At 38.8% G+C, this 223,812-nt stretch overlaps 4 protein-coding genes across 5 annotated transcripts; all 4 read right to left on the bottom strand.

Annotated features, from left to right (window-relative positions):
- Positions 1-24,853: 24,853 nt before the first annotated feature.
- LOC103032752 (protein-tyrosine kinase 6) lies at positions 24,854-36,304 on the bottom strand. Of its 2 annotated transcripts, none has more exons than XM_022677356.2 (7): positions 36,214-36,304; positions 33,124-33,284; positions 32,208-32,376; positions 30,141-30,299; positions 27,942-28,123; positions 26,814-26,967; positions 24,854-25,663 (listed from the first exon to the last, which is right to left on the bottom strand). In XM_022677356.2, exons 2-7 carry the CDS (start codon positions 33,241-33,243, stop codon positions 25,473-25,475), a joined length of 975 nt encoding a protein of 324 aa, XP_022533077.2. In that variant the 5' UTR covers positions 33,244-33,284; positions 36,214-36,304; the 3' UTR covers positions 24,854-25,472. The 2 variants fall into 2 exon arrangements, with proteins under 2 accessions (XP_022533077.2, XP_049319058.1); XM_049463101.1 differs by lacking the exon at positions 36,214-36,304 and adding an exon at positions 34,628-34,706.
- LOC111194120 (protein-tyrosine kinase 6-like) lies at positions 34,713-36,682 on the bottom strand. The gene has a single exon (XM_022677357.2). It carries the CDS (start codon positions 36,591-36,593, stop codon positions 36,210-36,212), a length of 384 nt encoding a protein of 127 aa, XP_022533078.2. The 5' UTR covers positions 36,594-36,682; the 3' UTR covers positions 34,713-36,209.
- A 2,158-nt stretch (positions 36,683-38,840) lies between these two features.
- srms (src-related kinase lacking C-terminal regulatory tyrosine and N-terminal myristylation sites) lies at positions 38,841-63,692 on the bottom strand. The gene is made up of 8 exons (XM_007250000.4): positions 62,508-63,692; positions 56,565-56,686; positions 53,236-53,402; positions 52,365-52,512; positions 45,395-45,553; positions 41,930-42,111; positions 41,620-41,776; positions 38,841-40,755 (listed from the first exon to the last, which is right to left on the bottom strand). Exons 1-8 carry the CDS (start codon positions 62,849-62,851, stop codon positions 40,556-40,558), a joined length of 1,479 nt encoding a protein of 492 aa, XP_007250062.2. The 5' UTR covers positions 62,852-63,692; the 3' UTR covers positions 38,841-40,555.
- Positions 63,693-65,502: 1,810 nt separating this feature from the next.
- On the bottom strand, positions 65,503-223,453 carry nol4lb (nucleolar protein 4-like b). The gene is made up of 11 exons (XM_007249999.4): positions 222,190-223,453; positions 200,455-200,610; positions 193,999-194,110; positions 187,934-188,040; positions 144,613-144,760; positions 77,191-77,552; positions 76,733-76,912; positions 75,473-75,661; positions 74,726-74,845; positions 74,201-74,405; positions 65,503-72,970 (listed from the first exon to the last, which is right to left on the bottom strand). Exons 1-11 carry the CDS (start codon positions 222,517-222,519, stop codon positions 72,759-72,761), a joined length of 2,121 nt encoding a protein of 706 aa, XP_007250061.3. The 5' UTR covers positions 222,520-223,453; the 3' UTR covers positions 65,503-72,758.
- Between the last annotated feature and the right edge of the window lie 359 nt (positions 223,454-223,812).

Raw genomic sequence — 223,812 nt, 5'->3', positions numbered from 1 at the left:
ATATTATTGTTTATTTGTCTTTTTAGACATAGTGAAACATTTGATCTAAAGTTTTTTAGTCAAAAAGAAAAAAAAAGTCTTAAATAATAATCAAGTGCAGCTCATTACCTGCAAATGATTAGAACATGGTTAGAAAGGGTTTTGGAAAAGCTAATCTTATTTAAACCTCAGACATTTGTGTGATTTGCTGTTGATTGTTGAAGTGAGTGGATCAGAATGACCAACCAGATCCAAAGAGTTCTCTAAAGCCTTCAGAAAGAAGGTTGTAGATGTATTGGAGGTTGTGAAGGAAAAAAAAAACACAACAAAACACCAGCGGAGAACATTTAAAACAACTGCCAGTAAAGCCAGGTCAGGCAGTCGTCCTAGCAAAGTTAGCATTTGAGCATAACTGTGAAGCAAGCATGTGGAAATGTTATGATTTGGGGCTGCTTTCTCAGTGATGAAATCTTAATTTTTTTTAAAAATGCTCTGGGGTGATTTAAATTAGGCAGTGCATTAAATAAACATCTGAAAGACTTCTGCTTTGGTCGAGGTCAAAAACTGGTATATGGTTACCGGAAAAAAACTAAATGGGGGAATTAACAGCTAGTTTAATGTGTTTAGTTGTATTACCTCAATCTCTCAGTATTTCAAAATCATGATCAAATGCCCACGTCTTTACATGACTGTATTTATTTATTTATTTAATGATTATTCCGTTTTTTATCCGTCAGCGTAATGACTCGTATGACAGAAGTCATAAAAGGTCTTAAATTCATTTAGCTTTAAAAAAAGTGTTAATTTGTCTTAAAATCTCTTAAATCCACCTCCCATTGGCCATAAAATTCCCAATATATTAACCCTTTTAGTCCTGATTTATCTCCAGCGATGGAAAAAAAAATGAAAGAATGCTGTTTTTGTCTGTAATGAAAAAAAAAACTAAAAAAAAAGAATCTAATATTCTACTAGAAAATCTATATTGCAAATAAATTCTCAAATATGTAATAGTTTTTTTATATTCCCATTGCATTTGACGCCTGTGTGTTATATTTTATTTTATAAATCATCCCTAAACAGTAAAAAACATGATTAAAAAGTGTTCTAAATCTGTTTTTGCAGTGGGCAGTGACACGTTTCTGTTTCATTGGTTTATAAACTTGTTCATTGGCTGGTTAATGGTCTATTCTGATGGGCAACAGTTCTCAAATAGTGTTAAAAGTGTTAAAAATGTGCAACAAAACCTTTAAAAATAAAGAAAATACATGATGTCCACTGTAATGGATGCAGGGTTTGAAAGGGTTAACCACAATTCTGGTTTTAATTATTTTAGAAATTTCATATCCAAGTTGGCTTAGTTAGCTACTGAATTAACTTCAGACTAAATAAAGATGGTACTGTTGGCATGGGTGAGTGCAAATGTTGCACTAAACCTAAACTATTTTCTGTGTAAAAACTCTTCCATTTTTGTTTGCACAAAACTGTGACTTTATGTCTGTTTTGGTTTTATGTGCCTTCTTACCATTTTGTTTTTGTTAAAGAGGTGATTTTTTTTTTATTTCCTCATACCTGCAGATACTCTGTGACTAATCACGGCTATTCTGAAAACAACATATCAAAATAGTGTGACTGAAATTATGCAGCGTAAGATAAGGCTCTACTGTGAACACGGTGTGCTGTTTTCATGTGGACGAATTCAGCCGTGTCAAAGTGCAGCTGTAGGAAAACACCGGGCAGGTAACTAACTTACTCCTGTAGAAGTGATTCCGTGCCAGCAGACAGGCGGGGGAGTTCACACTGCTCATGCTGCTGGCTGGTGGTCTCTGTGGAACCTAAGCGTGATACAGGAAAGAGAAGGGTCAACGAACAGTCCTCTCCTGGAAATGCTGTGAAACCCTGACAGGGTTATATACACACAGAAGAAGCCTTTTCAGTATCAGTATACTGTAGTACTGGAAATGCTGCTTTAACTCTAATAACCTCTATGTTTACTGGTCATTCTTTTAGATTTTAACATTTAAAACAGATTTATATAGACAAATTGTCAAGAATTATATATTTTCGATTGTGAAGACATCACAAAATGAAAAAGCTTTTTAAGCTATTTTCCAGTATCCCCAGATGTTGATTTTCCCAGGACAGTCCTTGCAGAAAATGGAACATGCTCCAAATTCAAGTGCTATGTAGGCCTGTACATCAATCTGCCATTACAATAAAATCACTGACGCATAAAGTAAATAACATTGATAATACACTGCCTGGCCCAGAAAAAATGTCACACACAATAATATTCTCTAGATCATTTGCTTAAGTATAAGTACAATAGTAGCTGCCAATTAGTGGGATTGACATATTAGGCATCAAGCTAAATGTTAATACAAAATTTGTATAAGTATAAATGCCAAAATGTCTTTTTTACATTAAGTTAATGTAAAACTTAAAGTGAGCATGTCTAAATTCAATCTTTTTCATCACATGATACAGATGTGTTATCTGTGTGTCGGTATGAACATTAAAAATAGATTTCTGTTGTTAGTGTGTGGCAGTGTTGTTATGCCTGCTTCACCAGAGTTACATATTGCAGTTAGCTGCATTTCAGTCCTGGAGTGGAAATGACTAAAGCCCTGTCCGGATGGGATATGTTTCTCAGGGGGATGTCTGTGAAAAATATTTTGCACTTCTACTCAGTGATAAAACTCTTGCATCTGGGCTGTAATTGAAAAAACAGGAGGACCTGTGAGTTTTTTTTGGCTTTCTCGGTCACATGACATCGCGTTCAGTAGCTCCTCCATTTCCACTTGCTGTTGTGTTTACATTGATCTTTGTGGAAACGCGCACCCAAAGTGTAATTATGGTGCGTAGCAGTGGACAAATAGCTATTTTATTAAATGTGAGGTGACGAAACACAGAGATGCGCGACCATACGGGAATTATCGGAGGACCATGGAGTTCAGGGGGAAAAAGTAGATAATTTAGCCTGTAATTTTTTTTATGGATCTGAGAAAAAAATATATAATAATAATAATTCTGTCTGGATAGGGCTTAAGATGCTGTTTTCACTGCTTTTAATTGTAGTAGTAGAAGTCATGTATTAAAGATTTCCAGTAATACCATGCAGATCTATACACAACCATTTGTCTAGTCAGTAGATCTCAATATGGCTCAGTGTGTGCATTTTAAGGCGTCACTCTATGGCACAGTGTACACCATTACACTAATCATGCACTTAATCATCGTTATCAAACTCGCGTAAACAAGTTACGAATAAGTCCTTGTCAGTGCAGCCTGGGCAAACCAGGCACACGTTGTACAAACACTCATATCCGAGTAGAAAAACAGGATGTGTTTATCGTTGATTTGCTGAGAATTCAGTGAGCACATAGGACAAGTTCCACTGCTTAGAAGCCCCCAATCCCACACAACACTAAAAATAGACACAGATGTGTTGACATAAAATAAAACAGTTGATTTTAGATAAGTGTAAGCCCTCTTATCTAAAGTGGGCCAAAGGGCTGGCAAAGAGTGCCCTGCCTGTCTGTCTGCGGCAGTACAGCATCAAACAGACAGACAGGAAGGTAATGACATATAGAACAATAATAGAAATGGAATGGAAATTTAAACAAATATTTTTGAACATCTTGGAGCAAGTTTTTATAACTTGATGATTTCTACATGAGAACTAATCCCAATTCACGCACAGCACACATATATACTGAATCATTACCTGTGCTTCTGAGTTATCTGTTCTATTTCTAGATGCTTGCAACACATCTGTTTGTCTGACAAAACAGACCTCTGGTCAGCGTTAAAAAGCATGCGTGGTGCGTTTTGTCACTTATCTATAGGACCAATCTATTTTCTTTTCCCTCCAAATTATGTCTCTCAAACTTTATTAAGTATTATTTTTGTAGTTTTGTGAAACTGTTGATTCATTTACTTGAATCTTTCAGAATGGAATTGACTTAACTGCTTTGAGTTAAACTTTGTACAGGTCGTCAAACAACAAAAAAACTGGCACTCATCTAACAAAACTGAACCAAAACATGACAGTTTATTTTTACTCAGTATTGAGCTTCTATGTTCGCCAAGCAGAATTTGTGAGTTTAGCCAAATAATTTAAGCCAAGATAAGGGGAATTGTTATTGGACAATCCTCAACTTTGAGATAAACAAAGTAGATTGGGATGCAGGCCCAAAGTAGGGCCAAATCAACTCTTTTCGTGTTGGACAAACATAAGCAAGCAATCATTCCTCAAGCCCTATAAAGTAAATTTTCTTATTCATCTTTTTCTCACATATAGTTTGATATTTCACCTTTTACAAGCCATATTTAGGGTTGAACAAAAAGTCTTAATGAGATGGCCGAACAGAAGAAGCCAAATTTAGCCTCACAATTATGCAAGGAACAAGTGTTTAGGCTATTAGCAGTACTAGGAAACTTTTCTATTCGAAGAATTGCTTTTATTAAATCTTTAACATTGTAACAGTTATCTGCAACAGCATCTAAAGAATTGAATTTATTGCTAGTCCATATTAGAGAAATGAATACTCATCGTGCTTTTACTGATGAGCTGAAACTGTGGCTTGTTAACAATCAAATATGTGAACATTTTCCCAGCAAAACATACAAATAAATGAGAACTACATTTCCTACAAGATCTTAACAGAGAGCAGAATAATTTGACTATTTTGGTGTTTCAGTAAGCTATGTGTTAACACTGTTTATTTATCCATATAAAGTATATGAAGAATATTAACATGTTTGTATCCTACAAAAAAAATATTTCATGAACATAGCACCATTCTCATAGTCAAGGTCACTGTGTTTTTTCTTTTCTTCGTTATCCTGAATTTCTCTAACCTGAAATTCATGTTCTCCATTTCCATATAGGTCTTGCTCAAAGCAACATGACATGGCGGATTTCCTTCAACACAGCTCCCAGAAACCTCTAAGCACACTTATCAAACCACCATTATAAAACACTGGGCATGGTACTTTCATTTTTTTCCAAAAACAATAACAGGGAAGCTCAGCAGGGAGTTTTGTTTGTGTGCATATTAGTTTAGGAATCCTGTCATGCCCTACCTGGTGTTTTCTGGGTGGTGTTGTGGCTTTACAAACTGCTAAGTCATTGGGAGGATTCTAGAAAATAGTGCCAAAATAAAGGTGCTTCCTTGAAGATTTGTGTTATAGCATTGGAACCTTATTACTAATAAATACAAAAACAGTTCCTTTACACAACAGGCCCCAGTTTCCCAAAAGCATCTTAGCATTAAGAACATTTTATATCATGGAGAGATAGAGAGAGAGAGAAAGAGTGAAAAAAACTCAATATTATGCTCACTCAACCATCTAAGAATTGCCTTTGTGCTAAGAAGCTTTTGGGAAACCCAACCCTGATCTGTATTTTCACCAGTAACAGTGTAGCTCATGCTTGAAGCATTTCGTTTACTGCATGTCTCTGACTAACGACCATCAATCATCAGCTGGTGCACTCTGTATGAACTAAATTGATACAAAGGAGGCTTCGGGACGAACAGTGCGGCCTTTCTCTCTGTGCGTGCAAAGTCCTTCACCTACCAAAGCGGGAGGACCCGCGCGCATAGGGAGGGCGGCACTGTCTAATTACTGAAACAATATCACACTGTCTGACTGGACCCAGTCAATTCTTAAAACAATACCACACTGTCCGGCTGGACACAATCAAGGCCAAACACTAGTGGTCCGGTCAGACCTGTGAAACTTGAACACTAACACGTGAGAATATGCATACTAACATGAGATGATTTTAGCAACGCCTCATCAGCAGGCTTCACGTCATTTGGGGTATAAACATGGAGTCAGATCAGAGGGGGGTCAGAACTTCTACTGGGACGGCTGTTAACTGTCTTGTATGTATTGGTTCTCCTGAATTCAGTAATAAATACTTGGTTTGCTTTCAACTTCACTCCACCTGCCTACGACTCTCTATCAAACGAACACGTAGGGGAGTTGTACCCCGGACGAGAGGTGGGGGTTAACCCACCTTTCATTTTCTTTTCTACAACAGTCTCCAGTTACCTCTCCTGTGCTCTGGTTGCTGCGTAAACAAGTCTAAATACCCAAACAGCCATGTTCCCATGAAGCGTGGTTTGAAAATTACATTTAATGTACATAGGGGTGGGAATGTACATAAACTTTTACAGGTGTGTGTCTAATGCACCTTTGCTCCACTCCCTTACTTCAGAGTTACATACATCCCCTTGTAAAAAGGAAGTATACTTAAAAGCATTAAACGTATGTTTCAAATTAGGTAAAGAATATTTAAAGTATATCTTCAATTTAATTTACTTTATAAGGAAAATCTTGGCATTACATACTGCTTAAAGTGAACTTTTGTGTACTTTTTTTCTAGTAGCATTAAGGTGTACACAATATATGCATCAATATGCAAAGTAGTACATTTACAATATACATCGAGTGTATTAAAAATGATGTTAAAAACACATACTTAAATCTACTAAGGTTTGCAGAAGTTTTATGAAAAAAAAAAACCACTCAAAAGCACAAACGAATGCTATCATATTGTATTTAAATATAGCTTAATCACAATTGAAATATACTTAACTTGCCATAAATTGTTCCAAAATAGTACATTTAGTATGTATTTAAGTACGTTTTAATTTTAATGTTAAAAGTATGTACTTTTCTTTTACAATTGTCATTATGCTTCTTTTTGGAGAGCTGACTCAGACTTACAACTGACACCTTATTTTAGCATTTAGCCCACTCTCAGTCTGACCTACTTCTGCAGGGTGTGTGTGGAATCACTTTAGCATAAACATAGCACCACCTTCTCTAAATATAAACTGAGAGGGAACGTGGGACCCTTAGTGTTGCTCTTAAAACTTAAAGTGTTAGTTCCACTATAGATCTGTCAGGTGACAGGAAAAAGCTTCTTGATCAACTTAAATTCTTGCACTATTATTATTTTGATTATTATTATTTATTATATATATATTTCTTTAAATAAAATGTACTAACTGCAGTAAAAGTAGTATGTAATTATATGAATGAGGAATATTTTTTGTTAAATGCCTTCTGACACTTTAAGCCATTTTAAGCCATTGCTCATATACAGTCATTGGTTATGATTATGAACAGCATTATGAAATAGGCTTAAAAAATTCACTGCTAAGAAGTACAACTAGATCCACAAAACAGGACGTGTTTCATGTTCTTGTAGCAATTGTTACACATTTGTATTTAACATTTTTTTAATGTAAAAAAATTAGAACGTGTTTTTTTCTGTCTTTACATGCCAATAATACCATAGAAAACTTCACATCTCTTCACACCTCACATCTAAATTTGAAATTACTCTGCAAAGATTGAAAAGTTTGCCATGTTTCTACTACAAGAATGCAACTACACTACAAATGATTCCCCCCTTATGTATCTGGTGGAAATTTATGAGAAGCTGTTAAACAGTAGAACACAAACATAAGCAGCCTTTGGCCACAGCTATTTGTGTGTATAGTTGTAACCTCACAGGTTACTCACAATGTTCATGTAATTGTCCTAGCATGAGCAAATACTAAAAACTGGAAGTGGATGTAGTTGATATCCCAACACTAACGTCTTCTTATTAGCTGTTTCATAATTGATCAGTTAAATCAAATGAAATGCTAATTCCTGTTGTGTAAAGAGTGTATGTGGGAAAGAGCATGTCTGATAAAAACAAGTGTGTGTGTGGGTTCATTCTGAGGGTCTGCCCCAAAGAGTATTTGCACTGTAAGAATTTGACCTCAGGTAACTTTATTTGATGTCCCCTGATGTAGATAATACCTTTCCACTTTAACCTAGATCAGTAATTCTTAACTGCCCTGAGAACTTACTGACCCAAACAGTCATTAAGACCTTTATTAGCAGAATCAGGTGTGTTAGGTCAGGAAATGCATGAAAGGAATTACTGTGCACTGTGCAACTTTTTTCAGTTAATGTGTTTCATACTGTTATAGATTAAATTGGTAATTACAAGGCAAATTAAGGATCTCTTCTGTTGCTGGATGGTTAAGTGGCTGGTGGGGATGTTTGTTTAGATCAGGGGTGTCCAAACTTTTTTTGTTGGGGGCCAGAAGGAGAAATATATTTGAAGTCACGGGCCACAGACTCTGTAATAAAACAAATAATGAAAAATACCACTTTAAATAAAACATTTTCCTGATTACTTTTATTTACACACCATTTTACTTTATCTATCTTTGACAGTGTTGTGTAAAAAATGTTTAATTTGATGTTTCATTTCATGAATATTAAACTCCTTAATTACGTCAACTTTTAGACTTTTTGGCCTGTTTTCTGCGTTACAATTGAACACTCTCGCCACTTTTAGACTCTTTGGCCCGTTTTTCTGCGCTACAACTGAGCACTCTCTCCGCTTTTAGACTCTTTGCCCCGTTTCTGACACCTAGCGTTCAAACTTTGAATCTCACATTATAAAAACCTGCTTAACAGCGGGCCTACTTTAATTCTGTTTCTAAAATACCTCGCGGTCCGCTCTAAAAAAGGAAACGGGCCGCAAATGGCCTGTGGGCCGTAGTTTGGACACCCCTGGTTTAGATAGCTGGCTTGCTGGCTAGGCATTGTTGTTTCAGCCTTTCTGTCACTTGCTATTTGCTAAACTTGCTTCATAAAAGCAGTTTAGTCCAACATCACCACAAGAGTAAACATTTTCTCTTGGCCTCATAAGGAAAACAACCAATCCAGCTGACATTCCAACGTTATGGTTAAATCAATGGTAGATTTTGTGTTAATTTTGAAAAGTGAACCAACGTTTATATGGTAATGTTGTTTCAACGTACATTCAAACATTAACAAACCATAGCTCACATTCAGGATGCTCAAAATTGTATGAAAGAGAAAAAAAAACTTGCATGCCATATTGAAAAATTACCAATTTTATTTTTATTCTCTCTCTCTGAAAACACAGTAGGAACTGCACAACTACAAACAAAAAAAATAACTACAAGAAGCTAAAACTAGAAAATCCTATAGTTAACAGAGTGTTAACAATAAACTTACATCACGGTAGTAAAGCTGGTTATAAAGAATGTTACTCCCCACTACCAATCTGATTGAATATTTGATCTCAAAAACACAATAGTAAAACAAATAGAACAAAACAATTGAACATAGCCCAAGGTATGGCAAAGAATTTGTGCCAAATTAATAAGCAATTACTGCCAATGGAAGTAAAACCACTTTTTCATCCCCCCATCCAACAGTTTTTGAAATTGTATGGAGATGAAATGTAAAGAAGATTGAGGACATTATGTTGATTCAATGTTAAAAATTTAACATTTGCACTACCATTTAATATTAAGTGTTGTTTCAAGGCTGTTTCAACATTGAAACAACAACAGACATTACTTTACCTATAGTTCAACCATATTTCAACGTTGAAGGTGGGTTGTGTGCCAGCTGTGAGGGGTTTTGGTCCACCTTGTTCCTTGTAGCCATTTGTGTTTTCTTTAAATGTACTGTTTAAATGTAGGTTTATTTTAACCTCTTACCACCAGGGGGCGCTCTAACATGTAACGGTCACTGTAGAGGTCAGCAGGTACAGGAGGTTGACGACGAGGTCAACAGTATTTTGACCGTATCCGGCCTGTTTGCTTGTTTGAGCGGTGACTTTAAATATATTAATAGCGGGTGTTTTTTTTTTGTTTTTTTTACTACTGCCTGCTGTGGTATGAACTATCTGCTGATAGAATAAATAGACTGGTAACGTTATATCCTAAGTTTCAGAAGTAAGGACTTTATGGTATCTAATTGCCGCTAATTAGTACGAGTCAAAAGCCGCTACCGCCACCCTAGTGGCTCAGGGTTAGGTTCGTTTAGTTTAGTATTAAAAAGTCACTGCAAGTTTAAGTCAGAAAAGTGACTGAGAATTTAAAACGGACTGTTTGCTGAAGTTGAGCTGCTGCTTCGTTTGGACGCTGGCGTTTTGCTCTTAAGTGGAAATTGGGAGAGCTTCGTTTGGACGAAGGCTGTTGGAGACTGCACGGTTTGCCGTTAAGGGCTAGGAAGGATTCTTTACGTTGGTGCGACGGACTGACTGGTCGATGGATACAGAGGTATGGTAGCGCTACCTTAAAAATACGCAATGGCCGTTTAAATAACTTTTACCAGAGGGTTGTCGGGTCCTACAAAAATATCCAGCCCATAGTCAGTCTAAACCCGCCCTTCAGAAGCTTAAATTAGTCACATGTTTGAAGCAAATGGCAAAACAACTATGAGTCTCTCTCTCTCTCTCTCTCTCTCTCTCTCTCTCTCTCTCTCTCTCCCCCTTCCCTCTCTCTCTTTCTTTCTTTTCATTCTGACCTACCATATGTTCTCCTGCTTCTTATTATTGTAATCAATCTTCCAACGAATCTTCCACTTTTTTTGTTTTTTGGCGGCCGCGTTTTTTTTTTAAAGTGGCTCAAAAACAAAAACGCACCCCGCCACACATGTATTTTCACCCGCGAATGGATTCGCAAACAACCCCAGTTTGGCTGGAAAACCGCAAACCTGGCAACTATGTTTTAACACCCGTTAAAACGAGTATTCAGTAAATCTTGTGCCCGCTGTTGTTCAATCCCAGGGTGAGGACATTTGTAACATGAAAGGGTTGTATTACCTTGAATTCCTCCAATTAGAAACAAGCTAGAGTGATTACGCTCACTGTGCACATGCTCAGTTAAGACTGTGTTCCTGCTGACAAAAAAGGAGCCAGATTTTAAACTCTCAAAGTTATCACTGACGGTGTTTTTTTTTCTTCAGGCTAAAATATAACTGGAAAATATAGTCATATACATTTTTAATACAATCCTGTGATAAAATGTCTATGGACTCAAACAAGTATTCTTAGAATCAGTGTATTGTAAGCTGAAAACAGAAACGTGTGACTAACGTGTAAAACTCATTTCTTTGTTGTAACAGTCCTTCTTGGCAGTAAGGCTTATAGTGTTGGAAGGCCTGTTAATTTTCCTTTTAAATGGTGCCCCATTTGTAAGGAACGTGCATTTGGATGAGCAGCAGAGCTGAGTATGAAATTTTTTGGCAATTTTTTCATGGGTGCAACCCACATACTTAACTCTACTGCTTCATAACAAAGGCCAATAACAAAGTTTAGTTTTTTTTTTTTTTACAAGAGGGGTACTTACTTTTTGTATGTTGTATTTGTATATTAAAGTATGATATTACTTTAATGAATTAGCTCCATACTTTGGTTTTGTATTTAATGAATTGTTTATGCCTTTTTTCATTAACACTTAAGGGCTGGTGTGTTGTGCTCTATCGTTCTAGCAGGGAGAGTGGGGTTGGTGAGGAAAGCAACAGTATTTTAACCGTATCCTGTCTGAACGCTTTGTGTTAGCGGGAACTTTTAAATATCTTCTTCGCTGGTGTTTGTTCACTACTGCTGCTGGGGTGTGGACTATCTGCTGACTTAACAACGATAAATGGATTTGTATATCTTAAGTTTCAAAGGTATGGAATTTATGATACTGAATTCCCAAGAGTTAGAACAAAGTCAAACTCACATTCTCATTATGTAGTAGCTTAGGTTTCTTTCGTTAGTTTTGTTTAAACAGTTACTACACCATCTGTTGCTGCACAATTTGTGTTGGTCATCATCTAGTTATTCATCAATGTTCCCAGGATGTTATTGGCTGTATATTTCTCATGGTGAGCTATTCTAAGTTCAGCAGTAACACTGAGGTGTTTAAAAACACCATCAGCACTGCTGTGTCTGATGCACTTGTATCAGCACAACAAACACTAACACCTCATATACCACCACCCTAAACAATAGCTGTTCTGTGGTGGTCCTGTGGGGCCCTGACTATTGAAGAACAGGGTGAATAAAGGATAATACAGTATGCAAAGAAACAGATGTAGGTCATAATATTTTCTATAGTGCTCATGTATGGTCAGTTGATTTAATAAGATGCACAGTGAGTGTAGAAATAAGGAACTGGTCATAATATTCTGACTGGGCTGTGTATATTAAAACAGCATCAGTTCTACTTAACATGGATTTCACAAGAAACAGTATTTAAAGTAATTTCTTTTGAGATTGTGACCCATGTTTACATGATTACATCATACAATTCATGCAGAAAGTTCAGGTGCAGGGAGGGTTATTATGGTTTACACTACCAGCCTAGAATAATACAATTTGACACAGTTTTACACAAAGGCTTCACTGGCCCAAGATTTTATGCAACACACTTTTTAGCCTCAAATACTAAACCCATAACCTGGCAACACAGAATTGGCCTTAAGCACTAATGCCTTTGTGCAAAGCCACAGCAGAAGGATGCATAATCCCCGATGACGCAGACCTCTCAGAGCTACAGTTTATCAGCAAACAGTCTGCTGATGACACTCAAAATACAGACAGCAGTAGTCTTAAAGAGAAATACAGTGTGAAAGTATTTAAAGGCGATTAAGCACTGCCTATCAGTAAAAAGTGGATAAACTCAAAGAACTGATAGAAAACAAAGTGCTATTACAGCTGGTAATGCATGTTTAGGCAAGTATCAAAGCAGTGTGACTTTTCTATGTATTGTATGTGTATGACTAATGTGTCCATGAAACAGTAGTTCTAAAACTAGACGTCATGGACCCTCAAAAAGTCCACAATCCTTTGGTTGGAGCAATCTACACCATCTAGATATTTCTGAATACCAGTTTGAGAGACACAGCCTTAAATATTATTTCAAAAGCCACCAATATTGTAAGGCTTAAGGGTGAATGATTGTTTTTTCATGTATATATTAATTTCATGCCTTTTATGTATTTTGTTGTGTGAGAAATCTGTAAATATGAGCATAACATACAGATCTGATCAGATTTGACAGATCATTTTAAGGTTAAGGTAATATGAAATTTCCCAGTTTAGCAGATTTGTTTTAGATTCTGTAACATTTTAGTAGAATTTTCGTATTCCTGTCTGAATTTAGTTATTTTTTAATTAATTAATTTATTGATTTATTGCTTTCTTTTGTGTTATTTAGCTGATGTGAGGCTAAACTGTGGTCTGGGAGGATCCTAGTTTGACACACTGTCCCCTAGAACCATTCAAGGCAATAAGAATTGTAGGCACATTTATTTCTGCACATTGTTAGTGTTATAATAATAACAACAATTCTTGTACTTATACAGTATAAACAATATATTTTATTAGGGTTGGTTTACCAATTAAAAGACAATTGGCAAAAGGGAAATTGGAGTGAATAGCATTAGTTTTTGGGAGAGGTTTACTGATTTACTGTGTTCATTAAAAATGGTTCAATATCTGTTTGTTTAAAAGGAATGTAAATATTCAGGTATTGAATTATCATCAATGTGCAAGTAGGGCACACATAAGCTACATTCACTCAAGTACTATGACTGGCATGTGCACAGTTCATATAATCATATTGTTTTTCCCCATGTTTTGTTGTTGTTATTTTTCTCAATACTGAATATTTGGATTTTTTTAACCACAAATCAAGCATGAAAAGGAGTCTTTGACATTGGGAGCGCAGTGTTTGAAATGTAAATTTTGTCAGCTGATGGTGTATAATCAACAATGTGATCCGGTCTGCATGTAATGTTTTGTAGCTGTGTAAACAAAACCAAAGTTTGCTGCTGTTGTTAAAAAGTGCATGCTACGTGCACAGGAAGGAACAACCCCTCTTAAACAAATAGTTTTTTTTTTTTTAAATAGCCTGCTTGTAAAATGACTCCATTCAATTTTTTTTTCGGCAGGGTAAGGTCACCTGATTTATAAGATAATAAGTAATAAAATAAAAAACAAGATCTCAGGCGTTTTTGCTAGATGCATTACCTGCTCTGGGCTTTAGATGGAACCAATATGCCTTTAAATATAAAAATTTTCTTAAACACAGTCCCATAGACAAAGCACTAGCTAGCAGAGTGCTTTGAAACGTGTTTTAAATCAGTGCAGATGAAGGATTGTGCTGATAAATTTGAGATATTCTTTCTTATTTAAAGGAGAAAGCTGGTGTGAAATTGAGGTGTAGTGATTCCACCTCCAGGAACAGATTGCAAAATAAATTTGGTGGAACTGCATGAATTCCCGCTGTTGCTGAAAATATTTCTATAATATTAATGCATTTCCTTTATTCTACTGATTCGTTTGTGCTCATCAATTGACTTATTTTCAAGATGGCTGAGACTGGAGGACAACCTCAAAGAACGGTGTGTTCTCAGTGTTTTAAATGTCAGGGCTCTCTGAATTCTACCAATGAAGCGTGAAACTATTTGGAGCTTATTAATGGTGTAAAAATAGCAAATTATTTGCATGGGAAGTATCTGCAAAAAGCTTTGTGTTTTGAAATGCTGGTTTCTGGTCAACATAGAATAATGTGGATGCATGTGAGGGTGATTGTGTCCACTCCGGACTCTAGATGACATAAATGCTTATCCATGAAGTTGTCCAGAAAGCCGTAGCTGCTCTTAAATCAAAACCAATACCTCTGATATGACTGTGCCATCCTTCTTTCGAAACAGTACGTTCCACTTTATAACATATTTTAGATGGTGTTCTTTTGTAGACTTCGTAGTGTGAATGTGTGCTGTTGCTGCTCTGGTTGAAGGGTTCCTGCCCATGTTTTGGCCAGAGAATGGAGTTTTTGTTTTGGAGCACTGCTCACTGGCACGCAGCCACTAAATACACTCCTAAAAGGCAGCATCATGTGACTGTCAGCTCTGCATAATTTGGAACAGCAAGTATTTTATATAAACTGCCCAAAGTGAGGAAAACAAAGTAAATTTGGGTTCCACTAGGGGTGTGCCCTGTTATTGGTTTTAAAATGATACAGAAAATCTATATTGTGTTATGTCTAATTTTATATTTATTGTATTAATTTATTTATTATTTCTAAATTTCATTTAGGATCAATAATCTGTATCTGTCTATTCTGAAGCCTCAGTGCTATTTTCTGTTTAAATGTGTATGTTTGCAGTTTAAATGCATGCACTCAATATTCTGCACTTTAATGTTGAGGTAGATTTTTTGGTTACATTATTATTTTATACAAAAAAAAAAAAACAGAGTCTTAGTAAGTTACTGCTGTTTACAAATAATTCAAAATGTTCTCTGGATTTGTATGTTTAAACTGTCTTTTTTATATAAATATAATTTTGTCTATTTTTTCTCATTTTCTCCCCAGTTTACACAGCTAATTACCCAACCTACTCTTTAAGACTCCACCCCATCACTAGTGATACCTCAACACCAGTAGGGAGAAGACTAGCACATGCCTCCTCCGATACATGTGAACGACACTATTGCTGATGCAGCATTCCTGAGTAGCCAGCGAGCTCGGAGGAAAGTGCAGCAACTCGTTTCTGATACATCAGCTCACAGACGCCTTGTGCTGATCAACATCACCCTTTGGTGTGATGTGGGGAGAGAGCAAGACCAATTGTGCTCTCTCAGGACTCCGGTAGCAATGCCGATGGCAAGCTACATGAACAGGATTCGAGCCAGCAATCTCCTGATCACAGTGGCAGCATTTTAGTCTGCTTGACCACTCTGAGCCCCGCAGTAGAATATTCTTAAAATAAATATGAAAATGATTAATTGTAATATCATTAAAGCAATCTTGCCCAAACCCAATGTCCACCACATTGTAAATAACAAATAAGGTGGGAGACCCAGCCACTGCCACCAAGTTTACAGAGTTCCTGACACTCTGCTTGCCCTCATTATGAAACAATGAGACTATTGTTTTGCTTCAGTGTTAGCATTATGCTAGGCTAGGTTAGTGAGTGCTGATTACTATGAGATACACAACAAGCCACATTGCAATATATTCAGAATGACAGTGCATTAAGACTAATGCATCATAACATTGTTGACACACACCACAGTGAGCTGTATCTAGTTAGAAAAAGATCATTTAGCTACTTTCAACGTACAGATCTATAGTCATACCTTTAGCGTCTTCAATCCATGGTGCACAGAAGTCCTCAGTGAACAGCAGCAGCTGTGTTTTGTTAGATGAGTAGGTCAGCTGCTTCCTGCATGCTATGAGCCAGAGAGGCTTGTGGAAGGGAATATACCCACACAAGCCAGAGGCTGGGATTCTTATATCAAGCCCCTTCCACACACAGGGATCCTCAAGGAGGGATTGGTTTAGGTGCAGAAGCCGCCTCCATCCGCTTTCTTGACCTTTTGGGAGGGCCCCTCAGACCTTGAGGCAGGGGAATGGGTATAAAATAGAGGGTCCAACTAAGAGAGAGCTTAGTTGGGCTGTCTGAGATATCCAAGCAGTTGAAGCTGCTCCTGAATGGAAGATATGTTGCTTCTGGTTCTTTGTTGGAGTGTCTGTTCTGAAGGCTGCGTCTGCTCTCTGCTGATAACTGATAACTGCAGGGTGTGTCACTGTATTATTGCACTGTGCGGAAGGTGCTACTGTTGTTATATATGTAGATATTGAGAATGCGGTAGTAAAAAGGCTGTGTTTACTCTGCTGTTGAGAAGAAAAAACACAAGATGTTATGGGGGGACAAAGATCTGTTGCTGAATCAGCAAAGCCGGTAGCCAGTGTTTTTTGCTCTAATAATTTCTTCGTTGTTTTTCTTTAAATTGATGAAAGTGACCCATTTCCCTGGCAAGACAACTCTACAGGCCTCCCAAGACAAAGGCCTCTTAGTTGGCTAGCCCTGGCACACTTCACACCATAAACACACACACACACACACACACACACACACACACACACACACACACACACACACACACACACACACAAATGTCTGTGACCTAAATCTGCCAGTTAGTGAAAAGCTAAAGCCCTGCAGAGAAACAGTAAAAGCAAGAAAGCGAAGATAACAAAGATAGCAAAGTCTTGTGGCAGGTCAGTGTTGGGATCTGCAAGTACAGAGTTAGTCCTGTCTTTGTTGATGGCTAGGGGGTGGGGTTTAAAGTTAATGCTGTACAAAGGTTACAGCAGCCCTGAAGGGGGGGGGGGGGGGGGGTGCTGAGAAACAGCTGAGATTACCAAGAGCTTACAGAGCAGATTCCTGATGGAGCTTACAAAACAGACTCCAAAACAGTCCCCACATGTGTTGCATCAAGCATGTGTGGAACACTCCTATTAAACATTAAGTAACATTAAGTATGGGCTAAGTATAGATTGTAAAATCTCGGAGTGTAATGTTATTGCACTGAAATGTGTTTAATTATTAAGACTAAAACAAATAAAACTGTTGTTTCTTACCTTTATTAACTCTTATCAATTCAAGTTTAATTATATAGCACTTTTTACAACAAAAGTTGTCACAAAGCAGCTTTACAGAGAAAAACAGGTCTCTTATCAGCAGCACCACAGATATGCCAATTATTGTGGTGAAACAGTGGCAAGGAAAACACCCTTATATTAAGGGGATTAAACCTTAGTAGGAACCCACTCGCCTCAGGTCGACCCACTCAGTACAAACAAATAACAGAATAAAACAACAGAACAGCATTGGCAGTGCGGGATTGGGAGAAATGTGGAGCTCATGCGGCTCATTTCCAGTTATTATATTATACTCTGCAACTGAGGTATTGGCACATGCAACTTGGCCAGATTGTTGTATTTTATATAGCACTCCAGATGTATGTCAAGCATCTTGGTCAGAAATTAGCCTAGATTTACAAGTGTCTGGCCATCAAGGCTCGGTGTGTGGTCTTCGGCCTGGAAATCACTGCAGATAATTTATAATGTTGCCATTCCTTCTGGCTCAGGTTATAAAAAGCCATGAACATTTTTAGAAGTTATTTTGCCTCAACACAGCAGTATAGTTGCATTGTGCAATTTATTTAAAAAATATCGCACTTTTTTTTTTATAGGGGACAGGTGAGGACTGCAGTCAAGCCAGTTTAGAACCTGTACCCTCTACTTCTGCAGCTATTCCTTTGTAATTTGTGCAGCATGTGATTTTGCGTTGCATTACATTGCCAATACATAGGCCTGAAAAATGTTGGTGTTGAAAGCAACATACAGTATATTGCTTTTTGTATTTTTCAATGTACTACTGCAATAATGCTGCATCACAGAAGTGTACTGACACAACTTCCACACCATGACAGACCCTGTTTTTTGTATTTGCTGGTGGGGTCCTAGGTTGCGTCCCATCATGATGCCCTTACCACACTCATGTGGGTATGTGTATTTACTGTCACTGATGGGTTAAAGTTAGAGTTATGCAATTTTGAGCAGAATTGTATTTTGGAAAAGTAGTAGTAGTAGTAGTAGTAATCAGACTTTGGCTAGAAAGGAAAACCGTTAAATATATTGGCTGAAGATGCTAACAGGTGTGTCTCCAGTGGCATCTAAACTGGATCGTTAAGGAGTGGAAAAATGTGTGCTCCAAAGAATCCAGGTTCCTTTTGCATCATGCTGATGGAAGGCATGGAACATAAGTCTAAGGAGCCATTTTGTTTGGGATGCTGGCAATGTCTTGGTGTCAGGAATGGTTTCATTGCACACATTAGGGCTTCTTATATCCATTAAAGAATTTCCACACAGCATAAATTATCTGAACATCAATGCTAACCATGGTTACACGGTATCCACACTCGGGTCAAGACTTTTAGCATGATAAAGGATCCTGTCACAAGGCACGTATCTTCAGTGAAAGAGTTATAGGAATACGCTAGCTGTTGATGTGCTTAAGGATGCAGTAGGCTGCTTCTTTTGCCTGAAGAGAACATTAGCAATAGTGGAAACATGCACATGTGTAAATCAAATGCTGTTAATGTTTTAATCAGTACAAATGCTATGTTAAGTATAAAAGGTTTAAGGTCACTAAAGTAAATATATATTTTGCTCGATTTGTCTGTGTAAGTGAAATGTTTACACAGTGTAAAGGGGAGCTGTTGTTTTTTTTTATGATACAATTAATTAAATTAATATAAAATATTTGTTTTATTTTTGTTTTCCCACTTTGCCTAATATTCATGTTTAGCATCTGCTCAGCAATTAGCTAAAGCTCAGCAATCGCTCAGCTTAATGCTGCATTCTGTTTACCTCGAAGGTTAAACTTTGGAATAACAGGCATAATGTTGATGTGCAGATTAGCCGTCCTGGATTCTGAAATCTAGTTTGGAAACGTGACTTTTGGGATGTTCCAGTTGAAATTTCCTACTTTGGACTCAAACATTTCAATATGTGAGTTAATACAGAAGGTACTGATTGGTCTTTGTAATGTGATTTGTAATTGGCTGTAGCTGTAAACTGTAGTTGCTAGACCTGAACTGTGTTGCCTTGTTTGTTTTTAGCATTAGCTTTAGCCTTTTTTCTCTCTCTACTCTCCTTTAGCCATGTTGATTCATTGTTTTTGTACTTAATGTTTCACCTCTCAGCTGTCTTTACAGCTAAATATTTTTTTTTGTAATATTTACTAGTATAGGTATGTTTTTGCTTCACACTCTTCAGGTGCATGTCAGATAGTACATTTCTCTGAAGTGAAACTCTTATCTGACTTGGTTGTGTGAAATATTTATTTATTTATTTATTTATTTATTTTTTTTAATTAATGAATGATTTGTTTTTTATGTAGTTTGAGCTAAGTAACATGTAGGATTAATAGTAGAAGATTAGAAAGGCATTGATATTAGATTTAATTAGATTTTTAGATTGTTAATGTCATGTTCATATGCTGCTTCCAGGTGGGAAACTCGTTTTTGCAGCATCATTTTAAATGAGATGTTTAAATGAGAGTGTTTTCCATAGCTAGGGTGTCTGCGTACTCCTTTAAAAAAAAAAAAAAAACATCCCTCTTTTTTGGACCTATAAATGTGTGAATTAAACATAACAAAATATGATTTTTTTTAAATGGCTCTTATTTAAGGCTGATATTTATTTATTTTTATTTTTAAAGAATAGAACATCAAGTGAACAACACAATAGTGTTTTATTTTCGTGTATGATCTTTCACCTTGTTTATAGACCGTAACCACATCCACACTGAGTAGATAGTGTGTGTTGGTCCTCCCAGAATGAGCCTGAACAGATGGGTGCAGCTCAGGCTCAGTTTGTGCCAGGAGATGTTTGCCAGGACATCTTTGACTTTAATTAAACGCACCATGCAGAGAGTTGATACACCCCAGAGGCTTATACAGGAGTGTTTAAGAAGAGATCAGTCTCATATGTACTGTACAACTTCATTCATACACATGGCCATTTAGCATAAAAAGACTGATATCAAATCTGCAACTACTCCTTCATCCATTTGTACGTTATACACTGATAGTACACTGTGGTTCTGCACAAACACACAGGCTTAAACTAGCTGAGCCACGTGCTGCTCACCACAGTGTAAAAACTGGAGTGTCAGCAAGGTCGTTGAGGTTACTGGGTTCTGGTCTATTTGTGTGGCCTGGCCTGTTTTCACTGCATGAGTTTGCTTAAAGCAATATGTTGTCAATAACTATAATTTACTCCTCACAGCTCTCGCTTACACTGGCTGTGAGATACTAATAAAGCTATGAACAGTTCCCAGTAAAATTCTACATCATAATCATCTGAGCCTTCAGGCTCGGCCCATGTGACACATTTTCCCACAGCTGAAAAATTCCCGAGCAAGGACCGTTCTTGAGCTGTTATGATAACACAAACTCTAATTTGAGATTATTAAACAGTTTAGTATGGTTTGAGGTAGTTAGGGAATTATGCAGTAATGGGGAAAATAAGTAATCATGATACTATACTTTTATGCCATCATGCAAATCCTAGTATTATAATAGTAGTTGATAGAAATAATAATTATCTAGTGTTTTTATTTTTGTTCATAATATTAAAAGTTTTTATGTCTTTTGAGGATCTACAGTACAGGCCAAAAATTTGGACACACCTTCTCTTTATATATATATATATATATATATATATATATATATATATATATATATATATATATATATATATATATATATATATATATTTGTGTATGTATGTATATATATATATATATATATATATATATATATATATATATATATATATATATATATATATATATATATACGGGGTGTCGCGATTCGATTCTCGATTTGTTTTTGTTTTTTTTACAGCAGAGAGGCCTATGCCAGTTTTAGATTAGTCTATGGTCATTCATTGGTTTGATTCATCAAATTTACAGTATCTTATTTCAAAAGGTGGGCTTGATATAAGTGATGCAAAGTGATACAAGTGTTCTGTAACACAACACTAGAGGCACTAATGGTCAAATTTAAATAATTTAATTAAGATATATTTGTAATGCCCTCTAGTGGCTTTTTTGGTAGCAGCAGTGTGCACATAACAAAATAAATAATACAAAAAATACAGGAACAGTCATGTAAAAAATAATAGAACAGTTGGAGCCTTAACAAACTGAACTCTAAATAAGACTTTAAGACTTTTTCGGTAATAAAGATATATTATTAACTTTATCTGAGAGAAAGATGCTCCTTAAGGTACCAAAACTATTAACATATTTGAGACTAGACAAAACAACTGTTATTTTTTATATTTTCAAGTTTTTCTTTAAGAAGATGAGAATGTCCACATTCTCTGGAGGAAGGGCTGCTTGTTGGCTCCTTTGCCTTCACTCTGTGGTCCAGCTCACCCCAAACCATCTGGATTGGGTTCAGGTCAGGTGACTGTGGAGGCCAGGTAATTTTTTGTTAAGTACATAAAACTCCACATGTGTTCATTCATAGTTTTGATGCCTTCAGTGAGAATCGTAAATAGTCATTAAAATAAAGAAAACACATTGAATGAGAAGGTCCAAACTTTTGGCCTGTACTGTAGACATAGCTATATTAACTTTGCATCATTTCAAACGTGATCCCTTTTCCCACAGCATGAGTCTTCTAATGTTTATTATAAAACATTAACTTCGTTTTAAAGTTAATCACATGGGCTGACCGCTTTGGAGGACTTACCAGTTTTTTCCACAATATTTTGTAATGTACATTTCTTCATGTATACATTACATATACAGTAGTGTTTGGGATTCATAGAAGAAAACAACATGAAGGAAATTACAAACTAGAGTCTAAATTTGACACGTGACCAACATAGTTCAAATTCTGTAAATACAATTCATTCCAGTTAAACATTCCAATAATTAAACACAATTTGAAAACATGTTAAAACAAGAGTTTTACATTAGTGTTCTTATTTTTATAAGTGAGGTTATCATTGTACTCATTATACATGTTTTGCCAATCCAAACACAATGAAAACAGCACTGTTATTGTTTGTGTATAGAGCTACTGCTTTTCCCCACTGTTGATGTGCAAGAGAGCCATCTTGGATTCTGATCTCTGGGTTGAGGAGGCCATCCCAACTTTCCGAGTAGGAAATCTGACCAGTTGGAGCATTCCAGCTAAAATTTCCTACTTGGTACTTGGAAATTCTGACATCAGATTCCAAAAGAACGCAGCATTACACTCCATACATGCATATATACATGTATACATACTGTATTTTACAGACGGATAAGGGTTTCCGTATTTTAAGGTGCAACATCTATTTTCTGGTCTATTTTCATACATTCGCTCATTTTAAATGAAATAAAACTGTAATTCTTAAAAAATAATAATAATAATAATTTTAAACTTTTAAACATAAGTTAAGTGAGTGCTGAATGTTAATCTAAACAGATTTTATTTGGTGAGTAAAGTGCTTCCATTTATTTACAGTAGGCTTAGATTTCTATTATTTTTAGTAGTGCGGTTAGCAGCAGCGCTAGCCACAGTTAGCAGAGCTGAGTGCTAGTAAATACTGCCTGACAGCACTACACTGAGGAACCCTGAGTGTTCTGGTAAGCTAGCAAGCTACAATCCGATATACTTACCTCTTGCGCTGCAGTATGCGGCTAATGCTAAAAATGCTCCATCCTCTGTGCAGGAGAAACTTCACTGAAAGTCCTTTATTAGTACTTATTATGCTGTACTTCAGTGGAGTCGCTTTACTGCTCACTGACTGGTAAAATTCATACATATTGTGGCGTGGAAGAGGAAGGAAGACCCGTGAGACTCATGCTGAATGCTCAACAGCTCCTTTATTGAACCGGCTTGCCACTCACTTACAGTGAGTGAGTCTTTAACAAGACTAGGAGAGCTAAAACCATCACCCCACAGAGCTAAAATAGCCCAAAGGCCACCAACCCAGCTGTGTGTCTCCCAGATGGCAGATACAGAGTGGTGCCCACCCTCTCTGCATAACCCCTCCCAAGGGAGATGCCACACCACTGTCATCCTCGCACACAGGAGAACAGAAACATGCCTGCAGGCAGCCACACACACAACCCAGAGCCGCCACAATATAGTGCACTGGATTATAAGGCACACTGTTGATTTTTGGGAAAATTATAGTATTTTAAGTGCGCCTTATAGTGTGAAAAATATTTACTTACATTACACTACATTTTTTTTTTCAAAAGGGAAAGCTCAAACATGACATGCAATGTAGCAGAAGCTAAAATGTGAGTAGATACATGTGCTAGGCTAAAAGCTAACTACAACCAACTGACTATCATTTCTTAAGCTAGATGCTCAGGTACAGTTGTCAGCACTATCCGATAAGACTTAAAAATGACAAATGACAATGTTCTTGTTGCAGTGCGAAAAAAGAAACCTTTACAATGATGAGCTATGTTTCTGTAGGAGCTGTCAGAGCACTGCTTATCAAATTTTCATCATAAATGGAAAAAGAAACTGTTTACAGGCATCTAAACCCAATGCCGTACTATTTATACATCAAAAGAACAACTTAAAATACTCAATAAATGCATTCTATGTCATCTTTAATATTCAAGCCCTTTTAGAGACCCTGCCAGAGTCAGGTGTCCATGCGGTTTACATAAGACTGAATCAATGCTGGCAGATGTGGCGGTTTCCCCCAGGATGTCTGAGCCTGCTCTGACTGGTATGATGACAGCAGCTACATGTCAAAACTCCTCTTACACTCAGTCACACGCTCACACTGCATGCACAGTGTGCTGCCTGGCAGCCTATGACTGTGTGCATCACCTAGTGGACAGCTTGCTTGCACACATCAGCCAGCGTGATGGAAGTACTGCACAAAAATAACTCCTCACCACTAAAGTTCATTGCAGTGATATGAGTAGTGCATGTCTGGAGAAATGGTCTTAATTATTATCTCAAAAAAGGTAACAATACTAGTACTTATATTAGTACTACTAATACTACTAATTAATTGTCCTGGATAATTTTATCTGCACAATCAATAAGCATAAACATTAAAAAAAGGACTAGATATCACTGGTTTCTGTGAGTGCAGGTTATTTGATATGGCTACATCTTTATAGGATGAAGAAGGACAAAATAACTGTTGCAAAATTTGCAAATTTGCAAAAAAGCCTAGTACTGCACAAACAACTGGGCTTAAAGTTGCGTTGGAGCTAGAAACTTACTTGGGTAAAAAAAAATGATATTCTACATATAATTAACAAAACTGCATTAAAAGTTAGGACACCCTCAAATGTATTACAACTTAAAATGTTTTAAATGTTTTTTTGTATGATTTCCGAAAAATAGAATTATTAAATAAAAATTAATTAAAAATCTGACTTATTTAAACCTCAGACATTTAGTTTGGGTTAGTCTTGATTAATTAAGTGAGTGGTATTGTCCTGGTGAGATCCAAGAAGGTTGTAGATATGTTTAAATATGTTCAAGACAAAGGTTTTTGTGGATTTGCCTATTTGACAGCTGAAGGTTGATATCTTATTCATTGTTCCAAAAAGTATCCAAAAAGTTAATACTGTCTGAAAGATCAAAAATAAGTAAATAAATAAATACGTAAAGGCAAGAAAGTTGCACCTAGACAACAAGTTATAGAAAGTTCCAGTGTTTTAATAAACAGTTCAACAATTAAAACCTCACTTACTGCCTGCCTCCATTACAAGCTTAAGTTAGTATATCAGTACACATAATACAGTATGTAACAAAAAAAATCAGAATCATTCATTTCACCTTTGTTGACTCTTGCATTTCGGTGTGCTTTTCAAAGTCAACTGAGAACAACGAATACATTTCTCATATCAGTATAAATCAGCCCTTAGTAATGTGTATAACTGTACTAAATACAAGTATACAAAAAGTTATATTTAAAAAAAGTGCAGCTTTTTGTTTCTTCTCACATTTTTTATGTAGTTTTACATTCAAATGGAAGGCAATCGAGTGATTGTTGTGTGATTTTAGTTCGTTGAGTGTCATAGTTGTAAAGTTTTAAATTGCCGTCGATGACGGACAAAGACAAATACAGGACAAACTTGTGAACCCGTGACGATTTCCCTGACACAATAAAAACTTCATCATACACCTTTCATTTGATCCAGGCCTATTATTCCACTCTGACAGTCAGTCTGTGCTGCCCTCTGCTGGTGATCTCAGCACTTAGCCAGTATTCCTAATGGAAAGACTTAATGGATCCAGACTCCAGTAGGAAAAATCACTCCAGTTCAGTGTAGCGGTTTACATTTTCCAGATCAGATTTTAACCTTTTAAAATCAGGACGATCCTCTGGATTTGTGCTCCAACAGGACATCATGATTTCATAAACAAAGCGGGGGCATTTGGGAGGGGCCGGCATCCTGTAGTTATACTGGGTGATCTGACGCACTGCTTCACTTGAGGTGAAACCTACAGCAGACAAAAGAAAAAGAGAGAAATATAATTATATATAATTAAGGCCTTCTGCATTGAATATGGATGTGGAAAGTTCCTAACGGCACTCCGTCCTTCACTCCGTCCCCCTAAAATCCTATCCGGATGGGATCAGTTTCTCCGGGGGACGTCTGTGAAAAACATTTTACACTTCTACTCAGTGATAAAACAGTGGATCTCCCTGGAATCGCGCCCAAAGTGTGCTAATTAGCTATTTTATTAAACGCTAGGAGGAAACTCAGAGATGTGCGTCCAGTCGGTTCTAAAATTACTGGAGGACCACGGAGTTCAGAGATAAACAGTAATTAATTCAGCCTGTAATTTTCTCAGAGGACGTCTGAGAAAACACATACATGGTCATTCCGGACAAGAGTAAAATGACCCCAGGACCCACTGAGAAACTTATCCTGTCCAGATAGGGCTTAAGTGACAGACGCTAAAAAACAGCATGTGATTCATTTAACAGTTCAAATGCTTTTAATATGTTAAAATGCCAGTTATGAAATTGTTGCATCAGGATTTTAACAGTTTGAATATTTAGTCATGTGCTCTCTATAACAATAAAAAAAACAAGAATAAACAGTTTAATTCATTTAATAATGATACATTTAGTGTCAATATTCAGAACCGGGTCTCAGCTCTTATGGATTAAACTCTAACAAAACCTTTTTTGTTTTTGCTTAAATTGTTTCTCAATACTAGTATAAAATACTTAGCCATCAAAGGGAATTTATTTATAACTGTTTTGTGTAGTGCCCTTATGTCATGTTTGGTTCTATTTCCCATCACTGTAAACTATTCTGACTCAATTAATTTCTCAAACGTTTCGTATTTCACAACTAACTACTCTAAATGACTTTACATTTTAATGTCTGAAAGATTAGTGCAGGTATTGAGAAACTTATAAAAACTTCAGCAGAACCTCTTATCACATCCAGCATTACAACAGTGGCTGATTTAGACATCATTCTTCTCTTTCTGACACACTTTCAGACTTAAATAATAAGGCCTGAGCTGAACAAGGCATGATTCTAGTTACATTTTAGTCTATTCCTCACAAATACACGTTATTTGAGAAGTATTATGAGTAGTATAATATAATATTTGAAAGTGGACCACAGTTTACCTGGATATGGATTTCCACCATAGGTAACGATCTCATACAGCAGAATGCCAAATGACCAAACATCTGATTTGTTAGAGAAACGGTTGTGAGTGATAGCTTCAGGTGCTGTCCACTTGTATGGAATCTTCTTTTCCTCTGAAATATAAATAGGTTCCTGCAGGAGGAAGATATGTATTGTGAATATGACTTAGGATATAATACCTACATACTCACACACTTAAAGTTATTAAAAAGTAGATTAAGACCAGGGACATCAAGATAAACGTGTAAAATCAGCACTTTTGCATTTAATAGCATTGCACAAATAAACATCAGAAATAATTGTATGAAATATGAACTTTGTAATACACTGATGTGCCAAATGTCATGGGACATTGGACTTGTACTATGTCCTATAAAAGCTAAAGAATGATGCATTGAACTGTGGGATATGCATGCTTTAATGTGAAGGTGATCCTACCAGAGTTGCTTGTCTGTTCACAGGGGCAATTCTAGACAGATATCACTATCATTACCACACACTGATCATTATCATGATCATTACAACACATTGTGCTATCCGGTGTCGGTGATAATGCTGTCTGACATATTTCTGGTAAATGTGATGCTGTGAATCGAGGAATGATAAATGCCTGCACAAATTCAAACTTCACAACTACTATCAGGCCTCGCTCAAACTTGGATAATTCTCATCACCTTGTCATGAGCATGCTGGCTTGTGTTCAACCTCTCAATCTCAATCTGGCATAAAATTCTCCAATAAGAATATTACAAAAAGTTCAGAAATCAATATTTGGTGGAATATCACTGTTTTTTATCACAGTTTTCATGCATCTTGGCATGTTCTCCTTCACCAGTCTTGCACACTGCTTTTAGATAATTTTATGCCACTCCTGGTGCAAAAATTCATGCAGTTCTGTGTGGTTTGATGACTTGTGATCATCCATCTTCCTCTTGGATTATATTCCAGAGGTTTTCAATTTGGTAAAATCAAAGAAACTCATCATTTTTAAGTGGTCTCTTATTTTTTTCCAGAGCTGTATGTGATTCTACAGTATAGTTTGTATAGTCTATGGGATGTAGCTACAATTTTAATATTATTTGTATAAAAATCCTGTGTGAACTCACCTTGATGAATCGTGCTAAGCCGAAGTCAGCAACCTTGCATATGTATCCCTCGCCAACAAGAACATTTCGGGCTGCTAGATCCCTGTGAATACTGTTTTGCTCCTCCAGATACGACATCCCATCAGCCACCTGGGCTGCCATGTCTATCACACTGACCAGGTCTAAAGCTCCACCTTCTGTACCTGATAAAGCAAGAACGGAGAGAATAGTCAGGGAAATTGAACTCATAGCATGGTGTGCTGCCCTGGCCAGGGAATAGAATCCTAGATCCCTATACTAAAACACTATGCTAAGCAGCCCCAAATTATATTAGTCTGTAAAATATGTTTTAAATAACATTAAGAGCCAACTTGGAACCTCCAAGTTAGTGATATGGGCCCACAGTGAGTTGACCATTACTCCAGGCACATTTAAAGACCACATACTATAAAAAAAAAGAAACACAGGCCCAATTTAATTGTAATTTAAATTGAGTTTTGTCATATTTACAAACACAATATGAACAAATAAATAAGAAAATAATTGCTAATTCATTGTTTCTCCTGAATTAAAGAATATTATGAAAAAGTTTATACTGCTTTTGTCTGAGTAACTGCACTGCTGTCCAGAGATGACTTTTTACTAGAGTTTGAGAATTGCTGGGAGGATTAGATTACATTCAGCAACAAGAGCATTAGTGGGGCAAAGACGTTGTATGGAGCACATCTGAATACTTGGGGTTTATACCCCTCCAGCCCAGACCTGGCATTAGACATGTTGACCCAAAAGGGTCTTGTTTTTTACTGCTCTAGAAAATCTATTCTGTTGGTAATTAGGTGCTGATTATTTGCCTTAGAAGGGGTGTCCACAAACATTTGGACAAACAGTGTAAGTTCACTAACGCAGCCTACAGCAGTTAAGCCCAACCAATTCTATTTTAAGTTATAAAATAGAATTGTTCAATTGTTCAATTGTTTTGTTTTTTTTGAACAAGACACAATTTAGGACAGTACAATCCTGAGTCTTTTAAAATATACAGCAAAATATTTTCTACACCCATTGACAAAAAAATAATGCACCAAGAAATAATGAAATGAATAAAATGTTTGCATGAATGCAATGATGATAAATAAGTGATTATCATATTAAAGTAAAATAATATGTTAACTGGAAAAACTGTTACTAAAACTAAAAAAGTTTCTCTATTACCCTGCTGGGCTGCCACAATCCTGGATACAGAACCCGCTTGTTATTGGATCAAAACATTTTCCAAAACGAAACAGAATTTGTTGTAAAAGTTGTTTTGCGTGTGGGAACTTGGTCAGCTGACCATCTTGCTTCTTTAATGCAATATTGTGCCTAGGCCTGTCATGATAATTGTTTTTTGCAAATTATATTTTGTCCCAGAAATTATTGTGATAAACGATATTGTTGCCATTTTTAGACCACTAATTTGGCATTATTAAAATAAAATAACATAAAAACAAAGGAGTTAACCCTTTTAAATACAATAAACTTTCCATTCCTGTTCACGCACCTAATTTTGCGATGTGCGGAGGCAGCGGATCCGCAGATTTGCCCCACACCGTGACATGCAGCCCCAGTCTGTCCCTGCTGGCCCGTGTTGAACTGGCATAAAGACCCTGTCTTAGTCTTCACTCCAGATACGCTAAAGTTAAGCAACTAAAGCCGCACTGGGCCGTTATTATGTTTCTTTAAGTTAGTTTTGGGTGTTAATAGAGGCAATTTTTCCAAATAAAGGTACATTTTGAGTTAATTCACTCCCTGTGTCTGTGTGTCTCTGTGCTTCCACACTGCCGGGTCACTGCAGTCAAGCCCACAATCACAAAATATGCAGGTTCATTTTGTGAGTGCTAACACAATGGACGATATCAGTTATGTGTGCAGTGTGTATATATATGCATATATATGTATATATATGCATATATACGTATATATATATATATATATATGTGTGTGTTTATATATATATATATATATATATATATATATATATATATGTGTGTTTATATATATATATATATATATATATATATATATATAAATATATATATAAATATATATATATATATATATATATATATATATATATATATATATATGTATGTATATGTATATATACATATATATATATAATGGATCATTGTAGTGTCAACCCTTATGGATTTTTTTCAGAGCAGGGTGTAATTAATCACTTACTGCGCAAAAAATCAAGCAAGTTGCCCTTCTCCATCAGTTCAGTGATGATGTAATAGGGTGTAGAGGATGTGCAAATAGCGAAGAGCGAGATGAGGTGTCTATGACGCAATCGTTTCAAAACCTGGACCTCCAAATGAAACTCGCGCTGGTTTAGAGATGCTGAGAAGGTGAAGAGAAAATAACAAGAATGAGTAGATCATAAACCACAAATAAACTGTATTACACACACACACACACACACACAAATACAGTGTTATTCTTAATGCAAGAGGAACAACAACAGAATAAAAAAAAGCCTAGAGTATGCAAGTGCATAAGATATTTACAGCACTATGCAAAGGTTTTGGTCATATGAGATAAGTGTAAGTAAAAATCTATTTATTGTGACCTGGTGGTATCTGGCTAGAATTGTCCATGTGAACAGACAAGCAGCTTCCACTGAAATAGCATTTACATTCAATGCTATCCCACGTCAGCAGCTGGAGCCTGAGAGAGCACAACTGGCTGTAGTTTAAGGATTTTAAGGTCGAGGTGGCAAAATCTATTTTTATTTAAATATTTTATTTTATTTTATTTTTTGGATTTGTCTAGAAGTTATCTTCCAGTACCTGGTTTGGTTAATTATTGATTGCGTGAGTTAACAACTCAGTTATTGCAAATGTTTGCAATGGCTGGAGGCACTGAGGAGAGATCAGGAACCAAACCTGCATTCTATTAACAGACTCACAACTTCTCAACTACTTTTTTGAAAACAATGGATTTGAACTATTTGTTTAGGTGCCTGTGACTTTTATTTTGGGGGTCACATGAGAATTTTTTTTTTTTTTAATTCATAGACTGCACCAGACTCACATACAAAGTAATAATCAGCCTAGTTCAAACACACAAAAGCTTAATGTAAGAACTGAGAAGACTGCAAAAAGAAATACATAAATAAAAATCTGGAAGAACTGGAGAGACGACATTGTTGTCTCTGTCACTAAGAGGGTTCCAGCTTACCTTCAGCGTAAATGTCACTCTGGAATGCTTTTGCGACAGCATTCTTTTGTTGTAAAAAAAAAAGGGAAACATTTAATGTGCTCTCACCCCATTTTCCCCAAACTGTGTTGAACGTCATCCACTAGCTAAGTCTCTCTTGATCACATGATGCAGCCAGAACTGCTTGCAAGTGTCATAATGGCATTCCTGGAATATTTCGCCTCTCAATTTTTAGTTAAGTCAATTCAAACATCCTCTTCTAGGTAGTAGATTTAAGTACATTAGTTTAAAATGAGCACACTGGGGCATATTATTTTAATAAATCTACCAATAGAAGGGACACTGTACCCATATCTCACCCACTAGTTAAGTATATTACCCATGTTAGGGACATGCCAAATCAGATCATAGCCAATAATATCATTAGCATTTTTTAAACAACAAAAGAAAACATATGATTATAGTAATATTCTGTTTAAATCTAGATTGTATTTGTTTTGTTATTTACTGTAATGCTTTAAGTGTATTTCTTCCACTATTCATGTTTGTAATTTATATGAATGCACTTCATATAAACCACAATGTTTTTTTTGGTAATTTCTTTTTGTTATGTTACAATATTTTTTATGTTACATTTACGTAGATACTCAACTAACGTTCAAATAAATGTTCCTTAAATGTAACTGAATTCTTAGTTGAATGTAAATGGTTCTCTGTTGAATGTAACCCTAACCTCTAGGGGTGGGCAATATTATATTGTATACAATATATCGTGACACAGAAATATCGCAATGTTAACGCAATGAAATGTAAAATAAAATGAAAAGATGTTACTTTCAGATACTAACTTGTCTATAGTGTTGACAGTGTTCTCACAGTCACCCACAAAGATAAAGTACACTTCTTGCGGTCTTAATGCGTGCTAGCACTCATTAGATACATGTGAAAATACACCAGGATAGCGTGCAGTTCAGCAAAACCACAAACCACAAGTGTGGACCTCGAGACTCAGAGTCACAGCTCTGTGTTATCTCTAGTTGTGGATCTTAAGTCAATATTTCACTACAGGATGAATAAATGTAGGCTCACCATTGTTTTTGAGGATTTTAATGGCGACATTGATGCGGTTCTTCCACTTGCCACGATAAACATCAGCAAAGAAGCCGCTTCCCAGCTGCTCCTCCAGCGTAAAGTCATCTTTGGGCAACTCCCACTCGTCCACCGTGGTGTGAGATAGGTCCTGTGGCTGCGGCTCTTTCTGAGAATAGAAGAAATCAAGAAAATTTACACTTATTTCAGTTTTTTTAAAGTGTGTGATTAGAGAATGCCTTATAATAAACATAATATAATGACCAGAGAGGGTTTAAAGGAGAACTCCGGTGTAAAATGGACTTTTGTTGTAGTAAAACATGATAAAAAGTTCTTACCTTTGATGAATAGGACACCTCCATTCTCCCACAGCGTTCAGAGATCCAAAAATGTTAACAATTTGACCAAACACCTTTCAGACTGGGTGACAAGGGGCCTAATTTGCCCTGATATATAGCTTTTCCCACTATTATCCAGGCTCAAAGTAGCTCCACATCTCCTTGCTAGAATATATATCAGTACAAAGATGGCGGCGCACAGAGCTAAAGTTAGCGTTATAGGATGTAAAGTGTTTTTAAAAAGCTTTTTGTGCAATTTTTTAAATTAATAATGCCTCAATATATATTTTAGGGTCTTTCCAGATTCTAGCAAGGAAAGTGTGGAGCTACTTTGAGCCTGGATAACAATGGAAAAAGCCATTTATTGGGGCAAAGTATGCCCCATGTCACCCAGTCTGGAGGGTGTTTGGACAAACTGTTAAAATTTCTTGAACGCTGTGGGAGAACGGAGGTGTGCTATTCATCAAAGGTAAGAACTTTTTGTTGGTTTCATATATGGGCCACATCCGGGTTGTACACTGCACTAAATAGGGCCCAGATGAGAGGAAGAAGGATAGAGAGATAGAGATGAGTCTCACCCTGATGCATGGTTTTCCCAGTCTGTCCACAGAAGCCAGTCGGTGAGTCTGGTAGTATTCTATAAGCTTCTGTAACGTGGGGAAACACCTCGACTGATCAATGAAGAATCCACTGTCCATCTTATAAATCTTAAAGTGCTTCGCTCTGTTGTTCACCTTAACTGATGCAGAAGAAATAACATAGAAAAACTTTGTGTTACAATTAGATGGATCAATTGAAAAAAACATATAAGATGAACTAATGAACCCCCTTTCTAATTAGTAGTAGCTTAATCTACTATAAAATTAGAGCTGAGAGTCATTTTAATATTTTCTCAATAAAAAAGCACTGGCAGTAAAAGAGTAACCCCAGAAAAAGATGGGAATATTTTACCAAGGGAGGTGGAGATTTTTTTTTATCACTGTATTATACTGGAATTCACTGAGGTCCTGAGAGCGCCCCATTCTTTTAGTAATGTTTGTAGAAGCAGTCTGCATGTCTAGGTTACATGGAAGCGATTGTGACCTAAATACAATTTGGTGCGCGTTAAATATTGTCCATAAAATTGACTGACGTGGCGCACTCACTGTGACCCAATAGGGCTTTTGCTCAACATGTTTTACACATCAGCACCAAGCATTGGTGTACAATTTTGTGCAAATCACTCTCTGTGGAAGAGTGAAAGCAGTATGTTCTAAATCTCACTAATTTGCTTGTAACTGAATGGACTGAAATTGTGGGAATTGGCTTTACCATGTTTAATGAAGAGTTTTCTTTAAAGAGGAGAGGCTGTTACTGCAGTACATCGTGTGACCAGAATCTGAATTGTATCATGTACGATTCTATATTATTCTAAAGTACACATTTTTTTATCTCCCGTTTCGCCATGTAGTGCTAAATCTGTTGTGAGTGTTATTTACTTCAACTATGAGCGATTTATGACGTTTTGACTTAACAGGTGTTTATAGTAGTCATCAATGCTTATTTAAATTTTTAAACCTGTTACTATAGATTTTAATGTACAGCTTTAGAAAGAGGAACTCTGTGATGGAGGCACCTTCCCAATTTTTTATAGCTGTACATAAACAAAACCTTATTTGTTTCTGACCAAACTGAAAAGTCTGAAAGTCCAGACCAAACATTTATGCCTCAGCTATATTTAGAAATGACAGAATTAAAAAGAAAACAGTAGTCAGGGTTCGTACAGTCATTAAAAACCTGGAAAAAAGTTTTGGAATGTACAAAAAGCAATTTCCAGGCCTGGATAAGTTTTGGAACAATTAAACAACACCACTACACCAGCGGCTACAACTAAATCAACCAAAAACTTCAAATACTTTCCAGAAACCTGAAATATTTAAAATCAGACCAGAAGCAAACGCTCTATCATGTTTCTTGTTTTATCTGTCTTCATCTCTAAAAAACACTAATTTTTACACACACACACGCACGCACGCACGCATGTAAACACACATGCACACCTGAGAGCACATGGCCCACGTTGTCAGATTCGCTGAGTCGCACCAGGAAAGCCCCGTCACCGTTCTCAGCTGACATGAGATGACTGATAGATTCAAACCGGTTCAACTTGCCAAAGAACCATCTGGAAAGAATAAACAGTGCCAGCATGAAGATTACTAGATTATTAGATTTTATAATGAAGTGCACAGTTTCAGTACCCAAATCAGTTTCATATCCTGGATTTGTGTCATTATGAAATTGATATTTATTTAACTGTGTGCTTTTTAAATGGAATAGATTACACAAAGGAATTCTAAAACTGCAAACTAAGCTGATATTGTAATTTAAGCTGACCGATTAACATCCATTAATAACTTTCATAATTTGAAAGTGGAAGAACTAATGATGAAGATAAATAAACTATGAATGAAAAAATGTATGTAAAAGGGTTAATACACTATTACACACAGTATCAAAGAGTGTTAAGTTACCACTGTACTTTATCACTATATGACATCTTATTATATTTCCCTATAATATGCCCTGATGTATAACTTCGATAAATCAACACTGAATGCAATTTATATAAAAGATGGACATACACTGATATGTTACACATGGTTAGGCCTGTCACAATAGCTATTTTGATTTGACAGTATATTGTCCCAGAAATATATATGAAATATATGAAGAAAATTGAGTTTCTTTGATTTTACCAAATTGAAAACCTCTGGAATATAATTAAGAGGAAGGTGGATGATCACAAGCCATCAAACCAAGCTGAACTGCTTGAATTTTGCACCATAAGTGGGAGGTTATCCAAAAGCAGTGTGTAAGACTGGTGGAGGAGAACATGCCAAGATGCATGAAAACTGTAATTAAAAACCAGGGTTATTCCACCAAATATTTAATTCTGAACTCTTAAAACTTTATGTATATGAACTTGTTTTCTTTGCATTATTTGAGGTCTGAAAGCTCTGCTTCATTTCATTTCATTCAGACATTTCTGATTTTTCTGTTTTTTTTTCTATTTTTATTTTTATTTGGAATTTGGGAGAAATGTTGTCTGTAGTCTATAGAATGAAACAATATATATCACACCATATATAACTACTACATAACCTCATCTCTTTCTCTCTCTACTGATAATTCTCTTTTTATTTCTTTCCCTCTCTCACTCTCTATTTCTCTCTCTCTCTCTCTACTTCTTTCTCTCAAATTTTCTTTCTTTCTCTCTCCATATTTCTCTTTCTCTCCACTTGTCCCATTTCTCTCTACTTCTCCCTTTTTTCTCTATTTTTCTTTCTCTCCATTTCTGCCTCTACTTATGTCTTTCTTTATTTTTTTCCCCTCTTACTCTACTTCTCTCTCTCTCTCTCTCTCTCTCTCTCTCTCTCTCTCTCTCTCTCTCTCTCTCTCTCTTATTCCATTATTAACCTAAATATTTTGGACACTGTTCTCTTAGCTGATAAATTTGCATTTTACTATTTTCTTTAGCTGTTATTAAGTTATTAGCGAGCTTTTTCAAGCTAACCTAAAGCTTTTAATCGAACTTTTTCTAGTTTTTTAAATTTATTATTTCACATTATTTTCACTCTCTAGTTTGAGTAATACGAACTTCCTATTTAATAAAACAGCGCGTTACTCACGGCTGCGAGTCCACCGCGTCTCCCTCGATCTCCAGGTAGTTGTAGGGGACGATCCCGGTGTTCAGCACCGTCCCGGAGCTGTCGATCTTCTCCGCGGTCCACCAGTCCCCGCTGCTCTTTACGATCCTGAAGCGATCTCCAACCTGGAAGCTCAGCTCGTGCTCCTCCCGAGACTCGAAGCTCCACAGCGCCGTGTACACAGCTCCAGCAGCTCCAGCTGCAGGGTCCGGCTGAGTGTGATTGAGGACGGGGTCCATGTCTTCTGTCTCGGGCTTGGAGGGCTCGCTCTTCCCGCCGGGCTCCACGTCCCTCCGCTTATCGAAGCACCTGTCCCACAGCGCCGTCAGCCACGGGCAGGAGCACCGGCAGCACTGCCCCATGTGGTTGCAGTGAAGCCCGGGGTCGGACAGGTTCCTCAGTAGCAGGAATTCGAGGAACGTCCCTGATAAGGTGCTGCGAACCGAGACTCTGAGCTGAACTGAGAGAACTTCCTCGTTTCTACCACGCCTACAGCTATCTGAGTGAACAAGGTAGGAACCAGCCTTTCAGCTCCTCAGTAAAAAAAAAAACTACTTTCAGATTATTCTTTTAAAATACTAACAGGCTACTCTGATTTATTATCCACTGTTTTTTTTTTCTTACAGTGGTTATTGGAAACCTATTACCACTGCTTTTATTGATTTGTGCTTTTTTGTTACTGATTATTATTGCTGGTCAGTGCATCATGCTCAATGAGGGACATATCAGAAGTGCAAGGGAATGTAGCCTGTAAACAACAGTGTCTACATGGCATCTCCTTGAACCCCAAGTTAATTATTACACAAGCTTTTATTTCTAATGCAGAAACCAGTGAGAGCCGTGGAGTTCCACAAGGTCCTATTGTAGGGCCTTTAAAATAGATGATAATGATACTGTACTGTACTGATCAGGAAGAAGAACAGTTTAAAAAAATAAATACACATGTAATAAGTAATAAGTAAAGCGGTTTTAGATGAAAACTATAAGAAACAATCATTCTATATTCAAAAATATTATACCCTTGAAAGTTGCCAAAAACTGAAAAACTTAATACAGTTACAAATTACATTCACTGTGCTACTGTCCAACACTGGCTAATTTTTATATTGTTGCTGTCCTATGAAAAACACTTATCTCCATTTTGTCAGGTTTTTTTTTACTACATAATTTTTTTTACTACATAAAGTTTACTACATAATTTGAACAGGCAAACTGTCCCTTATACTGTGCCTAAATTTCTTGATGAACGGACCAATAGAAACTCTTCAAAATTGCCTGAAATAAATTATTTTTACATTTACTTCCATTGAAAGTTTACAAGGTTTTTTCTCTTTCCTGTAAAGTTGCTGTTTTGGAGATAAGTGTTTTTCATTGGACAGCGACAATATGCAAAGAAGTTCACTAGATATGCTCTTCATATTAAGTGAACGTTTTCTAAAGGATTTACCAACAGAAACGAGCCAACATGTTTTGCATTCTCCTGTAAAGTTACAGTTTACATGTTCCCCTCACAGCAACAATATATAGTTAAATACAAACGTTTGGGCACCTCTGGCAACAACTTATGTTACTGTGAATAGCAAAATAGCCAAGATAATAAAATATTAACTTATTTCCAAAAGGAATAATAGGCTGAAGTTGAAAAATGTGTAGACAATTTTTTATTTCCATTTTGTTACAGTTTCAAAATAACAAAAAGGAGAAACGAGTACAAAGCAAAAGTCTGGGAACCTTGGTCATGTTTAGTACTTAACCACTTTTTCTTAACCTCTTTTGCCAGTATCACAGCTTGTATACGCAACTTGTCGTCAGCTAAGTGTTTTCAGTTCTTGTTTGGGGGACCTTTTGCCTTTTCCCCTTGCAAAAGGCTTCTAGCTCTGTAAAATTATTGAGATGTCGTCTTACATGCACTGATCTTTTTATGGTCTGCCCACAGATTTTTGATTAGGTGTAGGATAGAAAAAGTGAAATATTTGTTTAATAATGTGTAGAAGAATTATTATATGGTCTTTTATAGTCAAACAGAGGTTTGGATTTGTCGTTGTATCAGTTTCAACTGCAGTTCTCTTCTTTATTTTTTTGGACTTCCTGTCCTCAGCTTGACCCTCACTCTTTCTGTTGACATTTGTTTTTATAGCAACCTGAAAGCTTTTTACTCTCTTATTGTAGTCCTCTTCTGCTTTGTGGCATCAAATATTTCATTTTTTAAAAATGCTAGACAGCTGCAAGTAAAATCTCTAACAAGCTATTTAACCCATTATGGTACTTAACTTTTATTACACATATTACACATTATAAAGAATTAGTAGTTGGTGAACACATGCAAACCAATACAAACAGACCGAGCTGTTCCAAAGTTAAAACTGTGTTAAAAAAAGTTAAAAATTGTGTCTTTTGGAGATTAATTCATCTTCTACTCATTTAACTCTTCACAGAAAGAGAAATGGATTTTTTAGAGATGCCCAAACTGTGTTGTCATTGAAATGTATAGGGATGGACAGAGCCAGTACAGGTACCAGGCCTGTTGTGGCTTACTTTTATAGGTCATACCTATGATGTATAAAACCTGTAATACCTGCAGTACAATAATTCCATAAATAATACAAACATGTATTCAAAAATATTTTATTTTAAAATCTCTTCAAAGTTCACGGTAATACCCCCTGCCCCCAACCTCACCACCCCATGAATAGGAAGACGTCGATCACAGAAATGATTTCCATGAATCGGAGTATGAGGCATCCAGATGAAGTGCAAGAGAGTTTGTTTGTAACTCTTATGGCTCCTTCTTTTCAATTTTGTAACACAGTATCAAGTGCTTGGAGTGCATATCTAAAACTGATGCAAGCAAGTTTTTTTTTTAGGTTTCTTTTTTTTTTTTTTTTTAGTTTTTAGTAGCAGAGCATCAACAAAAAATTCTAATAAATGTCCACAGATGCTCCATTCAGTGTAACAGTCTTTGCATTTGCTTGACTTTTGTTCAAGGTGAGAACATCCACAGTTGGCAGGTGAATCACTGGTAAACAAAACACTCACCTGAAAGTGGATTAGACCTACCTATTCTAGAAACTGACCCTGAACGTCTGAGTGTCTGCAGGTCCACATGAACGGCAGACGGCAACACCGGCTAAATACTGTTAGGGAATGCAACACACATATTGAAAGTTTGGACACACCTGATTCGAAGAATATCTCCAACATAAGCAAATGCTGATTGGATATCCGATACTGCTGCAGGGCAAAACTAGACCGAAACAACTGTTAGCTGGAATCAGACCGAGGGCGTAATCAAAGAAGAGCAGACGAAAGCTTGACTGGCAAAACCGGTTTGACACTTACACCCATCTTCAAATATTACTACAGCAGATAAGCAAGTATTCAGTTCTCGACTTCTGCATATCTTGTGTGAATCGGGCAAATACTCTGGCAGATGCTTCTGTGTCTGTACATGACTCCTTCACATCTGTCTTTGCCTAGTTCAGTATACCCGAGTTAACAGACACCCATGATTAGTTAGCATTGCATGAAATTAAGGAAAAATAGAAATAGAAGAGTATATTCTCTTATATTTCTGGCCATGGATGCTGTAGAAGCACTGGGATTTGTACTGTTTATTCTGTTTTCTAAAGAGCTATTGTATGAAGCATATGTATGCATTTATTTCCAAAATATAAAAGGAAAAACTGTGATAAGACATTTTTCAAGTGCACATCTTTTAAAAAATCCATTTTCTGTATCATTTTTATTTAGGAATGAAATATATTGTTAAAGACTGATTATAATAAAGCTGATTCTGTTATTTAGTCATATAAAGCACTTTCATTTCACTGTATGAAATGTGATATATAAATTACTAGCCTTTTATCATTTTAAAATCTTATTTGAAACGTGGAAAATGGTACAAAAAAAAAAAAACAGTTGAAGCAGGTGTGTCCAAACTTTTGATGGATTCTGTACATAACCCATACAGAGCCCTCACTGACTTAGCATGATGCTGTTGTTGCTCAGGGTATAGATAACAGTATATCTGGCACTGTAAATTCAATCCGCTCTCTGCCCTTCTTTTTCTTTTCTCACTTTTCTCCTCCACAGGAAGAGTCATTATTGCACGTGATGTAATACAATACAATCAATAAAAACATCATTAGCAAATACGAGAGGAAAAAATAAAACCGTTTTGGCAAGAAGCGTCCATCAATTTGACATCAGACATAGATTCAGGAAGAGTGCAATCTTGAGTGAAGTCTTTTGCACCTGTTCATCCTCTTCTGAGTTACTTTAGAGCTATAGCTTGTTGATGTGCATGACTCTAATGGCTCTGGTTCTACACCTCAATAGTCTTGTAGTAGATCCTGGAGTAGATGTTGTCTAGCTGGCTGTGCAGGGCGTGGAAAGAGGGCCGTTTGGAGCCATCCGCAGCCCAGCACTCCATCATCATGCGGTAGATGTTGGGAGGGCAGCGACTCGGACTTGGCAACCTGTAGCCCGATGCTAAAATCTCCAAAACCTCCTTATTGTTCTTACCTGTGGAAGAAGAAAAACATATCTTCAATTATACCACGGTTAGTTCCGACCCTGCAATGTGATGCAGGCTGAGAGGCGAATTATAAGTGATGCACTGTAACCGAAGCTCTCCATGTATTACTCCACCATGTACAGTGTGATGGCCATTATTTAGGTATGTGTACACTGTTCCCTAACGCTGATAACGCAGAGATGCCTTATATGTGCTTTTGGTGTCTACTAAGTTCCTGTTTGGGCGCCAGTTGTAATGCTCCAGTCCGGGTAGGGAGCCTTTGGGCAGGTGAAACACCAAGCACACTGGAGCAGATGAGACACTCTGACTTACTCTGGCGGTTTTCCACTGGTTTATTAGTTCATACATGAACTAAGAAGACACGAAAAGCACATATAAGGCGTTACTATGAAAATAAAATAAGCAAAATTAAGGAGCATGGGTCCAGTGGGTCTAGTGGTACAGCAAAACAACGCTTTGCCTTCCTACGTTATTAGTGTAGCTACGCTTGGTGTAAGGGTCTCTTAAAGCAACTTGTGTATTATTACCTAATTGTAAAAAAAAAAAAAAAAGTTAGTTTAGATGCTACAGCTATGCCACAGACACTGCACTAGATTATTTCAGCAAGTACATCATAGTGGAAAAACATTAAGCAAAAAAGGTAATAATAAAAAATAAATTAATCTGATGAGATTGACCAGTACCAACCCTTTTTTCATACTTTGGATATCAAAAACAATGTAGGACACAGTAGGAGTCCCAATACTTTATAGCCCAAGAGTAAAGTCTAGATCTGGATATGATTGCTGTTTGCTAAACAGATCACATGGCATGTATATATGACGAAAGTTTGCTCTGGACCTGTCTCGTACCTTCATAGGGCATCTTCCCTCGTGACATCATCTCGTAGAGCAGCACTCCGAATGACCAGACATCAGATTTAACTGAGAATCGCTGGTGCAGAGCTGCCTCTGGAGCTGTCCAACGCACAGGGATCTTGGTATTCCTACTGGCTGTGTACACACTGTCCTACAAGTGCACAACACACACACACACACACACACACACACACACACACACAGACACATTGAGAGAGAAATGTTTACATATTTACAGAATTATAGTCTATAATATGGTTCACTCTGTGATGAAATTGTGGTCTAGGAAAGTCATAACCTTTACCTTTATAATACGAGCCAGGCCAAAATCAGCCACTTTACACTCCAGCTCACTTCCCACCAGGATGTTTCTGGCAGCCAGGTCTCGATGCACGATGTGCCGGTCCTCCAGGTAGGCCATGCCCTCTGCCACTTGACAGGCCATGTAGATGAGATGAGCAGAGGTCAAAACCTGTCCTTCAGGAGCTATAGCACGGTAAGGGGTAGAGAAAAAGAAAGAAAATTCAGGGTCATAAGGATGGAATTTATAGTTACAGGATTGTGACTACTGACTCCAAGGTCATTGTCCTTAAACATATTTCAAGTGCAGCATAGATGAGTATAGCACTGTCATAAAAGACAAGACTTTGTATATTTTCAGTATATAACAGAACCAAACTAGATAGATTCTTACCAGAGGTAATCATTAGGGATTGGGGATAAACCAAAATAAAATTTCCAGGCCAAAATTGAAACTTGTATGAAACATTTTGCTTACAGTTAAATAAGTGACATAGCCTGAAAGCTAGACAAATTACAAAACTACAATTTAAAAATATCAAGTCAAGTCAAGAGGCTTTTATGGTCATTCCATCTGAGTAAAATGTAAACATGCAACAAACTGTGCACAATACAGTGTAAATGTACTAAATGTGCACGATGAGGATAAGGTGCAGATATATGTAACAAACTATAACATATAGGTCATTCATGATCACAGCAGTTACTGAGGTAGAGAATATACACTACTTTGTGGAATATAGAATTTGCAGCAAATATTGATGATCGCGGCAGAGACAGTTTCAATCTGTTTGTGTGTGTTTTTGTTTAATATCCCAGCAGGCATACCAACAAAACACAATAAATTTACCTCAGTAGTGTTATTCTAACCATAAATGTATTTTAGCAGTGCCTTTCCAGACATTAATTGATCTTAGCAGTAATAAGTAACACATTGAGCTAGCTAGCTCAACAGTGCCATTCAATTAAAATGTACCTAACACAGTAGCACTGAGGCATTGGGGAGGGGACAGGGGGAGGAATGGCCTGCTGTCACTGTTTAAAAAAATACATTTTCTGAATAAAAAAATTGGTTGCAAATATTTGCAATATATCAGTTGCTACATTTTTGGTGCATATATAGTAATAGTAGTCATTTCTCCCATTATGTCAGAACTAGCAAGTAGCACCAATTTGTAAGATATTACAGCTGCTTCCATGATAAATACTAATGAGACAGCACACAGACACCCGAATCAGCTGTAACAATAACAAATGGAAACATCAGATTTAACACTAGCTAGTGTAGCAAGAAATACACTATTTATAGTGCATCAATTTTATAACAGAAACAGTATCTATCATTTTCCAGAAGCAGACTGTTCTAAAAGAGGAATCTTCTTTAAAGATTTATAGAACCTGGTAAATGAAGAATAGGATGAACCAGATTGAACATACACTTGAACCACAGAGCTCAAGGGCACTGGTTGATGACAAATGGCCCCAACTCTAAACCCAGAGGAAGCAGCCAATAAAACTAAATTGCTCACCTCACCACTGGGCAATGCAAACACAGCCGAAGCAGCTCATTACTCTGCTCCTGTAGTACAGATTAGAGGCTAGGTAAACCTACGCATGTTTTACAATATGTGCTCATGTCACTGCAGTATAGCTACCGGCTCCAATTAAACAGATTACATAGAGCTGAAGCTGCTCTTTACATGCATAAGGAAAGGATTTCAGTAAAATCAAATTGTGAATGTGATACATGCACAGAATATCTCAGATATTTAAGGTATGAGATTTTATTGTATAGAATAATTGTTTGTGGTCTTTGCTCTCAAAGGCACATCCAGCTACTTTGCTATGTTAAATTGCTTTTTTGCAAGTAGACACTCATGTCTTCTTTTCTAGTGTTCTTCAGTTCATGTCTCGTGCAGTATACAGTTTTAAACTGTAACCCACATAATTTAAAGCCTAGGTGCTTTCCTGGTGATTGTACAAGTGGGACATCATCTTTCTGTTTTCTGTTTTAAAGTGACTATTTCCTTATAGTGAATCATAAGAGGGTGGCATTTCCGGGAGGAATATTTGTGTCAACAGTAACAGAGCACCGAAGGAGCACTAAACGTTACATTAATCACAGAGGCAGGCATTTTACTTGTCCTTTCATTTGCATACATTAAACTACACACAGTTATCTAATACCCTCCTACAATTACTCTTCCAGGAAGGAACCTCACTTGTAGACTGATAAGCAGCTGTTTGACATGTGTTCATTCAGGTACAAATCTTATTTGTTCCAAATGTGTACACCAAGCCTACACCACACCTTTTAAAGGGTGGGACTTACCAAGCTGACAGTCTGAATCTGGTCTGTAAGCCTGAAAAAGTGGGTCAAGTATTTCAATAGCCACGTATAACTATGGCTATTCACCACAGAGCTTTTTCAGTCTAATTATTTTAACATGCACAAGAACTCTACATTCATTTAACAGCATGATACTGTAAAAATACTGATTTACTATGTCCTCTGTTTTTAACTATATATTTAACTATATATTTTTACAGTATTAAAATGCTGTCATTAATTATAGCTTACAGCTAATTAAAAAACCCAAAAAGTCTGTATCTTAGAAAATTAGAATGTTATGTAAGACCACTTGGTATTTTTTGGGAGTATGGGTGGATGCCAGGTCCTGCTGGAAAATAAAATCTGCATCTCTATAAAGCTGGTCAGCAGAAGGAAGCATGAAGTGCTCACAGATTTCCTGGTAGACACTGAGCTGACATTGGATTTGATATAACACAGTGGACCAACACCAGCTGATGACATGGCTATCCCAAACCCTTTACTAACCAGTGCAATTTGGATTTCATTTGGAAATTAAGGTCCCAGAGAGATGCACAATCCAAGCTGTTTAAGGTCTATTGGATTTAACTAGAATTTCATGTCTGAAAACGAGTGGATTTCTTACTGAGGGATGTCTACAAGCGTAGATATATAGGGCTGATTTCCCAGACAGTGATTAAGCCTTGTCATAGACTATAGTTTTCTTTTAATGGTAATTCTCCATTTAAATTGCTGTGTAGTGGAAGAATAGACTGTCTGGGGAAACTGCCCCATAGTGTCTGTTATTATAACAGCACATCTTTAAATCCTATACCTTTGGCTTATGTGACTTATGTTAACACTGCCGCCTTATTCATTGCTGGTTTGCATGACCCTCCCTTTCAAGCAAATGCTGCATTTATTTAATGTACACAGTTCATACATTGCATGTATTGTACAAGCCTTAGTGTGCAGAAAGAACACGCCTGACTTGTGTCTAAATCTGGAACAAAAGACTTCAGGCTCGCTTTGTCACTGAATGTGCAGAATTTAATTAGCTCTGTTCCAGAAATAGCAAGATATTTGCATTTAAAAGAAGAAGAGATCTAATTTTAGAACATGCTCATTTGAAAGGAAGAGTAATCTGAGGGCACTCACTGGCAAGGTAGGACTTGAGGCTGCCTTTGGTCATGAGTTCTGTGATGATGAAGACAGGTTCTCCTCTTGTGCACAGTGCTAGCAGCTGAATGAGCTTCGGATGGTGAAGATTCTTCAGAGCATGGACCTCCTTCACAAACTCATCCAGTTTAGTATCCTCTACATCAGACATAAAGAGAGAGAATGGTGAGCTTTTGCACAGGAGCAAAAAAACTACAGTTTCTTTAAGGTGGTGTATTGTATCAGCTCATATAATAGCTTTTTGTAGTTCTATAGAGGTGGATTATAGTCTGTAATTATAGATCAACCATGTGCTCCAATATGGTAAGTTAAACTGATGATAAAATGGACAATGAATGCAAATGAAACAAGGTTATGGTGTTAATGAGATGGCTGATTAGTGTATTTAAATGTTGGTGGTTGAAAGAAGAATAGGCTGTAAAACACAAGCAAAGTAAGAATTTCTACCATGAAATGAAAAAATAAAATAAACTAAATGAATAAAAAATAAAAACACCCACATACACATCATTAACTGGAGTGTCTCAGGTTTCCTTAAGCTGCTTAATCAAGATAGACCACTTTGGCCGTTGTTATCAAAACATGCTGGATTATGTACAGCATAAATGGTGCTGTAGAATACATATTATGTTTTATTAATATAATGCATGTTAAACACCAATGACTTGTACAAAATTGAGTTGGAAAAATCGATTGGCTGTGTATCGCATCAGGCAAAATATGTGAACTCAAGCATTACTGCAGGAACTCATTAAGGCCAGCGTTGTATTCAGCTCTCTGTGCTGACTCCACTCGGTCACTTGTGAGAAACCTGGAAATTACTTATGGAATATGTAAAACTAATGAACCTTGTGGAGTAAGAGAATAAAAACTTTTAACGCCACTAACTGGATAAACCTCTCAGCCAAGTACTATGAGAATATGCACATAGCAGAGCTAAAACACCACTAACCACACAAGACAGCAAGTGGTGCAGACCACATTGATTGTGCTCTCTCACTCTCTCACACAGTTGCTGCTGTACTGCTATGGTTCAATCATCTAACTGCTAAAAAAATCATTATGGAGCTTCACAGTAAGGTTCTGCATGACAGTTCACAGGTCCTCACAGCTTACGGTTCAGAGTTTTGGTAATTCCAAAAGGTAAAGTACATCTCATCTTGAGAGACAAGGCAGGAACAATACACAGGCCCTGCATGATGATACATTGCCAACTCAAGATCCGATTTAGACCATTTTGATCCTGTATCTGGTATATGATCCGACTGACAGCTTGTGCTAAACTATAAACCCGTCTGATGCAAATCCCAGTGCACGTCTTGCCATGTACCCAGAGAAGCTTCAGACACTGTGTGAGCAAACATGATATGTTTGTGTAAAATGTCCTTTTTTTAAAGAGATATTTTAGTCTGGAATGTGCTAAACTTTAGCAATCAAAGACTTTACAGAAAATGTCCTTATTTTCATAATACTCGATCAACAGACACTGTTTAGTGGAAAATACCAAGATTACTCTGTCTGTTGGATCACATCCAGATACATCAACCTATAAATACATTGCTTTGGATTGCATCTAAACATAGTGTATTTGTGTATATATTTTTTGCTCTTCGAAAAAGACGTGCTGTATGGTCTATTTTAGAATCATGATGCAACTTTAAGCACAATATCAATAATATAGAGATAATATACAGTACTGTGCAAAAGTTTTAGGCACCAAAGCAAATTACACTAATCCATTTATCTCAGCAATACGAGTGTTTTTACCTGAAAAGCACCATATATGATTTGAACAGATGCAAATAAACATACAGTAAAAAGTAACAAGGAATTTTCATTTTTAACTAAGTATGTTATATCCTGTGAGCCAAGCTAAAGAATAAAGTATAGTTCCAGATTTCTCCTGGATGCTCCTCAGCCAGCATGTGTATATGTTCAGTTCTGTCAGCGCCTCACCTGATTTACCACATTTACCAATTTACCAAACCAGGTGTTGATATGATGAGAACTAGAAATAACTCTATTAAACTCAGACAGAGAGATTAGGTGATGTTTTAAGGAAAACAGGGCTGTAAAAACACTGCTGTTTGTATTTATTGTAATGCTGTTTTAATAATGTTTTACTGAACTAATAAACACTTACTGCCCAGATAAGAAGCTTTTTCTTTACTGGAATTCCCACAGGTGCCTAAAACATTTGCACAATACTGTATATAAAATGTAAAAGAAGTAAACAAAATATGCAATAGTAATGTGTGTCAGTATTGGCAGTTGTGTATGAGCATCGAATATGTACTGAAACAATGTGGATCGGCTAATCACTAGTACCAAGTTTGCCTGGAAAGGTTTATTTGAAATTGGTGATCAACCAATTGCACTGAACATACAAACAGACAGTTCTAGTGTACAGTGTACAGGTTTCTGTGTGGTTAAAGAAGACAAACTGACAAACCCTGAAAATAAACTGTACTGTCTTCAGCTAGTGCTTTGATAAAATATACTTTTCCAGCAAGTTCTGGTAAACAGGCTTGACTGGCACATTCACAGCAATAAGGCTCCATAGCCGGTGCACGTCTGTGAATCTAATTTTGCGCTCATGCTGTTAAGGTGATGAGTAACAGTATGTGCGATAGCAGGTCTGCAGAATGCTTGCTGTTAACTGGTGTGAGGACCACAGGCTGAAATTATTTCAGAGTAGTGGTAGGTTGCTATTTTTTGCGACTGGGCACATAACAGATGTTTTGAAAGAGCTGAACTGACATTTACAGTACAAAGTGTGTGTGGTTACTTACTGACAGCATTGATTTAAGTATTATGTGTTTTTATGTGTCAAGACTAACATTAGCATCACATGTTTTAGGTCCTCTAAGATTTGGCATTCACTGATTGCATCAAAAAGCTTTGGGGGAACATTAGTTGCTAGTTCACATGCAGCCTAATATATCCATATCTCGTGTGGAAGAGTGCTAGCAGTAGTGGCTACACACATTGCCTGTTAAGCAAAAATATATTCATAAATGGCCAAACTGATCACTTGACCTGACAATTCATATAATTTGCATTAGCTCCTGAAACAAGCCATAAAAAATAAGAAAAGACACTGCTGACCAACAGCTTAGATTGACAATACTCAGTTCTTTGTGATGTCTTGAGACGATCACTAAATGCAAAGAATCTACAATCACTCACTAAAATGAGATTAAAAAAAAAATGCTTGGAGGTTTTAAAATTTAATGGCAGGCTGATTTGTTTGGACAATGCTCAATCAGATAGTCATATAATGGTGTGTTTTCTGTGGAGCAGCTGAGTGTATAAGTAGTTTAAGAATGATAGTCTACATTTAGATGCTTGTCCTAAGTGAAGTGCTTCAATTATTCATTCATTCATCTTCTTATCCACTTCTTCCTGGTCAGAGTTGCAGTGGGTCCAGACAATAATCTTTTCAGAATTACTGGATGCAAGGCATGAATGTGCTTGGTTGTTGAAAAATAACCGATTAATCATAGAAATATTTATTTAATATATGCCAATATTTGTATTAGTAAAAAGAAAGAGGTATTATTAGTCCTAGTCCATTCGTCCAATCGCTTCTACGTCCATGATGCAGTAGTGCTGTATACAACATTAACCAAATTATTTGGTCTGCTCATTTCATACCTCTTCAAAAACTGGCTGTTTTTTTTTAAAGCTGTACAGGGCTAGGACGTTAATGTTAGCTAGTTAGCTTAGCCTTAGCATCTGTTTGTTTACCAGAAGACTAGCAGCCTGTCTTTGTGTAAAGTCAAAGTTAGCTAGGTTAGGTACAAGTAACACGTGACTTGAGGTACATATGATTATTTTTGTCAGTAACCTTGCGTTCCATTGTAGTCACTGCTGATGTAGCTAGCTTGTTAAATGTGTTACTTGAATAACATGGCATATGCATATTTGGATTGAATGGCACTGAGCTAAATGTATGAATTTATAAAATGTTAATTACACTGCTAAACTACATTCATGATTAGAATGGCACTGCTGAGGTATTTAGATAGCTAGGCTAAATGTGTGACTAGAAAAGCACTGCTGAAGTAAAGCCATGATTTAGAATAGCACTGCTGAGGTAGGTATCTTGCATAAAAATGTCATGTGTTTTTAACAAACCATGTTATGATAATTTGGTGAATCCCACACACTGCATTCACAACTGCTGGACAAAAGGACAAAAACAAAACCAGAGTCTGATTTAACTTAACTAAAATAGTTTCTAAATTATGTGAAAATGCCCTTTAACATCAGAAATCGAAGACCACTGTCCCATTACATACAGACTGCACTCCTAAGCTGCACCCGTTTTAGGTATCAGAAGTGCTGGTCTTTCTCGTCTGACTTGACGACATTGAGCATTGAGCACAGGTTGGAGGCAAAAGGTAGCTAGAGTCTGCACTTCACCCTTAGGAGACAAGCAAACTTTTAAAGAGATAAAAACATATATATATATATAAACAAATAGAGGAAGAGAGACAGTTTCCATAAGCATAGTGGCTGAAGTCCACTCATAATATTACTCCAATTACAGGACAAAAACTAATGACCACAGCAGAACTGCTTTTTCCAAGCAGAGTCAGACAATGTGCCTGTCATGTACATTCTGTCAACACACTCTTCATTCAAACACGCTGCTGTTCTACTGCAGTTGATTTATGTGTACAAGCTTGTGTCCTCAGAGCGAAAATGGACAGTGAAGAATGAGGAAGGATGATGGCATTCTGTGGTTGGCTGCCAGTTTTCTACACAACGCTTCCTCTCTGTGGTAACAGAGTCTCTGTGCTTTCCGCTGTGGCTACACAGGTGTGACTGAGTGTGTACATTTATTTGTGTGTGAGAGAAAGAGAGTTAGTGTGAGAAGCTGGAAAGTGTTGTCAGTTATGTTGAATCCTTCTCTCAGTTCCTTCTCTAGCATTCTTTCCCTTTAGGCCATACTGAGCTAAAGCACAGTTATCTCTTCTGTTAAACAGAAAATTAGCAAAAATGTGATTAAGCCAGTCAATCAAGACATTTGTGATGTTGGACGTTTGCTTATATTGTTAGCCAATGACAGCACACTGTGTCAGAAACTGCAGCAACAACTAATGACTATTTTGTTTGTATAATCTGGCGATTAATTTTTTGATTAGTTGATTACAAAAAAAAATGTTTTGTCTGTCATCTCTTCTTGTAGACATGGCTCCTGTTCTTGTATTTCTCTATCGCTTTAAATGTGGAACATGCTGATTTAGTGAGTAAATATATAATCTGTTGTGTTTGGGAAAAAAAATAATACGTTGAGTAATTGTGGACTACTGCTTATGTCCAAGATATTAACATGGAGCAATAGCAGAAATCACATTCATTCATGCTGTGGTAATTATCTGGGTTATATACCAGGTTAAACTACACCTGCAGAGCTTTATAGCTCAAACTTGTGAAGTATAGCTGATGGTTGAAGCCAGATATAGGCCAGATTATCACACATTCTAACCACACATTAATTGCTCTAGAGTTTGTTTGCGACTGGACTGAGACCACATCCTCTCTTGGGTCTTAATACAAATGTTTTGCTCTGTAGCCAAGTGTGAAGACTGTATTCACACCTGCCCAAACAAATTGCAGCAAAGATAAAAAAACAAAAGTCTGATTTAACCAGACTCAAGATGGAAATTCGACTTGAGACAAATATCAAGCATCCCCCATATCTGATGTAAATGTCTATTCTATTTGTAGAATACACGTGCTGTGGAGAAGACTTTTAACACCACTAACAGGATAACCCTCTTGAGAGTATGTAATTTAGCACATATATAATGTGTATTAGCACAACACAGCAGACATAACAAACAAAAGGTGATGAGCCTACTTAAATACTTGTTCTTTGTGAAATACTATAGGTCTCTGAGTTTTATATGCATGCTGCGTATGAAACTTTTCCTCAGCCTCCCTTGTCTGCAGTAGCTAGTAACAGAACATCCTCAGAAAAATTAGTCGATTCTAAAATTTTCAGAAGTCTACGTCAACCAGTGAGTTCATGGCCTTTTTTCCACCTCGGCTCGGGACTGCCCACAGGCGGCGCTAAACTCAGGATGCAGCACAAGGAACTTAAAGCTCTGTTTACAGGTTCTGAGACCTGTGTGGCCGTGGGGAGGCATGGGGATTCGTGCATTTCGTCCTTTGAGTTTTAGCGCTGTTAAATTGACTGGGGGGGTTATGTTTGCCTTTATGAATATTCACGAGCAAGAGCCGAAATCCTGTCTTTCTTCAGAGACCAGTAATTCCATGATCTAAAGCAGGCCTAAATAGAAACAACTGAGCACTTTTTGTCACAAACAGCAAACATGGCATTCATTTATACTAGAGACCACAACTAGACATTTTAAAATGAACTAATGAAAAAAAATGGATAGAATGAGACCAAAAGCATGACCATAAGTACAGCAGCAGCAGACACAGCTAAAGAAATTACGTTCAAAATAATTACAGAAAAAAAGGTACATTTCATGCAGGGAGTCAATGTATAGAAGCCCTGTGGTTTGTCTGGAAAAGTTAATGTAGAACCCAGCTCTGTCCATGATCCTATTGGTGATCGACAGATATTTGGCAATCTTGCATCAGCTCCAAAAACACTGATTATCTCTACACCAGATTATAAAGTGTATTCATGAAAAGTATTTTAGTCTTCAACAAACATGGAGTGATTAATAGGCTGACTGCATTTACTTAAGATGGCTCATGTTTTGTTAGTTCTATTTAAACTGGGTTTTCACGCGTTTCTATGAACTTCTACAAACTACGCTGTCCATCATGCAGCAAACCCCCGGAAGCTTCTCTCCACTCTGTGCTGTCAGTTGTACAGTAATTTTGTGGGAACGTTACAAGAGAAGGAAATTGTATTGTATTGTATTGTATTCTGTATTATGTTTTGTGCTCTGCAACTTACCTTGTTTGAGCATTTTAATGGCCACTCTCTGGTTTTTGGTAGTCCATAAAGCTTCCCAGACTTCACCAAAGTGCCCCTCCCCAAGCTTTCTGCTCAGCTGGAATTCTTCTCTCGGCCTCTCCCATGGTTCCATGTCAAACAGCTCCCTCTGCACAAGCCCGTCCATAATGTCATTATGAATCATTATATTTGGCGCTCCCCACTTTCACATAGTCCTTTGTAATGCACCTCTCCTATACCACCAATTGGAGGAGAGTGCCATGTATGTTTTATACACTTACTGTGCATTTTACTAGCTATGTTTACCATATGGAAGCACTTTGTATTTTTATAATTACAGCCTGTAGTCTGAATATTTTCTTATCCTCTTTTCACCCTGTTCATCATTGGTCTAGACCCCACAGGTATTTTTTGGGTGGTGGCTCCACCTTATAGACGTAAAGCCAGAGACAGTGGCTTATGCTACTCCACAGTTTGTGTTGGTCATCCTTCATCAGTGATCAGAGGATATTTACAGCTATTTTCAGTTCAGCAGTGACACTGAAGTGCTGAGAATGACCCACCACCCAAATAATACCTGCTATGTGGTGGTCCTGTGGGGTCTTGACCATTGAAGAACAATGTGAAAGGATAAATTATGTAGAAAAATACAAGGGACTACAATCTATAATTATAGAACTACAAACTGCTCCTACATGCCTAGTATAGCTAAAATGAATATCGGTTTCCTGGCTTGTCAATAAAGACCATTTATAATTTCTTGTAAAATCCCTGAAGCATGTGTTTAAGTTAATCTAAACAAATCAAATATATATTAAATATCATGCATGATTAGTTTTCTTACATTATTACACACTAATAAGTATCATACCTGCTGCACACAAGGCTGATCCAGCGGGCACCCCAGGCTCCTGGGGTTGTTCTGGTAGTATCTGATAAGCTCATCCAGAGTGGCAAAAGATACCTTATCGGATACAAAGTAGGCACCAATTGTAGAGCGGTGAATACGGAAATGGAAGACATTTTTGTCGCTTCTGGCTGTGAAAAAAAACAACAAAAAAAAACAAAATCCATTCAGATAATACATTCCTAAAATAATAAGATTGAGATATATACACTACCCAACCAATCAAAATGTTAATTAATACTGAATATTGTATTTTAATGTTATTTCATGATGAAAGTGAGTTACACAGGTATCACAACTTTTATTTATTATAAAGGTTCGTCCTTCGGTTCGTTGTTAGCGGCTGTATGTGTCTGTCTGTGGTGTAAAAAAAAGTCTGGTGGCAAAAATGATAAACACACAGTTTGTCTTTCTACAAGACAAGACTGCAAGGACAATACATGCTTGTAATACAAAATAAATAGTTATTACTTAAAAAAATTATATAGAACTTAAAAACAGTATTACATTCTTAAATAATACGTTTTGTAAAGGTTCAATAAGGGTAGACATTGCTTTCTTAATTAAAATAAGCATATCCTTTGAATTATTCATGACTAAATTAGTAATTTATGTATCAGAAGTTCAATACATAAATATTTACTGGCAGATTCAGATATTGTTTCCCATTAAAATGGGAGAAAAAGTAATCTCATTGATTTTCAGTGTAGCTTGATTGTTTGTCCAGGTGGGCTGATTTGAGTTTTTCTAGAGCTGCTGATCTTCTGATATATATACATACACCTGTGGTTGCATCTCAGAATAAACACAAAGGTTAAACCTTGAGGCTAAAACACCATGTTGGCTTCCTCCTCTGTGGAACAAAACCTAAAAGCTAAGGCCGCAGTGGACACGGGCTCACCGGACTGTTTCTTCTAAGGCACACAGATGGTAGGGTCAGGATTTGGCATCCACAGCATTAATTCATGGACCCAACCTGCCTAAAGTCAACAGTCCAGGCTGGTGAAGTTGGCACAATGATTTGAGGAATGTTTTGATCTGTTAATATCAATCAGTTTGAGTTTTACTGCTGACTGTGCATCCCTTCACGGCCATAATTCACAAGACCACACTTTATCGTCTCCACTGTGTCACAAAACAAAAGTCATCTTAAACCGGTTTCATAAACACAACAGTAAGTTCAGTGTTCAGTAGTTGGCCTTTGACTCCAGTAGGGACATTTGAGCAATGTGATGAAACAGGAGTGTAAAATCTGCAGGAATTGTGTAATGCAATCATGTTATCACTGACCCAATTTTTACAGATGTTTCTAACAACTTCTAAATCCATGCCACAAACAATTTCATACTTTATTAAGAGCAGCATTATAAATGTGTTTCTATAAAAGTATGAGTATATATGTGACATATTAATTAGGTAATAATAAAGTAATGTGACAGTGTGAGTTATAGCCAGGACATTTTTTGTAAGTAATGTGCTATCTTACTTGGTCAATAAATCAGTTCTGATTTGTGATAGTATCTGTAATGTGAGTCTAGCGATTTTACTGTGGGTGGTGAAGACAATTATAGAGCATACTCTACTGCCCTCCAAAGGGGAAGGAGAACTGCTGACTCAGTGAGTAACAGGCAAAAGTCGACCAATAAGGAGTGAGGAATTGCACACACACACAGATGGTGGATGGGGGGAGTGTGTAATATGGGAAATCCTGAGACAATTGCAGAGGCATGGAGTGAGCTATTGTTCAGCAGAGCAGAAAAAGAGGAGGGAGAGGGGGAGGAGTGTGGGTAACATCTGAAGGAGCTGATTCAGCTGCACTGCTCTTATAACATAATGATGTATTATTTAAATAATGAAATGCATAAATAATTCTATATAAAATTACAATTTGATATATTATTTTTGTATTTTAACACACACACTGAAAGTACTGTTGGCACTGCACTGTTCTGTCTGTTAACTGCCTATTAGCTATATTTATCGTATTTATTCTAGTGTTGTACAATCTTTGTTTCCGCACAGAGCATTTCAAGCATATTGATGTCATTACTGCTTAAAGAACTATAATTAGTGTAATTAGTTCTGTTTAATTGGATGAAGGACAGTACTATTTGAGAAGTCACTATGTCGTTGTCTATATCATACTGTTGTATGTTGTACCATTTTGCTCCACTGTTTACTGAGATGATGACCATAAAAAGCCAATAAAAGCCTGTTGGCTAGAAAAACCTTCTTCAATTCTGTGGAAGCAACTGCATAATTTCTATAAGCCCATTCATCATGAAATCAAAACATAAAGAACAACTGCCTTTCTTTACAATTAAATAGAAAATGCTCCAACATTCCACATCAGTGACATGTCTATGTAACTCCCAAATTATATTAAACTGTGCCAAAATCATTTAATTAAATTTAGGGATGCATCAATACCATTTTTTCCAACAGAGTATGAGCACATGTATTTTTGTACTTGCTGATTCCAATACCTATTAAGAAGAAGGAAATTGGCAGCATTATGTGTAATTGTGTAGTTACTAGTTTCAAGCAGAACAATGCAACAGTAGTTTTCCAAACAAGCATGCTTGAAAGAAAGTAAGAAATTATGCTTATATATAAAAAATATTTTTTATATAAACATTTTAAATAATGTTTTACTCTATGGATGTATGTTGATTTTTCCCATCATCATCAAAAGACATCAGGACCATATCAGCCAACTGGGTAAGACTTTCAGGGAAATACAGGAAGTTAATATAGGGACTGGGAGAGGGCAGCAGAAGTTTTGCTTAGGATACTTTTTTTTTCACTCGGGATTTTGTTTACTGCATGTCGATATGTAGTGTTAGATTTACGAATTATTTGACTGCAAGTATTTAGTGGGCCCTGGGGAGATGAGCTTGGGATCCACAGGCATCATTAAACCGGTGCTGGTCTAGGTGGCATTGTGGATTAAGCAACGAGCCACAAGTCTCTCTGGAGTTCTGCAGCTTCTTACTGACACTAAGTATGGTTTGCTGTGCTGTTGATGTTTAGACAGTTTCTTTCTCTCTTCTCTCTCTCTTTTACTAGCTTGTGCTGTCTCCTGTGCTGTGGATCTGGCACTGAATATATTATTTGGTCTTAAGTGAAGAATGTGTCTGTTTGTTAGCGCAGCAATCTGCGCTAGGCATCAGATGTTGGTAGTACTCTTAGTCTGAACATAAGCAGTAAAGCAAATGAACATAACCTAGATACATGTTGTTAGAAGGTTCACAGACAGGGAGAAGATAAAGGAAGAAAATACATTTGCTGACCTGAAATGGTGTATTCATCACTGTGGCTCTCACTGATTCGGACCAGAAAGGAACCTGGTTTATTCTGAGTAGCCAACAGCAGCTTCTCAGCTTTCTGCCTGTTTATGTTCCCATAGTACCACCTGTCAAACACAAACACACAACCATTTATCAGCACATTCATTATTGTACTTGCAGTACCATACGCACTATATAAACACATAATACGCTGTAGGCTAAATTATTGGGCATTGTAAACATGCAATAAACTGTCTTACACAAAGTTTGGGCACTCTGTCATTTGTTTTCATTTAGAAACGGTAAAACTAAACACAGGACTAGGGTTGCAGCGGTAACCGGTTTCACGGTATACCGTGGTATTAAAATGCACGGTTATCATACCGTGTGTGTTTGCTTATTACCGGTAAAACTCAAGCCAGCGGAGAAAGTCACCCGCGCATGCGCAACTCTGCTCCGCTTCAGCTACTCAGCACACAGCGTTGAGAATGGCAGAAAGTGCATCAGACTAGAGCTTAGATTCTCTGCCCGAACCAGACCTGACCCGAGGACCGACCCGAAATCGGGTCCGTTCGGGCCGAGATTTCCCACCACATTCCTCGGGCCGGGTCGGGTTGGGCTCCAGAAAATAGTCTGAGATGTAGGCATCTGTTTTTTAATTATATATTTTATTTTTAAATAAAGCTCTGGTGTGATAATCACAATGTTAATGCTAAGTAACCAATTATTATTGTTAATGAAAACGAACCAAATAACGAAAACTGAAAGTGAAACTTAACTAACTTATTTATAAGCGCTGTTTTCACTACCGCAGTTCTACAGCGGGAGGTGTTGTGCCGATTCTGTCCGCGAAGCGGGAGTCGGATTGAGCAGGGAGTCGGATTCGGCATAACAGCGGCAGCGCGGCTGCACCTCGCGGTCCGCGGTGTTAGTTGTAAGCGCTCGCGCTAGCCGCAAAATACGACAGAAAACACTGAGAAACTGCAGAATTATGAATTGGACTAAAATGAGCACGAGGAGATAAAAGAGAACCTTTACCTGTGAGTAGCTCAGAACACGCAAATCTCTCTCTCTCTGTGTCTCTCTCTCTCGCACGTGAACTTCTCCGCACTGTGTTTAGCTGTTCTTAAAAATCATTTTTATTAAATAATAGTTCTATGCTTCTATGTTGGTGTTAATTAACATAATTCTGATCATATTTCGCTCATTCAAACAGCCTGAAAACAGACTTGTAATCTTGTAATCAACAAGCTTGTAATCAATGTGGCCGTAGTCACAGCTAAAGGAGGAAATACATCAAACCTGTTCTCCCATCTCCGAGAACACCACCCCGCTGTGCAGCGCAAAGTATGTGTTCAGTTTATAATTTTACCTAAATAACCTAAATAAAACTTCTTTGTAGTCGTGCACAACCCATGCGGTAAGCGCCCGCAAAAGCGCTGAGTTATCCGAAATTTGGGCACGCAGGTACAGGCGTGAAGTGCGTGCTACGATGGATTCACGTGTCCGTGTAAAGGTCCTGGCCGTGAAAGACGCCATTCATTTACATGCGTTAATTTTCAAATTCTGACGTGCCTGTTTTTCATATGTTGAAGGTTTTAAGGTGTGAAAGCCTTAAAATAGAAATCTCTATTGTGAGGATCATGTCAGAAATAAATCCCCTCTTTCTGCAGTATCTGGTTATATACCAACTTTTTTTTATATATACAACCCCTGGCAAAAAGTATGGAATCACCAGTCTTGGATGAGCACTCCTTCAGACATTTCATTCTGTAAAACAAACTCTGATCAAAAACATGATACAATAATAAGGTCATTCCAAAGTGCAACTTGTTGGCTTTCAGGAACACTCAAAGAAATGAAGAAAAAACATTGTGGAAGTCAGTGAATGTTACTTTTATTGACCAACCACAGGGAAAAAAATATGGAATCACTCAATTCTGAGGAAAAAAGTATGGAATCATGAAAAACAGATAAACAAAAGATGATTCAAAATACATCACTAGTATTTAGTTGCACCACCTTTGGCTTTTATAACGGCTTTCAGTCTCTGAGGCATGGACTTGATGAGTGACAAACAGTATTCTGCATCAATTTGGTGCCAACTCTCTTTGATAGCAGTTGCCAGATCAGCTTTGCAGGTCGGAGCCTTCTTGTGGACCATTTTTTTCAATTTCCACCACAGGTTTTCAATTGGGTTGAGATCTGGACTATTTGCAGGCCATGACATCGACTGAATGTGTCTTTCTCCAAGGAATGCCTTCACTGTTTTTGCCCTATGGCACGATGCATTGTCATCTTGGAAAATTATTTCATTATCTCCAAACATCTGTTCAATTGAAGGGATGAGAAAACTGTCCAAAATGTCAATGTAAACTTGTGCATTGATAGAAGAATTAACCACAGTCATCTCCCCAGTGCCTTTGCCTGACATGCAGCCCCATATCATCAAGGACTGTGGAAATTTTGTTGTTTTCTTCAGGCAGGCCTCTTCATAAATCTCACTGGAACGGCACCAAACAAAAGTTCCAGCATCATCACCTTGTCCAATGCAGATTCTTGACTCATCACTGAAGATAACTTTCATCCAGTCATCCACAGTCCATGATTGCCTCTCCTTAGCCCACTGCAGTCTTGTTCTTTTATGTTTAGGTGTCAATGATGGTTTTCTTTTAGCTTTCCTGTATTGAAATCCCATTTCCTTTAGGCGATTTCTTACGGTTCGGTCACATACATTGGCTCCAGCTTCTTCCCATTTATGCTTCATCTGTTTAGTTGTACTTTTTCGGTTTTCAAGACAAATGGCCTTAAGTTGCTTGTCTTGACGCTTTGATGTCTTTCTCGGTCTACCAGTACGCTTGGCTTTAACAACCATTCCATGCTGTTTGTATTTGGTCCATATCTTGGATACAGCTGACTGTGAACAGCCCACATCTTTAGCAACCATGCGTGAAGAGTTACCTTCTTCAAGAAGTTTCACAATCCTCTCTTTTGTTTCAAGAGACATTTCTCTTGTTGGAGCCATGGTTCTTGCCACTCTAATTCGTCCAGCAGCCCTCCAAGGTGTCATGACTGCAGGTGTTTTTAACTGCAGACTAACGAGCAGATCTAATCTGAGGCAGGTGTCCATTTAGGGAAAGGAAATTGACTGGGTGTGTCCTTATTTTCTACCTTCAATTTGAGTGATTCCATACTTTTTTCCTCAGAATTGAGTGATTCCATATTTTTTTCCCTGTGGTTGGTCAATAAAAGTAACATTCACTGACTTCCACAATGTTTTTTCTTCATTTCTTTGAGTGTTCCTGAAAGCCAACAAGTTGCACTTTGGAATGACCTTATTATTGTATCATGTTTTTGATCAGAGTTTGTTTTACAGAATGAAATGTCTGAAGGAGTGCTCATCCAAGACTGGTGATTCCATACTTTTTGCCAGGGGTTGTATATACACTCTTAATGCCCTTAAGAGTAGTGGAAAAACATGGTTTCCTTCACCTGATGGTGTAGTTTCTACAATAAATAGTTAATTGAACAAAAAAACTTTGTTGTAATTTCTTTAAGGGTCAGTTTAATAATATATGTAACAAACTGTGATACCGTGATAACCGTGATACCGCGGTATTTTCCGAGACGGTTATCATACCGTGAAAATCTCATACCGTTGCAACCCTACACAGGACTATGTAATTTATTAAATCTAAAACACTATATTATCAGCAATTCCTATTACACATTTATTCTGATTTTCATGTTTTAAAAATAAGATTCACCGGTTTGGCCAATGCAAAATTTTGAAAACCCTAAGCATTACAATAGCTCAGATTTTTTGACAAGGGTTCAGACCATGAGTGGCAAATAAGAGAGGCAAATCACAAATGTATTTGGAACTCTAATTCTAATAGAACCCATTGCACCAGCAGTCTTCAAACCACTGTAAGCAGCTGTTTATTAAGATCAGTAAATAAAAGTAATCTATGCCCACAAGCTGGGAATGCTGTTAGGAAAAAGGGAAGGTATCTTCACGTTGCAGTTTCTACAGTGTGAAATATGTGGTATGGCAATTCAGGGGAACTGTGGAGGTTAATTTTTGACGTGGAAGACCAAGAAAACTCTCAGAGAGAAGTGATCCGCGTATATAAGCACTATTAACACACTGCAACCAATGTCAGAATGACACACCACACAAATAATACCTGCTCTGTGGTGGTCCTGTGGGAAAAGATGGATAACAGATTATGCAGTGAAACAGGTGGTGGACTACAGACAATGCTTGTAGAAACAAGGGAGTGTTCATAATTCTCTGATAATACTCTTAACACTCTTTTTTGCCTATGGTGAAAAGATTAGATACAAATCATACTGAACTACTTTACATGGATTTCATTGACAGCTGACTGGTGGCCTTGTGGCAGTGTGTAAACTCTGTAGACAGTGTGTTGTGCCTGCACTGTACAGGTTTCATAACAAACAAGCTAACCTGAGAAGCCATGATCCTATAATATATATGGGTGAGGCACATACTTGCTCTGAGTAATGAGGCATTGTTGTTTCAGTGAAACTGTGACAGGTGCACACAAGGCCTCGTGGCCTGGCATTTACCTGACCACTTCTGCAGGTGGCGGCCTCCTTGAAAATGCATTGTTCCGCTTTAAGATAACAAAGCAAACAGTGAAAGCTGACTGCTACAGAACCAGTATTATGAAACACAGCTAATATCATGGTGATGAAGGTCAGAAGATTAGAAAATACACCTTCTTGAAGACTGATATCTTACTTACACTGTCCACTTTAGTATTATTTCTTTCTTGTATTGAAACTTGTTAAAGGAGAACTCCGGGGTCAATGGACTTGGGGTGTAGTGCAGCATAACGAGTATAAACTTTTGTTGAACAGCCCACCTCAGTCATGATTAGTCGACATGAACTTGGAAATGCATGAATACTATACAAATATTTTGAGCGACAGCTATTATTCATACATTACTACATCTTATTGACTTATCATGACTTACTATCAAGAAGGTGTTTGTAATGGTGGTTTTACATGTATTGTACTACTGTGCATGCACGCTGGAGTTGTAGTGCTCAGTGCGGGGCAGTGAGCTAGCTGTAACATGGCCTCCGGTCTGATGTGCCTATCCTAGTTATTCCAGACAGTAATGGTGAGCTGCGTGGGTGACTTTGCCTCATTAAACACATCTTCTACCTAGCACAGAGTGTGTCCTGTGTGTGAGCCTCTAGAGAAGCCAGGAACCTGTGTTATTTCCCTGCTTGCTCCTCCACTACTGGAGTGCCTAGTTTTAAATGTCAGGGCTCATTTTCTACCAAATCTAGCAATTCTACCAATGAAGTGTGGAGCTACTTTGAATTTGTTAATGGTGTAAAAATAGTAATTCCTTTGCATGGGCAACTCTATGCCCCTATCACTGGCATTGTAAGCCAGTTGGGAACATGGGCTAAAAGCGCTGTATTTCAGAATGCTGGGGGTGAACTGAGGTGGGTTATTTGACAAACGGTCTTTATCGTTATCATGTTTCACTACACCATAAGTCCATTTCACACTGGATTTCTCCTTTAATAATTTTAGGCATCAGTAACCTATGATTGGTTCATATCAGTTCATATATCACCTGTCACATGGCTGAATGCTATTGTTAGCCTCTTTCAATGATCTGTACAGCTTAAGAACTGTCTTGAAACCATACTAGCATCACTGTTGTTATTATATAAAGGCAAAAAAACACTGCCAGTGGTACCTATGAGTTACATACCTACCGACCGACCACTCATTTTGAGCAGCAGGGGTCGCAGAGCAGCCTCACACCCCCACAAACATCCATACACACACTTATACCCATCACACACGTGTTCTCTCTCTCTCTCTCACACACACACACACATCTGCCTAGCTAGCTAACCTATCGATCCATCTCTCCAGTCCATCACTCACTTGTACTTGGCGAACTCGTCCTGTACCAGCGCCACGTAGTTGGCGGGCACCAGGCCGGACTCCAGGGTGCCCGTCAGCTTCTTGGCCAGCACGTATTCTCCTCTCTTCTCGATGACGGACAGCTTGTCGCCCTCTCTTACCGACAGCTCCTCCTCGCTGCGGGCTTCGAAGTCGAAGAGGGCGGCGTACAGCTGAACAGGCTTCTTTCTGGGCGCGGGGATCCGCAGGTCACCTGAAACGGTGCGGATTTCGGGGATGGTGGGCGACGGGTAGTGGAGCTCTGGCCATATCCAGTCCCAAAGGCGCTTCAGACATGGCATACAACCGCGGCAGCAGCCCTCCATGCCCAGCCTGTGTGCCGGAGCCCCGCCGAATTAGCCAGGTTAGCCGTAGAGCCACAGTGACGGTTGGGGATATTTCTTTAAAAAATTAGCCTAGCCTATATAGTTATAGTTATAGCTGGCGCGAGACGTTAGGGTTAGCTAGCGACCAACGGCTGCTTAGTTAGGTTATCTTACGTTTGAATTTTACATTGAGATTTAGGTTAACGTTCACATACGGGTTATTATTTGCTATGTTGGTTAGTTTAACTAGCTATGTTAGCTACTTTAAGCATATTTTTCCCTCTTCTGAGGGAAGTTTCTCACTCACGCTTATTTTCCACAGCTTCTGCTTGAGCTTTATGAATGGCTTAACGTTATCCCAGTCCATTCGAGGGTTTCCTTCTTTTCTTTCTCTCTCTTTTCCTCCTTTTTGTCAGTCAGTCAGTCAGTTATAGCGCGGCTGTGAGAGGAAGCCAAGCCAGCTAAGAAGTCACAGCGGAGGATCAGGTGAAACCGGTTTGGTGTGTGTATAGGTAAGTAGGTAGGGTAGGGAAGGGATGGATAGAGCCACACTCACGTTAGCTAGAGCGCACTGGGAATGCGGAAACATGCCGCCAAAGAAGAACTGAAAGGGATGGATAGATAGAGATGGAAGATGCAAGTTCGCGCCCCTCGAAGAGCATCCTCCTCGGCAGATGAGTGCAGGCTGCTGAAAGCGCGTTTTCTCGCTCCTCCACTGCGGCGTGCACCGCCGCTCATTACGCGAGCGAGAGGCATCAGGACCGCGTTCCCCTCTTCCTTCTTTCTTAGCAGAAAAGCAGTGTGTAAGCGTATTAGCCCGACCAGTAACAGCGCAGCTAGCTAGTTATTATACTGACGCTCTGTCTTGTTGTGGATAAGGAGGAGGAGGGAGGGTGGGTTTCGTGCACCACGTGTTTTATTCACTGCGCTTCGTTTTTCGCTCAGTGGTCCTGAGTGCGGAATTCTTTGTTTTAAAGCTAGCAGAGATACGCTCATATAAACACTGTTTGGCGCTGTCAATAATGACATTTTCTGTACGATATGCATCTGTCGTATGTATGTGTGTTAGTCTATTTGTAGATTTGTGTTTTTGGTGCCAATCCCTTAATTATTAATCACCACAATATTCTGTGACTAAATCATGGATAAAATCATGATTACATTTTTTAAATGCTGGTACTAATCTGTATTTGTGGAAGGGGACAGCAGTAGTATCGGTTTAGTGTGATTTACACCCTGCAGACTAGATACTTTTTTTTGAGTGACAGAGTAAATAAGAGCTTTTATGGAGAAAATTAACACTAGTGTAGCTCCATATTCCACATTTAACAGCTTAAAAATAGGAGGCATAAATAAAAGGTACTCTGCCTTCTAAACTCAAGTGTAAGCATTGTTGTTGTATTGTGTTATAGCTTTATAGGCTCGGTCAATTTTGTCACAGATAGCAGAAGGATGTTGAATCTACGTTCATTTGTCCATCGCTAAAGAATTGAAACAAGGCTGATCGCTCACATTTATTTGTGCACATTAATTTAACTTGATGGTTTTGTTTGTTATTAAACTTAAACCTATGTTACAAATGTATATCTTCTTTATATTCTACTCTTATAGCCTGTACTGTAGTCTTCCAGTGTAGAACAGAACATTTAAATAATAATAATAATAATAATAATAAATTATTATGTATTATTATTATTATTATTATTATTTATGGGCAGCACTTTTCCCCTAAAATCATTCAGTGTAGATTCAGAACACCGGCCATTCAAAACCTTTTAAATGAATCTTGATTCAATGACATTATTTTAACACTAACTAAGTCATTCATGGTCCAGCTAATGTGCAATATTCAGGATTAGATGATCACTACTGATTAAACAATACTTTGCATTAAGTTGCTTAATGCCACTTCCATAAAACCTATCAAAAATTGATTATATTATTATTTAGCAAAATTAACAAAATATATCTTTTATTCCTGCTTATAAAACTGTTTGACTCAGGTGTTGGCAAGCCGTCTTGCATGGACTGCTCTTTTAGAACATTTCTATTGGTCTGCACTCTGAACATGGACATACCCATTTTGAAAATGTTTTAGCCAGTTCTTTATTTATCTATTTGTGTGTGCACACTATATTGCTGTATTAACCATTTGCAGTTACTTGTTTTACTAACAGATATACTTACATTCTTCTGGTGAGGTTGCTGGTATAATCCAGAATGTATTTGGCCATCAATAATGGCTATCATATATATATATATATATATATATATATATATATATATATATATATATATATATATATATATATATATATATATATATATATATATATATATATTGTTTTCAGCAATCACCACCTGCAATATATATATATTCTGTAGAATCTATAAATTGTCACTGTCTGACATGTATTTAAACTGTACTCAAACAAATGTGAAACCCACCTTCGTTTATTGAAAAAATACGTCATAAGTCAAGTCGAAGTGATTTAGGTCCATTAAACAGGAGCTCTTTGACCCTTTGACTTTACCTTACTGTATATCATCAAACCCTTTGACCGCCTTTGAGAAATATTTTATAGGAACCTGACTGCAGAAGCCCCTTTTGTAACCCGCCCGTGCTGAACAAATGAAACATGCTCACTGGCTCTGTTTGATATATAGCACACGATTTTATTAGCATATTTAGCTTTGTGACGTACAGCTTGGTAGGGGAAAAAAAAAATCACAATGTCATGTTTCGAAGATATTTTACCTCAGCAGTGCCATCGCACTGGAGAAAGCTTCATCTCAAATCATTGGTTTTCATTAATCAAAGTGATATGTTAGGAGCCACCCATGCTGTTCCGCATTAAACAAACAGAAATTCATTTTTTGTTCTTTTTTTTTTTCTTTTTCGTATCTTTCAGTTTCTTCACATATATATTTGTCAACACTTTTCTAAAGAATTAAAATATTTAGCCACATGTACTGGGAAAAAAAGTATCCACTGTTATATAGAACACAATAAATATAAAAAGAAAAAGAATCATTTTTTCATATAATAATTTATGTGGTAGTAAAGAGGGAAATGGGCTGCCAATAAGACTGACAATTACATAAATAGTCATCATTTACCTGAGGTTTTTTAGTTTGTTTTTTGTAATTTAATACTTGACGTCAGCCCAGTGAAGGGCGTGTAAATGGCTTTTAATCACAAAAGGAATGGAGTGCCGTGTCCCGGCTAGTAGTCAGAACAGAAGATCGTTTTACAGTAAGCCTTCGTTTTTTTGTTTTGTCTTTCTGCTGTCAGCAGTTTGAGAAAGGGACTGGAGGTTTCATCTCAATTCAAGGACAGGACTTGCCTAAGCTCCGCTGAAATCGACTTGACACAGGCCCATTTCCCTTCAACAAAGAAGGTATTTGATTAAATTAAGCAATGCACAGAAATGAGAGGAAGAAGAAGAAGAAGGAACATAAAGAAAATAAAGAACTGCTTTCAGTCAAACCAAACAATGAGAAAACAAGATTTCAAAAATCTGTACATGTAAACATCACACTTCCACTGAGTCCAAAATGAAGAGGAAATAAAGAGTGTTTCCCATTGGTGGTACATTACCCAAAGCGGAGCTGACTTCAGTAGCTCCTGACACAGTAAAGCAGGAGAACAGAGGAGGAAACAGAATCTGAGGGAACTAAAGTCGACTATGAAAGGAACCCAGGATGATTGGACTGTAGCTGTACACCAGCGCAGTAGAAAAATAAAAAGTCATTTATTTTTTCTCCTTACATTTTTGCTGAGCTATACATCTGGCCCAATGAGGACCATTTTTAAGTGTGTCGTTTAGCAGCTACCGTAACCAGAGTCACACCTGAATGCACAGTCTGAAACAAAGGACAATCTCTGTATGTCTATATATGCTGTATATGCAAGTAAGGTGTTGTGTGTGTGTGTACACACTGTACATGACATGTAGTCACTGTGCCTTTAAGAGGTCACATGACTGGTAGACAGCTCACACTTGCACTTGCTTGTACAGTTAATTTCCACCCACCAAATAAACAAAGCCCTGAAGGCCATCTACTCTGACGGATCTTCCATATTGTCACTTCCATAAAAATAAAGAGATTAGGCCTGCAATGGACATATCTACAGACATATGGTAAGGAGTGCTAACAACAGAAAGCTGAGCTCCTCAAAGGCAAAGTGTCATCGCAGCAGAAAAATGAAACCAAGCAGGGCCCCTGCTCATATTAGATTAGGCTTTAATATGAGTTATAAAGGTGAAGCTGCAGTACTATTAAATATTTAGTGCTGGATTACCAGACCCAGATTGAACCTTTTCTTGTGGTAAAACAGTTCAGAAAGTATTCATGTCTCTGAAACATGATCTTAGTTATTTAAAAAAAAAAGTGGAGTTATAATTGATTGTAAAGCCTTGGTAAATGCCATTTGCCTTTGTATGGTTAAAGGGAATTGACTCCTTCCCTCTCCCACTAAATAAGAAACTGCCTAAACAGCCTGCCTCTTTTCCACTGTAGGGTTGAGCGGTTCTGAACACTGTTCAGTGGGTATGATTTCTGAGGGTACGGTGCTGAACTCTTACAAATGCAAACTGGGCTTAGCCTTGTTTTCTCAGCCAGCCATATTTGGGTCCACAAAACTGTTTGGTATAGCGATATTGAATGAGTCCGGGAAATGGGGCAAGGCTCATTGTTAGTGTGCTAACACTGTGGTAGTGATGAGGGATGAGGCTGATAGCTGGCATAAAACTCAGAGTTCTCTATTTCTCGTTGAATAAGTATGCTCAGTTTAGCAAATTAAAATGCTAACATGCTAACTCTGTAAAATCTAAACACAACTGTCTCTCATAGTTGTTACGATGCTATGAACTTTCTGGTTCTGATTTAGCAACCCAGCCAAAAAAAAAAGCTACATTAATAATGACACAGCCTTAGTACATGTTTGGCCTTGCAGTGGAAAAGAGACCAATGTTCTGGCTGCCCCAACACTAGTTTAGAGTTCAACAGGGAGCATGGGAAGGGTAGGGTTGACAAACTTTACAGCAGGGCATTAGTAGTAGTAGTAATAGTCTAGTAGTCATGTTATTTTAAGGGTCTAAACACGGTTCCCAAACCTCTATATTCAACAATCACTGATTAGGATTTCTATCAGAGTGCCAGGTTCCCCAGACCCAGATTAGGCCTAGACTAAATCCGATGTTCACACTGGCATGGCAGCGTAGTCAATGGTTTAGTAGTCTGTGTCCAAAAAAATGGCCAAAAAAAAAAGAGAGGAAGAATGCACTTAAGTAGTAGACTGTCCTTAGCGTATCTTTAGTGCCTGGTGACTCTTTAGGTCTGGTTAACTGCTTCACATATATTGACATCCTTCGTTGGAATGTATAGGCATACAGGATAACGTCACTTGGGATGTTGGAGTTATACAAAACAGTTCTGAAAAGACCACTTACTCGCAATACAAAAAGGAATTTTAAAAAGAAGAACCGTAATTGTGAGAATTATACTAAAAAATCAGATTAAAAAGACAGTGTCGACAGTGGGCCGCTAGGAGTCCACCACAGGTAGTGAGAAGGGTCAGACGTCCAGGACTCCAGAGAGATGCTCTGATTATAGCTAAAACACCCCACACTCTTCCATATGCACTGTAAACAATAGCTGCACACGGAGAACACAGAGAAGGGAAAACCAAACAGTGAACTAATTACATCTTCCAAGATTGTCATTTGCCTTGTTTTTTTTAGTTTTTTTTTTTTAAGTTTCTTTTTGTACAGTTTGTATCCGTTTAAGAAGTAGTCCATGAGCAGGAGAGAGCAATCTCCAGAGAAGCGCATGAGTGGTTCGGGAGCCTTTACCAAGAGCCTTTGTTTTCTTCTGTGATCTCACCACCTCTCCCAAAAATGACGTTAGCAGTCCCTCGTCTATATTACAAATGCATAACTGTTACAATCTTAAAATATTCAAGAAACCGTTAGCAGAGCTCAGTGGCATGTGAGGTTGGTAGAAGTATGTGAGGTTAGTAGGAATTCAGCAGCGTTTAACAAGTCATTTTAATAAGCATTAGGACCCATCCCTCCTTCACTCAAACCCATTAAAGTGGGGGAAAAAAATAGAATAGTCCTTAAATATCAGTCCTTAGACCTGGCCTTAGTTTACATTGTACTGTGAAATAATAATACAGATGTCAGAAAGGGTTCTCTGTGACTTCACAAAGTATAGTTCATAAAAGAACTCATTTTGTTTCACAACTAGGGATACTTGTTTCTGCATATTTCATGCTGCCTTCCCCAAAAATGGAACATGTTGAAACAAATGTGCTGAGCACGCATTCTCAAAAACCTGCACCTTGGGGAGCATTTTCAAAAATCTTAATCCTGGAGAGAACGTTCTTAAAAACCTTTATCTTGGAGAATCACTTCATATGGTGTTGGTGGAACATAGCTTTTCCATCTACACAAAGTATCTAGACAGGTGTGGATTAGGCTTAAGATGCTTTAGAGAGAACTGGCTCCAAAAGGTTTAGAGCATTCTGGGTTACTACATATATTTATGGACACAGAAATAAATATTAATTAGGTTGTATTTCTCTGATCGTGCCAGATATGTAAGTAAAAATGATCTGACATCAGCATTTACCCACAACTCCCATATCGTTGCATTTTTAATATGCAATAGTGTAATGCTGACAGAATAAGGCCTGAGGAGGGAGAGAAACAGAGAAAACGGAGACAAAACCTAAAAGATCACAACAAATAGAGAGGTATAAGACCATGAGCCAGAGGGATGGATCCACTAAAACTGATATCATTATTAAAAATAAACCCAGCACACACACAGTGAGGAGAGGACTGGTCAGTTTGCATATTTCTTCTTCTTTCATTTTGCCACTATTCAGACTATCAAACCTCTATTTGACAATCGGCTGATAATTTCACCAATTGTGCTCCGATTGAAAAGAGCATACTACTTTTCCTGTTCTCTGATTTAGAGAGGAGGGTTTATAATTGCACACAAATAAGAGTGATTCTATTTATATGTTAGTTCGGAAACATCAAACTAACAGAGAGAGGATGATCTCAGTATAGAGATACACGGGGTATTTAACTTAGCTACTGATGAACTACTGAATATTATCAGTAGATTGGATGCTGCAAGGTTCATTCGATTTCTTTTGCATTTTGTTGTATGTACTACGAGGGGGTATTTTTTTCTATTTGCATATAGGCATACACCCACCATATACATATGTAACCCCTTAAACCATTATGATTGGTTTCTTGGATGGAAAACTGCCCCATGTTTTTTTTCTTACAAATTTAGCGCCACAACAGATGCCTGTGCTGGCCAGCATCACAATAGGAGTGATGCGAGGAGAGAGTGCCATCTACCCTAGTTCTCAGTACAACAGCTCTAAATAACAAGTCTTAACATTGATGAATAAATAATAAGCTTGGAGGTCAAGGGGTTACATTATAGAGCATTCGCCTACATGCACAGATAAATGATTTCCCCCCTCAGTAGTAGGGTGATCCTGCAGCAAACTGCAATGAATGATTATTCTACAACCCTCGAGTTTTAGATCTTCTTAGTATCTTTCTCTCTCTTTTTCCTTGTCTCTCCTTCAGGTCTAGGAACGCTTCTTGATTATCTTTTGCATTGCGATTCTTTTCCTCTTGTTCCTAACTTGCAGTGCAACCTCCAGCCTTTTAAAACGTAGGAGCTCCACAGTAGCAGACCAGCACCGCCTCAGTGTGCAAAGAGGAGCAAAATTACAGTGACACTCCAGTCAGCCCGCCCCTACACAAGCCTGCCTCACCATCTCAAAACAGCTTGCATTATTTTGTTCTCCCCTTCTACAGATTCGGTTCCCCAGATACTGCACAAAGGAGACAGAAGAGCCCCTTCAGGGTGTGTGCGCATCTATGTGTGTGTGTGTTTGTGTGTGTGTGCGCAAAAGAGCTCATCCCTATTGATCTCTGGAGCTAAGCAAACACTGAAGCACTTCAACTCTAAAATAAACAATAGAAATAAAAAAAAAGAAATTGCAACCGCAAAGCAAACACAGCCCTCAGAGATAAACAAATGTTACCAACAAATATGCAAAAACGGTATGAAACTAAGACGGCAGTATTTTCATTTTTTCTATTAAGGACTCAAATCGATACAGTTTTTCCGTATCCAGTTTCCATTCTTTTTTTTGCAATTTCGTTGTTTTTTTTTTTCCTTCTTTGAGGTGCTCAGGTTGTGTAGGAGGCTTGAGGTTTCAGGTCTGTGGCGTAAAGTCCAAGTCCTTTAGCAGCAGAGTGGATTAATGGCCATCAAGAAGAGTCAACAGATAAAAAGACGCAAAACAGATCCTCCTTCTATCGCTCTTTTTCTCTCTCTATCTATCTCCATCCCTCCACTGCTTACAATGCAGAGCAAGCATCAAAGAGGGATGAGAAGTTGAGGAGATGCAGAGGCAGAAGGACGTTTAAAACAAAGGACAAAAACGAAAGGGGTGACCCGTAGGAGGGGAAGTGGAATGGAGAGTTGGCATCCGGAGATGAAACGCCTCGAAAGGGGCTACAGCAAGTGTACAGGCCCAAAAAGGCCTGAAATCGTTAATGTGGGAGATTATGAGTTACCTCATCAAAACTTCATTACTAAACTTCATTCAGTTCTCAGTCCTTCGATTCCAGTGTGATTTCAGTGTACTTCTTTAATCAATACTTTCAGATTTGAATATGTACATCAGGTATTATAGAAGCAAACAAACTTAAAAAAAAAAACCCAATCAATTAAATAACTACAGGAACAAAGAAATCTCACTCCCTGTAAATAATGTACTGCCTCTTTCTTGCAGATCTCGGTTAGGCACTGGACACACAAGGTAGTGGAGGAGAGGGAGCTTTTTTTTTCTTTCTTTCTTTTTTCCTTTTTCAAATTCTCCCTCTCCCCTTCCCCGGACAGAAAGAATGAGGGGATTGGGACACACAGTTTTTTTTTTTTTCTTAGGGAGGGGGGAATTGGACAGGCTGAGGTATTTCCAGGTGAGCTCCACCTGTGTATTTGAATGCATAAGTTACACAATTTTCTCCCCGCAGCAAAAAGAGTCGTTAGGGGAGGAGAGGTCAGAGCGAGTGGGAAAAAAAGTGCTTCAGAACACAGAGCGCATTTATTTACAGCGAATGCAAAGGTCTCTCTCTTTTTTCAATTTTTTCTTTAATCGTTCAGTCTTTTTTTTATTTTTTATTCCAGGCATCTTCCTTAGCGTCGACTCAAAAAAGTGTCTCATTTAGTTAGTGCTAAACCGGAGTATTGGCACAGCGTAATGCCTCCTTTTAAGTAGGTTAAGAACAAAAGAAAACAGAAATCAATGGCTCTCAAAAGCAGGGGTGGGTTTAAAGAAAAAAATAACATGGTTAAAGAGTGTTTTAGTAAGTAAGCCGAGGGGCATTGGTGGGTGGAGGGGGTGTATGATTCACAGGATCAGCGCACATAGCTGTACAAGTGTTCTGTTTTTTTTTTTTTCTTCTCCAGTGCAGTGCTGCAGCATCCCTCCAGTAACCCCCCACTCACCCTACTACTATATTCATCAGCTCCTCCTCTTTCTTCTCTTCTCCTGTCTTGTTTTCTCTTCTCTTTCTTTCCAGTTGAAAGCTCCATCCAGTCAATGGGAATGGGGTAGCTTGATGATGCAATCTCTCTCTCTCCCCTGATCTCTTCAGGTCTGCCAGCGTTTGAGGACGATGAGAAAGATGGTTGGCAACAAGCTGGGTTAAAGCAGAATGGCGGGCAAATACAAATGAGGTGACTCAGAGAGAGAGGGAGAAACAGAGATAAAGGAAAGGAGCTCGAGAAATAGAGAGAGAGCTTGAAAGTGTTTGAATGAGAGAAGAAAGAGAGAGACAGAATGTGCGGTTCAGTTCTGCTGCAGTATGAGGTTCTCCAGCTCGTCCGCTGAGCGCAGTAAGAAGGCTGCTGATTCGCGGTAGCCAGCGATCAGCTGACGCACAGCTGACACTTCAGTATGGCTGAGCTGAGCAGAGGTCCCGCCTCCAGTCCGTCCGAGACTACTGCTGCTCGACGTAGACGAGTTAGAAGCCAGAGACTTCATACTGAGATCAGTAGGCCCTAAGAAAAGAGAAGAAAACAAATGGTTAAAGCCAAAATATGAGTGATGGAAAACGTTTTTTTTTTTAGTTAAAGAGAAACACTGACACTACCCCGGAAGGGATGTGGGGAGAGAACGTGGCCAATTGTACTCTCTCTGCCTGTGGCTGCTGATGGCAATCTGGGATGTAGTGTTCTGGGATTCGAAGCATCATAGTCACTTTTATAGTAATTTTGTAGTTTTAAGTCAGTGGTAACTTTTCACAATGCTTAACTTACCTTTATTACACATTTAATAAGTTGTCTATGAAATTAACTAATTATACTAATTAGCCTTAATCTCATTGTCTATCTGTACTGTGAAGCACTGTCTAACTTGCTGTATTTGGTTAAATCTGAGCATTAAGTAAATCTCTGTAAACTTCAGAAGTCATCCTTCTGCTTCTGTCTACTACTGCTGTCAAGTATTGACCCAGTTGCACTGGAATCCATACACGCCCATACCACCACCATGTTTTAAAGAGGATGTGGTGAGCTTTGTGTCAAGCCATTCCAAGCTATCTCCATACTTTTTTCTTCCCATCTTTTCTTTGTATTTGCTTTTATCTTCTCTTCATTGTAGACTTAGATACTAATACACCTACTTCCTGTAGAGTGTTCCTCACTTGGATAGATGTTGTAAAGGGTTTTTTCTCACCATGGAAAGGATTCTGGGATCATCTTTCACTGTGTTTTGAGTTCCTTAGCTCAGACTCCTAAAATTTCTAGACATCTGTGATGATTTCTTTTGATGGCATGTGATGATGGTAACCTGCTGATGGTTTCACTTCCATTGAGATGTTCTTTGACCACATGTTGGGCTTCCACAACTCCTGACCTTTTACCTACTTAATTGATGATGGTTTAACTAGGGAGTAGCACCTGTAGTCTTTAAAAGCTTTTAAGATAATTTGTCCAATTAATTTTAAATCCCTAAAATAAAGAGGCTTTGTAGAAAAAAATGGTTGTAATTCCTTAACGCTTCATAGAATATTTTTTTCAACCCCTCAAATTAAACCTAAACAACACGCAAAGCCCAAATCCTATTCTGATTTTGTTACTGAAAAATATTGTAAATTAATCTGCCCTTAAGATTAATGTGCAAAATGTATATTTTGTGTATTTAACACTGATCTGATGTAACTTTCCCCACTGTGACAACAATAACAATGGCTAGACTTACAACACACAGACTGTTACATGTTTTCTTACCATTGCTCTGAGCTGTAGGGGTTGTCAGAGAAATCGGGTGCTGCAGGTTGCTTCCCAGGCCGCTGTACGCACGGTAAGTGTAGCCAAGGCCTCCGTTGATGTACAGCTGGTCCTGGGAGTAGGCTGAAGCTGCCAGAGAATATGCAGAGTGGGTCAAGGGCACCGGCTCACGAGAGATAGCCTTATCCAGAGCTATCTGATCCTCCTAATAGACATACGGAGAGAGTGAGAAAGCAAAAAAACACAGGCTTATTTTGTTGATCAGGCTCATTCAGAGTGCAGTTTGGATAGGTTAGTGCTTTCGTTGCACTTCTGGTGCAGCTCATCAGCTAATTATCTAGGTTTTTACGAGCTGCATTAGTGCAAGGTTATCCACAAAAACCAAGCAGATCGGGTGGTGGTGGGGAGGGGTTTGTGATGACTGCAACAGGACTGGAAAAACTACCTCCATCCCCAACCACACACATTAAAACCACATACATTAAAACCAAATGATAAAATAAAAAGAGACATAAAATTACTGACGTGTGTTTGGTAGACGTCCATCCGCATCCTCTTGGCAGCATTTCGTGTTTCGCTCTCGCATGCAGCAGCCAGAATGTTCTCTGCCATTGCTGAGGTCAAGTGTGGTGGCGTGGGCCGAGTCTAGTACCAGATACAGAGTTTTACCGTCAACATATAAATAACAAGTTCAGAAAAGTTTTAAAAACACTGCTTAGGCATTTCAGAAAGGCCATCAACTCTACTTTTCATTTCAGAGCACTGCCAGCAAACTCTTAAAGAAGACAAGCTAAAGTTAATGGGGGAAAAAATAATCAAAACATGTAATGGCATGATGCCATACTGGCCACAAGGGGTCAGTATGTGGTAGAGAGTCAGCTGTGCTTCAATTATGTTTACATTTCACCAGTCACTGAATGTACACGTAATCATCTTCTTCTTTTTTTTTTTGTATAGAAGGGGGAGATGCACTTCTCCAGTTTATTACAGCAGTACTTAATATGCAAGTGCACAAATGCCAGTAGATCTCTAATGCCCTCACACTCCTCTGAGCTGGCCAGCATCTCAGCAGGAGTCTGCTGTGCTCTCTCGGGCTCTGGCTGCTGATGGCCAAGCAGCATGACCTGATATTCAAGCTTGCAATTTTTAAGCCCTAAACTTAACTTTCCAGCTGTTAGTTTCTTATGTTTATAGCATGCATTTACACTCACAGGATACATATAAGAGCGTGCACACAGTTGTAAGCAGTTCTATAATAATTATACACTGTACCTCCATGCCGTTTTTCTTCATGCGACGGCAGGATTTGAGGTAGGTGCGAATGCGTTTGCGTGCGCGTTCCTGAAACTCCGGGAACTGGCGGCTGCAGGACTCAATTATAGCCTGGATCTTCTCTTTGGGCTGCTTGGAGATGGGCACCATGCGGTCCAGGTTCTCATCAACAAACAGGCGCACAAACATCTAACAAAAAAACAAACAAACAATAAAGTTCTGCTTATTACTTATTACAATAAATACTAAACAATATACTGAGGCACTACAGGCATTTAACACTAATGAATGACTGCATAAATCAAGACCTGTAATGTAATTTAAGGCTATTAGTGCATAGAATTTTGTGCTCATTTTCTTGAATTTGCAATTCTCTCTGCATTTGTATTTATACAAAGCAAGCAAAGGTAAGGAGGAAAATGTAATAAAGCATGCAAAGATGAGAAGAAAAAAAAAACAGAGATTAAAGCTGGAATTTATGCGCTCATTTTGTAGGCATAGTAAATATCTCTAATCAATTCAAATGTACCAGTTAAAAAAAAAAAAAAAAAAAAAAAAAAATATATATATATATATATATATATATATATATATATATATATATATATATATATATATATATATATATATTTGTAACAAGCTGTAGGCATGACCTTGTACAAAGACATGCCATAAGTTGTGGGATAGCAGGAGGGGTTGCTTGGAAATACCTATACCTCCAGTTGTGAGTGAGGCTATACAAAGCCAGCAAGGATGACACGAATTATCATAACTTAAGCGAGGCATCAGTGGCTACAGTGACCAGTGCCATTAGGCTAAAATTGTCCATGTAAACACACAAGGGACATAGCAAGACATTTATGTCCTATGACTTTTGTTATGTTCAGTGGCATATACATCCACCTGTGTGGGTTTCAACAGCTCTTCTGTGCAATCAAACATGATAGTTTAACAGGTTGTCTTTCCTTGAAGCACTTTGGCTCAGTATTAATCATTGTATATTGGAACACCTCCATCACAATTTAGCTCTGGTCAAAGTTGCTCAGATCTAACACTGGCCCAGAGTTTACCTTCAAGAACTTCAATTTTCTTTCTGCCAAATATGTGTATCCCAAATCACTGACAGATGCCACTACAATCACTCAATGTTATGGCTGACTAGTGTACAACCCAATCAATTGAAATGTACACTTGACCAGTGGCTTTTGGCCTACAAAGCTATAAAGATCAAAAAGAAAAATGTGAGTATGTTTTACTCACATTAAAAGCCTTCAGTCTCTCTGGGTCAACTCCCTCCGTGTCGTTAATCTTGTCACTGTCATCGTGGTCGTCGTGGTCATCGTCGTCATCATCTGCAGCCTGAGAACGACTGACTGTCAGGTCCTCAGCACACATCTCCATCTTTATGGAGTCAAAGCTCCCTGAGCCATACTGTGGAGACTGTAAACACACACAAAAACAACACTAAAGTGAGCCTTTATACATGTATGTTTGACATGAAAACAAGATGACGGTGGTTTAAATGAAAGAATACTGTTCTTTATAGATCTGGCTGATGGAAAAAAAAAAAACACGCTTAATATGTCTTAACATCAGATTCCTGCTTGCCATTAGTGTCACTTCTTTCTTTATCTCCTTTGAATGCATGAACGCCCAAGGCCTCTAAGAAAGGGCCAATTCTACAGCTAGTACTACATCTGTTGAGTGTGTTTGTGTACCTTGTTGGCGTAGTCCCTGATGTCTCGGTCAAGGCGTATGTCTGAGGCCTGCGGGGGTTTTGAAAATTTTCTGCGAAGCTCCTCTGAGTGTTCAGGGTTAAATGTGGCCAGCATGGCGGCAGCGGTGGGCAGAGTCTGGCTCATTCTTTCTCTGAGGTTCACTGACTGCTGGTCCTCTGAGGATGAGGAGGATGAAGTCACACTGAAGTCCAGTGGCGTGCCCGTCCCGTTACCATTCACCTGACTGTACGACGCCATCACCGGTCCAGCCCCTGCACCATCACTCACAGCGACCGCGGCCATTGAAGGAGGGGTCATGCTGTGGATTCCGTTGCCACTCCCACTTTCTGAGGATGAATCATCTGCAAAAAATAAAATAAATATATATTGGTTACAACACAAACCACAAATATATTCAGTTTAATTTGTGAGTACGTCCTGTCACAAGATAAACATGACAAAATTGGGGCTAAAAGTGAATCTTGGTCAACATTTCAAACTTAGCATGTAAATGTGGCCCATACGGGTCTGGCCTTAGTTGTCGTATGTGACACAGATGTGTTATCTGTGTGGAATCTTTTTTTATTCCAACGTGGGCCACATTTCTAAGTCGTACAAAAAGGCAATACATAAACAATATGCGGCAATCCAACTCAATAGACAACAGCATTGAGGAAGGTTTTCAGTGGTGGGACAATAAGGTTCCCAGACTTCAAATAGTTAAGACCAACAGATTAAGAAGACATATATCGCAACCGCTCTATGTTTGACACTGTGACTGTGTTGAACAGTTTGTTTTAGAAAGTTCTTCAAAGTTAAATAAAAAGCTTAAAAATTATTTAATTTATGTTTATTGCAAATCAAAAAACTAACCAAAGACGCAAACATGGTTGAAGAGCTTGGCTTTTGACATCAGCTTGACCATGTTCTCTGTAATACGCCCAGCCACTGGAACTTTTAATTAACTGAAACTTAATTAACAGCTCTAGTGCTGGATGACTTTTTACGATCAATTTGGTCAATCGCGATTTTTACATCCGACATTTTATCTTTTTAATCTAAAATATCCTAAAACGCTACTCGTCGCTTTGTGAATAATTGTGGAAAAAAATAGTAATCGCTCCTTCAAAGTTTCTTCTGTGATTTAATCTTGCGACTCAACCCAAAGTGTCTGAACACCAAACACTAATTAAAAAATATATATAATTTTTTTTACAGGTATACCTAGTTCTGAATCATTTCTTTGTCAATCTATAGTGTAATTTTTAGTAGGGGAGAAAATAATCAATTCTAATCGAAAATCGGATTTTTGTGTAAAAAAAATAGATCATTTTTTTAGGCCATAATTGCCCAGCACTAAACAGCATTTGTGTGTCATTTTTTATTTAATCATCTGTCCATAATTACCACATTGGTTCTTTTCTGCTTTCATTACAACAATCGGATTTCATTTTGGTCTGAAACTTCAAAACACTTTGCAGCAGTTGAGAGTAGAAAAAAAAAAAACATACCAGCGGCAACAAACAGCTCAGGAACACACACTTACAATTCAAGGCTTTGAAAGTGTGCCACCTTTGTGCATAACTGCGTATTAGCTAAACGTGGCTTCTTGCCTTCTATTCTATACTGAAAGTACAGTAAGCAACCAAGCAGCCGATACACACTGCTGCATGCAGAGGGCACTGTGGAGCAGTGACTCACTGCAACAGTGTGTGTGTGTGTGTGTGTATACAGTACAGTATCCTATGTGTAATGTGGATGTGGAGGTGTGCAGGTACACGTGTGAGAGCAAGAGCGAGTGTGTGCACATGCATATATGCAGCTCAGCCTAGCGCAGTGTGTAAGGCATGTATGACTGAATCACGTTAATTAATTTAAGAGAGCAAGTTTAAATCACAGCCAGCAGTCGCTTGGAAGAGGATGCTTCTAACCCCGCCCCCCCATACTATAAATACAGCCGTCACAATGAAATCTATCACAATACCCACAACACCCAATCTCACCGGCCCCTCCGTCACACTGACTGAAGCTGAATATATGTGTGAGGAAAAGTGAGACAGTGAGCCAAGGGCAGCGCTAGGGTCGGCTTCCAGAGCCAACCCAGAGAAAAGAGGAGGAAGAAGGAGAGCGGGAGGAGGGAGGAGGTCAATGTCACAGAAAGAGAGTGCTGGGGGGTTGGGGAGTGCGGCTAGCGCTGTTTCGGAGAGGAGGAGCTGCCAGGCACGGAGAGAGAGAGAGAGAGAGAGAGAGAGAGAGAGAGAGAGAGAGAGAGAGTGGGCTGGAGGCTGGGTGCATTTAGGGAGTGGGGGGTGGTGGTGTGGAGGAGTGTGGTGCAGGAACAAGACAGTGGAGAGGGGTAGAGCAGGAAAGAAGAGAAAGAAAAAAGAAGAAAGGGGATAAAATAAAAGGGAACCAGGTCAAAGGAGACAGGGTAAAGAGAAAAGGGAAAAAAAAAAGAAAAAAAGGAGTGAACGAACGAAAGGCCGGCAGATAAAGCAGGAAGGATGAGGATGAGTGGGGGGGTGAGTAGGATTGGAGATTGAGGAAGAAATCAATAAGGAAAATGAGTATAGACATGCAGAGAAGAAAAAAAAGAAAGATGTTTTTGCTCATTTTTTTTTCGCAAAAATGTGATGTTGGCTTGATCCAGAAACAGTAAAACAGTTTTTCAGACAGCATCTGCTAGTGTTTAATATGTCGGTCTAGCTAAGATCAATGCGTTAGTTATCATCTAGCTAACATTGATTAAACTGTTAAACATGTAGGTCTACAAAACATTAGATATTATAGTCTACATCTAGTATCTAACACATGCTAGGCTATTTAACCTGTAGAAAACATCTAGCAAACTTCATCTAGACTAGGTAACATCTATTTAATATCATCTGAAGACCAGTATTCAGCCAATATCAGCAAAAAAGGTTAAGATGTATGTCTAGAAGACAACAGCTATAGTGTAGTCAACATCTAGCAAACATAATCTAGACTAGTTAACACCTAGCTAATCTTATCTGCCCTAGTTAAGATGTAGGTCTAGAAAACAGCAGCTAGAGAATTTAATACCCATGTAATATCAGGAAGAAGAGTCAACATCTAGAAAATATCAGGTACACAAAGTCAACATCTAGCAAACATCATCTAGACTAGTTAACATCTATTTAATATCATCTGAAGACCAGTATTCAGCCAATATCAGCAAGAAAGGTTAAGAAGTATGTCTAGAAGACAACAATGTAGTCAACATCTAACAAACATCATCTAGACTAGTTAACCTCTAGCTAATATCATCTAAACTAGTTAAGATGTAGGTCTAGCAAACATCAGCTGGTTTAGTCAACATACAGCAAACATCAGCTAGACGAGTTAACACCTAGCTAATCGTATCTGCCCTAGTTAAGATGTAGGTCTAGAAAACAGCAGCTAGAGAATTTAATACCCATGTAATATCAGGAAGAAGAGTCAACATCTAGAAAATATCAGGTACAAAAGCTAGCTAGTTAATATGTAGCTAACATCAGCTACAATAATTAGAGTAGATTTAGCAAACAGCTAGACTAGTCAACAACAAGCAAATATCAGCTAGAGTCATTAATATCTATCCAATTTTAGCTAGCCTAGTTAACATATAGCAAATGTTAGGCAGAGTAGTAGACATCTAGAAAATATTTTTTAGACTAGTTAACATCTAGCTAACACCAGCTACAGTAGCGGACATGTAGGTCTAGCTAACATCAGCTCAAGTAATTACAGCCACATACTCTGCATTTTCCATCATGTCCCTAACAATAAGTCCATAGCAGTGTGTTTAGTTGTTTTGGAAAAGCAACTTGTAACACATGAACATGCACTTAAGCACTTTACATTGATCGATGATGCATACATTTTACATATTAAAGCATTAAAACACAGTAACTATATATTTTTAAATGTTCTAAGAAAGAACGTAACATATGCCTCTACAGTAATAATGGAACTCCCATTGACCTTAACAGTAGGCTATAGACAGTGACATACGCTTCATTAGGCTGTATTATGTATGTCATCTGTGTTTCATGTCAAGCAATATATGCCGCCATATAAGACCAGGATACAGGAAACCCTGTCTAATAGACTGTTGAATTCTTTTGTCACACAGGCACACTGTACACAGATAAAACATATATCCCCACACGTCACTGCGTAAATCTCATGAGAGATCACATGAGAAACAAACCATCAGAGCGTCTGTCGGATCATCACAGAACTCTGCTGTCTGGCTCTCTCTCTCTCTCTCTGACTGACTGCCTCTGGCTGTTTCTGTGTGTGTTTTACTGTGAGAGAGATGGTCAAAGTAAACTCTGATTCTGTATAAAATCATAAATGACAGAAAAAAAAAATTGCTGGTGATCTGAGCATTATGAATTTACACGAACAGAACATTTCTGTAGCTTGAGAACTGGAGAAAAGTGTATATATATATATATATATATATATATATATATATATATATATATATATATATATATATATATATATATATATATATAGATAGATAGACAGATAGATAGCTGATATTTTGGTCTCTAGAGGTGCACCTTCTCATACCGATTCTTGCAAGAGTTATTTAATTAAAATAGAATCTTTGACACAACTACGGCTAGAAATGACAAAAAAGTGATAATCATTTCAAATTATTAAATTTATATGTTTAAAATGTTCAGACAGTGTTTTCCACTCTTAAAATAGGCTATAAAGGGTTTTTTGAAAGAAAATGTAGAAATGCCATTTTTGGTTCCATTAATAAACCTAGCAACCAATTAGAAACAGCATAACAACCACCTAGCAACATCATCGCCAACATACTTCACATCAATATTGGGGATATCCAACAGCGTTACCACATACACTCATCAGATATCATACAAATCTATATTAACCACAACAGCAACCAAGTAGTAACAATTCAACACAAACATTTAGCAGCACCATACCAACCACCTAAACTCTGTAGTGACAGGCTAGTTAACTGCATTATTAGAATCCACAGGATTCTAATTTGGATTTGGTTTTTTTTTTATTTCTAGTTGTGCAAAGCTCTCTAGTGCAACTCTTTTGTTTTATATGTGTTCTAGAAATAACACTTACTTCAAACCAGCTGAATATTTATGTATACCCAAAAATGTTTCAATTAACAACAGGGTTTAACATAAGTTAAAATTCTGCATGTGTGAATGCAAATGTATGAATGTGAATTTAAATGTTTAGTTTCTAGTCACCATCAGAAAGCCTTTGATTGTTTTAAAGTAGTTTTTTTATTCCTTTTTTTTTATTATTTTTAACTTCTGATTTGTTTTATTTATTTTTATTTATTTATTTATCTAGTTTGTTTTTTTATTCTTATGTTTGTATGTTCGATTCTTATGTTCTTAATTCATTATTATTTATTTTATCATTTTCATTTTACTTTACTCTTACTACTATCTTTTTCTTCATTTTATATATAAAAAAAATTAACTATTTAGATACCCATTTTAATGGTCTTTTTTAGAATTTCCTATATATTTTTACATATATATTTTATTTATCTATTCATTTAAAATTTGCATTCCTTTTATTTGTTCTTTTTTTTACTATTTTGTTTATTATGTCTAATTTCTTATCAATGTATTCCTGAGAGAAAATAAAGGTTGGTTTATTTACTAATTGAATTGTGAACCAAAATTTAGCATCATTTTACCCATAGAGATCAGAGCTGAACAGATTAAAAAACAACCAAAAATGCTTTTAAGCATAGTAGAAACCAGATCCAGAGGGTCATAGGGGAAGAACAGCCAGAATGGGAATGGGGTAATGGGATAGTGTGGTGACGGGGGAGAGAAACACAGGAAAGAGCAGAATAGAAGACAGTAAAAGAGAGAGAGAGAGATAGAGATGTATAGAGGGAGGGTAGGGGTAAACATGGCGGAGGCAGGCGCCTATTTATTAGAGTATAAAGAGTATTCATGCGTGGAGATGGAGGGCCAGCCAAATGCCTGCCAGCGCTGCCCCAAACCCCTCCAGTTTTACCACACACACACACACACACTCAGATGTGTCCTCCAATACATTGTGTGTATGTAACCATCTATGTGCTTAATCGCAGCCTACATTTTGTCCCCTGAAAATATATGAAAAGCACATAGACATTCTCTCGCTCTCTTTCTCTCTCTCTCTCTCACACACACACTACAGTCAGTCGTGCAACTATTATCTGTTTTTCTCTCCCTGACTCACTGATGTGTCTTCAGAAAGTGTCTTTTAATGACTGCTGTGACAGTTCAAGTTGTAATGCATGTTAAAAAGTGTGTGTCTGTCTGTCACTGGCGCTGTGAGGTGCTGAACGCACTATTTACCTCGTTCTTTTTCTCTCTCTCTCTGCAGAAAAGGAATGTCTGTGGATCTTTGAAGTGCAGATGTGCCTGTTAAAGCACTGCCGTTTTCCTCTCAGCGACGGATTCAGACTGATTTAGAGAGTTCTGACAGATCAGTCACTACTTCAGGAGGAGCATTCCTGCATGTATACTTAAATTCTGTCTGTAAACTTAAATTCCTTCACAGACGAATGACAAACAAGAAGATATCTGGCACTGACTATTTGGTATCTGTTGATACAAAACTATATCTACAGTATCTACCCACACACAGTTTTATTCATAAAGTTCAAAAACAAAGCCCCTGTAAACAGCTCCAGGATTGTCGTTCCTAGAAATAATTCCTAGAGGTTTTAAAACAAAAATCTTTTGAAATTGATTCAGTAAAACATTATTACTGTGGAAATCAGCAACCATGCAAATTCATGTCTAGACATCTGCATTCAAGACTCCACCATCTATTATAAATAAGGCTAGTCTGAAAACACTGCCCAGTATTTCTGCTCTACTGGCTTCACAATGGTGTACAGTGCTTGGAACCCGATGAATATAAATCGTGACGTAATTTGAAGACACATGTTCCATAGTGTTTTAATAAACCTTTTTTAGGACTGCACAAAAAAAAGATACAAATCCAATTAGTTTAGCACTTCAACCAGTACAACTGAAAACTAAAATATGCTTACTCATACTTTTTTTTTTGTGAATTCAACATACTGTAAATCTAAATCTAAACTAAAAACAAAAATGAAACAAAAAAATCTAAACTAATTAATGGGCCATTACTTTTGCACACGTTCATATGTTAACCCTCCTGTTATGTTTCGGGACAAATTGACCCGTTTAAAGCTTTGAAGATCTATGAAAAATAGTAAAAAGTATTTTTTTTTAAGTTTAAAAATTCCTCTTTTTAAACTTAAAAAAATCCTAAATTATCCTAATTTGAACCATTACCTGTTAGAGATAAAAAAAAAAAACTAATAAAATATTCACACCGCTTGTTTGGATTTTTTTGAATAATTAATATTATGGATTATTATTATTTTGGATATTAATTGGATAATTAAGCATGCACCGGATCAAATTGACCGACAGACAAAGACAGACAAAGACACAGTCTGAAATATTTTGAGAGTAGGGGGTTCTGGCACATGCTGTATTGAGGCAGGCGGAAACAATGCTCACACTGTATTACATCGTCAGGCGCAAACACACACACACACACACACACACACACAACCCCCCTACAAGCCAAGTGTCTCCCAGTAAACAACAAACCTGAAAGTTGTTCAGCTTTCCATTAAAACAGCTTCTAAAGTAGCACACCGCACTAATCCAGCAGAGCAGGCAGCTCCTTTCTCTAGCCTCATTTCTTATTTCAGGAGAACAATGAGCTCCCAATGAAAGCTTCTTACAGGGTGCCAGCGGTAATATGACCAGCCCCGGCTCGTGCCACTCAGCTGGCAGCTGGCCAGCTCAGTGCTTTAGCCAGCCCCCCATTCTAATCACTCTCTGAGAGCCTGAATGGGCCGTGTGTCACAGAAGAACCTGTTTCTGCTCTGCTTCTGTTTCTACACAGGCCTAGACAGAATGGTCCATTGGTGGACCAAAGCACTGGTAGATTCAATAGATTCAATAGATTTAAATCATTGGCACCACCATGCTACCTACATCAATAAGAGTCCTTAGGCAAGACTACATGTAATGTTTCCATATGTATAATTTATATAACATCATATATACATCATACATCATCACATGATCCAGTGTGGTCTTCTGCTATTGTAGTCCATCATCAACTTACAAAATTATGAAGACACCTGCTCTTCCCAGGTTTCTTCTGAAATCATGAGTATTAAAAAATGTTTGTCCTGCTATTGTTGGAGTAGAAGTCACTACTGCCCTAAATAATACTTTCTATTGCTACATTTTGGAAAAATTACTTTGAGGATCTGATCACATTCAATGGAAAGAAAGTTAGTGAGGTGAGGATATTGGATGACGATCACAACTCCAGCTCATCCCCAACTTGTCCTTAGTAAGTAATGTGTGGAGCACCATCATTCTAAAGAACAACGAAGCTGGGGGATTTTGCACCCCTATAAGCCAATGGTGCCAAAACTTTTATTCAGCTACTAAAATTGTTTGGCTGTAAAAAGAGAAACAAAAGCAATGTAAAAAATGTAAAAAAAACAAACAAGATTTTACCATTGTTTTGTTGGTATTGGGTTTTGTCTGAGGGATATGAAATCTCTCTCTCTCTCTCTCTCTCTCTCTCTCTCTCTCTCACAATCTCTCTCTCACACACACACACACACACACACACACACACACACACACACACACACACACACACACACACACACACACAATACTAATGATTATAAAGTCCAGTCTAGTCCCCACTGTCAAAAATCCATTTACAGCTTCAGCATGGCTGGAAAATCTACAGATCATGTGAGTGAGAGCCTCTCAGAGGCTGTTTATGTTTGGTGTGTTGCATGTGTGTGTGCGCGAGTGTGTGTAAGTGTGTGACTGTGGCTGTGTGTGAATGTTTGTGCACATGTACCAAATTCCTCCTACACGGCACAGTAATTGGCAGATTTGTAACTCATGCGGATGACCTCCAATTAGCCGGCCGTTCTGATGGGACTGGGCCAATCCTGTCACTCATTTAGAGCTGCTGCCGCATCACTGCATCTGAAACAAGCGCCGCCAGCCACACACACACACACACACACACACACACACACACACACACACACACACACACACACACACACACACACACACACACACACACACACACACACACACACACACACACACACACACACGTGCTGTAGCACCCAGCCCATCTCTCTCTCATTCTGCCCAAGTCTTTCTTCCCCTCCTGGAACGTAGTGCCCCTCCCCCTCCCCCACCTCTCCCCATCTCTCCACCTCCGTTTGACTGCACAATAGAGACCCACCCAATCTTTTCTCCTCCAGCACTCCTTCCTCACTCCCCTTCTTAAAAAGAAACACAACACTCCCTCTCTCTTTTATGAGTGCAATGTGAGAGCAAGAGTGAAAGAGAGTAAGAGCATGTGAGAGAGAAAGCGAGAGAGAGAGAGAGAGAGAGAGAGAGAAAGAGAGGGGAAGAGAGCTGACGGTGCGGTCCGGCGGCTCTGAATGTCACTGTGATTCATGGAGCCGTTTAGCACGCTGGGGGACAGAATAACACGGGAGGGTGTGTGTTTAAGGGACAGAGAGGGTCTAAGAGGCACAAGGACACATCACACACACTTACACACACACACACACACAGAGCCATACTGACACACTCATGCTCACAAATGTAGTTCGATTGAGTCTGCGAGGATGTTGTCAGGTTGTGAGGTTGGTCCACAAACGGTCAATCAATGCATTACCCATGATGCTGTGTAGGGGGCTGTCATAGGGCAGACAGAAGAGTGCTGCATCAGCCACTAGCTGCCAACACACTCAACACAGCATACAACACACTCCCCAACACACACTCACACACACATCCATTCACATCTGTGGGCAGCTGTAGTAAACCTCACCAAAATTCCTCACCAAAACCTGTAAGTCTATAAGTCTATATATACGGTTTTGAAAAAAAATTAAGAGACTACTTCAGTTTCTGAATCAGATTCTCTGATTTTGCAATTTATAGTTGTATGTTTGAGCAAAATGAACATTAATGTTTTTTCCCCCAAAAATATTGTCATTTAGAGCATTTATTTGCAGAAGATGAGAAATGGCTGAAATAACAAAAAGATAATGCAAAGAAAACAAGTTCATATTCATAAAGTTTAAGTTTTAAGAGTTCAAAAATAATATTTGGTGGAATAACTCTGGTTTTTAATCACCCTTTTCATGCATCTTGGCATGTTCTCCTCCACCAGTCTTACACACTGCTTTTGAATCACTTTATGCCACTCCTGGTGCAAAATTTCAAGGAGTTAGTTTGGTTTGAAGGCTTCTAATAATACATCTTCCTCTTGATGATATTCCAGAGGTTTTCAATTTGGTAAAATCAAAGAAACTCATCATTTAAAAGTGGTCTCTTTTTTCCCAGAGCTGTATTGCCGACATCATGCAAAACCTTGTTTTCTTCAGCCTACAGTAGGTTGAACACCTGTGATGTGTGTGCTTTGACCTTTTTTACACTTCTGTGATAGCAACAATAATGCAGAAAAGTACACAGATAACCTTGAACAATATAAGTAGCCTATAAGGCAACATTTTTTTGCAGGAACATCAATGCATTTTTTAAATAAGATAATGCAAAACCACATGCTGCACAAAGTCATGACTGAACATTCCGCGCGAGAAGTGGTGTGTTTATTTATTTTTTCCTTTCTTCTTGGGTTTACCTGCTTTGAGATCAACTGTTCTGCAATTGGGTTCAACAACCCTCTGGACTGGAGAGCTACTAGTCTGTAGCACTACATCCCATTACACTTCATTTTCCAAAACATTGTCATTTTTTGTGACCCACCACGTAATGGCTTGGAAAATATCTGACTCGTGGCCAAATTTAATTGCCGTCCCATGCTCTACTGTGTAAACTCTTTTTGGAATGATTGTTCCTGAAATTCAGTAAATATCAAAGCAAATGCAAAAAAGTCAAAGCAAATGCAAAAAAGACGGCATCCCAAATTTCGGATTTGGGACTGTATATCATGTCAGAATTGTCTATTAAATAGACTGAAAGAGATTTGTATTTTTTTATCATGCTACTGCTGGAGAGAAACCAGGATTTTATGTGAAAGTGACAGAAATTCTTTATCCATCCTACAAGCAGCACTTTTACTAGTGTAAATCACAACATGGCTATTACATCACAGATCTCTGCCTCATGTTAATTAGATAAAAAAAAAGAAACAGCAGTCTTTCCCAATAGAATTCAAAGTAACAACACTTTAATTTAAGAATGAACCATATATCAAACGTCACTCGGCCTAAACTCTTCTAATCAGTGTGATTTAATCTGGTACAGTGATTGTGTATTATACAGTAGACAGTATAAATCAATGGTTTCATTGTAGTCTGGTCCGAGTACATTGATTTAAACTAACAGTGCAGATTAAAGCAGGGCATTAATTAAGAGAATTGTTTCTTTAATGTAGCAACGGGACAATAAATTCAAGTCCACTTTGCCATGTACACAAAACGGCCCATAGCTTCGTGTGTGTGTGTGTGTGTGTGTGTGTGTTTATGAGTGCATGCACACATAGAACAGAGACAAGATGGCGAAATCTAGATCACCATTCAACCAGTTCAATCCAACATAAAGCAAAAGCTAAAGCATGAAACCAGTGAGCTGAAAATACAGATCAAAATCATGTGGCAAACACACAAGTGCACACACACACACACACACACGCAAACGTGTTGTATTAGACCACTACAGAGCATATGGAACGTGTATGCTGTTGCACATCATGCTTTTATGCTCTAATTTTTATTACATACACTGTTACAGGTTTGAACATCACTGATTAAAAGGTACATTTATCTACACCAATCAGCTCTAACATTAACACCTACTCCATGTTTCTACACTAAAATGCACATTGTGCATATAATCAGCTGCACAGATCACTCCATATAGGAGCACTTTGTAGTTCCATAAATACAGACAGTAGTCCTTCTGTTTCTCTGCATTCTTCTACAAGTTGGCCTACTTTCTCCCTGCTCCTCATTGGTCATGACCTCACAGGACCACCATGAGTAAATACAATTGGTGGAACAGTTACGGCAATGCTGCTGGAGTTTTTAAACACTGTGTCTACTTACTGTCCACTCTGTTAGATACTCCTGTTAGATGTGTTCCTTCATTTAAACCATTAATATGAATCTACAATGATTTATTTGTAGTAAATAATACAAATAAAGAACAATTATTAATGAGAATGTGTGTCCAGAGTCCACTTTTGACTGGTACTGTATATTGATGGTGAATGGAGAGGCTATACAGGGTTTTTGGAATACAACTCATACATATATATACACACACACACACTTACATACATACTGAAACACACCCACTGAATCCCCCCACATTCACACAGTGGCTCTCTATAGGGGCCTTGTGACTTAACATGGAGTGACTGGGTCATATGATTCAGCCTGTGACACAAACAAGTAACACATCAAATCACTCTCTCTCCCTCACTCTCATAATATATGTGCACACACAAGATTCAGGCACTCACCCGGCCTAACTCCGGCGCACACTTACACATGTATATATGCATGCATATGTGCCTGCTTGTGTAAATGATACATGTGTGTGTTTGTGTGTGCATGCACGTCAGTGCGGTATGCATTACGCAAGATTTGTATGCAGGTATTTGAGTGCGATTATGGCTGTATGTATTATGTATGTTATGTTAAAGTCGCTGCAGTGTGAGGACTGACAATGAGAGATCAGGGCCGACTGGGACCGAACCCCAGCGCCGGCTGGAAAGCTAGCGCCGCAGCACCGCTGCACTTAAAGCTTAGCTCAACCAAACGAAAGAGAGCATGCTAGAGCAGCAAAGCAGCAGCTTTCTACTGTTCACCAGCACTGCCTGATCTCTTACACATGAATTCACTGTGGCAGCGTGCTCAGCGGCAGATCTGATAGATAAAAAAAAAGAAATCGCCCAGAAATCTGACACGATTTTTCATCGCCCAGATCTTTATTTCTGAAAGAGTTCTTTATGATTTTTTTCTCTTCTTGTGTGATCTGCAAGTCTGTTTTAAACATTTGATTCACAGCCTTTATCTTCCCAACAAGCAAAATCATTTCTTTCTTACTGAATTACCACATACATTCTGTCAAAAGTACAGACTTTTTAAGCATTAAAACCACTATATAAGTAAAAGGAGTAACAGGTGATGGTTATATCAGTTAAGCTCCTCCTTTCAGTATGACTGGCCAATGCCAGTTGATGCCACAATAAACTTTCCAGGAAAATCTGGTAATGCATCATCGTGCAGGGCTTTTGTAACTGTGTGAATCTTCTTTTACAATAAAATGTACTTTCGTTGAGAGAGTTAGTGCAGTCAACAACAGAGCTGCACTGTGTATCTTAAAGTGTGGCTAATGTACTGGGCTGAATGATGTACTCTTAAGAGGGCTAACCAGTTAGTAGTAGTGTTAAAAGTCTTTACTTTGCTCCCCCTTACAAGACATGTTAGTATTAGAAGCTAGACTGCCATGGACTCACCTACCCATGCTTTATGCGCTTTTATGGATACAGTTGAAAAGGATTTACAGTAAAATGTAAAAAAAATAAAATAATAAAATCTAAAAGCTTTTACTGTCTTTTTAGCCATTGCATTTTTTCTGTGCAATGCTATCAAAGCTAAAGCAATGTGCTGGTAACATGTCAGCCTCTAAAACACACTAATGTTTTATACACTAACACAGTTCCTCTCTCTTTTTCTTTCTCTCTTTCTCAAACACAAACACACACACAGTTCCCCACTGGAGCAGATAAACATGAACTATTTGGCACCATGCCTAATGCCACGCTTGGGCTAGAGGGTAATAAATGTGTGTTCTCCGGAGCAATGACGTTCCTCACAGCAATGCTTTAGTAGTAAAAATTAGCAGAGAGCCCACAGAGATTTAGTACTAATGAATGAGCAGGTGTCCCAATACTTGTGTCAATATAGTGCATTGTCCCAACAGGGCAACCTTTCACATGTTAACTAAACACAATCCATTTTACATTGCAAGTTTCTCTCATTAGGAGGAACAGAGTTTTTGCCAGCATTTGGTAAAGCTGTTCCAAACCGGCAACAGTTGCTAAGAAAGAAGTAATTAGCGGGCAGAGCATGGAGAGGTCAATTAGCATATCATCTCTGGATTTCCGTAAGGATGATTGTTGACAAACATCTTTTGTAACAGAAACGTTACAAAATTCAATTACTAAACAAACGTAATTGAATCGTTTGCTTGAGTGAGCTCCCTCAGGAAGAGGGCATGGCAGCAATGGCCGCCACGCAGTCAGTGTCTAGATCTGACCCCAGTGGCCTTAAGCTACACGTCTGCTCTGCTTTATGCCGTGGCTCATAGCTATACAACTGGCTTACCATGCAATCACTGGTAATATTACACTTATACAGCTCATTGATTGGTTGTGAGCACTCAAAGTGGTTAAATGTGTGTGTGTAAGAAGAGGCTCTGTTGAGATGGCTACTCACAGACTGGGATAACTGTTCAGAGGCCAACCCTGCCGACTTGTTGTGATACTCCCTTTGCTAAGCCTATCCAGTTAGTGGTATTAAATTTCTTTATTCTGCTTCCTTCACAAAATATTAAACAAATAGAGTGACTCAGATATTGCAAAAACAATCAGCACTCAAAGCAGATTTCTACACAAGCTTTAATGGGGTTCTGCAGCCAAGTGATGTCTATTGCCATCAGGTTTACCACCTAGTTGTTGGACAAGGAACAACACTGCAGCAACTAAAGAAATTATAAGCTGTTTGTGTATTTAGAAACATGCGTTAAGGAAGCTGCCTCAGGAAGAGGAGATGGCAGCATTGTGAGTCAATGTCTATGACTGACTTCAATGGCCTTAAGCTACGGCAGCAGCTCTGCTCCATGCCATGGCCATAGCTGTACATTGGGCTCACTGTGCCATCGCTGGCCCTATTACACTTACATTATTAGCCACCTCGAGTGCTCACAACCAATCGATGAGCTGTGTGCATGTGAGGAGAGGTGCTGATGAGATGTGCTACTGGTGGACTGGGATAAGTGTCCAGAGAAGAGTGTGTGCGTGCGCACATTGTGTGTGTGTGTGTGTGTGTGTGTAAAGGGGTTAGTGTTGGCCCTGTCGTTTTTCATTTGCGGCTCCGGTAGGTTCTGACAGCTTGAGGGTTTTTTCCCGGCCTCTGCGGAGCTGACCTGAGCACGAGCAGTAACAGATGCTAATTCCTTCACTCCCACTTCCCCAGCCACCCCGCGGGGAGTGTGCAATTGTGTGTGTGTGTGCGCACCCAGGCTCCCCTCCGCGGGATTACAATGGATTATCCTGCTAAGACGCAGCACGAGCTGCTCCCCATGCCTGGACAGGGCCTGGCATCACCATCGCAACGAGCCTAACCCTGCTGCTATCCCCCTACTGCTGTGGTAGAAGCAGCTGTCCCCTTCCAGAGAGAGAGAGAGAGAGAGAGAGAGAGAGAGAGGGAGGGATGAGATGGGAAGGAGGGATGGGACAGGGTGATAGAGAAAGAGAAAGAGAGAGGGGGAAAAGGGATGGAATATAGCAGGAAAGAGAGAGAGGATTTTAAAAGCGGGAGACTGAAGTAAAGATATAGAAGGTGGGGAGGGGGAGATGAGGGAGAAAGAGACAGATGGAGGTGGATGAAGAGTTAATGTGACAGAAGGTGAAAAGGGGAAAGAGAGAGGTACCATAGGGGGAAGGGAGGGGGAGAAAGGATTAAGTAAAGAAGGGGGAAGAGAGAGGAGAGAAAGAGGGAGAAAGAGAGAGAGAGAGAGCAAGCTCCTGTTGAGGTTGTCCTCTACTGTCTTAGAACTCCTGACACAGCACATAATTCTCACCCCTGACTCCTCAATGAGACACACATACACACACACCATAAAAACCTATGAGCCTCCCTGATGACTTTCACTATACAGCTGGGAGTGCAAACCCACAAGACAGTTCTGAGAGAGTTGTGTCTATCATGGCTTTAGATTTAGCCTTCAGATTCAGAATTAATGAATCTAAAGCAGACTTTAAAAAAAAGCTGTGGTTCAAGATTGGACCAATCACTGCAGAGTATAGGGCAGTATAGGAAATTGTCCACAAACTGGTGCAGGACCAGCTTCTCCTTTCTTTGTTTAAGTGGTTTCTCCTTTCTTTTCTCCCCCCACCTTCTACATTCTCTCCATCTTCCTCCATGTCTCAGGAACCTCTTTTTGCAAAACAGGATTTTACTTTCCAGAATTTCATACCCTTCTTGATTGAGGACAGGCCTGCTGATAAATAAGCCTTTTTCCTGCTTCTTACAGAAGTCCAACCTGTTATACGGTCTGCAGGCCAGGGCTGAAGTAAAAAAGGTGTGTGGAAATTCAGTTTTCATACACAGTGTTCCAGATATATGCCCTCAGTCTGAGACCCTAATATGAGTTTTTTTTTCCAGATTCAGGAACACTTACTCTATGAGTTTGGTACATTTTATATTTTATTAAGTGTGAAAGCTGTTTTCAAGCTCAGGATCGGTCCATAAAAGTGAACTCTGGTCCTTTCTGAAATTGGTTTGGGGTTCGCTTTCAGCAAACTCTAGTGAAAAAGACTGCTCATTTCAAAGCCAAACGCTCCTGATCGTAAGTGTGCACTTGTGTGATTGGTTATTTAGTAATGTGACTGATTTGACTTAGTGTAAACAATAAGAAAGCAAATATTAAAAAGCTAGTCCATGTAGACAAGCATTGCCTTTAGATTAGGACTCTGTGGAGCAGACAAACATGAACTTGTTGGCATCATGTCTAATGCCAGGCATGGACTAGAGAGGTTTAAAGACCCCAGCATTGAGCTGTGGCACAGTCTAATTGTTTTCTCTGGAATGATGATGCTTTATTTAATACTTTTAGGTTAAGTCAGGGATGAGGTTGGGTAGTGACCATCCCACACACTGACCCCTTTATCTTAATATGACTGGTTATGGTTATACATAGTTAAATTACAAGAGACTCAGGAGAAAAAACACAAACCATAGGCTTAATATGACTGATTGTTGTTTGCACTTATTGTTTGCTTATTGTTTAATCTACTTTTGTTTTAATCACTGTTATTTAGAATTTTCTTTTAATTTAAAATAATTAAATGTATTTATTAACTGTAATGTCAATTCCTGTTTTTGTAAATGCTCAGCTACTCTGGAAATCAGGGTTGCCCTCAATATACTAAAAAAAATAAAGGTTGATTAATTGACTGATTGACTTTCGGCCTAGAAATGTAATATCAGTGTATCTTCATTCAGCACAAAACTTGATCTTAATGTGTTTTACGAAGACAAATATATATGGTTAAAAAAATGAAATGACTTAATTTAGAAAAACAAAAAAATAACTTTTCTGCAAAGATTTATGGTGTAGCAGCCATTCTGTTATTCTATTTGAATGTATAAATTAAGTAGATCAATTTTCTGAATCACATTTGGGCATGTTTTTTTTTTTTTTTTTCCCCAAAGTAAGATAATGTTTTTACCGAAGTCCAGGTTTACAATGTATTACCAACATTAGCTTAGCATCTCAAATCTAAATCAAAACCCCAAAACCCAAGCAAATATCGGAAACACTTAATCAACTGCATTGGGGTGATGAAGCATTTTAATTTCATTTATTAGTTTTAAACTAAACCAAACGATTCCTTCAAATATCATAATCTTATTTTTAGCCTATTATTCATACTAAAAACAGAGCGATCGACAAATCCACACACATTCCACACAAAGTACTCACTTCAAATGCACGTGAAACACGCCCATCCCTGATCTGGCGAAGCTGCGAGACAGAGGCAGGCAAGGCGGCGAGTGTGCAGGAGTTTGCATGTGTGTAGGAGTAATAAAGAGACGGCGCAGACGGAGATGTTTGTGTGTATGTAGGAATAAGATAATGAGGACCAGAGCAGAAGAGAGAAGTGTGTGTGTGTGTGTGTACAGTGTGTGTGTGTGTGTAGGCACAGAGGAGCAGGCAGAAGGCAAAGTCTCACTTCTGAATATATACAAGATATAATTGTATTTAGGGGAGACAAAAGACAAAAAGAGCATTTAACTGTGCAGATAGGGGACGGCTCAGCCTAGCCCAGAGCACAGCACAGCGGGGCAGAGGCGAAAAGAGGGGGAGAGGTTTCATCTCTGTCAGCGAATGACAAAATGACACATTCTTCCGTATTTAGGTGCTATTAAACAACTGCCACTTAAAGCGCACACTGATGCAGACAGTCAGCAGCAGCTAAATAGGCCTGAAATGGGAAAGGAAGCTTTCAGTCAGTGTTAAAATGCAGCATTTGGAACACCACCCAGTCACTCTCTGCTGTACATTCAAAATGCAAATTTTAAAGCCCCTCTCTCCCTCTCTCTTTCTGTCTGACTTGAACACACAGGGGAAAAAGCATACGAGAGAACCTGACCTTAACATTGTGTATGATCTTATGTCCTTTTCTACTTTATTAACATATGTTTTTTTTTCTATTCTCTTTTGCAAAAAAAAAACAATAAACAGATTGATAAAAAAAAAGAAAAAGCATATGAGAGCATAAGTTACCTAAAATCGCTACCACCAGACCAGAAGTTCAATAAGCGTACTGAGAAAAAAATCTAAAAATACAGTACATTTTCAAACATCCCCTGAATTACAATATAGTTAAGGTGAATGATATGGCAAAGATCCAGTCTCCCACATCATATACACAGTATTGTTGAATGCACTCAGATATGGGCAAAAAGTAATAGTCTATGAAGAAAAAAAAAAGGCTTACATGGTTATGTCTATATATGGCTGAAGTATTTCTGTTTTTTTTACTAACATGTCGGTATAGCTTTCTCTTGTTTTTTCTTTTTTTTGTTATTGTTTTTTTCAGTTTGTGTTGTGCATGTAATTTTCTTTTTTTGTATAATTGAAAATTAAATAAAACTATTATTGCAAAAAAAAAGAAGAAGAAGAAGAAAAAAAAAGAAAATATGTATGCCAGCTGCAACCAGTGTCTACACATTAGAGACTAAAGGCTGAGCCAGACTCGCCTACTCAACATTGTAGACCACGTTCACACAGCCAGGAAAAAATCAGATCTGACCCACATTGTGCAAAAAAAAAAAAAAAAAAAAAAAATTGCATCACTTCAGCCTGGTAATGTGAACGTAGCATAAGACATCCCAAAGCAACTATGAGCCATTTAAATCCCAAGCAGCTGTGAGAAACAAAAAATGAGTATTTGGATTTGTTAATTAGAAACTGGAGATGAATTGCCAGATTAGAGTAGAAAAATGGGTAGTTTTACCATTATGTAACATATGGGGATGGGCAGAGCTACATTATACATCGTACTCCAACCAGCCAGCAGAGCAGATAGACCTGTAGCGACTTCAGTTTTGAGAGACGCTGAACTCTGCATGCTTTTCTACAGTCATTAGTTTTCACAATACACTAGGGATGTAACCAAGTAGGAATACATTGTTCAAAATGATCAGATTATACATTCTAAACAGATACAGATTCCAACAATATGCAAACCATCTATTTATTTATGTATTTTACATGCACTGGTCTCAGTTTTTGTTTGTCGGTAGAAAACAAGTAGGCATGAATTCCAAGCTCCATTCCAAGGCAGACGTGACTTTCAGATTCCCTGTAAATTTTATGTAAGCTTAAATGTAAGTATATGCCCCACAAAATATGCAAAATATTAACATATTTTTCTATCAATACAGATTATTTATAGGGTACACTAAATTTGGGCATTATGACTTGTATCATATAGTAACATTGTTATTATGATACACAACATGCTTTTTCCGAACCTGTCTGAATTCAGTCTGTATTTCTTATGCTATTTATTTGAATGGAGAGCAGCAGCTCATTCATTTTAGCAGCACACAAGGCAAACAGAGCTAAGCTCCAGTACTGTAATTTGATGGAAATGTAAATGGTTTTATTTTAAAATGCATGAACTGCACTTTTGCTGTTGACACAGTACATACACATTGGTCAAAGTGGGTATCCAGGGCTTTGCTTCTGGTCATTTAGGCTGAGCTTTAAATAAACTCAATGAAGGCATTCTGAGACACTTGGTCTGAAAGAAGGGGGTAGATTCTGGTGGATCATTTGACAACATGGCAGAATGTGTGGTTCATTTCTATAGAATGGAAAGAACTGGAATAAAAACATGGCGAAATGTTATATATATATAATATATATATATATGATTTTGTATGGGAGCCACAAAAACAATGTGCTACTTGTGTAGCTCAATCCTGACCTTGGTAATTCCACAGTAACATTTAGAAAACGTCCACAATTTGATTTACAGTTTTTTCAGGGTTCCTACATTTTAAAATATATATATTTTCCAGGCCCTAATTTCCAGACTTCTTTGTATTTTTATTTTATTTATTTTATTTTTTTTAGAATTTGGCATTTTTGTGAATTAATGCATATCACGCAAATAATTTATGCATTTAATAATTGATTTTAATTATTCTGAATATTCAGCTCTGGAAAAAAAATTAAGAGACCACTTCAGTTTCTGAATCAGTTTCTCTGATTTTGCTATTTATAGGTATATGTTTGAGTAAAATGAATATTGTTATTTTATTCTATAAACTACCGACAACATTTCTACTAAATTCCAAATAAAAATATTGTTATTTAGAGCATTTATTTGCAGAAAATGAGAAATGGCTGAAATAACAAATAATGCAAAGAAAACAAATTCGTATTCATAAAGTTTTAAGAGTCCAGAAATCATTATTTGGTGCAATAACCCTTGTTTTTATCACAGTTTTCATGCATCTTGGCATGTTCTCCTGCACCAGTCTTATACACTGCTTTTCAGTTAACTTTATGCTACTCCTGGTGCAAAAATTAAAGCAGTTCAGCTTGGTATGGTGGCTCCTGTTGATTATATTCCAGAGATTTTAAATTTAGTAAATTCAAAGGAACACAATGTTTAAGTGGTCTCTTTTTTTTTCCAGAGCTATATATGTCACCAATAAATGTATAGAACATCGTAGCTAGGTAATGTAGCACATCTGACAGAAACAGCTGCACTACCAAGCACTTTAAAATAGCAGATCCATCCCTTTATTTTATATTTTTAGACATTCTTAATTTTGTGTTTTAGAAAATAGAACAAACCTGTTACCACTAGTCTTGGAAACATACATACAATAGTTTCCATATCCATACTTTTCCAGACCTGGACATTTATAAAATAAAAGTCCATACTTTTTTCTACTTTTCATACTTGTGTTGGAACCATGTTTTTTTTATATGAATATATATGAATAAAGAACAAAGAAAATTGTACTCAGTGGGTGCAGAATTATTAAACATAGACAGGATTGGAAGAAAGAAGAAGTGTGGCACACGACAGGAACGTGCTGGAGTGTGGTGTTAATTAGTGCTGGGTGTTCCAACAATGCAGCTCATAATTTAACTGAATGTCGTCACTTTTCTTTACAATACACAAGAATAAAGAATGACCATAACCTACTCCTGTCCAGCCCTCGCGTCCAATTAGCTCACTGGATTCATAGACTACTCTAAAACCTCAGACAATTTTACCACAGAATCCCAGAGCCTGGCCAGCTGCCTGGGATGCTGTGATGTGTGTGTGAGAGTGAGTGAGAGAGAAAGAGAGAAACAGTAAGGAGGGGGATGGGCTCTGTCAGGTGGGTCAGCCGCAGTTCAGCTCTATCCTGATGCGACAGGAGTTCCTCGAGAGGAGACTCTGCATCGCTGGTCAGTGATTGTGGAAGGATCAAAGGCATCTGGGCTGCGGTACAGAAAGAGGACGTAGGCAGCAAAGTGAAATATAGAGGTGTTATATCTAAAGTGCATTTTTGCCATTAAGCGAGCTAATTTTACTGCCTGTGCTCGCCTGCAATCAGAGCGGAGTCAGCAAAACACTAATTGCCCTGTCATAACTTTAACATTCATTTCTCGAATAACGAGAAACAAATCATGTACCTTTCACACGAGGCATGCATCCAAGATTGTTAGATCAGAGAGAGTGGCCAGTCTGTACAGATCACAAAACTGGCCTACTAATAAAGAATAGCACACTGTATTTATGCTGCCACATTTAAATAAAAAGTACAAAAGTTCAGCACATGGAAATAGAGCTGTACGACAAATTGTATTTTCATCATTACTGTGATACAATATGCACATCAAAAGAGCTGCAAACTGCATTAGCTCATGTGCTAATGTGCTCTTGTCACATAACAGGGCTGGAGGTAGAGCGAGGTAGAGCTCCACAGTGAACATGCATACACACATACACCCCCACCCACACCCCAAACTACTACTTCTCCTGGAAAAAATTTAATGCAGACTAGCCAAGAGCAGAAAAACCCTACAGAAGCTTGCGTTTCACATTGATATCAGGATATCCAGCATAGCACAGCATTATCACATTTTTTTGTCTATATATTGTGCACTCCTACATGGCTGTGACAAACCCTGAACCTCTAACACTGCTGTCTCCTCATTCTTAAGCAAACTGAACAAAAAGAAACATTCTGGGGCGGAATTACGGAGCAAATATTGTGTGTTATTCCTGTAATATGCTTCGTAATTTTACAAGCTCTGAAAAAAATAAAAGAGATCATTTAAAAAATATGAGTTGAAAATCTCTGAAATATAATCCAGAGGAAGATGGATGATCACAAGCCATCAAACCAAACTAAACTGCTTGAATTGTTGCACCAGGAGTTGCTTAAAGTTATTCAAAAGCAGTGTGTAAGACTGGTGGAGGAGAACATGCCAAGATCCGTGAAAACTGTGATTTAAAACCAGGGATATTGCACCAAATAATGATTTCTGAACTCTTAAAACTTTATGAATATGAGCTTGTTTTCTTTGCATTATTTGAGGTCTGAAAGCACTTTCTGCAAATAAATGCTCTAAATGACAATATTTTCATTTGGAACTTGGGAGAAATGTTGTGAGTAGTTTAAAGAATAACAGAATAATGTTCATTTTACTCAAACATATACCTATAAATATCAGAATCGGAGAAAATAATTCAAAGACTGAAGTGGTCTCTTAATTTTTTCCAGAGCTGTATATTGGTATGTTAGCTATAAAAAGAAAATGTCCTGCAAAATTTGTCTAGGTCTATAAAAGTTAAGCTGTCAAGATGCAATTTTTTTATTAGTTTATATTTTTTCCTTATATTATTTTTATGTATTTTTTTTATTATTTATTTTATTCTTTTTTTGTGTTTATTTATTATTACTTTTATTTTTTATTTCATTTTAATGTTTTGTATTTTCATTCTTGTTCTTAGTTCTATTACTAATTTAATCACTTATCATTTTTAATATTTTACTTTACTTTTACTATTATCTATTTACTTATTTTATATTTTATACATTTGTTTATTTTTATGTCAAATTAGTTTTTTTTGTTTTTTCATGGTATTTTAGAATTTTTTGTTTTACATATATATTTTTATTAAATATTGATTTAAAATGCGTACTTTTATTTTTTTATTTTTTTTTTTTTTTGTTACTATTATTTTATTTCTTATTATTTCTAAATTATCATTAAATGTGATCAATCCCTTTGATGTTATAAAGGCTCAGCATTGTAAATGAGGGTCACCCTCAATGTTTCTTCCCGAGTGAAAATAAAGGTTGATTGTTATTGCAATAATACTGCTTTTATTAGTGATGTGTTGTGCAGTAGTGTTATACAGTGTATAAGCTATTTTTATTACCTATTTATGTCTCTTATTAGATCAGTGGTACACACAGTACTGTACAACATCTATCTGTAGACATGTTTCCATGGTGTTAGTATGTGCAGAATACTGCATAATGCGGTATCAACAATGCGGTTTTTAACTGTATCATTTTAAAAGCATGAACAAAAGACGTGTTTATTGTAGGTAAATGTGTTCTAAAAAAACATTTAATTAAGAACTGGTTGTTTTGCAGCTTGAAGTGTATGCCCTGTAAAGAGCAGGGTAAATTTTTACATTCCAGTGTAAGTTTCACACTTTTTCTCCAGAAAAGAGAAGAAAGTTCAGCTGTGCATGATCTAAGCCTTTTAAAGATGTTAATGATGGAGATGTTGTGTTTAATAGCCGTGTTGTTACTGTAATATGATGGCGTTAATGCTTGTTCGTGTTTGTGTGGGATGTGAGGTGACAGTGGGTGTCTGGCCTAGGGCAGTAACAGCGGTCAGAAACAGACAGAAAGAGAATCTCCTGTTAAATAAAAAAAAAAAAAGACAGCAGCTATGTATGACCATCTTCTGCTCCCGGTACTCCAGGTGTTCAAACAGCTCTATACTGAGACTCAGGACTTATAGTATAGTATAGCTCTGTTTACTTAACTACTGATCTCACACATTTGGATACTTAACTGGTGCTTTGCAATAGTGAAAACCCTTTGTAGATAATAGTAGACAAAACAACAGTAGACAAAACAACAGTACACAAAACGATAGTAGACAAAACGACAGTAGACAAAACAAAATGACTCAACGTCATTGACTTAAATTAAATCTCTTGTTTACTGGTATACATACAGATATACACAGCTAGAGAGTGTGAGGGAGATGGGTAGAAGCCAAAATACACTGTAAAGATTCCTTGTATTAGGGTCAATGACATATAAGAACAGGACAAATCTGAAATAATAAAAAATAAGAGTACGTATTTACCATTGTTTAAACACTAAGAATCTTGTGTACCTGTACATTTTTACATTTTCATATTATACACCAATTAGCAGTAGCCTTACAAAATGTCATGTGGCGCATCCATGACTTATCTTAAATTTTTTTTTTCCATAACATGCTTAACAGTTCTTAGTAGCGTAAGGTGTTAATAAAATAACATCAAATAAAGTAAATATTTCATTTTTTAAAGGACTTATTACAGTTACTACTATTATAAGTCACACTATATGATATTTTGACAATTATAAAAAAACACAAAAATTACAATTAACTAATAAAAACAACCTAGTGAAAAGGCAAGGAGTTCACACCTAGTTTCTTATGTGGACAAGTGAAATCTGAACCTGATCTGTTCAGAAAAAAAAACATTAATGCAGGTGTAAACAGGCCCTTCACCACCACAATGGGGCATTGGGTTCTACTATTGTTACAAGTGGAAAAAAAAAAACTTTCAGTACTATAGAGTACCCAACACACACAGATGTGATATACATGCCCAACAAACACTAAGGTGACATATATGCCCAACACACATGGTATATGTGCCCAAAACACATAGGTGATACTTTTACAAAACCCCCCCATCTCCCAAAAGCCAAAAAATCCTTCTCCAAGTCATATTGGAAGATAATTCTAAAACATTCCCACAGCATGAAGAGCCTTCACTGTATTCATTTTGTCCTGAACACACACACACACACGTACTCACTCGTTCCTGATGAGCTGCAGACTGATGTAGTGCGTGGTACAGCACGAGTGAAAGACAGGAGAAGTGCTCTCCCTCTGTGCGAGTAAAAGGCAGGCCTGTTGCCTGGCACTGGGCCAGAAACACCACCCCCCAGCCCCTACCCCACCCCCCGGGAGGGTGGGAGGTGTATGGGGTTTGGGGGGGGGGGAGAACAGGGACACTGGGCAGCATACAGAACAGGAGAGTGAGAGAAAGACATAGAGAAAGTAGAGGATGGGGAGGATTGGGGGGTGGACCGCAATAGAGCACTCCAGAACGGAGAGAGGGAGCGAGAGAGTGATGGAGGGCGGTGATGGAGGGTGGTGCTGGAGGATTGGGGGAAGGGAAGGGGGGGGAGGAAGGCATGTATGTGTGCAGAGTTAAAGGACCAATTTTCCACCCGCAGTGGTGAGGAGAGAGGAAGGTGCACGGAGCAAGGGACAGAGAGAGAGAGCAAGAGAGAGAGAGCGAGAGAGGGAGAGCGAGAGAGAGAGGGAGAATGGACAAAGATCAGCAAAGACAGAGAGAGAGAGGAAATTAAGGAAGCGAAACCAAAAAAATAAAGAGCATAAAGGAAGGAAAAAAGTAATTGAGAAAGTAAAAGAGTAAATAAAGAAAATAATGAGATGCAGAGATAAAGGAAAAGAGAATATAAAATAAGAAAAGAGAATGAGAAATAGAACATAAATGAAAGTGAGAGAAGGGGAAAGGGGTATAAATGATATTAAAAAAAGAAATAGTTAATAGAAAATAAAAAGGGTGAGAGAAAAAGGATGAGAAGAAATAAATAATTAATTGATAAAGTGGGAAAGAGAGAATGAAAGAAACTGTGAGGGAGGAAATGGAAAGAAAGGAAAAAACTAAGGAAAGGAAACTAAAAAAAGGAAGGAAGGAAGGAGAGAAACTGAGAAGAACGAAGAACAGATTTAAAAATGTGAAAGAAAGAAAGAAAGAAAGTAAGAAAGAAAAGATCCAGAATGAGTGAAAATAGAAGTAACGAGTAGGAGAGGAGATGGAGAGAGAATAAAGAAAGAAAGAGAGATAGAGATAGAAGGCAAAGAATAAGGAGAATGAGGTAGATGAGAACGAATGTGAATAAAAATAATGAAAGGAGGGAAAAGAGAAAAAGGTAGGAAACAGAATGAGAAAGAAGAGAGAGGAAGAGAGAGAGAATGAGAGAGAGAGGCAGTAAAAGCAGAGCAAATGTCTCTATTGGCAGTGAATCCATCAGCACTATAGAATTCCCCGGAGTGGAGAGACTGGAGAGCTTCATGTCACCTCTCTCCTCTCCACCCAGCACATTCACACAGCCCTGATAAAGAACCAATACATAACCACTGTACATCCAGACTGACACTCTCTCTCTCTCTCTCTCACACACACACTCTTTCAAAGTCTCATACAGTCACATTGGAGAGAACACATTTATCTCCAGTTCTATACAATTCAATAGACCTATATCTGCTCCACCCACTAACGCATACTTTTACAGCAAGGCTGCAACAGCTTTAGAGGAAAAGCTCTGTAAAGAAAACCCCGTTCAGCTTAATGAAATGCCTAAATATCGGAACTTTCATTTTCTTTGATTCACTTTAAACATTATTATGTTGTGCGTCAGTGAGTGAAAGGAAACTGTCAGCACATATCAGTGCGTTTTCTGGTCAGGAAGTCAGTGCTAGCAGCATACTAACGTTCATACTCGTCTAGTTCTGATTACCTTCAATCCCACAGTTGATCTTGCTAGATTTACTTTTTATGGGTGGAGCATGGACAGACATCCCAACATGCAAAAAAAAAAAAAAATCAGGAAGGTAGCTCATAGTGGTACCACAAAGAGCCCCCAACCGGCAATCATAAATTTATATATTGTATTTTTCGGACTACATCTTAAGGCGCACTACCAATGAACGTCTATTTTCTGGTCTATTTTCATACATAGGATGCACTGGATTATAAAGCGCATTAAGCGACACCAGTAAGGATGCCCATACTGAAGTGAGTAAGGGTGTCGCCATGTTTCCCTTCTAGTGGGGAAGTGGGGGAAGCGTCTAAGTAAACAAAACAAAACAAAAAAACATTTTCTTACCGCAGGTAGCAGCATAGCCAGCTGCGGTTAGCAGGGCTACTTAGCCACAGTTAGCAGCGCTACCCAGCCCCAGTTAACAGCACAGAAAGCCACGGTTTGCAGCGTTAACTCCCTTATACTCTGTAATTCATTATAGTAGCTTTACTGCTCCATACAACCTGACAGGTAGAATTAATACACTGGATTATAAAACGCACTGACAATTTTGGGGGAAATTAAAGGATTTTAGGTGTGCCTTATAGTCTGAAAAATATGGTATATTTATTTAGCAACCTTCTATATACTGACTTAGAAAGGTCAATCAGAATGTGAACCCCATCCAAAGAGCACACTAACAGGTTTAAGCACTAGTTGAGACCTATTAGGCTACTCCATATCTCACAAACTCACTCTATCTTGCTTGATTGTTTACAAAAAAATCGCCAGTGATTTGCAGGCAATCGTACATGATTCTGCCAACAATATGCTTGAGAATCACGGTGGTCTTAGAAGAGATGAGATGTCCGCATCCACTTCTGATTTTATTGGGTTCCAGTGGGTCGAAAACCTACCAGCAATCACTGGTCGCAAGCCAGGACAAGCTCTGGGCACGGAACCAGTTCATCACAAAACACACACCTATTAACTCACATGCAATGCCAAAGTACAGGTGAGTACCATACTGAAATACACCAAGAACACCAAGGTTTCCATGTAGTCAGCTGCTTCCTTCTTAGGATTGCAAGGTGGGTCCAAAACATAATGGGAATCTCTGGATACCAGTTCATTGCAGAGCACTACACCACACATACCTACATACGTACACATAACACCAACTTAACATGCCAATATACCTAATGACATGTCTTTGGAATGTAAGTTAAAGCAAGAGTACCCAGTCTCCAAGACCCAGAGTACCAAGTATCCAAAGATTCATTGCGTGCCAGTGAGGACACAAGAATATGGCATCAGTAAAGGGTGAACAGCAGCCTATGCAGTCTTCAGAGGCTACATACTTTGATGAATGCAGCTCCTTTATTGGGAGAGCTACAGTTTTTCAATTTATGGGCATTACTTTAGCAATATTTGGACAAAGTACAAATAAACCAAGGTAAAGCTCAATATAAAAGACCACTAGAAAGTCTGTGCTTTCACGATCAGCATTGAAATGCAAAAATGTAGGCTCTCTGAAGTTTGGCAGACTATAAGGAGCCATTTACTGTTGTGAAGATGATATTTTGCAGAGATATTTCTGGGCAGTAATCAGAAAGATGACGTAAAAAAAAAAAATACAAAAACACGTTCTCTCTCTAATGGGAATCTCTGGGCGCAAGCAAGATCAAGCCCTGGGCACTGTACCAGTTCATTGCAGAGCACTACACCACACATCCCCTTTCACTTACACGTAGCACCAATTTAACATGCCAATCCAGCTAATGACATGTCTTTGGAATGTAAGAGTCTTTGGAAAGAGAGAGTACCCAGTGCCCAGTGGAAACGCACCAAGCACACAAGACACACGATCAGCGCTACTCCTGCAAATCGAGGATTTGATCTGCTCCTCTGGGTAGGCTGTATTGAGGAAATCTGTTCAATTACACCGAGCTACAGGGGCTGCATTACTGACAAACGCATGTCTGAAGTTCTCCCCCACGCGCAGACACAGACAGACTCAGCGGTAGGCTGACGAAGGTTGATTATGAGGGGGAGAGAGGCTAAGGCTACCTGCAGTCCAGGCTTTTTAAGAGAGTGACTCATCAAGAATCTATTCCGAGATGCCACCCCCTCTCTTTTCTCTCACAGTCTCTCACTCCTTTACTCTCTCTCTTTCTCTCTCTCTCCCTCTCTCACTCTCACTCTCTCTTTCCATCTCTATCCCTATGCTGAGAGCCACTAAAAGAAAAATCTCCACAAGACTGAGGCACAATCACTCAAGGGATGGCCATTTGACATATTCCTCTCCACTCCCAGAGTCTACCCAACACCTACTCTTCTCACTGCCTACCCTATGTAACACCCTGTAGAGCAGAGGTCATCAGTTAGAAGGACTGCAGTCTGGATGACCATCCAGAGATCACCGAAAGGTCTCAGTATTCTAGCCGCGAAAGTTTGCAAGCTTTGCACAAAGTCGAGACAGTCTTCTCGACTGCGCAAGAAGTATGCAAAAAAAAAAGACTGGAAGATTGGAAGCGTTGCAGGCAGGTTTCGTTTTTGGCCGACGCATATACTCCACAACTGTAGGTGGTGCTGTTGTATTTTATGATGTTAAGCTCCACAATCACTGAAAAACGATTGTCACTGTTCGAGATATGCATTCAAGGGCATAAGCAGATGCTAGAAGTAGAATAAGAGGAGGACAAAGTGTTTTTCGAAAGCTCCAGAGCTCCGTCATCCATGTTTATTTCATTGCACGCTTCTTTTTTTACCAACCAATCACAGGTTTGTTAAATAGTATCATAGGCTCTGGAGTTTGCTCAGATGCCTTGCATGCAACAAAACCGACAAAGCATCTGTACTACATCTTTGGTTGACTGTTTCTCGGCAATTGGGCAACATTGTTGGCTGAAGCTAGGTGAAAGTCTTTATTAAAAGGTCTTAAAGTGGGACATCATCATACTGTACATTGAAATGAGCAGGAATCAAATGTTTTAGTTTTTTCTATAAGGTCTAAACTGAATAATTGGAATAACTGAGAAGAATTTCCGAAATTTTTGGAATTATTTTTTAAGTTTTAACAGTTAGGTCTGCTGTTCTCTCCGTAAAAGCAGTCAACTAGAATTAGCTTAACCTGGCACGGATACCAGCTGCTCTCCTTGGCACAGTGCCCCTTCCCTGAACAGTGGCAGTACAGAAAATCTGAGTCCAGGTTTTGTGCAGGTAAAATGATGTACTTTTCAAAATCTAGCAAACTAAAGGTGGTGTGCATTCTCATTAACAGTGTTACTGATAAAAATATCAGGTATAAAATATCGATTCCATCACAGTGTTGTGACTAGGTCATCCTATCTCAAAGTTGCTGTCCCTTTAATATGCAGCTATAAAAAAATGTCCCTCTTTTTTGCGGCAAGGAGTGGATCCTTCACCAGCCAAAGTATCCAAAGATTCTTTGCGTGCCAGTGAGGACACAAGAATATGGCAGCATCAGTAAAGGGTGAACAACAGCCTACGCAGCCTTTAGAGGCTATGTACTTTGATGAATGAAGCCCATTCATTGGGACAGCTACAGTTTTTCAATTTATGGGCATTACTTTAGCAATATTTGGACAGAGTACAAATAAACCAAGGTAAAGCTCAATATAAAAGACCACTAGAGAGTCTGTCCATTTACCATCAGCTCTGGAATGCAAAAATGCATGCTCTCTGAAGTTGGGCAGAATGTAAGAAGCCATTTACTGATGTGAAGATGTTTTTTGCAGAGATATTTTTGGGCACTAACTAGAAAGATGAGGTCAAAGGAAATAAAAAAAAAATATTTGTCTCTCTAGACAGTAAACAAGCCCGGCATCAGTTATCCATTAAACAGTATTGTTCATGCCATTCTGTCAGGCTTGTTTGCTTGCTTTTTTGCTCAGATGTCTTTTACACCTCGTTTACACCTGGTCACTTTGTGGGTCGTAAGTATTAGGATTATTATATCTGGTTATGTCCAAGCCACATAAAAATGGAAGTTTAAACACAACCAGATCCATACAAAATACATATCCAGTCACTTAAACCAGTTGAGGTTTGAGCAATTGTTTAACTGTGTCAGTAAACATTAAACATACAACAATTAATCCCCTCCCAGAGTACTGATTTTGGGTCCTCGTGAAATAAGTGGTCTTACGTACGCATCAAGCCGACTCTGGTCCAGTTTGCTGCAGGTGTGGAAGCTATCTGCTCCTGGTGCTGTGTGTGGGGTCGTGTGATTGATTCAATTTGTAACGTGACTGGTCGACTTTTTGCGTTACCTTCCCCTTTCATCATTATATCCTAATAAAACCAGACTTTAATAGGGTACTCAAACAATCTCAGCTTTGTGGAGTGAGTACAGGTACTGACGGCATAAACTAAGATCTCGCGCTGGCCTGCGTGGATAAAAATCTTCTCATACGAGAGCAAATAATTGTTTGGAGGAGCTTCTGCATGATTAAATACTATGCATTCCAAAACTGAAGCTTTTGCTGACCTAAATGCTGGAAAGTGACTTACGGAAGCAAGCAAACGATCAGCTGTTTGTAAAAAGTTCTTCTGTGTGAAAACAAACCAGAGATAATAAGCCACCCCCCAAACAAGCATAGAATGTGTCCTGGATGCGAATTCATTTATTTGGTGTAAAAAAAAAAAAAAAAAAAGGTGACCAAGTGTAAAAAGCCACTACTTGCTGTAATACCAATTTGGAGGCACAGATCTGAAGATGTTTGGGATGTCACCCACCATCAAATCTGTTCTTCCACAGTTACAGCATTAAAAATCTAGACAGGATGCTTTATGGAAATCCTGATTTCCTGACCAACCCACTATCCACATACATTGTATGTGTGCCTAGAGAGCATGCTGGCACTCAGCACCAGCATGTGATGTGAGTGGCAATCAATCCCTACGTCTGAAAGCTGCTTAACCCCGACTTAACCCATCTGTCTACCACATGCATCCTCTTCTCTTCAGCTCTTTTTTTCCCCCGTTCAAGAGGAGATGATGGAGAGTCTTGGATGAAAGCAACACAATGAATGGCTCTACGGAAATTCAGTAAAAGCATTAAACACTCGAACATTAAACACTCGAACAAAATCTGAAGAAAAAACTTCATATCTATCTCAGACGGTTCTTATAATTAATTAGCATAAGCAACAAACCCAACAAACATTTGTTTGCTAGACAGATGTTCAGGTGATTAGGTACTGTTTGTCAGCAGACAGCAGAGAGTTAGACAGTTTAACAGGATGCAGGTGCAGACAACTCTAAAACAGTTGTTTCAGACTTTTTCAAAGTCAATGCAAATCACAGTAAAAGCAATATGTACTATACATCTATACAAACGTCTGGCTACGGGTGTAGGTTTCATAATTAGAGCTAAGCTGTGTGGCTCCCTGAGCTGCTCTCAGCAGGACTCGACACCCAGCTGACCTACATTTTGAGCGACTTGAGAGAAGGGAGTTTCCAGCGAGCAGCAGGCCTGAGGGAGCCCGACTCTGAGGTCTCAAGTTAGATGTTATGTAAGCGACGAGAACAAGAGATGAGGAATTTTTACTTTATACATACAGACAGATGATCTTTGCATGATCTTTCAAACTTGCTTTAGCAGTAAAATTACATGTTTTAAGTGAATAATTTAAATCAATTAAGGGAAGGGGTGTGACAAAAATACTATACTATACGTTTGCTGTTGGTAACAAAAAAAAGGACAATTCACACTGTTTTCATTTCTATTAAATACTACTACTTCTAGAGGCAGATTATATTAGTCCAGTATCATCCATTTAACTTGAATCCTGGATATATAAAGATACATGGAGTGCATTATAAGTATCATGACATGTTTGGTCATTGACTGGTCATCATCAGTTAGCTCAATTAGGGGTGTGCTATATCTTATATGATGCTACAGTATCGCCAAATAAAAGTTAACATTCATTTTGTTGCAGTAGTGCATTCTTAAATAATTTGTATAGAAATTCAATGTTTTGTCACATTGTCAAGAAAATATACTGAAATATTTTGATATTATTTTAGGGCCATATCGTCCACCTCTAATCAAGGGTGCTTTTACGTCTACCTTTTGTCTTTTTTTTTGTTTAGTCCAAATCAAAATAGTAGGTGTAAAAGGTGCCTTGGACCATGATCAAGACCAAAGAAAAAAAAGTGAGATTAGTCCAGGTTAACTGAAGAATGGTTAACTTTGTTTGTAAATATATTACCATTTAATCAAATATCTTAGAAAATGTTCATCAAAGCTGTCCATTTGTCCTTGTTTGATCTAGAATTTTCCCATGAGTTATTAGAATTAGAATGTCAAGGTCAGGAAAATGTGGTGAAAAGTGCAGGATTTCAGCTGCTTCATAACAGTAAGAGATAAAGAATAAAGAACAAACAGAAAACTGAAAGAATGTGAGCGAGAACGGCTAAACACTATTCTGATGATGGGGTTCCTATGCTACTTTATTGACTTTCTTGGCATTCTATGAACAATGCTGACAGAAACTGAAAAGATTACAGTATGTTGGAGTTTTACCAAACTTACTTACTTTTACCAAAATTTCTGCAGCACTCCCGCAGCAATTTTTGTACGCAGTAACACTGTTTCCTTAATATGCATGAATAAATTAAATTCATCATGATCCCACACTCACACTCTGGGCGCTGAGTGGTCCAGCAGTCTAATACGCTGCCACTTTGAACAGGAAGTCGCAGGTTCGAATCCCGCTCATGTAGCTCTGCCATCAGCTGCCGGCGCCCAGAGAGAGCAAAATTGGCCTTGCTCCCTCCGGGTGGGTAGATGGCGCTCTCTCCCCATAATGTTCAAAGGTGGCGTCGGGCGGCACGAGGCGTCTGTGTGCTGACTGTATCGGAACCTAGTCGCTGCGCTTTCCTCCGAGCGCGGTAGCCACTCAGGCAAGGATGCATCAGCAGCAGCTCGAAAAAGGGGGTGACTGAATTCACACGTGTCGGAGGAGGCATGTGCTCGTCCGCATCCTCCTAGGGTCGCAGGAGTCACTGGTAATAGGGTGGGACAATTAGATAGCCAAATTGGGAGAAAAATGGAAAAATCTGGGAAAATAAATAAATAATAATAAATAAATTAAAAGCAACACTCTGCCAGTCTTCAATAGCTTGTTGGTTTAATAGTTTGTTTTATAGTGACCGCTAACATAGTGCGATTTCACGTTCAGTAGAGTCATGGTACAGCAGAGTAGAGCCTAGGTTAGATCATGTATTATCATGTATTCGAGCTGTATATCACACGGTAAGTGCGGTATCATGGTGGAGTACTTTACCATTTAATCCCCAGATTACCAGTGGGCTCAATCCTGGAACATAAAGTTCATGTGTCTCAATCCACACGCTTAGCCATACGGCCATCCCCAACTCATTTCCCTTCTTTTGCACACGCCTGCACACACACATACAGCCACATCCAAGCAAACAAAAAAAAAAAGAAAAAAAAAAAAAAGAATCTCACTAAAAAGACCCTTCTCTCCAGTCTTTGTGCTCGGCGGCGCTTCATTCGGCACCGCTCCGCTCTCAGCGGAAAATTAAATTTGCTCCAATTTTTGTTCCCCATAAAAGATTCAGCAGAAAGGTGATCTCAATCTGGGTCACTGACATTCTGCCTATGCTCCCCTCCCAGGAACGTCATTAGGATTTTCATTACGCTTAATATCCAACCTCTTTTTCTCCTTCATTATACCCCGCGCAATCCCACGCTCACACCCGGCCAGACATGCATGGACACACTACACACACCAGTAACACTGTGAATTAGGATTAATTCTCTCTTTATTAAACATGTCTTCAGTCTCCTTTCCCCCCCAGTGCGCTCCCTCCCTCCCCTACTCCTCCTTTTTCGCAATAGTGCTCCCACTCCGCTAACGTTTAAAACCTCTTCCAGCAGCACCTCTTACCAATTTAATACGATCAATCCTGCACTGTTTTCCCGACTCACTCCTCATACTGCATTCTGTTTCACACTGCCCACCCTCCTCCTCCCCCTCCTTCCATCCAAATGGCCTTGAGAAGGGGCTTTCTGGTGCCCCTCCTTCCTGCACTGTCTCCTACATGGCTGCAGTCAACACTTAAAGAACCACGGAGACACACCTCTCCCCTCCATTTTACTCCAGTCCTTTCCTCTCCTCTCTAAAGACAAAAACAGGAAAAACAAACGAGAAAAATTCCAGAAGATTCCAAACAAATTCCAGAAAAATTCCACAACTATTCTAAATTATTCCTGTATTCAGCAAAACTAGAATTACAGTAGTCATAATTCACTTAAATGTAAATGAAAGCAAATGAACACTACTAATTGTTTTGAGTTCCTTCAGATTGAAGGGGTTTGTGTTATTTAAACAATAAATAAATGGTTTTGGAATATGTATACAAGTTAACCATTGCATAATCTCTCTTTATGCTTTAGAGTTAAATGAGCTGTGATTGCTAATTGCTTTAATCTGATAGTGCAGGGCTATACTATCGCAAAAACCCTGAGAAACCAGCTTGTTTTAGCAGAAAAACAGCATTAATTATTAACACATAAATGAATGAATAAATAAATAAATAAATAGGTATGAAATAGGTCCTTTGATATATACCAAGGGCTGTGTTATCATATTATTCACCACTCAGACATGCCTATAAAAAAGTCATACAACACAAACTGGAGCTAGAATTGTGTCACGTGTATATGCCATGTCCCATAGAAGCTAAAGAGAGCTGCAGAACCCTACCTATGATACTGTTTTTGCGGGTCTGTTCACATGGACATTTGTAGCCAGATGCCGTATTCCCAAGACATACAACACAGGTGATTTATTAATGGTAATTACTTCGCACAACTTTAGAAATGTAACATCTCATTCATCTCCAATAATTCAATCAGATTGCCATGAGCACAATAGCTATTGTTCAGCCTTATTCTTAGGAAAACACCTCGCAACTCAAAATACAGGTCTGAGTGTTTCCAAGATGTCTCCTGAGATTAACACCTGACATACTGCCATCCCATTAATCTAAATTTGTTTTATATTAATAGCTGAAATATGTTGCTCTTTATTATAACACACCAGCACTGCTTAAAACGCTTAAAAATAAGATGCAAATATTATAGAATTGAAATATTTGACCACATTTTGTTAAAAAATGATTTAGTAAAGTTAGTACGTAAATATTAAATGCAATGAAATAAAAAGTGGATCTTTATTGTTCTTGATATACATTTGTAAGTTTAGGAGCTTGCTTGTCCACACTAATGAATTAGCACCACTGGCTAACAACTAACTGGCGATGTTAATAGTCTTCGGAGCTGTTAGCTCAATAATAGCTAGGCTAACAGACTGCTGATATTCATGGAGATGGCTAATGGCTAACGGCTAAGGGCTAACTATATATATATATATATATATATATATATATATATATATATGAGCTAGGGCTGGTTATCGTTTAAAAAAAAAATTACAAATACAATACCTTAAATTGGATACAGATACAAAAAAAAACTATACCTTTTTTTCGATACCTTTTTCTAAAATGCAACCAAAAAAAATACAAAAAGTGATAATTATTCTCACACGACAGATTTATTTAACAGCACACATGAGTAATCTCTTTCTCATACGTCTCCATAAGAAGCCACCATACTTTTGGATCTTGTTGGAACAAACAAACAACAGCTAAATACTGTTGCATGAGTATCTATAATTCACTACTTTGGCCTTTTGCTTATAAAAATGGTACTATTGAGCATCAAGCACCACCAATCAACCAGCAGCTACAGCGTAATTTAATGCTGCTTCTATTGTACAAAGCTGAGGTCCACTCTTTGAGCGCTCCTGGCCAAAAAATAGAAAATAAATTACAAATCCAGCGCAGCTATAACTGGTCGGACAAGATGTTTTTCTGCTTTAACCAAGCAATAGAGCTCAAGTACATGGGTTACAGGGGTCACCTGGACCGGAGCACAGAGTTTGACATTTCACAGTGCTGGGAGAAGAATGCTAACAATGCTGTGTGGGCAGCGGGTCAAAAAAATAAAACAAAATAAAAGCAATAAAAAAAGGATGCTGTCTTTACACTCTTTGGAGGAAGGTGTATGCTTGCATTTTAACTTCCCAACCCCCTTCATCCCCTCAACCCTCCCCCACCGGTTACAGATCAATACCAGCAGAAAAAGGGATGAAAGATGGAGGGATATTCTAAAGGTTATGAATTTTAAAGCCATACTCTCAATGCAGTTCATGCAACCCACTCCAAGCACACTACACATATGCCTGGAAGATCTGCATCAACCTGGAATAGTGTGTTTTTGTGCACTTGATTTATAATCAGATTTAACAATTCACACCTTTAAAATGAAAATATTCCTGTCTTGTTCCACATTTTTGCTTTCACTATATGTGTTCAGAGTAGCATTTTCAGGTCAAACCACTGATCAGGACCACTGATCAAGGTACAATTCCATGGAGAGGACTTAGATAAGAGACTCTGGATAGAGTGAATTTTAGTTTGAATTGTAGTTTGATGACAAAATGCCAGCCAGGTAAGAGTTACATTATACAAATGCAACAAGACACACCCTAACAAAACCTTATAACCACTTAAAAATGATTTCCACTAATTGAAAACCTCTGGAATATAATCAAGAGGAAGATGGATGATCATAAGCCATCAAACCAAGCTGAACTTCTTGAATTTTTGCACCAGTTATCCAAAAGCAGTGTGTAAGACTGATGGAGGAGAACATGCCAAGATGCATGAAAACAGTGATTAAAAACCAGGGTTATTCCACTAAATATTGATTTCAGAACTCTTAAAACTTTATGAATATGAACTTGTTTTCTTTGCATTATTTGAGGTCTGAAAGCTCTACATCTTTTTTGTTATTTCAGCCATTTCTCATTTTCTGCAAATAAATGCTGTAAATGACAATATTTTTATTTGGAATTTGGGAGAAATGTCCATAGTTTATAGAATAAAACAACAATGTTCATTTTACTCAAACATATACCTATAAATAGCAAAATCAGAAAAAACTGATTCAGAAACTGAAGACGTATGTAGCCTAGCATGAAGATGAACCGTTTAGCGACTCAAGACAACTCGACCTCTCGTAACTTCCTAACTGAGCTTCTTTAATATTTTTACTATATTTTTTACTATATTTACTATATTTACTATATAATATTTATCACTTATACAGCTTACCTATTTTTTTTAAAGTAGTTTTGAAACCACTACTTTTACACTTTTACTAGTGTAAAAAGCTTGAGTTGATACTTCAACTTCTACAGAAGTAATTTTAAACCCTAGTATCTATACTTCTACCTGAGTAATGATTGTAAATACTTTTGACACCTTTGTTATAAGGCTTAATTCTGTAAAATCTGGAAATTATAGGGACCTAATAATCATACAATCTGACAAAATAGAAACGCTGTGCACAACTAACACATCTAACACATTCATTACAAGCTATTACACAGGTCAAGATACAACAATCGATTATGACACAATATAGTAAATAATAGAGACATAGAATGCCCTACGCTTAAAGGCTTGTTATTTAAATTGATGAAAGCTGAAGCAGATGCAAACTGTGCTATATGAAATTCACTGAAAATACTGTATTTATGCCTGCAACATTTTGCTGACAAAAAGCTAATGTCAACCTCAGACTTGATGATTTTAACTGGAGTTTTCTGCTGTTTGTTGAAGTTCCACAGCTTCCCTCTATGACCTTTCTGTACTTTACTTTAATGCAATTCACCTATTCAGCAGCACACCATTCTCTTTATGCCTCTTTTTCTTACACACTCACACACACACACACACACTCACAAATCAGCCTGGCCCTCCAGCGAATCTGGCAGAGTTGTCCCTCATAGCAGCCGCTGTGTGTGTGTGTGTGTGTGTGTGTGTGTGAGTGCTGAGACTGAGCAGCGTACAGTACGAGCGGCCCACGTAGCGCCGGGTTCAGGAGCGAGGGCAGACGCAGCCGGCGGCTCTCGGCTCTCTCTGTGTGGCTGAGGGAGTGAAGAGGGAAAGCTGGAGGAGGGAGAGTGAGTGCCCTGCGCCGCCTCAGCCATCAGACCCGTCTCGCCCACCCACCTCATCGGCCTCACCAACAACCACATTCAGGCTACAGGCTCCAAAACACACTCACAACACACTGGGCGACATCAGTGGGCCAGGCTTTCTGGAGGAGGCTTTGCTTTGTTTACTAGTTCATTAGTTTACTGTAAAAAACTTAAACCCACAGACTGATGGATTATTTAGCTACAAATTCAGCATTATTCAGGTGGGTAGATTAACTTAGATTAACAAAAAAAGACAGCCAGATGAAAGTTACATTGTACAAATGCTACAGACACACCCTAACAAAACTTTCTATCGCAAAACTGAACATTTTTTAACCTATAATATCAGAAAAGCTTTGAAAAATGGAGTGTTTCTTACATTTATACAGATACTTCATGTTTTGTCTGCTTAACATCATCAAACATTTCCTGCAAACATTTCTCTGAGTGGTCCAGCGGACTAAGCGCTGCCACTATGATCAGAAGATCGTTGGTTCGAATCCTGTTCATGCAGCTTGCCATCTTGTAACTTGCCAGAGCCTTGAAAGAGCACAATTGGCCTTGCCTGGCCTGGGTGGGTAGATGGCGCTCTTTCCCCACATCACTCCAAAGGGTGATGTCGATCAGCACTAGGCATCTGTGAGCTGATGTATTAAAACCGAGTCACTGCGCTTTTCTCCAAGCGTGCTGTGATGCTACTCGGCAATGCTGCATGAAGCGGGGGCTGACTCTACATGTATCGAAGGAGGCATGTGCTTATCTTCAGCCTCCTGGTGTTGGGGCATCACTAGTGATAGGGGAAGTCCTATTGAGTGGTTTGAGTAATTGGCTCTGTAAATTGGGGGTGAAAATGGGATTTAAAAAAATAGAAATAAAATAATAAAAAAAAAAACATATACTGCAATACCAAGTGTTTCTTTTTTTGTCTCATTGGTCCTTAATGCATTGTTCTGTTCTTTGCCGTTACCTGATTGAAATCACATGATTCTTTTTTTTTTTTTGACCTCAGCCCCAACTTATTTTGGAATTTATTTCAAGTCTGAAATGCAGGACTGGATTTATAAAATTGAAATAAATAAAACTAGTGGAAAGTTAACCAGATGAAATATACAATAACCATAGGTTCACTTTTATTTGCACTTCAAATACTGTCCAAACGTTTTTTAATATGTGGTTGTACTTCTTAATTATGTATAAAGCCTCAGTGTAAAGACCAGCTGTCACTTTACAATGGAGTAAAACCATAGATCCTGAAAACCAACTAAGAAAAAAAAAAAAAAAAAAAAAACACACACACACAAACAATACCCTCCTTCAAACAAACAGAGACCCACTTAAACACATACACACCATATATCTACCAGCTTGAAGGGTTAGTTGGAAGGGTCAGAACTGTGCTGCCCAGCATCTGTTTGTTGCATTGTGTTGCAATGCAGTGTGCCGGGCATCCCACCTTAACCTGGGGGTCTGTAATAATAAGTCCGCTCTACTGTATCACAGAACAGGGATGGAGGGATGGGGGAGGATGACAGGAGGGAAGGGTGGAGGTGGAGGAGGAGGGGTGCTGTTGGTTATGGACACAGTCCTGTGGAGGAGGAGCACAAATGGAGAGATGGAGAGGAGACAAAAAGAGAGAGAGAGAGAGAGAGAGAGAGAGCAAGAGAGAGAGGAAGAGAACGAGCTAGAATAGATCTTTGTATTTGATCCAGACTACACAAAGCCTTCTCTCTCCTTTTTTCTCTCATTCCTGGTGGCTAACTGGCTCTTTTTAATGGACTGTTACAGTGGAGGAGGGTGTGTGTGAGCATATGCGTGAGTATGTGTGTGTAGGAGTGTATACATATTCAGTGGTAGGCTGCAGTAGCAGTTGTGTTATTTGAGGTAAAAAGATTAGACAATATATTAGAAAATACACTCCCACAGGGAATATAGGTACATTAGTTGCGTAAATACACTAAAAAAGGAATTAGCTGACAGGAACGAAACCTGGCGGGTAGTTGTGTGTACCTTTTCTAAACTCACACTCCAGTGCACTATTTTAACAGGACAATGCTCATCCACATACTGCTGCTCATGTTTAAGAGCATGCTCTAAAGACACAGATACTAAGTAAGCTATGGTGAGAGGCCATTAGGAACCTCTACATGCTGCATAAAAAAATGCATTACACATGCATTACTCACTGGTTCTGTATGTGTTGTTTAATAATATGACATTAATATGACATTTTTTTATAATTTATTGTTCCTGGTAACTTTTACATTACTTCCAAATATCATTGCAATCTGATACTTTCCTTATGGGTGCAAACATTTGTGAGACTACAATTAAAATAAAATACAGCTCTGAAAAAAAATAAGAGATCACTTAAAAATTGAGTTTCTTTGACTTTACCAAATTGAAAACCTCTGGAATATAAGATGGATAATCACAATCCATCAAACCAAGCTGAACTGCTTGAATTTTTGCACCAGGAGTAGCGTAAATGTATCCTAAAGCAGTCTGCAAGACCGGTGGAGGAGAGCATGCCAAGATGCATGAAAACTGTGATTAAAAACCAGGGTTTTTCCACCAAATATTGATTTCTGAACTCTTAAAACTTTATAAATATAAACTTTCTTTTGTTATGAATGCTTTCTTTGCATTATTTGAGGTCTGAAAGCTCCGTTTCTTTTTTGTTATTTCAGCCATTTCTCATTTTCTGCAAATAAATGCTCTAAATGACAATATTTTTATTTGTAATTTGGGAGAAATGTGGTCCGTATTTAATAGAATAAACCAAGAATGTTCATTTTACTCAAACATATACCTCTAAATAGCAAAATCAAAGAAACTGATTCAGAAACCGAAGTGGTCTCTTAATTTTTTCCATAGCTGTATATACCTGTAGGGTAATCCCATACATGCTTAATATTTCTGCTGATAGTTTTTCATATTTTCATAACTGGCTCAAATATGTCTATTCATAGAGAGGAAGAAGAAGGGGAGAATGTGAGAGAAAGTGAGAGCGTGAGAGCCAGAAGAGAGAGGACCAGACACAAAGGCCTCATATTGCAGCGTGACTATCCAATTGCGAATGGGTATTAAAGCTATCCGAGCACTTCCCGTGCCTGTGGTGTGCATGTGTGGTGTGTTGGAAGTGTGTGGAGAATGTGTGCGAGAGAGCGAGCGAAAGAGAGAGAGAGAGAGCATGCGAGCCATGGCAAAGGTGTTTGTGGGTGAAGTGTACAGTCTTTATTTTGGGTCTGTATGCTTCATTACCCTCAGCACACTCGTAGCAGCTTTACAGCAGCTATCCCCCATCTATCACTCATTATAAAGCCTTTATGACCTGCAGTAAAACTGCACAGCCAGTCAAGGTCTTAGATTTCTATTAAGCCGAGAACAGATGGGTTTCCATTCATACAGCTTGCATCGCACAGGTACACTGGGTCAAAACCAGGCAGAGATAAATACAGTATGAGACTTCATGCAGACAGTAGTCAGTGTGAAATACTGCTACACTGCTGCTGACTGCGGGAGAGGGCTGTGTGTGATATAGAAAACTGAATACTGTGTAAAAGAATCCCTTTTCTTTCACTCTTTCTTTAGTTCTTTCTTTTCAGTGTTTTCTTGGTCAAAGGCAGCTGCATTATCGGTCCAATGACTCGATCACTATATTATTCTTAACATACAGCACCATGTCACGACAGTCTAAGACTTACCTATAGGGTTCTAAATACTGTAGAACTGAAAAGGACTTCTTTCACTTGTAAAAATGAAAAATGTGATTTTTTTGCTCTAAAAAGTAAAACTAAAGTGTACCAGTATATCAGTGTAACTCATGGATCCTAAACCCTGATCTAACTTATTTAGTCTGATGTTGTCTGATGTTTTTGTCTATGATTTCGCAAAGAGATTTTATGAAAAGTAATAACAGACAGTAATAATCGATTTGAAAAAATATTAATTTAAAATAAGAGAGTTAAAAAAAAAAAGTACAACCAAGATATGGCAAACAAAATTGAACAAAAATATTAACAGAATGTAAAAAATAAATGCATTAATAGAATGTTTTATCATTTAAAAATAATTTAAATATTAAACAGAATGTTAAAAAATAAATGAATTAATATTTTTTTTAATCATTTAAAAATAATTGAAAGAATTTAACGTAATATAAACATTTTAAAACCGTACTAACAGATTTTTTTTTAAATGTACAAATGATATTGATTTGAGTTTATAAATGTTGAGTTTATTAAATATCAATTGTGTGGATTTGATGTTTTAAAAGTTCTTTATCCTCTACAGAGACACAATCTAACCAATTTTAATAAACAATTCCTTTTTATTAGTTTAATATAAGGGAAAAAAAGAGCAACAAATGACATTTTGTGCTCTTCAATGGCCACACACACAGAGCAGTTTTATTTAATGTTACATAAATTTGGTTGGATGTTTCAGTAATACAAATAATAATAATTAATTTAATTTAATGAATAAGTGCAATGACTATTGCGAAATAAAGAAAGATCACTAGTTTATTTTAGGAGTAAAAAAAGGGCATTTAAGAAGTAATTAAATCAGAGTGAAAAAATTACATTGTATACACGTCTGGCATTCGGCGTGGTGTCAACAGGTCCATGTTGCTATATCTGCTCCAGAGTACTCTTTATTCGGTTGGCAATACTTCGCTCTGTGTGTGTGTACACCTATTTGCACATCTGCGTCAGCAATGCAATGGATGCCGCTTAGAGTAGCTGAATGCGTTCATTAGAAGGGGTGTCCGCAAACATTTGGACACGCAGTGTAGGCTCTGAGTGAGGCAGTATCAGACTGCACTGTGTTAGACTGATTAGTGTATTATACTGATATGTCCTTCCTCTGCATACCATATCAATACCCACACGACTTGAGCAGAGACACACACATTCACACACTCGCACGGCCAGAGACCCAAGGTTACAGTCTGCCAGCACCACCTCTCCACTGAGATGAAGGACTCAGTTTCATAACCCACTCCACACACACACCCTCACAAACCCTGGTCATGGCTCTCCCCCACCCCCTCGTCTTGCTCGTCTTTGTTTCATTGTTTCAACCACCGCGTTCTGGTCCGCAGTGTCTCTGGGCTTTGTTTAGGGAACAAACACACCCCTGTACGGTCATACCGCACACACTGTCCCACTCTGGCAACGGCTTAAACACTAAACACAGGGCTGAACAAGTGTGATTTAAAAGCAACCTTTTTTTTAGTAAGTAGAGTGCTGAGCTTTTTAAAAACATTTTCAGTCTGTTTGAATGAGCAAAATCTGTTTAGACTGATGGTAATTAACATTGCAACACTGAAGAAGCATAGACCTATTATTTAAGAAAGCTACACACAGCGCTGCAAGTCAAGTGCATAAGTGGAGGCGCTCAATGTGTGTGCCCCAGAGCTGCGTGGTTATAACGTTCTAACTTGTGCTAACTTTTATAAAAAAAAAACTGTTTAACTTGTTACTTTGCTATATTGTGATTATAGCTTTATATAAAATAAAAATAGCATTAAAAACAGATGCGTCACAGACCATTTTCTTGAGCCCAACTGGTCCCGGACCAATACCAACACCAGATTTCCAAGTTTCCAAGTATAAGCACACAGTGAAGCCATTGTACAGCAGTCTCTATGAAATAGCTCTGATTAGGTAAGCTGTACCTTTGTTCTAGATGTTCAATTAGTCGGCAATAACCCACATTATGGAGTAGTCGAGTAGGAGTAGTCCAGCGGACTAAGCACTGCTACTATGATCGGGAGATCACCGGTTCAAATCCCGTTCATGTAGCTTGCCATCGGCTGCCGGAGCCCTGAGAGAGCAGAATTGGCCTTGCTCTCTCTGGGTCGGTAAATGTGCTCTCTCTCCCCACTTCACTCTAAACACAAGGCATCTGTGAGCTGATGTATCTGAACCGAGTCGCTGCGCTTTCCTCCGAGCACGCTGTGATGCTACTCGGCAATGCTGCATCAGCAGCAGTTCGAAAAGAGGCAGTGGCTGACTACACGTGTCGGAGTGAGTTAGGGGAGAAAATGGGATAAAAATTTGAAAAAGAAATCTCATTATCAAGAGTTGATAAAGGCTGGTTATACTGTGTGATAGGAATTTCTATTCCTATCATAGCTACGCAGATTGTTTGTTCATGCTTAGCATTTTACTGCAGTCCACACTGTGTGCATAGCATTATTGAAGCATTGGTTTGGTAATGTATGACCGGCTAAAATACTGTTAACTGTTATATATGTGAACAAACATACAAATAAACACAACAGACAGTCCTCGGCAGAATGTTTAGAAAATATGAGCGTGTTAGCATGTGTAAGGTGCCGTTAAGCAAGGTAAGACGGATAAACACTTCAGAAATTAGTAGCGTTTTGGGGTATTTTAGATTAAAAAGATAATATGTCTGTATGTGAAGACAAATTTTGAAAATTGCATTAAGACTTTAACTGAAATTAACTGAATTAATCGCGATAATGGCCCAGCACTAATCGGTATTGGTATCAAACATTAAAAAAGTTGTATTGTGCCACCCCTACAAAAACAGAGATGAGACCATCTACATAGAGAGTACCTGCTCCCTGCACACAAGATAGAGATAAAAAGGAAAGAAAGAGAGAGACATGATGGGAGTTTTGAGAGCCTCTTTCCATAATTTAACCTTACAAATCCTTATCTGCATTACAAACACACATTCACACAATTACAGTTAACAAATAGCGCATTGAGCAGCTCAAAGAGGCAGCCTTGCACATGCACACATCCTCCTCCACCCCATCAGGTTAAAACAGCCAATATCCTCAAGGCTACCAGAAGCATTAACTGGGAGGCAGAACGAGGGAGACGGAGAGAGAGAGAGGGAGACAAGCTGTTAAAAAAAGCAAATAACTGTCTCAGGGCCAGCGAACAGTACCAGGTGATAAAGTGTTGGGAGAGACCTTGGATTCTCACTGTCAATTTCTGTGTCTTCATCAAAAGAAAAAGAAAGGAAAAGAAAAAGAAGGGGCATACCTCAGTTACAAACTTAAAAGCAGCTGCATTCAGCTTTACTCCAGCATTCAACACAAAAAATCACAGTGGGAACGCTATGCCTGAATGCAGAGACGGTGATCTGAAAAGCTCCAGCCGCTGCCCACGTTTGTAATGCTGCACAATGTTTACCCAATGGAGCTGCTGTCAGGGGTCAGTTCAGCCTTGAGCTCCAGTGACCTTGCTATGGAGGCTAAATGATGTTGTGGTGCATCAAGGAAATATCGTACTATCATAGCATGCTCATGGCTCACTGCAGAACACTAAAGCTTAAGCTATCCATTAGTACATGTGTGTGTCTTTCTATGTATGCGTATGTATGTTTGTGTGTGTGTGTGTGTGTGTGTGTGTATGTGTGTAGAGCTGTGGGTAAAGCTTTATCTGATCTCATTTCCCTGCAGTACAAAACTCCCAAATCTTCTCAGAGGATAAAGGTTGGGAGGGGTAGAGGCCACCATCGTAAAACAATCTGTACATTTGTGTGTGTGTGTGTGTGTGTGTCTGTGTGTGTGTGTGTGTAGGCACTATGAACAAGTGGGCCTTAATATCAGTGCTTCTCCAAAACCAGAAAAGCACAAGCCTTCTACAACAAAAGGAAGAAAGTCAGGTGACCAATTTGTGAGCAGTTTCTCTACATACAAAACAACACAAAGCATTTAGACTCCAAATTTATCCAACAAAACGCATTAGTGTGCTTGCTGTTTATTGCTTGCACAAAATTACTCTCACAAAGAGATTTTACTAGCTCTATTCCTGTAAGTTTTAGTCCCTTCCAGAATGAGTCATTTAAGGGCTATGTCACTCTTCTTCTATATTTTTACATCATTCAGTTCAAACAACCTTACAGGATATAGCACTTAATTATTTAACATAATTAAATACCCCTGATAAAGAAGATGCTTCTGCTACTTTTTAGTTGTATGTCTGGCTGCATATTGGCTCCAGTGAAAACAATAAACGGTAACAGAGTGACCAACAAGACACAAACCATATATAAATACTGTAAGTAAATCCTACACATGACTGTTTCATACGCAGTTGTACTAATCCCTTAGGTCTGTACTGTATTAAAAAAATATTCTGTCTCTGTTTGCACTTCAAGCATAGTCTTAATATGACTGGTTATGGTTATGCATAGTTAAATTACAAGAGATTTAGGAGGAAAAAAAACACAAACCATAGTCTTAATATGACTGGTTATGGTTATGCATAGTTAAATTACAAGAGATTTAGTAGGAAAACACAAACCATAGTCTTAATATGACTGGTTGTGGTTTGCACTTATTGTTTGCACTATATAAGACCTAGAAAAGTTGTATTTTTATTTTTTATTCTTATTTCTATTCCTTATAGAATAAATGTGTGAGAGAAACCAGTCTGTTAAGTTTGAGGTATATGATTTTGTCCAAAAAAAAAACACTTTTCTTTAAAATTTTATTTTTAAATCTCGTCTCGTCTCGTTATCGTGAACCCAATATCGTGTCTCGTCTCGTGGTATTAGTGTCTCGTCACACCCCTACAAAATAGTAATAATCGTAACTGTATTATCCATAAATAAGTATTTAAATAGCAGTTTAGGAATCTGCCACTACTGATGTTTATAGATTTTTGTCTGTGTCAAAACATCACGATAAATATAGTGTATTATAAAAATGTCTTTAAATATTATGATACAATATTTTGGTATTATATTACCCAGATCTCTTTTATTATCTATGTAACTTTTTTCTATATATTTTCAGATTGTGCACAGATCACATATGTGCTTAATATTCCAGTTCCAGTTTTTGTGCCCGTCTGATTTGTCAGTAAACTAATAAATTTGACTGATTTACACTTAAAACAGGAAGTTGTATCAGCTGATTCTACACGGATTACTGTATATTCAGTCATAATTATAATAAAATACAATAGTATACAAAATTATTCACCATTTAGTTCATTATTTCATTACAAACTGCACTTGCCTTACTGGAACATCTTCTTAACTATTAACAGTGTACTCACACTGTGTAACAATGAGATGTAACATATTGCCAAGTTCTTACCAGTACAGTAAACTGGGTTTTACTTACTATGAGTGACCATCTTCAATTATCTACCTTCATTGTCTCCACACACACACACACACACACACACACACACACACACACACACACACACACACGTGTATCCCTCTATCCCCTTTCAACAGTCGTTGAACTGTCCTAACGGAGACTCGTCACTTTCAGGAATAGATTTAGAAGGTTGAGTCTCAGTTCAGTAGCTGAATATATATGCTAGAGGTCAGCAGTTGCAGTGATTTACTTCATAAGCTGATCCAGCTCCTAATTCAGGCTACTACACCTTCCCAAAGCCGTTGCTGGCAGCGGCTCATGCTCTCTTATTAAAAAGGCTTCTAAACGACTTCCCTTTTAGCTCTCTCTCCACTGTGGATTGATGTCAAGGACTGTGAGACAATGGCATGGGGTCACTGGGTGTGAGGGAGCTGCCTTTTTAAATTTTGCACAGCAAACAGCCTCTTTTACTGTAGTTTATCTTATCTCGGCTCTCGGACCGGACCGCCTGATTCTCCCCCCTGTAAATCCTGAGGAGCCGATAGCGGAGAGTCCAAATTTCAGGGACATTTTGGAGATTTATGGGCCAACCTTTACACCGCTTCTCTGAAAACACACCCTAGCAACTCCCCATAAAACAATCAGAGAACAGAGGAGGCCTCTGCTGTGTGTGCTAAAAACACACTTCACGAACACGCCCACGCATGCTTACACAGGGTAGGGTTCGGAGAAAATCTCCGCTCGACTGATAGGGTGCGTGTTTTTGAGTTTGAGAAGTGAAAACCTTAACCTTAACCTCTATATAGCCATGCCTGCATATTCACTGTGCAGCACATACACACACACACACACACACACACACACACATACATACATGCACAAACACACACACATACATATAGATAGATACCCCTCATTAGCAGGAGTAAGCAGGAGCCTGTGGCCTGATCAGGAGTCAGTCTACAGTCTAATTGCAGTCACTCATGTAGGTCCACACACACATAAACACACACGCAGAGACGCACACCAAGATGAACACACATATAGCAGCATGCAGTAAATCTCAGCAGGCCATCATTCCTGTAAACAAAACAAATTGTTAGCTATCAGTCAAGCGAGTGAGTGAGTGAGTGAGTGAGTGTGCGTATAATAATTAATTCAGGCTCTTCTTATTTGAGTGTGGCGTGGAGGGGTGGCAGTTAATAATTAAGCAGCCTTTGGCCCTGACTCAGTGGAAACCCTCCTCACCCACAGCAAACAAGGCCTCACGCCTAGCACCCCGCACCTCTGAATGTACACCAGCACACACACAGTATGTGTACGCTAGCCAACTTTGCCATCAGAGCCACCATTACATACATTATTCTACTTTCTAAAATTAAAAAAATCTTGTTAGAACAAACAGTTCATAATTATTTTTAGTTTAATGTTTTTAGCTTTTAGCTCCATTCACCCCATTTATAGAGGCTCCCTCCAGAGTTTAAAAGTCATTTTATGATATTACAGGGTAGGGTGGTCATTATAGTGCAGAAAATACGGTAAGCTACAATAGATAACATCTAGCAAACAAGGGCCTAATTACTGTCGAACAAACTCCAAACAAAGTCGTTAACGCCTGTCTAAAATCAGCTAGCAAATATCCATATACAAGTGTTAGCTAAAAATTTTTAGCTGTTAACAATCTGCTAGAATAGTTAAGGTCTAGCTAACATCAGTTAGAGAACATCTAACTGACATCAACAGGAATTAATATTATCACACATGCATAACATTTTGCTGTTAAAATATATTTTTTAATTTAATATTATATTTTCTAAACCTCCCTAGCCAGAACACAGCACGAAAGCATGAAAAAAAAAACATTGACATTCACTGTATTCACTGTTCTAGCCCTATATTTATCTTCATCAGTCTAATAGACAATAAACTGGCAGTAATATAATTAAGAATATTTATTGTCTAATGACACTCATTAGCAGCTACATTACACCATTATCTATAGGATACAGGAGAGTGAAAATAGCAAAAGCAAGAGGGAGAGAGAGTGAGAGTGAGAGAGAAAGTGAGAGAACGCGAGAAGGAAGGCGCAAAAGTGCAAGAGAGAGGGAGAGAGAGAGAGAGAGAGCAAGAGCGCAAGTGACATACCATGTGTGTCAGAGAACAATGTTTGAACAAGAATGCATTTGTCTCCTTCTCTCTCTCTCATTCTCTCAGCTTCTCTGTCGATGTTATCTTTTCACAGGCTTTCTCTGTCTCGGTCTCTCTCTCTCTTTCTCTCTCTCTCTCTGTCTCCCCATCTCCCTCCCCACTCTCACTCCGGGTCCCTTACAATAACTTCGCAAACATACTCGCAATCAAACAGAGCACACACTGGGAAATGTCATATGTTAATGGCCCTGCATTTTTAATAGTATTTCCATTAGGTTATCACATGATTATCACCCTCCGCCTCCCCTCGTTCTCTCCCCCGCACACGCCGCAACGTCTACGGGAACACATTCAGGCTACAATGTTTAAGATGCAAGATGCAAAACATTTGCAACTGCGGCGCAGACTACAGACCAGCCATCTGTTCCGCATGAATTCTCGCACTGCACTACAGTCAAGTGCCTGCGATCTGTGCGGATCTGCTCTGAAGCCCGTAAGCCGAGCTCTCTGTGGCTAGCAGCTAGCACATGCTCGCATTATCAGAGCCCGGTGTACTTAAAGAACACAATCAGCACGTCTCTGCCCAGGAAATTAAAGGCCATGCGCCTGGATGACTGAGCTATATCCAGCGGTCTTCACCTCAGTGGCTGTGAAGTGTCTGGAAAAGTGAAGGATCTCGTACGTAAATACCAACGCTTTGGTTTATTTTTATGGTCACTAGACCATAACATGGTCCTCGTGGCCCTCCATATACAATGAACCGGTGAACACAGGTTAGTGAAAAAACACAGAATGCAAAGAGTGTCCCATGACTTTTGCCATATCCCTTGGAAACTTAAGGAACTCCCGCACTGAATTTGGTTGTGCTTTCTGCCACAGGTGCTTGTCCAATCGCATGGACAATTTTAGCCAGGAGCTGTAGCGCACAAACGTATTATACAGGGAATATATCATAGAAGACATTACCACACACAGTTGACAGTGCAGTGGGTGGTAATACTTCGATGATGTATTCACACACTGTACACGTGACAATTATAAGGACTTCTGGAGAATTATTACATTTAAAAGTAGAATTTTATGATTTTTGCAACAAAATGTATTAAATTAATTTATTGAGAAAGACATAAATACAATTATACAGATATTTATTTATTTTCTTTTTAATTTATAAATTTACAATCACACCATTTTTACATCTAAAAATCGCAAAACTATTTTTTTTAAATATACATAATCAGGGTTCTTGCGCCATTTTAAAAGACAAGTTTAAGGCTTTTTAAGAATTTTTAAAAACTTCAATAAATATAATTTATATAGTCATAATTTCTTTAGTAGAAAATAATTTATTGTACTGAAAATTAAAAACTTTTTTTTTCAATTTTGTTCAACTGTGATGCAATACAGAGCCAACATAATAAAATAAATATATAATAATATATATAAAATAATGCAAGTTTCATGAGGTCTTTTGCAGATTCCTGCACATATGAAAATATTAGCTAGCTCTCTGCCAACTGTAATGTTAGTATGTTAGCCAGCTCGCCGCTAGTGTTAGCTAGCTCCCCAATAATGTTAGTTAACTCACCACTAATGTTAGCTAGCTCTCCGCTAACCTTAGTTCTCTCCCTGGTAACCTTAGCTAACTTACCACTAATGTTAGTATGTTAGCTAGCTCACTGCTAATGTTAGCTGCCTGTCTGGTAATGAGAGAGCACACTGGCCACTGATCATAAGATAACACCTCATAACTTACACAGATGTACCTGATATTGAAGTGTCTGTGTGAATAGACACGTGACACAGGTAGAAATCACACCCACATTCAATACAGGCCCCATTTGCATATCCAGTGCTGCATTCTATAGCTTCTATGGTTCCAGCTCAAGCTTCTAAATTACAAAGAACATTTATTTTATGATTCATTCCGTGACAATACACAACTTTGTTCCATCTTTGTTCTACATAAAAAAAGCAAAGTGCTCAAAAATCTTGTAACACATCTTAAATGACCAGCCGACCCAGTCACAAACTATTAACCCATTTTGAATGGTCACAAAGGAGTCTGATATCTAACTACCAGTTTCCATTCTGGTCTTTATGTACTATAATTAAGAAACTGGAATCATGAGCTCTTGTTACTGACACGTCTACTTATTAAATCATTGAGCCCACCAAGCTTGCAATTATTATTACCTCTCCAACCATCTACAGTTACAGTACTGCAGCCTTTGCATATATACACTATTGTTCAATACACACAGAGTTAGAAAGGCACAGTCAAGGCTATAGGTTTACGTTGCCAAGTAAACTGCACACTGCTCTTCAGAACATACTGCCTTTATATGCTTTCTACATGCCTTTATTGCTCGTAATCGAAATATAGAAATGTTATTTTTTTCTTTTCAAATAAAGGAGATTACGTCTATACATGGAATCTATATTGGAAAAGCAATCAGTTTTAAAACCATTGCGCATCTCATGCATCTATATTGGTCTATTCATCCTTTCAGAATTTCAGCTCCTGAGTGTGCTTTTTGAATAAGGTTCAAAACAGGACAGCCAATCAGAACAGAGCTCATTAATCTAGTGTCGGTCTTAAAGGGACATTAACAATCACAGCCTGGTGCTGGGCAATATGAGCCCAAATCAATATCACGATTAATGGAACATTGTACCACCACTGCAATTAATAAACGATCATTTTCATGATGGACATGACATCATCTGTTCAGCATGGCATGTTTTAAGGAGACAATACATGAAGATATACAGTGAGGAACATATTAATAGAATTTAAATAAACTAATTAAATATATCCACAAGATTATGTGTGTGAGAGCTTCTAAATGACATTATACAATAGTTAGCATAAAATTGAATTAAGTTAAAGTAACAGTCTAAGTTTTTGGTAAGAATGTGTAATTTGAAAAATTATGCTAAAAAGGTACTTTTAAAACATGCATAAGAGCAGCTGAAGGCTGAGTTTACATTTCTGATATCTACATGTTCATATTAGATCCTGTGTCAGCCCCATTAACAGCCCCATGGATGTTCAGGAAACCATCAAATGCTGTCGTAGTCAGAAAAAAGGTCCTGGGACTTACAAGACACAGTTCCAATATCGCTGTTAAAGAGTTAAATACGATCTGTTTGGTTATTAACACTCTGCGAGTTAAAACAGTTCCATTGCTGCTCTGTTTGTAGCTGCTCTGTTTGGCTTGTAAGTGCTGCATCTTTGCTAGGTTACCTGTATGTGGCGGAGTAATACATGGAGAGCTTCAGTTACAGTGCATTACCAGCTGATAATGGCACTTATAGAATGCCTCTCGGCCAATCACATTGCAGAGCCGGAACTAACTGTGGCATTATATTTACTCTAAGTTTTTGTCATCTTCCTACTCAGTAATACTATGCTTTCAAATTAAATGAAAAATTAAAAAATCTTAAGGACTGCTGCTTTAAATCACAATGCTTATTATTATAAAAAAAAAGTTAAGTGAACCTTATATTTAGCATGTAGCTGATTATATTTCTTTTTGGTAATAACCTCAATCCAATACCATCTTTATCTGCAGAACACACAACTCCAGCTTTTCCACCTGTAAGTCAATTTCTTAGAAGTTCTTCTTCTTTATTATTCAACAACTGCCTTCTAATTGTGTGTAGTGCTCTCTCTAAGCATGATAATAGATAATATTTAAATAAAAAAGGAAAGATAATAATTTGAATACATCAAATATGTTGTTGAAATGGAATGAAACTATGCGGCTAGGAGGGATGGTGGCACAAGACGCATGAATGCAGAAGGTTTACATCAGTTATGAACCAGCCTTAAGTATTTCAGTGTATTGAGAGCAGGAATATGGCACAGTCACTCTAAAATACAAAATTGCATCTGTTTGATGCTCTTCTAGCCATAAACACTATGTTCTGGATCACATTACATAACCCAAAAGCTGAGCGTTTTCGATTACAGCCAGCCAGCCTGACATTTTGCTGTAGAATTTCCCATCCTGAAATTCACATTCACTGCTTCCTCTGCATCACTTTTACTGAGAATTGTACAGAGTGTCCTTCTGTAGGCGTGCACAGTGTGTCCTTCGGTCTTAGAGAGAAGAGCACTACAGTGTCCGTGGACTGATGCACTTTCAAATTTTAAGGAAAAGCCCAAAATCTTCAGAAATTATTTTGAAGCTTTCTACACTACAAGCAAAAAAGGGTTCTATTACTGCTGAAAAGGGTTACTGACTCATTATGATAGTGAAAGCTTTCCTGGGTGTTTTTTTAATTGAGATGTAAAGTGTAAAGTGAAGTGAAGTAAAGTGATTAGAAGGTTGATAATTGACTATGTTTACTTGTCAAAGTACAAAAAACTGAAAAAAGTGAAAACTCCATCATTGTTGTGCCAGTTGCCATTTAATGTGAACTGGTTCAAAGTTCAGTTTAGGGGTGGGCAATAGATATCGAATACAATATATCGTGACACAGAAATATCATGATATTAAAAATCCATATCGTGATAATAGGGCTGTTCTGTCTTAAAAGTAGTCTATTATTTTCTGTGAAGCTTTAGGTTTATTTATTGTATAATTGTTTTAGTTTGCAGTTTATATGCATGCACTAAATATTCTGCAATATTATTTGCTGCATTATATTATTTTATGCTATATTATTTATTTTGCCACATTATGATTATACTGTTATACTATTATACTATATTCTTATTATATTATATATTATTATATATTCCTCATATTTTAGTTTTCCTATATCGCCAAGTATATCGTTATCGCAAAAATACCCTGAAATATCCTGATATTCTAGTTCAGTTCATATCCTAGTTCAGTTCATACTAATTTAAAGGAACTAGTTCTCGTTCTTCTATTCTTCAAATAGAACCCCTTTCTACCCATCCATCACCAGCATAACATCATTAATACTCCCAAAATAAATAAATTATTCATATAACATGTTGTTTTTACTGAAACCTATACTCACATTTCCTCAACACAAAACAATATCAAAAGTTTCAGAAACACATACAGCTCTGGCAAAAATTAAGAGTCCACTTCAGATTCTGAATCAGTTTCTCTAATTTTGCTATTAATATGTATATGTTTGAATAAAAGTAATATTGTTGTTTTATTCTATAAACTTCTGACAACATTTCTCCCAAATTCCAAATAAAAACATTTAGAGCATTTATTTGCAGAAAATAAGAAATGGCTGAAATAACAAAAAAGATGTAGAGCTTTCAGACCTCAAATAATGCAAAGAAAACAAGTTCATATTCATAAAGTTTTAAGAGTTCAGAAATCAGTATTTGGTGGAATAACCCTGGTTTTAAATCACATTTTTCATGCATCTTGGCATGTTCTCCTCCACCAGTCTTACACACTGTTTTTGGATAACGTTATGCCACTCCTGGTGCAAAATTTCAAGCAGTCTATCTTCCTCTCGATTATATTAGTTCTCAATTTGGTAAAATTAAAGAAACTCAATTTTTAAGTGGTCTTTTATATTTTCCAGAGCTGTACATAATTTTCAAGCTTTAAAACTTTAGTCATTTCAGACCTTTTTCTCTCCAGACTGAAGTTACTCCTATGCGTACCTGTGTCATATAGAGTAGTTGGAGCTCTGAGGGGAAGATAAGAATCAGGGACTCTCTCGCTGAAACCAGAGAGAATGACCTGACAGCATTAATGAGCCTACGTCTCAGCCGCCCGTCAATCAAGTGCAGTCGCAGTCCCCTATTGGCTGGAAGTCAGTCGGTAGTCATTAGGCTGCTTTTGTGAACATGGCTTGGGGTTGGTTTTGTTTTCTGCAGCCATCGATGGAGGTCACCTGGAAGCTGTTGGGGAGTGTGTGTGTGAGCCCTTGTGTGTGTGTGTATGTGTGTCTGTGTGTGGATTTATGTGACGCAGCGGGCCAAGAATATCCAAGTCCTATTGTCCTATTGTTATTCAATAGGAACAGTGGGCAGTAATAGGCCTGCATGCTGTTAGTACCCCCTGAGTGTTCTATTCCATTTTGTCAGTGAAGAAAAAAAAGAGAAAAAACACTGAACACCGAGTGTCCCATTGCCAGCAATCACGCTACAGTCACTGTCTGGAAACACGGGCAAAAAATTTCAAATGAAATTTGAGGTGATTAGCATACATATGTGTGTGAAAGACTCCAGTGTCCATCTGCAGTTTGTCAGTTATTTATCTGAAGCAGCACTCCATAGTGAACCCACAGAATGAGTAACAGGCAATCTCGGTGGGAGGCAGGGTGGTTTTGTCTCTCTCTTCAAACACCAGCTCGGTGTTTCCAGCCAGAACAAGCCGCCCAACGTCTGCTCCTTTCACCCCTCAGACATTCAGCCTACTGCTTCTGTTTACTGGACTCTATTGTTCATCATCATTCTGCACCAAACAGATTATCTGTAGCATAATGCATCACTGCGCCACTGAATAAATGTTCATATCACTTTATAACACACTGAAAAAATAACACTGAAATATATGGATTCTCAGCTTCTGCACACGTGTTTTCACACAGCGATGTGGGAAGGTGTTCCGAGACGGAAGCGCTAATAATTAAGTCGTATATACGTGTGACGTACACAGTGACAATATTATTGCCAATTATTATTTTTTTTTACATTTTTCTGCATAGTTTATCAGCTCATGTGTAAATAACGCAAGTCATTCTGAATAATCTGATGAAAGAAAAAAAAAGTTGACTGTTTATTCACAGTGATGATAAGAGGAATCAGGATTGCGATGTCTGCACTGGCTACTACTACTTTGCCATGATGGGCATGATGAGAAGAAGTCTAGTCATACGATTAGACACAATATTTGGTGGACACTAAACAGTGTACACACCACCACAAACATACCTTACCCCACTATGAAGCACGGTGGTGGCAGCATCAATTCAACTCCTTCAGAGTAGTCATGTGTCTTGTTGGTCTCCCTCACTAGTCTAGATCTAAGTGACTATGTGATATGTGAAGTCATGACCTCATGTGTTTATAGTACATAGGACCAATCTCATTTTACCCCTTCTCCCTTTTCCTCTGTTTTGCACATGCATGTCGAGGGGTGGGGTGTCCCCAGGGGAGGGGAAATGTTAGGGCTATAACATATGACCCTTTAAACTGAGATTTTTCAGAGTTACCCGCTAAACAGAGGGCTCACTGGAAAGACGGCAGCGGCCCAAGTGACCAAAGAAGCCCACAAATTTGAGTATTTTCCTTGTTAAAAATCATAATAACTGCTTTATTACCATAGTTTATTGTGTAGTTTTAATGTTTTATGGCCATTTTCTTTATAACAAACAACTAGTAACTCAGTAGCTACATAGCTAACTTCCCCATTCTACCTTAAATGGTGCAACAGAGGCTACAGCATTTGAGGTGGAATGGGCAAAAAAGAAAAGCTAATTTTAGCTCCCCATCCTTGCTACACCACCTGCTCCCTTTCTGATGACATACAGTTAACCAGTAACCCTAAAGTTAACTAGTTTACCAGCAGCAGCTAGGTTGCTGAACTTTAGCGCTCCACTGCTATAGCTACAGTATATCTGTATCAGGTGCATAAAAAAGTTTGTTCCAGTTCTTAGAGAGAGAAGATTTCATCCCTTCCTCTTGTAACTCTGTTCCAAGGTGAACAGTTACACTCGAAAAAAAGGGGTAGGAGTACAAAAGAGTCTCTATAAGTGTCTATAATGTATTGGTTTTTGACATAGATGTACAAGTCTATAAACAACACTGTTAATAAATAGAATAATGGGCTACTGTCCATTCAAAATCTGGAAGACCAATGTTTTTTTTGTTATTTACTGTACATCTTAAGTCCATGTGAATTAGTAACCAAATACCATAGTTCTGTATGTTCCAAATAACCATAGAAATTCTAGCCTACGACTCATGGGATGCTAGTTACTGTACCTAGGTGGTCTAATCAGTTTAGTATCTTGTGTGTTGTACACATGCACACTCACTAATACACCAATACAAGTCTGTAATGTGAAACTGTTTCCATTTTTTTTTTTTGGTGCCACTTTTGCAGCTGCAGTCGGAGCCATTTTCCCATAAAGCCCATAACCCAGAGATTTCAGTGCAGATCAATTATAGCAGAAGAGGAGGCGAGAGAAGAAAAGAGGAGCGGAGAGGAGCGGAGCGGGGGAGAATGCCTTCAGTCTGAAGGACGGGACAATTTTGAAGAACAGAGGAAGAGAAGGATAAAAAGTCTTCAGCTCTGGCACGTTGGTAAAAGCCTGCTCTTAAAAGCACATGTCTCTGTAATGTCCTACATTTCCTCCAGCAAGGAAACAATCACACACCTGTCATTATGCAGCCAGAAGAGCCATCTCAGAACATCAAACACCGCTCTCATGCATACACCTGCCTTTATGCACACACTCATTGCGGAAACCATATGCTTATAAATGACAATGGTAGCAGCTTCTTCTTCATTACAGTATAGAGAGCAGTGTACCTGGTGACATTGAGGCTGCAGGAATCACAATTCTGAGGACAAACCAGTGAACAATTCTCAATATAAATCTTTTATCATCACTGAAGTGAGGCTAATGGGTGTGCACAACATCAGGCCATTGATGTGCTTCTTTGAGACGTTTTTTTTTATTGTTGAATGCGACAGTGATGGCGCCGTTATGCGTCCGTTGGCCCAAAGAAACCACTTAATGCTCAGTATTAACTAACTCACCTTCCTCTTATCTAATTATTTACTTTTACACTTAACCTCCATTACTCTGGTCCAATGGGAACAACCATCAAAGTCACGCTGTCATTCTTTCATGGCCTACTTTCCCCTCACCCCCCTCACTCACTCACTTATATACTCTTCTCCACTATACATACAACCATACACACACACACACACACACAAACACATACAGGCCTACAGGCTGTGTGTCCCATGGGTCACTTTGCCACCAGGGTTAAAGCAAATCCACCCATGTAATAACAAAGGTCATTCAAAACAAATCCATCTAAAGCTGCATCTCAGGTTTAACGCGATGCGTATCTGCTCTGCATGTACAATACTGGCATTTGCGAGCCAGATCACGTGGTGCAATGCTGCACTGATGAACTGTATAGGTATAGATTTCTGCTGCTTACATAAACTTCCTTAATATTTACGCAATATTCAAACAGTGGTCCTCAACCTTTCTCCTGAAGAACTATCCTGCAGCTTTTAACCCCCCAACTCAAATCTAACACAACACATACAGTATAATCAAGGACCCTGTTTACACCTGGTCACTTCATGTGACTAGTATCTGGATTGTATCCTGAAGAGATAAGCAATCACATACTACAAATGCACTGAAATGAATTTTTTTGGGTTAAATCAAAACTGAAAAAAGAAATTTGGTCCATTTTGGGTCAGTGCATCGTTTATCAGTTACATTTTCTGACCGTTGCAGGCTAATTTTGAACACTGAAAAAAGAAAAAAGAAAAAAAAAAAAAAAAAGTTTTTGTCCCCCATTTACTTTGGTGAAAAAAAAAATCAGTTTTTCCAATCTTTAGTTTTTTTTCTTGTCTTTTGCATCTTATAAAAATATATAATGTATAATATATAATGCAACTTAATGCAAGATTTGTTACAAGATGTAAAAATAAGAACATTTAGACAAGATTTTTTTTTTCATTTTTCTTAAAATTCTAATTGTGAAGTTCTGAAATAATAATAAAAAAAAAAGAAAATTGGAAAAATACTATACAAAATGTGTATTTTATGCGGCTTGGCTTTATCCAGATATAATATATTACCTCCTGGGACATCATATTTTTGTCTAGACCACAACACTACATTTTGCTCTACAAGGGCCTTTAAATTTCTGTTATAATGGCCTCTTAAGAGGACACCATAACAGAAATTTAAATAAACAGTAACTATAGTAAATGTTTTTTTTTTTTTTTTTTTTACTTTATGTCTCCGTGTTGAAGCAGCACTTACAACTGTTGATCTACTTTTGTTTTGCACTAAGGCAAAAAATAAATGTTTTGCACATCATTACTAATTATGACTTCATTGTGTTCTATTGAAATATAAAACTGAAGTCCTCATATGTGGACCTCATTTTTCTCAGAAACGACATCATGTAGAAAGATTACTCTTTGTTTTTACACCAATCTGAAGCCAAATAGCCCAAATAGCACAGAGAAATAAAAATGCATGCCATTCAATAGTTCGGGTTTTGGGAGGTTAAACAAGAAGCCAGCTGATAAGAAGCCAACTTCACATGTTCTCAGAAAATTACGGTGTGTCTCTCTGGGTGTACTCACTAGTGTACATATGTGTGCTTACTGCAAGTATGGATAAAAGGTATTATTGTGGCCAAATTCCATCTGTGCTCAGCACTCGTATGGTGTATATGTTTGTCTTGTCTTGTCTTAATTTCAGCAGCTGTAACTGTCCAACATCATAAGATCTAATTGGACAATGAAGTACACTGCACCTCAAGCAGCTCAAACCCCAAAGCTCAAACAAAACACACAACATATTTTCATATTAAAAGCTATTTTACAGCCAAAAGCTGAAGTTTCATCTAAAATATATGTAACAAAAAGCTTGTTTTTTTGTTGAGGACTGTATGTTGTATAGATTTTCCTCCACCCCTCCTCCTCTGCTCCATCTGCCTATCCTCTACCCCTCCCCTTTCCCTCCCTCCCTCCCTCCCTTCCTCTTTCGCTCACCAGGGTTGAGTGTGGGGGAAGCAGGGCCAGAATATCCAGCAGAGTCTAAGCACAGAAAGCTTCAGAGTGTCAGCCTTCACACTTCTACAGTGCGTACACACACACACACACACACACATATGCACAAGCTTTCGACACACCACAAAAGGTGACATACCACTAGTGTGACACACACAATGGATAAATCCAGCTTCTCTATCACAGTCAAAAGCAACAATGACGCTTACAAAGTTGTCTTGTCTGCAGCAGCCCGAGTGCCAAGGTCAGTCCTGTCAAGCCTTTGACTAATGTTTGACTATGTCTCTTCAATACGGCACACATTCCTGTAACACACCCTCAAACCTCAGGGGAAGGCTATTGACAGCATGTAGCTAAAGCGCATGAATATTTGTGTGAATGCTTATTTTTCTGCAGACTTTTACAAGTGTGTATCTGTGCACTAAATTAGGCAACATGTATGCTGATATCCCGTGAGTCGTAGGAGAGGATTAAGTTAGTGCATCCCATGACTTTTGTCATGACCATACAGACCTCGGAGATATGCCTGGGTGGGAGGAAAGGCTAATGTGCTTACACAATGCAGCTTGCTCTCAGTGTCTTCAAAAATGTAACCACACCAGATAATGGACAAGACAACCCCCATACTCACTGTACATCAGCTCATTATACATTTAAACAAGTTCTCAGAATTTTAAAATCCCACATTTAGTGCTTTCTGTTGTCTTTTGAGCGAAACAGAGAAAGCACACAGCGAGATACCGCAAGTTACAGTCAGGGTTGCCAGGTCCAGTAAAAAAAAAATAATAATCCTGCGCAAAGTCTGTATAAAACCATACCTGTCAAGTCTCCCGTTTTGGCCGGGAAACTACCGTATTTTACTCCTCTTTCCCGCCGTCCTCCCGTATTAGTATTTTCCCGTAAATTTCCCGTATTATATTAAAATTAAAAAATATATATTATTGAGGAGACAGGGCACTGACCGCTCTGTGTCTCTTAACCAATCGAGGAGCCGGTTCAAGGAGAAAGTCCCGCCTTTCAGGAGAAACAGCCAATTAGCTTGCAAAGGAGAGTCGCTGTGAATTCAGGCACCTAGTCGGAGCAGCTGATGTTAAAACATATCTGGATATTCAGCGATTTTTCTAAAAGAAAGGTAACGGTAGGCTAATCATGGAAACTGTGATGAGATTTTTCTGATAGCTGATTAAAAATACTCGTCTCCGAAATAAAACAAACGGATTAAACCTTTTAAAATAAAAAAAATTACATCTTGAGTTTAACCAGAAATGTGGAAATTAACTGAACTAATCAGGGGTGGAGTGATCAACAGAAAGAAGTATTAATTAAAATTATTAATTGTGTAGGCCACTTAGGACTAATTTTTACAGATGGAATATATCTGGTCCATGTCCTTTTAGTAAAAGCTCATAATACTATTTTAGGTCACCTACAGTCATTTTGCAGAATGTGTGCACCCTTTGTTCAATTTTAAATCTATTAAATAAATAAATAGATATATAATATAAAAGAGTGCATTTATGGCAAAAAAGACATGAAATCTTAACTTTTAATATCTAGAAAAGGATTTTTTATTTGGCTGTATTAAAAGAATGAAATATGTAGGAATGTCCAAAACATTTCAGATTCTGATAATCTAATTGTAGTGTGTAAGTGGTTCACATGTGTCTTAAAATGTAAGGGATACTGAACCTTCGTTGGGCTGGTGGGACGACTTTATGCGGACAGAGGAAAATATCCCTTATTTTTAAATCTAAAACTTGACAGGTATGATAAAACTCGTGGTGGTTATGATAAATAGAAAAGTAGCCCAAAAATGCACTCCTCATCCACTTTCACTAACAACTATTAAACAATCCCAGTTTAGCGGGAGAAGTAAATGTTAATAACTAAACAAATATTATAGACATATTAAACAGACTTAATGGCAATTGACATGAATCAAAATTAAGTACTCAGTAAAATCATTACAAAAAACTGTCCCAACAGAAGAGGTTGATACATTTTTCTTATCAAAACATGGTCAAATTAAGCGTAATACTCTCTGTTATTATTGAAATCTCAATTTAAGTAATTTAAGTAAAATTTCCTGAAAATAACAACATTCTATGTGTGAATGTCTGCCACAATGTGCTTTGTAATTGAATTAAATAGTTACTAGTTATCAACTAACAAAATGTCCAGTAAATTCTGTCAATTCTAGAGCGCTAATACTAAAAGTAGTAAAACTAAAATACTAATAACTAAACAAATAATATAGAAATAATAACCAACTTAATGGCAGTTGACATAAGCTAAAATTAGTACTTATAGATTTACCTCTCAGTAAAATTATTACAAAAAACTAATGTCACTTCGAATACCATTCATGTAGCTTGCCATCAGCTGCCGGAGTCCTGAAAGAGCACAACTGGCCTTGCTCTCTCTTTGGGTGGGTAGATGGTGCTCTCTCCCCACATCACTCCAAAGAGTGATGTCAATCAACTCAAGGTGTCTGTGAGCTGATGTATCGCAAGATTTCCTCCGACCGCACTGTGATGCTACACAGCAATACACTACTGCTGTCCTGTCTAGTGAATTGGGACATGGTCAGGAAAAAAACGCCCTTATAAGGGTAGAGGGAGCCTAAAAACGGGAGGAAACTAAAGTCACGCCGAGCACGTAAGAGACGGGGGAGGAATGTAAACAGAAGCTCACCAGAGAAGCATTTTCTTTCTTTTTTTTTTAATTATCGTTCATTATAGTTCTAACAACCTCACGGGCCAGATGTTTTAATGCTTCAGAGCCACTTATTGCCGACCCCTGGAGTAGAGCATAGGGGAAAGGACTGGGTTGAGCTTTATGTATAACCCTGGTTATTACAGTAGATACAGGACTTTATCTCCCTGTACTGCATTACGTCACTTTTATGCTTCTTAAAAGTTCAGCTCTCTCAACCCGAAACTCTTGCCTTAATCCCTGGTAAGAAAAGACTGTAATTTAATTGTGTGGTAACTGTATTATATCATTATATCGTCTAACTCCACACTATCTTTTTCGTTCGTCTTCCTCTAGCCGACTCTCTCACTCCGGCAGATCCCTGCTGATAGGTGAGAGAAGTGTTCACAGAGCAAGCGCGGCTGTCACTCTCAGCTGATGGCTCTCTCAGTCAACTCCAGAGGGGGAGCTCCTTAAGGAGCCGCTCGCTCACAGCCTCCCGCACAGGCAGGTCAGCAGCAAATACTGGCACTGCGCTCACTCCCGCTAACTCTCTGGGGTCTGGATGTAATCGTTATAGCTGCTGTAACTCCACTGAGATACGACGTGCACAGTCAAGAGTGAGGATGTCTCAGAAAAGCGTACGGAGCAAGGCAAAAATAAATAAATAAAGAAAGAAAAGCCTCAGAGAAGTGAAGGAACAAGAGCAAAGGTTCACGCACAACTGGTAACCATGATTTAAGCTGCACCTGTTAAGAGCCTGATAAAAATCCTCCATAAAGTACGGCTTACAGTGAACACTCTCAGCCTCTGCTGTCTTCTTCCAGATAAACACTTGCTTCTGGTTAAGACTACAGGGTTTTAAACCATCACTGAAGATGCTTGTTTCTGCCTCCACACACACACACACACACACACACACACACACACAGATTAACAATGTGCTGAACTTATAGAAAATTTAGAAAACACAGGGTTATCCTGCAACAATAATAGGAGATCTGCACATGCGCAGTAGCCAGATAATAGTAGCAATTTGCACATTCTTGCCCCAAACATTAAAAACTAGTAAAGAGTTTTTTTTTTTTAGTTTGTTTATCAGATTTTAAAAGTAACCTAAAATGTGCTTATAACAGTAACAGTAATTTCACCTTTAGATTTTTTTAGCATCTGGTCTTTCCCAGTTAGGGATTTTAGCCTGGTCTTGTGTAACTTGGAATAGCTGCTTAACAGCACTGCAGAAATGACTAATGAGTTGGGGTGTGTCTCAAACTAAGGCAAACAAGTCAAATTATATTTATATTTTATTCATATTATCAATTTCAATTAAGATACCACATTAGTTTCTGAATCAGGTTCTCTGATTTTGATATTTATATGTATATGTTTGAGTAAAATGAACACTATACAAACCACGGACAACATTTTTCCCAAATACCAAATAAAAATATTGTCATTTAGAGCATTTATTTGCAGAAAATGAGAAATGGCTGAAATAACAAAAATGAGGCAGAACTTTCAGACCTCAAATAATGCAAATTAAACAGGTTCATATTCATAAAAAGTTTAGTTTTTAATCATAGTTTTCATGCATCTTGGCATGTTCTCCTCCACCAGTCTTACACACTGCTTTTGGATAACTTTATGCCACAAACATTCAAACAGTTTAGCTTGGATTGATGGCTTGTGATCATCCATCTTCCTCTTGATTATATTCCAGAGGTTTTCTTAGCATTATAACTGCACTCTAATAAGACTTTAGTTTTGGAAAAAAAGTGTACATCAGTACATATTTATTTTTTCCTCATAAGGTAAGCCAAAGAGAGAGAATGTAGTTATTGCAATAAAAAAAAACTCACTTAAAGGCTAGATTTTGTGTGTTTTGCGTGAAAATTTATTATTAAGAAAAAATATAGAAGTTGGTTAAATAATACTATTTAATAATTAAATGGCACTATAATAGCTACATGGTTACCTGTTTAAAATTATTAGAGAATCATTCTGGCATGTACACCGGCCACCAGCCAGAACATTAAAACCACCAATAGGCACCAATTCAAGGGTAAACAGTCAGTCCTAATGATTAGTTAAATTTGTAACATTGGTCAAATATCAAAATCTGAGCAACTATGACAAAATCAAATAAGGACTTTTAGACAATTGGACCAGAACATCTCCAAAACATCAGGCAGGTCCATGCAGAGTACTGCAGGTCCATGTGACATATTGCTGATACCGAGAGAGCGAGCAGGAGAGATAATAAGAGTGGGAGCGAGAGAGGTGTGTCCTCTGCCCTCTTAAAGCAGCCCCCTCCATGAAGCTAATGTCACAGCACACACACAGCAGCTCCACAGGGGACTGTGGTGGCAGGATCTGATGACCTTTAGAAGGTCTCCTACTCGCACTCTCACGCACCTGAAGGTGAGCATCATGGGGAGGCTGACTTCCTCTCTCTGCAGGTGCTCCCCACAACACCCTCCTCCACAGTGTCACATTCCTGAACCCCCAATCTCTTCCTACTTATCCTCTCTCTCTCTCTCTCTCTCTTGTCCTGCTGCAGGTTCTCAGCGTTGGCAACCCCGATGGCAGGAGCTGTGCCCCGGAAGCAGAGAGGTGGAAGCCGTTTGATTAAAATCGATTCCTACATTTCTTCTCGCTTCACCTTGGCCCTTTCCACTCTATTCACATCACCATATGTGCACGTGTGATTGTGTGTGTGTGTGTGTGTGTGTCCAAGAATGAGCACCTCCTCTCACTTCACTGTAGGAATGTATTGGTTTTCCACACCCACCCATCAGGTCATTTCATTTCAAAGTCCATCACTTCTCTCCTCCCCATAGTCGGACTCAGAGCCTCTATTAAGATGGAGATGAGACTGAGCGAACGAGCAAGAGTGTGCGATAAAGAGAGTGAGACAGTGTGAGTAAGCGAGAATGAGAGACAGAGCGAAATGGAGTGAAATGGAGAGAGAGAGGAAAAGAGTGTGTGTGAATAAGACAATGAAAAAGCAAGCAAGAGATGATTGAGAGAATAAGAGATATGGAAAAAAGGAGGAGTGATACTGAGGGAAGTGTGTGTCACTGTGTGTGTGTGTGTGTGTGTGTGTGTGTGTGTGTATTGAAATTCATACACTGGTATTTGATAATGCGTCAAAAAAGGCTAGGCCTGTTCATGCCAATAATGCTTGTCTTACTGAACTGTATCGAGCGAGAGAGTGAGAAAGAGAAAGAGAGAGAGAGAGGGAGAGAGAGGCATAGAGGTTAAGGCAAAAGCAGAGAGAGTGTGCATGAAAGACAGAGAGAGAGAGAGAGACAGAGAGAGCATCGATTCGAATATAAGAGAAAAATGTTCTCCTACCGTCTTCCTCTTTGTGGGTATTTTGGGGGCTGTGCATTCTCTCAGTGCTGGTGGGTCGGGTGGGGTCAGAAAGTGCGGCGTGGTGCTCAGCTGAAATCCATGTGGGGTCACTCATATCAAACTCCTCACTGCTCACTGAACTCTCATCCTACACAGAGAGAGAGAGAGAAAGAGCAAAACAATGAGGTCAAACTAAACTAAATATAAGGTGCTAGCGCAAAAAAAATAAGAGAATTGGACAAGGAAACATGGAAATGAAGAGAAAGGAAAAGTCAAAAGAAAATAGAAGGAAATAGAGAAAAGGAAAGGAGAGAGCGAGAGAAAAAAGAAGACAATGAAAGAGAGAGGAGGGGATTAGAAGAGAGGGAAAGGTGCAAAATAGAGACAGCAGAGAGAAAAAAGTGAGAAAAGAGCCAATTAGGAAAAAGTGAGGAAAAAAGAGAGAGCTGAAAAAAAGCAGTCTAAAATATATAGAGGGGAAAAATAGAGCCAGAGAAGACAATAAGAGAGAGAGGGAGATTATAGGAGAGGGAAAGGTGCAAAATAGAGACAGCAAAGAGAAAAAAGTGATTAAGAGAGTGAGAGAAAAGAGCCAATGACAAAAAAATCAGGAGAACAAAGAGTTGAAAAAGAAAGTGACCAAAAATAGAGAAAAGAGAGTCAGACAGGAGAGAGAAAGAATGGCAATGAGGAGAGAATAAGAAAGAAAGAAAAAAATAAAGAAAGAATTAATAAGAGTAGAGTGAGATATAAAATAGAAAAAAAACATAAGAGTAAGAGACAAAAAAAGCACAAGTAATAAGAGAGAGAAATGGAGAAAAGAGCCATGAATTAGAGGTGAAAAAAAAAGAGCCAGAGTGGAAAATGAAAAAAGAGAGAGGAAAAACAGAGAATGGCAGTGAGGAGAGAATGAGAAAGAAAAATAATGAAAGTAGAGTGGAAAAAAGAGAAAAATTAAGAAAGGAAAGGGGGAGAAAGAATGGCAATGAGAATATAATACAAAAGAAAGAAAACGTGAGAGCAGAGTGAGAAAAAAATGAAGAGAGAGAGTGAGAAAGAGAGAAAAGGAGCGCAAGAGACTATTACAGTGACAGCTGAGACAGTTATGTGCTGCATGTATCTGAATGTAATCGGAGCAGAGCAGTTTTGGAGATGCTGACGGGCTCAGAGACTAGAGGCCGACCGATCGATCGGCCAGCCGATTTAATCGGCCGATTTTTGTTATTTTTTTATCAATCGGCATCGGCCGATTTTCTTATTTGGCCGCGCCGATTTTAATCCGGCACATCTGCTGGCAGCTACTTGGAACGCAGAGCAAGGTTTCAAGAGTGAGCAAGACTTTCAACTGGTAAGGCATCCATTTTTACAATCCAGTGTCCCAAAGTCTATATTTTCTCTCATGATTAGTAATCTGTGATGTTGCTTCATTTACTGAAAAAGAATAGAATTTCAACTGCATGTTGTAGCATTTCTCTCCAAACGAAACTATGCTTAGCGTTGATGGCAGGGGTGCATTTGGAATGCGCCCTGACTATGCAAGGCAAGCCCTATCTATAAGCTCTAGTATAAAATAACTGACGTCTCTTCTTCAGAAACGAAAATTTCAGAAAAATAACAAAAAATAACAAACGAAAATAAACCCAAAATGTTGACAAAAATATAATCTAACGAATTTCAAAAAAATAAAACGAAATTCTCCACACAACCAAAGAAAATTACTAAAACTTGTAATACTGAAAAAAGCGGAAAAACGCGTCTAAAGGACTAACGGACCACGAGTGCCGCGCGCTCGGCACAACAACTCCCGCTGTACAACTCCGCTGTACAACAGCGCTTATAAATAAATTAAACACAAAAATGAGGGTATTCTATCAGTAATTTCAGTTCGTTTTAGTTAGTTTTATAAACACAAAATACAGTTCGAGATAGTTATGTTTTTCCTTTTAATTACCGTTTTTATTAGATTCAGTTAACACAAATGTTTTTCACTTTCAATTTTCGCTATTTCGTTCGCTTTAGTGAACAATAATAATTGGTTACTTAGCAACGTTGTAATTATCACACCAGAGCTTTATATAAAATAAAAATAGGAGCCTGATTTCGGGTCGGTCCTCAGGTCAGGTGGGATTCGGGCAGAGAATCTAAGCTCTAAAATAGAAAGCAGCACAAAAACCGGAGCAGCTAAAAAGAGCTTAAGGTCCTTAATTCGGAACTTGGGTTGTCCACGGCAATCACTGAATTGATTAGAGCACGCAAATCGTCACAATTGTGCCTCACTTCACCATGCCAAACCACAGGCACAGCGGCCAGAAGCTCAAGTTCACCGGACAGAGGAGGGGTTAACCAGGGCAAAGCGAAATAAAAAAAAAAAGTTCATAGAGCGGCTAAAGTAACGTGCAGTAACGGGGTGTCGGAAATAGTAATGGCGTTATAGTTACAGTCATAGTAATTAGTTAGATTACTCGTTACTGAAAAAAAGTAACGGCGTTAGTAACGCCGTTAGTTTTAACGCCGTTACTCCCAACACTGTATATAAATAAGCTTTATTGTAAACGAATTAATAAAACAAATAGTTTCTAAAATAATGGAGTTAAAATAAAACATCTCTTTTTCCTTCACTACAAACAGACATTAAATCATGCCGCCTCCTGCTGTTCTGCTGTAAAACTCACCCGTTTAAAGCGGTTTGCGCTGTTAGATATTAAATGAAACGATGAGCAGAATTTTCTGTTTTGTCGGGTTCTACTTTAGAACCCCCTCCAGACTTTTCTGATAAAAGCTCATTTTATCCTGAACCTATAAAGTCCGCGCTCTTCAGCTTTCTCAACTCATTTTCCGCTCACGCACCGAACCTCCAGTACAGCTGATGAGACGCGTTTCTCTGGCTAAGGAGCTCATTTGAAGAAGAAAAAAAAACAGATAGAGCTATATTTAAATTACAGCACCTGTCTGTTTTTGCATTATTTATAATTTTATTCTTAATTTAAACGTCACCCATTTTTGTAAAATAATAGCTGCAGCCCTAATGTGAACATTTTATAACATTGTCCTCCCATGTCCATTCGTTTTCAACTGCATGGAGTTGAAGAAGAAATGAGCTTTGCCGTTTTGGAGTAACTATCTAAAGTTGTCACATTATGGAAGTCTTCTTGCACTCTGTTAAACATATCAAAATGAATAATTAATAGACTAACAGACTGCAACAAGTCATACATTTGTTAATTAGTAGGCCCCTACAGTAAATTTTATATAATAGCCAACATAATATTTCTACTATAAACATGAATATATAGTGTATATAGAACATATGTTATATAATGAATAAAATAAAATGTTATGGATAATACAATCTAAATAAAATTAATATTTTTTATTAACATATAGTGATATAGTAACATTAAAGTCACTATAAAATGCTAACCTTATTTTCAATAAATTGTGTGAAGTTTACAACTGTTGTTCCTCCTCTTACTAGTATGATTTTAAGCATGCCAAATAAATATAATACGATAGCATATCGGCCCTAAAAATCGGCAGGTCACATCGGCCATCGGCTGACTCTGACCACTAATGATCGGTATCGGCATCGGCCTTAGAAAAACCCATATCGGTCGGTCTCTATCAGAGACACACGCTGAGGAAGAGCAGTCAGAGAGCAGCCACCCCCCACAGAGTGACAGCAAGAACCTCATCAGGGGGTACGCACACACACGCGCACACACACACACACACACACACACACACACAGTATACTGTACTGGATGATTACTGAAGCTCTATCCTGGCCTGTATTTAAGCAGGTGTACAATAAAACTCAACACATTCACTCTGGGGCTTTATAGCTCTTTTTAATACAGGCCTAACATTAGGCATGATACCAGTAGTTTGCTACAATATAGAGTTCTATTTCTGATGCTTATATACAGGAACAAGGAACTGGATGAGCTGTGTGTGTGTGTGTGTGTCTAAGTCTAAACATCTACATAAGCAATGGGTGAAATTAAGAGTAGCTAAATGCAATAATTAGAAGCCATGTCCACAAACATTTGGATGTATAGTGAGGAACACATGAAAATGAAACATCTGGCACTGTGTGTGTGTGTGTGTGTGTGTGTGTGTGTGTACATATGCATTAGAATTCTGGTTCAGGTGAGTGAACCTGGTTCTCCACTGAGGCCGTGAGCTCCACAGACACACATTCATCTGTATTCATGTCTTCACATTCATTTCACAATCATTTCACTGTGTGTGTTTTTGCATGTGTGTGTGTATGTGTGTCTGGGCCTGCTCTTCTGGTACATGTGTGTAGTACAGGTTAAAAGAGTGTGTGTTTAACAAGTCCACAGAGGCAGCGGGAAGAAAGAGACACAGGTGTGTGTGTGTGCGTGCGTGTGTGTGTGTGTGTGTCTGTGTGTGTGTCGACCTCTGTTCTCTTTCATCACACCCTCGTCTCACTCCTCCAATATGTAATCCAGTTCAGAGTGCAGTCAGACGTCTCAGGTATTGAGAAAAGTAACAGAAAGCTGTGAACCCACTTCCACATTAACACTTCACACAGCTAAAGAAACTGTCATAATGGGAAATTTGTAATACTTAGTGTTACACAGACATGCCAAATATCCTGGGACAGGAACTATTATTGTGTCCCATGATTTTTGTCATGTCCCGTGGAAGCAAAAGGAAAATGCAGGAGCATTGCAGAGATCTCCTGCTTTAAATGTGGATGAGATTTCTGCCCATCTCTTGTCTGCTGGCATGGACAATTCTAGTCAGATGTCGGTGGTCACAATCACCTACCTGCTGTCCACTGTGGATGGTAATGCATTATGTGATGTATTCCCAAAACATCTGTGACATTATGGATTGAGAAACATTACATTGAGTGATGTGTTGCTTAGCAACTCATTACTCTACTGTGAACTCTGTTTATTTAGTAACAATCTAAGGAGTCACTATTATCAGTGATGGTTTGGAGAGACAGGTCATCTGCTGGTGTTGATCCACTGTGTTATATTATCAAGTCTAAAGTGAGTTCAGTGTTTTCCCAGAAACTCTTACAGCACTTCATGCTTCTCTCTGCTGACAACTTTTATTGAGGTGCAGATTTTATATTCCAGCAGGACTTGGCACACTGCCAAATGTACCAATTGATATTATATCATTTCTATATCAAACTGCTTAATACCTAAACTAGAAAAAGCCTTTTTTAAACCCACACTTCCACAGAACTATTGAGGTGAACTATAAGTTATAGTTCAGCTTGAATTCACATTTCTGTCAATTTACAATTTATGTTTTTTTTGGTTATAAATCTATATTTAGTTTCTGAGTGCACATATTAATCAGAAATCATCCAGTAATCATTTTGTGACTCCCAAAACAAAACTCTTCCAACATACAAAACAATAAATTTTTGTTGCCACTTTACTTCACTCCAAACTATAATAAGAGCCAGTGTCTCCGTGATCGTTTGAATCACATTCCCCTGATAAACTAATCCAATCTGAATAGATCTACTGTCAAATCTCTCTCAAAACATACTGTGGGCAGATGGTAAACTCAGTTCATGAGATCAATACCGCGTTCCATCACTGAATGATTAAAACGAAATGTGTGGCATTCTTTATTTTAATCTACAGCAGCTTCCTAAGGTTTTTTGTTCAGATCACAAAAAAATTTAAAGGCCAAATCTTTACTGGAAAACAAATTATAGACAGCCACTCGAGCGGGAAAAAGGACACAAAGACAAAAACTACTTTGAGGACAGGGACGCGAGAGTTAGTGAAAAAAGGCCACTGAGAAGAGAAAAAAAAAGGTTCTCAGAGTTTAATAAGACATTCAGCAGAAGTTTGTGTAAAAGCAGTGAAAGGACTGAGGGGGAGTATTCAGTGGCCTTGGCTTGAACAATTTAAACTCAAAAGAAGCTCAATTTCCATCTCCACTGGGATCTTTAACAATGTGGCTGAATGCTTCCTGCATAAGTGTGAAACTTGCTAGAACTACAGTAGGTATTGCGGGTCAAAAAATGCACTTCGTCCAGTCTGGCCTAGACGCCGCTGGTCACAATCATTGGAACCAACTGCGCTGTCCACTGTGGGTGGTAATGCATTAAAATGATGGATTCCTGGGCTTGGTGGTTATAGTATGTTAGTCTCTGTCAGAATGTCTATGCATCCTATGCTCACTGTACAAAATATATTTAGTTGCATGCATCTTTAGTAGTGCTGTCAAAATTAATGCATTAACACATGGCATTAACCTGGAAACCATAGCACATTATTTTTTAACGCAATTCCATTATGTTACCAATTTGACGGCAACTTCCTGATTTTTTTTTTTTTATAATTCATTGGGTACTTAAACATTGTTTACAAAAGGTCAATCTGTGCTTAATGTTAAAAATATACAATTACCATATTTTACTGTTTTTTTTAACCATATTATAAGGCGCACTATCAATGAACATCTATTTTCTGGTCTTTTTTTCATAAATAAGGCGCATCGGATTAAAAGGCGCATTTTAGGAGATACTATAAGGGACTTCTAATGCAGCAGGTCTCACTGCTGAGTGGTGGTGGGAGGGGCAGTTAGCTAACTAAGTTAAGTAAAGCTAAGCTATGTAAACAAAACTGTAATAATAAAAAAAACCTTTATTTTAAAGTCAAACGAGCACTGGATGTTAATCTACACAGATTTTTCTCCTGAATAGTGTTTATTTTGTTAAGTAAAGTGATTGTGTTTATTTACAGTAAGCTTAGATTCCCAAATTTCTCCAGCTCTAGGCTGGAGCATTAGCATTAGCGGTTAACCGCTCCAGCAGTGCTAGCCGGGTTTAGGAGCAGGATACAGGATGATAATACAGGATGATAATACTCACATCTGAATTGGGAAATAGCGAGCGTGTTTAGCTGGTAATGCTAATGCTACTCCAGCTGTGCTAGCCAGGGTTAGGAGCAGGCTACAGGCCAATAATACTCTCCTCTCAATGAGGAAATAGCGAGCATGGTTAGCAGGTAATGCTAACACATTTGTGATCTTAAAAACGGGTGATTATTTGGGTGATTAGTTTGTTTAATTTTTTGTATTCAACTGACAGACCCAATTTTTAGACATTCCCTTTGATTTAATTTGATTAATGAATGAGCCAGTCTGATTAAACAAGGGTTAGATCTTTTGGTCCTGTTTGAAAAGGCTACTGGGAAGAAAAGCAAGTTTCTGAGAATTTCTGACACTCAATGGAGACTTCCAGCAGAAGAAGAGCTGATGGGGAGTCTTCAGTGACCTTGGCTTATACAATTTAAACTCAAAAGAAACACAATTTTCTTTTCCACTGCAGCCTTTAACAATCTGACTGAACGTTTCCTGCATGAGTTTGAAACTTGCTAGAACTACAGCAGTCGTCGCGGGTCAAAAGAGAGCACTTGGTCCAGTCTGGCTGACATCGGCGAGTCTGTAGCTGCCGGCGTGGACTGCTGGGTTTCTGCGTAATGAAATGCCACACGTGCACCTGCCTGATTTATTAGACAGGCAGAATTGAGCCACCGCGGGGACTCGTCGGCAGCCCGTGCGGCATATCCATCTGCTCCAGCCTGTAGTTAAAAGGGAACTCGGCGACCCCGTGACCTCTGTGTTTAACCAGATTCGCATCTCCTCAAACCTGCCAATCAACCCGGACCCCCTGCACGGCCGGGCACGGCAGCCCTGATTGGGTACCCCGTTTCACTTGCAAATTGGCTCGTGCATTATTGATGCGGGGCGTGTTTTAGACGACAGACTGCGCTGAACCTCCCCTCGTTTAATTCTCTTTCTCTCCTTCATCCTGACCAGATCTAAGAACATCCACGTTCGACACAAACGAACACGACTCATGGCAACCAGAGCGAGTGTGTAACACAGGAGTAACCCACCTTCAGTTCAGAAGGGATTTGACCAGGGCTGTCATACAATTAATACATTACACCTCCTGATACACATTACCTGATTAAAAAGGTGTACATTAAAATGCACCTTCTTTATAAGCAATTTATTATATTTTCCATCCTTAATATAGTTTAAATACAGCAAAACTTCCATTTAAATGCTTTTCTCTGCTTTAAATGCAACATTATACAGTGACATACATGCAAAATTCATGGGACATGGGACTAGCATCGTGCTCTATGACCCATGCCATGTCCCACAGAAGCTAAAGAACACTGAATCGACCTGCAAGAAATGCATGTGGGCCCCCTGCATTGAGTGTGGATGTGATTTCTGACAGAGGTGCTTGTCTGTTTACATAGACAATTCTAAGTCCAGATCATTGACATCCACTGCACTGTCCACTGTGAATGGTAATAAACACCTGACCCTGAGGTTCCACCACTTGGCGTCAACTATAAGACCTCGCTCAAGCTCTTCTCTCAATCGCATTGCCTTTTCATGAGCATAACTAGCTTATACGGTTTCCTCTCTTCGATCTATCACAGCACCGACATTATTCAAAAGATCCACCAACTGCAACAAGAAAGAGGCCCTATTGCCCCCAAAACATTCAACAGTGCACTCTGTAAAAATGTCTGTGCACAGATAAGCTGCCTGTAGTAAGACTTATTAATCACATGCATCGCTACACATCCCCTTGGCTTAATGGTAGAGCCAGTCCAATCATTAAAGAGTTAGATTGTGTCCGAAATCGCATGCTTCCATACTGTACAGTACGCAAAAGCAGTATGCAAGATCGGGAAGTGCGTCCAAACGCGGAGTATTACATTTACAGTATGCGAAAAGTTCCCGGATGATTTCCCGCAAGAGAAAAAAAAAATGTAAGTATGCAAGCACAGCACACTGAATCCAATAAACTATCCCATAATTCCAAAGCAGCCACATGAGGCTGAGCTTTAGCCAAGGAATACTTTAGATATTTAAACTTTGTTGTTCGTAATAGAGGGTAACATTGAGTTAACATTAACAGCTTTAGATCTGAATGTTCAGCAAGTTTAGCATTGGACACTACTGTTAAGAGTTTCACACTTTGTGGCCTTTTACATCACATACAGCAACTATTCTCTCAAGCCAATCAGCACACCGCAAGTTTTACACATCATGTTTAAGACCCTATTTGACTCGCCTGAAACACAACAAAGGAGGTACTAAAAACTACCCAGTTCCAGGTATGAGATTTACCCAGTAGAAAACAAAAAAAAAAAAGCACAAAGACAATTCCCGGTGGGCTGCTCTGTGTGTGGGCCGCTGAAAGAGCAAAAATACTAACTGATTCAAGTATTAAAATACTGGTACTGGTTTCACATAACCCAGGTGCATGCTCATTAGCTAATGATGTTTTTTTTCTTTCTTTTTTATAGTTCTTAGTTGTCATAGTTTTTAATTGTTGTGATTACATTCCTTTACTTTATAAACAAAAAGACTCAAAGGAGTGTCTGATGGCAGACAAAAATATGAAACTGTTTTGTTTGTCTGTCAGAGTGAGGAAAATAACCAAAAAACAGAAAGCTTATGACCAAAATAGTGTTCAGATTATTGGCTTGCTATGTTTGGCAGTTTCATTCAGTCTGAAAAAGTGTAAAGACTGGGCGCAATCTCAAATGCCTCACATTCCTTACTTAGTTACTTTATACTTAATATATACATTAACAAACGTTATAATAAGCGGTCACTAAATGTTAAATAAAGAGTTATCTAAACTATTCTTGAGTGTAAATGAATTTAGATTATTGGGCACTGTTTATAGGTGAAGTCTCTGTTGTTTCATGACTAACCTATGTTCTACATAGGATAGTAGTAATACCATTAGTCTCTGGCATTGTGACGTAAACATATAGGGGGCTGATTTAACCGAAGACTTTGTGTAATTAGGAGGGGGTTGGTCTAGAAAAAAGTCCAGGGCTGAATTTAGTTCCCAATCCAGCCCAGTCAACAAAGATAATGTCTCCCATTCCAACCAAAACTTCAGTAAAAACTGCACTGAAATAAACAGAATTAAATCCATATACTAGTTGCATAAGTGACCAAGTGTAAACGTGGTATAATAGCAAGGACTGGGTCAAATATGCGTGGTGTGGGAGGACATGCTGCAGGATTACGAGACGCAACCCTCTGTAGCTAGTGGAGCTAGAGGGGTCAGTGAGGTCAACAGGGTGTCAACAAAGTAATTAGAAGTACAGGGGGTCGAGGTACACACTCAAAAGGTCAAGTATGCCCAGAGCTTGAGTGAGCGACTTAACAAGGGTGCCAAGGAAAGCTCTGAACCACGGGTAACGTATTTCTCCTCGCTTAGCTCTCGGAGCGTCTTTTCTCAATGGAAGTGCGGAGCGTGAATTCCTGCACAGCGTCTCATTAATCACCTCTGAGCAGCAGATCCAACGTAAGCTTCGTTTAATCTCTTTAACTCCTTTTCAATTACAATCATATAAAACCACATTTAACCACTTCGAGCCTACGGTCTGCGCAGGCATGATCCGATTTAGAACAATGCTCCTTATCGCCAGCTGTATCTCTCCGTCTTCATCGTCTTCTTCATCTCCCTCCCACACCCCCACGGCTTAATCCTGCCAGCCTTTTATTAGTTTTATTGTTTATTAATGATCCTGCTAATGCGAGACCCTCGTCTATATGCAGATGACGCTCTAATGCACCTCTGCTCCCCCCCTGACGAATTGCATTGCTGTCTGGGCAGGAAAAAAAAAAGCGTCCAGAGGGTCTGGTCTACCCCGTGTTCGCTGGCCACGCTCGTAAACCACCCCGTCACTCTCCTTTCTTCGACAAGATTTACGGAGACGAAGCTTTATTGAGGCAGTATTGGACCTACCGGCCTCTTTCACACAATGTGGACTTGATTGGAGCGAGTGGAAGTGTGTGTGTGTGTGTGTGTGTGTGTGTGTGTGTGTGAGAGAGAGTGTGTAGGCTGTGTTCTGGGTTTTTTTTTGTGTTTTTTTTTATTATTATTTATGGAGGTCTCTCCTTTGTCTGTGTTGTGGGCGAGGATACGAAGACAGACAAAGCAGTGCAGTGGACGACCTTGGGAGCCGGTCTCCACCCAGCCTGGGCGTCAGCTTGCTTTCTCTTTCTCTCGTTCTCCGTCTCCTCGCTCTGCCTTTCATTAGCTCTTCTCATTTAGGAGATTAACGCCGCTTGCATAAACGAGCGCGCCATCACTGTTTCCGCAGAGAGGGACTAGGGATAAGGGATAAGAAATAAGAAGCATCTATCACTCTGATTGATTTACACACACGGCTTTAACCTCAGAGCTAAAAGCAGATATGGAGCTGACATTTGTAGAATAGGTTTATTAGTCAGGTTAGCCCGCTAGCCGCGCTGCCGTACCTGGAGCAATAAATCCTCAAAAGCAGCAGGGCCAACGTTTCAATTAGGAGCGCGAAGGGGGTAAAGTCTTTCAAAAAAAAAAAAAAAAAAATCATTAACTGAGGTGCATGTCTATTTTTAACAGCATACACCAGGGAACCCTTCTCACGTGTGTTTGTATATATATATACCTTCTAGCCAATACAGACCTGAAATTTAGCTGAGAAATCAGTCTCACTATCAGTCAGACAGTAACATCATTGACAGTGACGTCTCCAGAAGCTGAAGACACCCAATTATTGCATATGTACACTACATGCATATGTTATGTTCGCATGTCCTGTAACATCCATGATTGACGTCCACCTTGAACAAAGGCACACGCTTTTGCGAATCCAGCTCCACATTGATGATCTAATCAATAAAATGTATGAAAATATACAGTACTGTGGAAAAGTCTGTTAGACCCTCTTTCCCCTGTATGTCCATTTTGGCTGGACTTTAAATAATGAATAATGTACAAGGACTTTATTTTCCAGAAATTTTCCAGATATTTCAAAGAAGATTAAATCTTAATCCACATGCCCGAAGAAGATTAAAAGCCAAAGGAAAATAAGAAAAGAAGGGGTGGTTCCAAAAGGGAATTCCTAACAACTGTGCAAGACCTACCAGACCTCCAAAACAGCCACTTCAGATAAACAGGACTTTCTGCTTAAGAAAGAAGAAGAAGAAAAAAAAACGCTGCTGCTTTAGATCTTAAAACATCATGTTTTAAATGTTTCTGTCCATTTGGGGTGTGCCATATTGTATTGTACGCAATAATATCGCCAACATTTTGGATATCGTGAACGATATTATACCCTGAAATTTTGAGCCATATCACTCAGCCATGATTATGACATCAGGGTACTCCTTTTTTGCTGTTTTAAGCAACAACAAAAAAATCACCAATATTATTCATTTTATATCATGGATATCATGATATAAATGTCATCATGGATATATGGAGAAATTTGGAGTGCATTATTAGTATTATGACATTCTGGATCATTGACTTTTGGTACAAATCTGATAAAAGTCTTGTATTTTTTATATCTCAATTAGGAGCTGCAGTAGTGTATTCTGCCATATATACTTTGCCATATCGCCAAGAGCATCGTTATCGCAAAAATGGTATGAAATAACCTGAGTAAAAAGCTTGAGTTGATACTTCAACTTTTACAGAAGTATTTTTAAACCCTAGTATCTATACTTCTACCTGAGTAATAAATGTGAATATTTTCACACCTTTGGTCGACAATCAGCATTAAGATAAGATTGGATCTGGGGGCAAGAAAAACACTCTGCTGGGGCTGACTCTCTCAGTATCTTTCTGGATGGAAAGAAGCATAAAATGGTATCGACTTTCCTGAACTTCTGAGGTGAGGACACTGTCCAGCAGATTTCTACAAAAGTACTGAAAGAATATCTGGTGAAGAAGTGAGTGAAAGCTATGCTTAAGTAAAAAGGTAGACATTAAAGATTCTGTATAATAGCCTATTCTGCTAAATATGCTTTCTTCTCCCCCCCTTTAGCCTTGCGTTGTAAAACAAACAACTTCTGAATGGAAATAAAGAAATGAAGGGTGGACTGATTTAACTCAAGCTGGAGAACCCTTTAAGAGCACGGCAGACGTTTGTTTACCAAGGCCAAGTTGTAAAGGAAGGCTTTCTTTAACATAAAGACAACCGCTCTATCTGCTGCTGACTGGTAACGCAGTGACTTGGGGACACCGAGGAAGCTTTCAGGGCAGAAGCCGGATCAGTGCCATGGCCATTTGAAGCTAATCCAGTTAGCAAGCTAACTCTTCCTGTCTGCCTCTCCTCTCATATATCAAACTTGGACGATCATCTCCCTGCTGCCCTGCTTCTCTCCCCTCTTCTCTCTCTCTCTCTCTCTCTCTCTCTCTCTCTATCTATCTCTCTCTTTTCATGCTCTCTCACTCTCACTCCCTGTCTTTTCGTCCAGATTTACTTAGGCTTAAAGCATACAAGAAACCTATTGGCAAGTGCAATTAAACCTGATAAGTGGTGTATACAGAGTGCATTATAAACATACAATGTAAAATCAATAATGGTTTCTCAACAAATACGCTCAATACCGTGTGGTTTGGTGTTAAGCGAGTGGGTTTTGCACACTTGTTACAATGTTTTTGTGCCTGGGTGACTTAATTCATCTTAAACCAAGCGATTTATCAGAAATCTTTACAGCGTTATTCCTCCTATGCTAGCCTTAGCGTTAGCTTTTGTTCATACCCACCACCTTCCCCTCACCCCCTCTAAATCACCTGCATGCCTCCTGCTCCCCTGCCCGTCCTTCTTTTGTTTTATTTCTCCTCTCAACCCCTCTCCATTCTCCGTCGTCTGTCCATATATAGACTACAGAGACAGCTGGGACATGGACACTCCTCTAAAAATAGGGGAAAGCACAGTCTGTTAATTGGCTACCATGGAAACAGATCAGGAACAAAGCTCAAAACCAACGGAAAGAAAAAAAAAAAAAAAGAAATCCAAGAGAAAATTGTGTTTAGAGTGTTTAGAGAGTTTAAAGTGAGCTGATTCCATTGTTTAATAGTCAAATGCAACTGTATTAATAAATAAAGACATGCTTAAAAGCTCCAGTGGTGGAAATTACAGTTCCAAATAAACTGGGCACGGCCATCCAAAGACAAACTGCATCATATTACAGCGATTCTTGTTAAATTCATATCAGGGAAAAGTATTTCCTCTAGAATTCTGTTCAGAAGCAGACCCACACAAACAGCTTTGTGTATGTTTTGCATATCAGAGCGATGCTATACAGAATGCAATCAGGGAGAGCCAAGAAACAGCAAGTTTAAGTTCATTTTTACTCTTTACTCGATATATGGATATATTAATAAAACATACAGCATCACATATTAAGTTTGGTATCAGTTTACATACACAGTTTGCCATCACTTCACGTCTGTTTTCCAGCTGAAGGTACAAGCTGTACAGGGCTAGGATAGTAAATGTTAGCTGAGATAATTGACCCTTGAAATTTTTTTTGTTTACCAAAAGACTGGCTTACCTTTCTCTGTGTAAATTTAAAGTCACATTTGATCTATGGCTTTCTGTGCTACATGTCTCTAATTCTATGTAGCATTGTCAAAATACTGTGTGACATGTTGTGGCATACTAATAAATCAAACAGTGCTCACACAGTTCAAGTGTTCATGTTTCAATGCGTGGTACTGGCGCACAATGGGCTTTAAGTAACACTGTAAATGATTATTACTTAATATTTAGTTTTTACTTTTCATAGCCAATGAAAAACAGGCATGCAGGCTACACTGAATGTTGAATATTAGACTTGTTACCTTGTCAATTACTTTCATCTATACAGCTCTGGAAAAAATTAAGAGACCACTAGTTTCTGAATCAGTTTCTCTGATTTTGCTATTTATAGATATATGTTTTAGTAAAATTAACATTGTTGTTTTATTCTATAAACTACAGACTACATTTCTCCCACATTCCAAATAAAAACATTGTCTTTCAGAGCATTTATTTGCTGAAAATACGAAATGGCTAAAAAAATAATGCAAAGAGTTTTAACAGTTCAGTTATTCGTAAAGTTTTAACAGTTCAGAAATCAATATCTGGTGGAATAACCCTGGTTTTAATCACAGTTTTCATGCTTCTTGGCATGTTCTCCTCCACCAGTCTTACACACTGCTTTTGGATAACTTAAAAAAAATGCAGTTCAGCTTGGTTTGATGGTTTTTGATTATTAATCTTACTCTTGATTATATTCCAGAGGTTTTCAATTTGGCAAAATCAAAGAAACTCATAATTTTTAAGCGATCTCTTATTTTTCTCCAGAGCTATATATTCAGTGTAACGTATTATGATGTGTCAAACTTTACATCCACCCTTAAATTCTACATCTGTACTTTTTCTATAGGTGGATTTTCTCTCAATTAAGATGTTGTTTTTTGGGGAAGAGACTCTAGACACCTAAATAGCTTTCTGGTCCATCTCATCTCATTGTTCTTCTCTCCACATTACTCCAATAGTGAGAATCAATCAATGCCTGACTATCATTCCTACATATAGGTGAAGATATTGATATGGGAGGCAATACCAGGCTAGCATTCAATGTGGAAAATAAACACACACATACACACACCAGCACACACACACACACACACATGCACAAACACACACACACAAACCCACAGTCAGGCAGAGTGAGGATTAACATGGTGCAGACCGTGAGCTCCCACTGCAGAGTATTGATCGTGCAGGAAAACCAGCCGTGAAGAGGGGGAAATACCAGCACTGACATACATACACATGCACACACACACACACACATATATATATATACACACACACACACACACACAAACAGACACACACACACACACACACACACACACACACACACACACACACACAGTCCAGCAAGAGAGGCAGGCTGACTGTAGAAGAGGTAAGTGGCCTGAATGAGGGACAAACCAACAGATTAACACCAGCATGTGTTTTTTTTTTCCAGCATACAACATTACATCCTGTAGTTGGCTGCAGGCTTTAAAAAAAAAAGATAAATAAATAAATAAATAAATAAAGCGCATTCTATTACATGAAGACAGGCTATAATCGATGAGCGTGCCCTTCATTGATCAGACCGTTGGGGTGGGAGTGGGGCGAGGTGGTTGGGGGCAGCTATTTCTGCCTGCTGTCTTGTCCTGTCCTATCCCCGCTGCTGCTCACCTCGCAGCGAGCACGGGCGCGCAGACCTGAAACCAAATCTCCGCACTCAATTACCGCCGCCGCATGTTATTCTATACACAGCCGCTCGTCCCACAGCGCCGGACAAAAGAGAGAGAGAGGGAGGAAACAGACGAGAGGGCGTCCCAAACTCCCGCTGCTCTTCTTTCAGCCTCTCGCGCGCTCATTCACTGACTCACGCCGGAATGGACTAGTCATCATCAGAACTGCACCAGAAGCCTCGGGCACTGGGCATGCCTGTGCACTCAAGTCAGGATGAAAAGCAGGACCAGAAAAAATAAAAAAAGAAAGAAAAGAAAGGGGGAAAAATTGCTATCCATTCAAGAGAAGGCTAGCATTTCGCTTCCAGTCCCTGCCATTTACTCTGAACATTCTATACAGGCAGGAGCAAGTCAATTACCAACTCTGGGAAATACATTTTTCATTCTAGGAAGGAGAAAGAATAAAAAAGGGCAGAATAAAGTGCTTTAATTCCATCCAAAAAAAAGCACAGAACAGCTTTTCACTCTTTTTTTTGGCACCGAGACATAAGTCAATCCCAGCTAATGAGGGGCAAGACATGAAATTATACAGCGTGTCTTCCTAAAGAACTATAAATTAAATAGTGGCGAAAATCACAGCATAAAAACTCAGAATTAGATCCCGGTGCAGCGTGTCAAGAGATAAAAGAAGACGAGGGTCGAGCTTCCGCGAACACATATTTTAGCCAACAAAGCCCGAATAAAAGGAAACATTCTCCACCATTCAATACAAGGGATTAACAGTTCTTCAAGAATAAGTATGTACCCTTCAAGGCTTCGCGCGAACGATGAAAGTAAACGCTTTTAAAGCGCCCACAACGGACTCAGAGCTGCACTAAGCCGATGCGGTGAGGGCTTGTAAACGCAGAGGGAGGAATGCGCTATTCCGGCTCAAGGCCTCGCTTTTGTGAAGGTGTGACAAGTGTGTGCCTCTCTGTTTCCAGCGAGACGCTGCTTTTTCTTTCTTTCTTTCATCTCGGCCCAGAAAGCGCCTGTACCGCACAATGCCACTGGTCTCCATCCTGTGCACCGGCGGAAGGGTCAGACAGTCAATGCTAAGGTCGTCTGTCAGGCCATTGTGTTGCACTACTCAGTTGCTATGCCTACTCTAACTTTTTGGAAGTTTGTCTGAATTCTGCATTTTTTAGAATAAAGTTTTTCAATTTCGTGGAAGGTTAGTTTGACACTCTGGTCAGTAAAACTTGGGCGAATTTTTGAAAGAAAGTATAATACTTTATAATACTGGCTGAAGTACCAAGTTCTAAAATGATTGTAATTGTTGAGTAAATACAAACATACTCTTAAACAAAAATTAAAATGTAGTTAAGTGATATTTACTGGAGATAAAATAAAATTGTGATAATTACTACTATATACACTTTTAAGGCTGTTTGAATATTAATATATTTTTCTAAAATGTTGGTAAAAGAACATCAAAATGATTGAAAACAAATGACAAAAAAAGACAAAAAAAATATGTGCCAAATATGTGATTTGAACCTTGTGTTGTTTTCTGGCTTTGTTGCTATTATTATGTTGCTCAAAGTCCCTAAACTGCGTAAAAAAGGCTATTAAAAGTTTGCTAAAGTTTGTTTTAAATAAAAAATGTTTTAATTATTGAAATGTATTAACACCTGTGTAACCCCTAATTTAGACTCCCCTCCTGTGTACAGATTCTACAAACAGCTGTACAATCAAATCAATAAAAATAAAACAGGATGAAGGAGTTTATAGGTAAATGTTTCTCGAAAATCTTTTTTCTGATCAGTTTCCCTGTTTTTTTATATCACCATTAAAGTGCCTGAATAAGCCTGAACTGGAGAGAGATGTCTAGGGCTTTTCCACTTTGACGACCTGGAAAAACATCCTACATAGCAAATCCATTTTTTATATTTAAACTTAAACAAAAACTGTTCTCCAAGAAAAACTGTGCACCTCAGTCCAGCACAATATTGTGCAGATATTTCCAGTTACAGCTGATTTAACGCTTTTAATCCCAGAAAAAGGCTCTTATTTACCTTTTAAAAAGCCATTTAAATGCCTGATTAAAGGGCCGAGCTCAGCTCTTGATCAGTCCGGGTGCAAGACATTGCGCAGTTGGGGGCAGGGCTGAGCTTTGTTGCTATTACTATGTTGCTCAAAATCCCTAAACTGTGTAAAAAAAGCTATTAAAAGTTTGCTAAAGTTTGTTTTAAATAAAAATGTTTTAATAATTGAAATGTATTAACACCTGTGTAACCCCTAATTTAGACTTAACTCCCCTCCTGTGAACAGATTCTACAAACAGCTGTACAATCAAATCAATAAAAATAAAAAATATCAGCCTGAACAGGATGAAGGAGTTTATAGGTAAATGTTTCTCGAAAATCTTTTTTTCTGATCAGTTTCCCTGTTTTTTTTTTTATATCACCATTGCCTGAATAAGCCTGAACTGGAGAGAGATGTCTAGGGCTTTTCCACTTTGACGACCTGGAAAAACATCCTACTTAGACAGACATAGCAAATCCATTTTTTATATTTAAACTTAAACATAAACTGTTCTCTAAGTACTTAAGTTTTAATTTACTGAAATTGTCTTTCATTATAAAATTAGGCCCTTGTGCTCAGTAACTTTTTTTTTACATCATAAGTATTAGTTACTATTGGTAACTATACAGAAAACAATGCAAACTAAGTGGGTTATTAATAAGATATACCAGTGAGTTAAAAAAAAAAACTGAAGCAGACTTTAAGAGGTTATGGGAGTTTGGGAGGTTATGGGAGTTATGGGAGCAACTTTACAAGACTGACAAATCATTTACTTGTACTTTTAATACTTGCATATTTTGACAAGAAAGTATTACCAAGTAATTAAGAACTGATCCTCATCCAACGCCAATGTCAGCTTTGATGTTAAAACTTGTTTTTCCACCTACACAACATGGCTTAAATTAGACCATGCTGCTCTAAATACACTAAAGACTTTTATTCAGACTTTCTCGATTCTTGCAGCTCTCATACTGCTGGCATTGGCTTTCCTTTATTTCATAACTTCGGGAGCACCAGATTTCTTCAGGTGGCTTCAAAATAGGGCTACACGATATATCGTTTAAGCATCGTCATTGAGATGTGCGCATGCGCAATAGTCACTTAAGGCAATTAAATCCAACACTTCATGTGGCAATGTTTTGATTCTTGACACAAGAAGTAGATACACAGTGCTGTCTCTGTGTCTGTGAGAGTGACTGGCTGCTGCTGCCCGAGACGCATGAGGGGGAGGGGCAGCGTGATGGAGGGGGCGGGGGAGAAGTAAACACGAGGTAACTGCATGGCCTCCAGCCACACAGTTGGGCACGTGCTTGTAAACGCAAGAGTCTAAAACTGTGCACCTCAGTCCAGCACAATATTGTACAGATATTTCCAGTTACAGCTGATTTACTGCTTTTAATCCAAGAAAAAGCCTCTTATTTACCTTTTAAAAAGCCATTTAAATGCCTGATTAAAGGGCCGAGCTCAGCTCTTGATCAGTCCGGGCACAAGACATTGTGCAATTGGGGGCAGGGCTGGTGACGTCATGGTCCCTGCATGGTTTAATATCACAATATTAAACCATGCAGAGAAGAAAGAACAGAGAAAAAAAGAGAAAAAAAGAACATTTGCAATGTAAAATTTTTCCAATATCCTGCAGCCCTTCTTCAAAATTCTTGTTCTCACATACAAAGACCTTAACAACTTCTACCTCATCTTATCTATCTGATCTCATCCTTCCCTACCAACCCACTGGCCCTTTCAGGTCTTTAGTTTGGCTACTCACTCACTCATTTCATCGTTTTCACCATTAAGAATGAACTAGATTTACTCTTATTCTCAGTCCAGCATTGACTCTGAAGCAGCACTGGAGTCAAACTACTACAACACATCAAACTACTGCTGTACAAAGTGCTCTTCCAGGGTCTGTGGAGCTGATAAGACATGGAGTGAATTTAGAAACCATGATGTTTGATGTTTATCTGCAATATACTCAGATTTTTTGAGTAATAAATGTAAGAATAAGTAAGCAACATCTGAGTTTAATAATGGATGTTATTTAAAACTAGCTTCTCTGTAAGTTTACCACTTTTCGCCAGTGGTTATGATTCTGTACACGGTGTTAGCTTAGGTCAGACTAAGTTTCTTCTGTGAGTCATAAAGAACTTAAATTCAGTGTTCTACCCCTGCCTGGGCGCAGAAAAAGAAAAGAAAAAAGGCTGATAATTTAATGAGGCCCTACGCCAGACTGTAGTGCAACCTGCCTTAGGCAAAGAGTTCAGAAAAGTACCTGAATTGTCATTATTTACACAACTAACAAAAATAGCTGATAAGAAACTGAGCAATATAGCAAATGCCAAAGAATGCAGTGCATCACGTAGCGAATTAAACCATCAATATTTTAATATTTGCATGATTGTGTGTTGGTCAAAAGAATTTAGATGAAAAACTGTGCGTCAACTTCTTAGCCTGATATAGTTTCAGGACCTATACGTATAATATACAGCTCTGAAAAAAAAGAGACCACTTAAAAATAATGAATTCCTTTGATTTGACCAAACTGAAAACCTTTGGAATATAATTAAGAGGAGGATGGATGACCACAAGCCATCAAACCAAGCTGAACTGCTTGAATTTTTGCATCAGGAGTGGCATAAACTTGTCCAAAAGCAGTGTGTAAGACTGGTGGAGGAGAACATGCCAAGATGCATGAAAACTGTGATTAAAAATCAGGGTTATTCCACCAAATATTGATTTCTGAACTCTTAAAACTTTATGAATAATAACTTGTTTTCTTTGCATTATTTGAGGTCTAAAAGCTCTGCATATTTTTTGTTATTTCAGCCATTTCTCATATTGTGCAAATAAATGCTCTAAATGACAATATTTTTATTTGGCATTTGGAAGAAATGTTGTCTGAAGTTTATAGAATAAAACAACAATGTTAATTTTACTCAAACATATACCGTATTTTTCGGACTATAAGGCGCACCGTATTATAAGACGCACTATCAAAGAACGCCTATTTTCTGCTATTTTTCCATACATAGGGCGCATCGCATTATAAGGCGCGTTAAGTGACACTAGAAAGGGTGCCTATATCAAAGTGAACAGGGGTGGCGCCATGTTTCCCTTCCCCCACCGGGGGTGGTCGCTTGCCGGTGGAGCGTCTCAGTATACAAATCTAGCTCTTTCAAAGTCAAACGAGTGCTGGATATTAATCTACACAGATTCCTCTCCTGAAAACTGTTTATTTGGGTGAGTAACGTGCTTCAGTTTATTTACAGTAAGCTTAGATTTCCAGATGTCCACTAAGGCTTGCTGCACCAGCGTTAGCATAGCTATCCGCTAGCACGCTAGCTAGTCACCTAAACTAGTAAAGTTAACCCAAACTTAAACGACAGCGTTACACTGAGTAATCCTGCGTGTTCTGGTAAGACAGTGAGATATTAGCTAGCGATTCGTCCCCCGTAGCTTGTTTTAACACTGTAAACAAGCAGATTACAGGCTGATAAAACTCACCTCTGAGAGAGTTAGCGCTTAGCATCTAGCTAATGCTAGCCAGGCAAAGCAGCACAGACTTACAGGCCGATAACTCACCTCTGAACGGTGAACGCTTAGCGATTAGCATCTAACTCTAATAATACTGCTCCAGCAGTATTAAAAATGCTAAATTTAGAAAATACTGATCTCTGAACAGTGAAAAAGCTAGCTAGCTAAGCGGTTAGCATCTAGCTAATGCTATTGCTGCTCTGCACGGAGTGTGTGTTTACTGCTCCTTACACCTGACGGGTAAAATTTAGATAATACTGATCTCTGAACAGTGAATAAGCTAGCTAATGCTATTTGCTGCTCCAGCCTCGGAGCTGCACGGCTCTGGACTCTGTATAGCACTGAAACTCTGTATAACGCTGCACGGAGTGTGTGTTTACTGCTCCTTACAACCTGACGAGTAAAATTTAGATAATACTGATCTCAGTGAATAAGCTAGCTAGCTTAGCGGTTAGCATCTAGCTAATGCTATTGCTGCTCCAGCCTCGGAGCTGCACGGCTCTGGACTCTGTATAGCACTGAAACTCTCTATAACGCTGCACGGAGTGTGTGTTTACTGCTCCTTACAACCTGACGAGTAAAATCCATACAAAAGGCGCACCGTATTATAAGACGCACTGTCAATTTTTGTGAAAATTAAAAGTTTTTAAGTGCGCCTTATAGTCCGAAAAATACGGTACCTATAAATAGCAAAATCAGAAAAACTGATTCAGAAACTGAAATGGTCTCTTATTTTTTCCCCCAGAGCTGTATTTTTGTTAAAACTTAGTTTGCATGGATGAAAGCAAGCAACTGGCTTATCAAAAACAAAATTTGCAGAAAAGCTTTAACATGCATCTAAAATGCCTATATAGCTTTTTATGGCAATTTTGTGGAAATGAAACCCTGTCAAAAGCGAAATATTCATCTTCTTCCAAACTTAGCATATTTTGCTACTCACTGTTTGTTTGTGTATTGTTGTCAATTGTAATTGTAATCTATATCACAGTCTATATATGTCACAATCTATATAACAGAGTAAAGAAAGATAGCCTACACACTAATATAAAAAAAATTAAGATGAATATTGCTGTGCTTCACTATACAGTATTTCTAAACATGCTTATACATCCCTAATGTGACATTTTAACAAAATTACTTACATATTTTGTACAATTTTCATGTATCTTTATTCCTTTTAAACCCTGGAATTCACTTCCCTCTTTCCATCTAGTCTTTTTAACCAATACATTCCACTTCAGACTGTCCTCCTATACTGTACCTGCACTGCATCGCATGTTCTATTTTCCCCCCACCTATATGGTAAGATTACTGCAGTGCACTGTAAAGCGTCCTTGGGACGGTGAAATGCACTGTACAAATAAAACATTATTTGAAGGCTAATATTGCAATATATTGTCCAACCCTAACCTCCAAAGCAAAGGTCGTGTGGAACTGTCAGCCAGCATTCCTCTATGAATCTGATGAGATGGCAGGCTTATCAGGACCAGAACTGCTCCTCTGCTGTTTGCTGAACCCCAGCTAAGACTAGAATGCCCCTGAATGCGTGATCCCCTCAGCGGCTTGCCATGAGACGCGAGACGTGCTTGTTTGCGCCTTCTCTCGTGCACTGTACGCCAGAAACACTATAGAATACTGTGCTCTTCTTTTCCATCTCAGACACTGCACGACTGCACAGGAATTGTGAAAAGCACGGAGGCTGTGTGGCTGCGCAAAGCAAATCTGCAGCAGAAATGCTAAACAAACAGCCCCTCGCTCCGCTCATCGTCAAAAGGCACAACTGAGCAACAGGCATTTGATCCAGGCTCCAGCTGAGCCGAGACAAACGCAGATATTCTGCCATTGTGTGTCAAGCGTGGATGTGTTTTCCCCGAGTGACTGACACAGCAGTGATGTTTAAAGGCATATGCCTTTGATATATGCTTATATGCTTTTCTCAAACAAACCAAACTCCTCTGATTCACTTGCGCAATCCTAGCCTGGGTAGTTTTACTGGAGACTGACGCATGCAAACAATTGACAAGACGTATAAAATTGATACATGGTGTTTACATGTTTTTTTTATTCCATCCAGACCAAAAATTCAAATTCTACCACACTGTTTTTCCACAAAGAAAGATTCCCTGTGAAGAATAAGACTACAAAAATGGGAAAAAAGTGCTCTTTGAGATGCCTTTGTTTTCTCTTAGAAGAAATCTGCAGTAATGGCTTTGTTCAGGTGGTCAAAAAAAAGCAGAAAAGCAGAAAAGTGGCCCTGCTGCTTCTGACCACTGCCTCCAATGGCTGTTCTCTCAGTGAAAGCTTTGCAACCAATCTGTGTTCTATCTAGGCGACCTCTGCTTTCTAAGCACTGTCCTGTCTGCCTGATCCCATCTAGTCCCATTGTGAGCATGACAATAGCAGCTTTTATCAGTTCCAGCTTTCAGCACTGGAGGACAAACGCGAGCGACCGAGAGCAGCATGCTCACGAAGGTAGAAAACTTTAAAATACCGTATTTTTCGGACTATAAGGCGCACCGTATTATAAGACGCACTATCAAAGAACGCCTATTTTCTGCTATTTTTCCATACATAGGGCGCATCGCATTATAAGGCGCGTTAAGTGACACTAGAAAGGGTGCCTATATCAAAGTGAACAGGGGTGGCGCCATGTTTCCCTTCCCCCACCGGGGGTGGTCTCTTGCCGGTGGAGCGTCTCAGTATACAAATCTAGCTCTTTCAAAGTCAAACGAGTGCTGGATATTAATCTACACAGATTCCTCTCCTGAAAACTGTTTATTTGGGTGAGTAACGTGCTTCAGTTTATTTACAGTAAGCTTAGATTTCCAGATGTCCACTAAGGCTTGCTGCACCAGCGTTAGCATAGCTATCCGCTAGCACGCTAGCTAGTCACCTAAACTAGTAAAGTTAACCCAAACTTAAACGACAGCGTTACACTGAGTAATCCTGCGTGTTCTGGTAAGACAGTGAGATATTAGCTAGCGATTCGTCCCCCGTAGCTTGTTTTAACACTGTAAACAAGCAGATTACAGGCTGATAAAACTCACCTCTGAGAGAGTTAGCGCTTAGCATCTAGCTAATGCTAGCCAGGCAAAGCAGCACAGACTTACAGGCCGATAACTCACCTCTGAACGGTGAACGCTTAGCATCTAACTCTAATAATACTGCTCCAGCAGTATTAAAAGTGCTAAATTTAGAAAATACTGATCTCTGAACAGTGAAAAAGCTAGCTAGCTAAGCGGTTAGCATCTAGCTAATGCTATTGCTGCTCCAGCCTCGGAGCGGCACGGCTCTGCACGGAGTGTGTGTTTACTGCTCCTTACACCTGACGGGTAAAATTTAGATAATACTGATCTCTGAACAGTGAATAAGCTAGCTAATGCTATTTGCTGCTCCAGCCTCGGAGCTGCACGGCTCTGGACTCTGTATAGCACTGAAACTCTGTATAACGCTGCACGGAGTGTGTGTTTACTGCTCCTTACAACCTGACGAGTAAAATCCATACAAAAGGCGCACCGTATTATAAGACGCACTGTCAATTTTTGTGAAAATTAAAAGTTTTTAAGTGCGCCTTATAGTCCGAAAAATACGGTAGTGCTTGGCGAATTACAGTTTTAATGTGATTTTCAAATTGGAGTAATTGCGATTTTACATACTGTAACTTGCAGAGGCATTCCTCTGTTTGTGTATCTGTGTGCCTCCTGACTGCCAGGTCACGGTGGCCACGCCCCTATCCCCAGGGGCGCCGTCACAATACAGATATTTTATCTTTTTAATCTAAAATATCTAAAAATGCTACTAATTTCTAAAGTGTTTATCCGTCTTACCCTGGTTACCGTCGCCTCCCACAGACCAACGCTCGCATATTTACTAAACATTGCGCTCAGTCTGAGGACTGAGCTCGTATCGTAAAAAAGTTCTAGCACTTTTGATACAAACACCCAGTGAGATAAAGAATTTATCTAGCTAGAAAAAAATCCTACAGTTTCTTCAAACTGCAGCATCATTGCTTTCAGGTAAGGATCCGTGATAGACGTACAGGCTTGAAAAAAAAAATTAATCACTGATTCACTCAATGAGTTGACTCAACCTGAAGCGTTTTTTACAGATAAACCTAGTTTTGAAACATTTCTTTGTCATCTGTAGCTTGATTTTAGTAGGGGGGGAATCGATTATAATCAGATTTTTTGTGAAAAAAACTAAGATTATTCTTTTAGACCATAATCAACCAGCACTACTTTAAAGTGTCAGCTTCAGACAGTGAAGCCAGAGAGGAACATGGACCCTAAAATATCTGTATAAGGAAAGATGGATGATATGTTTCAAATCTGACATGAATTTAAGAAACAGATAATCCACTTTAGCAACACTAGAGCAACCACTTAGCTGACCTCAAGCTGAAGAGATGCAAATGGCTGCAACTAGACAATAACTGAATGCTCCACAAGAAAATCAACTAAACAATTTCTGAAAAGAAGAAGACTCTCGTTTTGGACTAACCAAGATGGTGTGGCATGACCTGAAGAGGACTGTGCAAGCAAGCCATCCTACAAATACTGATAAAAAGCTGGGAGGAATGGTCTGAAATTCCTTCTTAACATTTTGCAAACACAGCTACTGGAAATGTTTGATGGAGATGACTTCTGGTAAAAGGTTATTTACTATATAATAGATTCAAGGGTTTACTTATTGTTTGTAGCCTGCATTGTGGAAGTTTTTATTTTATTGTAACTTAAATAATGATTAGAAACAAATGCAGGTATTTACAAATGGTTCACTTATTTTCACACATATGCTGGCTCAAAATTTAAACTGGACAAAATTATTTAAAAGATCACTTTGTTTTATAAACTTCTTTCTACATATCTTCCTAAAACAACAGAATTTGTTAGAACATCTTTTTTAACAATCAAAAGGCCCACTTTTGTCAAATAATAGAAAAAATCTGACAGCATTAAAGTCTCATCATTTACACACACTCAAATATACAGAACTGATAAGATGAAGAGTCTATCCCTTTGCCCACTTTAACTATTTAATGGACAGCACTGCAGCAGATTATGAAGTAGATGACTGACAAAGCCTCATCAGATCATCAGATCACTCTGAACACCCTACAGACGTGCTCTCAGATTACTGCTGATCCCATCACTGTTTATTTTTTTCCTAATCCAGCCAGTCGCAACTGTCTTTCAATGGAATACCACTGACCCCTTTCTTTCCCATCGCAAATGATCCTACAAATAAAGCACAGATTAAATCCCAGTAGGTCACGGCCAGGAACCAGCTGCAGGCTACTACTGGTGAACTGGGAACAAACTGCTTGTGTCACTGGGAATATACAGCTTTGGAAAAATTTAAGAGACCACTTCAGTTTCTGAATCAGTTTATCAGCTTTTGCTTTTTTATAGGAATATATTTGAGCAAAGAAACATTGTTGTTTTATTCTATGAACTACAGACAACATTTCTCCCAAATTCCAAATCAAAAATCCCCAAAATACAAAATCATTTAGAGCATTTATTTGCAGAAATGGCTGAAATAACAAAAAAAAGTTTTCTGACCTCAAATAATGCAAAGAAAACAAGTTCATATTCATAAAGATTTAAGAGTTTAGAAACCAATATTTGGTGGAATAACCCTGTTTTTTAATCACAGTTTTCATACATCTTGGCATGTTCTCCTTCACCAGTCTTACACATTGCTTTTGGATAACTTTATGCCACTCCTGGTGCAAAGCAATTCAAGCAGTTCAGTTTGGTTTGATGGATTGTGATTATCTGTCTTCCTCTTGATTATATTCCAGAGGTTTTTAATTTGGTAAAATCAAAGTAACTTATAATTTTTAAGTGGTGTCTTATGTTTCTTCAAAGCTGTATAGCACGGTGTGTGTATATTAAGAGGCTATGGGCTAAAAAGTGCTATCAGGAGCACTTGTAGGGAAGGTTTGGGGCCTAAGAGTGGCAATCTCACATCTTTCCTATTGGCTCTTGGCACCATCTATTTGCATAATGGGTTTGTGTTCCCAGCATTAACTCACGGTCACTGTGTAGTCTTTTTCCCCAGACTACCATCCTCCCTTATAAGTTTACTCAATATGTATAAATTGTGTTTTTCTGGCCTCAGTGTTGAAGGCTATAGGAACAAGTTACCACTTATTCTGCTAATCAGTGTGGCTTTATGTTGAGTAAATGCTACAAAGACCATTCATCCACTAATACAGAATTATGCCATTAAGGCATAAAAAGTCATGTTATTTGAACAAATTATAACTGACAATACCTTTCATATAAAAATGCCATGATAAGCGTTTAGCATGAATACACGATTTTTATTAAACATAACCAATGTGTAACCAATGCACATACTTTTTTCATGTAAATCCAAAAGACTTTTTCCTCAATGTATAAAGTAACTTTTTGGTAAATGACTATTTAAAGAAGTGCGATGAAATGTGCAATTGAAAAGAACCTAAAATTTGTAAAATTTATGAAATGCATGGAGTTTCTTCACACACAAGTGTACTAACAATGCATTCTTTGAAGAATGGTTCTTCGAGGAAAGGTTTCCATGGCATTGCTCCAAAGAACCCTTTAGCTGCGTTATCTTTATGAGTAAAGGGTGAAAAAGGGTGAGCAATTTCTCCTCTTAGGCAGTCTTGAGAGGGTGTAAGGGTTCCGCTGGCTGAGTCTTGCGCACAGCGCACCGCGGGCAGCGCCAGCCGTGCGCAGAGCAGCCAAGTGAAGCAAGAGGGCAACAGGGAGCCTGTATGTCACATCCCATATTGCCCCCTGGGTCTCGGCCCATACTGCCTGAGAGGAAACGAGCCGTGGAAAGACAGGAAATTACACGGCACTTCGCGGGAATGTGTCTCTTCGGTTAACTTGGTGGGCTCACACGCGCTGGGGAAGGAGCGAGACAGAACATTTAAACAAACAAACAAATGAGGACTGGCTTTCTTTGCCACCAGACCTGCCAAAAAAATTGCTTTGGGAGTTGTGTGTGTGAACACAAAATGCAGCAGCTAGAGAGATAATGAAGAACTCAAGTGGAGCTCAATGTGACCAATTTCAATTTAGACCACTGCCAGTTCGTGCGGCCACAAGGGAAAAAATTAATTGCCCAAAAAAAAAACCTTTGCACCTCTGATGATTAGTATGCTGTGCTGCTCTGAAAAGATCCCGTATCTCTGAGAAATCCCAAATGTGTCTGCTGCAACGCTCCGAACTTGATGGCAGGCGCGGCAGCAATTTGTGGAGAAGAGCGTAGGGTGGTACAGGCCCTTCGAGAGGCTGAGAGAATGGAACGTTCAGTAGAATGCAGATGAAGAAGACAAAGAACAATGAGCGAAGGGACGGACAGAGAGGGTGGAGCAGGGGAGAGGGGAGAGGAAAGAGGGGACAGGGCAGGGGAATGCGAAAAAAAGAGAAAGAAAAACCCACACATGCTGAAAAGAAAGAGAGAGAGCAGAGGGAGAGAGAGACAAAGACGGACACTGAGAGAAAGACTGGGAGAGACAGAGAGACTCTCAGAGAAAAGGTGGTAAAAGCTAAAGTAGATAGATTAGATAGATAGATAAGATAGATAAGATAGATAAGATAGATAGATAGATAGATAGATAGATAGATAGATAGATAGATAGATAGATAGATAGATAGATAGATAGATAGATAGATAGATAGAGGAAAAAGGGGAAGGGGAGAGATAGCGGCTGCCACACAGCTCAGCTCTAGGGACGGATTATGGGTCAGGAAGCCTCCCTCCTGCTGGACAGGCTGGCGCAGGGGTTAGGAAAGTGATTTTATTTTGGAAGGCTTTATCCTCGTGAAGCTCTGGCAGAAGGCAGCGCATGATAAAGAGGGTTTAAAAAGCGTTTAACCCTTCCCTCGCTGAGCTGGACCACGCACTCTTGTACTTGCAGTACTTACTTACACACCAATCTGCAATCAGACAATCGCAGCACAGATAGAAGCGACGTCGGAAAAGGCACGGCTGAAACGGATTAGCGTTCGGTCGTAAGCCCGGAGCGAAGAGAACACATTTTGACAAGCCAGAGTGGAGAAAAGTTACTGTGTGCACAGATAGATAGACGACAGATAGATCAACAGATACGGAGAGTGGGTGTGAGAGAACGAGAGAGCGAGCTAGCAAGAGAAAGAGAGGAGAGACAGAGAGAGCGAGCGAGAGACACTGAGTCAGTGTACTGTTGTTTGACCCACTGCCACACTGCTCTGGATTTGAAGCGCAGCTCTAAACACGTGTCCCAGTCTTCTCTTACTGACTAAAGCAAAAGAACCCAACTTACTCTTGTTCAAATTATGCTTAAACTAGATTTTTGCAAAAGTATCTTACAGAATAGACCACCAGAAATGTGGTATGTACACAATAGACTACACTTAACAAGTGTACATTCCCATTTACACCAGTAATTTCATGTGATTTCAAAGATTCTGGATTTTATGCTGTTTGTGTAAATTATTACTAGTGTTTTAGTTGTACTAGTAGAAGTTTCAATGGTCAAGTGGGCTTAGTGAGTAGCTTAAATGTTTTTCGGACATTCTCCTGAAGTGTTTTTTTGCGTGATCAAATTTATATCCATTTTAAAACTAGGCATAAGTGTGTGCATACGTCTTCTCTAAATTTGAGCACTGGTTTCAACTCTAATTTAAAGAACATAGAACATGCATCTATGCAATGCACAATCCAGAAAGGTTCCTGTTTGAAACACACACTAAATGCACTCTGAACCAGCTATAAAACACACCCAGGCCTTTGTACCTCTCATATTTAGGTGAGGCACACAATATAAACTCGAGGTAGTAAAGTGTTCTGTCCCACCCTTTAAAAAAAAAAAAGATTTCCTTGAGCATTCTTTGATAGAAGCAATGGTTCTGCCCACTACACTCAAATCACTGGAATTATAAAAATGATCCTCTGCCTTGTCTATACTGTAAAAGCATAGGTAAATGGATACTACAAACATTCTGAAAGTACTTATACAAAGTACCAACTATGGAGTGTTTCACTTTAGGGCCCTTTCTCACCTATCCAGATGGAGGTTTTTGTCTCCCATCCATCACTATTTTTTTTTTTTCTAAAACACTTGTTCAGTGTGGTCAACTGCATATTTGAAATCTTTGATTTCACAACATGTTTTGACTGCATGTAAAATGCTCCCTATTAAATTAAGTAGACAGTGCATGTGACTCCAACATGTACATGCAGATATCACAATTTTAGATTCTGACATATAAGCCAATCTAAAGAGTGTTATATTACAAATGTATAATGCTTTGTTTAGATCTAGATATGTAAACTCATTTTCATGCAAAGTACGTTACTTAGGAAGTAGTGTGCAATTTGAGATCAAACCTCTGAGTATTCTTCCTCTTTAAGAGGAAACTTTTTATGAGGTACTATCGCTACATACAGGGTATGTAGTGAATGCTCATGCAGACATTTTCAATTTGTTTTAATAAATATCTGGATAAATGTGGATTAGGTCTTAGTTACACTGCTACTGTAAAATAGCCTTTTATTTAACATAAAAATATAGGAGAGCATTTTAAGGCGTTCATTTAAAGAACCATGTCATTCAGCAAAGAAGGTTCTTATCTATCTAAAAAAAACACACTGCTTTTCCTTCATTCAGCAAATTTGCCAGTGTTGATTTAACAGTTACTGTATTCATTTAACACAAAGAGTCTCAAATGTTCTGTGCAGACTTCTTAAAGAGGATCTCACAGCTTGTAAGAGAGTGAACATCCCACTGTAAAAATAAGACCAGATAAATAGATAGCTTCAGCAGATAACCTGCTGTAACTATCCACACACCATACACAGCAGGAGAGGCCAAACTTTAGCTCTTGTTGAGCAAAGGTAGCTTAGCTAATTAGCTGGGCAGCATGTGCTAAATCATGAGGATTCTGTTGAGGCAGAGATTAAGCGTGAAATATTAAGGGAAATACAAATCCTATGATTAAATTTCCCTGCATGAATGTAAGCTGGGCTTACCCATTGGCCATGCTAAGGCTAATATGGGAAACTCATTTCAAGTAGTGTTTAGCCCTATCCGGACGAGATTAGTTTCTCAGGGGGATGCCTGTGAAAAATATTTTACACGTTTACTAAGTGATAAAACCCTTGCAGGTGGACCAGTGAGTTTTTTGGCTTTCTCGGTCACATGACATTGCATTCAGTAGCTCCTCTTTTTCCACTCGCTGTTGTGTTTACGTGTATCTCCAGGGAAACGTGTGCCCAAAGTGTAATTGCGGTGCGTAGCAGTGGAAAAATAGCTATTTTATTCAATGCAAGGTGACAAAACACAGAGATGTAAGTTCAGTGAAAAACAGTAGATAATTCAGCCTGTAATTTTCTCAGAGGATGTCTGAGAAAAACACGTACATGGTTGTTCCGGACGGAAATAAAATCACAGAGGACAAACATATTGTTTGTAATTTGTTGTAATTGTTTAATTCATGCAAACATCTAAACAAACATAAGAAAAAAAAACACATTAATAGCTAACTACCATCCAAACTGTCACGATGAAAACAGTTGGATCAAACGCATTCTGGAATGATGAGGATGATCAGAATGATCAATAACTGTGGATAGGCACCATGCATGTTAATGCGAGGCATGCATGCTAAAGCTGGTCTGCAAAGGTGTCGCTCTCGTGCATGACCAATGCGGCTCAGCAACAATCATAAGTGCTGCACGCGCTTTCTACGGGGGAGAAAAAAGCCCACCAATAACACACACACACACACACACACACACACATACACACACATACATATATACACATATACACATCCCTACCTACCTAACTATCACAGGTTGTATCTTCACCACCAGCACGCGCACACTATAACCCACCTCTATCTGTCAACACCAGCCACTGGGCTGATGAACACACGACTGCTCGCTCGCTCGCGCACGGAGTGAGTGGCACGCGGACGCCGCGGTCAGTTCTGACCCTCCTGTCGTCGCGGGACGTTAAACGCCCATTTAACGCGAACCCTGACCGCTGTACCCGTCCAGAATCACACAGCGCGTAAACACGGGCCGGAGCGAGCGCTTACCTTCCCTTCAGCTGCTGTTTTTCAGGAATATCCGCCCTTTTCCCCCCTCTCTCACTCAGGGCTGGTCGCTCCTCCTGCGCGAGCCTCTGCTGCTTTAATATTTCAGCGCAGATCCAGCGAGAGCAGCGGGAGCGGCGCGCGCGACTCTCACACACTGCCCACCGCGCACAACTGAGGAGGGGCGGGGCGCGCGGCCGGTGACGTCACGCCGCGTGCTCCAGACCTTCAGAGTTTACAGTGAGTCAGTGTTTAGAGTTGAGTCAATCTCTCTCTCTCTTTCTTTTTCACTCTCTCTCTCTTTTGTGGCCCCCGTGTTCTCCCACTCTCTCTTATGTGAATGTCTATCTCTTTCACTGTCTCTCTCTCACACAATTCATGTTTTTTGAATGCATCTTCCATCCCTCTCTCGCTCTTTCTTGTCCCATGTTATCCCCCTCTCACTTTCCGTTTTAGTCTCTCTTTCTTTCCCTCTCTTTTTTTGTGGCCCATGTTCTCTCACTCTGTCTTATGTGAATGCATCTCTCTCTCTCTCTCTCTCTCTCTCTCTCTCTCTCTCTCTCTCTCTCTCACCTTCTCTTTCTCACTGTTCAAGTAAGTATCTCTTTCTTTCTCTCCCTCTCTCAATCTTTTTCTCTCATGTCCTATGTTCTCCCTAGGGTTGCAACGGTATGAGATTTTCACGGTATGATAACCGTCTCGGAAAATACCGCGGTATCACGCTTATCACGGTATCACAGTTTGTTACATATATTATTAAACTGACCCTTAAAGAAATTACAACAAAGTTTTTTTGTTCAATTAACTATTTATTGTAGAAACTACACCATCAGGTGAAGGAAACCATGTTTTTCCACTACTCCTAAGGGCATTAAGAGTGTATATATATATAAAAAAAGTTGGTATATAACCAGATACTGCAGAAAGAGGGGATTTATTTCTGACATGATCCTCACAATAGAGATTTCTATTTTAAGGCTTTCACACCTTAAAACCTTCAACATATGAAAAACAGGCACGTCAGAATTTGAAAATTAACGCATGTAAATGAATGGCGTCTTTCACATCCAGTCCGGCCAGGACCTTTACACGGACACGTGAATCCATCGTAGCACGCACTTCACGCCTGTACCTGCGTGCCCAAATTTCGGATAACTCAGCGCTTTTGCGGGCGCTTACCGCATGGGTTGTGCACGACTACAAAGAAGTTTTATTTAGGTTATTTAGGTAAAATTATAAACTGAACACATACTTTGCGCTGCACAGCGGGGTGGTGTTCTCGGAGATGGGAGAACAGGTTTGATGTATTTCCTCCTTTAGCTGTGACTACGGCCACATTGATTACAAGCTTGTTGATTACAAGATTACAAGTCTGTTTTCAGGCTGTTTGAATGAGCGAAATATGATCAGAATTATGTTAATTAACACTAACATAGAAGCATAGAACTATTATTTAATAAAAATGATTTTTAAGAACAGCTAAACACAGTGCGGAGAAGTTCACGTGCGAGAGAGAGAGACACACAGAGAGAGAGAGATTTGCGTGTTCTGATGTGAGCTACTCACAGGTAAAGGTTCTCTTTTATCTCCTCGTGCTCATTTTAGTCCAATTCATAATTCTGCAGTTTCTCAGTGTTTTCTGTCGTGTTTTGCGGCTAGCGCGAGCGCTTACAACTAACACCGCGGACCGCGAGGTGCAGCCGCGCTGCCGCTGTTATGCCGAATCCGACTCCCTGCTCAATCCGACTCCCGCTTCGCGGACAGAATCGGCACAACACCTCCCGCTGTAGAACTGCGGGAGTGAAAACAGCGCTTATAAATAAGTTAGTTAAGTTTCACTTTCAGTTTTCGTTATTTGGTTCGTTTTCATTAACAATAATAATTGGTTACTTAGCATTAACATTGTGACTATCACACCAGAGCTTTATTTAAAAATAAAATATATAATTAAAAAACAGATGCCTACATCTCAGACTATTTTCTGGAGCCCAACCCGACCCGGCCCGAGGAATGTGGTGGGAAATCTCGGCCCGAACGGACCCGATTTCGGGTCGGTCCTCGGGTCAGGTCTGGTTCGGGCAGAGAATCTAAGCTCTAGTCTGATGCACTTTCTGCCGTTCTCACCACTGTGTGCTGAGTAGCTGAAGCGGAGCAGAGTTGCGCATGCGCGGGTGACTTTCTCCGCTGGCTTGCGTTTTACCGGTAATAAGCAAACACACACGGTATGATAACCGTGCATTTTAATACCATGGTATACCGTGAAACCGGTTACCGCTGCAACCCTAGTTCTCCCACTTTGTCACTCTCTCTCTCTCTCTCTCTCTCATGTTTCCCCTCTCGCTCTTTTATCCCTCTGTCACTGTCTGCATAAGTCTCTCTATCTCTTCTATCCCTCTCATTCTCTCTTTTCTTTCTCTATCTTTCTTTTCTCCCTCCTTTATTTTTATTATTCAAATAATCATTGAATTATTCTCTTTCGCTCCCTTCCAGTCACTTTATCTCTCTTTCCACTTTGAATTTGTTCTTTTTCTCTTCTTTGACATTCTCTTCTTTACTTTTCTCTTTATTTTTTCTGTTCCTCACTTTATCTCTCCCTCCTCCAACCCTTTCTCATTCTTGAATTTAACATACTCCTGTCCTTTTCTCTCTTTCTTTCTCACTTTATCTCTCTCTCCTCTTTGAATTGGTCTCCCTTCTCCATCCTGGTCTCTCTTCCTCTTCCGGCTCTCTCACTTTGTTTCTCGGGTTGTTGAATGAGTCTCTCTCGCTTCTCTGTCTCTCTTCTCCTCTTTGCAGTATTGGTTTCAACTACTTAAAGTATAAAAGCAAAAGTAATACGGGCTTTTGTACTCACTCATGTGTATGTGTGTGTTAAAAGCAAATTGCCAAATTCCATCTATTGTGCTCAGCCCTGGTGAGCTGAAAAAAACTTTTATTATTTAAGCTAACTTATTAAGTTTTGCAGCGTAAAAGGGATGCAAACTATATTCTATTATTCACTGTTATCACAGGAGTAGACATCAGAGGATGAGCTGCACATGGCAAAACTATTTCTTTTATGCAGCTACAAAGCCTGCCTACAGACAGTGCTGGATGCATTTCTGACTTAGAACTCCTCTCAGCCAGTGCCAATTACTGTGTGCATAACATAGTTCAACACACACAGACATTCACACACGGAATAGGAAAGTACCTAAACCCTAACTCAGATTACACAAAAAAATATAACAAAAAATGTCCATCACACACTGTGAATACATGCATAATGTAAATGTATAATATGTAATCTCAATAAAGTGTGGTCTATCTATTAATTATGTAATAATATAAGTACAAAAAAATAAGAAACTAACGCATCCTGTCTCATTACCTGATAAAAGAGAGTCCCCAAATACAGCCACTTTTCTATCTGGCTAAATGAATCGCTTGGAAAATCTGCCACCTACAGGCCAAACAGAACATCACAGCTTTGATCAAATCAAAAATATTCAAAACATTAAATCTGTGAAAGCCTTAAACTGTCACTGTTTACTTTTCCATCTTTGCATCACATTCTCAGGGACATTATAGGATCCTGAACCAATTACATCTTGGGACCTCTAGCATGCAATTATCCCTCATCTTTCATCATGTAAGAGAAAAAACAATATCTATATCTGTAATTGTATTAATCATAACATCTGCATTGAAAATTAAGTACACTTCCATCTCTTATTTATATATTAGGGTATATCACTATATATTGCCTCTGCATAATTATCACAATTTGACTTAAATGAGCTTTTTGCTGCTTGATAAAAAAGGACCTTTTACTGCACTTTTAATGACATTTCTATTTTACTCTATATTAGATGCACAGAGAACATTATTAATATCATGACATGGATTAATGATTTCTGGTAAAAGTTGTTAAAAATACTGTATTTTTTTAAATATTAGAATATACAGCTCTGGGAAAAGAATAGAAGCCCACTTCAGTTTCTGAATCAGTTTCTCTGATTTTGCTATTTATACGTTTATGTTTGAGTAAAATAAACATTGTAGTTTTATTCTATAAACTACGGACAACATTTCTCCCAAATTCCAAATAAAAATATTGTCATTTACAGCATTTATTTGCAGAAAATTTGAAATGGCTGAAATAATAAAAAAAGATGCAAAGCTTTCAGACCTCAAATAATGCAAACAAAACAAGTTCATATTCATAAAAGTTCAGAAATCAATATTTGGTGGAATAACCCTGGTTTTTAATCACAGTTTTCATGTATCTTTGCATGTTCTCCTCCACCAGTCTTACACACTGCTTTTGGATAACTTCATGCCACTCCTGGTGCAAAAAGTCAAGCATTTCAGCTTGGTTTGATGCCTTGTGATCATCCATCTTACTCTTGATTTTATTTCAGATGTTTTCAATTCTGTAAAATCAAAGAAACTAATTTTTTCCAGAGCTGTAGATCACAGAGAATAAAACTATTGTATTTTAAATGTTTAATTTCAAAGAATGTTTTTAAAGAATGTTGTATTTTAAAGAGTTTAACAATGTAACGACTGTCAATCCCGGGTGCAGGTTTTATTAAAACACTATAAGGGAAAACCTTCATTAACCAACAATTAATATAAAAAAATGAGGTGAACAAAATTATAATATTTTCAAAATATACTGAAAATGTTATCTAATGTTGTGCATCAACACAGTATTCCCAGTTTTTTTACTGTTCTTAGTCCAGCATGGACACTGAGGTGTTTAAAAACTCCAGCAGCACTGCTGGGTGTGATCCTCTTGTACCAGAACAACACATTCTATCACACTGATCACCATCTTGTCAATGAATTAGGGCCACTGCAGTGCTCAAAATCACCCCCACCCAAATAATACTTGCTCTGTTGTATGGTCCTGTAGGATCCTGCTCATTGAAGAACAGGGTTATAATTCTAATGAAGTTGCCCGTCACCATATACCTCTCAGATATTCTACTCACTTTTCTGCTTTGTCTATTTCACAAATCCTATAAGCAGCAAGCCCGGAGAAAAAGCTCTGTAAAGCTGCTTTAAAAATAACAGTTTTTTGTAGAAAAAACTGCTAACAAAGTCTTCTTTTTCTTTTCAAAAATCAGACCATAGGATAAAAAGCTCTTACTTCAGGCATACCACTGCATCCTCTGCTGCTGCATCACTTTAACCAGACGGTCTCTATATCTGAACACATCTGTAATACCAGCCACAGAAATGAAATTATTTTTCTATGTCACCTGCAAAACATATGGTGAGCAGATTAGAAACTGTCAGTTTTTATTAAAAGAAGCCCTCTCTTTCTTTTCATACTGAATAAATACCAACATACTGATTAAAATGTCATGGCTCAAAATAAACCTGACACGGGAAATTAGTTCTGATCACTTTCAAACTTTCCTGACAGCACACACACACACAAACAGCCAGCCAGTTAATTGAACAAATGTCAGCGCGAGCTAGTACTACATCTAATTTTCTCTCTATTTCCTCATTTTCACTTTTTACCCCCCTCTTTCCTCTCTCTCTCTCAGCTCGTTCAGTGTCTTATCTGTGGCCTTGCTATGAACTCCAATTATTACTAGGCCCGGTCCCATCACCAGATTCTGCTCATTTCTTACCAAAAAAAAAAGAAGAGTGAGAGCACGAGGGAAAGAAAGAGAGAGAGAAAGAGAAGAGAATGAAATGAGTTTCCTTAGGAGGAGATACAGTAAATGGGAAAAGAGGCCATAAATGAAAATGAACAACCCCTCCCCACTTTAATTCCCTTCATACCCACCCCACCACCACCACCACACACACACAAACTCCCGTTAGCAGCCGGTGCCTGGAGTCTGGAGGAAGGATGCTGCTAATTTCCTCCCTTATTGAATTGCGCTGGACGCACACGTCCTGCAATGCCATCCAGCCTCTGTGAGCACATCCTCCTCGCTTCTATTCTTTCTCCCCTCACATCGAGTTGGCCTTCCATTTCTGCGCGTTTACTCTTCACCTTCCTCTGCTTTCTCTGAATATTTCTAGCTGTGCTTTTCTCTCTCTTCCTCTTTTAACCTACCTGATCCTATCTGTCCAATTAAGCGCTCCCAGTTCAAGTACTTTTCTTGGAGCGTTCATCTGCCCTGGCTGCTCCAACCCCCCCACCACCACCTCCTTTCTGGTCTCCTCTCAAGGACAGGAGCTTTGTCTCCATTCCTGTCTGTTCCTGAAATACATCTATGCCTCGCATACTGTACATACGCGTGTGCTTGCCCATTCATTCGCTATAGAGAACAGTTTAAAAGAATATCCAGCACTTCTCAACCAATCTAGCAATATGGCTGGATACCAGGCAACATAAGCTGTACACTAGAGATACAAAAATATCACTCCTTTCCTTCTATACCTGATCCATGGGTATCTGCCAATTAAGAGTTCTGATACCAGTTGTATCTAAGTTTATCTATTTGAAAAGTATCTATGAATCCTGATGTTTATGTCATTTCACTTTTTTTTATTAAACTTAATAAGAAATTTAATGAAGCTTGAAAAATGCCACTAGTGGAATACCTAGATGCTTTTATACAAGCAAACTTTCAAACTTTGTCTGGTATGTCCATATTGTTGCATTACGTTTTTAAGCAAGTCTGGAAACACTGTACCACCACCTCCTTTCTGGCCTCCTCTCAAGGACAGGAGCTCTGTCGCAATTCCTGTCTGAAATGCATACTATACATACGCATGTGCTCGCCTATTCATTCACTATAGAGAACAGTTTAAAAGAAAAATTCAGCATTTCTCAACCTAGAAATATGGCCGAATACCAGGCACCAAAAGCTGTACACTAGGGATACAGAAATATCACTTATTCACTCAAAACCTGATTAATGGGTCTCTGACAATCAAGTTCTGAAACCAGCTGTATCTAACTTGAACTATTTGAAATATATCTATGAATCCTGATGTTGTCCTGATGTATATTTCACTTTTTGCCTTTATTTCACATTTTATTAAACTTAATAAGAAATTTAATAAGGATTGAAAAATGCTACTGGTGGAATATCTAGGTGCTTTTAGACAAGCGAACATTTAAAGTTTCTCCCTGGTTTTTAAGCACATCTGGAAACACTGGTCTTACACATTACACAGCATGCACTTCAGCTGCTGCTCACCTCAAGCATAAAATAATAAATATATGGTAAATATATAACACGGACATGCCAAAAGTAATGGAGGAGCAGTATATAAATCGATAGTAAATGCTGCCACAGAAAATAGCCAGGGAACGCCCACACCAGATGGACGGAACATTCTATTTCTGAAGTTTTTCTGTATGCATTTAAAAGTTCCCGATCCACAGTGTCACATATATACTGGAAATACATCATATAAGGCATTACCACCCACAGTGAACAGTGCAGTGGGCGGTAATGATCCTGACCGGCAGCGTCTGACTAGAATTGTCACTATAAACAAAGAAGTGACTCAGTGCATGAAGCCTCACACACATATCTAATGAGTCAGTGCAGCAGCATTGTTTAGCGTTCATGTGAAATGGCAAAAGTCATGGGACACAATTTCTAGTTCTTACAGCAATTTCTATTCAAAATGTGCTGAACTTTATTTAATTAAAAAGCTAAAACTAAATTAGTGAAATTCACGTGCCTTTACTTTGTCCAATTGTGACTTGGAAGCAAAATGAAGGGAACACAGAGCCAACTATGCAACTTGGCAGCTTATACCCCCCAAAAACTGACATGTCCATTAATTATTTATATTTATAATTGTGATATTGATTTGAATTGATCGAGTTAATATTGGACAACACTAGGTCAAAATTAATTTAGTATTTTTTACATGTTTTTACTTAAAAACAAAAGATAATCAAGAAATTGTTTATGTACGCAATATAATGACTACTATAATAGTCATGTAGAAACATTATGTTTTACAGGAGTGCTCCAGAATTTTACATAAATTTTTACACCCAGAACAAAAGAGAGCACAAAGAAAATGTGGCATTCGTTGTCGTGTTAGAGCCTATGACCAGCAATTACAATTCTAATTTAGATCTGACTGATTTAGAGTGTAAAATAAACATGGCACTCTAGAGTGGGAGGAATCTGGTGGGTGTGTGCATGCGCGCGTGTGTGTGTGTGTATGTAAATGCATGTATAGGAATGGTGTTGTGTAGCTGTCAGGTTAGTTTGGCGTCCTGCCGTAAATTGGCACGCCACTGCTTTCCTCACACCTCAGCTAATTAGCCTGCTGCTCAGAGAGCTGGTTAATTAGAAAAGAGCTAACCCTGATTCTCTCTCAGGTTATCAAACCACACATACACACACACACACACACGCTTAGCCACCCACACACATCTGACTGACAGGTTTAGGAGATTTCATGCCACTGTACAGAAGTGGAGGATGGTTGAAGAAAGTTCAGTAGCAGAAGGAGCTAAACATAAACGTGGCAAAAAGAAGCGAGCAGCAATTAGCAATTAAAGCACCTCTCTTTAGTTGCAGCGAAGAGTGTGGTCATTTGTTCTTGAACTCTCCCACAAAAGGACAACCAGGAAGACGCAGCTTTAACATGATAACAAGACTGCACCGGTTCAATAGAAAATTACAACCAGGTAGAAAACACTTGTTTACGCAGGATTGTTTGCTAAGGAAAATAACATAAAATGTAAATGTAATGAGCCGTTATTAAAATACACCAGAGTACATGACCACTCACATACGATCAAACGACACATGTCAAGCATATACCTGGGATTTAGTGCTAGAAACCATTAAAAAGGACTAAAATAAGCTTGGGAGCATCAGAAATGCACTTGGAGCAATGGAAGACGGAAGTGATTCATTCAATGAGATATGATTTCTTTACATCAAGTGGACAGCTGAGTATGTGTGCATTGTTGAAGAAAGTGAAGAAAGTGTGTGGGAGCGCTGGTGGAAAAAAGTATGTGGGAGCACTGTTGGACAGAAGACAGGCTGGTGGTGGAAGTATGAAGGTGCTTTGATGAACAGAAGTATAGAGGAACACCAGTGGACCGAGGACAAGCTAATGGAGGAAATGTGAGGAAGCACTGCCGGACAGAAGAGAGAGTGGTGGTGTAAGTACGAAGAGGAACACCAGTGGAACAAGGGCAAGCTGATGGGGGAAGTGTGAGGAAGCACTGCTGGACACAAGAGAAGCTGGTGAAGGAAGTGTACACTAAGGAAATGCTGGTGAAAAGAAGGGAAGCTAGTGGAAGAAGTGTGTGGGAGCACTGGTGCAGGAATCACGCAGAAGAAATGGCCGATAAGCGACAAGTTGGTGTAGGAAGTGTGAGGGAATACTAGTGGACACAAGAGAAGCTGGTGAAGGAAGTGTACGCTAAGGAAATGCTGGTGAAAAGAAAGGAAGCTAGTAAAGAAAGTGTGTGGGAGCACCGGTGGACAGAAGACAGGCTGGTGGTGGAAGTATGAAGGTGCTTTGATGAGCAGAAGTATAGAGGACCACCAGTGGACCAAGGACAAGCTGATGGAGGAAACGTAAGGAAGCACTGCTGGACAGAAGAGAAGGTGGTGAGGAAGTATACGCTAAGGAAATGCTGGTGACATGAAGGGTAACTAGTGGAAGAAGTGTGTGGGAGCACTGGTGGAGGGAGCATGCAGAAGCTATGGCCGATATGCGACAAGTTGATGCAGGAAGTGTGAGGGAGCGCTGGTTGACACAAGAGAAGCTGGTAAAGGAAGTGTACGCTTAGGAAATGCTGGTGACATGAAGGGAAGCTAGTGGAAGAAGTGTGTGAAAGCACTGGTGGACAGAATACAGGCGGGTGGTGGAGGTATGAAGGTGCTTTAATGACAGAAGTATAGAGGAGACCAAGGACAAGGTGATGGAGGAAATGTGAGGGAGCACTGGTGGACAGAAGACAAGCAGGTGAAGGAAGTGTACGCTTAGGAAATGCTGGTGAAAAGAAGGGAAGCTAGTGGAAGAAGTGTGTGGGAGCACTGGTGCAGGGATCACGCAGAAGCAATGGCAGATAAGCGACAAGTTGGTGTAGGAAGTCTGAGGGAATACTGGTAGACACAAGAGAAGCTGGTGAAGGAAGTTTACGCTAAGGGAATGCTGGTAAAAAGAAGGGAAGCTAGTAAAGAAAGTGTGTGGGAGCACCAGTGGACAGAAGACAGGCGGGTGGTGGAAGTATGAAGGTGCTTTGATGGACATAAGTATTGAGGAACACCAGTGGACCGAGGACAAGCTAATGGAGAAAATGTGAGCGACCACTGGTGTACAGAAGACAAGCAGGTGAAGAAAGTGTCCGCTAAGGAAATGCTGGTGAAAAGAAGGGAAGCTAGTGGATGAAGTGTGTGGAAGCACTGGTGCAGGAAGCTCGCAGAAGCAATGGCCGATAAGCGACAAGTTGGTGTAGGAAGTGTGAGGGAGTACTAGTGGACAGAAGACAAGCTAGTGAAGGAAGTGTATGGCAAAACTTGTGGACAAATGAAAAGATTGTTACTTTACAGATATTAAAAACACACAAAAAAACTATGGGTGGTGGGTGATGGGTGGCGGGAGTTTTTCCTACCTGTTCATTGTTCATGCATTGCAGTTTCATCTGTTTCAGGTAGGTAGTGGTCAAAGGCATGTTGTAGTCGATGACATCAGGAACCAAAGAGGCAGGCTGGTCATTTTCTGGAAGGAAAACATACATACATTACATATACGTCAACTTCAGGTCAACTTAATCAACCATTTGAATGCTTAAATGCTACTATTGTAAAGAAACTGTAAAGCCTTGAGGACTTTGGTCTGACCACAATACACTGTGTTTCCACTGTGTGATGGCCTATTCCAGATGCTTAACCCAGAGATGTCGATGCCACTACTGGACAAAGTAAAGTGCTAATTAAAGTGGCATTTGTGGGTGTAACTCTGTATTGTTGTGCTTGACAAAGTAAACCCTTGCCACATGGTTCTATCAGCTATTGATGAGCGGTGGTCCTTGCTGCAGTGCTGTCCAAGGAATCAGAGGTCATGGGTGTTGAGCTTTAAGTTGCATTGTTTCCCTTTTAACACTAAAATTCCTCACGATTCCTTGAATCATTTACTTCAATTATTCAAACATTCTTTGAGAAACACATTTTAAATACTTTACATATTTTTGTTCTCAGCAATTTTTGACTCAGCAATTTTAGACAATGCTTTTGTATGAAAAATGAATACAAATCAAACTGTTGATATCACCTGTGTGAAATCTTTTTTTTCCCACACTGCCCTTGTCCCTACTTTTTAAGAATGTGTTGCAGGCTTAAAATGTATAAAATATTTATATTAACATATTAAATGATGTTTACAACACAATATGCACAATACATTGATAAAAAAACAAAGTAAACACATAATAAATAATAATTAGTGGAGTCAGCAGGTATAGTATGGTAGATGTTCTTCTTATCACCACTAGAGGGCACTTCCTCCTGCTTGTACACCCAATTAGTCTGTGATACACACAGCCCCCATCCCTTTGTCCCATTTGTCCCATTAACAATGCTTCATTTCCAATGCCCTAATTATAACAGCATACATATGCAAAATGCACAGATGTATGCAAAGAGCACGTGCATGCATTCACACAACTCACCCCATCACCCACCAAACCCCACCCACCGTCCACATCAGCCACATTTTTTTTTTTTACGAATGTTTTCCCAAACACTTCCAAAGTGCCTGGTGCTGCAAATGAAGAAAAATGGGCTGGGAATAAATAGACTTTGGAGGGATGAAGGTGATCATGATAATGGCAAAACGGTGATGATGATGATAATGAAGATGGATTTGTTGTTGGATGCCTGCATGTGTATGTGTCTGTGTGGGGAGGGTGTGCCTTCATGTCTTGTGTATCATGTGCATCATGTGTGTTCATTCAGTCACTCCACATAAAGCTACAGTTAGGCCTAGTCCAGCTATATGTGTAGGGAAGAGAGTGATGTAGCTGAATAGAGAAGCAAACCAGCAGATGACTTTGCTTTTACCTCTCTGCTGGCTCACAGAAGAATGCAGCTTAAACAGAAATCACCTTTCCAAGACCTCTGAGCTTCACTTTAAAGATTTAAGTGAGTGAATGACTTTTTTAAAATTACAACAAAAATTAAGATTAAGAACAAAAAATTATATTATATTCTAAAATTTTATTCTATAAACTAATCTACAACATTTCTCTTAAATATTGTAATTTAGAGCATTTATTTGCAGAAAATGAGAAATGGCTGAAATCATAAAAGAAATTGCAATCTCCAATCTCAAATTATGCAAAGAAAACAAGTTCAGATTCATAATGTTTTAAGAGTTCAGAAATCAATATTTGGTGGAATAACCCTGGTTTCTAATCACAGTATTTATACATCTTGGCATGTTTTCCTCCAGCAGTCTTACACACTGCTTTTGGATAACGTTATGCCACTCCTGGTGCAATAATTCAAGCAGTTCAGCTTGGTTTGATGGCTTGTGGTCATCCATCTTCCTCTTGATTATATTCCAGAGGTTTTCAATGTGGTAAAATCAAAGAAACTCGTCATTTTTAAGTGGGCTCTTATTTTTTTCCAGAGCTGTACATACTGTATTTCTTGCACTAAAAAGCGTACATATAATCCTTTAATTTTCCCAAAAATTGTTTGTGTATCTTATAATCCGGTGCACCTTATGTATGAATTCTACTAGACAGTTTGTAAGGAGCAGTGAATCCACTCCACTGAAGTGCAGGATTATACAGAAGTTTCAGCACCAAAACTTGAGACTCGAGCAGTATTAGCATTAGTCGCTAACCGTGCTAAATGCTAGCTCTTTTGCAGTTCAGATGTGAGTATTATCGGCCTGTAGCCTGCTGCTAACCCCAGCTAGCACTGTAATTTGACCTTTAGTCCTTTAGTTTTAAGTATTTTCGTCTGTTCCCATTGGTAAAAATTCGAAACCAAGCCTTGTGTGACTGGAAATAACTGTGAGAGGCTTGCACCTTATTAGACGGCTACTTGTGCCAGTCCCAGTCGGGATGCATGCTGCTAAATGCATTATGTTTAACATAACATACATAATACAGTCATAATTGCACTTAAATAACTATATACAACTCTTCCTTAATGTATACCACACTAGGTTGTGGTCACCAACAATACTAACTACAGCTTATGTACAGCTAGTCTGACCTTTAACATTTGTGTTGCTTTGCCCACAAACTGGATGTGTGTCAAATTTAGGACCACATATAAAAGTGACTCAAACCTAATTTGAAAATATCGTATTTTACATGTCAATAAAGCTCTTAAAAAAACACATATGTCTCACATTAAAGCAAAAAAGCTGATTTAAGTCACTTTAGCCTGGTAATGTGTGTATATAGCGCACGTTTCATCAAAGATATCAGGTTTTATTTTGACGGCACGAAGATCAACAATTACATAAATATTCTTATGCAAAAGTTGGTGCACCCTTGGGCGAATTCCTATTTTAAGAGAAAGTAAGTGAATAAATCCACTACAGATCTTTAATAACTGTAGTTTAATACAACATATATTTGTCTTATTATTATAAAATAAAACATATTCAGTGCACTATTCCTGTACACAACACATTTATGGTATTCTTTCTACAACATATTAAATTAAGCTAACAGTAAATGATGTGCAGAAGTGTGTTTTCAGTAGAGAATGTGAACTTCTTTTCACATAGAAAATAACAGACTTTGCACACACACTCAAAACACACTTCCTTCATCAGTAATCGATGAGCGCTCATATGTTTGTTTACTGAGGGGTATTGACCAGTCTCCTCATATTGCCATCATCTATGGATTTAGTACCATGTGCAGAACATCCTTCAGACAAGGCAGCAAGTCGGCTAGTGTTCCACAGGTACCCTTTATTCTGCCACGTTATTCCAAATAAAATCATTTACCTTTACATTTCAAATGCTAAAAATAAACAACTCCTAAAATAAATACTGCCCCCCTCATTCCTACCCCCCCCCCCCCTCGACTGTGTTCCACTGTCACAGGAGCTTGAAAAAGAGCAGGTGAAAGAGCCCCAGCCTCTGAGTCAATAAAAAAAAAAAAGAGAGAAGGCCTGTGCGCTCAGTAATTAATCACTTTTAATAATTTAGCGCTGAACTTTTGCGTGGGTAGCTGGAGCTAAAAAGAGGGAGAAGGGGGGAGGAGGGCTAAGGACGGGGGTTTACGGACCCCCATGGGGTAGGAAGCCAATTAGCTGCTCTCTTTATGAGCGACACCCAACGTCGTCCCAGCGCTGCCACACAACTCTGTGACAGATCAGGCCTGGGAGGTGTTGTGTGTGTGTGTGTGGTGCATGTGCGGTGCATGCATGCATGTGTGTGCGTCTGTGTGTGTTTGTGTGTGTGTTTATCTCGCAGCAAGGGTTGGGGCCTGCCGGCAGTTATGTCTGATGGTAATTGGTTCCTATCCACACTGTTGGTTTTTGGGGTTTTACAGCCTAAACGGAACAGCAGCTTAGCCATTGTGGCTCATAATAGGATTTTGAACCTCCGTCGCTTTCGTTTGCTTTCGTTTTGGTCCAGACAACAATACCTCTCCATTCGTGCCTCCTCCCCCCTCTTCCCCATCCTAAGTATCATCCTCTCCCCCATTTTTTTGCTTTCTTTCCCCTCTCTGCAGGAATGATCTGGTGTCCTGGGAGTGTTTTTTTTTTTTTTTTTTTTTTTTTGGTAAAACGGCTGTAATTGGGCTAATTGCAGTGTGCAGGGAGCCAGACATGACACTCCAGTGATCAGAGCCTAATGAATGTCTGTGTGTTGCATGTGCGTTGGGGGTTCCGTATGTATGTATGTATTCATTTTAACTGGGTGTGGATGGAATGAAATAGCCATGGTGGTTGGATGGAGGGGGGGAGTAGGAGCATTCCAGTAAGGACAAAGGCTTGGGAATGCCTTATGTTTTTCTGGATTGAGTGAGTTTAGAGCAAATTCATTAGATCTGCCTGTATATAGTCTGTATATATTTGGCAACAGCATGGTAAAGGTTGTAGTTAGTCTAAAAATGCAATGCCTTTATACACTGCCTGGTAGGGGTGGGCGATATGGCCCTAAAATAATATCAAGATATTTCATGGTATTATCGTGATAACGATACTCTTGGCCACATGACAAAAAAATAAAGATATTAAAAAAATACAATAATTTTAGCAGATTTGTAACAGAACTCCAAATAAAGTAAAGTAAAAATTAAAGTAAAATAAATGATACTGGACAGATATAATCTGTCCCTAGTACATATTTAATAGGAAATGAGAAATGTGTGAATTTCTCTTTTGCTTAAAACAGCTAAAAAGTAGAACCCTGACTTGATAATTAGGGGTGAGTGTTATGGCACGATATTTCAGGGTATAATATCGTTCACGATATTCAAAAAGGTTGGCGATATTATCGCATACGATACGATATGGCACACCCCTACTGCCTGGTCATACATTCTAATATTTCGCCTTAGCTTTGATTGCATCACGCATTCACAGTGGCATTGTTTTAATAAGCTTCTGCAATGTCACAGGATTTATTTCAATCCTTCTTTCAATCAATTTTTCACCAAGATCTTGCAGCACTGATGATAAGAACAAGTGTCTGACCACCGCACCAAGTGCTCCAAGCACTTCTCCAAGTGCTGGAGAAGGCTTTGTGCAGTGGTCAGACTCTGTTCTTGGTGAAAAAGGAATGCACTGGATTGAAATAAATCTTGTGACATTGCAGAAGCTTATTAAAACAATTTCACAGTGTGAATACATGCAGCAGTCAAAGGTAAAAACAGTCAAATGAAATATTAGTGTGTGAACTTTTATTTTGGTGGCATTTTTTTTTTTGGCCAGGCAGTGTTTTTGCAGCCTCTGCCCCAACATTAGGTTGCAGAACATTGAGTTAAAGGTAAACATAAAACAAGAAATCACTGTTAATCTATCTCCTTTTTCCGTTTCTACAGAAGTCTCAAACCTAGTCTGTAATGTGGCTGCAGGTTTTTATATTCTAACCAATCAGAAGCTCATGAAATCAATTGTTTGAAGAATGATCAACTGATTAAACAAGTGAAATCAACTGTGCTACTGATTGTTTAGAATTAAGCCACATCCGCCCTCCTTTCACCCTGTTCTTCAATTGGTCAGAGGACCCCCAAAGGACCACCATAGTGGTGACACTAACATGGTGGTGGTGAGTTAGTGTGTGTAGTTCTGATGGGAATGGATCAGACAGCAGTTTTTCTGTAAAATTACTTTTATATAAAGTTAAATAATCACATAATCTGGATTTATAGAAACATGCTAAATGAATGCATGGTCTGAGAAACCACATTATTGTATTATATCAAATTCTGAATTTATAAACCATTTTTTTTCTGTCAAATGTACAGTTTTTATACATTTTTATAAAAAAAACTAATAGGTGCCAGTTTGCAGAGTTCTATTTTGTTGGGCATAAATGTTCATTATGCACCTCATCATTATTGTAACTCTAGTGCAAAATGAAAGAAGCAAACTTCACTCTCACTAAATGTAATCTCGCCAAAACTGTTAACAAAACTCATTTTTAATTATCTTTGAGAGACAAAAAGCAACGCAGGAGGTCTTAAGGATGTCGTACCTTTGCACTCGGCTCCACTCGGGCTGATGTGCATCCTCTTCTGACACTCTCCACAGCTCATCAGGAATCGGGTCACTGCCTCTCTGGGCAGGAACGCATACGTCTCTGCAATCTGAGACAATCAGGGAGAGAGAGAGAGAGAGAAAGGGAGAGTGAGACAGAGAGAGATCATGCATATCATTTCATCTTTCTTTAAACAGCATTTGCTTGCAGAGCTCGTGTTCATTTTTCAAGCTGTACTTTTGTCACTCCTGATATTTCTTCTCTCTCCTTCTTACTGAAGCTTTAAAGTGATGAGGAGGATGATGATGATGGACCTAAAGGGGACCTACAGTGACAAAGGGCCTGTGAAAAAGGACCCGTGGTCTTGCTCATGAGGACAAAGCTGGAATGCTGGATGAAAGCACACCCCGTTGGTGCATATTTGCGGCACCCTTACTGGTGGCCTGCAGCTAGCCGGGCCTGCTGACCTCCCCGAGAGCCGAGCTCTGGGCAGCGGCACTCTCAACGCCTCATCACGTCTCCTGCGGCTGGGAGGCGTTTTGACTCGCTGTCAGAGCTCTGTCTCACTCAGCCTGCTTATGTCCTTCCCTTTCTCTCTTTCTGTGGAGACCAAGAGTCTGAGCACGTGGACGGTGGTAAGCTGGATAGTGGCTAATATGAATGCGGGGCATTTGTGGGGTGTGTATGTGTGTGTGTGTTTTTAAAAAGAAAGGTGTGACGACGAAATGTCAGTTGGAGCCCTTGGTGACAGTCCCCCTGTCAATCAGACCTAAACCAGCAGGATATCAGGGTGCACACACAGACACAGGCATTCTCAAGCACATGTTTGTTTTACAATATTAGTGAGGACTACTGTTGATTACTGCATTATTTTAGCATAGTAATGTTACACCTATACACAAGCCTAACCTGGACTTTTCATTCAGAACAAAAAACTACTAATATAATGCCTTATGCAGTGCAGGTGCTCTGCCCACGCACTGAGGGCAAAAAAATAAATAAATAAATAAAATAAATAAATAAATTAGGCTTATAAAAAAAACATCATTATAATAATACCGGCAATCATAAAAATGACATTCTAAAAATAAAAATATCATAATAATAGATGTAAGCAATGCAAAAGTAACATATTTACTTGAGAAAACCATGAATCTTTTGGAAAGTTGGAGTTTAAGTCTAAACCATGTATTACAGTAGTTGTGCGCACAGCGGAGCTGGGGGAGAAGCTGCTCTCGCTTCTGGTGCAGAAAATGGAAATAAACATAATTTAACCAGGCACCAAATATACACCAGATATAACAGTGTAACATTTTGGAAATGCAGACGCCTTTTTTTTTTTTTTTTTTTACTAAATCTGTTTTTTTGTAAAGTCTTATTTAGGAAGAGAATCAAAATCTTTTCAAATAAAACCACTAATGTCTCTAAACACTTTAAATAGTTTTAATGAGGTTTCATTTCAAATTATATTACTGTGGGAATTTGGAGCAAATGGAATGCAAAATTAGAAAATAAATGCCTATTAGTAGTATACAGAACAGAATTTAGACTCCTATACAGTAAGAATCAAAAGATTATCAAATGGCACAAGTGAAGTCTTGAACAACACATTCATAATAGTAATAGTATTTTATTATATATGTTTTGAGAAAGCATTTGTGCTAAGGGCACCTAAATGGCTAGATACGGCCCTGGCCTTATGGTGCAATTATTGAGTATTTTGCCTCAGATTGTAACACTATACAATATGATAAACTCTACTTTGACTGGCTGAATAATGTCGCTAGCCACATAGAATAGCATAACTTTGAGACTGTTTATTGTTAGTCTTAAGGGTCATTTATGCTCAATGTTAAAAAAGGATATGGTCAGAGCTCATTCGGTTTGTCTGTACTTGTGAACATTGGAAAAGATGGAATAGAAAAGCTCCACTGGAAAGAAAAAGCAGAAAAGACAATTATCGCTTATCATTTTTATGTTGTTTACAGCCATTTACACCACTGCTTCCTTCATTTTTTGGTAGTAAGTGTATTATCTTGACTCTCTACACTTTTACAACATTTGGGAATGTACTTTGTAACATCCATGCCAATGTATTGGATGCATAGAAGTATGTGGACAGTGTTGGTTACATTGTTGTATTCATTTTCACTTCACTGACTTGCTCATGAAAAATTCCTGCGGTGGTGCTTCATTTAGTCAACCCTTGCCTGAGCGGTTTTTATGTCTTTTGGTCTTATTTCCATATTCTTCTAAATTAGAAGTCAAATATAGCTTTGAATGTCTTTATCTAGTGGGCTGGGTATATGTAAAATTTGGGGAATATAATTCAAGTAAACACATTGGGTGTCTGTTTTACTTATGGGGGTTTTACCTTTGTGAGATACCATACAAAAAATGTTTAAGGGTTCACGGATTCCACTATGTCAAGATAAATATGTTTTTCCATTCAAGGGACCTTTTAAACTCTAATCCTAACTATCACATAGCACCTTAAATTTGGATTGATTTTGAAATAAGTGAAGATTGGAAAAAATGCCTCGACTGAAACCAATATTTTATGTTGTTCTCTTATTATGAGGACATTTGGTCCTCAGTGAGATAGCAGTACAAGAATGCCCACACACACAGGCACACACACCCTGAACAAAGGTAGTTTATCAGTAGAGGGAGAGCATCCAATCTAAATTTAAATTTCATTAATTCAGAGGGAAGGCAAATGAAGTGCTAATCAGGTTCTTAAATCAGGGAGCAGCAGTGACAGAGACAGAGCTGGAGGGGCCAGGCTCTTATTAAAATCACTGCTACCCCCGAACCCACGTCCTAGTCTGAACTCCAAACTACCCGGTAATGGAGACAAAACCAAAATGTTTCAAGATTTTATGACTCCAATTATGAATTGCTGTGTGACATTGTATTTGTGACCTTTTTTTTAATCATAAAACATTTTTTATGACTGGTTTAACTAAATTACTGATAATTTTGTCTAACCTATGGGAAACAGATTTTGTTAATTGTAAATTTTAAATGTCTAGCAGAATCTCATGCTGCAGGAAAAATAACGGTCTATAATGAATTAAAAAGGCAGAATCTAACATTATTTTAATGTTAAAATAATAAGGAAGATGAACCGGAAAGAAGGACAAAAGAAAGGAAGAGAGGAAGGAAGAAAATGAGGCAGTAAGGAAAAGGCAAATGGACAAAAAAAAAACGACCTACTAGCAGGAAATAAGGCAAAAAATAGGAAGGAAGGTAGGCAGGATGGAAGAAAGGCATAGAGGAAGTCATAAAAAAAGGAAGGCATGGAGGCAGGCAGGAAGGAAGTAAAGTAGACGGAGTGGAAGGAAAAAACAAGTAGGGAAAAAGGCAGGAAGGAGGGAAGGAAGGAAGAAAAGACCTGAAGAAAGTGAAAAGAAAGGAAGGAAGAAAGGAAGGAAGGCAGAACAAAACAAGAATGGGGAAAGGCAGGAATGGAAGACAAGACAAAGAAAAACAAATATGTGTAAAGTGTGTTTAGCATCGATTAATAATAAGTCAGACAGGAAGGAAGGGAATAAGTAAGGAATGCTTAAGGGAAGGAAGATTGGCAAGAAGGAAGGAAGGACTGAGAGTGGACAAGAAAGGAGAACAAAAAGAAAAGGAAGGAGAAAGGTAGAAGGGAGGAGGAAAGACAGGAAAAAAAGAATAAAGAAAAGAAAAAGGAAGCCAGATAGGAAGGCAGGTGGCATGTATGCAAAGCAGGCAGAATGGAAGAAAACAGGAATGGAAAAAGGCAGCAAGAAAGGCGGGAATGGAGGATGGAAGACAGAAGGGAATAAAAAGAATGAAAGAACAACGGAAGAAAAAAGGAAAGTCAGGAATTAAAGACATGAAGAAAGATATGATTGAAGAAAAGATGAAAAGTAATAGAGAAAAAGGCTAGAAGTAGAACAAACCATTGCTTTATCACTGATTGATGTCAATCATCTAATTCTGGATATTTCTATATTTCCCTCTGCCATTGTCCCACCGCTGTCCTCATTTTATCTCACTTTTAGCCCACCCTGATTCCTTTTCTTCTCCCATACCCCCTCCTCCCTAACCAGCCGAACAAGAGAGAAAGAGAGATAAAGAAAGAGAGGTAGAGAGAGAAAGAGAGAGAGAGAATACACACACCCCCACACTGAATAACCACACTCTCCCCTGAGGCTCAGGCAAACAAACATGGGGCAACCATGGCACCACAGCAGGAGGCCAACAAGAGCGTGCAAGTGTGTATGTTTTTCAAAAGGCTGGATAAGAATCATAAAATATATATTTATGTATCAACAAAATCCTACATCTTCACCCCAGTGTGTCCTCCCATATTATGCACACTACAGGAAAATCTCTGCTGGATATAAAACTCCCACCAGGGGCCATTTCCCCTCCCAGTGGCAGCAGCACTACACAGAGATGCGGAGGAGAGCAGAGGAGCTGGGTGGGTCCGGATGTCCAGAGCGATGCTCCACTCAGGACAACTTCTGGACCACTGCCACAGCCTAACAGCCGGCAGGCAAAAAAAAAGAAAAGAGAACAAGCAGACCCAGCTGTTTGTGTGTGTGTGTGTGTGTGTGTGTGTGTTTGTATGAGTGTATTAGAGATGGAAACACACACCACATCAATTATACATAAGAGAGAAAAAGAAACAAAAGAGACTATTTATACATCTGCCGCCCAGCACAGAGGTGATAAAGAGGTGTTAGGCTATTCCTAGGTGTTCCCCTTTTTATCCAAGAGAGGGCAGTAAGCACAGGGTGAGCTGCTGGAGCGCTCAGGTTGGGGGCACACTTACGGAATGTACAAAATCTCCACTGTCTGAGCATCTGTTTGTCTGTGTGTGAATATGTGTGTATGTGAGTGTGTGTGTGTGTGTCTGTGTGTGTGTGCATGCACAACCAAAGATGAGTCACACCAAACATGAGATGCATATAAGAAACCATATCTTTCAAATCTAAAAATGTAAATATTAATGGGCATAAATGGTGAAAGGAATCAAGACTCAACAAGTGAGAGAGGAGATAAAAGGCGTCTATCAGAGCGAGCAGCTGTAGAGGTCTAACAGTCATACATTAATAATATTTCACTGCACAGACATGCACAGTCATAACTGATCAGAGAGAGAGAGAGAGAGAGAGAGAGAGAGATAAGAACAGACAAAAGAGACTAAAACAATTTATGGCGGGAGAGAGAAAGAAATAATCAGAAAGAAAGGAGAAACTAATCAGAATTGAGACAGAGAGAGAAACAAAAGGACTATGGCAGAAAATACACACCAACATGCCTCAAGTCATGTGACAGGAACTAGTATCACACATAAATTTGACCCACAGAAGCTAAAGAACACACTCCTGCACTGACTGTGGATGTGATTTTTTTCACAAATCGTCCCTTCACATGTTCACATAGGCAATTATAGACAAATGCCATTTATCACATTACGCCATATAAGGCATTACCATCCACAGTGGACAGTGCCGTGAGCATGCTGGACAGTGTTCTGCCTCACTCACAAGAGAGCACCTTGCAACTTATACAGGTGTGGTTGTTCCCAAGATGTCCCTTGATGTAAAACTTCAAGATCAACTTGCATACTGCTTTCCCACGACCTTTGGCATGCCAATGCATATAGTACCAGACAAAAGTGTTTATTTATTATTTTAAAATGTTCTGTTTTGTAGAATTATTTAGTTAACAAAAAAAGTGTTTGTTTGTTTTTTTTTTACTTTTTTTAGATTTTAGTGTTATATTTTAGATTCTTCAAAGCAGGCACCTCTTGCTTAGATGACAGCTTTGCACATCTTGGTTGAATTTTCTCAGTCAGCTTTAGTCATGGCTTTAAGTTAACAGCTGTGCTAAACATGTCAAGAGTTAATTTTCTCAAATTTGTTATCCTCTTAATGTGTTTGAGAGGTAAAGGCAGAGGTAGAGTTTGTATATAGTGAATAGTCCTATGTTCTAATACATATTACGACAAGAACTACTCAACTAATTCAAGAAAAAAAAAGGCTTGAGGAAACGAAGGTCAGTCAATCCGAAAAAATCCAAGAACCCAGAAAGTATCCTCAAGTGATTAAAGCGACAAAGTGACAAAGACTTTTAAGTTACTACGTGATTTCTTATGTGTCTCCTTATAATCTTAATGACTTCTGTATTCATTTAGTATGGGAAAAAACACACTGAATGAGAAGTGTGACCATAACTTTTGACTGGTACTGTATATAGGCAGATAGAGAAATGTCAGAATAAAGAATAAGGGAAGAGGCAAAAAGAGAGAGAAGAAAAATAAGTGAATAGAAAAAGAGAAGAGAAAGAAAATGTGTGCATGAGATAGACTGATCAGAATAGAAAGAAAGGAAAAACAGGACATAAACAGAAAATAAATGAAAGAGGGCAAGTCAGGGGTGAGACACAGGGGTTGCTGAGCTCTCTCACCGCTTTGTAGGTTTTCTTCTGGCCGGCGTGCTTGGGGGCTTTAGCTGGGTCAGAGCTGATCTCTACGTGCATGGCGTAGATGATGTCGTAGAAGTCTTCTACCACAGCAACTCTCTTCAGTAAAGAACCTTCCTGACCTGCAGCTCCATCCACACACTGCATAAGAGAGAGAGAGAGAGAGAGAGAGAGTTATACACTATACATAGCCAGACACAGTACATTGCCACATGAGACATACATATGCCCCCACACAATGTGCTTAACCCTGTATGAACGTTTCAAGAGAGTGCTTCACTCAGTGTTGTATAGAGTGCTAATAATTCATTCGTTCTGTATTTTAGGTCTGCAACACATTCTAGAGCATTTATCGTATTTTTCACACTATAAGGCACACCATATTATAAGGCGCACTGTGAACTGTGAACATCTATTTTCTGTTCTATTTTCATACATAAGGCGCAACGGATTATAAGGCGCATTTTAAGAGACACTATAAAGAACTTCTAATTCAGTAGGTCTTGCTGCTGGGTGGTGGTGGATGGGAGAAACTAACTAAGTTAAGTAAAGCTAAGCTAAGTAAACAAAACTTTTAAAGTCTAACAAGCTCTGGATGTTAATCTACACAGATTTCTCTCCTGAAAATTGTTTATTTAGGTGAGTAAATCACTTCCGTTTATTTACAGTAAGCTTAGATTCCCGAATTTTCATACATAAAATTTCCAGAAAATTCATACATAAAACGCAGTGGATTAAAAGGCGCACTGATGATTTTTGGGAAAATAAAAGGATTTTAGGTGCGCCTTATAGTGCGAAAAATACGGTCCCGTTTTGTAGCATTTCCATTCATTCTCGACATTTTGGGACATAGGATATCAAGCAATGATCTATGCAACAGTACAGAGCTGTCATTTACACAATTTTTTTCATATATTACTTCCGGCATTCTTTTTTTGAGGACAGGTCAGGCCAGCCGAGCTCCCATACCCTCTTCTTCTGCAGCCGTGCTGTTGTAATGTATGCAGCGTGTGGTTTGGCATTGTCTTATTAAAAATAGCTTGGACGTCCCTGAAAAGGGATGAGGTCTTGAAGGCAGCATAAAGGATGTTGCTCTGCATTAATGTTTCAAATTTCAAAAGTTGCACAAGTTAGAATGTTATAATCACAAAGCACTGGGGCGCACAAGTTGAGCTCCTCCATTTGTACATGTAGCTGTTCTTTAAAAAAAAAATCTTAAATAATGGGTCTATGCTTCTTCAGTGTTGTAGTATTAATTAACTTAATTCTAAACAGATTTCGCTTATTCAAATAGCCTGTAAATGTTTTTAAAATCTCAGTTTTAGCGCTCTACTTACAAAAAAATGTCAGGTATAAATTAGGCTCGGGCTCACAACAACAATTTATAGGGCGGATCGGGTCGGGCACAGGAAGAACATGCATTGACTCCGGCCGGAGAGGGTTGGATTTTTTGGGCACGATCTAAGCTGAAAGATATTGGGTTACACTGACTATGAAAACAATAAAAAAACATCAACGTATGTGAAGAAAATAGTTTTGTTTTCATATTTTCTGAACTTTTTGGGGTGTTCACCTTAAGAAATCGGCCAAAACGCTTTTTTTTTTTTGTCAGGTCGAGTACCAAAAATTAAACTGATGCAGAGATAAAAAAATAAAAAATAAAGAAGCTATATTATGCATTGCTCAACCTAAACTAATCTTTTTAATAAAAACATTCAAAACAGAAATAGAGCAAATCTGATCTAAACAAAAGAGTTTTGTACGCTTGTAACAAAGACCACCTTGGTAACCACGGTAACCACCGCTAGTCTGGTAGGCAGGTGTCCTGGGCAGAGGGTCATGCGACACCTTACACTCAAGAGTTGCGCTTTTGCAGAGGCCTGATTTACTCCCACGCACTTGTGCGCGCGCACACACACACACTAACCTTCAGAGAATTTCTATCTTCTTAGTTTACATAAAAACCCTGACCAAAAAACTCAACAACTCTTTCACCTCTCTGATGTAAACCTGTTCCCATCCTCCATTCCTCACCTCCAAACCCTGCCCCCTGCCCCCACACTGACCCCTCTGACCTGCTCTGCCACCTTTCACTGCCTTGTGCCGGCTGATGAAGGTTACCATGGCAGCCAGGGACAGGGTGTATGGGCTAAGCTTCCTTCTTTTCACATTCATCACCTGGTAGTATTGATTATTATTATGATGCTTATAATAAATAGAATGCACTGATAGCTTTGGAGTTAATCACAAAAACAAAGAATATGGAGAAGGACAGAAAGAACAGAAGCTAGTATGAGATTTCTGGTAACGCTATGTGTTATCAGGCTGTGTACAGAAAAAAGGTCCCACCCTTCAATGAATACAAATAACTGCATAACTGTGATGCAAAGATGTCTGTGGAGTAAACTGACTTTAAACTGGCTAAATTACAGCAGATAAGACTATCCTAGACTATCCTAGTCATCTACAGCTTGTGTCTTTCAGCTTAAAAACAGACAGTAAGTAAAGAGATAAAAAATAACTAAGGAAACTGACTCCGAGCATGATAAGTGATGCTGGACCCCCTCCAAACCCTCCAACCCATACCCTGCTCCAATCCTGCTGAGCCCTGCTGTTAGCATCACAGCTTACATGCTCTAGCCTGGCTGCTGTGTCTGTTTCCATCACAACTGTTTCTGCTAGCATTGTGGCTCCAACTGCGCTGGACCTGGCTGTTGGCATCATGGTTAACCTAGTGTTTTATGGTATTATGGTTGATGACCAGCTCTCCTTTACACACCATGTGGCCTCAGTTGCTTGATCCTGCCGCTTTGCGCTTTGTAACATCTGAAAAATTTTACCATTTCTAACGCAACAGGCCACCCAACTCCTGGTACAGGCAGTGGTCATCTCGCACCTCAACTATTGCAATGCCATACTAACTGGCATCCTGGCTTGTGTAGTAAAACCACTCCAGATGATCCAAAATGCAGCAGCACGTCTGGTCTTCAACCAGACAAGAGCTCAACCAGACAAGAGCTCAAAGAGACATTGAGCTCCATTGGCTACCAGTTGATGCTCATATCAAATTCAGAACAGGCTCCTTCTATCCTGCACTGATAACTCCTGAAGGCTTATGTTACCTCCCGGCCGCTGTGCTCCTCTGGTCGCCTAGCTTTACTAAACATTCACACAAAGCAATCCAGACTGTTCTCATACAGAGTTCCCCAATGGTGGAACAAACTACCTTCCAGAAGAAACTCCTGAAGACAGAGCTCTTCAAAGAGCACTTACTCTCCTAACACACCTAACAAATTAACTACTACTAACCTCATTTCCTTCTTCCCCTCCTTTCCTCCTCTTTCCCTATGATCTCCTTTAGGCCCTGTCTAAAATTTTTATTTTTTTTTACCTTAAACTTCTATTACTCTATGTACATCACTATTGTAAGTCGCTTTGGACAAAAGCATCTGCCAAATGTAATGTAATGTAATGTAATGTAAACAGGTAGTAAACTAACTAAACTAATACCGAACATGATGAACTATACCTAACGCTTTATTCTACTGAATCTTAAAGAAAACACTGACATTTATAGCTACCAATGGAACTTTGTCTCTTGTTTTCTCTGCTTAAGAGCAAAGACCTATCAAAAAATGTTGCAATGCATGTTCAGCCAACTTGTGGACATTTCAGGACACAGTATCCCATAATACACCAGTCAGATCTATCAGAAAGCACATTCCAGTCCATAACCAGCTTCAGTTTTGCTAGAAAACATGCTCTTGTGCAATGGCCACAAATATACACATGCTTCCTGCTTTCCACTGCACTATATTACCTCCAGGAGATGGGGCACGTGTGCCAGACTCAGCCAGCGAGTGTGTATGTACGTATATGAATGTGTGTGTGTGTGTGTGTGCGCATGCATGAGTGTGTGTTAGGGACTTATGCTGCTGTAGCAGGATGCTGCCCTGCCCCCTCTTCTCCTGACGGTTGCGGGGCACATCAGCGGCCCGGGACGTTAGTGTGTGTGACAGCAGTAGGCCCTCCACACACGCAGATGTGGGACATCGGAGGAAGGGGGGCAGTTCTGAACCTTCAGGCTCAGTGGACCGGACGCACACACACATACACACTCACACACAAACACACACACACCTCCCCCTTTCCCAAAATGCCAACATGGGGTCAAAGTCACTGCACCCTGAGAGGGCAAAGCCAGGCTGTCCTGCCATGTGCCCCACACACACACACACACACACACACAATTAGCATTTCAACTGTGGCACAGAATCATGGCGGCGGCATGCGAATGGCATTCTGGCAAGGTTATGGCAGTTAGGTGGGTCTTCTATACGCATGAATAAAATATGGGATGGTGATGCCACTTTTCGAAGTTGACCTTGCTTTTGCATGCACACATACACACACACACAAACACACACACACATTCACACAAAAAAACATTCTTGGTTTGCAGGTAACCTACAGGTAACCTGGAAATAACAAGGAGAGAATTGCACATATTCAACAACATGAAGAATGAATAGAATTACACCAAGGGATGCAGGAAGACTGGTCCTCAGCTGCACAGGAGAGGGTCTTACACACACACACACACACACACATTCTCCATCCACTAGTCTTTGTGGGTTAGTTAAATCTACAATATAAAAGAAGACAGGCTTCATATATCCCCCTATATATAAATAACTAACCCAACTAAGCATATTTGCCTAGACTCTAGTTGCCTTTGTCCCTCTCTTTTTACCTCTCTCTCTCCCTATCTTTTCCTCCCTCTGTCTCCTCCCCATCTCTTTTTCTGTCCCTCACCCTCTCTCTCTCTCCCTCCAGTCCTGCTCTCCACCTCCAGGCCTTTGCTCTCTCTCCAATGGCACAGAATAATTGCTGCCTTCCCTCTCCTCCATACTCGCTCCCTCTTTCAGCTTCCACTCCCCCGTCCCGGACCAAACAGCCCTGTTGCTAGGAGACAGGTCGGGTTGGTGCAGCAGCACCCCCACCTCTTCGTATCTTTCTCTCTCTTTCTCACTCTCTCTGAAAAAAGAAGAAGGAAAAGAAGAAGGAGGGATGGGAGGATGGTGGAGAAGTGCAGTGGAGGAAAGAAGCCTCCATTTGAGGCCGGTCAGCCACAAGGAAGTGATCGACTCATAGTCTTATACATACACACTCACATATTTACACACACACACACTTGCCAAAAAGGACACATAACACACACAAAGCTGATACAGACGATACACACAACTAAACAATGCTAAACTTGCACAATTAATTAATTATAAGATTCAGACATGTACAATACTCACAATAATTACATGTACAGTAAGGAGGACAGACAGACTGACTGACACACAGGTGTTAATACAATCAGACGACAGACACCTAGAGTTTCTGGCCAGCTGGTTTTCGGTAAGCTACAGCATCTACGCTCCTTTTGTTTACAAACCAAGCCAAGTTTACCTTTCCCCACCTGAAAGCTTTTTTCAGATTTGACATATTTACAGAGAGAAGCCAGGATCCAGGGTGCGAGCCAGTGGGAGGTGAGGACCAAACACTGCTAACACACTCGCACTCTACCAGTGAGGTGAGATAGAGTGTGAGCGCAAGTGTGTGAAGAAAAGGAAGGACAAAAAAGTAGAAGGAATATAGAGCACTTTAAAAAGTTTCAAGTCATTTCAAGTCAAGTAGTCAAGCAGTATGGCAAAAAAATTGTTTTCCCCACATTTTTTTCCCATTTAGTCAATGAGATAATATTTATCTCAATACACATAAGTAGTGTAGTCAAAATGCATCAGTAGCGAAAACTTCAATTCTAACTCTATATCAAACTGCCATAGTGAAAAAAAGTAGATTAAAGTACACTAAGCATTATAATGCTAATAGTGCACTAAAGTGTATTTGTAGCCACATTATTAAACAGTATATTTAAAGAGTGCTTAAATAGAACAACGATTTTTGTACTTATTATACTTTAATGGTATAAAAATACTACGCAAAATTACAGGCTGAATGACCTACTGTTTTTCGCTGAACTCCGTATCTGTCCGGTAATTTAAGTCCCGTTTGGGCGGACATCTCTGAGTTTTGTCTCCTCGCTTTTAATAAAATAGCTATTTGTCCACTGCCACACACCGTCATTACACTTTGGGCGCGCGTTTCCACGGAGATACATGTAAACACAACAGCGAGTGGAAATGGAGGAGCTACTGAACACAATGTCATGTGATTGAGAAAGCCTAAAAACTCACTGGTCCTCCTGTTTTTTCAACTGCAGTCCGGATGAAAGAGTTTTATCACTGAGTAGAAGTGTGAAACATTTTTTACAGACGTAGGGCTTTATTCTGTGAGATTATTGGCTATATATTATTTCATTATACTAATTGTAGTAATTGTATTTCAGTTCTAATTGTAAGCATGAACTTGTGTAATGACTGACTACAGACATCTTCAATGTTTTGCAGTAATCAAATTTAGAATTAAATGTAAAACACCCTAATATTCAAATCTCCCCAGCTACTCTGACTTCCCAGATCACTTCACACAATGCTAACAGTGTGAGAAGAAGGGAGAGAGGCTACCTGGTGTCCTCTCACATGAGTCACATGAAGCCAGCACTGACAGCTGAATCTGCTTAGAGGACACCAACTGCCAATTCTCCTACGTCAGCCAAGAGACACCAGCACTGGGTGGGTAGGCGTGATGCTAGCCAGAGAAAGAGAGGTCAATTATGCTCTCTGGGACTCCTGGTCGTGAATGGTCATGGCATCACTGGGATAGAACTTGCCATCTCCCAATAAGTGGGTCACACGGGAGCCGTCTAAATCATGATTCTGTTATTGCCCGCTGGGGGAGTACGACATGGGCAATGTGATGAGTGATAATGCTGCTGTATATCAATAAATACATTTTAATTCATTTAAGCTACTATACATTAAGCTATTTGTGAAAATGCTAAGAATGCTCTCACTTAGTCTTAAATCCCCACTTTCAAATTAAAACTCTTTCTCATAAAATTGTGTGTGAAAAAAGAAGAAGAAGAAGTGTTTGGGCAGAGCCTGATTTTGTAATTTTGCTTCTGTGCATTCTGTAGTCCCTGAAGAGATGTGTTATTTTTTCAGGTTATTTTTTCAGGTGTCATTTTTTTAGGGGAAAAGTGGTGCTGACTAGATACTATGTGGTGACCGCCAGTGAACAGGGTTTTCTTTTTCCTATTAGTATCTGGTGCTTACCTGATAGCATATGATGCTTACCACATAGTATATAGTGAGAAACACTTTTTAATAAAAAGAAAAATGTACCATGTCTCTTTTACTTGAAAAAAAAAGGAGAATCCGGATAAAATCTGATTAACAATAAAAAAAAGTAAATTATTTATTTTCTCTAAACGTTTAGCTTTTTTCTTCTGAATTTGGAAGGCAATTTATCTCACACAGTGTTTAACCCCCCACCACAATCCCTACCAATGCTAGCACATCCCTCCGACACATGAGAAGTCAGCCACTGCCTCTTTATGAACTGCCGCTGCCAGTGTGCTCGGAGGAAAGCGCAGCAACCCACCTCTAATACATCAGCCAACAGATGCTTGTGCTGACAAACATCACATTTCGAGTGATGGAGAGAGAGAGCCATTATTATATACCCACCCAGAGAGAGCAATGTTAGCATAGTTGAGTTCTCTCAGACTCCGGCTGCTGATAGCAAGCAGTATGACCTGGGATTCTAACTGATCCCTACCTTAAACCACAACCTTAAAGCCCCTTCTATGCAATTACAGTTACAATCAGGTTTCCAGGCCCTTAATCTGATCTAATATCAGTCAGAGAATGCTGTTTACATTACAAATTAATAATCTGATAACTGCAGAAATCTGATTATCGAGTAAATGTTAATGTGACAAAATGATGGAGCTCTTCTCTAGGCAAACACAGGTTGTATTAAAGATTCATGCTATTTAAGAGTGTCTGCGCATGCAGAGAGAGCAGGTATGCACCGGCACAAAGACGTCAAGCCAGCCACTCAAATTCAAGGACAAAAAAGTAGACGCACTCCTGCCTTCACTTCCTCACCTTTACAGCACCTCACAACTCATTCACAAAACACACACACACACACACCTACATAAACACGCACTCTCTCTCTCTTAAAATCCTGTGTACAACAGGAACGGGGAGGTTCTGCAGTGTATGGTGGGTAGATAAGGCACACAGGGAGCCCTGAGCCAATTAAACCACTGTTAATTTCTTCAAAGGAGCAGCTATGGCACAGACCCTCCTCACCATGGCAACCACAGGAATGCAGGGACGACTCACCAGCCATCCGCTCTCAGTCCGTCCTGCACGGCCACACAGACCACCAAGCACTGTATTCTTACAATATACACCACATACCTCACCTACATGCACTGGCAACACATCTCAGACTGAGGGCTGTTGTATCTGATAGTTAATTTTACTTGGAGAACCACCTTAAAATCTTAATGCTCAGATTTTTCTTCGCAATCTTAAAAAATTTCAAACCTGATTGCCATCTGTTGGCTTCTTCCCTTCTGATACACACAACAACCTTTTGCAACTTAAGCCAGGTGAACACTGTGCTTTTTGAGCCTGATTTTAAGCCCAATCTAGTTGAATGCGACCAAATGGCGCAGTCGGATGTGAGGAGAAACTTTTTTCATGGAGACAGCTGAAGTTCTCAAATGATATGCTCAGCAGGTCACAAAAACCCTTCATATCATCCATCTACAAATAGCCATCCACCTACATCTGCCAAGGTTGTATTCAGTTAGTAGTGCACCTGTGTTTTCTGATGCCAAGATAGCAATATACCATAAATTTATAAATTTACCTGAACACACCTCAATTTGAGACTTATTGGCCTAGGAACCAGGGGGCGTAAAAAAAGCTGAAATTGTTAAAAAAAAAACCTTTATTTTAAAAGTGCGTTTCACGTGTTTTTTTTTTTCACGTGCCCCATCGTAATAAGTGCTTTCAGTAAACAAAATTAAAAACAGAGGACCCAATGCTACTGAGTTTTTTTTTTTTAAGAGTGGACAAAATTTGAGCACACAATAGAATTGACATGCCAATACATAATAATAATAATAATAATAATAATAATAATAATAATAATAATAATAAAATGTAATATAATTGATTATATTTTAATATAATTATTTTAAATATTAGGTGATAACTGATCAGTTTTTGCCATATGTATATAATTCAGACATTGCACGCATAATGTTTTCTAACAGCAGTACACATAATGTGGAGAGACTTGTTTATGTTGTAAAGGGCACCTTTAGTTGGATTTAACTAATAATAAACAGAAGTACAGAAAAAATGCATTTTGTTTATTTGTGATTAAAAATAATTTCAAAAATGTTGTTGTAAGTCACTATAGGGTTGAATTTGATTCATATTAGCAAATGCCCCCCCCATGTCAAACCCACTCCTACACCTTTGTCGAGACCACCATGCCCATCAGTGTAGATTCACAAGCACCACTGCTATGTAAACGACAAAGGCGCAAGGCATTGAAAAAGACTGTCATAGAGGGGTTTAAGATAGCACTGAGCATCGCAGCGCATCACTTCTCTGTATTGCCGTTTACTTCTGAATGAATTCTTAGTTTCTCTCTGGAGAGTTTCACTGCTCTAATGAATCTCACACGAGACTAATAAAGCTCAGGTAGAGGAAACACACAGTCACTTCGTTTCTCTCTCCACCTCTCTAAGTAATGAAACTAATTTATTCCAGCCTGTCACAGAGTCTGTGTATGTGTGCCTATTAGATGTTAAAATTACAACACGAGCGTAGAATTACTGCACTTCTACCCAGGGAGACATTACAGTGCATATCTGTGCAGTCATCTGTTCAAATATGTGTTCACATACGGGATTAAGAACTGTCTGAAAAAAACAGCAAATTAAAAACAGAAATCCATCAAATGCCCTGAACACATGGTCCAAAACTTCCAGTAAAGCCTTCATGAATATTGAAATTAAGATAATATTGTGATGATATCCAGTACTATGATTGTTGCATTGTTTATCTTAGAACAAATTAGTTCCACTACAATGGAGCTTAAGGCCTTTTCTTCTTTTTCCTTTTAAAGTCTGAGTGGGTACACACTCACACTTCTCAGGATTTAGAGATTACGGCTCGGATATGTGTTAGAAGACATGGCCAAAAACATTAGAGAGGTGACCTGTGGGATATATGCACATGAAGAATCATGCAATAAACAGGGATGTGATATCTTACATACATAATATCTATAAACCAAAATCACAATCATAACTACGGGTAAAGCTTTTGACATGTTACCGGTACACATGACATTCCCGGTCAAAATCTTGGTACCAACAAACATGGCATCAGCAGAAGAAGTCATGGGATACAATACAACACTGCAAAAAGTCCACTGGCAAAAACTAGATAAAATATATTTAAATTAAAACATAAATGCTTAAATTAAGCAAAAAAATTGCCAATGGGGTAAGCAAAAGTTTTCTCAAAATAATAAAAAGACAAAGCCTCAAATTGAGTGAAGTAAGACTCAAATCAAGCAAAAATGTTTTTTTGTAGCTTTAATTTCTACACAAGCATCAGAATAACTTGACTGGTGATTTTTTTGTGTTTATATTCAATTTAAATTACACCTTAAAATAAGATGAAAATTCTAAGTAAGACTAAATAAGATAATTATTCCTTCAACAATCTTACATTTACAATGCTTAGTAAGACTATAAATTCTTATCAGAGCAAGAAATAAAATGTATTACTTTGAAACTAGACAATTTCACTAGTTAAGATTTCTTTTTTTTGCAGTTTACAAAAAAGAATGGTAAATTCTGTATTTTGTAATATCGGTAGAAAGATAAAGAACATAGGGCAGAAATGCACCAAAATGAACAAACAAACATTTTTTTTCCACTTTTTTTCACCACTGCATACATTATAAAGTCTAAATGTACTTTGCAATAAAAACACACCTTTCTTCTCAAAGAAAACATAATCGTTTGGCATATAAATGATTGACCTACAAATAGGATACATTTTTAAAAAATACAAAAAAAAAATCCTTTTGTATTGAGCACAAAAAGCATTTAATGACATGGATGATGTGATGTGACTATTGTGAATGCACATATTGTAATAATGATGTTGAAACAATATACTGTATAGCCCTAATCTACACACATTCTCCATTTAAAATCGTATGTCATAACTATAAGAAACATAACATTTATTTTTACAGACCACACTCCACATAAAGCTAGAAAATGTAGCTTAAAAATTAGAGTTAAGATTAAGAATTCAAACCCAGACACAATATCTGTGTGTATATGTGTTTGAGGTTGTTGTGGAGGTGGAGTGTTTTTTATTTATACCACACCACACACTCTAAACTCTCTCCTGGATGCCGGTATATAAATTGCATGGCTGCAGAGTAACACTCTCCTGCTTCTATTATTGTTGTTGTTGTTTCCACAGTATTTTCTCTCATCCCTCACTCCCTCTCTCTTTCTCTCTCACTCCACCTCTGAAACCCAGAAGTCCCAGTAACACAATTACTGCCAGACCATCTACAGCTGCTCAACTAGCGGACGGGCGCCAAGGCGTGTGTGGGTGTGTGTGTGTACTGCGAGTCTGAGAGGGCTAGAGGGGGTGAGGTGAGGAGTTCAGTGTAGTTTAATATGAATGGAGAGGAGGTGGGTGGTTGAGTAAGGGCACTGTTTTACATGGCAGTTGTACTCTCAACCTTTTGCTCCACTAAGTATATCTGATTGCTTTCTTTTGCTGCTTGTAAAAAAAACACCATTAACACGGAGGACACGGGAGTTATTACTGGCACAGTTCAGTTCTGTCTGTATAGAATAGAGAACACAGAAATTCACTTGAAGTTCAATGTTTGGAACATATTACAGAATAATTCAACTGGTAAGAATTAAATTGTCTTGGGAAAAAGCCAACAGGATGATCAACTCCATGCTCAGAAGCCTGCATCTGGCTCTAGACCGTGACAAATAAATATTTGTTTATATGTTTGTTTTTCTTTCTGTTTTTCAATTTGTCCTCTCTCTCCCCTTGCACCTTGACCTGAACCCTCAACTGTGTTTGAATAAAAAAGAAATGTGGAACTAAAAAGATTGTTGTAAAGAAAAAAATTATAAAGTATTAATAGTCCTCTGTAGAGAGGGGTGGTACTCTCTAACATTCATAATGTGAGAATAAAACTTCTGGGTGGATGTAAATATTCTAATAAAAAGCCAATGTTGAGCACAAGCACTAATCACTTGTGCCCTATCACCCATGAAAACAAGCCTAAATAGCCTAAATCATTTTTTTAAAAGCACGTTCATTTTTTGAACGTCTCATTCTAATGTTTTTTCATTGATTTCACTTGAAAAAAAAGTGCCTGGTGCATTGGTCTGATGGAGGAGTGTGGGGGGACAACCGTTTTGAAATAAAGACGTTTTTACCCGAACAACAGTCTTTGCAATGTCATATGTTACTTTATAACATGTATAATGCCCTGCTAAGTGCAGTTCAGGCAATGGCCTAGTCTTAGAGTCTCTGTAAAATGCAAAATCCACCGGAGATCCTATATAAACCTATAGTTACACACAGAGAAGGGGAAGTCCAGATCCAGAAAGTAAAAACCCACCCCGGGCCATGAATTCACATGTTGATGTAGACACAGTGATTTCCTGATCGACTCTGAATATTTTCTTTTACTATCTACTGCAGACAATGCAGATACAACTCTAGTGTTCTACAAAGAACAAGAAAAGCAGATTTTAGTGTAAGGAGACCTTCAATAATAATAATAATAATAATAATAATAATTAAAAAAACACAAAGACCTAGAAGCACATGCTGTGGGGAGTGCGCTCACATCTGTTACCACACGGGACCATTGTAAATGCAGCTTAACCCCTCCCATTGATCCCACCACTCGCTCTCTCACAGGTGCATGCACACACATAGATTCACTTTCACTAAGCATGGAGACAGGGGGGTCTTCTTAATGGGGCTTCTGACAATTTAACCAATTGACAGTATTTATTTGAGTGTAAAGAGGTCTTTTTGAGGTTACGGAGATCCATAGGCTGATAAGATGGGGTGTCCCGAGTGCATTCTGCCTTAGGCAAGACATTCTCTCTCAAGCCAGAGCCAAACAGACACACAGAAGCACAGACGCAGGCCAGGGAAACCTGAACAAAGAAACAGAGTGTGTACGTGGGACATGATTTCTTTTAAACTAACTGTAGCTTTGTTGGACAAGCTTCAAAAAAACAAACACTTCAATTTATTGAGGAACTGGGTAAGAAAATAGATAAATTTAGAGGGTTGTTTGTTTCAAAAGAGTTTTCTTTTTAGAATGTATGTGGTTTAAAACGTCACACTAATAGTGACACAGTGCATAGTTGTGGCTGAGGCCTGCGTAAATCGAGCTAATATTAGCATAGTGGCAAACATTTACAACATCTCTCGTTGTTGCTTGGTTAAGCATCACTGGAAATGAAGAGAACACAGTTCTCAGGACAGAACACAGTTCTCCAGTTGATCAGGACAGACACTTCTTTTGACTGGTTCAACATTTGGTTCTTTGTTCACAGCATTTTTCACACTTGATATTTTTGGTTCAGAACAAACTAAAATGTCCAAAAGATAAAACTTTGAGCACAATTTTTACCCAGATTTCTAGTTGTGGTGAGTCAGTGCTAGTAGGCTCTAGTCCAGAGGTGGAAAGTAATGAATTACATTTACTCACATTACTGTAATTGAGTAGATTTTATGAGTAATTTGTCATTTAAAGTAGTTTTTAAAATAGGTAATTTTACTTTTACTTAAGTACATTTTGAAGTAATTTACTTCCCTACATTGGAAAACTCCCAATTACTGAGTAAAAAATAAAATGCTGGGAAAAAAAAACAAATCTTTTTTTTTTGTCTAAACAATTGTTTTTTTTTATCATTAAACAATCTTCTTGAATGTTAAAAAACATGTAAATAGCAGCTAAAGCACAGCAATTGCAATATAAAAAATAATAATGAACTGTAAAACTATAAAAATATGGTTTATAGTCACCTATATGACCATAACTTTTTAACAGTAAAGAAAAAAATGGATCATAGAAACCTATGCCACTTGTTCTTAAAAAATGTTTTATGGGGTGGTCTGAACAAATACTGTCCAACTTGTTATGTGTAATAATAGTTCATTAAAAACGATTTAATTTATGATTTGTTGTACTTTTTTACATCAAATACTAACTTTTAGTAACTTTTACTCAAAGTAAATGTTGAATTGAATACTTTTTACTTTTTCTGCTGCGTTTGGAGTGAAATTCTTGTAGTGTATGATGGTTAAAACTTGATTGACAAGAAAGAAAAGAGGTAATCTTATTACTAAACACAAACACAAGAAATCTTAGGGTAATCTGTTATGCTCATTCTGCTGAACGACTCATGTGCAGCACTTGAATGCAGTTGGATAATATCAGTGAAGCACTATTCAGCACAGCACTTGGTAAGGCAACGCCCCCCACAAATCAGTCAGGAGAGATGCAGCCCGTATAGGTCATGACACAGGAAGATTCTTTAGGTCACTTATTACTGCAGTGTAAACCCAACTCTAATCAGACTTTTTAGGTGTATAAATGCAGTAAATGAACTGGGCTGGGTGGGAGTTTGGCAACATTCAGTAAAGCTTGCCCAAACTCGCAATAGTTCCCACAAAACAAAACCACATTTATGCGTCAGTTCAGGTCGTAACACACGCACACTTACTATTTCTCTCTTTTGTTTTCTCCCTCTCTCTCTTTCACTCACTCACACACACACACACACACACACACACGATGACAGTAAGCCTGACAAGTGTGTAACTGTAGAGGATGCTGCGTGTAAAACTAAAGAACTCTTAATGTAGAAGCTTCCTGCTGCTTCATCCCTCTCCAAGCCGCTAATCCCTACTTCTCTCTTTCATTGCCCCTTTTTAGCTTTGAACACAGAATGTTAATGCTTCAGCGCGATGGAGCAACAGCTGCCTAGCGCACTTCACTAGAGAACGAGTGAGACTGCTTAGAACAAACAGAAAAAGAGATTAAAATAAGAGTGCAAGAAAACAAGCACCAATAAAATAGAAGAGAAGATGGAGCAAGACAGAGAAAAGAAATAAAGAAAAGTATGAGCGACAGAGAAAAAGAGTGCAAGATGGACAGAAGAGAGAGAAAGAAGAGACAGCGAGAGTGTAAGAGATGGAGCAAGACGACAGAGAGAGTGAGAGAGAGGAAAGCGAGGTACGTTACGATTCTATTATTAGTGTCCGCAGAGACGCGAGTGTCAACTGCATGTGAGAGCTGCGTGACTGTTTCCTCTCGTCCCCCTCAACCAGCCCCCTCTAAGCTTTCAAAATCCCCTACCTACACTATTTGGACAGAAGTATTGGGACACCTCTAGGAGCTTTTAAGTTGCCCCAATAATGTCCAAATTCAGATGCATTAATGTGGAGCAGCTTTTATTTCTTAGGAACGTCGCACTTCAAATTTTTGTGGACAGACTAGGGCATCCAGAACAGCCCATTCATCCAGAACACATTGTTAAAGATGGGACTGATCCGATACAGTATCGATATCGTGGCTGATATTGACGTAATTTAACGTATTGGATATCGGGTCACCGGGCCGATTCACTTACCGATCCACATTCCAGTCCGCATCTTGAGCTGGACAATAAACCCGCTGTAACATAACACGAAACGCATCACTGATCCGGATTCCAGTTCCACAGTTTACCCTGAACCTCCAGCAGCTTCAGTCTGCGGCTGAATGAGTAAACTTTAGCTGTTTGTCTACAAAAAATGTCAATTATCTGGAGATAACTTTGGGATAACTTTTTTCACTTTGGAAACGCCGAACAGCAGAATAGCTACATGTAATATTTTCAGCATCCGAGAAGTGAACAGATTTACACCAGCTAGCTAGCACTGAAGCGACAGCTGCATTCCGGTGTTAACTACAGACTGGAGTGAACTATATTCATAATCCACATATCCTATAAAACCACATGATCTACAAACACTAACCAGCACAAAACACAGCCATCTGTTGTTAAAACCAACGATTAATTTAGTTAGGAAATCTAGTTAGCATTGCCAGTTAGTCGTTAGCCAGTTAGCCATCTCCATTAATATCTGCAGTCTGTTAGCGTAGCTAGCAATGGGCTTACAGCTGCATTCCGGCATTGTGAATGTAATAAGTAACATCTCAAGTGAACTACAGCCATAATCCACATTGAATATCAAACCACAGATCCAATCCACTCTAACCAGCACTAAGAAATCAATCTGTTATCAAATAACAGTGATTAATTCAGCTCGGAAATAAACTTAGTGTCGCTGGTTAGCCATTAGCCATTGCAGATAATCCACTACGCTACATGTAAAAATAAAAGTCTCCAGCGCAACCAGTATTTATTATTTAACATATTTAATATTTACCTTTTTTATATAAAATTTGAAATATTTAATTTAAAAGAAAACGATTGTGTGTTTGTATATAAAGTGTGTCAAATAAATGACTTTGGAATGCTTTAACATAACATGCACTTGTGTATACTCTTCAAAAGGACTGTGTGGTCTGTTTCAGCCTCATTATGTAACCTTAACTATAGTACTAATAATAAACTAAAAGAGCCCTTTTATCTGTATTTGTATCAGTATCAACAGTTTTATATCAGTTTCATCCTATCCCTTCAATTTGTGAGATCAGACAATGATTTGTCCAGGTTCATTTCAAATATTGATGTGATTCAAGTCAGGACAAGCGCAGGTCAGTAGAGTTCTTCCACAACAAACTCACCAAAACTCTTCATTTATGGACCATGCTTTGTGACATGCTGGAACAGAAAAGCCTATTAAAAATGTCTTGGTATACTAAAGCATTACCATTTCCCTTTACTGGAACTAAGGGGTTTAGGCCAACCCCTGAAAAGCCTAAGAAACACTGTGCAGATGTGTGGCCAGTCACAATCATTACTCCACAATGAGCTGTCCATTGTGTGTGGTAATGCCTTCTATGATGTTTGTCTTCTTGTATAAACTTGACAGTGTGGATAAAGGACTGTTAGATGCCTGCACAACTTCAGAAAATGACTGTCCCATTCATCTGTCACCCACTAACAGTCCTTACTTAAACTTTTGGTATGTCAGCTGTCTGAGGAACGATAGACACTTCAGCTCTACTAACTTAATTTAGAGTCAGTTAATCAGTCAGAACCCACAGTCCAAGGAAAACAAAAAAAATCTATGACAAGTGTAACGTAATAGGTTATAAAAAAAATATGCACTGAAAATAAACCCTATTAAAACTGATGTTCAGTTGTTTTGTATAAATCTTAATAAAACCTCCATTGTTGGGTTCATTTCTGTGTTTATATTTAAAAGAAATTGTAGTCTTTTTTCTGTGATTCCATATTCATTGTTAAAGTGACAATTAGCTGCATTTGGGGATGCGCAGCATGGACACTTCATATATAAAAATCATATAGGAATAATATAAATTACATAAAATCACAACACAATTTTATTCAGCCCTGGTCATATACCAACCACCTTTGTCAATGTGGCAAACCTACATCACCCACACACACACACTTTTCTCCAGTGCAGTCATCATCCCTGTTATGTTCTACTGGTAAAGGTTACTAAAGGTCAGGCCATTCGAGGTCGCTCAGACCCACCTGTGGGCACGACTCATATTTCATACACAGTGTTGTGCTCCCCTTATCTGAGTCATATACATACTATGGACACAAAATGTGAAAACCATGATCATTTTTACTATAATGAAACAAAATACAATATATTCACATATTTCTGAAGCCTGACAGCCTGAGACAAACAGGAAATTCGGAAACTATATTATTCTAGGGGTTGTAGTAGCAACCTTCATCTACAAGCTACAAACCATATTCTAATATATATTATGTGTGGTTTCTTCTTAATAAGATTTTCACTCATCTCATTCACTAGAAACTACCCACTAAAATGTTCTAAAACAGCTGCATGTAAAAAGGCATTACACCACAGACAAACTTGTGTCATCCTTTATTTCCAAAAATCAGTCAAAAACAAATCTCAATCAAACTTCAGACTGTTACACTAGAGGGAGCTGCACTGAGAAGATCCTCTGATTAAGGTCACCTGTGGTGTTTAGATCAGAAACAAGCCCTGCATCCACCTTATATACACACACAGTACAGTCCCTATCCCGTATGACCCTGAGCTGTCCATCAAACAATGAGACCTTCACCTGCTGTGTGTGCGCACGTACGTATGTGTGTGTGTGTGTGTGTGTGTGTGTAACAGCAGTAGCAGGCTGTAACAAGCCGGTTCCTTTATCTCCTCCCATTCAGCTCACTCAGGAGGTCCTAATTGGAGTCAATTGGAGAGTGGTAGAAAGGAGGGGGTGCAGAGGGACAAAGAGAATAAGAGGATGGAGGGGGGGAGAATGAGCAAGCTGGAGAGTGAGCGAGAGAGAGAGAAAAATTAGGGAAAAACAGAGGTTGGAAAAAAAAAGCAAGTGAGAAAATCTGGGGCAGCCACTTCATCATCAGGGGTGCAGGAAGGCAAAGGAATAAAATCCATCTTATAACTAAAGCAGCTGAGAGATGAATTTTTCTTTGGACTGTTCAGTTTTTGGTCTCTTTTGGTGGTCTCTTTTGGTGGTCTCCCCCCACACACACACACACACAGGCACGCACACATGCGGTCAGTGACTACTCTATAATGCTACGTCCACAAAGTCCCACAGCGCAGGAGAGGTGAGTCAACTAAGTGCCCAGCAGGTGCATCTGGGCTTTTTTCCAGCTCTTTCGGGTCTCTCAGGCCAGTCCACTCAAAGTGCATTCAACAGGTTAATCTGAACATACACAACTCTAAACTAGGGCTGAAGGATATATAGTTTCAGCACTGTTTTTACAATGTGTAAATGCATAATAGTCCCATCACAGGATTTGCAAGATCAGGTGCAAGATCAAATTCATTTTTGTGGAAAACTTAAAAGGAGAATTCCCACTATTCTCAATTCCTGTGATGTATCTGCCACAAGTACATTAGATCTGCCCAATATCATTAATTTTATTTCATTACTGATATCATGACATGTTGGATCACTGATATTTGATGAAAACTTGGAACATTAATTGTATTTTTAAATTTTAAAAAATGCAATGTTATATTTCCAATATCATGCAGTCCTAATATGAACACATCAGAGAGGTGAGGAGGCGAAAGCCCAGTGCCCAGTGATACCCCAGCCATTTGTTGCTGGAAATCCCAGAAAACATGACTGCATCCCAATACCACGCACCTATACTATAGGCAGAGGATTTTGATCAGTGAGCTGCTAGCCAAATGTGTTATTTGCAAAAATTAAACATAATTAGGATAAGTTTGTTGATTAATCCCGCATAGTACAGTCACCTTCCCAACAAAGCTAGCTGGTGAATTAGCAAGCTACCTAGTTATGTTAGAAAAATGTAAGTCTGAAATGGTTCAGGTCTAGGGTAGGTTTTTTTTTCATCCCTGATAAATGGTTAAAAACAGAGTCTGCCAAACAATGATTGAGGAAATTTAAGCTCATCAATCAATTTAACAGGCTATATAAAATGTTATGTGCTTGGATTTTAAATGGTCAATTAAAATTTTGTTTGGGTTGTGGAATGTAATGGGTTCAGTGGGCCACAAGCTGGTTAAGAACCACTGCTATAAGACTTATACTATACAATGATCACAGTGATGTACTAATGTACTAACACTAACACATTTTGTACTAACAGAAAGTGATGATCCAGTCTTCAGCTGCCTTTCTGGATAAACTTGCATTGTTATCCACCCTTTCATCTAATATTGGTCCAGATTTGAACAGCTCCTCCCTTTCACAATGGATTGTGAGCTATTAGTGTCTATTATAAAAACATTCAACAACTGACCAGGTCTGAGTATGTACTACTGTACATCAATATTACAATATTACAAACAATATCTTACTTTTTCAAATATGGATTCTGCAATTGACTAAACAGCAATGCTCTTGATGTGTGTCATCATTACGAATCCATTGCAGCCCAGGTTTGGGTTTAATTGGAGTGGAAGAAAGCAGATCTATTAAACCACTCAAATCCCATTAGAAATTAGTTTGCCTGATAGTCACGTATCAGTCAGTCAGTCATTTTCCTCTAAAAGAAAAATTGGTGACCTAATCCCTGTGGTGTGGTCTACCTCCAAGTCTGCACTCAGGTGACATCAACAACATACACACCTGGAGTCCTTGAGAGCATCAGGTTTAAAAGTGTTCAAGTTGAACATACTAATGGATATTTGTTGGACTGGGTGCTTGCTGAGTCTGCTTTTTAATGGTCTTCAACAAAGGGCTTACCAAGGGCAGTGTAGGGCACTAGTGAACTCCCTTCAGGTCAGCAGAATGAGAAATGGGAAACCCTACATCCTTGTAGTCCTTGGGGACATGCACACATGAAGACTACAAGACCGCAAGTTTGCTATTTGGGACTGGGCTTCTGAAGCAGACTTGTACACAGATCAGAGAGTGGTGTCTTATAAGGTGCAGCTCCACCCACATGTGAAGGTGTCCCACTTTCAACACTCCACCATGTCCTGGGGTGTGTTTGTGTAAAGAGGAATTTACAGAAAAACAACATACCCACTGTCTCTAGGGACAGGCCCGAGTCAATGCAAATCCAGGCCTTTTATGTTTTAAATTAAATATATAGTTACTTTAAGAAATAGTAGGAATATACACAAAAAGTTTCTGTTATCAATACAGCAACTTTGCAGGTGAAGGAAGAACAGTTTTAATTTTCATTGGAAATCCTAGTCCTGGAGATACAATGTTTTGCACTGTTACATTATCCTTCACTGTTCTTTTTTCGGACAGATTGATGAATCGTCTATAAATGTCGGTTAACTGTGAGCGGAGGGATGACTGGCGCGCACACACGCACGCGCTCCACGAAACCGAAGTGTGCAAAAACCTCGTACCGGGCCATATTGTTAGAGCACAGCAGTAGGCTATGTTGTTTTTGGGCGCACGCTCGCGCTTACACACAGACACGTACATGCACGCGCTCTACGCGTGCTTCCCCAGCGGGACGCTCTTCAATTAGGCCACTCAGGCGCGCGCGTTGATTTTAGAGAATCTTTCGAGTCTCGCGGGTTTGACGTAATATTTTACGATGGTGGTTCAACAAGAGGGGTACCTGAAAAGACCTGAGAAGAGCGCGAGGATACTGACCCAGACAGATAGACAGAGAGAGAGAGAGAGAGAGAGAGAGAGAGAGAGAGGGAGAGAGAGAGAGAGGAATGGAAGTAAAGGAACCAAAAGAAAATAAACATACAAAGACGAGAGTAATAAAAATACAAAACAAAAAATAAGGAATATTCATAGAGATGGATAGAACGAAAATGAAGACGTGAAAAATAAGACAAAGAGAGACGAAAATAAAGATACAGAGGACAAGAAAGAAAGAAAAAGAGAATAGACCAATACATAGAGAGAAAGAAAGAAATAAAGAAAAAAAGTGATATATAGAGAAGAAAATAGAAGAAAAATGAAAGGAAGCTAGAGAAGTAAATAAAGTAAACAATGGGATAAAAAGATCCAAAAAGACGTGTGTTTTCTACTCACCGTGGCTTTGATGGGCACGTACAGGACGGGTCGGTCTCCGTTCCTCTCCCGGTGCCCCTCGGTGCCGCCCACCTGGAAGCCTTTGGACTTGACCCAGAACTTGAACTTGGCGTTGAGGTGGTTGGTTTCGTGGTACGCGTCCGGTTCGTCGGGGTGCTGCTGCAGGAGCGCCTGCAGGATGCGGTTGTATTTGCGGCGGGTCACCGTCTTGGTCTTGCCGGAGTCCCCGTAGGTCCGGAGACACCAGTCCTGAAATTCTCCAAACATCTCCCCGTCAGACTGAGGGGGACTCCTCTTCCCAGTGTCTGCAATGTGCTTTAGGTTCGACATCGTGTCTGTTTCAGTTTTTTTTTTGTTTGTTTGTTTGTTTGTTTTTGTTTTTTTTAGAAATGCCCCCACCCCTATGGGCACCCCTGTTGGAAAGCAAACAGGGAGCTTTGGGGGACGTTGTTTGAGGGGCTGATGCCGCTGCTTCTTCTTTGGCTTCTTCGCTTTTCCAAATATGTCAGGGGGGCTTGTCTTCCCTTCCCTTCCCTTCTCCTTCCTTTCCTTTCCTATCCCTTCCACACCTCCTATCCCTCCTCTTGGGATGAGACCCACAGAGGGAGCCGGGAGACGCGGGTCTCTTTTGGGACGGGTACAAGCCAAAGAGGAGAAGGTATGGTGGTGTTGGTGTTGGTGGTGGTGTTGGTGCCTATCTGCCCATTTCTTTAATAGGTTACTATAGCTAGCCTATGTCCCTCACACCTGTTAGCTCCGCTGCTTTCACACACACATCCCTCTGATGAAACAAAAATGATGGGAAGAGTACTACAAAAAAAATAAAAGAAAAACAAATAAACAAACAAACAAACAAAAAGAAAGAAATAAAAAAGAAACGTACGCGCTAGGCTATAGCCTCACCTCTCCTAGTAATAATAATTCAAACAAGCTCCTCACCTCTGCTCGTCCACGCGCACACATGCACTCGCGCACACGCGCGCGCACGTGCTTCAAACGTGAGCGAGCAAGCGAGCGAGAGCCGCCTGCCTGCCTGCCCGAGGAAGCAGTAGGGGCGCAGGGTGGGCGCTCGTCGACGCCGCCGCCGCCGGGGCTGTCAGGGTGAGAAAGTGGCCTTTGTTCGGGCTCCCCGCACCGGACGAGGCGACGAGAGGCTGCGGGGGTGAGGAGAGTCTAGCTGGGTCCTCCCTCCTTCTCTCTTTCTCCCCCTCTCTCTCTCTTTCTCGCTCCGTCCCTCCCCCTCTCCTCCTCTGGCTCCACCTGAAACCGCTGCTGCTACCACCTGTTAGCATCTGCGCGCGCGCGCACACACATGCACGCGCCTTCAACTCGAAACAGCTCCGGCCGTCCGAGGGGGATGAGGACAGACGGACGAGCCGCTCAGAGGGACCGAGGGTCGGTTTAACACATGGAAGAGGAGCCGGGACAGGTCAGGGCAGAGCAAAGCAGATCGCGAGGATGGACAGAGGAGGAGGAGGAGAGGGGTGGGGGGCTGGCACGAGCGCTCGAGGACGGCCAGCATGCATACAGGAAGTAGCTACTGCTGCTGTCACACAAAAACACACACACAAAAAAATACATACAAAAACCACTCACAAAAGCATGCCCACAGACACAAACACA

The sequence above is a fragment of the Astyanax mexicanus genome, chromosome 13, assembly GCF_023375975.1.
Source record: "Astyanax mexicanus isolate ESR-SI-001 chromosome 13, AstMex3_surface, whole genome shotgun sequence".
Lineage (NCBI taxonomy): Eukaryota > Metazoa > Chordata > Actinopteri > Characiformes > Acestrorhamphidae > Astyanax > Astyanax mexicanus.
This window is presented reverse-complemented; position numbering and strand designations above follow the sequence as displayed.

Bases quoted from the DNA above. Each gene is read 5' to 3' on its own strand.
- nol4lb (XM_007249999.4), bottom strand. From the start codon at position 222,519: ATGTCGAACCTAAAGCACATTGCAGACACTGGGAAGAGGAGTCCCCCT. The intron at 200,611-222,189 runs GTGAGTAGAAAA...TCTCTTATGCAG, and splicing joins ACGTGCCCATCAAAGCCACG to TGTGTGGATGGAGCTGCAGG. The intron at 75,662-76,732 runs GTGAGTAAAACA...TTTTTTTGTTAG, and splicing joins AGAGACTGAAGGCTTTTAAT to ATGTTTGTGCGCCTGTTTGT.
- LOC111194120 (XM_022677357.2), bottom strand. From the start codon at position 36,593: ATGGGGCAGTGCTGCCGGTGCTCCTGCCCGTGGCTGACGGCGCTGTGG.
- srms (XM_007250000.4), bottom strand. From the start codon at position 62,851: ATGGAGGGCTGCTGCCGCGGTTGTATGCCATGTCTGAAGCGCCTTTGG. The intron at 56,687-62,507 runs GTGAGTGATGGA...TGTGTTTGACAG, and splicing joins GACGAGTTCGCCAAGTACAA to GTGGTACTATGGGAACATAA. The intron at 45,554-52,364 runs GTAAGTTGCAGA...TGTCTGATGTAG, and splicing joins CATTAAAATGCTCAAACAAG to AGGATACTAAACTGGATGAG.
- LOC103032752 (XM_022677356.2), bottom strand. From the start codon at position 33,243: ATGGACAGTGGATTCTTCATTGATCAGTCGAGGTGTTTCCCCACGTTA. The intron at 32,377-33,123 runs GTGAGACTCATC...TTCTATTCTCAG, and splicing joins TGGGAAAACCATGCATCAGG to AAAGAGCCGCAGCCACAGGA. The intron at 28,124-30,140 runs GTAAGTGATTAA...TTGCTTTATCAG, and splicing joins CTTGCTTGATTTTTTGCGCA to GTACAGAAGGTGGAGCTTTA.